The sequence below is a fragment of the Ranitomeya variabilis genome, chromosome 1 (genome assembly GCF_051348905.1).
Source record: "Ranitomeya variabilis isolate aRanVar5 chromosome 1, aRanVar5.hap1, whole genome shotgun sequence".
In the NCBI taxonomy this organism is placed as follows: Eukaryota; Metazoa; Chordata; class Amphibia; order Anura; family Dendrobatidae; genus Ranitomeya; species Ranitomeya variabilis.
Window position 1 is genome coordinate 493,970,275 of NC_135232.1, and position 288,358 is coordinate 494,258,632.

The 288,358-nt window shown below is 44.2% G+C and overlaps 1 protein-coding gene across 3 annotated transcripts; it reads right to left on the reverse strand.

The window, feature by feature from the left end:
* Window positions 1–8,907: 8,907 nt before the first annotated feature.
* Window positions 8,908–144,995, reverse strand: PCGF3 (polycomb group ring finger 3). Of its 3 annotated transcripts, none has more exons than XM_077280845.1 (9): window positions 144,366–144,456; window positions 49,790–49,907; window positions 40,690–40,786; window positions 24,622–24,677; window positions 20,758–20,868; window positions 16,916–17,004; window positions 13,349–13,486; window positions 12,516–12,596; window positions 8,908–9,352 (listed from the first exon to the last, which is right to left on the reverse strand). In XM_077280845.1, the coding sequence occupies exons 1-9, from the start codon at window positions 144,435–144,437 to the stop codon at window positions 9,305–9,307; spliced, it is 810 nt and encodes a 269-aa protein (XP_077136960.1). In that variant the 5' UTR covers window positions 144,438–144,456; the 3' UTR covers window positions 8,908–9,304. The 3 variants fall into 3 exon arrangements, with proteins under 3 accessions (XP_077136960.1, XP_077137053.1, XP_077137008.1); XM_077280938.1 differs by lacking the exon at window positions 144,366–144,456 and adding an exon at window positions 144,782–144,995 and having other exon boundaries at window positions 8,909–9,352; XM_077280893.1 differs by lacking the exon at window positions 144,366–144,456 and adding an exon at window positions 140,032–140,401 and having other exon boundaries at window positions 8,909–9,352.
* Window positions 144,996–288,358: the final 143,363 nt, after the last annotated feature.

A 288,358-nucleotide genomic window follows, 5' to 3' on the forward strand; every position in this document is an offset into this window, starting at 1 on the left:
CCTCGTCACAGGCCAGAAAAAGGAGATGAAAGTAGAATGGTTCTGGATAATATGACAGTGCATGCACTAGGGCTCATGCCTTGTCTTTCAGGCAACTCACTCGCAGCTATGTGAATACAGCTACAAGCAAGCTAAAGTACTTACTGCCTAGTAGGGAGTGAGAGGTGCTACAAAAGGACAGAGTACCAGGAGGCCATGAGTACATCCAGCTTCAATCACCTCCTCTGACCGGTAGTATCATCCTGTCTCCAGCGTACCATACTTAAATCATCTCAAAACCCCTAAGACCAGTATATGTGTACCCAGATCTGCTCTTCTGTGCAGGGCTGCTCAAGAAATTCACCATTTTTAGATGTGCTCTTCATACCAGTTTCTAAATCTGTAGGCAATGCACCAAGCGGGCAAACAGCTGCGAGCGACAGTTCATGGGACCACGAGCCACATGTGGCTCCCGAGCTACAGGTTGGGCACCCCTGGCTTACAGGATCACAGTATGCAGTTTGATCTACCTATATTTACAGTACAAGACACATGTGGAGTATTAGTCTGTGTATCAGAAAGACATCACCATCACAGATCCCATTGACTCCAAATTTGTAATGGACACCTCATTGTATCAGAACTGTCCCAATAATCACAAGCAGCAATCCAAGCTATATAGATACTAAAGTACATGTGTCAACAGTGGTTCACACATCTATTAACTTGCTTGCCCCAAGCCAAAAAAACCCATCAACAGTGATCAAATACGGCAGCTTATCAAAAAGTGATCATATCAAAAACATCTCAGAAAATTGCACATATATCCATCTAAATATAACAATGTGCTTATTTTACTGTGAGACAAAATAAATGTACCGTATATACTCGAGTATAAGCTGAGAATTTCAGCCCATTTTTTTAGGCTGAAATTGCCCCTTTCGGCTTATACTCGAGTCATACCAAGGGGTCGGCAGGGGAGGTGGAGTGGCAGCGGTCTAGTGTGGAGTATCCACGATCAATGATGGTTTCGGAAGCCATGTCATCTGCTGATGTAGGTACACTGTGTTTTATCAAGACCAAAGTCTGCACAGCCGTCTACCTGGAAATTTTAGAGCTCTTCATTCTTCCATTTGCCGACAAGTTTCTTGGAGAGGGAAATTTACTTCTTCAGCAGGAATTGGCACCTGTCCACACTGCTAAAAGTACCAATACCTGGTTTAAAAACAACAGTATCACTGTGCTTGATTGGCCAGCAAACTCGTCTGACCTTAACCCCATAGAGAATCTATGGCGTATTGTAAAGAGGAAGGGGAGAGACACCAGACCCAACAATGCAGATGAGCTGAAGGCTGCTATCAAAGCAACCTGGTCTTCCATAACACCTCAGCAGTGCCACAGACTGATCGCCTCCATGCCAAGCCGCATTGATGCGGTAATTGATGCAAAAGGAGCCCCAACCAAGTATTGAGTGCATTTACTGAGCATTTTCTCCTGCTATCTTTGTGAAAATTAAAAAAATTGTGGCTAAAAACAGTTTTGTGGGATTTTTTTTTCATTTTCACAGATTAACATTGTAAAATTCTGTGAAGCATCTGTGGGCTCAAGGTGCTCACCACATGGCTACATAAATTCCTTCAGGGGTCTGGTTTCCAAAATGTCAAAATGGAGTCACTTGTGTTTGGGTTCCACTGTTTAAGAACATCAGGGGCTCTCCAAATGTGACTTGACATCCACAGACCATTCCAAAGTCTGCATTCCAAAATGTCACTTCATCCTTTGAGCCCTGCTGTGTGCCCAAAAAGTAGTTTCCCCCTATATATAGGGTATATGTGTACTCAGGAGAAATTGCACAACATATTTTGGGTTTCATTATCTCCTGTTACCCATTTGGGGAAAAAAATTGGCTCTAAAAAAAAAAACATTTTTGTGGGAAAAATGAGTTTTTTTAGTTCAAGGTGCTCATCACATGTCTAGATACATTCCTTGAGGGGTTTAGTTTCCAAAATCGTGTCACTTATGGGGGGTTTCCACTGTTTAGGCACATCAGGGGCTCTCCAAACATGACATGGCATCTACTAATTATGCATTATAAAAAATCAAAATGGCACGTCTTCCTTTCATAGAGCTGCCATACGCCCAAACAGTAGTTTTCCTCCACATATGAGGTATCGGCATACTCAGGAGAAAATTGCACAACAAATTTTACAGTGAATTTTCTCTTGTTACCCTTGTGAAAATAGAAAGTTAGGGGCTAAAGTAAAATGTTTGTGAAAAAAAGTAAAATATTTAATTCCTTTCACATTACATTATATTCCTGTGAAGCTTCCCAAGGGTAAAACTTCTTGAATGTGGTTTTGAGCACCTTGAGGGGGGCAGTTTTTAGAATGGTGTTACTTTTGAGTATTTTCTGTCACATAGGCCCCCCAAGTCACTTCAAATGTGATTTGGTCCCTAAAAAATAGTTTTGTAAATTTTGTTGGAAAAATAAGAAATTGCTGATCAACTTTTAACCCTTCTAACTTCCTAACAAAAAAAAATATGTTAAAAAAATTGTAAAATATGGTCACTGGAGTTTGATTGCGGATTTGGGACTTTGGGGAATCTGACAAAGTGACTTGGCATCTGCAATCTATTCCAGTCAAATTTGGGTTCCAAAAATCAAATCGCGCTTCATCGATTCTGAGCTCCGCTCAAACAGTAGTTTCCAACCACATATGGGCTAACAACATACTCAGGTGGAATGAAAAATTTGTTGCCAAATCAACATTTTTGTAAGAAAAAAAAAAAATTACCGTATTTTTCTGACCATAAGACGCACTTTTTTTCCTCCAAATTTGAGAGGAAAGTGTGGGTGCGTCTTAAGGTAGGGATGTAACGTGGGGAGGGGGCAGCAGCGAGTGGGATTGCACTGGGAGGCAGAAAAATGTCCCTGCCAGGCTTCAGCCCTGGGGAAACCACATGGTTCTGATCCCGATCATTAAAGTGCAGTGAATATTCATTAGCTGCTTCCCCGCCCACCTGTCAGCTGAGTGGTGAGCCAGGAGCAGCAAATGAATACTCCTTCACAGGGACACACATGGTTTCCCCAGAGCTGGATTCCTGCAGCAGCTGGGGAGATCTGTGTGTCTGGTGGAGGAGGCAGGAGCAGGGGCCAGAGGGGAGACAAGATCGCTGCATACCTGCCTGCCGGGGCTGTGCTTGGTGCTGAGTGCTCCAGCACAAGGACCTGTGTGATGTCAGGAGTGGGCGGGCTGGAGCATCACATGGCAGCATAGAGCCCTCCCTCTTCTGATGTCATCACAGGTCCTACAGACACCACACTACAATCTGCAAGCTTACTCCTGCGCTGTGGAGAGGCAACAAGAGGGAGCGCTCTGTGGTGTCATTGGATGGGATGCTCCAGCATTTTACCTCACTACAGCTGGCTGCCACAATTAAAAGGTTAGTCACTACAACACACAATAAAGCACTCTGCCACTTCTGTGGTGAACTATAACTCCCAGCATGCCATAGGATCTGCAGGACATGCTGGGAGTTATAGTTCTCCCATGGGTTCTTAAAGCAGCACTCCAGTGTTATTTTTCAGTGCTGGAGTGGTGCTTTAAATATAAGCCCTGTGCCCCATTCTTATACTCACCCTCCAGCATCTTCATACAGTACTTTACAGACACCACACTAGTCCCGCAGCACCACCTTCTACCCGCAGCTTCCAACATAATAACATACTATTATATATAATAACAACACATATAATAGTATGTTTTATGTTATTAAATATTTTACCACCTTTTTTGCTTCAAATATTTTTTTTCCCTATTTTCCACCTCTAAAACCTGGGTGCGTCTTATAGTCCGGTGCGTCTTATAGTCCGAAAAATACGGGTACATTTTTTTTTATTTCTGATTTCTTTTCTAAACCTTGACAACAAGTCATATAAATTATGTTGATTTAAAGTAAACATGTGGTAAATGTTATTTTGTGTGATATGACAATCAGTTTTAAGGGCATATACATTTGAAATGTAAAAAATGGGAAGAAATTTGTCAGATTTTAAATATTATAAAAAAATACATCTTATTTTCATGTAAAATTTACCAGTAACAAAGTACCATTGGTCAAGAAAAATATGCTTCTTAACCAAGACTCTTCATCAAGACAGGCGTACATAACATCACCCTTGTTGAGTCAAACCAAAAGGTGGCGTCCGTCTTTGGCCTGTGAAAATTAGCAATTTTTTTTTTTATTTTTAAATTTCTTGCCACTTTCATTCAAAAGCCTCTTATGCCTTAAACTCAACTAAAAAAAAGAAAAAAGGAAAAATAACATATCTTTAGACTTTTAATAGTTTTTGTATTAGCTTTTATTACAAGCATATAATATTAATTGGCAAAACACAGAATACAAGCTTCACTGTAGGAAATCAAAACATTAAGCAATATAGCCTTACCCAAAGGCATTATGGACAAAACCTTTATATTTGATACATCTTTTTGCACAGTAACACAAACTTAAAAAAATGTAAACTTTTAGGAAAAAAGAGCAAAACATTTGCATCAAATAAACATTATTTTTTTAAGTTTATTTAAGTACATGAAATTCTTCAGGCTTTTAAATGTTTTTGAAAGCAATAGTATTTTTCTTCTTAATACACTTTAATACTGGAATCGAATCAGTGATGTGTTCAGTGTAGTGTCAATGACACCAAAACAGACATCGTGGACAGAAATTAAAGTAGACTTAGGTAGAAATACAACCCCTCTGATACTATACGTACAAATGAGAATAAAATCCAATAATACAGCCATCGCAAAAACCTCAAGTGCGGCATTATATTTGAGGGCCATGTACATTAGCTGAAACCTGAAAAGTGTACCGGATCTACGGTATTTTTTGCCTTCAGGGAGACAAGAACATGTGTCTACTTAACAGTCTGACATTATTTATGCACAGATAGATGGCAAAGCAAATTGTGAACCTATCACCCATCCTAGAGTATAAAAACGGAGGTGTATTACAAAGCCTATTCTCATTCATGTGACTGAATTCTAGAAACATCATGTAGGGGAATGAACCTTAGAATTACACACAAAGGTGTAATGCAATGGAAAAGAACCATGGGGTGTAATATTTTGAATAGCACCATACTAAGTTTAACATGACATTATAGTAGTCTTAATAAAAAAAAAGGATCTCAAATTATTTAATACTATTTAACTATGATAGTTTATCCCTATGCTAAATGACTAGACAACAACAAAAAATCTTTAAAAAGCCCCCCAAAAAACATATTTTTAAGCAGATCTGATGTGTCTGTTTTAGTAAATATATGAAATAACTATTCTGGAGCATATATTTTAGCAAAACTCTGTGGAATACCATTAAATTGTGCTACTTTGCCTGGAATTGCATAAATTAATTCATAAAAAGGAGTTACCATTCCTCTTGTTTAGGAGGTGCGGACCTGCACCTGTAATGGCACCTGTAATGGCAGTGCCAGACTGTGTAGGGATACACACTACTGACGAGCGGCAACATCCAGTACTACATTGATGTATACATTTACAGGACGAACAACAGAGAAGAAACACTCCACCGTTATTTCAAGAAAAGAGTATTTACTGGAACAGATCAATCAGGAGAGACTCTCTTAGAATATATTTTCATGAGGGACAATGAAAACTGAAGAAAACTTCTTTACTATTGCTTAAAGGGGTTGTCCATGACTAAGCTATTGATGGCCTATCCATTAGTATGACATCAGTTGGGCTCACTGATCAGCTGACAGACTCATGTAAGCAATGTGGTGGGTGGAATACAGCTGTTCCATACACTGGTTGGTGGCCGCTGCCTAGTGCTATAGTTTGTCTCCCATTCAAATGGTAGTACTCGGCAGTGGATACTAAACAATGTATTCCACCCACCACATCAGAAGACATCAGCTGATCAGTGGGGTGCCAGGTGTTGAGCCCTCACCAATCCCATAATGACCTATCCTCATCAGTAGATTTGTCCCTGAAAACCCTTTTAAAAGAGCCTGTCATCCTCAAAATGCATTTTAAATGGATGCAGTGTTATAGACAACTTAGCTCCTACAAAAATCATACTAGCACTGTACCCGTTACTGGTGCAGAGCCTGAGAAAATAATTTATGTACAAATAAGGGGGCGATGGTGCACCATTACTCCCCCTCATATGCATATTAGGGGCCTTCCCCCACTTCTGATTGACAGTGCTCGCTTCCCAAAGCGAGCACTGTCTGGACGCTACCGGCTTGTGTGCGCATGTGCACTGCATGCCCCCAACCGGGCGCCTTCTCCTACCCGTCTTCTTTCTGCTGGTGCCACTCACTGTACCAATACATCCGGAAGTGTAGCGAGCGGCTTCATACAACTCTCTAAAGCTGCTCCCCAAACTTCTGGCTGTATTAGTGTAGCGAATGGCATCAGCAGAAAGAAGACGGGAAGGAGAATGCGCCCGGGAAGCGAGTACTGTCCATCAGAAGCAGGGAAAAGGCCCCAATATGCAAATGAGAAGGCAAAAGGGTGCACTGTTGCTCCCTCATTTGCATATGAATTAAAAAAACTATATTTTCTCAGGCACAACCGATACAGCGATAGCATGGTTTTTATATGGACCAAGTCCCTTACAACACCGTATAGACAATTTACAGTGTATTTTGGGGGTGACAGACACCCTTTATATCAAAAGAGGAAAAGGAAAGAAATCCGACATTTTCACAGCGCTGAAGACAAACATTTACTTAAAACTAGGCATTTTGCAAGTCTATTGCACATTTGCATTCCTGATGCTTTGACTCACTGTTATGGTTTGATGAAGAAAAAAAAAAAGAAGCTTGTTAAACATTTCACAATTTTATATGCCCGTAAATAAAGCTGGCCACTTAAACCTTTTCAATGGTAAAATAATATAGAAAGCTTAAAATAGAATAAATAATTTTATAAACTTATTTTTTCAACCCCACCAATCCTTATTAAATTTTCTCATATATTCTGTCAGAATTTACTATTTTTCCATATGAACTATATTAAACAAAAACGTATGTATACCTGGCTACCTTTCGCCTCACTGTTGCAGGATACAGTGAAGACATATAAATATTATTTTTGCAGACACAGTGCAGTAAAAGAAGTTGTAAAACCCCTTTCACTGAAAAACAATTGCCCACCTTCAAAAAAAAAAAAAAAAGTTCCGATACAATAGGCCAAGTGTGACTTGTGAGAACAGCACAGATGTATCAAATAAAATCTGACAAAAAAGTGCTTCTTCGCCCATTCTTAAATGTAACATTTACTTTGAAGTTCCAGGAGCAACAGTACAATGCACCTCACAGAGGCTTCCATTAATCCATCTCCTTCATGTGTCCCCATCTGCAGAATGGTGGCTCGATCAGTGCAAAACTAGCCTGTTTCATTTTTTTGCTTCGAACTTAAAAAAAAAAAAAAAAAAAAAAGGGACCAGACAATGGCGGATTGAGAGGGGGTAGTAGACTTTGTGGCATGGCATTCGACAAAATTAAAAACAAAAAAGCATGGTATTTTACGGCTGAGGTCGTTAGGTTAACATATAGCTATACAGTGTTGAGTTCGATCACTTTAGTAGGGAACTCTACATGCTCATCCAATTGGGAGCTGCCGGCCTGTACAGCTAGATCATTCATTTCAGCAAGAGGGTTCTTTGTAGCACCATATCAAATTCAAGTGATCCAATAGATAGTAGCAAAAATTGTGGATTGTTTCTTGAATAGATGCATTCAGTTTTCATGTAATACATTCTTTTACAGTTACGTGGTTCACTCTACAGGGAACCTGTCACCCCCAAAATCGTATATGAGCTGCGGCCACCAGCATCAGGGGCTTATCTACAGCATTCTGGCGTACTGATTTGGCCTGTTGAGGGCAGAGCAAAGTACTGCAGTGCGCAGGCGCCAGGAAAGGTCAGAGAGGCCCGGCGCCTGCGCACTGCAGTACTTTGCTCTGCCCTCAACAGGGCAGATAAAGTATGCCTGCCCCGGAGCCGCAGCAGGAAGACCAGAAGAGGACATGATTGTATGAAGATAGGAGGCGCCGGACCGGACCGCGACGCCCTTCGGATCGGACCGCAGCGGGACCGCCCCTGGGTGAGTATAATATAACCTTTATTTCTCATCTTTCAGGATACATCGGGGGCTTATCTACAGCATTCCAGAATGCTGTAGATAAGCCCCTGATGCCGGTGGCCACAGCTCATATACGATTTTGGGGGTGACAGGTTCCCTTTAAACCTCCCAATCAAAGAGGAACCATGAAACACCAGCAGGCACATGTCAGCCAGTTTCCTTGTGTTCTTCACTGACCAAATGTACTGCACCATGTGAATATATTATAAAGTTAGCACCAACGTCTCAAATAGGAACTGATCATCGTGATGTCGATTGATGCTGTCCGAGACCAAAACAGGCCTGCACTAACGTGATAAGCGGGAACGGGTGTACAACCATATGGCGCAAGAAGAGGGGCTTCTAATAATATTGCAGCAAAAGGCCAAAAGTGCACTGTGGCAAAAATCACAAATATAAGCACCAGTCAATATGCATAATCCAATCACTAATCTCTGCAAGTGATATTTCCCACCAAGCAAGAAATTCTCTGAACACCCCGGATTGGTTTTACAACTATGTTGGCTCAAATGTCTGCACTGGGCCACCAGCCTAAACATTTTCTTTTAAAGTATCTACAAAGTAAACTTAATAAGAGGGTTTTAATTGGAAATGATTTATAAAACCTTTTCACAATTAAAAAGCAATCTAAGGTAATTTGGTGTCAATCTTTTTTTATCTGTTCTATATATATATATATATATATATATATATATATATATATATATATATATATATATATATATATAGATATAGATATATATATATATATATATATATATAGAGATATATATATAGTATATATTTATTAATATATACGACGATCAATACATCTCAAAAACAAACCTGGATGTAGTCTGCAGCAAAGACATGAATTATCTATGAAAAGTGTTCAGTATTTGTAAACGCCATGCTGGTAGTGTCTTGAGTTGTGAAAAATTATCTCTTTTTGTACAAAAAGTAGAAATATTTTTTTTCCTGTCCAGAATTCTGGTAATTGTGATGCGCAAGAGAGACATTTTGAAGCGAAGAGGTTCTCCCGTGGTTCCGCTACAATCTTCTGGCTTGAATCCGATGGTACAGGTCCCATGTCACGAGTGGTGCACTCTGGTGGTGCCCATGATAGTCTCTGCAAAAACCTTGTCCAGACTGGACAATTAAGTTCTTTTACAGCAAGTCCATTTTCGGTCTGTAATGTAGCAATAGTGGCGATTTCTGAAATAGCAAAATTTCTATATTGTAAATGTCCGAACATTCATAAACTAACTTACCATAGCTAGAAATTGATTTAAAAAAATGACATATTTGGAAATATTAGGAATTTATAATATAATTGTGTGTCTCATTTAAAAGCAGGCAGTCCACAGCCACCTTTCTCTATAAACAGAGTGATGAATGAACCCATGCTGCAGATTAATTGCATTTTTTTCCACGTTACAGGTTCCCTTTAAATGCATATGTTGACCGCATTTCTGCAAAGAAGTATTTTTTAAACATTTTAAAATTGTTAATTTAGTTTCAGGAAACTGACAGAATATAGACATGTCAAAAGTTTTCTTAAGTGAGGCCAAACAAAGAGGCAGAGCACTCCGCTAAACTCTGTGCCCCATCAGCTGTGTTCCTCTTAGATCGGCTGACATTTAAAGAGAGTGTACGCAGTCATAGAAAATACAATGCTTTGCTTGGATCTCCGAAGACAGCCAAAAACAGATGATGAAAGGGCAAAAGTGCTCAGTTAGGTGCTATGCTTCATTTCAGCCATCGGATGGGGTCAAAGACCGAAAATTCTCCTCAATCAATACTTCTGGCATGTCACTACAACAAGGGTACAAGCTCACAGCTCAAAAAGTCCAAATGGAGATCCTAAAAAAACTTTCAAGCAGTCTGTGGTCCGAGTGTGGTGCACAAAGTGAGCGACATACACCACAACAAACCGGCTCCCAGCTCAAACCGCTTCAAAAAGAGTCCGCAATTAGGACAGTCTCCAGCACCAGAGGGAAAAAAAAAAAAAAAGGTAAAACGCATATCTAAAAAATGCTATCCATTGGCTGACGCGTTTCAGGATAAGAACCCTTATTCGTACTTGTGTACTCAAAACGTGCAAGCCAAATGGATAGCTTTTTTCTTTTAAACTATGCACATTTCTGAACATTCTTTATAATCCTATGCTATTAAGAAATATATGTTAACCTTTTTTTTCTCTTGTGCTGGAGACCGCCCTTCCATGGACTCTTTAAAACTGCAACAGGAGCGCCCACTGTCTCCCTGATAATTTGTCACACTTGTCCAGCCACCGATAGGAATCTTTTCTAATCATGCTCATGTTGTAGATTATTCTAATGACCTAAACCAGAAAACAAGTCTTGTTGTATGCTGGAGACATGCCTTTTCACTCGGGCAATGTAAACTCAGCATGTCCTAGATTCACCTCTTTTACAATCAATCAGGAGAAACCCTCCCTGCTAACAATAGGACATAAGAAGATGGAAGCGTCAGGATTGGGCATATTACCGGTATCTGTTGGCTTTTAATATCCTGGGATCACAATTCCTATCTCCTTGAACGGTCACCTTTACATATTTAAGACCCAAGGCTAAAATCTGATCTCAACTTCCTGCTTCTAAGGCCCCCCTCATAACCTAGCGATAATGGTCCTGAAAAAGTTTATATAAAATATATTAATCAGCAATCTTGCAGTTTTCACACTGGTCACTGTGGCTTTTTTTTTTTTTCTTTAGACAGTTTTCACTTCCTGTCCTATTAGGAAGCGTTTTCAGCAAAACTTCTTATCGTCAGAGGCAGGAAGGCACGAAGGGTAAAACCTATACAGCGCTGTTAACACAGGATCCATCAATCACAATAAATTAGGTCATAGCTGACCCTGCTCCCCTCCCATCACACAGACGTAATAGACGCTTCAATAGAAACGATATGGTCAAAGTCTGCTCAACATGGCTATGTACATGTGTTGTATCTGACTGTAACAGGAAGAGTAGACATGAGCGAATATCGTCGGATCCCTCCTTATTCAGCTTGCTAATAGAGCTTACCGTGTAGCTGCAGCGGGAACCCGGATACCTGGAGCGCTCCCGATAATCAGGGGTCTGGCGCCGCAGCTGTACCACACAGGCATGCATGTGTTGTGACTGTCACACAGCCGCGACACATACAGCTGAGGCACCGAACACCTGATTATTCGGAGCGCTCCAGGTATCCGGGTTCCCGTTGCAGATATTCTGTAAGCTCCATTAGCAAGCTGAATAAGGAGGGATCCTACATTATTCGTTCATGTCTAGTTAAGAGTCTAAAAAGCCACCATGGCCAGTGTGAAAGCTGAAATATTTCAATTATTTATTTATTTATTTTAAATACAACACCTTCTGTTGATACATTGCCTTTAAGTCAGGCACAAATCTGGCAGACATAACTTCTACAGATATACGACAACCTGATTTAACCTCTTTCCGTCATCGGGCACAATAGTACATCAATGTCGGACTCCCTCTGTTTGGTGCAGGTTCCGGCGCTGAGCAAGCACCTCTCTGGGCACATGACAGATGATCTATACAGCTGACATGTGCCCGCAACAGCCATGGGTGGAATCGTAATCCACTTGGGGCTGTTAACTAGTTAAATGCAGCTGTCAGTTTTGGACAGCGGCATTTAAACTCGCGCTTACCGGAAGCGTGTTGCTAATCCCGGCCATCAGTGACCACGTCACATGATCGTGGGTCACTGTCAGTTGGCTTGACAACCAGAGGTCTGAAGCAGACCTCCATGACTGTCATTGCCAAATTGCTATGAGCGCCACCCCGTGGAAGGCACTCATAGAAAGTGAGCATTTCTGCTACACACGGGCGATCTGATCGTCTGTGTGTAGTAGAGTCGATTCAAGTACTGCAGCTTCTAGTCTCCCATGGAGACTATTGAAGCATGCAAAAAGTGAAAAAAAAAAGGTTTCTTAAACATATTTAAAAAGTTTTAAAAATATAAAAGTTCAAATCACCCCCTTTCAAAATAAAAAAATCAAATCTACACATATTGGGTATCGCCATGTTTTGAACCACCAGATCTATCAATATAAAAAATAATTTACCTGATCACTAAACAGCGTAATATGAAAAAAAAATTAGAAACCGCAAAAAATGAAATACCTCCGGTCGTTAAGCTATGATTATAAAATGACTTATTATTTAACCCCTTAACTTTCATAAAATGTTGATATGTTATTGAGGGTATTCAATATTCCCACCCACCATATGTGTTCTTAGTTAAAATTTTACATGAATATAAATTTATGAAGAATAATCGAAGTTAAAGCCAAAAGGGAGTGATGGGAACATTTCCTACATAATTAATAAGAGGTACAAAATATTACCTTAAACCTCCATCTTGTGACAACAACAAATTTAAGTGTGTGATCTTTGCCCAGGATTTCTTCATTGCATAATATATCCAACTGAAATACAAAATTAAAAATATCTTACATGGGAAAACAGGTGAACCATCTGCAAACATTTGACCAGATTCTTAATATTTCATAAAAAAAAAATATAAAAACACAAATGTAAATTTTGGAAGTATTTTCCATCAACTAAAAATATACGGTAGTTTAGCTAGTGACTGACCAAAATAAGGCAGCAAATAAAAGTGCTGATTAAAAACAAAGGAATCCATAGCAAGAGCCGTTCAGTTCTACGACGCCAAAAAATCCTCATAAGACAAAAGAACCTTTGTACATAAGATTTAGGATTTGTATCCAATATGAGCTATTTAACCACAATATGTCCTTAGGATATATGATGGGTGGGGTGCGACACCCAGCACCCCTGCCGATCCGCTGTTCCTGTTGCCAGCGGTACAGAACTGCATAGTGGCCTTGGCCAGGTACTGCACATCCGCAACCTCCTAACTTGAATAAAGGGTAGACTAGCAGTCACAACTGCATTGACAGAGCTCTGCCATGGAGCTCCACAGCTCAGATCTCCCGGCTGCTGCTGGCATCTGGAACAGCTGATCGGCGGAGTGCCGGGTGTCGCACCCCAACTAATCAGATACTGATGACGTATACTAAGAAAAGTCCATCAACATAAAAGTCCCTTAAAACCTTTTTAACAAATTGCTTTTTTTTTATGTTTGTGCTTGTTAACTAACACTCCTGTCCAATTGCAATCCTTTTATGAAATTAAAAGGTTCACTGCTAGGTCTTACCTCATTAAAAGATGATAGATTGAGTTTCTTGGCAATGAACTTCTTCAGATGTAAAACTGTGGCTTGGGCCGAGCACCGTATCCATTTCCGCTTGAGTCCACGTAATTTGCTGCTATTGCATTCTAAGCATATACTGACCTTTAGAAAGGGAGAAAGAAAGCACAGAAGACACACAACTTAATCATTTACACTGCCATCCCAGATTTAACGCAGTGCCACTTAAGAAAGGGGAGAAGTAAACCAAACCTGACAGAGTCGCACCCCTACTGTTCTGCTTCCTAACCGATGAAAATAACCCTTCAAGCAGCTGGAGGCGTGCGAGCAGTGGTTACTTAGTACATTACGCTGAAACTCATGACTTGTCCAGGTCTAAATTGGGAGTCAACTTCTTAGATTCAGTGACATTGCAGCACTTTCCTTTGTATCTTTTACCAATTTCAAGCTACCACGCAGAAACACTGAGGCACTGTAGCAAAAAGACTGGCCAAACCATGCACACTCGCCTTTTGTGCCAAAATCAATGTCTTTAATGAAATCCAGCTTTACGTCCCTCAAAGCATCAGCTATATATAGAAAGCTGCTGAATGAAAGCGCTCAGCATGAACAAATACATAGGTCACACAAATGTCATCCTGCATTGTGTCTCCCTACAGCTCATTATACACATGCCCCATCTCTCAATCCTTTTAGCCAGTTTTAGATTAGTTATGTCAGTCCGCACTGAATACATGGGTCAGAAGATAAGGAAGAGGAGCTGGACGGATCCTCAGATCAGCTTAACAATTAGAAAAAAAAAAACATTACTGCCATTTTGGGGTTAGAGCAAAAATATATTTTTTTTCTACCTTTTAGACAGGGATAGATTATTGGCAATTTCTCAGCTGGCCATAAAAAGTCATTATAGGTTATCCACAAAGGAACATATGGCCTACAAACGTTCAACTGGATTGAGGCACCCTTGAAAACTTCTAGCTGGTAACCACCATGTGCAAGAGTACAATAATCAACACTTTCAGATGGCAATGATCTGCACCCTCAGCTTTTTTCTTATTAAGTGCTTGTTCACACGCTGAATTTTTTCCTGCTTGTTCTGTGTGTTTAAAGCAAACCTGTCACCCCCAAAATCGATGGGGAGGTAAGCTCACAGGCATCAGGGGCTTATCTACAGCATTCTGTAGATTATACTCACCCAGGGGCGGTCCCGATCCGATGGGTGTCTCAGGTCCGATACAGTGCCTCCCATCTTCATTCCAGTCCTCTTCTGGTATTCACGCCGCGGCTCCAGCGCAGGCGTACTTTGTCTGTCCTGTTGAGGCAGAGCAAAGTACTGCAGTGCGCAGGCGCCGGTAAGGTCAGAGAGGCCCGGCGCCTGTGCACTGCAGTACTTTGCTCTGCCCTCTTCAGGGTAGACAAAGTACGCCTGCGCCGAAGCCGCGGGGTGGAGACCAGAAGAGGACGTCATGGAATGAAGATAGTAGGCGCCGGAGAGGACCTGAGACGCCCATCGGCCCGGACCGCAGCGGGACCGCCCCTGGGTGAGTATAATCTAACCTTTTTCTCCTCTTTCAGGTAACATTGGGGGCTTATCTACAGCATTACAGAATGCTGTAGATAAGCCCCTGATGATGGTGAGCTTACCTCACCATCGATTTTGGGGGTGACAGGTTCCCTTTAAAGGTTCATACCCATCACCGTAAAAAATAAATATATATACACACACATATATATATATATATATATATATATATATATATATATATATATATATATATATATATATATATATATATATATATATATATACACCGTATATACTCGAGTATAAGCCGAGATTTTTGGCCTGAAAGTGCCCCTCTCGGCTTATACTCGAGTCTTGGTCGGCGGCAGGGTCGGCGGGTGAGGGGGAGAGGGCGCTGAGGCATACTTACCTGCTTCCGGGGCTCCTGGCGCTCCCCCTGCCCGTCCCACGGTCTCCGGGTGCTCTTCCCCTGTTCAGCGGTCACGTGGGACCGCTCATTAGAGAAATGAATATGGACTCCACTCCCATAGGGGCGGAGCCGCCTATTCATTTATCTAATCAGCGGTAACGGTGACCGCTGACAGAGGAAGAGGCTGCGGCACCGAAGACCAGCTGTCCGGGGGAAGGAGCGGGACGCCGGGAGCAGGTAAGTATGTCATATTCACCTGTCCGCGTTCCACACCCCGGGCGCCGCTCTGTCTTCCCGGCGTCTCTCTCTCCGCACTGACTGTGCAGGTCAGAGGGCGCGATGACGCATATAGTGTGCGCGCCGCCCTCTGCCTGATCAGTCAGTGCAGAGAGACGCCGGGACCGGACGCTGAGGAGCTGCAAGCAAGAGAGGTGAGTATGTGTTTTATTATTTTTATTGCAGCAGCACAGCTTTCTATGGCACGTCTATGGGGCAATAATGAACGGTGCAGAGCACTATATGGCACAGCTATGGGGCAATAATGAACGGTGCAGAGCACTATATGGCACAGCTATGGGGCAATTATGAACGGTGCAGAGTACTATATGGCACAGCTATGGGGCAATTATGAACGGTGCAGAGCGCTATGGGGCAATTATGAACGGTGCACAGCTTTCTATGGCACAGCTATGGGGCAATTATGAACGGTGCAGAGCACTATATGGCACAGCTATGGGGCAATAATGAAAGGTGCAGAGCACTATATGGCACAGCTATGGGGCAATAATGAACTGTGCAGAGCACTATATGGCACAGCTTTCTATGGTACAGCTATGGGGCAATAATGAACGGTGCAGAGCACTATATGGCACAGCTATGGGGCCATAATGAACGGTATGGAGCATCTATTTTTATTTTTGAAATTCACCGGTAGCTGCTGCATTTTCCACCCTAGGCTTATACTCGAGTCGATAAGTTTTCCCAGTTTTTTGTGGCAAAATTAGGGGGGTCGGCCTATACTTGGGTCGGCTTATACTCGAGTATATACGGTATATATATATATATATATATATATATATATATATATATATATATACACACATACACACAATGCCATGCCATTTTTTTCTCACACCCATTGATTTGCATTGGCAAGTCTCGTTCGATATACGAGGACAGATATTAATAGGATTGCCCTAATCCATTAAAGTCGCAGTTGAGTATCAGCCCTAGGGGCAAATATGTGAATGAGCTTTCTGACATCTCAAGCGCATGCTGCTTATTTGTTCCTTGCAGATTTTAACCTTCAGAGTTTTCGAAAATGGGCAGCATTCCATTCTTTTAGCATTTTTGCAGCATTTTTCACCCATGTAAAAAAATAAGAAAAATGCAGGTAAACACATATAAAAAATGCATATTTTAAGCAGCGTTTTCCTGCCAACACTGAGCACTTGGAGCAGATTTGTTTTCACCAAAAACCAATGTGTGCACAGAGTTTAATAAATTGTGAAAATCATGGACAAACTCCAACCACGGTGTTCTCACCTTTATCCCCAAGGGACCAGGCATCCCGAATGTGTTAGGACAAACAGATTTGAAGTGAAATAGTTAAGAACATGAAACGTATTGCTGTGTATACCTGTTCATCGCTTCTATGATAGTCATGGTCTTCTTCTTGTTTTTCTTCTGTTGCATCTTTAGTTGTGTTTTCCTCAGGTTTTGCCTCACCTAGAATATAGGAGAGTAACACACAAGGGTAACTAAACTGAATGTTATTGTAAAATTATGATGTAGGAAAAAAAAAACAACTTCTATATATATATTATTGCGGATTAACTCCTTCATGACTACAATTGAGGGTTTTTTGCACTTTCTTTTTTTTCCTTCCCTCCTTCCAATAACTATAAACTTTTTATTTTTCCATAGACAAAACCATATGATATGAGGCCTTTTTTGTGTGGAACAAGTTGTTCATTTTTCCATAAAATGTACGGAATAAGGGGAAGAAAAAAGTTGAAATTTGATTAAAAAACTATTTCATCATTCCATTGTATTTTGTGATTTGTCTTTACGGCATTCACTAGGTGTGAAGAAATATGGTAATACGTTTGAATATTTTTTTTAATAATTATTATTTCAGTGGTTTAAAAAAAAAGAAAAAAAATGTGAGATATATATATATATATATATATATATATATATATATATATATATATATATATATATATATATATATATATATATATATATATATATATATATATATATATATATATATATATATATCAAAGAAATACACCAGTGCCTCACTGGCGAATTTTGTATGCCAAGGTGCATGGCAGCTGAAAGATGTGCAAAATGTATTAAGAGGCACAATTTTCCAACTGACTTTTGTTATAATTAACCCCTTCACCCCGAAGTCTGTGTTCACCTTCCTGACCAGGCCAAATTTTTAACCACTATCAATTAACCCCTTTACCCCCGAGGGTGATTTGCATGTTAATGACAGGGCCGATTTTTACAATTCTGACCACTGTCCCTTTATGAAGCAATAACTCTGGAACGCTTCCATGAATCCAGGTGATTCTGACACTGTTTTTTCGTGACATATTGTACTTCATGTTAGTGTTAAAATTTCTTTGATAAGACTTAAGATTATTTGTAAAAAAAAACAAAAAACTGAAATTTGACGGAACTTTTGAAAATTTTGCAATTTTCCAACTTTGAATATTCATGCCCTTAAATCAGAGTTATGTCACACAAAATTCTCAATAAGTAACATTTCCCACATGTCTACTTTACATCAGCACAATTTTGGAACCCAATTTTTTTTGCTAGGAAGTTATAAGGGTTAAAAGTTAAACAAAAGCGATTTCTCATTTTTACAACACTATTTTTTTTTTTTAAGGGACCACATCACATTTGAAGTCACTTTGAGGGGTCTATATAATAGAAAATACTCAAAAGTGACACCATTCTAAAAACTGCACCCCTCAAGGTGCTCAAAACCACATTCAAGATGTTTATTAACCCTTCAGGTGTCTCACAGGAATTTTTGGAATGTTTAAAAAAAATAAATTAACATTTAACTTCTATTCACAAAAATTTAAGTCAGACATCCTTTTTTTTATTTTACTAAAGGTAACAGGAGAAATTGGACCCCAAAAGTAGTGCAATTTGTCCTGAGTACGCCGATACCCCTTATGTGGGGGTAAACCACTGTTTGGGCGTATGGCAGAGCTCGGAAGTGAAGGAGCCAGATTTTACGGTTATGATTTGCACGTGAGAGCCCATGAGGTGCCAAAACAACAGAACCCCCCATAAGTGACCACATTTTACGAACTACACCTCTCAATTAATTTATCTAGGGGTGCAGTGATCATATTGACACCATGGGTCTGTCATAATTTTATATCATTGGGCAGTGAGGACAAAATAACTACATTTTTACCACAAAAATTTTGTTTTAGCCAAAGATTTTACATTTTCACACAAGAAGTGGGTAAAAATGGCAACAATATTTGACCTACTGAACGTGGCAATACCCCATATGTGGCTGTACATTGCTACTTAGCTATGCGGAGAGACTCGAGAGGTACGGAGCATTATTTGCCTATTCAAGTGAATGGGTCTGTGCACATCAGTGTTTCCACACGGTCGCATCTTGGCACCGTCCAGGTTGAAAACAAATTATCCCCCAGACATGGTATAGTATATTGTGGTTTTATTATTTTACTTTTATTACAGGAGATCGAGGGCTTCACTGGAATTAGGAGTAATAATAAAAATGGAAAACTGTGTTTTGTTTTATTTTGTTTATTTCAAACTAAAGGACTTTATTCTGGCTGTGATTTTATTTAGCATACAACTATAGGATTAGTAATGGATAGGTATCTTATAGATGCTTCTCCATTACTAAGCCGTGGGCTGGATGTCACCAGTGATATCAACCCCACAAATATTTCCCCACTTGCTACCGCTACAGGGCAAGCGGGAAGAGCTGGGCAAAGCGCCAGAATTGGCGCATCTAATGGATGTGCCTTTTCTGGGCAGCTGCCGGCTGCTATTTTTTGGCTGGGGGGGGTCAATATTCATGGCCCTTTACAAGCCTGGGACCCCAGGTCGTTTTTTTTTTTATTATGGCATGGGGACCCCTCTATTCTTGATATCCAACCTTGCTGAAGCTGACAGCTGAGGGTTGCAGCCCCCAGCTGTGAGTTTTGTCTGGCTGGTTATCATAAATAGGGGGGAGCCCACGCGTTTTTTGTTTTTTTTTAATTACCGGATTTATTTACAGCGGAGGTGGCGGCTGATGAATACTCCCATCCTCCGCTCCTGCTGTCACTGCTATTAGCAGCAGCAGGGCTAGGCTGATGGGAGTAATAGTCCCATCAGCCGCCGTCTGCTGTCTATTTTATCACTTAAATATAACTCTCATCATTCTGTCCTGCCGCACCGATCGTCGGCAGAGCAGGGAAGAATGATGAGAGCCGTGTTCAGCACCCGGCGCCAAGGAACAGCACTTACTGTAACGCTTCTTCCCTGGCGCCCGTCCGTGTGATACGGATACGGCACACGGTTGCCACACGTATTACACACACGGACACTGACAACTCCAGTACCGGAAATATCAGGACGTGTGAAAGAGACCTTATAGCGGGTTTTTATGTTCGTCTGCTGTTACACACTAAAAGGCGCATTTTATTGCAAAAAAATGGTTTTTGTATCACCATATTTTGAGAGCTATAATTTTTCCATATTTCGTCCGACAGTCATGTGAGGTCTTGTTTTCTTCGGTACGAGTTGATGTTTGTATTGGTACCGTTTTCGGGCACATGACATTTTCGCTTTTTATTCCGATTTTTGGGAGGCAGAATGAAGAAAACCAGCAATTCATCAATTTCTTTTTTTGAGTGGGGGAGTTTATGCAGTTCCGTGTGTGGTAAAATTGATGAGACAGAGTTATACTTCGGGTCAGCACGATTACAGCGATACCTCATTTATAATTTTTTTATGTTTTGGTGCTTTTGTACAATAAAAACTATTTTATTAAAAAAATTATTATTTTTGCATCACTTTATTCTGAGAGCTATAACTTTTATTTTTCCGCTGAGGGAGCTGTATGGCGGCTTGTTTTTTATGGGACAAGATGATGTTTACAGCGGTACCATGTTTATTTACAGTGGATACGGAAAGTATTCAGACCCCTTTAAATTTTTCACTCTGCTTCATTGCAACCATTTGGTAAATTCAAAAAAGTTCATTTTTTTCTTATTAATGTACACTCTGCACCCAATCTTAAAATTTTTGCAAATTTATTAAAAAAAAAAACCTGCAATATCTTGGCTCTTTCAATCAGCTGATTGTTCCATACTGATCTGACTGAATGCCCATCCTAAGAATAGGCCACATATTTGCCATCCTGGAGAACAGCATTACATGAGATGTAAAACATTGACCATTAATAAAAGAGAATCATACCATTTCGAACAGTCTCTACATGCTGCTTAGCTGCGCAAGGTTCCGCTTTGATGTCACCAGGCACTTCCATTCCGAGTTTGTGATAGAACTCTCTTTGTTTACGAATTTCAGCTACAAGTAAAAGATCCAAAATAACAATTACAAGGAGTGAATTAATATATAGTTGAAATTCATGGAGAGAACAAATGGTGCGGAAAAGAACTACATAGCACAAGACAACAAATCCTCTAGTCATAATCTTCTGCTGACTAAACACCAATCTTATTGAAACTACAATAAGCAGCAGTGATACATCACTGTAAAGAGTCTGTGTCCCTAAAATGTTGCTGCTCTCCGTTTAAAACGCAAAAACCTGCTGACAGATTCCCTTTAAGTGTAGAAATAAATATGCCAGTATAAGATGGTGAACGCAAAACTTGATTTTACATACATACATAATTCAATTACAGTAAAGATTTTAAAATTGTTCATAATCTTTAGTAGAAAATTGCTTGAAATTAGTTTTGACTTTCAAAATTTCTCAATTTTGCAGATAATCGTGATCGGTATGGATAGCCTTTGAAGAAGTCTGCAGTCAGGATGGGTTATTTTAGCTAGTTATTGATAGAAGCTAGATGTCTAAGGCTATATCTACCATATTTTTCAGACTATAAGACGCACCCCGGACCATTAGACGCACATAGGTTTTAGAGGAGGAAATTAGGGAAAAAACTTGAAGCAAAAAAAATGTGGTCAATTCTGTACTTAATATCCCCTTTCCTGGAATATATGGTCCACTCATCCACATTCTTATACACATGGCCCCCTCATTCATAACCTGGCATGCATGGCCCCCTTATCCCTATCTTGGTATGCATAGATCCTCATCCCTATCCTGATAGGAATTGATCACCCTCATCCCTATCCTGGTATGCAGGGCCCTCATCCCGTCCTAGTATGCATCGCCCCATCCCTATCCTGGTATGCAGGGTCCCCATCCTTATCCTGGTATGCAGGGCTCCCATCTTGTCCTAGTATGCATGACCCCCATCCCTGTCCTGGTATGCAGGGCCCCCCATCTCATCCTAGTATGCATGGCCCCCATCCTTATCCTGGTATGCAGGGCCCCCATCTCATCCTATTATGCATGGCCCTATCCCTACCCTGGTATGCAGGGCCCCGTCTCATCCTAGTATGCATGGCCCCATCCTTATACTGCTATGCAGGGCCCCCATCTTGTCCTAGTATGCATGGCCCCATCCCTATCCTGGCATGCAGGGCCCCCATCTCGTCCTAGTATGCATGGCCCTATCCCTATCCTGGTATGCATGGCCCCATCCCTATTCTGATATGATTGACCCCCATCGCTGTCCTCGTATGCATGGCCCCATCCTTATAATTGAACTTCACCCCCATCCTGTTATGCATGGCCCTATCACAAAACATTAAAAAACCAAACCATTACACTTACCTTCCCAGCGCTCCCTCACAGCGTCCTGCTCCAGTGCCAGCAGCTTCTTTATGCTTGTAAGCAGCGCATGGCAGGGATGTCATGTGCTGCTCACAAGCAGAGCACAGCTGCTGAAATACTCACTGCTCTGCACGCTAGGACTGTGCGTGCAGAGAGCAATGAGTATTCACTGCTCTTCAGTAGCGCGCAAAGCTACTGAAGAGCAATGAATACGCACTGCTCTCTGCGCGCAGTGTCCCGTCATGCAGAGCAGTGAATACTCTGGTACCTGCCCTTTGGCTTGCGAGCAGCGCATGACATCCCTGCCATACGCTGCTTACAAGCATAAACTAGCTGGTGGCAACAGAGCAGGACGCTGCAAAGGAGCACCGGGAAGGTAAGTGTAATGGTTTGGTTTTTTTAATGTTTTCTGATGGGGCCATGCATACCAGGATGGGGGAAGGTGGGTGAGGGCCAATCATAAGGATGGGGCCATGCATACAAGGATGGATGAAGGTGAGTGGGACCAATCATAAGGATGGGGCCATGCATACCAGGACTGGGATGGGGGCCAATCAGACCAGGATGCTAAAGAGAAATTAATATTTATTGCCCTCCATGCCCATGGAATGCAGTGAATATTTCTCTTTAGCAGCGGGCACAGGAGTTAGCCGCAGCCACCGGCTCCAGCCTCCTGTGACCCGCTGCTTCGCCGATGCCGCTATCCCACCTCAGCCAAAGCCGGTATATCCGGACTATAAGACGCACCTTTTTGGAGGAAAAAGGTGCATCTTATAGTCCAAAAAATACGAGTGAAGGAAATAATTATTTGATACCTTGCTGATTTTGTAAGTTTGCCCACTAACAATAACAATAACATGAACAGTCTATAATTTTAAGGGTTGGTTAATCTTAAAGATAGAATGTCAAAAATAAAATCCAGAAAATCACGTTGTATAAAGTATATACATTTATTTGCATTTTGCAATGAAAATAAGTAATTGATCACTCTGGCAAACAAGACTTAATAGTTGGTGGCAAATCCTTTGTTGGCAAGCACAGCAATCAGATGTTTTTTGTACTTGATGAGGTTTGCACACGTCAGGAAGAATTTTTGTCGCTGGTTTTGGGCCAGTGCCTCCTCTATTCTTGAGATGCCGTCCACTGTCTCTGCTTCATGTGGCTGATGTGTCCTACATCATCCACACTCCTGCACAGGCGCACTTCTCTCTGTCTTGCCAAGGGAGGAGCAAAGTACTGTTTTGCGCATGCGCGGGGAAAGGCGAAAGAGCGCCAGCACATTACAGTATTTTGCTCTGCCCTCAGCAGGGCAGAGAGAAGTGCACCTGTGCAGGAGTGCAAAGGGGAACACTGTGGATGACATAGGATGCACACGAAGCAGGGATGGGGGATGGATCGCAAGAAGGGAGAAGGTGCAGGCTGAAGACCAGTGATGGCCATCGGCCTGGACCACCCTGTAGACGAGTATAATAAAGGTTGTTTTTTTGTTTACTTACCTGGCGAAATGGAGTCATATATACAACATTTTAAAATGCTGTCACTTGGAGCTAAAAGGTGGTGGTCGTAGGTTATATGGGAAAAAGCTGGTGACAGGTTCCTTTTAAAAAGAGTACCTATAACCAATATGGGGGTTCCCTTTATTTAAGAGTGGGCAACCCAGACTGATCATTTTACTAAATATGAGCACTTCTTACAATATTTTATAAAAGCCTCTAATGTCCCCAAAATGGTCCAAGTTTCTAGCAAACGCAGCAAGGGAAGCCAAAACTATCATGGACCTTTTCACAGTGAAGGAGTGAGATCTCACACTCAGTACTCTCTGACCGCTGTAATGATGGGAAGTAAAAGCTTAATCAAGTACACGGCAGCGCTGGGTTAATGCAGAGATCAAGATCTCACAAGATCTTGCCCTTTCACTGCTAGAGTGGCAGCCGTGGAATTCTGTATTTCGGAAGTTCGGGGTTGACATGCTAGAAAGTCATGCAGTTGCATTAATCTTACTTTTTAGCATTTTTACAATAACTTATATATACTAAAATCATCAGCTTAGGACTGGCAAATATTTAATATTTAATTTATTAAAGAGCATAGCCTTACTTTTATAGACACTAAACTTTTATATCTGCCACTTCTCCTCAAAGCTTCAAACTTTTATTGTTATTTTATAATAGAATACCCCTACAAAAGGTAGAGGACATCTGCAAATATGGAAACTGAAACGGAAAGAAGTGAAACCATCCCTTGTACACGGGTAAACTGAATGCTATAATTTTACAGTTCTACTATTGTACAAACCATTTTAACACAATGACTCACAAAAATGCATAACTGATTGAAATGCAGATATCTAGTGCATTGCTATACGGTTTTCAACATTTACTTAACCCCATGTCATCTGCAAAGATATTGCCTACCTTCTTGGAGACCTGGCACCAGTTTGTAAACGATATCTTGCATTGTTCGATCATGACTGGAAAAAAAGTATTATATAAATAACAGCAAAAACAATAGTGTGCTTGTATATCTAGATGCACATGTTATTCCGTAGATTACTTTTTTACTAATACAATAATTAGCAGCCCTAGCCTTGCTTTCTTTAATACATGACTGGCACACAGACAAGAAGAGAGCAGGTTTCATACTGACCTCCCCACAAGAACCTATTCTTATTTTGGAACAGTCACAAGGAGGAATAATTTCTTTCATCAGATAGATTAAATTACCTTTAAGGGGATTTTCCATGGGTCATTACATCACCACACAAGAGAGGAGATCCACCCATCAAGTAGAGGAACCTTCTGAATAAAAAGGGGGTAACTTCGCCCCCACATCAGTTGGGTTACAGAGCATGAGAGGACCTACAAGACAGTTCTGTATATACCATAAGCTACAACACCATCTGAACTATACACCTAAAATTCTTTTAGTGCACACCAATACCAGTGACGGGGGTGTTGGGGTGCTGTCATGGGCTCTGGAAAATCCAATTACAGGTAAAAAAATTAGTATTCTCCTTTCCCCATGACAACACCACACAAGATTTACCGGAGAAAAGAAATCCACCCTAGGTAGAACACTGCTCACAAAGGAAAGATCAGCAGAAAAGGGCAGATCAAGCCTATAGTGCTTATAGAAGGCTGAAGTAGAGAACCATTTTGCTTCCTTATATATCTGGTCGAAAGACACCTCCGCCCTCTCTGCCCAGGAAGTCACGACAGCTGTAGTAGAATGAGGTTTTATGTTCTAACTTAGTAGGCTAACTTAATGACTTCCCTAATCCATCTAGAAACCCCTAGAGACTTTTAGGCCTTTCCTATGGCCCTGGAAGGAAACCAACAACTGGCTGTTCCTCCATATTTGTTTTACTGACATGTAATTTATTAAAGAACTACCATTGTCCAGAGTGTGAAGTTTTTCCTCTTTGGGTTTCTAGGAACAGTGAAAAGGAGAGAAGAATAATCTCCTGACTCCTATGACATTTCATGGTTACTTTTGGAAGGTAGGATGGACCTGGTCCTAGAATAACTATCTTCTAAAATCTGTGTAAATGGGGCATTATCTCCTTCACAACATGCGCCATATATGCACGGTGATGCTGGAGGTGTGTTCCCGCAAACCGCTCTATGTTAACTGAGTGATGATGACGTGAGCCCGCGCAAAGTGCCACAGCAATTAAATGAGGGTGTTGGCTCTACATGAGAGCTGACACCCTGCAGAAACGCCCACGATGGGTGTAGCATGGATCGCGGGCATTTAACCCCTTTGAAGCTGCTTCCAATAGTTGTGCCAATTGTCTTTATGGGGACCCCAGGCCGAAAAATGGATGCAGGGTCACCCAGGGACGGTGGCTTGCATGCTTCTGCTCCCTGCGAAACACTGGTCTAGTGCCCTGCAATGCAAAAGCTTTTCAGAGTATTAGATCCTATTCGATCAGACTTATGAAGTCTGCCAAGTCGTTCTTTCTTTTATATGTGCAACACTGTTAATGATGAGACATGCTTTTCTGCCATCTGGATAATTTCCTCTGTTGCTGCCATCAAGGAGCAAGATCTTGTTCCCCTTTATGGTTGATGTAAGCCACCCTTGTTCGATTGTCTGACAGGATATGAACATGATCGCTTTAGAGACAAAGAAAATTCTTCACATATTGTACTGTCAGACGTTCTTTCATGTTGGAGGAATTTCTCGTGTTCTGACCAAACACCATGGACTACACAGTCTCTCAGATGTGTTTCCCATACACTTTTGCTTGCATTTGTAGCCATGACATCTGTATAACCTGATTTACCCAAGAAACCCCTGCTGACAGATTCTCTCTGCTTAGCCACCATTAGAGGGCATTGGGTGCCACTTAAGAAAGATTTAATTTTCCTTTCAAACACCCTCTCAGCATTCTTTAACCTATCAGTATCTCCTGCTACAATTGTCTGGAATACAATTGAGCCCATATTACTACAGGAATACATAAAGACAGGGTGCCCGACAAAAAACTTGCTTTTCTGAGTGCCATGTTAGTCAGTCTGGGAACAAAAGTTTTAGAGCAGATTATTTTACTCCATTTTGAAAGGTCAATGCATCAGGAATTTGTTCAGATTGTTCAAAATGATGATGGTCCTGAAGGTGACATCTGGGTTCTTTATCAAGGGGGTTGAATAGAATTCCTTTTTTCTCTCATGGAATGGTACTTCAATGAGAACCTGTTTCTGGACCAGACCTGTAACTTCTGCTTCCAGGGCTAACTATTTCTTCCAAGACTTCTTTATCTTGATCGCTGGGAGGTCTTTTCTGGCAGAATCTTCTCTGCCAAAAGGACTTTTTATTCTCCGGGTTGGACAAAATGGGAAATCCCTTCTTTCAATCATCAGCTTTGTCTGATCAGGTCCAAACATTCTCCATCACATGGGAGGGAACACAATTTGGTTTTAGATTGGACATCCCCCAGCCAGCATTTGAATTATAGCGCTTTACGAGCAGCGATAGAAAGGCAAGTTGATCTGGCTGCCAACCTCAGCAAGTGTACCAAGGTATCTGCAAGAAATGCTGCTGCTCCCGGCATTAGTGGTAAATTGTCCATGATCTTTTCTCTCGGAACATTATCCCTTAGTTGACCCTCCAGAAAAAGGACATTATTACCATGGTGAACCTTCACAAATATCACTCATCACTCAGTCGCTTAGTAAAGGTTTTGGATTTGGAGGCGGGATCAGGTCATGTTTGTTCTACCCTGGAGTCGGTGGATCCATCACAATCCAGTCTGCTTCTTTGGCTGGCCTTGTGCAACTGCCACTGCTGCACCTACTCTGATGCTGGTGCTGCATCTCTTGTTGTTGCTTCTGCCCCTCTTCCATAACCACAGTGGAAAGGTGAGACGGAGCAAAACTCGCTCTCTGGTGGTCAGAGCACCCTATAAATGAGGGACCAGTTTTCTCCCTCCATGTGTACGCCTCCTCCAGACCCCCCAGAAGTGAAGTTATGGTTATGGGTCAAAAGTCCCTGATGCGCTCATCATCAGGGCGTGCCACTCCCAGCAGACCCAGGAAAACGCAGTGGCCAGCAGACACATGGAATGTCTCGGACGCTGACGTCTGAATGCCAGCATGAGTCAACTGGACCTGCAGCGCACCTCCGGGACCAGACACTGGCGCTACAGGCACAGAGCCACTCTTCCAGGCAACTGGGCCAAGCCTAAATAAGCCTTTATCTTCAGTCTTCTACACCTAATCTTCAGATATAGGTTCTCCTCAAGGACAGGGAACCAAATGATGCAGGGGACAGGTTCCACCCTTTTAGTCTACTAGGTCCCTGTCCTTGATGGGAGGATCCCCTCTCTCGTGTGGTGCCATTATGGGGGAAAGGAACATTTTAATTATTATCTAAAAAGTATATACCATGATTTCTTATAGTTCAAACAAATGAATCAGTCCATTCTCCTATTAATAGTTAAGAAGATACCACTGTCCCTCCATTATGCATGTGCACCTAAAAAGACTTCACCACCAAAAAATTGTCCCCAATAGACCTGTACAAATATTGAGAGGTCACAAGTACAGGCATTAACAATATTTCTGTTTGGTTTACCACTTTCTGGTGGTATTTTTTAATGAGATCTCTTTTACTAGACAGAAGACATCTTGACGACAGCTGATGCATGCTGATCGATCCACAGCATGCATTATACATTGGTTGTATGATCTCAGCCACATATATTTAACCTTTAAACGCTGAAGCATTTCAGAGAAATGCATACATTGGAAACTGACCGCTCACCGTGACTGACTGGTCCCTATAAGCAGGGAAAGACCTATCATTCAAGGAGAGTGGGCAGGAGGTAGCCGCTGGGGACCCACCTTTTTGACTAGTCACTCATGAGAATTGTTCTCTGGCTGGCTCACAATACAACTCTGCAAGTAGTATTGTGTCAGGTGTAAAGACTACTGTTCTCAGAATGCAAGTTTCAACAGAATTTACTTTGCAGACAGAAGCCTGGAAAGCTTAGAATGTAGTTTGAAATTATTCTACAGACTAAATTAGGATCAGTACAAGGTATAAAAATTAACGACTATGTAGATTATACATGTTGTAACAATTCTACTCACTTGGGAGTGATCTGAGGTACTACAGGAGCGGTCTGGTTTATTGCTGCCCTCAAACCACATCACAAAAAACACAAATACAGCCATTGTCCGGGTCAAATGGTACAGTATGAAGCATAAAGTCCATACGATAGTGATGGTTAGCACGCCTACCTAGCTTAAAGGGAATCTATCACCTCATTTTTCGCATATAAGCTGCGGCCACCGTCATTAGGGGCTTATCTACAGAATTCTGTAATGCTGTAGATAAGCCCCCGATGTAACCTGAAAGATAAGAAAAACAAGTTAGATTATACTCACCCAGGGCCGGTCCAGTGCGGTCCGGGTCCGGCGCCTCCCATCTTCATGGGATGATGTCCTCTTCCTTGCTTCTGTCGCGGCTCATGCACAAGCATAATTCCCTGCCCTGTTGAGGGCAGATCAAAGTACTGCAGTGCGAAGGCACCGGGAAAGCTCAGAGAGGCCCGGCGCCTGCACACTGCAGTACTTTACTCTGCCCTCAACTGGGCAAATCAGTACGCCTGTGCAGGAGCCGCGACACGAAGCAAGGAGGATGACGACATCGTATGAAGATGGGAGGCACCGGACCTGGACCTGCAACGCCCATCGGACCCGGACTGCACCGGACCGCCCCTGGGTGAGTATAATCTACCGTATATACTAGAGTATAAGCCGACCCGAGTATAAGCAGAGACCCCTAATTTTGCCACAATAAACTGGGAAAACTTAATGACTCGAGTATAAGCCTAGGGTGGAAAATGCAGCAGCTACTGGCAAATTTAAAAAATAAAAATAGATACCAATAAAAGTAAAATTAATTGAGACATCAGTAGGTGAAGTGTTTTTGAAAATCCATATTGAATCAGGAGCCCCATATAATGCTCCATACAGTTCATGATGGGCCCCATAAGATGCTCCATACAAAATATGCCCCATATAATGCTCCATAAAGTTTATGATGGGCCCCATAAGATGCTCCATATTAAAATATGCCCCATATAATGCTGCACAAAGGTTAATAATGGCCCCATAAGATGCTCCATAGAAAATGCGCCCCATATAATGCTGCATAAAGGTTGATTTTGGCCCCATAAGATGCTCCAGAGACGTTTGCCCCATACAATGCTGCATAAAGGTTAATAATGGCTCCATAAGATGCTCCATAGAAACATTTGCCCCATACAATGCTGCATAAAGGTTGATTATGGCCCCATAAAATGCTCCATAGACACATTTGCTCCATATAATGCTGCATAAAGGTTGATTATGGCCCCATAAGATGCCCCATAGAAACATTTGCCCCATATGCTGCTGCGATTAGAAAAAAAATGACATACTCACCTCTCGTCGCTCAGGCCCTCGGCACTTGCAATATTCACCTCTCCCCGTTCCATCGCCGGGCGTCGCTCCGTCTTCCGCGTCCTCTGCAGTGACTGTTCAGGCAGAGGGCGGGCACTAACCACTTCACAGCCAGAGGATACGGAAGACGGGGCGGCGCCCGGCGGTGGAACGGGGACAGGTGAATATCGCGCAATACTCATCCTACTCATTATACTAACCTGCTCCCGGCATGGTCCCTGCTTCTCACTGACAGATGGTCTCCGGGCGCTGACAGCTTCTTCCAGCATTGAACGGTCATTGGTACCACTCAGTACAGTAATGAATATGCGGCTCCATCCCTATGGAAGTGGAGTCGCATCCACATTCATTACTGTAATGAGCGGTACCATGTGAGCACTCAACACAGGAAGAGCTGCCGGCGCCTGGAGACCATTGGAGATGCAGGGACTGCACCAGGAGCAGTTGAGTATGTGACAGCCGCAGCACCCCCTCCCCCGCCGACCCCCTGGGACAATGATTTGAGTATAAGCCGAGAGGGGCACTTTCAGGCTAAAAAAAAATGGGTTGAAAATCTCGGCTTACACTGTGTGCAGAATTATTAGGCAAGTTGTATTTTGATCACATGATACTTATTATACATGTTGTCCTACTCCAAGCTGTTCAGGCTTGAGAGCCAACTACCAATTACGTAAATCAGGTGATGTGCATCTCTGTAATGAGAAGGGGTGTTGTCTAATGACATCAAAACCCTATATAAGGTGTGCTTAATTATTAGGCAACTTTTTTCCTTAGGCAAAATGGGTCAGAAGAGAGATTTGAGGGCTCTGAAAAGTCCAAAATTGTGAGACGTCTTGCAGAGGGATGCAGCAGTCTTGAAATTGCAAAGCTTTTGAAGAGTGATCACTGAACAATCAAGCGTTTCATGGCAAATAGCCAACAGGGTCGCAAGAAGCGTGTTGGGCAAAAAAGGCACACAATAACTGCCCTTTAATAGAGGAAAATCAATTGTGAAGCTGCCAAGATGCCATTTGCCACCAGTTTTGCCATATTTCAGAGCTGCAACGTTACTGGAGTAACAAAAAGCACAAGGTGTGCGATACTCAGGGACATGGCCAAGGTAAGGAAGGCTGAAAAACGACCGCCTTTGAACAAGAAACATAAGATAAAACGTCAAGACTGGGCCAAGAAATATCTTAAGACTGACTTTTCAAAGGTTTTATGGACTGATGAAATGAAAGTGACTCTTGATGGGCTAGATGGATGGGCCAGAGGCTCGATCAGTAAAGGGCAGAGAGCTCCACACCAACTCAGACCCAGCAAGCAAGATGGAGGTGGGGTACTAGTATGGGCTGGTATCATTAAAAATGAACTTGTGGGACCTTTTCGGGTTGAGGATGGAGTGAAGCTCAACTCCCAGATCTACTGCAATTTTCTGGAAGACAACTTCTTCAAGCAGTGGTACAGGAAGAAGTCGTTATCTTTTAAGAAAAACATGATTTTCATGCAGGACAATGCTCCATCACATGCCTCCAACTACTCCACAGCGTGGCTGGCCAGTAAAGGTCTCAAAGAAGAAAAAATAATGACATGGCCCCCTTGTTCACCTGATCTGATCCTCATAGAGAACCTGTGGTCCATCATAAAATGTGAGATCTACAGGGAGGGAAAACAGTACACCTCTCGGAACAGTGTCTGGGAGGCTGTGGTGGCTGCTGCACGCAATGTTGATCGTAAACAGATCAAGCAACTGACAGAATCTATGGATGGAAGGCTGTTAGTGTCATCATAAAGAAAGGTGGCTATATTGGTCACTAATTTTGGGGGGTTTTGTTTTTGCATGTCAGAAATGTTTATTTCTAAATTTTGTGCAGTGATATTGGTTTACATGGTGAAAATAAACAAGTGAGATGGGAATATATTTGTTTTTATTAAGTTGCCTAATAATTATGCACAGTAATAGTTACCTGCACAAACAGATATCCTCCTAAGATAGCCAAATCTAAAAAAAAACCTCTCCAACTTCCAAAAATATTAAGCTTTGATATTTATGAGTCTTTTGGGTTGATTGCGAACATAGTTGTTGATCAATAATAAAAATAATCCTCTAAAATACAACTTGCCTAATAATTCTGCACACAGTGTATACTCGAGTACCGATATATACGGTAACTTGTTTTTCTTATCTTTCAGGTTACATCGGGGGCTTATTTACAGCATTGCAGAATGCTATAGATAAGCCCCAAATGGCGGTGGCCGCAGCTTATATATGAAAAATGAGGTGACAGATTCCCTTTAAAGTCCAGTTTCTTAGGGTATGTGCCCACAATCAGGAACTGCTGTGGGTTCGATGCTGAATATTTATGCAGAGACAAACCCGCAGCGGCCAGATATTACAGCATAGTGAATGGGATTTCAAGAAATCCCATGCCCACTATGCATCCACAGATGCCCGTGGAGATGAACAGACCGCAACATGTCAATTTCTCTTGCGGATAAGCTAGTCTCTGCAACAGAAATTACATCAATAGAAATGTATTGGATGCGGTAAATCCGCATGGCTCAGTGAACATTTCCGGATCGTGGGTACCAAGTCTTAGTCCTTTAGCAAAAGTATTCAATCCAGGAGATCTGCACATCTCCATACACACAGGCATGTGTGATACAAACAGTTCTCAATTTACACAGTGACCACATATAGAGGTGGAGATATGGTGAGCAGCAGTCTCTCCCAACTCATCAGCTGCTCACAATCAATCTGTCATGGCCAACTAATCCTTTTTAGTCATATATGTACTAAAGCATTACTTCAAGTCTATCTCCCGACCACTAAGTGTCCGACAGCCACTTAATGTCATTTATTAAATGGACTTCAGAGGCTAATCATTGGCTTAAAGGGGTTGCCCAATTATGTGGTGTAAATAACCTTAGAAATTAAGAAACAAAGAATTATCTATTTCCTATGTGAAGAGCATCAAAATGGGGAATATTACTAAAGTATGAATCTAAAACAATGAGGCATAATTAGAACCTAGGTATTCATAACAGAGAACACAAATTTATTAATGTGAAACCTCTCTCTATACTACAAATGTCTAAAGTGATTTTCATTGGTGACATGGCAATTCTCCTTGCGGTAGTCTACTTCTTTTCAGATGCATGCCAGCATATCCCCGGATATGGACTCAACTGTTTCATTGACGCCTTTTCTCAGGTTGGTCAGAGCCTGTGGCCTGGGGGCAGTCTTTGAGGTGGCCCCACAGAATGAAGTCACAGGGTGTTAGATCCGGCAAACATGGAGGCCAGCGCAATATTGGTGGCCTCCTATATTTTCCTGTTTGGCTGTGCTCACCAGCCTTGCGAGCACCCACCTGCCTTCTGATTTGGCTCTACCCATTTGGTGCTGCCTGTGGATCCCGTTGAAGCTCCCAGACCTCCTTCTATTGGTGTATTGACCTGAGACTACACATCACTGAACCACTGAAGGCTGTATTAGAGGATCTGCTGGCAGGCATTTGCACAGAACTGGACTACTGTCTACACATCTGCCGCGTCACCAATGGAAATTACTTTGAACTTTTGTAGTGTATAGATAAAACTCGGAGAGATAATCGGTCTTTCCATGTTAATTAATTTGTGCTATGATCTTTCGTCATGAATACAGAGTCTATCATTTTTCACTATCCTTTTTGAATCACCCAGTGCTACATTGGGGCCAAAAATGTGGACGTCAATACTATATTGGGGCCAAAATGGGGATTACTACCACTATATTGGGGCCAAAATGGGCATTACTACCACTATATTGGGGCCAAAATGGGCATTACTACCACTATATTGGGGCCAAAATGGGGATTACTACCACTATATTGGGGCCAAAATGGGCATTACTACCACTATATTGGGGCCAAAATGGGGATTACTACCACTATATTGGGGCCAAAATGGGCATTACTACCACTATATTGGGGCCAAAATGGGCATTACTACCACTATATTGGGGCCAAAATGGGGATTACTACCACTATATTGGGGCCAAAATGGGCATTACTACCACTATATTGGGGCCAAAATGGGGATTACTACCACTATATTGGGGCCAAAATGGGCATTACTACCACTATATTGGGGCCAAAATGGGGATTACTACCACTATATTGGGGCCAAAATGGGGATTACTACCACTATATTGGGGCCAAAATGGGGATTACTACCACTATATTGGGGCCAAAATGGGGATTACTACCACTATATTGGGGCCAAAATGGGGATTACTACCACTATATTGGGGCCAATTGGAGGACATTATTATTTCATGGATCAAGTTAGGGAACATTATTACTTCATGGGGGAGGAATTGAGGACTTTATTAATGTATAGGGCCACAACAGGTGACATTGATAATGGCCTCCTTGTGGCCTCATACATGATTAATAATTTGTCTGGATACAATTTGGGACATTCCAACTGTATTGAGGAGACATTAATAATGGCCTCCTTGTGGCTGCATGCATTATAATTAACCTCTGTGGCCACAATTTGGGGCATTCCATCTGTATGCAGGTATAAAAGGTGTACACTTACTGTATGTGAACAGAACAATGCATGTTACTAGGTATGGGTGCCACTGGGGAGGGAGCAATACTGCTGTAATTGAGGCAACAAATGCATTAATACTGTACGGGGGCAACAGGAGGAGGATATTTCTAATCTACGGGGTCACAAAAAGGAACATCATTACTGTATTAGAATTTCTTTTTAGGGCCTCTTTTTTCTGCATGGGGGGGGGGGGGGGGAGACAAAAGAGAAGTACTGTTACTGTGTAGGGCTCCAGTGTGGCACTATGGAACTCTTCTACTCGATCTTGTAGTGTGTTTAAGTGGGGGGAAAAAATTAAGGAGCATGCTATATAAGTAATCGGTTATAGTTGTCTGTGCAACTACAGATGAAGAGGAAAAGTGAAAATAAATTACTTGAATTGGAGAGGTCACTGGTGATCAATGGATTTACCTGTACACTATGCACCATATACGATCTGCAAAGCTCATTTGTATAAATGTCACCAGTGATGACTAGTGATAGTGATGTCCACTATATACAATCTACAGAGCGCATGTTAATAATATCACTGGATTTACCTGTACAGTATGGCACTATATATGATCTACAGAGCTCCTGTGTATAAATGTCACTGGTGATCACTAGATTTACCTGTACACTATGCACTATATACGATCTACAGAGCTCCCATGTATAATGTCGCTGGTGATCACTAGATTTACCTGAACATTGTGAACTGTACAGTATATAATCTACAGAGCTCCTGTGTATAAGGTCACTGATGATCACTGGATTTACCTGCACAGTATGGCACTATACACGATCTACAGAGCTCATGTGTATAAAGTCACTGGTGATCACTAGATTTACTTGTACATTGTGCGCTATATACGATCTATAGAGCTCCTGTGTATAATGTCACGGATTATCACTGGATTTACCTGTACACCGACACTATATACAGAGCTCCTGTGTATAAATGTCACTGATGATCATTAGATTTACCTGTAAACTTTGCACTATATATGATCTATAGAGCTCCTGTGTATAATGTCACCAATGATTACTGGATTTACCTGTACAGTATGGCACTATATACGATCTACAGAGCTCCTGTGTATAATGTCACCAGTGATTACTGGATTTACCTGTACAGTATGACACTATATACGATCTACAGAGCTCCTGTGTATAATGTCACCAATGATTACTGGATTTACCTGTACAGTATGGCACTATATACGATCTACAGAGCTTCTATGTATAAAGTCACTGGTGATCACTAGATTTACCTGTACATTGTGCACTATATATAATCTACAGAGCTCCTGTGTATAAGGTCACTGATGATCACTGGATTTAGCTGTACAGTATGGCACTATATACGATCTACAGAGCTCATGTGAATAATGTCACCTGTGATTACTAGATTTACCTGGGGTCTAAGTGGTATCATTTCTCCTTATGGAGAGTGACATACCATCTCTGGCTTGTCAAGGTAAGGAGGCTTATTTGCCGTACAATGCTCCTCTGGGAAATTAAATATGCAAAAGAGGCAATTTGCATATTAGATTTACCTGTACACTGACACTATATACAGAGCTCCTGTGTATAAGGTCACCGGTGATCACTAGATTTAGCTGTACACTATGCATCATATACGATACAGAGCTCCTAAGTATAATGTCTCTGGTGATCACTGTATTACTTATACACAGAGCTTCTGTGTAGAATGTCACCAGTGATCACTAGATTTACCTGTACATAATGCACCAGGGTCAGCACCAGCACGTAGTCAGAAATAGCCAATAAGTCGGTACACAGGAGCAGCAATGTAATCTTAGAATGAACAAGCAGGTGAAAGGAAGCTTGACTAGGGGCTGGTAGCTCAATCTCGCAAGGAAGGGAATGCTATGCCAGGTTTAATTAGGGTGTTCAATTAGGGTGGAGTCAATCAGGAACTCAGTACGGAACTGTCCAGCGAGCTGAAAAGCACAGAGGGAAGAGCTGTTGCCTGGTGCACCGGAGCTGCTGGGTTCTAGTCCCGACAGTGCTCCCCTCCTTCTAGGATGACCTCTAGACACCTCAGGAGCTGGCGTCTCTGATGAAAAGCTCTTGTAAGCCTTAGTGCATGGATATTGCCTTCCGGCTCTCATAAATTAGATTCATGACAATTTGGTTCAATATAAATTTCAAGTTTAATTGTCTGATGAGTAACAGGTCCAGTTGATAAAGGTGATCCATCCACAGTTTCCATATCGATTGGCATGGATTTAGTCCTACTTGCAATATTATTATCAAGTGTAAATTTTAAGTCCGTGAAATTCACTCCTACTCCACAATCTAACAAGGCAGAGCATTGTATTTTTGGCCCCCAATTATGACCTGTATGGGAACAACAAAATGAGAAGATGGTGATCACTCTTTGCCTTTATCCTGCATTACAGATGAGATGGTCTACATAACAGGATCTAGCTGTTCAGAAAGGCCTAAATTCTTGCAGCTTCGGCATTTGTGAAGGCTATGGCCCTTTTATTAGGACAATTAATGCCAAAATGTCCAGAGACCCCACAAAAGAGGCAAATTCTCTGTACATCACCTCTCCATCTCTACTGCTGAGAGAGGTTTTCGGATTACATCAATTTGCACAAGTTCAGGCACACTTTCCATTTCCTGTTGGTTTTTTAATGTTGATTGAGTAAAGGAGTAGGTAGGGATATTTCCAAATACTCGCAGCCTTTCCTTTCTTCGCTCATGCAGTATCTGATCAATTTAGATGCATAGTTGAATAAAGTCCTCCAAGTTATGAGGGGTCTCGATCCTTGCAAGTTCATCCTTTATTAGCTCTGATAATCCTCGGCGAAATTGACTCCTTTGGGCAGCTAAATTCCATGGGGTGTCTGCCACCCAGAGGCAGAATTCAGAGGTATATTCAGCTACAGAGCGCCACCCTTGACATAGGTTATGTAATTTGGTTTCAGCTGTAGCACAAAGATTCGGGTCATCAAACACTTGATCCATAGCTGTGATGAAGGAAACAAAGGAGGTCAGAATTCTTTTCCACCTAAGATGAGGCCCATGCAAGAGCCACATCAGTAAGGAGATTAATGATGAACAGAACCCTTTTCCTGTCACTGGTAAACGGAGAAGGATGCACCTGAAAATAGATATGGCATTGAGTTAGGAATCCATGGTAACTTAACTTTGCGGGCAGTGGCATGCGTGCGTTTGACTGGAGTTGCAGAAATCCAGAAGTTGCCTCTGTAACTCAATTTCTTTTTGCTGACCCAACACTTGAGTTTGCAATTTATAACATTTTTCTTGATACATGGCTCCAAAATTCTGAAGTTCAGCAACTTGCTGCCTCAGTTGGGCTGCAACAGACAGTACACAAGAGCAGCAATATAGTTTAAAGGAGCAGCTCGTAGCATAGTCAGGGATAGGCAAGAAGTCAGTACACAGGAGCAGCAATGTAATCTTAGAATGAAGCAGCAGGTGAAAAGAAGCCTGACTAGGAGCTGGTAGCACAATAATCTCGCAAGGAAGAGAGTGCTATGCCAGGTTAAAATAAGGTGTTCAATTGAGGTGAAGACAATCAGACAACACAGGTACAAGTATCTGCGTTAGCAAGGAACTGTCCAGCGAGCTGAATAGCTCAGAGGGAAGAGCTGCTGCCTGGTGCATAAGAGCTCCTGGGTTCTAGTCCTGCCAGCACCATATGCGATTTACAGAGCTCCTGTGTATAATGTCACCGGTGATCGTTAGATTTACCTGTACACTATGCACTATATACAATCTATAGAGCTCCTGTGTAGAATGTCACTGTGGTTATCTTTATTACAGTGCAGAGGGAAAAAGCTGTCAATCAGCGGTTATTGTGGAAGGGAGGATGCTAGCGTAATACTCATCAATACAGAGAAGACCATGTGTTTTAATGGTACGGTTATTGACGGTACATGACTTACTCCTTCAAAACATTTTACAAAAAGTACCAGGAGGGGTGCTCATTACGGGTGGAGGAAAGCTGAATCCGGCAGATAAATTGGAAAGGGTTCTTTACAAATAGAGCGGTCATAATGTTGAATGCCCTACCCCAAGAGGTAGTAATTAGAGATGGGCGAACCCGAACAGTAAAGTTCGGCATACGTACCGAATACACCTACCAGGATGCCTGTGTTACTGTTCGGGTTAGGCTGCCCGAACACTGGGGGTTTGTCACGCCGTCATGTGCATGACAGTGTGACAAACAACGCTTCTGATTGGCGGTGAAACTATCCCCGCCAGTCAGAGAGCCACGGTTGCCACGCTGTCAAAAGACGGCATGAGAACTCAGCTGTGATCAGAGGTATAAAGTTTACCTCCGGTCACTGGTGTCAGCTGATTGGGACAACTGCTAGCCGGCTCCTGCGCTGTAAATAATAATAAAAAACTTAAAAAATGGCAAGGGTTCCCCTGTATTTTTGCTATGCAGCCAGGCAAAACTCACAGCTGGGAGCTCCATCCTCAGCTGTCAGCTTCAGCAATGTTAGTTATCAAGAATAGAGGGGTCCCAAAGCCGTATTTTTTAAATTAATAATTAAAAAAAAAAAGAAAGGTGTGTGGGTCCCCCCCATTTTTGACAACCAGCCTTGTTAAAGCAACCAGCTGGGGGCTGGTATTCTCTGGTTGGTAAGGGGCCATAGATATTGGCTCCCCCAGCCTAAAAATAGCAGCCTGCAGCTGCCCAGAAAAGGCACATCTATTAGATGCGCCAATTCTGGTACTTTGCCCGGCTCTTCCCACTTGCCCTGTAGCTGTGGCAAGTGGGGTTCATATTTGTGGGGTTGATGTCACCTTTGTATTGTCAGGTGACCTGAAGCCACGGCTTGGTAATGGAGAGGCGTCTATAAGACACCGATCCATTACTAATCCTATAGCTACATGGTAAATAAAGACACAGCCAGAATAAAGTCCTTTATTAGAAATAAAACAAAACAAAGCACAGTTTTCCTTATTTATTTAAAAATAACAAACACCGTTATACTCACCAAATGCCTATTCCATGGAAGCCCTCGTTCTCCTGTAATAAAACTAAAATAAATAAAACAACAATATCCCTCACCTCTGTCGTTTTGTCCTACGCCGTAATCCATGTCTGGGGGAGAAATAGTATTCAACCTGGACAGTGCCAAAATGCAACCATCCAGGCTGAGAACCACTGGTGAATGAGCAGCTGTGAGCGCAGCCTCAGTGACTGGCGGTGAAGTCATCGAGGTTACCTCCGATCACTGAGGCTGCGTTCCCAGCCAGGCTGAACTGTCGTGACCTCGGTGATATCTCCATTAGAATTGTGAGAAAAACGATCAGAAGCGGTGTTTTCCGCACTGTCATGCACATGACAATGCATCAAACACTGGATGTTTGGGCCCTCCATTCAAGTGAATGGGGCCCAAGTTCGGGTACTGTTCTGGTACCCGAACTTTTTGTAACTGTTCAGCCAAACCCACCAAACCCGAACATCCAGGTGTCCGCCCAGCTCTAGTATTAAGGGCAGACAATATACCTGCTTTTAAAAAAAGGGCTTGATGCCCTGCTTACAACAAATGGCATTGCAGGATATACATAATCTAGCAATAGAGAATGAATAACTAAAGAAGTTGTCCACTACTTTTCATTGATGACCCATCCTTAGGATATGTCATCAATGTCTGATCGGTCGGGGTCTGACACCCGGCATCTCCGCCGATCAACTGTTCACAGCATCTGCGGCTGCTGGCCAAAGCTGCTTGATCTTCAAGTAGTGGCCGCGGCAGGGTACTACACATCCACTTCCTATTGATTTGAATACGAGGCGTATGTGCAGTACCATGGCACGGCCACTACCACAGGACTGATCAGCGAGCAGTTCCGGCAGGAGGCAGCTACCATATGCACTGAGAACAACTGATCGGTGGGGATTAGCATATCATCATGAACAGAAACTAGAAGATGATCTACAGAACGCTCACTTACCCTATATACTGTAGAGGGTGGCTTTGATGGATGACAATTCTACATGTTGGACATGTGTTATTTTCTTCCAAATATTTCACCAAGCAACTTCTACAAACTGTGAAAGATAAATTAAAGAAATCTATAAATTTCTTTCTGAAGTCTTTTAACCAAAGCACGTGAAATGTCAATAGCTGCCTTCTTTTTAATATACTTCATTAAAGCCTGGATGCATTTTTTCCAGTGTTTCTCAATTCCACTTTCTGACTGTAAAAGCCTAATAAACACGCTATTCCAATTAACATTGTTCCTTTTCTTGCTTCACCATCTGTATATTTTATTAAACGGAACTGTAACGTTGCAGGTTCTCACATTTACAATACAATGGTGCCATCTGCTGGTCACACGCATAGTTTACGTTATAAAAACCAGACTGCATTGTGTAGGTCACACATCACATACATCTTCAGAAATAAGCAAGTCTGTGCAATACAAAAAAAAAAAAATTAGGCTTCGTTATATTCCATATACAGGTGAAACCAGAAGTTTACATACACTACATAAACAGACACATGCATGTTTTTCTCAATATCTGACATGACATCAGAATAAACCTTTCCCGTTTTAGGTCAATTTGGATTACCAGAATTATTAATATTTGCCATATGTCAGAATAATGAGGGAGAGAGAAAATGTTTAAGGCATTTTTATTACTGCAAAGTCAAAAGTTTACATACACTAAGATTACTATGCCTTTAACCCCTTTACCTCCAAAGGTGGTTTGCACCCCTAAACCCCTGGAGCTTTTTTCAGTTTTGCGTTTTCGTTTTTCGCTCCCCTTCTTCCCAGAGCCATAACTTTTTTATTTTTCCGTCAATTTGGCCATGTGAAGGCTTATTTTTTGCGGGACGAGTTGTACTTTTGAACGACATCATTGGTTTTACCATGGTGTGCGCTAGAGAACGGGAAAAAAAATTCCAAGTGCAGTGAAATTGCAAAAAAAGTGCAATCCCACACTTGTTTTTTGCTTGGCTTTTTTGCTAGGTTCACTAAATGCTAAAACTGACCTGAAATTGTGATTCTACAGGTCATTACGAGTTCGTAGACACCGAACATGTCTAGGTTACGTTTTATCTAAGTGGTGAAAAAAAAAATTCCAAACTTTTCTAAAAAATAATATATATAAATTGCGCCATTTTCCGTTACCCGTAGCGTCTCCATTTTTCGTGATCTTGGGTCGGGTGAGGGCTTATTTTTTGTGTGCCGAGCTGACGTTTTTAATTATACCACTTTTGTGCAGATATGTTCTTTTGATCACCCGTTATTGCATTTTAATGCAATGTTGCAGCAACCAAAAAACGTAATTCTGGCGTTAATCCTTTTTTTATTGATTGGGCGATTCTGAATGCGGCGATACCAAATATGTGTATATTTGATTTTTTATTGTTTCATTTTGAAGGTGGCGAAAGGGGCGATTTACACTTTTATTTATATATATATTTTTTTTTCATATTTTTAAAAACTTTCTTTTTCATTTTGTCATGCTTCAATAGCCTCCATGGGAGGCTAGAAGATGGCACAACTTGACTGGCTCTGCTACATAGAGTCAATGCTCAGATTGCCCCTATGTAGTAGAATGCCGACCACAGGGTGCCGCTCATAGCAATCTTGCATCAACAACCAAAGAGGTCTCAAGAAGACCTCTGGTTGTCATGCTGACGCACCGATGACCCCCGATCATGTGATGGGGGTCACTGGTGTGCACATTTCCGGCCAGATGGTCGAAAGCGCTTGTTAAATGCCGCTGTCAGAGTTTGACAGCAGCATTTAACTAGTTAATAGGAGCGGGCAGATCGCAATTCTGCCCGTGCCTATTGTGGGCACGTCAGCTGTTCAAAACAGCTGACATGTCCCGGCTTTAATGCGGGCTCACCGCAGGAGCCCACCTCAAAGTGGGGGATACTGCCATTGGACGTACTATTTCGTCCGAGGGCAGAAAGGGGTTAAGAAATTAAAGTGCGAATTACCAGGTAAATCATATAAAACAATCTTTATCCACAAGTTTTCAGAGCTTGCCAAAACAGGACATACAGATTGGTTGTACAAACTGTATTTTGCTATACAAATTGAGAAAATTCTCTACTCGCTTCCACTCCAGAAATAAAGAAAAGACACCGATCTCTAACAATGTATCCAGCGACTGCTTGTTTCGGAGGTTTTCACACGGTCTCATCTGCACAACATTGATAGTCACAGTCACATACTGAGTCACTCCATGGTAGTAAAGTCTGCAAATGGAAGGTTCATAAAAGTGACATGTTTTGCACTCTACCATGGACAGGTGTTTGATGAATCCTTCTGAGGTAAAGGGATGTAAACATGTGTGCACCTTGTAATCCCATTATAGAGGCATTTCTTGTGCCCACAGACCTAATACATTCACAGTGGAGGCGCAGAATAAAATTAATTTGGTCAGAGCTCTGCTAGTATATTAAATCTCCTTTATAATAGGAAAATGGACATTGCTTTCTTGCAAGAAACACATTACTGTCAAAATAAACCTCACAAGATTACTCACTCTAGGTTTCCTACGGTCTACCAGAGGCCTTCTCCTGTCTCCAAGTCCTGCATACTCATTTCCCGCTCGGTCCTGTGGCGTTCACGGAATCTAGCACAGATGGAGAAGGCCATCTTCTAATGGACAAAGGTCTCATAGGTTCTACTAAGGCTGTGCTTGCCTCCCAACTCAGGACAGGACAAGTGGCGATTTTCGCAGAAGGAATATGGATAGTGGGGGAGGGGGGGTCACTTCAATATAGCCTTTGATCCTTCTATAGATAACTCCATGGGGGAATCCTCTCTTTTGCGCCCCACACAATTACGTATATTGAAAAGTCTTGCAGGAACATCAATTGAGGGTTCCTGGTGACTTCTCCACCCGGCAGAGAGACTTCCCTTTCTATTCTAACTCTCATGACTTCTATACAACAATCAATTTCAGAAATCTCATACACACACACATTGGTTTTTATGTCATCAGGATTTTGTGCTTTGCTTGGTTTTTTGGACACGGACAATGTCACTTCTTTCAGTGTTTTTTACCCATTGACTTGAATGGGTGGAGAAAAAAACACTGAAAAAGAGCCCCAAAAATGCAGGTATCAGGTTTTGCATTGTTTTTTGTGCCAATATCTGATTCTATGGAATAGGATTTTTTTTTTTTTTCAACACAACTATATCAGCATGCACAAGAGACAAATCTAGCATGAGCATGCCAAATCGACGCAAAAAAAATGGAAGAAAAAACAAGGAATATACTATATGCTATTTTTCTAAAGCTTCTTTCCTACCAAGAGATCAGGTTTTGCTGAAAACACTCCTAGTGTGAACTCACCCTTAAAAATCAAAATTCCCCATTCTGTCCTAGCACACCTGAAAAAAAGTCTTTAGCTTTAATAAATGGGCTAAGTCAGCTAGAAAATATTTTAAGAATATTGTTACCAAATATGACAAACTGACATATTCTCAATTTTTCCAGGTTACTTAAATGTGTGGATGAGAACTGCTCAAGGTGGATGAGGAATGCCTTTACTTGGTTTGGCAGAAGTGCAATCTTTAAAATGAAAATTCTCCCTCGTATCTGAAAAGCCATTCAGGCGATCCTGGTTGGCATTCCCTAGTCTTTCTTTAAGTGGTCGGGTAATCCTCCACGTGTCAGTAGGTCCACATCGTCTAAAGTCCTCAAGGGGCATAGTGCGACTTGATTTCAAATCATTTTACATTGCCTCTCACCTTTCTAGTGTTTTGGATCAGTTTAGGAATGGTTCTGGGAAAGCACGGGTTAGGATTGAACACAGTTTTACCAACATCCCTTATCAACTACTATCTCTTGGCTAAATTGATCTACGATGTCTACTCACAACCCATCCTTCGATTGGGGCCTCCCTTGCTTTGTGCAATGATCCCTCTGTTCGTTCATCAATTCTGCTACTATATTCCGATTTATACCCCATCTTGGGTAATCCACTTTCCCCCCTGTAATAGAGGATGACATTTTTCACTCCTGGTTTAACAATGGCTATTTTAGAGTGCCACATTTCGTACAAGGAAACTTATGGCCTTCAAAAGGAATATCTTAAGGGCCTTGCAACTCCTTCACTCTTAGGACACTGAAGAATTGGTCAACTTTCTACCTTTCTTCACTCTCTCCCACCTAGAGCCTTCTATAAAAAAGATAAAACAATTTTTGAGGTGCGATGTTCAAACACTGGCCCCTTAAGACATACTTTATCATTCTCATATTCCCTCCCGATTGAACCCCTGGACCAGTCTAAAACACGCTTCCAGACCCAAAGGGAGCGAGATCTGTGTTGCACCTTGATAAGCGATCAGTGGGGGCGTATCTTCACCCTGACTTACTTGAGAAAAGTATAACTAGTGATTCTCGTCCTTCTCCATCACAGTTATATCTCTTTAAAAACTTGATACTAAGACATTTGATTATGTCTTCTAGAGCGTGCATTCCTTTATTATGGAAATGCGATACTGTCCCTACAAGCTCACTCTGGTTTTCCAAAATAAACAAGATTATGTTAATGGAGGAGATCATGATCAATAACTCCCACGACAAATTCTACAAAACATGTTTCTATTGGCTGGAGTTTAAATCTTCCTCTGACTACCTTGACCTCATAGGGGAAAACCAAGTCCACTCTTTAGGAGCCTCTCTGATGTTCCGTTCTCCCTTCTTACAATACATTTCTTCCACCTCACCGCTCTGTCTTTGTGTGCATTTGAGTTTTTGGTTTATATTCTTCTCTTGCTTTTTTTCTTTCCTATCTCCCTTTGTTCATCTACCTGAGTATGTAATGACTTAATGTTTAATCCCTTTACGACATCGGGCGCAATAGTACGCCGATGTTGGACTCCCTCCCTGTGATGTGGGCTCCAGCGCTGAGCCCATATCTTTTCCGGCACATGTCAGTTGTTTTGAACAGCTGACATGTGACTCTAACAGCCCCGGGTGGAATTGTGATGGCTGTTAACTAGCTAAGTGCTGCTGTCAATCTCTGACAATGGCACTTAACTCGCGGTTCCAGCTAGTGCGCTGGAAATCCCTCCCATCGGTGACCTCATCACGTGATCGCGGGTCACTGATAGGTTGGCATGCCAACCAGAGGTGTCCAGCAGACCTCTATGGTTGTCACTGCCGGACTGCTATGAGCACCGCCCGATGGTCGATACTCATAGCAAGTAAACAATTCTGCTACATGCAGGCAATTTGATCACTGCCTGAATGTAGCAGGGCTGATCGGATTATGGCAGCTTCTATTGAAGCAGGCCAAAATTTAAAAAAATATTAAATATTAAAATATAAAAAAGGTCAAATCACCCCCCTTTCGCCCCATTCAAAATAAAAAAAAAAAACAAGCCCTCACATGGCCATTTTGACCAAAAAATAAAAAAAGTTATGGCAAAAAATACCTCTGGTCATTAAGAAGTAAAAAGCAACCTGTCACCAGTTCACATTGGCCAAATCTGGTGACAGGTTGCCTTTAAGTCTGAGCCACCTATGCTGGTATATTCTCTAACACGTTGAACCAATGTACAACCAATAATTCTACCTTTCATTGTGTTTACTTTTCTTTATCAGGTTTTAAATGCTATGGAAATACTGCTTGTTATTTTCAAGTGGCCTTGTTTGACTTAATACTTATGACACAATTATTGTCCTGTGTTGGAATTCCATTTTGTAAAACTCAATAAAGATGAAAATTATAATCGTCATGATTCCAGATAGAGCCAAAGGTCATTAAGAAAAATCCAAACAGTTTTTTGCGGGTTTTTTTTTAGCCATTTTGCATAGTCTCTGACTGGGCATCTACAAGGCTATACCTATGGCAGACCCAAATGGCCTTTGTTTGGCCCCTCATTGCCATGGTAACCCATTTGTCATGAGAATGCGAGCCTGGCTGTCAATCAAAGAGAGGCTTCCACATAAGTCGCACTTGTACAGTTTTCCGGCACTGCAATTAGGTCATAACCGTATATCCATTTGGGTTGATAATGTTAATTTGTCAGTAAGGAAGTATAAATGGGAAGGCAAAGAATCCCGGCCCTCACGCATTGAGTAGTAGCTGTTTTATTGCAATCAAACAAATCCATAGACATCTCAGCCCATCCCGAGCTTTTCATCAATAAATTACCAGGGTGGTCTTATACCTACTTATGGATGGAAACCTGGGATTCTCCTAATAACTGCATACCATTGGACCGTTATACATATATTCCCCCTTTTTATATCCATTTTACTTGACAATTTTTCAATAAAGAAATAGAATATACATTTGTGTTCACTTTCTTCAGAGATTTATTTTTTCACTGAGCTGGTGTGGTGTTGGCATCAAATATACGCATGAAAAGACCTGCGGACAGTCCGAGGATTCCAGTCTGTACACGGGGGCCTGAATACAGCCTAAGAAGCAGCCGCGGCGGTAGTGCCAGAATCCCCTATGTTACAGAGAGGGAAAATACTTCTGGATCTTATACATTTACATCGAGTTGTGACTTCCAGCAAACACTGGAGAGATCCAACCTGCAAAAAACCCGCCTGGAGGAGAGGAGCTGATAACAGATGCAGATGGCGGGTGGTGAGAATCATACTAGAGGCACAACCCTTAGGTGGCCTGGCGGTTTCAGTACTGCTTCTGGCCTCAGCGCATGCATTCTGAACCTGGCGGAGGTGGGAAGTTATTGTACTGGAATGCATATACAGGTCACAGGAAATCCCACGTGTGTGTACACATTCGGAGTCCGAGTAGTAGCACTTAGAAAAGGTTAGGAGCCAGTTTGGGCTTTTCAGTGCGTCTGTACATCTTGATTGTTAATGATTTTTTGCTAAGTTTTAATACACAAAACCAGAAATAAATAAAGGAAAACCTTCTCTATACACATATATACAGATAAACCTTGTTTCATGAAGACCCAACTTTTAGACGTTTTTAGGTAGAAGTATTTTTATTTACAATAGAAATGGTGTGAAGGCTGGTTACACAGTGTCATGTTTTTGTGGGGCCTATTAATTCCAAAAATTCTTCCGCTAACGGAACAATAACGATTATAGTGAAATATAAAACACTCTACATACAAAGCATCTGGGTGGGGGTTGAGTCAGGGGCATTAAAGGGAATCTGTCAGCAAGATTTTGCTATGTAATCTGCGAGCAGCATGATGCAGAGGCTGATAGCCTGATTCCAGTAAAGGTACCGTCACATTAAGCGACGCTGCAGCGATAGCGACAATGATGCCGATCGCTGCAGCGTCGCTGTGTGGTCGCTGGAGAGCTGTCACACAGACCGCTCTGCAGCGACCAACTATGCCGAAGTCCCCGGGTAACCAGGGTAAACATCGGGTTACTAAGCGCAGGGCCGCGCTTAGTAACACGATGTTTACCCTGGTTACCATTGTAAATGTAAAAAAAAACCCAGTACATACTCACCACCTGATGTCCGTCAGGTCCCTGGCCGTCTGCTTCCCGCACTGACTGTGAGCGCCGGCCGGCCGTAAAGTAAAAGCAGAGCACAGCGGTGACGTTACCGCTGTGCTGTGCTTTACGGCCGGCCGGAGCTCACAGTCAGTGCGGGAAGCAGACGGCCAGGGACCTGACGGACATCAGGTGGTGAGTATGTACTGTTTTTTTTTTTACATTTACAATGGTAACCAGGGTAAACATCGGGTTACTAAGCGCGGCCCTGCGCTTAGTAACCCGATATTTACCCTGGTTACCATTGTAAAACATTGCTGGTATTGTTGCTTTTGCTGTCAAACACGACGATACACGCCGATCTGACGACCAAATAAAGTTCTGGACTTTCAGCAACGACCAGCGATATCACAGCAGGATCCAGATCGCTGCTGCGTGTCAAACACAACGATATCGCTAGCCAGGACGCTGCAACGTCACGGATCGCTATCGTTATCGCTGCAAAGTCGTTTAGTGTGAAGGTACCTTTACAGTTATCACTTACTACAAAGCTTATAGTGGTTTCCATACAATCAGTGTTTTATCAGCAGATTATCACTACAGAACTAAGTGTCTCCTAGTCAACAGCCCTGTGAAGCCCACCATCGCCACAGTCAGCACCTATACAGGGCACACAAAAAGCTACCAATCAGTAGTATGGGTGGAGTTCTACAGGGCTCAGCATTCTGCAGCAGAGAATACAGGGATTGTATCAAAAGAACAGCCAGCAGCCCAGCAAGTGACACATTGCTGGAATCAGGGTCTCAGTCCCTACATCATTCTGGTCTTACATAGTAAAAACCTGGTGACAGATTCCCTTTAAAGTCGAGGGGCCTGAATAATCAAAGTTTGTTCGCAAGTAATATGGCGTAAAAAGACCAACATGCAGACCAGCAAGTGACATCACAGGAATCAGGGTCTTTGTCCCTCCATCATGCTGCTCTCAGATCACATAGCAAAAACCTGCTGACAAATTTTCTTATGTGTTTATATACACGTGCGTGTTTATACATGTTTTATATACACGCACGTGTGTATACATGTGTGTTTATACGCGTTTATATATACGTGTGGGTGTGTGTGTGTATATATATATATATATATATATATATATATATATATATATATATATATATATATATATATATATATATATACATACATACACATGTGTATACGCACGTGTGTGTATGTGTAAATTAGAAGGCACAAAGGTTTTCCTCAAAGTGGGAAACATTTTACATTCAATGTACACTAAGGCAAAAATGAAGTTATTCCACACAGGACAGTCAGCCAAATGCTGTGGTGTTTTCCATGAGAGGGCCCCCGCCAGTGGCAATAATGGGATTGGCTAGGGCTCATCTGTCAGGGGGAGAGCCCGGGAAGCCCCGTACACTGTCAGCTGATTCCCGCATTGTCGGTTCAGCTAACTTTAGTCTAATGTGTTTAAGGACCTTTAGTACACTGCTCATGGTAAACAACCTGTGCGGTTTTACACAAAGCAAAAAATCCTTTTTGCACCATTTAAAATCTTGTCAAAAATATATATCATATAAAAAAAGAAACTATAATGCTTAATGCAGGCTGCGTAATACATACAGGTATGTAAGCACTCCGTCACAGTAGTAGCATCGATGAGATATCCATTGCACAAGCGACATGTAATGTGAGCATTGATGTCCCAGAGTTTTATCTTCCGAGTCAACATCTTTGGTGTCTGCAAAAAAGAAAAAAAAAGTTTAAAAAAGGAAAGATACAGTACCGTTCAAAAGTTTAGGGTCACTTAGAAATGTCCTTATGTTTGAAAGAAAATCACAGTTTCTTCCAATGAAGCTAACATGAAATGATTCAGAAATACACTCTATACACTTGTTAATGTGGTAAATGACTGACTATTCCAGCTACAAACGTCTGGTTTGTAATGCACTATCTTCATTGGTGTATAGAGGCCCATTTCCAACAACCATCACTCCAGAGTTCTTATGGTACTTTGTGTTTGCTAACTGTGTAAGAAGGCTAATGGATGGTTAGAATACCCTTGAAAACCCTTGTGCGAGTATGTTAGCACAGCTGAAAACAGTTTGGCTGATTAGAGAACCTATAAACCTGACCTTCCTTTGAGCTAGTTGAGATTCTGGAGCATTACATTTGTTGGTTCCATTAAACTCTCAAAATGGCCAGAAAAAAATAACTTATGTGAAACTCGACAGTCTATTCTTGTTCTTAGAAATGAAGGCTATTCCATGCGAGAAATTGCCAAGAAACTGAAGATTTCCTACAACGGTGTGTACTACTCCCTTCAGAGGAGAGCACAAACAGGCTCTAACCAGAGTAGAAAGAGAAGTAGGAGGCCCCACTGCACAACTGAGCAACAAGACAAGTACATTAGAGTCCGTAGTTTGAGAAATCGACGCCTCACAGGTCCTCAACTGGCAGCTTCATTAAATAGTACACGCAAAACGCCAGTGTCAACGTCTACAGTGAAGAGGCGAGTCCGGGATGCTGGGCTTCAGGGCAGAGTGACAAAGAAAAAGCCATATCTGAGACTGGCTAATAAAAGGAAAAGATTAATATGGGCGAAAGAACACAGACATTGGACAGAGGAAGATTGGAAAAAAGTGTTATGGACAGACGAATCCAAGTTTGAGGTGTTTGGATGACACAGAACATTTGCGAGACGCAGAACAACTGAAAAGATGCTGGAAGAGTGCCTGACGCCATCTGTCAAGCATGGTGGAGGTAATGTGATGGTCCGGGGTTGCTTTGGTGCTGGTAAAGTGGGAGATTTGTACAAGGTAAAAGAGATATTGAGTAAGGAAGGCTATCACTCCATTTTGCAAGGCCATGCCATACCCAGTGAACAGCGCATGATTGGAGCCAATTTCATCCTACGACAGGACAATGACCCAAAGCACACCTCCAAATTACTATTTAGGGAAGAAGCAGGCAGCTGGTATTCTATCTGTAATGGAGTGGCCAGCGCAGTCACCAGATCTCAACCCCATTGAGCTGTTTTGGGAGCACCTTGACCGTATGGTGCAAAAAGTGCCCATCAAGCCAAACCAACTCGTGGGAGGGGCTTCTGGAAGCATGGGGTAACATTTCTCCAGATTACCGCAGCAAATTAACTGCTAGAATGCCAAAGGTCTGCAATGCTGGAATTGCTGCAAAGGGAGCATTCTTTGACGAAAGCAAAGTTTAAAGGAGAAAATTATTATTTCAAATAAAAATCTTTTTTTTGAACCTTGTCAATGTCTGGACTAGATTTTAAATTCATTTGGCAACTCATATTAATAAAAGTACGAGTTTTCATGGAAAACACAAAATTGTCTGGGTGACCCTAAACTTTTTTCCGCTGAGATTTTTTCTTTAATCTTCTCTGGAGACCTCTAAAGTAAATATATTCGATTAATTGACCCTTTTTTATTATTGCCAAACCTGAGAGGGTCCAAAGGAAGATATTCACTATTTTCATCATCAATAGTAAACTAGAACACAATGCGAGATCCATGGCACAATAGCCACCAATGATGGACATTTTTGACAAGACAGCAATGTATAGCCAGAAAACATGCATACACAATTATTTACGGTATACACAAAGTTTGGACTATGACTTTTTTTTTTACTTTTTTTATAAGTTGCCGCTATTGCAGTTAACTACAATTGACTACAGCTATGTAATCACTGGTTGGGGAACATGGCTTTAGGGTAACCTATTAATAAGGCAGCAGTGCATGTAGAAGAGCAAAATGTGTTGGTGCCTAGCAAACGGAGCCTTGCAGCCAACATGTGATGCATGGCCGCTTCTTCTGTATATGGAAACATATAAGGCACCGAAGCCCTCCTGTGTATTACACCATCCCACTGGAGCCCTACCATGCCTTTTATTAACTAAACATGACTACTTCATGAACCAAGCATATGTGTCCACTAGTACACACGTTATAATAGATTAGAATACATACTATACATACACACAAACAGAAATATACATATATTATGGAACATCTGTAGATGTAACTAGATGTATCACTGAGCATGAAGGCGGAGGAAAAAAACCAAACAAAACACATTAAACACTAAGCACCAAATTCTAAAGAAAGGACAAGTTTCCACCAGTTCACAGCTCTAACCACTAGATGGTAGTAAAAGACCACAAAGTTTTACATATCTACTTTTGACAGCAGTAAACTTTAACCCTTTTGTGACAGAGCCTATTTTCGCCTTTGTGACCGGGCCATTTTTTTTTTTTTTTCAATTCTGACCAGTGTCAATTTATAAGTTAATAACTCTGGAACGCTTCAGCCTGTCCCACTGATTCTGAGGCGGTTTTCTCGTGACATATTGCATGTCATGTTAGTGGTAAAATTAGTTCAACATAACTTGGGTTTATTTCTAAAAATATTGGAAATTGTGAGAATTTTGAAAAGTTCGCAATTTTCAAAACTTTTTGTGCCTTTAAACCAGAAAGTTATGTCACACAAAATAGTTAATAAATAACATTTCCCACATGTCTACTTTACATCAGCACAATTTTTGAAACTTTTTTGTTACGAAGTTACAAGTGTTAAAAGTTGACCAGCGATTTCTCATTTTACCATTAAATTTACAAAACCATTTTTTTAATGACCACATCACATTTGAAGTGACTTTAAGGGGCCTATATGACAGAAAGTACCCAAAAGTGACACCATTCTAAAAACTGCACCCCTTAAAAGGTGCTCAAAAACAGTTTCGAGAAGTTTAATAACCCTGCAGGTGCTTCATAGGAATTAATGGAAAAGGGAAGGAAAAAAATGAATATTTAACCTTTAACCACAAAATGTTACTTTAGCCCCATATTTTTCATTTGCACAAAGTTAACAGGATAAAATGCACCATAAAGTTTGTTGTGCAATTTCTCTCGAGTATGCCAATACCTCACAAGTGGTGGAAAACTACAGTTTGGGTACATGGCAGGGCTCAGAATGAACAGAGCACTCTGAGTTTTGGAATGCGAAATTGGTAGGAATCGACAGTGGACGCTACACTGTGTTTTGAGAGCCTCTGATGTGCCTAAACAGAGGAAACCCCCCAAAATGACCCCATTTTGGAAACTAGACCCTTCAAGGATGTGTGTTGAGCACCTTGAAGCCTCAGGGGTTTCACAGAATTTTATAATGTTGAGCCGTAAAAATTAAAATAGTACATTATTGACATAAAAATTTTATTTCAGCCTCAATTTTTTTTATTTTCAGGGTAGCAAGAAATAAAAAAAAGGACCCCATAATTGTGCAATTTCTCCTGAGTACGCCAACACTACATATGTGGAGGAAAACTACTGTGTGGGTGCTTGCCAGAACTCGGAAGGGAAGAAGCGTCATTTGACTTTTGGAAAACAAAATCATCACGTTTCGTTTGGAGAGCCCCGGAGGTGCCTAAACAGTGGAAGCCCCCAACAAATGACCCCATTTTGGAAACTACACTCCTAAAGGAATTTATCTAGATGTTTGATGAGCACTGTGAACCCTCAGGGAGTCCAGAGAATTTTAGAATGTTAAGCCATAGAAATAAATAAAAACACTTTTCCCCAAAAAAAAATTTTCACCCCAATTTATTTTCACAAGGGTAATAGGAGAAAATGGATGTGAACATTTGTTATGCAATTTTTGCTGAGTATGCCGATACCCCATATTGGTTGGAAAATTACTGCTGGGGCGCACAGCAGGGCTGGAAAGGGAAGCAGCGTTATTTTGGCTGTAATAGGTTGCGGATACCATGTCACATTTGAAGATCCCCTGACCCAGACATGCCAAAACAGCAGAAACCACCACAAGTGATCCCATTTTGTAAACTGCACCTCTCAAGTAATTCATCCAGGGGACTTGTGAGCATTTTAACCCTTACAAGATTCACAAACTTGCACAACATTGGGCTGAATAAATGAAATATTACTATTTTTTCCACTAAAATGTTGCTTAAACCCCAAGTTTGCAATTTTCAAAAGGGGTAATAGGAGAAAACGCACAGTCCAATTGGTTACGCAATTTCTCACGACTACAGCAATACCCTATAAGTGGTTGAAAACTACTATGAGGCACAATGCAAAGCTTAAAAGGGAAGGAGAGTCATTACAGCGCAGATTTTGCTGCACTGGTTTGAAAGGGGCCATGTCACATTGGCAGAGCCACTGGGGTTCCAGAACAGCAGAAATTCCAGTAAGTGACCTCATTTTACAAACTACACCTCTCAATTAATTCATCTAGGGGTGCACTGATCATATTAACACCACGGGGGGGGGGGGAGGGGGTCACAGAATTTTATACTATTGGACAGTGAAGAAAAAATAGTTACACTTTTACCACATAAAAAATAGATTTAGCCCCAGATTTTACATTTTTACACAGATAAATGGGCAAAAGTGATGCCAAAATGTGTCACACAATTTCTGCTGAATGTGGAAACACCCCACATGTGGCTGTCCAGTACTGCTTAGCCACCCGAGACTCGAAAGGGACGGACCACTACTTAACTCTTGGAGAACAAAATTATTGAGGACTAGTTTGTGGATTCCATATACAGTCCCTAAGTGCCAGAAGAGCACAATCCCCAACAGCCCCCCCCCCCCCAAGTGTCCACATTTTGGAAATTACAACCCTTTGGGAATTATCAACCGATGCAGTGACAATTTTGACTCCATAAATGTTTTCCAGAAACAAGATGCAGTGGAAGTTGCCGGGTGAAAACTGCAAACTGCCATTGTGGTGCCCGTACGTTGTAGCGACCAGTATGCTGTAGTGACCAGTAGGTTGCCAGTACATTATGCCCAGCTCAGGGTGGGCTCTCATCCCTACAGGAATGCCAAACATGTGGTTTAGGTACACTGTGGGGAAAGGAAAAGAGGGGGGCATTTGGATTTTGGAGCGCAAAACTTGTTGGATTTCTTTTGGGGGCAAGGAGCCACAGCGCTTTTATGGAATATATGTACTACCAGTAACGTGAAAGCCCCCTATATGTGACGGACAGACAGATGACAGACCAGAGTGGGGACTTGCTATTTTTGTGGATTTAGTTGAAACTTTTATTGGGAACACATTACATAACGTTTGGGATCACATTTATCTGGTGCTCTACGCTGAGCACTTACTTTGGGGTTTCTATCTAAATCTCTGAGTGACCTGGTTCAGATGAAACCCCAGAGGGATCCAATCACTATAATGAGGCAGCAGAGTTACTGCTTACTCAGTCTAGCCTCTGTTCAATGTGGTCTTTTTCAGAAGTGCACAAAATTGTGGCAGACCGCGCTTCTATGTACCCCTAAAAAGACGGACATCACTGGATCACAGGTCCTACAGCGCACACAGTGCCTCAATCTGCTTCATTATAGGGAGTCTTTCACCGGTGGTTCCATCTGAATCACGTATTTCTGAGATTTACATGATATCCAAGAAGTATCGTTTCTCCTTGCGGAGATTGACATGCTAGGCATGCCGAGATGAGGAGACTTAAAGACGCAATGCTCCTCTGGGAAATATGCTAATCATGCAAATTGTCTCTTCAGAGAGGAAGTGAACTAGAACTCTAGTGCCACCTATTGGAAGGTAGCAATCCTACAAGTCAATGTCGACCCTTTATCGAGCCTTGTCACATGACTTAGGATAATAGCCAAACCAGAATCTCAATTTGCAGACATTGTTTCGAGGTACTGCCCCTCATCAGTGCAAAGTGGAGATCTGGTTTGGCTGATTGAGAGGCGTCTGAACGATATCCAAGAAGTATCGTTACTCCTTGAGGAGACTGACATGCTAAGCATGCCGAGATGAGGAGACTTAAAGCCGCAATGCTCCTCTGCGAAATTTGCTAATTATGCAAATTGTCTCTTCAGAGAGGAAGAGAACTAGAACTCTAGTGCCACCTATTGGAAGGTAGCAATCCTTTAAGTCAATGTCGACCCCGGTTGGAAACCCCGGCGCAAGCGCTCAGCGTAGAGCGCAGAATAAAAGTGAGGCGAGCCTTACTGCAATCTTTGGGAGGCTTAATGAAAAAAAAAATCAACAGCAGGTGAAGAATTGGTTATAATTCTCACATGGTATAAGTAATTGGACAACTTTATTCTTTAGGTCGATGCGATTACAGCATCGAAAGCGCTGCCGATACGGACCGTGGAAGCATACCTTAATGGTTGGTAGGGGATCAAATACTTATTTCTCACTGCAAAATGCTAATTAAATTTCTATACTTTATACAATGTGATTTTCTAAATTTTAATTTTGATATTCTATCTCTCAATGTTAAAATTAACCTACCCTTAAAATTATAGACTGTTCATGTCTTTGTCAGTGGGCAAACTTACAAAATCAGCAAGGGATCAAATAATTATTTCCTTCACTCTATATAATATACGAGTTTCACTTTTTGTATTCAAGAACTGAAATAAACTTTTGATAATATTCAAATTTACTGAGAAGCACACACACACACACACACACACGTCTAGGAGCCCATGGTTGACAAAACCTAACAGGTCAAGTAAAAGTATTGAAAAGCTAATTATTAGTGATGAGAGAGTGTACTCGTTGCTCGGGTTTTCCGAGCACGCTCGGGTGACCTCCGAGTATTTGTTTATTTACAGCTACTAGCAAGGCTGAGTACATGTGGGGGTTGCCTAGTTGCTAGGTAATCCCCACATGTAATCAAGCTGGCTAATAGCTGTAAATCATGCTGCGGAGGCGAAGAAAACTTAATCTCCGAGCTCTAACAAATACTTGGTCACCCGAGCGTGCTCGGAAAACCCGAGCAACGAGTATACTCGCTCATCACTACTAATTATGTCTATGTTTTAGGCCTCATTCAGACATCCGTGATTTTTATTATACATTAAAGTCTGTGTTTTTATTGGAGTCTCATCATTGTATGGTTAATGTGTCATAGTGTAATAGGGGTGCCCAAACTTTTTCATATAACTGTATCTTTATGCTGGCCAAGATTTTCACAAATCCATAAGCCAAAATTCATTATCAAGACCAGCAATCTTCTCCTGGGTCTTGATGAGGGGCATGTAGGAGTCTGACACTCCTGATTTATTAAGAGGTGCGACCTCTTCATGAATGGGAGCCATCTGACAAGTGGTGTGCACCTCCGTGTATCACACAAGAATCTTACTCCAGGCCCCCCGCCGTATTCCCACTCCAACGCCACCCATTTTGGCAGAGCTGCAAGAAACTGGAGTAAAATGTAAAATAAAATTGTGCAACTTCTCAAATTCTGGTGAAATTACCTTGATGAATCGGGGCTATAGACTCGTATGCTCCATGTCTCGGTGATGCCGCAGTGTCCCATATGCTATAATGGGTATGTGTTCTAGGTAAACCACAGGTATAGCACATACGTGACTCACAGATATCTGATGGAGGCCTAATGGATGCCTATCTGTCACATGGTTACCAATATAACAGGCTATGGATGATGGAGATTATACGGTAGCATCCATTACCCATGCAGTGCATTTAGCAGGTACATCATGAAAAGCTGCTGAAGAGTTCATGATGGATCCAATGAATGGCTGTAATTATAGTCTGTGGGTGACGGATGCCATCCATCACAGTCTACACTTAACATTAACTATACATCTGGAGCTGGAATGAAGGCCAACAATGCTAAGGAGAACACAGTCTAAAGCAGTGAATCTTAATAAATGATCATTTCTAGCATCATATGTAAATATACATTAAACATGTGCATTATGATACAGCTTGGCACTTTAGTAACTAAAGGGCATTCCAACTATAGCCACAAACTACATCTCCAGGATACTACGAAACGCAATGTTTCTTATCAAAATAGAGGGGATTACTGAAGACTATGGACACCTTTGGGGAGAATATATAGCTTATATATACACACACAGACACACTAAGGGTACTGTCACACAGTGCCATTTTGATCGCTACGACGGTACGATTCGTGACGTTCTAGCGATATCGTTACGATATCGCAGTGTCTGACACGCAGCAGCGATCAGGGACCCTGCTGAGAATCGTACGTCGTAGCAGATCGTATGGAACTTTCTTTCGTCGCTTGATCACCCGCTGACATCGCTGGATCGTTGTGTGTGACACCGATCCAGCGATGTGTTCGCTTGTAACCAGGGTAAACATCGGGTAACTAAGCGCAGGGCCGCGCTTAGTAACCCGATGTTTACCCTGGTTACCAGCGTAAACGTAAAAAAAACAAACAGTACATACTCACATTCCGGTGTCTGTCCCCCGGCGTCTCAGCTTCTCTGCACTGTGAGCGCCGGCTGGCCGGAAAGCGAGCACAGCGGTGACGTCTGACGTCACCGCTCTGCTTTCCGGCTATGGTGCTTACACAGTGGAGAGAAGCAGAACGCCGGGGACAGACACCGGAATGTAAGTATGTACTGTTTGTTTTTTTTACGTTTACGCTGGTAACCAGGGTAAACATCGGGTTATAAGCAAGCCGGGTACTTATTCCAATGGAAGTAATATGATAAATAGCAATTGGATAAAACGTAACCTTTAATAGGTTTGGATAAAATACTTAAACATAAATCACACCACAATAACAAATGAGAAAAAAACCCTTTTGTGTAAATCAACCCTACCGATCACAGAATGAAAAAAAGGACAATTTTAAAAAACAAAAACCAAACACATCTGACAGTACCAAGGAGTCACTTTAGACCATACGTATAGTAGGGACGATGGTTCCGTAAATCTCCTTCCTTCTGTGCTCCAGTCAGGATACACTCAAATATATAATGTATACTGGGTTATGTCCCAATTCTCCAAAAACAGGCCCATATGTACAAGGCTCTACTGGAGATATTTATTGGGAACAAGTAGTGGATTTCAGCCACGATTATCACCAGTTATATCTTATTTATCAATACACATATGTGGCCACAAATCATGTGATCATGTATAGTAAACAATAAACCCAATTGTCACTTATTGTCACCTAAAATGAACCTGGCATGATCAATCATGGACAAAAACAAAAAGCCACATGTATCACCATTATATAATACTGTCAGAAATTTATAGCAGCATGAGAGAGGCTATGTAAACATTATGTGGCTAAACCACAAATCACTGTTTGGTCAATATTCAGGGACCATGCTGCCCCATGTAAACTTAGCATAGGCGTCCCTATTGGTTACCACAGTGCAGCTACCATCCTTATATTTCAGGCACTATTAGCCCCGGGCATCAATATGTGTGTATCTCACAACATAGAGCCCTATAGGGAGACGCTTCAACTATACGAGGGGCAAGCTCATCCTCTTGAGAGATACGTTAACTCTCTCCAACAGTGGGTGAGATCTAACAGTTTACATGGGGCAGCATGGTCCCTGAATATTGACCAAACAGTGATTTGTGGTTTAGCCACATAATGTTTACATAGCCTCTCTCATGCTGCTATAAATTTCTGACAGTATTATATAATGGTGATACATGTGGCTTTTTGTTTTTGTCCATGATTGATCATGCCAGGTTCATTTTAGGTGACAATAAGTGACAATTGGGTTTATTGTTTACTATACATGATCACATGATTTGTGGCCACATATGTGTATTGATAAATAAGATATAACTGGTGATAATCGTGGCTGAAATCCACTACTTGTTCCCAATAAATATCTCCAGTAGAGCCTTGTACATATGGGCCTGTTTTTGGAGAATTGGGACATAACCCAGTATACATTATATATTTGAGTGTATCCTGACTGGAGCACAGAAGGAAGGAGATTTACGGAACCATCGTCCCTACTATACGTATGGTCTAAAGTGACTCCTTGGTACTGTCAGATGTGTTTGGTTTTTGTTTTTTAAAATTGTCCTTTTTTTTCATTCTGTGATCAGTAGGGTTCATTTACACAAAAGGGTTTTTTTCTCATTTGTTATTGTGGTGTGATTTATGTTTAAGTATTTTATCCAAACCTATTAAAGGTTACGTTTTAAACATCGGGTTACTAAGCGCGGCCCTGCGCTTAGTAACCCGATGTTTACCCTGGTTACCCGGGGACTTCGGCATCGCTCCAGCGCCGTGATTGCAAAGTGTGACCGCAGTCTACGACGCTGGAGCGATAATCATACGACGCTGCGTCGTCACGGATCGTGCCATCGTAGCGATGAAAATGGCACTGTGTGACGGTACCCTAAGTGTAATGCACTGTTCATATTTGATTTTCACTATAAATAAATAAATCACCTTTGGCTTTTAAGTCTGTTAAATTAGAATTTTTCAGTGTGCAGAGAAACAAAGAATCAGTCAGCGAGCTCATCAGGTGTTTGTAGCTTTTTTTTTTTTTAAGCTAGTTTATGATCAAAAACCACAAGAAAGGAGCAATGAACTTTGATATTATCCTAAATCAACAAGAGACAGATAAAAGTTTCAAATGTCTGACCAGCTAACTAGGTAAATTCTTACTTACCATAAATACTCGTGTACAAACCAATTTTTTCAGCATTTTTTTGTGCTGTTAATGCCATCCTCGGGAGGGGGAGCGACAGAGCAATGGGTCACAGAGGCAGGAGCCGGCGTCTGTAACTGTGTCCGCTGCCAAAGAGAAATGAATATTCACTGCACTGGCAATGAATATTCATTTCTCTTATAGCGCGCACAGTTACAGCCCCAGCCGCCGGTTAGGCACCTTTCACACATCAATTTTTTGCTATCAGTCGCAATCCGTAGAATTTTGAAAAAAACGAATCCAGCGACTGATGCCGCCGGATCCGTTTTTTTCTCATAGACTTGTATTAGCAACAGATTGCGACGGATGACCTCATGTTTTATCCGTTGTTCGCTGGATAACTTGTTTGTCCGGCTGCCGGAGACAAAGGACAAAGTAACATTTTTTGTGTATGTTGAAAAAACGGACAGCGACGGATCCATCGCCATCTGTCGTTTGCTCAAATGGAAGCTTATGGGCGACGGATTCCGTTTTTTTTTAACTGAGCATGCTCCGACTTATTTAGCCAGGTCCACTAGTCGGATCCGTTAAAAAAACTAATCCGTCACATCAGTTTTTCACAATCTGCGACGGATCGAGCCAATGAATTGTGACTGATGGCAAAAGACTCATGTGTGAAAGGGGCCTTACCAGCAACTACCGGGCTATCACGGGTGCAAGCTCATTAAGGTAATGATGCGTGGAGAGAGGTGAATATTCATTCCCTTAATGAGCGAGGATACGTGATCACCCAGCCACAGGAGCTGCTGGCACCGGAACGAGATGCAGCGAGGGCACGCAGGGAAAGAGGGAAAAAAAATTCTAAGTGTGGCGAAACAGCAAAAAAAGTGCAAATCTGATTTATTATTTTTTTTACAACGTTAATTATATGATAAAAATGACCTGAAAATAAGATTCTCCAGATCAGTAGGATTACAGCAATATCAAACAGTGGTGAAAAAAAATTGAAAACTTACATATAAAAAATTTTTTTTCCAAGAGCCACAACATTTTCGGGTGATGGGGCTACATGAGGGCTTGTTTTTTGAGGGACAAACTGATGTTTTTATTGTTACAATTTGGGGGGTAGATACAATGTTTTGTTTGCCTCATTGTACTGTGTATACAGTTGGAGCATCCCAAAAAATGACATTTTGTTATTTTGACTTTTCTCGTTACACCATTTACCGATTAGGTTAATGTTATATTTTGATAGATCGAACTTTTACAAACATAGCGATTTTTTTTGTAATTGTTCAAACTTTAAAAAAAAATAGAAAAAAAAATTGTGCATCATAAATCAACAAAGTTAAGAGATGGCGGAAGAAAAGAAACCAAATATGAGAAAATACCGATTGCGGGACTGAAGAGGCTGGTTTCTTTTATTTTTGAACATGCTAGGTTAGGTTTTTAAAAAATATTATTAAGAGTGGACAATCTGAGCAACGAAAGTGCAAAAAAGAAAAACAACTCAACATGCGCCTTCTAGCGGTGGCTGCGGGTAGCAAAAGCTAGTGTGTTTTCTGTAAATGCTATATGGGCAGCCTGTCACTTAGCCCTTCCTGCAGTGTAAAAGCTGCAGGACTGTATCATAGGTGCTGGGGTGAAACGGACCTGACTATCTAGGACTTCATGGAGTGTAGGACCAATCCAGGAAGGATTCCAGTAGGAACAATCGTTCGTTTCATGCAGAAAGCTCAGACAATCTTTCCTCACTTGTCATCTGAGTGCAATCCTTTTTACAGTATCCGTTAATAATTTACCATGAAGACCACTTCATTTCCTGCGTTTATGAACTGTAATGCATCAGTAAAAAAAAGGATGCTATGTAGATGTTCAGCAGGAGATCCATTTTGTTTTCTGCACACTCCAAGATTGAATGGATGAGTGTCATCCGAAACACAGAAGAAACTAGTGCATGCTGCAATTTTTTTTCACAAGCATATTCTGTCCATAAAAACAAAAAACACTCATCTACACTGCCAGTTAATAACATCAGTCTGAGTGCTGTTCACTTTTTCGCAGACACCACATTAGATGCTTATAATCTACCGGTTAAAAATTGCATATGTCGCAGAAAAAAAAAACAAACCGCAATAAATCCCCACATGGTTATCAATAAAATTACATCAGAAACAAATACTAGGAAGCATCAAAAACAAAGCGGCTTTATTTTAAAATATAACCTACCAAAACAGAGAGAAAAAAAAAGTCAAAAAACGCAAGTAAAATAACGAAAGTAACCAAATTTACATAATGAGTACAGAAATATTGCAATATCAAAAACTCACCAAATACTCATAGGAACGTAGCCTAAAAGTGTAATGGAGCTAAACCAACGACTGACGCAAAAAACAGGAGAGTTGGGAATGAATGAATAGATCCAGCAATGTATATGAATGGAGAAAACAGTGGCAGCTCTTTGAAAATTGTAACGAAACTAAAGAAAAAATATACAAAAACTACTTTTGTATGTTGCTTTGTCAACATCCATTCAATTTTATGCATACCTGATCCTTTCACATCTCCCCACTGAAATGAACAAAGGAAGGTATACAGGCGCTTCTCACACAATTAGAATATCATTAAAAAAGTTAATTTATTTCAGTTCTTCAATACAAAAAGTGAAACTCATATTATATAGAGTCATTACAAACAGAGTGATCTATTTCACGTGTTTATTTCTGTTTATGTTGATGATTATGGCTTACAGCCAATGAAAACCCAAAAGTCATTATCTCAGTAAATTAGAATAAAAAAAAAAAAAAACACGTGCAAAGGCTTCCTAAGTATTTAAAAAGGTCCCTTAGTCTGTTTCAGTAGGCTCCACAATCATGGGGAAGACTGCTGACTAGACAGATGTCCAGAAGGCAGTCAGTGACACATTCCACAAGGAGGTTAAAGTGAACCTGTCACCAGTTTTGGCCGATACAAGATACGGCCATCACATTTCAGGGCTTATATACAGTATTCTATAATGCACAATATATGTATAACTGATTACACTCACCTGCGGGGTGGTCCGGTTCAAGGGGTGTCGCTCTTCTTGGTCCGGCACCTCATATCGGCTTGCAATGCCGTCCTCCTGCTTGATTCGTATGGATGATGCGTCCCTGCATCATCCACACATTCGCCCCGGCTGTCATGATCTCTGCAGGCAGAGATCATAGCAAGCCTATAGAGGGACAAGCTCTCGGAAGATGGAACTATACTGACCATGAACTAAGCCTGCCGCGCAACTAGAAATAGCCAGGTAGCATTTCCTATTTATCGCTAGATGCCCAGCTCTGGCCTAAGACCTAAATAGCTAGCAGAGGGAAATATAAGACCTGGCTCACCTCTAGAGAAATATTCCAAAGAAGACAGTAGCCCCCCACATATAATGACGGTGAGTTCAGATGAAACAACAAACGCAGCAGGAAAATAGTCTTAGCAAATTTGAGGTCCGCTTACTAGATAGCAGAAGACAGATAGTATACTTTCATGGTCAGCAGAAAAACACTAACAAAACACCATCCAGAGATTACCTTAAACTCTGGCATTAACTCATAACGCCAGAGTAGCAATCCCTGATCAACGAGAGCTTTCCAGACACAGTAACAAAACTTCAGCTGTGAACTGGAACAAATAGGCAAAACAAAACATGGACAAAAATCAGAATATCATCCAGATATATTATCATAAATTTATCCAGAAAATCGCGGAAAATATCATGCATAAAAGACTGGAAAACTGAAGGGGCATTAGAAAGACCAAAAGGCATGACCAAATACTCAAAGTGGCCCTCGGGCGTATTAAATGCGGTCCTCCACTCATCCCCCTGCCTGATCCGCACCAAATTATACGCCCCACGAAGATCAATTTTAGAGAACCACTTAGCACCCTCTATACGAGCAAACAAATCAGTAAGCAATGGCAATGGGTATTGATACTTAACAGTGATCTTATTCAGAAGCCGATAATCAATACATGGTCTCAAAGAGCCGTCTTTTTTTGAGACAAAGAAAAACCCAGCTCCCAAGGGAGAAGAAGATGGACGAATATGTCCCTTTTCCAAAGACTCCTTTATATATTCCCGCATAGCAGCATGTTCCGGCACAGACAAATTAAACAAACGACCCTTTGGATATTTACAACCCGGTATCAAATCTATGGCACAATCGCACTCACGGTGCGGAGGTAACGACCCAAGCTTGGGTTCGTCAAAGACGTCTTGATAATCAGAGAGGAACTCAGGGACTTCAGAGGGAATGGACGACGAAATAGAAACCAAAGGTACGTCCCCATGAATACCCTTACATCCCCAGCTCAACACAGACATTGCTCTCCAGTCCAAGACTGGGTTGTGAGACTGCAACCATGGCAATCCCAGTACCAAATCGTCATGTAAATTATACAGCACCAGGAAACGAATAATCTCCTGGTGATCCGGATTGATACGCATGGTTACTTGTGTCCAGTATTGTGGTTTATTATTAGCCAATGGGGTGGAGTCAATCCCCTTCAGAGGAATAAGAGTCTCCAAAGGCTCTAAATCAAAACCACAACGATTGGCAAAGGACCAATCCATAAGACTCAGAGCGGCGCCAGAGTCAACATAGGCGTCCGTGGCAATGGATGACAAAGAGCAAATCAGGGTTACAGACAAAATAAACTTAGACTGAATGGTGCCCATGGAAACAGACTTATCAAGCTTCTTTGTACGCCTAGAGCATGCCGATATAACATGAGTAGAATCCCCACAATAGAAACACAATCCATTCTTCCGTCTAAAATTCTGTCGCTCGCTCCTGGACAGAATTCTATCACACTGCATACTTTCTGGCGTCTTTTCCATAGACACCGCCAGATGGTGCACCGGTTTGCGCTCCCGCAGACGCCTATCAATCTGAATAGCCATTGTCATGGACTCATTCAGACCTGCAGGCACAGGGAACCCCACCATAACATCCTTAACGGCATCAGAGAGACCTTCTCTGAAAGTTGCCGCCAAGGCGCACTCATTCCACTGAGTAAGCACAGACCATTTACGGAATTTTTGGCAGAAAACTTCAGCTTCGTCTTGCCCCTGAGATAGTGCCATCAAAGTTTTTTCTGCCTGAAGTTCCAAATGAGGTTCCTCATAAAGCAAGCCCAAGGCCAGAAAAAACGCATCCACATCGCGTAACGCAGGATCCCCTGCTGGCAATGAGAAGGCCCAATCTTGAGGGTCACCCCTGAGCAAGGAAATCACAATCCTAACCTGCTGAGCAGGGTCTCCAGCTGAACGAGACTTCAGGGACAAATAAAGCTTACAATTATTTCGGAAATTCTGGAAGCTAGCTCTATTCCCTGTGAAGAACTCCGGCAAAGGAATTCTCGGCTCAGATACCGGAGCATGTACCACAAAATCTTGTAAATTTTGTACTTTCGTGATGAGATTATTCAAACCCGCAGTTACACTCTGGAGATCCATTATTGTCAGGTGCACACAGAGCATACAGAGATTAGGAGGAGAGAGAGAAAAAAGACTGCAGCAAGGCAGACTGGAGGAAAAAAAAAAAAAAAAAAAAAATTCCAGCAGACTTCTTATAACTCTCCTTTCTCAACCTGGGTCTTTAACACTTTATGGTCCGGTCAAACTGTCATGATCTCTGCAGGCAGAGATCATAGCAAGCCTATAGAGGGACAAGCTCTCGGAAGATGGAACTATACTGACCATGAACTAAGCCTGCCGCGCAACTAGAAATAGCCAGGTAGCATTTCCTATTTATCGCTAGATGCCCAGCTCTGGCCTAAGACCTAAATAGCTAGCAGAGGGAAATATAAGACCTGGCTCACCTCTAGAGAAATATTCCAAAGAAGACAGTAGCCCCCCACATATAATGACGGTGAGTTCAGATGAAACAACAAACGCAGCAGGAAAATAGTCTTAGCAAATTTGAGGTCCGCTTACTAGATAGCAGAAGACAGATAGTATACTTTCATGGTCAGCAGAAAAACACTAACAAAACACCATCCAGAGATTACCTTAAACTCTGGCATTAACTCATAACGCCAGAGTAGCAATCCCTGATCAACGAGAGCTTTCCAGACACAGTAACAAAACTTCAGCTGTGAACTGGAACAAATAGGCAAAACAAAACATGGACAAAAGTCCAACTTATCTAGTAGTTGTCTAGAAGCAGGAACAAGCACTGAGAGGCATCAGATAACATTGTTGACCGGCAAGAAACCACCAGAGAAATGAGCTTAAATAGCGACACCCACTACTGATGGAATCAGGTGAAACAGGAAAGAGGATGACAAGTCCAATTCCACAAGCGGCCACCGGGGGAGCCCAGAATCCAAATTCACAACACCCGGCCCTGCGCTCCTGCACAGGTGACGGGGCTCTTTGACCTATTCCGGCACCTGCGCACTGTTGTACTTTGCTCTGCCCTCCTACGCAGGAGCGCGGTGCCAAGGAGAATGTGTGGATGATGCAGGGACGCGTCATCCACACAAAGCAAGCAGGAGTATGGCATCACAAGAAGAGCGACACCCCTAGGACCGGACCGCCCCTACAAGTAAGTATAATAAAAGTAATTTTTCTTCTCTTACAGGTTGGGTTGGGGGCTTATATACAGCATTATAGAATGCTGTACATAAGCCCTGAAAGTTGATGGCTGTATCTAATATCGGCCAAACTGGTGACAGATTCACTTTAAGCCACAAAAGATCATTGCTGAAGAAGCTGGCTGTTCACAGAGTGCTGTATCCAAGCATATTAATGGAAAGTGGAGTGGAAGAAAAAAGTGTGGTACAAAAAGGTGCACAAGCAACCGGGATGACGGCAGCCTTGAAAGGATTAAGAAAAGGCCATTCAAAAATTTGTGGGAGATTCACAAGGAGTGGACTGCTGCTGGAGTCATTGCTTCAAAAGCCACCATACACAGATGTATCCAGGACATTGGCTACTAGTGTCGCATTCCTTGTGTCAAGCCACTCATGACCAATAGACAACTCCCAAAGCTTCTTACCCGGGCCAAGGAGAAAAAGAACTGGACTGTCGCTCAGTGGTCCAAGGTGTTGTTTTCAGAAGAAAGTAAATTTTGCATTTCATTTGGAAATCAAGGTCCCAGAGTCTGGAGGAAGAGTGGAGAGGCCACAATCCAAGCTGCTTGAGGTCTAGTGTGAAGTTTCCACAATCAGTGATGATTTGGGGAGCCATGTCATCTGCTGGTGTAGGTCCACTGTGTTTTATGAAGACCAAAGTCAGCGCAGTCATCTACCAGGAAATTTTAGGGTATGTGCACACGTCAGGATTTCTTGCAGAAATTTCCTGAAGAAAAACGGAAATTTTCTGCAAGAAATCCGCATTTTTTTTTTTGCATTTTTTTCCCGTTTTTTCCCGTTTTTTTTTTAGCATTTTGCAAGCGAAATTAGCTTGCAGAATGCTAAAGTTTTCCAAGCGATCTCTAGCATCGCTTGGAAAACTGACTGGCAGGTTGGTCACACTTGTCAAACATAGTGTTTGACAAGTGTGACCAACTTTTTACTATAGATGCTGCCTATGCAGCATCAATAGTAAAAGATAGAATGTTTAAAAATAATTAAAAAAATGGTTATACTCACCTGCAGACAGCCGATCTCCTCAGCGGCGTCCGTTCCTATAGATGCTGTGTGTGTGCAGGACCTTCTATGACGTCACGGTCACGTGAGTGGTCACATGAGCGGTCTTGCGACCAATCACAAGACCGCGACGTCATCGCAGGTCCTTCACACACCATCTATAGGAATGGAAGCGGCAGCATGCACTGCTGACAGGCGGGAAGACTCCGGGGCCATCGAAGGTGAGTATATGACTATTTTTTATTTTAATTCTTTTTTTTTTTTTTACCAATTATATGGTGCCCAGTGTTGTGACCCCAGTGGACAGGGTCTCAGAGGAACGTGTAAGTCTGCAAGATACAAAAATCCAGCTCATAGGGCTGTGGTAACTGGGTTGACCAAATAGCTACTCCTAACGCCAACACTAGAAGTAGCCGGGGATCATGCCTACGGTGATCGCTAGATGACTCGCGCCAGCCGGAGAATATAACTACCCCTAGGAGAAGAAAACAAAGACCTCTCTTGCCTCCAGAGAAAGGGACCCCAAAGCAAGATACAAGCCCCCCACAAATAATAACGGTGAGGTAAGAGGAAATGACAAACACAGAAATGAACCAGGTTCAGCAAAGAGAGGCCAGCTTACTAATAGCAGAATATAGCAAGATAAGTTATCTGGTCAACAAAAACCCTATAAAAATCCACGCTGGAGATTCAAGAACCCCCGAACCGTCTAACGGTCCGGGGGGAGAACACCAGCCCCCTAGAGCTTCCAGCAAAGGTCAGAATACAGATAGGAACAAGCTGGACAAAAATACCAAACAAAACAAAAGCAAAAAGCAAAGAAGCAGACTTAGCTTGAAAAACAGGAACCAGGATCAGAGGACAAGAGCACAACAGATTAGCTCTGATTTCAACGATGCCAGGCATTGAACTGAAGGTCCAGGGAGCTTATATAGCAACGCCCCTGAACTAACGGCCCAGGTGAGGATATAGGAAAAGACAGACGCTCCAGAGTCAAATCACTAATGACCACTAGAGGGAGCAAAAAGCAAAATCACAACAGTACCCCCCCCCTTAGTGAGGGGTCACCGAACCCTCACCACGACCACCAGGGCGATCAGGACGAGCGGCGTGAAAGGCACGAACTAAATCGGCCGCATGAACATCAGAGGCGACCACCCAGGAATTATCTTCCTGACCATAGCCCTTCCACTTGACCAGGTACTGAAGCCTCCGCCTGGAGAGACGAGAATCCAAGATCTTCTCCACCACGTACTCCAACTCGCCCTCAACCAACACCGGAGCAGGAGGCTCAGCAGAAGGAACCACAGGCACAACGTACCGCCGCAACAAGGACCTATGAAACACGTTGTGGATAGCAAACGACACAGGAAGATCCAGGCGAAAGGATACAGGATTAAGAATTTCCAATATCTTGTAAGGACCAATAAAACGAGGTTTAAATTTGGGAGAGGAAACCTTCATAGGAACAAAGTGGGAAGAAAGCCACACCAAATCCCCAACACGTAGTCGGGGACCCACACCGCGGCGGCGGTTGGCAAAGCGCTGAGCCCTCTCCTGTGACAACTTCAAGTTGTCCACCACAAGATTCCAGATCCGCTGCAACCTATCCACCACAGAATCCACCCCAGGGCAGTCAGAAGGTTCCACATGACCCGAAGAAAAACGAGGGTGGAAACCAGAGTTGCAGAAAAACGGCGAAACCAAGGTGGCGGAACTAGCCCGATTATTAAGGGCAAACTCAGCTAACGGCAAGAAGGTCACCCAATCGTCCTGATCAGCAGAGACAAAACACCTCAAATAAGCCTCCAAAGTCTGATTAGTTCGCTCCGTCTGTCCATTAGTCTGAGGATGGAAAGCAGACGAAAACGACAAGTCAATGCCCATCCTACTACAAAAGGATCGCCAGAATCTGGAAACGAACTGGGATCCTCTGTCTGACACAATATTCTCAGGGATGCCGTGCAAACGAACCACGTTCTGGAAAAACACAGGAACCAGATCGGAAGAGGAAGGCAGTTTAGGCAAAGGAACCAAATGGACCATCTTGGAGAAGCGATCACATATCACCCAGATAACAGACATGCCCTGAGACACCGGAAGATCAGAAATGAAATCCATGGAGATATGTGTCCAAGGTCTCTTAGGGACAGGCAAGGGCAAGAGCAACCCGCTGGCACGAGAACAGCAAGGCTTAGCTCGAGCACAAGTCCCACAGGACTGTACAAATGACCGCACATCCCTAGACAAGGAAGGCCACCAAAAGGATCTGGCCACCAGATCTCTGGTGCCAAAAATTCCTGGGTGACCTGCCAACACCGAGGAATGAACCTCGGAAATGACTCTGCTGGTCCACTTATCAGGCACAAACAGTCTGTCAGGTGGACAAGAATCAGGCCTATCAGCCTGAAATCTCTGCAACACACGTCGCAGATCAGGAGAAATAGCTGACAAGATAATACCATCCTTAAGAATACCAACAGGTTCAGCGACTCCAGGAGCATCAGGCACAAAGCTCCTGGAAAGAGCATCGGCCTTCACATTCTTTGAACCTGGTAAATACGAGACAACAAAGTCAAAACGGGAGAAAAACAATGACCAGCGGGCCTGTCTAGGATTCAGGCGTTTAGCAGACTCGAGATACATCAGATTTTTGTGATCAGTCAAGACCACCACACGATGCTTAGCACCCTCGAGCCAATGACGCCACTCCTCAAATGCCCATTTCATGGCCAACAACTCCCGATTGCCCACATCATAATTTCGCTCCGCAGGCGAAAACTTCCTAGAGAAAAAGGCGCAAGGTCTCATAACAGAGCAACCAGGGCCTCTCTGCGACAAAACGGCCCCTGCTCCAATCTCTGAAGCATCCACCTCAACTTGAAAGGGAAGCGAGACATCAGGCTGGCACAAAACAGGCGCCGAAGTAAACCGACGTTTCAACTCCTGGAAAGCCTCCACGGCAGCAGGAGCCCAATTAACCACATCGGAGCCCTTCTTGGTCATATCCGTCAAAGGTTTCACAATGCTAGAAAAGTTAGCGATAAAACGACGGTAGAAGTTAGCGAAACCCAAGAACTTCTGAAGACTCTTAACTGACGAGGGCTGAGTCCAATCAAGAATAGCTCGGACCTTGACTGGGTCCATCTCCACAGCAGAAGGGGAAAAAATGAACCCCAAAAAGGGAACCTTCTGTACACCAAAAAGACACTTTGAGCCCTTGACAAACAAAGAATTTTCACGCAAAATTTTAAAGACCATCCTGACCTGCTCCACATGCGAGTCCCAATTATCAGAAAAAACCAGAATATCATCCAGATAAACGATCAGAAATTTATCCAGATAGTTCCGGAAAATGTCATGCATAAAGGACTGAAAAACTGAAGGGGCATTAGAGAGCCCAAAAGGCATCACCAAGTACTCAAAATGACCTTCGGGCGTATTGAATGCGGTTTTCCATTCATCCCCTTGCTTAATGCGCACAAGGTTGTACGCACCACGAAGGTCTATCTTGGTAAACCACTTGGCACCTTTAATCCGGGCAAACAAGTCAGACAACAGCGGCAAAGGATACTGAAATTTGACAGTGATCTTATTTAAAAGCCGATAGTCAATACAAGGCCTCAAAGATCCGTCCTTTTTAGCCACAAAAAAGAATCCCGCACCAAGAGGGGAAGAAGACGGACGGATGTGTCCTTTCTCCAGAGACTCCTTGATATATGAACGCATAGCGGTATGTTCAGGTATCGACAGATTAAACAGTCTTCCCTTAGGAAATTTACTGCCTGGAATCAAATCTATTGCACAGTCACATTCCCTATGAGGAGGCAATGCACTGGACCTGGACTCGCTAAAGACATCCTGATAATCAGACAAGTACTCCGGAACTTCCGAAGGCGTAGAAGAAGCAATAGACACAGGCAGGGAATCCTCATGAATACCACGACAGCCCCAACTAGACACTGACATAGCCTTCCAGTCAAGGACTGGATTATGGGTCTGTAACCATGGCAGCCCCAAAACAACCAAATCATGCATTTTATGTAGAACGAGAAAACGTATCACCTCGCGGTGTTCAGGAGTCATGCACATGGTAACCTGTGTCCAATACTGCGGCTTATTTTCTGCCAATGGCGTAGCATCAATACCCCTAAGAGGGATAGGATTTTCCAATGGTTCAAGAACAAAACCACAGCGCTTAGCAAATGAGAGATCCATAAGACTCAGGGCAGCACCTGAATCTACAAACGCCATGACAGGATAAGATGACAGTGAGCAAATCAAAGTTACAGACAGAATAAACTTAGGATGCAAATTACCGACGGTGACAGGACTAACAACCTTAGATATACGTTTAGAGCATGCTGAGATAACATGTGTAGAATCACCACAGTAGTAGCACAAGCCATTCCGGCGTCTATGAATTTTCCTCTCATTTCTAGTCAGGATTCTATCACATTGCATCAAATCAGGTGTCCGTTCAGACAACACCATGAGGGAATTTGCGGTTTTTCTATCACATTGCATCACATCAGGTGTCTGTTCAGACAACAACATGAGGGAATTTGCGGTTTTGCGCTCCCGCAACCGCCGGTCAATTTGAATAGCCAGGGACATGGTATCATTCAGACCTGTGGGAATGGGAAAACCCACCATAACATTCTTAATGGCCTCAGAAAGGCCATTTCTAAAATTAGCGGCCAGTGCACACTCGTTCCAATGTGTCAGCACGGACCATTTCCGAAATTTTTGGCAATACACCTCAGCCTCGTCCTGGCCCTGAGACATAGCCAGCAAGGCTTTCTCTGCCTGAATCTCAAGATTGGGTTCCTCATAAAGTAAACCGAGCGCCAGAAAAAACGCATCAATATCAGCCAATGCCGGATCTCCTGGCGCCAACGAAAAAGCCCAATCCTGAGGGTCACCCCGTAAGAATGAAATAACAATTTTTACTTGTTGAGCAGAGTCTCCAGACGAACAAGGTTTCAGGGACAAAAATAATTTACAATTATTCCTGAAATTCCTAAACTTAAATCGGTCTCCTGAAAACAGTTCAGGAATCGGAATCTTGGGTTCAGACCTAGGATTTCTGGTAACATAATCTTGTATACCCTGCACACGAGCGGCAAGCTGGTCCACACTTGTAATCAAGGTCTGGACATTCATGTCTGCAGCAAGCTTAAGCCACTCTGAGGTAAAGGGGAAAAGAAAAAAAAAAATGAGAGGGGGAAAAAAAAAACTCAAAATTTTCTTTCTTATAATCCCACTTCTGCAATGCATTAAACATTTTATACTGGCCTGGCATACTGTTGTGACCCCAGTGGACAGGGTCTCAGAGGAACGTGTAAGTCTGCAAGATACAAAAATCCAGCTCATAGGGCTGTGGTAACTGGGTTGACCAAATAGCTACTCCTAACGCCAACACTAGAAGTAGCCGGGGATCATGCCTACGGTGATCGCTAGATGACTCGCGCCAGCCGGAGAATATAACTACCCCTAGGAGAAGAAAACAAAGACCTCTCTTGCCTCCAGAGAAAGGGACCCCAAAGCAAGATACAAGCCCCCCACAAATAATAACGGTGAGGTAAGAGGAAATGACAAACACAGAAATGAACCAGGTTCAGCAAAGAGAGGCCAGCTTACTAATAGCAGAATATAGCAAGATAACTTATCTGGTCAACAAAAACCCTATAAAAATCCACGCTGGAGATTCAAGAACCCCCGAACCGTCTAACGGTCCGGGGGGAGAACACCAGCCCCCTAGAGCTTCCAGCAAAGGTCAGAATACAGATAGGAACAAGCTGGACAAAAATACCAAACAAAACAAAAGCAAAAAGCAAAGAAGCAGACTTAGCTTGAAAAACAGGAACCAGGATCAGAGGACAAGAGCACAACAGATTAGCTCTGATTTCAACGATGCCAGGCATTGAACTGAAGGTCCAGGGAGCTTATATAGCAACGCCCCTGAACTAACGGCCCAGGTGAGGATATAGGAAAAGACAGACGCTCCAGAGTCAAATCACTAATGACCACTAGAGGGAGCAAAAAGCAAAATCACAACAGTACCCCCCCCCTTAGTGAGGGGTCACCGAACCCTCACCACGACCACCAGGGCGATCAGGACGAGCGGCGTGAAAGGCACGAACTAAATCGGCCGCATGAACATCAGAGGCGACCACCCAGGAATTATCTTCCTGACCATAGCCCTTCCACTTGACCAGGTACTGAAGCCTCCGCCTGGAGAGACGAGAATCCAAGATCTTCTCCACCACGTACTCCAACTCGCCCTCAACCAACACCGGAGCAGGAGGCTCAGCAGAAGGAACCACAGGCACAACGTACCGCCGCAACAAGGACCTATGAAACACGTTGTGGATAGCAAACGACACAGGAAGATCCAGGCGAAAGGATACAGGATTAAGAATTTCCAATATCTTGTAAGGACCAATAAAACGAGGTTTAAATTTGGGAGAGGAAACCTTCATAGGAACAAAGCGGGAAGAAAGCCACACCAAATCCCCAACACGTAGTCGGGGACCCACACCGCGGCGGCGGTTGGCAAAGCGCTGAGCCCTCTCCTGTGACAACTTCAAGTTGTCCACCACAAGATTCCAGATCCGCTGCAACCTATCCACCACAGAATCCACCCCAGGGCAGTCAGAAGGTTCCACATGACCCGAAGAAAAACGAGGGTGGAAACCAGAGTTGCAGAAAAACGGCGAAACCAAGGTGGCGGAACTAGCCCGATTATTAAGGGCAAACTCAGCTAACGGCAAGAAGGTCACCCAATCGTCCTGATCAGCAGAGACAAAACACCTCAAATAAGCCTCCAAAGTCTGATTAGTTCGCTCCGTCTGTCCATTAGTCTGAGGATGGAAAGCAGACGAAAACGACAAGTCAATGCCCATCCTACTACAAAAGGATCGCCAGAATCTGGAAACGAACTGGGATCCTCTGTCTGACACAATATTCTCAGGGATGCCGTGCAAACGAACCACGTTCTGGAAAAACACAGGAACCAGATCGGAAGAGGAAGGCAGTTTAGGCAAAGGAACCAAATGGACCATCTTGGAGAAGCGATCACATATCACCCAGATAACAGACATGCCCTGAGACACCGGAAGATCAGAAATGAAATCCATGGAGATATGTGTCCAAGGTCTCTTAGGGACAGGCAAGGGCAAGAGCAACCCGCTGGCACGAGAACAGCAAGGCTTAGCTCGAGCACAAGTCCCACAGGACTGTACAAATGACCGCACATCCCTAGACAAGGAAGGCCACCAAAAGGATCTGGCCACCAGATCTCTGGTGCCAAAAATTCCTGGGTGACCTGCCAACACCGAGGAATGAACCTCGGAAATGACTCTGCTGGTCCACTTATCAGGCACAAACAGTCTGTCAGGTGGACAAGAATCAGGCCTATCAGCCTGAAATCTCTGCAACACACGTCGCAGATCAGGAGAAATAGCTGACAAGATAATACCATCCTTAAGAATACCAACAGGTTCAGCGACTCCAGGAGCATCAGGCACAAAGCTCCTGGAAAGAGCATCGGCCTTCACATTCTTTGAACCTGGTAAATACGAGACAACAAAGTCAAAACGGGAGAAAAACAATGACCAGCGGGCCTGTCTAGGATTCAGGCGTTTAGCAGACTCGAGATACATCAGATTTTTGTGATCAGTCAAGACCACCACACGATGCTTAGCACCCTCGAGCCAATGACGCCACTCCTCAAATGCCCATTTCATGGCCAACAACTCCCGATTGCCCACATCATAATTTCGCTCCGCAGGCGAAAACTTCCTAGAGAAAAAGGCGCAAGGTCTCATAACAGAGCAACCAGGGCCTCTCTGCGACAAAACGGCCCCTGCTCCAATCTCTGAAGCATCCACCTCAACTTGAAAGGGAAGCGAGACATCAGGCTGGCACAAAACAGGCGCCGAAGTAAACCGACGTTTCAACTCCTGGAAAGCCTCCACGGCAGCAGGAGCCCAATTAACCACATCGGAGCCCTTCTTGGTCATATCCGTCAAAGGTTTCACAATGCTAGAAAAGTTAGCGATAAAACGACGGTAGAAGTTAGCGAAACCCAAGAACTTCTGAAGACTCTTAACTGACGAGGGCTGAGTCCAATCAAGAATAGCTCGGACCTTGACTGGGTCCATCTCCACAGCAGAAGGGGAAAAAATGAACCCCAAAAAGGGAACCTTCTGTACACCAAAAAGACACTTTGAGCCCTTGACAAACAAAGAATTTTCACGCAAAATTTTAAAGACCATCCTGACCTGCTCCACATGCGAGTCCCAATTATCAGAAAAAACCAGAATATCATCCAGATAAACGATCAGAAATTTATCCAGATAGTTCCGGAAAATGTCATGCATAAAGGACTGAAAAACTGAAGGGGCATTAGAGAGCCCAAAAGGCATCACCAAGTACTCAAAATGACCTTCGGGCGTATTGAATGCGGTTTTCCATTCATCCCCTTGCTTAATGCGCACAAGGTTGTACGCACCACGAAGGTCTATCTTGGTAAACCACTTGGCACCTTTAATCCGGGCAAACAAGTCAGACAACAGCGGCAAAGGATACTGAAATTTGACAGTGATCTTATTTAAAAGCCGATAGTCAATACAAGGCCTCAAAGATCCGTCCTTTTTAGCCACAAAAAAGAATCCCGCACCAAGAGGGGAAGAAGACGGACGGATGTGTCCTTTCTCCAGAGACTCCTTGATATATGAACGCATAGCGGTATGTTCAGGTATCGACAGATTAAACAGTCTTCCCTTAGGAAATTTACTGCCTGGAATCAAATCTATTGCACAGTCACATTCCCTATGAGGAGGCAATGCACTGGACCTGGACTCGCTAAAGACATCCTGATAATCAGACAAGTACTCCGGAACTTCCGAAGGCGTAGAAGAAGCAATAGACACAGGCAGGGAATCCTCATGAATACCACGACAGCCCCAACTAGACACTGACATAGCCTTCCAGTCAAGGACTGGATTATGGGTCTGTAACCATGGCAGCCCCAAAACAACCAAATCATGCATTTTATGTAGAACGAGAAAACGTATCACCTCGCGGTGTTCAGGAGTCATGCACATGGTAACCTGTGTCCAATACTGCGGCTTATTTTCTGCCAATGGCGTAGCATCAATACCCCTAAGAGGGATAGGATTTTCCAATGGTTCAAGAACAAAACCACAGCGCTTAGCAAATGAGAGATCCATAAGACTCAGGGCAGCACCTGAATCTACAAACGCCATGACAGGATAAGATGACAGTGAGCAAATCAAAGTTACAGACAGAATAAACTTAGGATGCAAATTACCGACGGTGACAGGACTAACAACCTTAGATATACGTTTAGAGCATGCTGAGATAACATGTGTAGAATCACCACAGTAGTAGCACAAGCCATTCCGGCGTCTATGAATTTTCCTCTCATTTCTAGTCAGGATTCTATCACATTGCATCAAATCAGGTGTCCGTTCAGACAACACCATGAGGGAATTTGCGGTTTTTCTATCACATTGCATCACATCAGGTGTCTGTTCAGACAACAACATGAGGGAATTTGCGGTTTTGCGCTCCCGCAACCGCCGGTCAATTTGAATAGCCAGGGACATGGTATCATTCAGACCTGTGGGAATGGGAAAACCCACCATAACATTCTTAATGGCCTCAGAAAGGCCATTTCTAAAATTAGCGGCCAGTGCACACTCGTTCCAATGTGTCAGCACGGACCATTTCCGAAATTTTTGGCAATACACCTCAGCCTCGTCCTGGCCCTGAGACATAGCCAGCAAGGCTTTCTCTGCCTGAATCTCAAGATTGGGTTCCTCATAAAGTAAACCGAGCGCCAGAAAAAACGCATCAATATCAGCCAATGCCGGATCTCCTGGCGCCAACGAAAAAGCCCAATCCTGAGGGTCACCCCGTAAGAATGAAATAACAATTTTTACTTGTTGAGCAGAGTCTCCAGACGAACAAGGTTTCAGGGACAAAAATAATTTACAATTATTCCTGAAATTCCTAAACTTAAATCGGTCTCCTGAAAACAGTTCAGGAATCGGAATCTTGGGTTCAGACCTAGGATTTCTGGTAACATAATCTTGTATACCCTGCACACGAGCGGCAAGCTGGTCCACACTTGTAATCAAGGTCTGGACATTCATGTCTGCAGCAAGCTTAAGCCACTCTGAGGTAAAGGGGAAAAGAAAAAAAAAAATGAGAGGGGGAAAAAAAAAACTCAAAATTTTCTTTCTTATAATCCCACTTCTGCAATGCATTAAACATTTTATACTGGCCTGGCATACTGTTGTGACCCCAGTGGACAGGGTCTCAGAGGAACGTGTAAGTCTGCAAGATACAAAAATCCAGCTCATAGGGCTGTGGTAACTGGGTTGACCAAATAGCTACTCCTAACGCCAACACTAGAAGTAGCCGGGGATCATGCCTACGGTGATCGCTAGATGACTCGCGCCAGCCGGAGAATATAACTACCCCTAGGAGAAGAAAACAAAGACCTCTCTTGCCTCCAGAGAAAGGGACCCCAAAGCAAGATACAAGCCCCCCACAAATAATAACGGTGAGGTAAGAGGAAATGACAAACACAGAAATGAACCAGGTTCAGCAAAGAGAGGCCAGCTTACTAATAGCAGAATATAGCAAGATAACTTATCTGGTCAACAAAAACCCTATAAAAATCCACGCTGGAGATTCAAGAACCCCCGAACCGTCTAACGGTCCGGGGGGAGAACACCAGCCCCCTAGAGCTTCCAGCAAAGGTCAGAATACAGATAGGAACAAGCTGGACAAAAATACCAAACAAAACAAAAGCAAAAAGCAAAGAAGCAGACTTAGCTTGAAAAACAGGAACCAGGATCAGAGGACAAGAGCACAACAGATTAGCTCTGATTTCAACGATGCCAGGCATTGAACTGAAGGTCCAGGGAGCTTATATAGCAACGCCCCTGAACTAACGGCCCAGGTGAGGATATAGGAAAAGACAGACGCTCCAGAGTCAAATCACTAATGACCACTAGAGGGAGCAAAAAGCAAAATCACAACAGTACCCCCCCCCTTAGTGAGGGGTCACCGAACCCTCACCACGACCACCAGGGCGATCAGGACGAGCGGCGTGAAAGGCACGAACTAAATCGGCCGCATGAACATCAGAGGCGACCACCCAGGAATTATCTTCCTGACCATAGCCCTTCCACTTGACCAGGTACTGAAGCCTCCGCCTGGAGAGACGAGAATCCAAGATCTTCTCCACCACGTACTCCAACTCGCCCTCAACCAACACCGGAGCAGGAGGCTCAGCAGAAGGAACCACAGGCACAACGTACCGCCGCAACAAGGACCTATGAAACACGTTGTGGATAGCAAACGACACAGGAAGATCCAGGCGAAAGGATACAGGATTAAGAATTTCCAATATCTTGTAAGGACCAATAAAACGAGGTTTAAATTTGGGAGAGGAAACCTTCATAGGAACAAAGCGGGAAGAAAGCCACACCAAATCCCCAACACGTAGTCGGGGACCCACACCGCGGCGGCGGTTGGCAAAGCGCTGAGCCCTCTCCTGTGACAACTTCAAGTTGTCCACCACAAGATTCCAGATCCGCTGCAACCTATCCACCACAGAATCCACCCCAGGGCAGTCAGAAGGTTCCACATGACCCGAAGAAAAACGAGGGTGGAAACCAGAGTTGCAGAAAAACGGCGAAACCAAGGTGGCGGAACTAGCCCGATTATTAAGGGCAAACTCAGCTAACGGCAAGAAGGTCACCCAATCGTCCTGATCAGCAGAGACAAAACACCTCAAATAAGCCTCCAAAGTCTGATTAGTTCGCTCCGTCTGTCCATTAGTCTGAGGATGGAAAGCAGACGAAAACGACAAGTCAATGCCCATCCTACTACAAAAGGATCGCCAGAATCTGGAAACGAACTGGGATCCTCTGTCTGACACAATATTCTCAGGGATGCCGTGCAAACGAACCACGTTCTGGAAAAACACAGGAACCAGATCGGAAGAGGAAGGCAGTTTAGGCAAAGGAACCAAATGGACCATCTTGGAGAAGCGATCACATATCACCCAGATAACAGACATGCCCTGAGACACCGGAAGATCAGAAATGAAATCCATGGAGATATGTGTCCAAGGTCTCTTAGGGACAGGCAAGGGCAAGAGCAACCCGCTGGCACGAGAACAGCAAGGCTTAGCTCGAGCACAAGTCCCACAGGACTGTACAAATGACCGCACATCCCTAGACAAGGAAGGCCACCAAAAGGATCTGGCCACCAGATCTCTGGTGCCAAAAATTCCTGGGTGACCTGCCAACACCGAGGAATGAACCTCGGAAATGACTCTGCTGGTCCACTTATCAGGCACAAACAGTCTGTCAGGTGGACAAGAATCAGGCCTATCAGCCTGAAATCTCTGCAACACACGTCGCAGATCAGGAGAAATAGCTGACAAGATAATACCATCCTTAAGAATACCAACAGGTTCAGCTACTCCAGGAGCATCAGGCACAAAGCTCCTGGAAAGAGCATCGGCCTTCACATTCTTTGAACCTGGTAAATACGAGACAACAAAGTCAAAACGGGAGAAAAACAATGACCAGCGGGCCTGTCTAGGATTCAGGCGTTTAGCAGACTCGAGATACATCAGATTTTTGTGATCAGTCAAGACCACCACACGATGCTTAGCACCCTCGAGCCAATGACGCCACTCCTCAAATGCCCATTTCATGGCCAACAACTCCCGATTGCCCACATCATAATTTCGCTCCGCAGGCGAAAACTTCCTAGAGAAAAAGGCGCAAGGTCTCATAACAGAGCAACCAGGGCCTCTCTGCGACAAAACGGCCCCTGCTCCAATCTCTGAAGCATCCACCTCAACTTGAAAGGGAAGCGAGACATCAGGCTGGCACAAAACAGGCGCCGAAGTAAACCGACGTTTCAACTCCTGGAAAGCCTCCACGGCAGCAGGAGCCCAATTAACCACATCGGAGCCCTTCTTGGTCATATCCGTCAAAGGTTTCACAATGCTAGAAAAGTTAGCGATAAAACGACGGTAGAAGTTAGCGAAACCCAAGAACTTCTGAAGACTCTTAACTGACGAGGGCTGAGTCCAATCAAGAATAGCTCGGACCTTGACTGGGTCCATCTCCACAGCAGAAGGGGAAAAAATGAACCCCAAAAAGGGAACCTTCTGTACACCAAAAAGACACTTTGAGCCCTTGACAAACAAAGAATTTTCACGCAAAATTTTAAAGACCATCCTGACCTGCTCCACATGCGAGTCCCAATTATCAGAAAAAACCAGAATATCATCCAGATAAACGATCAGAAATTTATCCAGATAGTTCCGGAAAATGTCATGCATAAAGGACTGAAAAACTGAAGGGGCATTAGAGAGCCCAAAAGGCATCACCAAGTACTCAAAATGACCTTCGGGCGTATTGAATGCGGTTTTCCATTCATCCCCTTGCTTAATGCGCACAAGGTTGTACGCACCACGAAGGTCTATCTTGGTAAACCACTTGGCACCTTTAATCCGGGCAAACAAGTCAGACAACAGCGGCAAAGGATACTGAAATTTGACAGTGATCTTATTTAAAAGCCGATAGTCAATACAAGGCCTCAAAGATCCGTCCTTTTTAGCCACAAAAAAGAATCCCGCACCAAGAGGGGAAGAAGACGGACGGATGTGTCCTTTCTCCAGAGACTCCTTGATATATGAACGCATAGCGGTATGTTCAGGTATCGACAGATTAAACAGTCTTCCCTTAGGAAATTTACTGCCTGGAATCAAATCTATTGCACAGTCACATTCCCTATGAGGAGGCAATGCACTGGACCTGGACTCGCTAAAGACATCCTGATAATCAGACAAGTACTCCGGAACTTCCGAAGGCGTAGAAGAAGCAATAGACACAGGCAGGGAATCCTCATGAATACCACGACAGCCCCAACTAGACACTGACATAGCCTTCCAGTCAAGGACTGGATTATGGGTCTGTAACCATGGCAGCCCCAAAACAACCAAATCATGCATTTTATGTAGAACGAGAAAACGTATCACCTCGCGGTGTTCAGGAGTCATGCACATGGTAACCTGTGTCCAATACTGCGGCTTATTTTCTGCCAATGGCGTAGCATCAATACCCCTAAGAGGGATAGGATTTTCCAATGGTTCAAGAACAAAACCACAGCGCTTAGCAAATGAGAGATCCATAAGACTCAGGGCAGCACCTGAATCTACAAACGCCATGACAGGATAAGATGACAGTGAGCAAATCAAAGTTACAGACAGAATAAACTTAGGATGCAAATTACCGACGGTGACAGGACTAACAACCTTAGATATACGTTTAGAGCATGCTGAGATAACATGTGTAGAATCACCACAGTAGTAGCACAAGCCATTCCGGCGTCTATGAATTTTCCTCTCATTTCTAGTCAGGATTCTATCACATTGCATCAAATCAGGTGTCCGTTCAGACAACACCATGAGGGAATTTGCGGTTTTTCTATCACATTGCATCACATCAGGTGTCTGTTCAGACAACAACATGAGGGAATTTGCGGTTTTGCGCTCCCGCAACCGCCGGTCAATTTGAATAGCCAGGGACATGGTATCATTCAGACCTGTGGGAATGGGAAAACCCACCATAACATTCTTAATGGCCTCAGAAAGGCCATTTCTAAAATTAGCGGCCAGTGCACACTCGTTCCAATGTGTCAGCACGGACCATTTCCGAAATTTTTGGCAATACACCTCAGCCTCGTCCTGGCCCTGAGACATAGCCAGCAAGGCTTTCTCTGCCTGAATCTCAAGATTGGGTTCCTCATAAAGTAAACCGAGCGCCAGAAAAAACGCATCAATATCAGCCAATGCCGGATCTCCTGGCGCCAACGAAAAAGCCCAATCCTGAGGGTCACCCCGTAAGAATGAAATAACAATTTTTACTTGTTGAGCAGAGTCTCCAGACGAACAAGGTTTCAGGGACAAAAATAATTTACAATTATTCCTGAAATTCCTAAACTTAAATCGGTCTCCTGAAAACAGTTCAGGAATCGGAATCTTGGGTTCAGACCTAGGATTTCTGGTAACATAATCTTGTATACCCTGCACACGAGCGGCAAGCTGGTCCACACTTGTAATCAAGGTCTGGACATTCATGTCTGCAGCAAGCTTAAGCCACTCTGAGGTAAAGGGGAAAAGAAAAAAAAAAATGAGAGGGGGAAAAAAAAAACTCAAAATTTTCTTTCTTATAATCCCACTTCTGCAATGCATTAAACATTTTATACTGGCCTGGCATACTGTTGTGACCCCAGTGGACAGGGTCTCAGAGGAACGTGTAAGTCTGCAAGATACAAAAATCCAGCTCATAGGGCTGTGGTAACTGGGTTGACCAAATAGCTACTCCTAACGCCAACACTAGAAGTAGCCGGGGATCATGCCTACGGTGATCGCTAGATGACTCGCGCCAGCCGGAGAATATAACTACCCCTAGGAGAAGAAAACAAAGACCTCTCTTGCCTCCAGAGAAAGGGACCCCAAAGCAAGATACAAGCCCCCCACAAATAATAACGGTGAGGTAAGAGGAAATGACAAACACAGAAATGAACCAGGTTCAGCAAAGAGAGGCCAGCTTACTAATAGCAGAATATAGCAAGATAACTTATCTGGTCAACAAAAACCCTATAAAAATCCACGCTGGAGATTCAAGAACCCCCGAACCGTCTAACGGTCCGGGGGGAGAACACCAGCCCCCTAGAGCTTCCAGCAAAGGTCAGAATACAGATAGGAACAAGCTGGACAAAAATACCAAACAAAACAAAAGCAAAAAGCAAAGAAGCAGACTTAGCTTGAAAAACAGGAACCAGGATCAGAGGACAAGAGCACAACAGATTAGCTCTGATTTCAACGATGCCAGGCATTGAACTGAAGGTCCAGGGAGCTTATATAGCAACGCCCCTGAACTAACGGCCCAGGTGAGGATATAGGAAAAGACAGACGCTCCAGAGTCAAATCACTAATGACCACTAGAGGGAGCAAAAAGCAAAATCACAACAGTACCCCCCCCCTTAGTGAGGGGTCACCGAACCCTCACCACGACCACCAGGGCGATCAGGACGAGCGGCGTGAAAGGCACGAACTAAATCGGCCGCATGAACATCAGAGGCGACCACCCAGGAATTATCTTCCTGACCATAGCCCTTCCACTTGACCAGGTACTGAAGCCTCCGCCTGGAGAGACGAGAATCCAAGATCTTCTCCACCACGTACTCCAACTCGCCCTCAACCAACACCGGAGCAGGAGGCTCAGCAGAAGGAACCACAGGCACAACGTACCGCCGCAACAAGGACCTATGAAACACGTTGTGGATAGCAAACGACACAGGAAGATCCAGGCGAAAGGATACAGGATTAAGAATTTCCAATATCTTGTAAGGACCAATAAAACGAGGTTTAAATTTGGGAGAGGAAACCTTCATAGGAACAAAGCGGGAAGAAAGCCACACCAAATCCCCAACACGTAGTCGGGGACCCACACCGCGGCGGCGGTTGGCAAAGCGCTGAGCCCTCTCCTGTGACAACTTCAAGTTGTCCACCACAAGATTCCAGATCCGCTGCAACCTATCCACCACAGAATCCACCCCAGGGCAGTCAGAAGGTTCCACATGACCCGAAGAAAAACGAGGGTGGAAACCAGAGTTGCAGAAAAACGGCGAAACCAAGGTGGCGGAACTAGCCCGATTATTAAGGGCAAACTCAGCTAACGGCAAGAAGGTCACCCAATCGTCCTGATCAGCAGAGACAAAACACCTCAAATAAGCCTCCAAAGTCTGATTAGTTCGCTCCGTCTGTCCATTAGTCTGAGGATGGAAAGCAGACGAAAACGACAAGTCAATGCCCATCCTACTACAAAAGGATCGCCAGAATCTGGAAACGAACTGGGATCCTCTGTCTGACACAATATTCTCAGGGATGCCGTGCAAACGAACCACGTTCTGGAAAAACACAGGAACCAGATCGGAAGAGGAAGGCAGTTTAGGCAAAGGAACCAAATGGACCATCTTGGAGAAGCGATCACATATCACCCAGATAACAGACATGCCCTGAGACACCGGAAGATCAGAAATGAAATCCATGGAGATATGTGTCCAAGGTCTCTTAGGGACAGGCAAGGGCAAGAGCAACCCGCTGGCACGAGAACAGCAAGGCTTAGCTCGAGCACAAGTCCCACAGGACTGTACAAATGACCGCACATCCCTAGACAAGGAAGGCCACCAAAAGGATCTGGCCACCAGATCTCTGGTGCCAAAAATTCCTGGGTGACCTGCCAACACCGAGGAATGAACCTCGGAAATGACTCTGCTGGTCCACTTATCAGGCACAAACAGTCTGTCAGGTGGACAAGAATCAGGCCTATCAGCCTGAAATCTCTGCAACACACGTCGCAGATCAGGAGAAATAGCTGACAAGATAATACCATCCTTAAGAATACCAACAGGTTCAGCGACTCCAGGAGCATCAGGCACAAAGCTCCTGGAAAGAGCATCGGCCTTCACATTCTTTGAACCTGGTAAATACGAGACAACAAAGTCAAAACGGGAGAAAAACAATGACCAGCGGGCCTGTCTAGGATTCAGGCGTTTAGCAGACTCGAGATACATCAGATTTTTGTGATCAGTCAAGACCACCACACGATGCTTAGCACCCTCGAGCCAATGACGCCACTCCTCAAATGCCCATTTCATGGCCAACAACTCCCGATTGCCCACATCATAATTTCGCTCCGCAGGCGAAAACTTCCTAGAGAAAAAGGCGCAAGGTCTCATAACAGAGCAACCAGGGCCTCTCTGCGACAAAACGGCCCCTGCTCCAATCTCTGAAGCATCCACCTCAACTTGAAAGGGAAGCGAGACATCAGGCTGGCACAAAACAGGCGCCGAAGTAAACCGACGTTTCAACTCCTGGAAAGCCTCCACGGCAGCAGGAGCCCAATTAACCACATCGGAGCCCTTCTTGGTCATATCCGTCAAAGGTTTCACAATGCTAGAAAAGTTAGCGATAAAACGACGGTAGAAGTTAGCGAAACCCAAGAACTTCTGAAGACTCTTAACTGACGAGGGCTGAGTCCAATCAAGAATAGCTCGGACCTTGACTGGGTCCATCTCCACAGCAGAAGGGGAAAAAATGAACCCCAAAAAGGGAACCTTCTGTACACCAAAAAGACACTTTGAGCCCTTGACAAACAAAGAATTTTCACGCAAAATTTTAAAGACCATCCTGACCTGCTCCACATGCGAGTCCCAATTATCAGAAAAAACCAGAATATCATCCAGATAAACGATCAGAAATTTATCCAGATAGTTCCGGAAAATGTCATGCATAAAGGACTGAAAAACTGAAGGGGCATTAGAGAGCCCAAAAGGCATCACCAAGTACTCAAAATGACCTTCGGGCGTATTGAATGCGGTTTTCCATTCATCCCCTTGCTTAATGCGCACAAGGTTGTACGCACCACGAAGGTCTATCTTGGTAAACCACTTGGCACCTTTAATCCGGGCAAACAAGTCAGACAACAGCGGCAAAGGATACTGAAATTTGACAGTGATCTTATTTAAAAGCCGATAGTCAATACAAGGCCTCAAAGATCCGTCCTTTTTAGCCACAAAAAAGAATCCCGCACCAAGAGGGGAAGAAGACGGACGGATGTGTCCTTTCTCCAGAGACTCCTTGATATATGAACGCATAGCGGTATGTTCAGGTATCGACAGATTAAACAGTCTTCCCTTAGGAAATTTACTGCCTGGAATCAAATCTATTGCACAGTCACATTCCCTATGAGGAGGCAATGCACTGGACCTGGACTCGCTAAAGACATCCTGATAATCAGACAAGTACTCCGGAACTTCCGAAGGCGTAGAAGAAGCAATAGACACAGGCAGGGAATCCTCATGAATACCACGACAGCCCCAACTAGACACTGACATAGCCTTCCAGTCAAGGACTGGATTATGGGTCTGTAACCATGGCAGCCCCAAAACAACCAAATCATGCATTTTATGTAGAACGAGAAAACGTATCACCTCGCGGTGTTCAGGAGTCATGCACATGGTAACCTGTGTCCAATACTGCGGCTTATTTTCTGCCAATGGCGTAGCATCAATACCCCTAAGAGGGATAGGATTTTCCAATGGTTCAAGAACAAAACCACAGCGCTTAGCAAATGAGAGATCCATAAGACTCAGGGCAGCACCTGAATCTACAAACGCCATGACAGGATAAGATGACAGTGAGCAAATCAAAGTTACAGACAGAATAAACTTAGGATGCAAATTACCGACGGTGACAGGACTAACAACCTTAGATATACGTTTAGAGCATGCTGAGATAACATGTGTAGAATCACCACAGTAGTAGCACAAGCCATTCCGGCGTCTATGAATTTTCCTCTCATTTCTAGTCAGGATTCTATCACATTGCATCAAATCAGGTGTCCGTTCAGACAACACCATGAGGGAATTTGCGGTTTTTCTATCACATTGCATCACATCAGGTGTCTGTTCAGACAACAACATGAGGGAATTTGCGGTTTTGCGCTCCCGCAACCGCCGGTCAATTTGAATAGCCAGGGACATGGTATCATTCAGACCTGTGGGAATGGGAAAACCCACCATAACATTCTTAATGGCCTCAGAAAGGCCATTTCTAAAATTAGCGGCCAGTGCACACTCGTTCCAATGTGTCAGCACGGACCATTTCCGAAATTTTTGGCAATACACCTCAGCCTCGTCCTGGCCCTGAGACATAGCCAGCAAGGCTTTCTCTGCCTGAATCTCAAGATTGGGTTCCTCATAAAGTAAACCGAGCGCCAGAAAAAACGCATCAATATCAGCCAATGCCGGATCTCCTGGCGCCAACGAAAAAGCCCAATCCTGAGGGTCACCCCGTAAGAATGAAATAACAATTTTTACTTGTTGAGCAGAGTCTCCAGACGAACAAGGTTTCAGGGACAAAAATAATTTACAATTATTCCTGAAATTCCTAAACTTAAATCGGTCTCCTGAAAACAGTTCAGGAATCGGAATCTTGGGTTCAGACCTAGGATTTCTGGTAACATAATCTTGTATACCCTGCACACGAGCGGCAAGCTGGTCCACACTTGTAATCAAGGTCTGGACATTCATGTCTGCAGCAAGCTTAAGCCACTCTGAGGTAAAGGGGAAAAGAAAAAAAAAAATGAGAGGGGGAAAAAAAAAACTCAAAATTTTCTTTCTTATAATCCCACTTCTGCAATGCATTAAACATTTTATACTGGCCTGGCATACTGTTGTGACCCCAGTGGACAGGGTCTCAGAGGAACGTGTAAGTCTGCAAGATACAAAAATCCAGCTCATAGGGCTGTGGTAACTGGGTTGACCAAATAGCTACTCCTAACGCCAACACTAGAAGTAGCCGGGGATCATGCCTACGGTGATCGCTAGATGACTCGCGCCAGCCGGAGAATATAACTACCCCTAGGAGAAGAAAACAAAGACCTCTCTTGCCTCCAGAGAAAGGGACCCCAAAGCAAGATACAAGCCCCCCACAAATAATAACGGTGAGGTAAGAGGAAATGACAAACACAGAAATGAACCAGGTTCAGCAAAGAGAGGCCAGCTTACTAATAGCAGAATATAGCAAGATAACTTATCTGGTCAACAAAAACCCTATAAAAATCCACGCTGGAGATTCAAGAACCCCCGAACCGTCTAACGGTCCGGGGGGAGAACACCAGCCCCCTAGAGCTTCCAGCAAAGGTCAGAATACAGATAGGAACAAGCTGGACAAAAATACCAAACAAAACAAAAGCAAAAAGCAAAGAAGCAGACTTAGCTTGAAAAACAGGAACCAGGATCAGAGGACAAGAGCACAACAGATTAGCTCTGATTTCAACGATGCCAGGCATTGAACTGAAGGTCCAGGGAGCTTATATAGCAACGCCCCTGAACTAACGGCCCAGGTGAGGATATAGGAAAAGACAGACGCTCCAGAGTCAAATCACTAATGACCACTAGAGGGAGCAAAAAGCAAAATCACAACAGTACCCCCCCCCTTAGTGAGGGGTCACCGAACCCTCACCACGACCACCAGGGCGATCAGGACGAGCGGCGTGAAAGGCACGAACTAAATCGGCCGCATGAACATCAGAGGCGACCACCCAGGAATTATCTTCCTGACCATAGCCCTTCCACTTGACCAGGTACTGAAGCCTCCGCCTGGAGAGACGAGAATCCAAGATCTTCTCCACCACGTACTCCAACTCGCCCTCAACCAACACCGGAGCAGGAGGCTCAGCAGAAGGAACCACAGGCACAACGTACCGCCGCAACAAGGACCTATGAAACACGTTGTGGATAGCAAACGACACAGGAAGATCCAGGCGAAAGGATACAGGATTAAGAATTTCCAATATCTTGTAAGGACCAATAAAACGAGGTTTAAATTTGGGAGAGGAAACCTTCATAGGAACAAAGCGGGAAGAAAGCCACACCAAATCCCCAACACGTAGTCGGGGACCCACACCGCGGCGGCGGTTGGCAAAGCGCTGAGCCCTCTCCTGTGACAACTTCAAGTTGTCCACCACAAGATTCCAGATCCGCTGCAACCTATCCACCACAGAATCCACCCCAGGGCAGTCAGAAGGTTCCACATGACCCGAAGAAAAACGAGGGTGGAAACCAGAGTTGCAGAAAAACGGCGAAACCAAGGTGGCGGAACTAGCCCGATTATTAAGGGCAAACTCAGCTAACGGCAAGAAGGTCACCCAATCGTCCTGATCAGCAGAGACAAAACACCTCAAATAAGCCTCCAAAGTCTGATTAGTTCGCTCCGTCTGTCCATTAGTCTGAGGATGGAAAGCAGACGAAAACGACAAGTCAATGCCCATCCTACTACAAAAGGATCGCCAGAATCTGGAAACGAACTGGGATCCTCTGTCTGACACAATATTCTCAGGGATGCCGTGCAAACGAACCACGTTCTGGAAAAACACAGGAACCAGATCGGAAGAGGAAGGCAGTTTAGGCAAAGGAACCAAATGGACCATCTTGGAGAAGCGATCACATATCACCCAGATAACAGACATGCCCTGAGACACCGGAAGATCAGAAATGAAATCCATGGAGATATGTGTCCAAGGTCTCTTAGGGACAGGCAAGGGCAAGAGCAACCCGCTGGCACGAGAACAGCAAGGCTTAGCTCGAGCACAAGTCCCACAGGACTGTACAAATGACCGCACATCCCTAGACAAGGAAGGCCACCAAAAGGATCTGGCCACCAGATCTCTGGTGCCAAAAATTCCTGGGTGACCTGCCAACACCGAGGAATGAACCTCGGAAATGACTCTGCTGGTCCACTTATCAGGCACAAACAGTCTGTCAGGTGGACAAGAATCAGGCCTATCAGCCTGAAATCTCTGCAACACACGTCGCAGATCAGGAGAAATAGCTGACAAGATAATACCATCCTTAAGAATACCAACAGGTTCAGCGACTCCAGGAGCATCAGGCACAAAGCTCCTGGAAAGAGCATCGGCCTTCACATTCTTTGAACCTGGTAAATACGAGACAACAAAGTCAAAACGGGAGAAAAACAATGACCAGCGGGCCTGTCTAGGATTCAGGCGTTTAGCAGACTCGAGATACATCAGATTTTTGTGATCAGTCAAGACCACCACACGATGCTTAGCACCCTCGAGCCAATGACGCCACTCCTCAAATGCCCATTTCATGGCCAACAACTCCCGATTGCCCACATCATAATTTCGCTCCGCAGGCGAAAACTTCCTAGAGAAAAAGGCGCAAGGTCTCATAACAGAGCAACCAGGGCCTCTCTGCGACAAAACGGCCCCTGCTCCAATCTCTGAAGCATCCACCTCAACTTGAAAGGGAAGCGAGACATCAGGCTGGCACAAAACAGGCGCCGAAGTAAACCGACGTTTCAACTCCTGGAAAGCCTCCACGGCAGCAGGAGCCCAATTAACCACATCGGAGCCCTTCTTGGTCATATCCGTCAAAGGTTTCACAATGCTAGAAAAGTTAGCGATAAAACGACGGTAGAAGTTAGCGAAACCCAAGAACTTCTGAAGACTCTTAACTGACGAGGGCTGAGTCCAATCAAGAATAGCTCGGACCTTGACTGGGTCCATCTCCACAGCAGAAGGGGAAAAAATGAACCCCAAAAAGGGAACCTTCTGTACACCAAAAAGACACTTTGAGCCCTTGACAAACAAAGAATTTTCACGCAAAATTTTAAAGACCATCCTGACCTGCTCCACATGCGAGTCCCAATTATCAGAAAAAACCAGAATATCATCCAGATAAACGATCAGAAATTTATCCAGATAGTTCCGGAAAATGTCATGCATAAAGGACTGAAAAACTGAAGGGGCATTAGAGAGCCCAAAAGGCATCACCAAGTACTCAAAATGACCTTCGGGCGTATTGAATGCGGTTTTCCATTCATCCCCTTGCTTAATGCGCACAAGGTTGTACGCACCACGAAGGTCTATCTTGGTAAACCACTTGGCACCTTTAATCCGGGCAAACAAGTCAGACAACAGCGGCAAAGGATACTGAAATTTGACAGTGATCTTATTTAAAAGCCGATAGTCAATACAAGGCCTCAAAGATCCGTCCTTTTTAGCCACAAAAAAGAATCCCGCACCAAGAGGGGAAGAAGACGGACGGATGTGTCCTTTCTCCAGAGACTCCTTGATATATGAACGCATAGCGGTATGTTCAGGTATCGACAGATTAAACAGTCTTCCCTTAGGAAATTTACTGCCTGGAATCAAATCTATTGCACAGTCACATTCCCTATGAGGAGGCAATGCACTGGACCTGGACTCGCTAAAGACATCCTGATAATCAGACAAGTACTCCGGAACTTCCGAAGGCGTAGAAGAAGCAATAGACACAGGCAGGGAATCCTCATGAATACCACGACAGCCCCAACTAGACACTGACATAGCCTTCCAGTCAAGGACTGGATTATGGGTCTGTAACCATGGCAGCCCCAAAACAACCAAATCATGCATTTTATGTAGAACGAGAAAACGTATCACCTCGCGGTGTTCAGGAGTCATGCACATGGTAACCTGTGTCCAATACTGCGGCTTATTTTCTGCCAATGGCGTAGCATCAATACCCCTAAGAGGGATAGGATTTTCCAATGGTTCAAGAACAAAACCACAGCGCTTAGCAAATGAGAGATCCATAAGACTCAGGGCAGCACCTGAATCTACAAACGCCATGACAGGATAAGATGACAGTGAGCAAATCAAAGTTACAGACAGAATAAACTTAGGATGCAAATTACCGACGGTGACAGGACTAACAACCTTAGATATACGTTTAGAGCATGCTGAGATAACATGTGTAGAATCACCACAGTAGTAGCACAAGCCATTCCGGCGTCTATGAATTTTCCTCTCATTTCTAGTCAGGATTCTATCACATTGCATCAAATCAGGTGTCCGTTCAGACAACACCATGAGGGAATTTGCGGTTTTTCTATCACATTGCATCACATCAGGTGTCTGTTCAGACAACAACATGAGGGAATTTGCGGTTTTGCGCTCCCGCAACCGCCGGTCAATTTGAATAGCCAGGGACATGGTATCATTCAGACCTGTGGGAATGGGAAAACCCACCATAACATTCTTAATGGCCTCAGAAAGGCCATTTCTAAAATTAGCGGCCAGTGCACACTCGTTCCAATGTGTCAGCACGGACCATTTCCGAAATTTTTGGCAATACACCTCAGCCTCGTCCTGGCCCTGAGACATAGCCAGCAAGGCTTTCTCTGCCTGAATCTCAAGATTGGGTTCCTCATAAAGTAAACCGAGCGCCAGAAAAAACGCATCAATATCAGCCAATGCCGGATCTCCTGGCGCCAACGAAAAAGCCCAATCCTGAGGGTCACCCCGTAAGAATGAAATAACAATTTTTACTTGTTGAGCAGAGTCTCCAGACGAACAAGGTTTCAGGGACAAAAATAATTTACAATTATTCCTGAAATTCCTAAACTTAAATCGGTCTCCTGAAAACAGTTCAGGAATCGGAATCTTGGGTTCAGACCTAGGATTTCTGGTAACATAATCTTGTATACCCTGCACACGAGCGGCAAGCTGGTCCACACTTGTAATCAAGGTCTGGACATTCATGTCTGCAGCAAGCTTAAGCCACTCTGAGGTAAAGGGGAAAAGAAAAAAAAAAATGAGAGGGGGAAAAAAAAAACTCAAAATTTTCTTTCTTATAATCCCACTTCTGCAATGCATTAAACATTTTATACTGGCCTGGCATACTGTTGTGACCCCAGTGGACAGGGTCTCAGAGGAACGTGTAAGTCTGCAAGATACAAAAATCCAGCTCATAGGGCTGTGGTAACTGGGTTGACCAAATAGCTACTCCTAACGCCAACACTAGAAGTAGCCGGGGATCATGCCTACGGTGATCGCTAGATGACTCGCGCCAGCCGGAGAATATAACTACCCCTAGGAGAAGAAAACAAAGACCTCTCTTGCCTCCAGAGAAAGGGACCCCAAAGCAAGATACAAGCCCCCCACAAATAATAACGGTGAGGTAAGAGGAAATGACAAACACAGAAATGAACCAGGTTCAGCAAAGAGAGGCCAGCTTACTAATAGCAGAATATAGCAAGATAACTTATCTGGTCAACAAAAACCCTATAAAAATCCACGCTGGAGATTCAAGAACCCCCGAACCGTCTAACGGTCCGGGGGGAGAACACCAGCCCCCTAGAGCTTCCAGCAAAGGTCAGAATACAGATAGGAACAAGCTGGACAAAAATACCAAACAAAACAAAAGCAAAAAGCAAAGAAGCAGACTTAGCTTGAAAAACAGGAACCAGGATCAGAGGACAAGAGCACAACAGATTAGCTCTGATTTCAACGATGCCAGGCATTGAACTGAAGGTCCAGGGAGCTTATATAGCAACGCCCCTGAACTAACGGCCCAGGTGAGGATATAGGAAAAGACAGACGCTCCAGAGTCAAATCACTAATGACCACTAGAGGGAGCAAAAAGCAAAATCACAACAGCCCAGTCCGTGGAGGAGAGTCTCATCTCCTCCACCCTGGGTACCAACCGCACATAATCTGCTTACTTCCCACATGGTGTGCACAGCCACATGCGGAAAGTAAGTAGATCAATGCATTCCTAGGTGTGCGGAATCCCAGCAATTCCGCAAATTTAATGAACATGTTGCTTTTTTTTCCGCAATGCGATTTTTTCGCGGAAAAAATGCAACATTTGCACAAGAAATGCGGAATACAATGTAAATAATAGGAGGCATATGTAAGCGGGTTTTTTTGCGTTTTTATAGCGAAAAACCGTGAAAAAAATGCGAAAAATACTGAACGTGTGCACATGGCCTTAGAGCACTTCATGCTTCCCCCTGCCAACAAGCTTTTTGGACATGGAAATTTAATTCTCCAGCAGGACTTGGCACCTGTCCACACTGCCAAAAGTACCAATACCTGGTTTAAAAACAACAGTATCACTGTGCTTGATTGGCCAGCAAACTCGACTGACCTTAACCCCATATAGAATCTATAGGGTATTGTCAAGAGGAAGACGAGAGACACCAGACTCAACAGTACAGATGAGCTGAAGGCTGCTATTAATGCAACCTGGGCTTCCATAACACCTCAGCAGTGCCACAGGCTGATCGCCTCCATGCCACGCATGATGCAGTAATTGATGCAAAAGTTGCCTCAACCAAGTATTGAGTGCATTTACTGAACATACATTTCAGCAGACCAACATTTTGGATTTTAAAATCATTTTTCAAGCTGGTGTTATAAAGTATTCTAATTTACTGAGATAACGACTTTTGAGTTTTCATTAGGTGTAAGACATAATCAACATAAACAGAAATAAACACCTGAAATAGGTCACTGTCTATAATGACTCTATATAATATGAGTTTCACTTTTTGTTTTGAAGAACTTAAATAAATTAACTTTTTGACGATATTCAAAGAATAGAAGCACCTGTAGCTGTAAACTGAGCAAACCTTCAATTGACAGCTATATTAACCCTTTCTGACCTCGGACGGGATAGTACGTCCGAGGTCAGAAGCCCCGCTTTGATGCGGGCTCCGGCGGTGAGCCCGCATCAAAGCCGGGACATGTCAGCTGTTTTGAACAGCTGACATGTGCCCGTAATAGGCGCGGGCAGAATCGCGATCTGCCCGCGCCTGTTAACTAGTTAAATGCCGCTATCAAAGGCAGACAGCGGCATTTAACTACCGCATCCGGCCGGGCGGCCGAAATCGCCGACCCCGTCACATGATCGGAGGTCGGCGATGCTTCAGTATTGTAACGATAGAGGTCCTTGAGACCTCTATGGTTACTGATCCCCGGCAGCGGTGAGCGCCACCCTGTGGTCGGCGCTTGCAGCACACCTGATTTTCTGCTACATAGCAGCGAACAGCAGATCGTTGCTATGTAGCAGAGGCGATCCTGCTGTGCCTGCTTCTAGCCTTCCATGGAGGCTATTGAAGCATGGCAAAAGTAAAAAAAAAAGTAAAAAAAAATGTGAAAAAAAATAAAAAAAAATATAAAAGTTTAAATCACCCCTCTTTCGCCCCAATCAAAAATAAATCAATAGAAAAAAATCAAACCTACACATATTTGGTATCGCCGATTTCAGAATCGCCTGATCTATCAATAAAAAAAGCATTAACCTGATCGCTAAACAGCATAGTGAGAAAAAAATTTGAAACGCCAGAATTACGTTTTTTTGGTCGCCGTGACATTGCATTAAAATGCAATAACAGGGGATCAAAAGAACGTATCTGCACCGAAATGGTATCATTAAAAACGCCAGCTCGGCACGCAAAAAATAAGCCCTCAACCGACCCCAGATCATGAAAGATGAAGACACTACGAGTATCGGAAAATGGCGCAATTTTTTTTTTTTTTTTTAGCAAAGTTTGGAATTTTTTTTCACCACTTAGGTAAAAAGTAACCTAGTCATGTTAGGTGTCTATGAACTCGTACTGACCTGGAGAATCATAATGGCAGGTCAATTTTAGCAATTAGTGAACCTAGCAAAAAAGCCAAACAAAAAACAAGTATGGGACTGCACTTTTTTTGCAATTTCACTGCACTTGGAATTTTTTTCCCGTTTTCTAGTACACGACATGCTAAAACCAATGATGTTGTTCAAAAGTACAACTCGTCCCGCAAAAAAAGAAAGCCCTCACATGGCAAATTGATGGAAAAATAAAAAAGTTATGGCTCTGGGAAGGAGGGGAGAGAAAAACGAACACGGAAAAACGAAAAATCCCAAGGTCATGAAGGGGTTAAAGGAACATGTGGTCAGTGACCTGACCATGGCCAGAGACGAAACTAGTGTGATGTTGACGTTTTGCAAGTAGGAAAAGTGGGCGAATGTAAGATTCTGAGTGAAACTTAAAAAGGCTACACTAGAATGGCTTGACAACTGGGTCAGAGCATCTCCAAAACCAGGGATCTTGTGGGGTGTCCCCAGAAGACAGCAGTCAGTACCTATCAAAAGTGGTCCAAGGAAGCAATGGCTAGCCTGTCTCAGCCAACCCCATAGAAAGGCAACTGTAGCACAAACTGATTAAAAAACTTAAATGCATGACAGAAAGGTGTTAACATACACAGTCCACAGCAGGCTTCCTAGCCACAGACTGGCCTAAGTGCTCTTGCTGACCAACAACCCCTACCAAATGCATCTGCAATGGGCTTATGAGCATCAGATAGACCATGGAAAAAGAAGGTGATCTAGTTTGATCCATAATATTTTCGTTTTTATAATGTGACTAGCTAGGTGCTAAGATGTTGATTTTCCAGAGAAGGCATGGCACCAGGACACACTATAGGAATAGAGCAACCATACCTAAAAGTTGTTGTAGGCCAAGCTCATCTCTCAAAGTGTCCATTTGGCCTCTAACTTTCCCAGATCTCAGTCCAATAAAGCATTTGTGCTGTAAAACAAATTCCATCCAGGGAGGCCATGAAACTTACAGGAATAATGTTAAGCTACGTTCACATGTTCTGTCATTCATGCTGGATCCATTCTAATTGATGACTGATCTGCATGTCTTGCTGATTGCACAGTAGCTTCTGAAGGGATGAGGACAGCTGCCGAAGTCCAACTGAAATACACAGCAGGGTTCCAGCTATAACTGCTAGGATCTGTGCTCTCAATAGTTAAAAGTGACAGCAGCACAGGAGCAGTTTGGTCCATGCCATGAGCAAGAACCAGATTGAAACTCGTAGGCCAATGTTGATTCCCAAGAATGATAAAAACAGGACATCACTGAAAAAGTAAAAGTACTAGATATTTCTTCACTGTTTTTTCTACATTCGTTCTATCCTTTTTCATCCACGACACTTTATATGTGCACTTTTCATGGATCATTCATTTACAGGTGAGCTGAACATATTTCTCTATCTGTGACCGCATAATTAGGATGGTGCATTACCAATGCATTAACAAGAGATAGAGATTATATATATATATATATATATATATATATATATATATACACACATACACTGCAGAAGCAAGAAGCAACACACTAAGGAGTAGGAGTGCCATGTGCGTGGAGCCATTACTGCTAGCCCCTTTCCATAGCATTTCTGGCCCATTTCCAGGCAGAAAAACCTCTGTGAAAACGCACCGTGTGCACACAGCCTTAGTGTCCTTGACTGGTCAAAACTCCATCACATGTGGGCAGAAGGAGCCTACACAATTTTAGGTGATTTTATCGTATGACTAGTACATACAAGATCCATGTCTGGAGGGGAGTATACAGCACCTTCACACAGAGCGTGGATGCGCTAAGCAAGCACTTACATAGATATATAGGGTGAAAAAGGAGGCATGGGACCATCAAGTGTAACCTTTCTCCACTCCACAATCATTCTCTATCAGTAGCTTATGTATATGCCATAATGCCATTTGTTGTCAGAAAAGCATCCAGTTGTGTTTTTTTTTTTTTTTTGGGGGGGGGTTTATCAAAATCGCATTCCAAATGAATCCACCTGAAGAATGAACAAGGTTTAATCTCTTCACAATTTCTGAACCTTGAGACAGTTAAAGGGAAGGAATGACAAAACACTAAATTGTGTGCGCAGCAATGTTATTTCTATATTGCTGTGCATGTTTATCTTCTGCAGTGCTTTTCCATAATCCTTCTGAAAAAGGCTGTGCACATGGACAGATTGAGGTTATAAATATATTCTTTATATTAAACATACACACGCAGTGACAGACAGCACACAGATGGCATCTGAGTGCTGTCCAATCCATTTTTTTCCCCGCAGACTTGTAGATTTGCATTGCTGATCTTTATCTGAAACGCAAAGCAATATTGGGAAAGTCTCTGTACTTTTGTGCAGACTACTTGGTGAGAGAAAAAAAAATCAGCGATGTGAACAGTCCCATAGACTACACTATAGTACGATAGATCATACGAGAAAAAAGGACACTGGAATGAGGCCTTAGAAAATGCGTGCTTGTGTAGCTATGTAGACAAGCAACCTGCCAAACTACATGACAACTGATTGATCACATAGTCTGGCAGAATTGCTCTCATTATACTCGCCTAAAGATTGAATTGAACACCTAAAATAAAGGGTTTCTCTAGATTCCTTTAAAGGGAATCTGTCACCTAAGTTTGGCCCTGTAAGCTTCGGCCACTGCCATCAGGGGCTTATCTACAGCATTCTGTAGATCGGCAAAAGGTGCTTTTTACAGCCAAATTGTCCACAAATTCAATATAAATGAATTGTCCACAAAAAAGAAGCCCTACCTATTCCATAATAACAGACAACAAACAAATCCTGCACAAACTGATCCGTTCTTCAGGCACCGGTACTTCTCATGACTACTCAGATAAATGTTAATAGGAATCTTCGCTCCGGATCATTGTCCGGGGAAACCTTCCCTTTCAATCAGCTGCCCGAGTTATTGGCAGAAAATCTGCCCACGTAAAAGGATCCCAACCTGCAGAAGCCTACTAGCATATAATAAGGGACAGTTTGATGAATCGGCCACTAATTATTTATACACATTCTTTATCTGGGTTTCGGTGTTAAACATTTTCAAGTTGTTCTGCAAAAATGTTCGAACCTCAACCCCTTAACAACTGCCGATGCACCTTTTAACAGCAGCAGTTAAGGAAACGTATTCCTCAGCTCCGCTTTCTAACGGCGCTGAGAAATAAGAGTATAGTGACCCCCAGTACCAGAAAATCTCCGGGGTCTCAGCCACCGCAGGCTTAAAAGTTCAAAGTTTGAAAATCGCTAAATTTTCAAAATTTTCTCCATATTTCCATTTTTTTCATAAATAAACGCAAGTTATATTGAAGAAATTTTACCACTTCCATAAAGTACAATATGTCCCAAGAAAACCATCTCAGAATCACCAGGATCTGTTGAAGCGTTCCAGAGTTATAACCTCATAAAAGTGACAGTGGTCAGAATTGTAAAAATTGGCCCGGTCATTAAGCACAAAAATAGCTCTGTCACTAAGGGGGTTAAGACTTTTGGCGTTTTCACAAGACACAGATCACCCGCCGTATTCATCAAAAGTTACATCATAACTTACGCCAGTAGGGTTACTCTAGTCCATGACTGGAGTAGCATTTCTGGTGAGGCGCAAGCTACTGCGAAGATGTGCACAATTAATTATAAGGCAAGATTAATGAATTTCACACATCTTACTCCACCATGCCCCTTCATTATGAGTGGCACGTACAAAGCCAGTCTTTATGTATCGGCCCCAGGGTCCACAATTTTAAATCGCAGTTGGTTTAGCATTTTGTTTTGCTTTTTTTAAAGTACAGTATATCCATTTGTCATTTGGATCATCCTGACCCTTGTGACATGATTAATAACAGTAATTCCTCTAGGGAAGAATATCAGTGTACAAATGGTACTAGTAGGTGATGCTTGTTTTCTGTCATACTGATATGGAATTAAAGAGAAAAAATAGTATGTAGTGCAAGCATACAGAGGTACAGTAGAGGCCTTTATGTCAGCTTTACAATATGGCCACATGCTTAAGGCGATGTTTCACAACCCTGTTCACACACCAAGTAAAACACCAATATATATATTTGTGGCGGCATGGCAAAAAAAAAAAAAAAAACGCAAATGAAATATGTAGCATGGAAATGCTGAAGATCAGTCCCACTGAAGGACAGAAAGTGTTGATGTGCTGCAGATTTAAGGAAAAAATAAGCAATGCATGCATGGGACCTCAGGAATGTCATTCCCTTTGCTGGCATCAGGAAACTTCAGGTTTTGTGACCTCTGCACTGGGGAAAAAAATGCTGCAAATGTGCAAAAGTGTGCCTTAAGGGAATCTATCAGCAGCTTTAACTCCTCCATCTGAGAGAAGCATGATGTAGGATAAGAGACCCTGATTCCACTGTGCACTGGGCTGTGTGCTGTATCCTGCTTTATCTGCTGCAGAGCTATCAGTTCTCCGAATGTTGGGCTCTGTATAACGGCTCATACTCATCTGCGGAAAAACGAACTAGCGCAATCCAATAAAATTATATATATATATATATACACTCACTGGCCACTTTATTAGGTACACCTGTCCAACTTCTTGTTAACACTTAATTTCTAATCAGCCAATCACATGGCGGCAACTCAGTGCATTTAGGCATGTAGACATGGTCAAGACAATCTCCTGCAGTTCAAACCGAGCATCAGTATGGGGAAGAAAGGTGATTTGAGTGCCTTTGAACGTGGCATGGTTGTTGGTGCCAGAAGGGCTGGTCTGAGTATTTCAGAAACTGCTGATCTACTGGGATTTTCACGCACAACCATCTCTAGGGTTTACAGAGAATGGTCCGAAAAAGAAAAAAAATCCAGTGAGCGGCAGTTCTGTGGGCGGAAATGCCTTGTTGATGCCAGAGGTCAGAGGAGAATGGGCAGACTGGTTCCAGCTGATAGAAAGGCAACAGTGACTCAAATCGCCACCCGTTACAACCAAGGTAGGCCTAAGAGCATCTCTGAACGCACAGTGCGTCGAACTTTGAGGCAGATGGGCTACAGCAGCAGAAGACCACACCGGGTACCACTCCTTTCAGCTAAGAACAGGAAACTGAGGCTACTATTTGTACAAGCTCATCGAAATTGGACAGTAGAAGATTGGAAAAACGTTGCTTGGTCTGATGAGTCTCGATTTCTGCTGCGACATTCGGATGGTAGGGTCAGAATTTGGCGTAAACAACATGAAAGCATGGATCCATCCTGCCTTGTATGGAGCATCTTTGGGATGTGCAGCCGACAAATCTGCGGCAACTGTGTGATGCCATCATGTCAATATGGACCAAAATCTCTGAGGAATGCTTCCAGCACCTTGTTGAATCTATGCCACGAAGAATTGAGGCAGTTCTGAAGGCAAAAGGGGGTCCAACCCGTTACTAGCATGGTGTACCTAATAAAGTGGCCGGTGAGTGTATATATATATATATATATATATATATATATATATATATATATATATATATATAGCTTGATAAAGGCTCAGATTGAGCTGAAACGTCGCCCGGCTATGTGGGTCGATTAAACCTACCACATTTTTCACCTTTACAATGGAGTGCTGCCTCTTTTTTGAATCTTTGTGAACCTGGAGTAATCATTGGACTGGTTGCCTGGGGCCCTGCACCCGAAGAGGAGTACTAGTGTTGTGCTGTTCCTTTTTCTTATAATATATATAATATTATATAATATATATATATATATATATATATATATATATATATATATATATATATATATATATATATATATATATATATATATATATATATATATATATATATATATATATATATATATATATATATACATACATATATACATACATACATACATACATACATACATATATATATATATATACACCCACACACATATATATACACATATATACACACGCACATACACACAGTACAGACCAAAAGTTTGGATACACCTTCTCATTTAAGGATTTTTTTATATTTTCATGACTATGAAAATTGTTCATTCACACTGAAGGCATCAAAACTATGAATTATCACATGTGGAATTATATACTTAACAAAAAAGTGTGAAACAACTGAAAATATTTCTTATATTCTAGGTTCTTCAAAGTAGCCACCTTTTGCTTTGATGACTGCTTTGCACACTCTTGGCATTCTCTTGATGAGCTTCAAGAGGTAGTCACCGGGAATGGTTTTCCAACAATCTTGAAGGAGTTCCCAGAGATGCTTAGCACTTGTTGGCCCTTTTGCCTTCACACTGCGGTCCAGCTCACCCCAAACCATCTCGATTGGGTTCAGGTCTGGTGACTGTGGAGGCCAGGTCATCTGGCGTAGCACCCCATCACTCTCCTTCATGGTCAAATAGCCCTTACACAGCCTGGAGGTGTGTTTGGGGTCATTGTCCTGTTGAAAAATAAATGATGGTCCAACTAAAAGCAAACCAGATGGAATAGCATGCTGCTGCAAGATGCTGTGGTAGCCATGCTGGTTCAGTATGCCTTCAATTTTGAATAAATCCCCAACAGTGTCACCAGCAAAGCACCCCCACACCATCACACCTCCTCCATGCTTCACGGTGGGAACCAGGCATGTACAGGTCCTTCTCAAAAAATTAGCATATAGTGTTAATTTTCATTATTTACCATAATGTAATGATTACAATTAAACTTTCATATATTATAGATTCATTATCCACTAACTGAAATTTCTCAGGTCTTTTATTGTTTTAATACTGATGATTTTGGCATACAACTCCTGATAACCCAAAAAACCTGTCTCAATAAATTAGCATATTTCACCCGTCCAATCAAATAAAAGTGTTTTTTAATAACAAACAAAAAAACCATCAAATAATAATGTTCAGTTATGCACTCAATACTTGGTCGGGAATCCTGTGGCAGAAATGACTGCTTCAATGCGGCGTGGCATGGAGGCAATCAGCCTGTGACACTGCTGAGATGTTATGGAGGCCCAGGATGCTTCAATAGCGGCCTTAAGCTCATCCAGAGTGTTGGGTCTTGCGTCTCTCAACTTTCTCTTCACAATATCCCACAGATTCTCTATGGGGTTCAGGTCAGGAGAGTTGGCAGGCCAATTGAGCACAGTAATACCATGGTCAGTAAACCATTTACCAGTGGTTTTGGCACTGTGAGCAGGTGCCAGGTCGTGCTGAAAAATGAAATCTTCATCTCCATAAAGCATTTCAGCCGATGGAAGCATGAAGTGCTCCAAAATCTCCTGATAGCTAGCTGCATTGACCCTGCCCTTGATGAAACACAGTGGACCAACACCAGCAGCTGACATGGCACCCCACACCATCACTGACTGTGGGTACTTGACACTGGACTTCAGGCATTTTGGCATTTCCTTCTCCCCAGTCTTCCTCCAGACTCTGGCACCTTGATTTCCGAATGACATGCAAAATTTGCTTTCATCAGAAAAAAGTACTTGGGACCACTTAGCAACAGTCCAGTGCTGCTTCTCTGTAGCCCAGGTCAGGCGCTTCTGCCGCTGTTTATGGTTCAAAAGTGGCTGGGGAATGCACGGTGGCTCTGGATGTTTCCACACCAGACTCAGTCCACTGCTTCCTCAGGTTCCCCAAGGTCTGGAATCGGTCCTTCTCCACAATCTTCCTCAGGGTCCGGTCACCTCTTCTCGTTGTACAGCGTTTTCTGCCACATTGTTTCCTTCCAACAGACTTACCATTGAGGTGCCTTGATACAGCACTCTGGGAACAGCCTATTTGTTGAGAAATTTCTTTTTGGGTCTTACCCTCTTGCTTGAGGGTGTCAATGACGGCCTTCTTGACATCTGTCAGGACGCTAGTCTTACCCATGATGGGGGTTTTGAGTAATGAACCAGGCAGGGAGTTTTTAAAAGCCTCAGGTATCTTTTGCATGTGTTTAGAGTTAATTAGTTGATTCAGAAGATTAGGGTAATAGGTCGTTTAGAGGACCTTTTCTTGATATGCTAATTTATTGAGACAGGTTTTTTGGGTTATCAGGAGTTGTATGCCAAAATCATCAGTATTAAAACAATAAAAGACCTGACAAATTTCAGTTGGTGGATAATGAATCTATAATATATGAAAGTTTAATTGTAATCATTACATTATGGTAAATAATGAAATTTAACACTATATGCTAATTTTTTGAGAAGGACCTGTAGAGTCTATCCGTTCACCTTTTCTGTGTCGCACAAAGACACGGTGGTTGGAACCAAAGATCTCAATTTTGGACTCATCAGACCAAGGCACAGATTCCCACTGGTCTAATGTCCATTCCTTGTGTTCTTTAGCCCAAACAAGTCTCTTCTGCTTGTTGCCTGTCCTTAGCACTGGTTTCCTAGCAGCTATTTTACCATGAAGGCCTGCTGCACAAAGTCTCCTCTTAACAGTTGTTGTAGAGATGTGTCTGCTGCTAGAACTCTATGTGGTATTGACCTGGTCTCTAATCTGAGTTGCTGTTAACCTGCGATTTCTGAGGTTGGTGACTCAGATACACTTATCCTCAGAAGCAGAGGGGACTCTTGGTCTTCCTTTCCTGGGGCGGTCCTCATGTGAGCCAGTTTCTTTGTAGCACTTGATGGTTTTTGCCAAGTGGGGACACTTTCAAAGTTTGCCCAATTTTTCGGACTGACTGACATTCATTTCTTAAAGTAATGACGGCCACTCTCTTTTCTTTACTTAGCTGCTTTTTTCTTGCCATAATACACATTCTAACAGTCTATTCAGTAGGACTATCAGCTGTGTATCCACCAGACTTCTGCACAACACAACTGATGGTCCCAACACCATTTATAAGGCAAGAAATCCCACTTATTAAACCTGACAGGGCACGCCTGTGAAGTGAAAACCATTCCCGGTGACTACCTCGTGAAGCTCATCAAGAGAATGCCAAGAGTGTGCAAAGCAGTCATCAAAGCAAAAGGTGGCTACTTTGAAGGACCTAGAATATAAGACATAATTTCAGTTGTTTCACCCTTTTTTGTTAAGTATATAATTCCACATGTGTCAATTCATAGTTTTGATGCCTTCAGTGTGAATGTACAATTTTCATAGTCATGAAAATATGAAAATACAGAAAAATCTTTAAATGAGAAGGTGTGTCCAAACTTTTGGTCTGTACTGTGTATATATATATATATATATATATATATATATATATATATATATATATATATATATATATATATATATATATATATATTTATTATTGCACTTTGACTGTTATTCTATGATTCCCTGCATTATTAATCATCCATGAGTTATGACCTCTGCAAAAACAAGGACCCTTGCTCATCAGAGTTCCACCGTCCCGAGATGGGGGTGGGGGGCATGACAAAACACAGCTCATGTAATTCATGACAATCCGTGAGTACCATACCCCAGAAAGCTTTGTGGCAAGGTGCACAGAGGTGCACACCACTTTTCAGACGCCCATGATTCATTCAGAAGTGTGTACTGTACATTTACTGGAATTGAGATGGGACGCCATGTCGCGTTTGGAGAGCCCCTGATGTGCCTAAACAGTAGAAACCCCCCACAAGTGACACCATTTTGGAAAGTAGACCCCCTAAGGAACTTATCTTGATGTGTTTTGAGAGCTTTGAACCCCCAAGTGTTTCACTACAGTTTATAACGCAGAGCCGTGAAAATAAAAATTCCTTTTTTTTCAGAAAAATGATTTTTTAGCCCCCAGTTTTGTATTTTTACAAGGGTAACAGGATAAATTTGACCCCAAAAGTTGTTGTCCAATTTGTCCTGAGTACGCTGATACCCCATATGTGGGGGGCAACCACTGTTTGGGCGCATGGCAGAGCTCGGAAGGGAAGGAGCGCCATTTGGAATGCAGACTTAGATGGATTGGTCTGCAGGCGTCACGTTGCATTTGCAGAGCCCCTGATGTACCCAAACAGTACAACCCCCCACAAGTGACCCCATATTGTAAACTAGACCTCCCGAGGAACTTATCTAGATGTGTTTTGAGAGCTTTGAACCCCCAAGTGTTTCACTACAGTCTACAACGCAGAGCCGTGAAACTAAAAATTCCTTTTTTTTCCCACAAAAATGATTTTTAGCCCCCCAAATTTTTATTTTCCCAGAGATAACAAGAGAACTTGGACCCCAAAAGTTGTTGTCCAATTTGTCCCGAGTACGCTGATGCCCCATATGTTGGGGTAAACCCCTGTTTGGGCGCACGGGAGAGCTTGGAAGGGAAGGAGCACTGTTTTACTTTTTCAACGCAGAATTGTCTGGAATTGAGATCGGACGCCATGTCGCATTTGGAGAGCCCCTGATGTGCCTGAACAGTGGAAACTCCCCAATTCTACCTGAAACTAATCCAAACACACCCCTAACCCTAATCCCAACTGTAACCCTAACCACACCCCTAACCCTGACACACCCCTAATTCTAATCCCAACCCTAATCCCAACCGTAAATGTAATCCAAACCCTAACCCTAACTTTATCCCCAACCCTAACCCTAACTTTATCCCCAACCCTAACTTTAGCCCCAACCCTATCCCTAACTTTAGCCCCAACCCTAACTTTAGCTCCAACCCTAGCCCCAACCCTAACCCTAGCCCTAACCCTAGCCCTAACCCTAGCGGGAAAATGGAAATAAATACATTTTTTTTAATTTTATTATTTTTCCCTAACTAAGGGGGTGATGAAGGGGGGTTTGATTTACTTTTATAGCGTTTTTTATATCGGATTTTTATGATTGGCAGCTGTCACACACTAAAAGACGCTTTTTATAGCAAAAAAGTTTTTGCGTCTCCACATTTTGAGACCTATAATTTTTCCGTATTTTGGTCCACAGAGTCATGTGAGGTCTTGTTTTTTGCGGGACGAGTTGACGTTTTTATTGGTAACATTTTCGGACATGTGACAGTTTTTGATCACTTTTTATTCCGATTTTTGTGAGGCAGAATGACCAAAAACCAGCTATTCATGAATTTCTTTTGGGGGAGGCGTTTATACCGTTCCACGTTTGGTAAAATTGATAAAGCAGTTTTATTTGTCGGGTCAGTACGATTACAGCGATATCTCAATTATATCATTTTTTTATGTTTTGGCGCTTTTATACGATAAAAGCTATTTTATAGAAAAAATAATTATTTTGGCATCGCTTTATTCTGAGGACTATAACTTTTTTATTTTTTTGGTTATGATGCTATATGGCGGCTTGTTTTTTGCGGGACAAGATGACGTTTTCAGCGGTACCATGGTTATTTATATCCGTCTTTTTGATCACGTGTTATTTCACTTTTTGTTCGTCGGTATGATAATAAAGCGTTTTTTGGCTCTTTTTTTTTTTTTTTTTCCTTACGGTGTTCACTGAAGGGGTTAACTAGTGGGACAGTTTTATAGGTTGGGTCGTTACGGACACGGCGATACTAAATATGCGTACTTTTATTGTTTTGTTTTTTTAGATGAAGAAATGTATTTATGGGAATAATATATTTTTTTTTCTTCATTATTTAGGAACTTTTTTTTTTTTTTTTACACACGTGGAAATTTTTTTTTTCACTTTGTCCCAGGGGGGGACATCACAGATGGCCCATCTGATAGTTTGCATAGCACTCTATCAGATCGGCGATCTCACTCACATCGCCGCAGGCTTACCAGCGCCTGCACGGCACCCGGAAGTAATCCCTGCAGGACCCGGATGCAGCCCCGTGGCCATTTTGGATCCGGGGCCTGCAGGGAGGAGACGCTCGGTACAAGGTGAGTACATTCCCTTGTACCAATCGTCTCAGGGAAGCCCGCAGGGAGCCCCCCTGCGCGATGCTTCCCTGTACCGCCGGTACACCGCGATCATGTTTGATTGCGGTGTGCCGGGGGTTAATGTGCCGGGGGCGGTCCGTGACCGCTCCTGGCACATAGTGCCGGATGTCAGCTGCGATGGGCAGCTGACACCCGGCCGCGATCGGCCGCGCTCCCCCCGTGAGTGCGGCCGATCGCTATGACGTACTATCCCGTCACTGGGGATTAAGTCCCAGGTCACCTTGACGGGATAGTACGTCATATGGGATTAAGGGGTTAAAAAAAGATCATGTCGCATCCCAGGGAAGACGGCTTTAGTAAAATCATCAGTTTCCACTAGTTGTATATGTCTTACTCTGCTTATGGAAAGACCTTCAGATTTGTACTTTCTACGCTATGGCTTATGCAACGACCCTGAACAGCCAGGACAGAGAACCACAATGCACATGCAAATGGTTTTATAAAGCTTGTTGCAAATCATACACTTTCATCTGTGTGAATGAAACCCAAGGCCGCACATAGTGTAACACATTCTCCAGGGAAGGGAGTAGCTCATTATTAGATTAGGTTTTCAATGACAGCAAACAATTCAGCTCTATTTGGAAAAACACCTACCGAAATCCAACAGCAGCATTTACCATCAAGCAACCAATGCAAGGTCACAGAGAGGGGGTCTAGATGGCGAGAAGCTTGCCAGGGTGAAGGGCATCTAAAGCATACAATGTACCCTGCATGGAAAGGTGAGGTGAGGTGAGGCTGTGCACCAGTGTCTCCCCACACTACCAGCACAGAGCTGACCACTGGTACTATACAGGATATTGGAAAGCCTTATTCACACACCTGTATAATGACTTTGTGGTTTTCATTGGCTGTAAGCCATAATCATCAACATTAACAGAAATAAACACATGAAATAGATCACTCTGTTTGTAATGACTCTATATAATATACGAGTTTCATTTTTTGTATTGAAGAACTGAAATAAATGTACTTTGCTGATATTCTACTTTTGTGAGAAGCCCCTGTATATTTGCTAAACACAAGAAAACTAACATATTGTACCCAGGATAGCTGAATAAAGCCAATTCCACATAAGGAAGATGAAGCAAACAGATCACATCACACTATTCCTTATGACCATTCTGAGAAGACTTTCTTCACAGGGCCAGAATTCAATACACAGATCCATGCAGAGGGTTTACACCCATGTGGGAAAATGTTGCCATGTCAGAATGCTTACTAAAACGTGTTAATAGTTTATTTTCATTAATTAACAAGATGCATGAATGAACTAAGAGAAATCTAAAGCATATCAATAATTGGTATGACCGCACTTTGCCTTCAAAAAACTTCAATTCTTCTAGGTACACTTGTACAATCTGAGGGATTTGATGGGATCATAGCCAGGAGTATGAGTAATCAATTATATCAAACAAAGGATAATGATCAGCATTAGGTTGCAATTTCACCGCACTTGGAATCTTTTTCCTGTTTTCTAGTACATGATATGGTAAAACCAATGATGTCGTTCAAAAGTACAAATCATCTCGCAAAAAACAAGCCCTCACATGGCCATATTGACGGAAAAATAGATAAAAGTTATGGCTCTGGGAAGAAGGGGAGCAAAAAATGGAAACGCAAAAATGGAAATACCTCTGGTCCTTAAGGGGTTAAATAGAAAAATATAACTAACATTCTTACTTGAGAGACAATCAGGAAATTGCCTTCACCATGTGTGTCCATAACATGAAAGATCCATGGTAGTTGTCCCATTAATATAGCTTTTAACCCTTTCGCCCTAGGGCCTGTTTTCACATTCCTGAATTTTTACAATTCCGACCACTGTCACTTTATGAGGTAACTCCAGAACGCTTCAACAGATCCAAGTGATTCTGAGACTGTTTTTTCGTGACATATTGAACTTTATCTTGGTGGTAAATTGAGGTCAGAATTTTTTGCGCTTGTGAAAACATTGGAATTTTGACGAAAATTGCTAAATTTCCACATTTTCAAGTTTTCACATTTTTACATCCTGAAACCAATTAGTCATGCTGTACAAAATAATTTACAACAACATCTTCTATATGTCTACTTTACACCTGCATCGTTTCTTAAACAAATTTTTATTTTTGTTAGGAAGATAGAAGGGTTAAAAGTTGATCAGCAATTTCTAATTTTTGTAACAAAATTTATAAAACTTTTTTTTTTTGTAAAGGATCACATCTTGAAGTGACTTTGAGGGGTCTATATAACAGAAAATACCCAAAAGTGACACCATTCTAAAAACTGCACCCCTCAAAGTGTTCAAAACCACATTAAACATTATTTTCATTTTTTCCCACAAAAATGCTCATTTAGCCCCACATTTTATATTTTTACAAGGGTAACAGGAGAAAATGGCCCATACAATTTGTTGAGCAATTTCTCCTGAAAACACAGATACCCCATATGTGGGGGAAAACAACCGTTCGGACGCAAGGCAGGGCACGTAAGGAAAGGAGCGGCAACTGAATTCTGGAGAGCAATTTTGGCTGGAATAGGTTGCGGATGCCATGACAGATTTGACACGCCCCTGACAAGCCAAAACAGCAGAAACCCCCACCAGTGACCCTATTTTGGAAATTACACCTCTTGAGGAATTCACCTTTCAACGTAATTTGGATTTTTAACCCTCAAACAATTCACAGAATTGTATAACATTGGACTCAGTCAATGGAAAATTCCTATTTTTTTCCATATATATGTTACTTCGGCATCAAGTTTGCAATTTTTAAAAGGGATAATAGGAGAATGTAACATTTTGTGGTCCATTTTCTCCTGAGTGCGCCAATACCTCATATGTGGTCATAATTACTTTTGAGTCACAGTGCAAAGTTCAGAAGGAAAGGAGCTCTATAATGTAGTGCACACTTTGCTGTAATGGTTTGAGGGTGATATGTCACATTGGTCGAGCCAGTGAGGTGCTAGAACAGAAGAACCCCCCATAAGTAGCCTTATCACAAACTACACCCCACAATAAATTCACTTAGGGGTGCAGTGATCATACTGACACCATAGGTGTGTCACAGAACCTTATACCATTGGGTGGTAAAGAAAAAAGAATTACATTTTTACCACAAAAAAATTTGTTTTAGCCCCAAATTTTACATTGTCACACGGGGACATGGATAAAAATGGCACAAACATTTGTCCCACAATTTCTGCTGAACGAAGCAATACCCCACATGTGGCTGCCCTGTACCGCTTAGCCACACAGCTCGGGGCGGTAGGGAAGGAGCACTATTTGACTCTTGGAGAACAAATGATCATAGAATAGTTTGCAGGCTCCATATACAGAATGCCTAAGTGACAGGAGAGCAGTATTTCCCTTCAAGTGACCCCATTTTGGAAATTACACCGCTCTGGGAATTTATCTACAGGTGTAGGGATTATTTTGATTCCATGGGGGTTTGCCAGAAAAAAAGCAGTGAATGTTGCAGAGTAAAAATTGCAAATCTGCCAGTGTAGTGCTTGTACGTTGTAGTGCTCATACACTGTAGTACCCATACATTGTGCCCAGCTCCTGCTTCTGGAAACATGCACTTATAAAATTAAGAGGGCTCTCACCACTATAGAAAGGCCAAATGTGTGATGCTAACTGCTTGAAAAAGACCTACAATTGGTCGAAACATTGCATTATGGCAAAATAAAGAGGTATTTTTGTGTATTCCCCCGGATTGGAAGCTGTTCTTGATTTTCTGGTATACATTTTTCCTATTGGGTCCTATGGATTGTGAACGTGCATACTGATATCTGAAGTGCTGTTGGCTTTTGCTATTGTATTTTGTGAGCTACCTGTGGTTTAGGCACACTGTGGGGCTCAGGAGGAGGGAGGCATTTGAATTTGCTGGATTATTTGTGGGGGCGAGGAGCCATTTAGCTTTTCCAGGGCCTTTGTTCTACCAGTAACGTGGAAGCCCCCTATATTTCCACTGACTGATGACAGACCTAAGTGGGGACTTCCTTTTTTGGTGGAATAACTTGAATATTTTATTGAGAACATTTTACATAAAATTTTGAACCACATTTATCCTGTGCTCTACACTAGGCACTTCCATTGGGGTTTCCATCTAAGTCTCCGAATGATGTGATTCACATAAAACCCGAGGGCCAAAATTGTGGACCAACCTTGATATTTGTTAAAAAAAAAAAATGTCTACAAATAAGAACGTTTTTGCTTATCAAATAGAAACGATCAACTTTTGGAATTATATTGGAATAATACACTGAGCAAAAAAAAATTAAAAGGGAACGCTAAAACAACACAACGTAGCTCCAAGTTAATCACACTTGTGTTGTTTATCCAGGATGGAACATTACCTTTCCCTTCCCAGATCTATACTCTGCGTTGCTCTTGCACTGCAGGCCATTAGCTCATCGCACCCCAGGCAGGGAGGAGACGTGAAGCGAACAGTCCACCGATCAGCTCAGGCCACACAAGTATTTGACAAAGCAAGATATTTAGTGACATGCATATAAAGTAGGGACCATCCCCCTTTAACTGAAACAAAAACAACTGTGTAGGAGGCTTAAAATTGGGTTTGGTAGTGGAAGATAGAATATGACCTCTGACATGAAACTATGGCAAATCTGAGCAAGCAACAAGACAAGATCGTTAGACTGCATCAACAAGGTCTTCTCCCAAGCAAAGATGTCAAAGCAGACTGTGGTTTCAGGTTGTTCGGTTTAAGCACAGTTTTGAAGAAGCACAAAAGAAATGGAGTGGTCAGACAGAGAAACTTAGTGCAGCAGATGAAAAGGCACATCCTGCTTACATCCCCCCTTTGAAAATGGAAAGATGACCAGCCGTGCCATCAGCTCAGAGCTGGCAGAAAGCAGTGGGACCCAGCTACCCTCATCTACTGTTTGGAGAAGACTGCCCAAAAGCGGTCTTCATAGAAAAATTGTGCCCAAAAAGCCACACCTTCAGTGAAATGAGTGAGGCCATGCACGTCTACTGGGAATGTGGCCAGGAGAATGCATATGGCATAAGTGCTGTCACATGACCACCCGCTCTCCTCCGGCACCAGAGTCCTCGCAGCGAGCACTTGGCCTGAACATGCCATTACTGAGCAGCATGTTGTCCACAGTTGCCTAAAACATTTGCACATCATTTACTGTTTGTAACCACAAGAGCCAATCTCAGATGATCGCTTGATCGCCATACTGTTGGAACGGTGACGGACATATTCCAAGATTCACAATGAATAGTGCCAAGTCGTTCATACATCTCCTTCCAGCATGTTGCACATCAGCTCATGCAATTCCTTTAGGTGTTTGGACATTTCAATCCCATGGTTCACTGCTGAACCCATAGAGGTTTCCATTTGGGAAGGCGATTTTCACCTGGTGCTTCAAATTCTACATCTCATCATGAAGCGATCCATAAAAGAAGACTACATTGTGACATCCGTATATGAAACGTGAATCCTGTCACACTACTAGTTTGGAACCTTATTACTTTATCTGGGAATCAATTGGCAAAGCGGCTGCTAAGCAGCACATTATTTAAAGAGGACCTGTGAAAGGCAGTTTTTGCTCATATGATGTTCTCGTTGCCCCACTGGAACCATATGGCATTTTTTTAAATTAAAAAAAACAAACCTGAATATTCACAGACCCCTGTGTGAATGGAGTGGTGGTCAATCATGCGACCCTCGGCTCCACTCTGCTTTTCTGTGAAGATATTGGTTTTTATTACAAGGCTACTGGAATCCATCACACTTTCTCTTGAAGTGGTCCAACTGGCGATATGAGGCCTCATTCATATGTCCGTTTTTGTAACATGCGAGAAAAACGTGCCCATTTTTTTAAATCAGACTTGGGTCTGAGTGTCATCCATTTTTCTTGTACATGGAGGAGGAAAAAAAAAAGTCTATCCACCTTCTATGTGGCAGTCCGTGAAATCGGACCGCACTCGGATGTCTCCAGAGTGCAGTCATATTTTTTTCACGGGCCCATAGACTTGCATTCCCATTTTTGATGCGATCCTCCGATGAAAATCATACATCTCTGCAATTTTCCGCAGACCACTCAGTCCTGAAGATCACGGACATGTGAATGGCGGCATAGACTATCATAGGTATGAGTGCCATAAATCACGGATAGCACTCTTACACAAAAATTGGATGTCTGAATGAGGCCTTAATGTAAATTTGTGTATTCCGGATTTAAAAAAAAGAAAAAAAAATTGTAGGGTCTAATAGGTTGTTTTAAAATAATCAGCACATGCAAACATGCCGACAATCACCTGACAAACAAGCAAAATATATAGCAGGTAATTTCATGTTTATGTCAGCATAACAATCATACTTATCACCAGCACATCACCCCAGGTAAAGTACAGCTAACATGCACTGTATATGAGGACACCCCCATCCTTTGTCAGCTTGTGTAAAAAGACCAGTAACCGAACATCAAACTACTTGAATATAGTTGATTATTGCTCGTTAATGTGTAAATTGGCCAGGTGATGTGGACAATACTCTTACGAGTATATCTAAACAGCGCTGCTGCCTACAAGAAATAAAGCATTGGAGTAATGCCCTCAGATGAGTGTGACTGTAACTGGCTCATTGCACTGGGCACATTCAATTGGAATCTTTCTTCGGATGATTTCCAGCATGTTCACACGGATAATGGGGGACAAGCATTCCTACACTGTACGGTCGGCAATAATCGGCTCATCTAAAGGGCCCTAAAACAGGTTGTCGGGTATTTAAAGGGAATCTGTCACATTTTTCCCTACTTCATCTGAAAGCGACGTAATGTAGGAAAAGAAACCCTCGATTCCAACGATGTATCACTTAGTTTACTGGGCGCAGCAGTTACGGCTATATTCAACTACGTTCCCACAAATCGCTGTTTATGTTCCAGATTTTCTGCACCCATCAAGTAAAATAGGTTACTTGTATTTTTTTAGATTTATTTTTAAAATAAGGAGCATAAAATAGTTAAAGGGAATCGGTCACCTAATTTTTCACATATAAGCTGCGGCCAGAGCTTATCTACAGCATTCTATAATGTTGTAGATAAGCCCCCGATATATCCTGAAAGATAAGAAAAACAAGTTGGATTATACTCACCCAGGGGCGGTCCCACTGCGGTCCAGTCCGATGGGCGTCGCAGTCTGGGTCCGGCACCCCCTATCTTAATATGATGACGTCCTCTTCCTTGCTTTGTGCCGCAGCTCCTGCGCAGGCGTACTGATTTGCCAGAGGCCCGGCAACTGCGCACAGCAGTACTTTGCGCTGCCCTCAACAGGATAAATCAGTATGCCTGCGCAGGAGCCGCGGCACGAAGCAAGGAGGATGACGTACATCGTATGAAGATGGGAGGCGCCGGATGGCGATGCCCATCGGACCCGAACCGCAGCGGGACCGCCCCTGGATAAGTATACTATAACGTGTTTCTCATCTTTCAGGTTATATCGGGGGCTTATCTACAGCATTACAGAATGGCCGCAGCTTATATGCAAAAAATGAGGTGACAAATTCCCTTTAACAAAAACAAGTCATGGGATCCGGGGCTGTGGAGTAGGAGTTGGACTCTGTATGCATTTTGGAGGAGTCAGAGTTGGACTCCGTAGTATAAAAAAAACCGACTCAGACTCCTAGAATATATATTACATTGGGTACAGTAGCACAATGCAGGATGTGCTGCAAATGTTTCCATAGTAATTCGGGAAAGTTCTGAAATGTTCTATAAATGTCAGTTCTGTTATTGATCTAAGGATCTGGGCTTTTAGGTGAGATGAACCTGTGCTGCACATTATGTACAGGCTCAGTAGTGACCAGTGCTGTGGGGTCGGAGTTATGAAATGTCCTATAAATGTCTGCTCTGTTCCTGATGTAAGGATGTGGGCTTTTAGGTGAGATGAACCTGTGCTGCACTTTATGTACAGGCTCAGTAGTGACCAGTGCTGTGGGGTCGGAGTTACGAAATGTCCTATAAATGTCTGCTCTGTTCCTGATGTAAGGATTTGGGCTTTTAGGTGAGATGAATCTGTGCTGCACTTTATGTACAGGCTCAGTAGTGACCAGTGCTGTGGGGTCGGGAGTTATGAAATGTCCTATAAATGTCTGCTCTGTTCCTGATGTAAGGATCTGGGCTTTTAGGTGAGATGAACCTGTGCTGCACTTTATGTACATGCTCAGTAGTGACCAGTGCTGTGGGGTCGGAGTTATGAAATGTCCTATAAATGTCTGCTCTGTTCCTGATGTAAGGATGTGGGCTTTTAGGTGAGATGAATATGTGCTGCACTTTATGTACAGGCTCAGTAGTGACCAGTGCTGTGGGGTCGGAGTTATGAAATGTCCTATAAATGTCTGCTCTGTTCCTGATGTAAGGATTTGGGCTTTTAGGTGAGATGAATCTGTGCTGCACTTTATGTACAGGCTCAGTAGTGACCAGTGCTGTGGGGTCGGGAGTTATGAAATGTCCTATAAATGTCTGCTCTGTTCCTGATGTAAGGATCTGGGCTTTTAGGTGAGATGAACCTGTGCTGCACTTTATGTACATGCTCAGTAGTGACCAGTGCTGTGGGGTCGGAGTTATGAAATGTCCTATAAATGTCTGCTCTGTTCCTGATGAAAGGATGTGGGCTTTTAGGTGAGATGAATATGTGCTGCACTTTATGTACAGGCTCAGTAGTGACCAGTGCTGTGGAGTCAGAGTCAGGGAAATTAAAGTCGGAGGTTTGCCTTAGGGACTCCAAAGCCCTCATTGGAACGTAGCCTTGGGGTATGTGCGGATTCCATTGTGGATTTTTTCACACGGATTCTGCAAAGTCTGCAGGTAAAACGACCTGCGTTTTACCTGTGGATTATCTGCGGATTTAGTGCAGTTTTTCTGCGGATATCACCTGCGTTTTTACACCTACGGATTCCTATTATGGAGCAGGTGTAAAACACTGCGGAATCCGCACAAGGAATTGACATGCTGTGGAAAAGAAATCGCAGTGTTTCTGAGCGGAAGTTTCTGCAGTATGTGCACTGTGGATTTGGTTTTCCATAGGTTTACATGCTACTGTACAACACATGAAAAACTGCTGCGAATCCGCAGGGCCCAATGCACAACGTGTGCACATAGCCTTAGAGAGTTTTTAGATGCATCATGTAGCAGAGCTCAATAGGATAACCCTCCTCACACCACCATGAACATTGTATACTGACAGTGAGCTGCTTATCAGAGGAGGGGGCGTGGTCAGAGGAGGGCTCATGCAGTGATAGTCTTCTGGTGATAAAACATTCATTGCAGTGAAACAACAGCAGACAGCCAAACAATTGACACATCGCTGAAATCAGTTTCTCAGCCCCTACCTCATGCTGCCCTCAGATTACATAGCAGAAACGTGCTGATAGATTCCCTTTAAGCTAAAAGTCTGAAGTACATGACTACAAACTTGTGATGCCTCACATCGCATGCTGGGAGGACTCTCAGTGCCGGCAGCACGAACAGGCAGTCATGTGACAAAGTATTTGATATGCATAGTCCCAGCCACAATCTGACTGGACTGCTTCCAGCTTCACTCAACACCCGTTCATTGGGCAAGACCGTGAACATCTAATCAGAATGTGTGATAGAAAGTGACTGAAGACTTTAGACCAGAGAACCCGTAACAATCATTATTCATACTGCTAATATATTGTTTATGTAAGGGTTCATTCTGGCAAGCGTATTATACGAGGAAAACTCGCACCATGCACGATTCTTTTTTGTACATCGGACGAGACTTGCGCATTGAAGCCTATGGGGCGGGGGGGGGACAATGTGGGACCCCATATAGAACAGTCGTTTTGCATCTAATTTTTACAAATACAGGGGATATAAAACGTTTACACACCTATTCTAAAATGCTTTTGTCATGCAAAAAAAAAAAAAAAATAATACCAAGAAGGATGATTTCAGAACTTTTTACACCTTAAATGTCACCCATAATGTGTACAAATCCATTCAGAAACAAATGATATTAGACAGGGGAAATAAAAAGGAAAACAACGAAATAATATGGTTACATAGGTGTGAGCACCCTCCTATATTTGGGGATGTGGAGAGGGGACGCCATGTCGCATTTGGAGAGCCCCTGATGTGCCTAAACAGTGGAAACCCCCCACAAGTGACCCTGTATTTCCTGGTATGTCACTTTCATGATGAAGCGACATAGGCGAGTCGTGCAATGAACATCAGCTTGGCATACGCGAGTTGTGCAAGTCAGAAATTAATTTAACCTACAGTAGAAACAAAGGAAGGCTTATGCCAAGTATAACAATTTGAATGAAATCTTTATTAATACATACATAAAGTTAAAAAAAGATATTTTTTGGAGGGTGGACACAAATACAAAGTTAACTGCATTCACGGGGTGTACTAGAAATGTATCCGTAGTTGAAAGAATCTATATGTTTACATGATTACCCAATTGATCTTATGGAATCATTTACAGGATTATATATAAGTGTAGAAAAGTCAAGTAGATATCACAAAAGTGCGTACAGTGCAAATAGCTATGTCTGCTGCAAATAAATGAAATATACACTCACCGGCCACTTTATTAGGTACACCATGCTAGTAACGGGTTGGACCCCCTTTTGCCTTCAGAACTGCCTCAATTCTTCGTGGCATAGATTCAACAAGGTGCTGGAAGCATTCCTCAGAGATTTTGGTCCATATTGACATGATGGCATCACACAGTTGCCGCACCCTCCAAAAATATAACTGTTTTTCACTTTAGGTATGTATTAATAAAGATTTCATTATAATTTTTACACTTGGCATAAGACTTCCTTTTGTTTATAGGTTGAATTCATTTGATGGAAGTGCCATTAACCTAGGCTACCTGTTTGGTATTGTTCAGAAATGAATTTAGTAGTCCATGGATGTGTGGCACAGTCTGAAGCATTCTTTTATTCACAGGGCCAGGTGTCACATTGATAAGTACAGTCCTTGCATATCCCCCCTTCTATAACACACTTGGCACCTCTTTTGCGACATTCCTTTCTTCGTGGTTTGAGGGACCTCACTAGGTAAATGTCGGTCTGGTACGATATGAGCACCTTTAGTTTCGGAAGTACTGAGGCCCACTCCTTCCTGACCTCCAAAGATTAGGGCCTTGATTACTACCTCCTAGAACTGAAGGTATGTACCGGTCTGGCCTACACATCATGATAGCACAAAAGCATTGTACACTACCATCTGTACGATGTGCACAGCCAGCGTCTTGTACCACACCTTGGCTTTTCTCATGGCACTGTGCAGCTGGAGGACTTAATCAGAGAGATCAACTCGCCCCCCATGTTCTTGTTGTACCCCAGTATAGTCTGGTTTGGTATCCTGTGTAGAGGTACCTCACACAACGGTGGGGGTGCTACCATCACCATGTATAATGGTCAAAAAAAGGACATCCCTCCTGTCCTTGTACTTGACCATTAGCATTGGTGGTTACTACATTGGGCTCTGCGCTCACCCTTTCTGAGCAGCTGCCCAATTAGTGTCTTAGGGAGGCTTTTCTGATTTATACAGACAGTATCGCATGATTTTTAAATGTATTAGGGACTCTACACGCAAATGTCCCTTTGGGGAATATACACCTCAGCAAACTTGTTGCTGAAGTGCTCAATGACCAGCCAAACTTTGAAAAGTTGACCAAAGTTTGGGTCATCTCTGGAAGGACATTGTTCATTATCACTGTAATACAAAACATTTTTGGTATGCCTTACAATCGTTTACGGGTCATATCCATGCGGAACAGTGAAGTATTGTATAAGACATCAATACTCCAATATTACCGAAGTTCTGGCTTCGTCACTAACCCCATGTGAAGGACAAGGCCCCAAAACGTCACTGTCTACAGGGGTACAGTTAGAAAATGATAGAGGTGTGTGTGTGTGTGTGTGTGTGTGTGGGTGTGGGTGTGTAAACTTTATTTAAACAGAGAAAAAATAAATCTAGAAAAAATAAGCATTTAAGATTAAAAAAAAAATCAAAAAGCAAACTTACGGAACTAAACGGACGTTAAAATTACTGAGCGCCTGCCACTATCTGACACTAACCCTGACTTTATTTAGTAAAGTAAAAAAAATACTGTAGTGATTTGTGTCACCGACCAGCGATCAATGGCTGTAGGACGCGAGCATGGATTTGGTGCAAAGGGGGGTGGGGGGGAGTCCTTTCCAAAAGCGAGCACGGGTGACAATCAGTGATGTACGCCTGATCGGTGGCTGTAGGATGCACCTGCGAATGTTGTGCAAAAGAGGGAGATAGGGAGGAAAAAGACAGGGACAAAAAAAACTGGAAAACAGGGAGCACGGATGTTGATCAGTGATTTGTGTCACAGATTAGCGCTCAGCAACGGAAGGATGCACGACCAGAAAAAAAAAAAAGCGATCAAGTACTGATCAGCGCTCGGCAGTAGAAGGGGTGGGATTACAAAAGATCAGGAACATCTTTTTTCTTCAAAAGCAGCAGCTCAAGGAAAAGTGATGGCACAGGCTTGAAGAAGTCTATGGCACCACAAGGCCCAGAACAGCGAGACAGAACGACAGTATGGCCATCCTGCACACGTCCGAAGCTACAATAAGGAAGTGCAGGCCAGTCACCCAGAGGTTAGATTGCCTGTGTGCACCAATCGCATTGCAATCGGCGTTATCGTCCGATCACACCAATCAAAGCTGGACCTTGTCCTGGTAGGTAACACAGTCGTTGCTAGGCTCCAGCCTATGATCGGTGCTCATACAGCACTGATCATGGGCTCGACAACAGTTTAATACAATTTCATTGCCTGAATTGTTGAAAACGCTGGGATTGGCTGTTCATAGTTGAACAGCCAATCACAGCGATTGTAGCTGCAATGGAACAGCGCCAATCTCCGGGATAACGGCTCCCTGTGCCCTGCTGCAAGATTCAGCAGGTACTTTAATGCTGCATTAAGGATATGACCTATCCGTACATCCAAGGTCAGTACTCACCAACCTGGACATATGGATACGTCAAAAGTCGAGAAGGGGTTAAATCTGTTAGCAAGATAAAAATAAAGTAAGAACCTCTGCTCTGGCTAACAGAAGGACCTCTGACTTTCCACCATATCCTTATGCCTGAATAGTAAGTAAGGGGATCGTCCAAAAAGTGAAAGTTATCCCCTGTCTTATGGATCAGGGATAACTGGCTGAAGGTCCAACTGCTGGGTCCCAGACCAATCCCAAGATTGGGGCTCTTCTGAATCCCATCTCAATGGTGCCAAGATTAAGCATGCGAACTTCTGCTCAATTTATGGACTATGAGACCATCGGACCAGATTATAGTGCTCGGCTATTTCCAGCAGTCTCATAGACAATGAATGGAGGGCAGGTACATATGCTTGACCCCTACTTCATTAAGAGAGGGCACTGCAGAGAACAAATATTGAGAAATGTGGTCTAACCCCAGCAATCAGTAAATAATAAACTATACGCAATTTTAAATGGTGAGAAAAAAAATCCTTAGGGTATGTGCACACTTATTCTTGAGGTCTGCGGATTTTTCTGCAGCAGATTTGTGAAAACCACAGGTAAAAGGCACTGCATGTTACATGTGGATTTCCTGCGGAATTACCATGGTTTTTGTGCGGATTCCACCTGCGGTTTTACACCTGCGGTTTTCTATTATGGAGCAGGTGTAAAACCGCAGCGGAATCCGCACAAAGAATTGACATGCTGCGGAATGTAAACCGCTGCGTTTCTGTGCGTTTTTTTCCGCAGCCTGGGCACTGCGGATTGCATTTCCCATAGGTTTACATTGTACTGTAAACGCATGGGAAACCGCTGCAGACCCGCAGCTGCAGTTCCGCAGCAAAATCTGCAACGTGTGAACATAGCCTTAAAATGACTTGAATCTAGAACCAGACATACATTATCCCAGGGGTGGGGAATCTTTTTTCTGCCAAGGGCCATTTGGATATTTATACCATTATTCGGGGGCCGTACAGATGGAGGAAAATGCATACACATTAAGCTGTGCACAAGAAATATCTGTTGGCAAATGCCTTGTTTGGTTGCAAACCATCTCTCCTGGTCTCGGCATAAGCAACCATACTCGGCTGTCAGCAAGAAGAGGGGAGTAAGCTGTTGCCAGACATTACATAGCCTTCTGTTTTCAGGGGTAAGGGTACTGTCACACATTGGCACTTTGATCGCTACGACGGTACGATCCGTGACGTTCTAGCGATATCGTTACGATATCGCTGTGTCTGACACGCTACTGCGATCAGACACCCTGCTGAGAATCGTACGTCGTAGCAGATCGTTTGGAACTTTATTTCGTCGCTGGATCTCCCGCTGTCATCGCTGGATCGTTGTGTGTGACAGCGATCCAGCGATGCGTTCGCTTGTAACCAGGGTAAACATCGGGTAACTAAGCGCAGGGCCGCGCTTAGTAACCCGATGTTTACCGTGGTTACCAGCGTAAAAGTAAAAAAAAAAAAAAAACAGTACATACTCACATTCTGGTGTCCGTCCCCCGGCGTTCTGCTTCTCTGCACTGTGAGCGCCGGCCGGCCGGAAAGCGAGCACAGCGGTGACGTCACCGCTGTGCTTTCCGGCTGGCAGACACAGTGCAGAGAAGCAGAACGCCGGGGGACAGACACCGGAATGTGAGTATGTACTGCTTGTTTTTTTTTTACGTTTACGCTGGTAACCACGGTAAACATCGGGTTACTAAGCGCGGCCCTGCGCTTAGTAACCCGATGTTTACCCTGGTTACCCGGGGACTTCGGCATCGTTGGTCGCTGGAGAGCTGTCTGTGTGACAGCTCCCCAGCGACCACACAATCACTTACCAACGATCACGGCCAGGTCGTATCGCTGGTTGTGATCGTTGGTAAATCGTTTAGTGTGACAGTACCCTAAGGTAGTGAAAATCCAATTGTCTAATTCTTATACCCCTAAGGGTCTATTTACATGGGCCTAATGGTGGCACAGTATGACCACCAATCGGGTAAACCTTTACCGACTGGCAACTGTTTAATAGCCTGTTTACATAGGCAGAACAACGTAAATGATGCGCACTGAGCAATCTAATAGAGCACTCAGAGCAATGAGGCTGACATTCAAATGAGTGCAAGGCTGGGGTCACACTAGAGGGGAATACGGACGTATGAGAGGCGCAAAAACAACGCATTGCATACGAACCAATGATTCTCTATGGGGCAGCTTCCATCAGCCGTATATTTCTCGGCCGGATTTTATGGGCTGAGAAAATCACAGCATGCTGCGTTTGTCAGTGTATTGCGCCAAAAATCCGCCAGTGAAAGTTTATGGGGGCGAGAAAAATACAGATTACACACGGACCATCAGTGTGCCTTGCGAGAAATACGCAGCGGTGTTCTATAGAAAAGCCGGTAATTCAGAGCGGTGTACAGTAAAATCACACTGACAGAATGGAATAGATAAAATAAATGTCTACATTGAGTGTAAAATATATATATATATATATATATATATATATATATATATATATATATATATATATACATACATACATACATACACAGAGATACGTGTGACACACACACACACACAGAGATACGTGTGTGTGTGTGTCAATATATATATATATCTACTATATAATTGTCTAAGGGTCACTTCCGTCTGTCTGTCCTTCTTTCTGTCAGGGATATTCATTGGTCGCGGCCTGTCTGTCTGTCATGGAATCCAAGTCACTGATTGGTCGTGGCAAAACAGCCACGATCAATCAGCGACAAGCACAGTCCAGCGGCAACATGGCCGCTCCTTCCTCCCCGCAGTCAGTGCCCGCTCCGTACGCCCCTCCAGTCTGCGCTCACACAGGGTTAATCGCAGCGGTAACGGACCGCGTTATGCCGCGGTGTAATGCACTCCGTTACCGCTGCTATTAACCCTGTGTGACCTACTTTTTACTATTCATGCTGCCTATGCAGCATGAATAGTAAAACGATCTAATGTTAAAAATAATTTAAAAAAATAAATAAATAAATCGTCGTATACTCACCGTCCGTCGGCCCCCGGATCGACAACAGGCCTTTCCTGCTCACAACGCTCCGGTAACCGGTCCATGCTGCGATCTCGCGAGATGATGACATAGCGGTCTCGCGAGACCGCTACGTCATCGTCTCGAGACACCGCAATGCACTCTTCCAACCGGAGCGCAAGAGCAGCGTCGGTAACCGCTTCGCTTGGATCCGGGAGCTCCGGAAGGTGAGTATATAACTATTTTTTATTTCTTTTTTTTTTTTTTTAAACAGGGATATGATGCCCACTTTGCTACATACTACGTGGCTGGGCAATATACTACATGGGCTGTGCTATATACTACGTGGCTGTGCAATATACTACATGGGCTGTGCAATATACTACGTGGCAGGGCAATATACTACATGGGCTGTGCTATATACTACGTGCCTGTGCAATATACTACATGGGCTGTGCAATATACTACGTGGCTGGGCAATATACTACATGGGCTGTGCTATATACTACGTGGCTGGGCAATATACTACATGGGCTGTGCTATATACTACGTGGCTGGGCAATATACTACATGGGCTGGGCAATATACTACATGGGCTTATACTACGTGGCTGGGCAATATACTACGTGGCTGGGCAATATACTACATGGGCTGTGCTATATACTACGTGGCTGGGCAATATACTACATGGGCTGGGCAATATACTACATGGGCTGTGCTATATACTACGTGGCTGGGCAATATACTACATGGGCTGGGCAATATACTACATGGGCTGGGCAATATACTACATGGGCTGGGCAATATACTACATGGGCTGGGCAATATACTACGTGACTATACAACGTGGGCTGCGCAATGTACTACGTGGGCTGCACAATGTACTACGTGGGCTGTGCTATACACTACGCATACATATTCTAGAATACCCGATGCGTTAGAATCGGGCCACCATCTAGTGTATATATATATATATATATATATATATATATATATATATATATATATATATATATATATATATATATATATATATATATATATATATATATATATATATATATATATACACATACATATATACATACACACTCACCGGCCACTTTATTAGGTACACCTGTCCAACTTCTTGTTAACACTTAATTTCTAATCAGCATTCTAATAATCATACATAGGCATGTAGACATGGTCAAGACAATCTCCTGCAGTTCAAACCGAGCATCAGTATGGGGAAGAAAGGTGATTTGAGTGCCTTTGAACGTGGCATGGTTGTTGGTGCCAGAAGGGCTGGTCTGAGTATTTCAGAAACTGCTGATCTACTGGGATTTTCACGCACAACCATCTCTAGGGTTTACAGAGAATGGTCCGAAAAAGAAAAAAAATCCAGTGAGCGGCAGTTCTGTGGGCGGAAATGCCTTGTTGATGCCAGAGGTCAGAGGAGAATGGGCAGACTGGTTCGAGCTGATAGAAAGGCAACAGTGACTCAAATCGCCACCCGTTACAACCAAGGTAGGCCTAAGAGCATCTCTGAACGCACAGTGCGTCGAACTTTGAGGCAGATGGGCTACAGCAGCAGAAGACCACACCGGGTACCACTCCTTTCAGCTAAGAACAGGAAACTGAGGCTACAATTTGTACAAGCTCATCGAAATTGGACAGCAGAAGATTGGAAAAACGTTGCTTGGTCTGATGAGTCTCGATTTCTGCTGCGACATTCGGATGGTAGGGTCAGAATTTGGCGTAAACAACATGAAAGCATGGATCCATCCTGCCTTGTATGGAGCATCTTTGGGATGTGCAGCCGACAAATCTGCGGCGACTGTGTGATGCCATCATGTCAATATGGACCAAAATCTCTGAGGAATGCTTCCAGCACCTTGTTGAATCTATGCCACGAAGAATTGAGGCAGTTCTGAAGGCAAAAGGGGGTCCAACCCGTTACTAGCATGGTGTACCTAATAAAGTGGCCGGTGAGTGAATATATATATATATATATATATATATATATATATATATATATATATATATATATATATATATATATATATATATATATATATATATATATATATATATATATATATATATATTTGACACACGCACACACACATATCTCTCTCTCTCTGTGTGTGTATACAGTGCCTACAAGTAGTATTCAACCCCCTGCAGATTTAGCAGGTTTAATAAGATGCAAATAAGTTAGAGCCTTCAAACTTCAAACAAGAGCAGGATTTATTAACAGATGCATAAATCTTACAAACCAAGAAGTTTTGTTGCTCAGTTAAATTTTTATAAATTTTAAACATAAAAGTGTGGGTCAATTATTATTCAACCCCTAGGTTTAATATTTTGTGGAATAACCTTTGTTTGCAATTACAGCTAATAATAGTCTTTTATAAGACCTGATCAGGCCGGCACAGGTCTCTGGAGTTATCTTGGCCCACTCCTCCATGCAGATCTTCTCCAAGTTATCTAGGTTCTTTGGGTGTCTCATGTGGACTTTAATCTTGAGCTCCTTCCACAAGTTTTCAATTGGGTTAAGGTCAGGAGACTGACTAGGCCACTGCAAAACCTTGATTTTTTGCCTCTTGAACCAGGCCTTGGTTTTCTTGGCTGTGTGCTTTGGGTCGTTGTCTTGTTGGAAGATGAAATGACGACCCATCTTAAGATCCTTGATGGAGGAGCGGAGGTTCTTGGCCAAAATCTCCAGGTAGGCCGTGCTATCCATCTTCCCATGGATGCGGACCAGATGGCCAGGCCCCTTGGCTGAGAAACAGCCCCACAGCATGATGCTGCCACCACCATGCTTGACTGTAGGGATGGTATTCTTGGGGTCGTATGCAGTGCCATCCAGTCTCCAAACGTCACGTGTGTGGTTGGCACCAAAGATCTCGATCTTGGTCTCATCAGACCAGAGAACCTTGAACCAGTCAGTCTCAGAGTCCTCCAAGTGATCATGAGCAAACTGTAGACGAGCCTTGACATGACGCTTTGAAAGTAAAGGTACCTTACGGGCTCGTCTGGAACGGAGACCATTGCGGTGGAGTACGTTACTTATGGTATTGACTGAAACCAATGTCCCCACTGCCATGAGATCTTCCCGGAGCTCCTTCCTTGTTGTCCTTGGGTTAGCCTTGACTCTTCGGACAAGCCTGGCCTTGGCACGGGAGGAAACTTTCAAAGGCTGTCCAGGCCGTGGAAGGCTAACAGTAGTTCCATAAGCCTTCCACTTCCGGATGATGCTCCCAACAGTGGAGACAGGTAGGCCCAACTCCTTGGAAAGGGTTTTGTACCCCTTGCCAGCCTTGTGACCCTCCACGATCTTATCTCTGATGGCCTTGGAATGCTCCTTTGTCTTTCCCATGTTGACCATGTTTGAGTGCTGTTCAAGTTTGGGGAGGGTCTTAAATAGTCAGAAAAGGCTGGAAAAAGAGATAATTAATCCAAACATGTGAAGCTTATTGTTCTTTGTGCCTGAACTACTTCTTAATACTTTAGGGGAACCAAACAGAATTCTGGTGGGTTGAGGGGTTGAATAATAAATGACCCTCTGAAAAGACTTTTCCCAATTTAAAAAAAAAAATAAACAAAGAAATAACATTCTTTTTTGCTGCAGTGCATTTCACACTTCCAGGCTGATCTACAGTCCAAATGTCACAATGCCAAGTTAATTCCAAATGTGTAAACCTGCTAAATCTGCAGGGGGTTGAATAATACTTGTAGGCACTGTATATGTGTATATATATATATATATATATATATACTTCAAGAGGTAGTCACCGGGACTGGTCTTCCAACAATCTTGAAGGAGTTCGCAGAGATGCCTAGCACTTGTTGGCCCTTTTGCCTTCACTCTGCGGTCCAGCTCACCCCAAACCATCTCGATTGGGTTCAGGTCTGGTGACTGTGGAGGCCAGGTCATCTGGCGTAGCACCCCATCACTCTCTTTCTTGGTCAAATAGCCCTTACACAGCCTGGAGGTGTGTTTGGGGTCATTGTCCTGTTGAAAAATAAATGATGGTCCAACTAAACGCAAAGCGGATGGAATAGCATGCTGCTGCAAGATGCTGTGGTAGCCATGCTGGTTCAGTATGCCTTCAATTTTGAATAAATCCCCAACAGTGTCACCAGCAAAGCACCCCCACACCATCACACCTCCTCCTCCTCCATGCTTCACAGTGGGAACCAGGCATGCAGAGTCCATCCGTTCACCTTTTCTGCGTCGCACAAAGACACGGTGGTTGGAACCAAAGATCTCAAATTTGGACTCATCAGACAAAAGCACAGATTTCCACTGGTCTAATGTCCATTCCTTGTGTTCTTTAGCCCAAACAAGTCTCTTCTGCTTGTTGCCTGTCCTTAGCAGTGGTTTCCTAGCAGCTATTTTACCATAAAGGCCTGCTGCTCAAAGTCTCCTCTTAACAGTTGTTGTAGAGATGTGTCTGCTGCTAGAACTCTGTGTGGCATTGACCTGGTCTCTAATCTGAGCGGCTGTTAACCTGCGATTTCAGAGGATGGTGACTCAGATACACTTATCCTCAGAAGCAGAGGTGACTCTTGGTCTTCCTTTCCTGGGGCGGTCCTCATGTGAGCCAGTTTCTTTGTAGCGTTTGATGGTTTTTGCCACAGCACTTGGGGACACTTTCAAAGTTTTCCTGGTTTTTCGGACTGACTGACATTCATTTCTTAAAGTAATGATGGCCACTCGTTTTTCTTTACTTAGCTGCTTTTTTCTTGCCATAAAACAAATTCTAACAGTCTATTCAGTAGAACTATCAGCTGTGTATCCACCAGACTTCAGCAGAACACAACTGATGGTCCCAACCCCATTTATAAGGCAAGAAATCCCACTTATTAAACCTGACAGGGCACCCTGTGAATTGAAAACCATTCCCGGTGACTACCTCTTGAAGCTCATCAAGAGAATGCCACGAGTGTGCAAAGCAGTCATCAAAGCATAAGGTGGCTACTTTGAAGAACCTAGAATATAAGACATAATTTACTTTTTGTTAAGTATATAATTCCACATGTGTTAATTCATAGTTTTGATACCTTCAGTGTGAATGTACAATTTTCATAGTCATGAAAATACAGAAAAATCTTTAAATGAGAAGGTGTGTCCAAACTTTTGGTCTGTACTGCATATATGTGTGACACTGACATCTATATAGCTATGTATCCTAGGTGTATAAATTTTCTATTCTAACCTGTCAGTGTGATTTTACTGTACGCGGCACATGAATTGCAGGCTTTTCAAAGGATCTAGAGGTATGGTTCTACACAAAGTAGTTTTTTTTTCCTCTGGGGACACTCAAATTTAGTAGCATGCACAAAGAGACAAGTTAGCCCCAAAAACGCATGAAAAAAACCCGCACCAAAACCACAAGAAAAACGCAAACAGAAACGCACCAAAACATGTGTTTTTGCCACAGCTTCTTTCCTGCCAAGAAATCAGGTTTTGCAGAAGAAAAAAAAAAAAAGCTGCAAAAGCGCCCAGTGTGAACTTACCCTTAAAGTGCATATCCAAGGTTCAGTACCTATATCATATAATGAGTTCACCCAGCAAACACCCAATGCGTGTTTCACTAATGCTTCGTCGGGTCTCATGCATTTCGGTGCTGGTGCAATACAATGCATTATGTAGAAACAAACAATATAAGTACATACATTTGGTATCACTGCGTTCAGAACGACGCAACCTATAAAACTGTCCAACTAGCTAACCCCATCAGTGAACAGAGTTTAAAAAAAAAAAAAAAAAGTGGCAAAAAAAATATTGTTTTTCATCATACTGCAGGCAAAAAGTGGAATAAATCGCGATCAAAAAGACCAATGTAAATGCAAATGGTATTGCTGTAAACGTTATCTTCTCTAGCAAAAAAAAAAAAAAAATCACAAGCAGCCATACATATCGATAACGGGGGGAAAAAAAAAAAAAAAACACACATTATAGCTCTCAGAATAATGCGATGGAAAAATTATTTTTCCCATAAAATTGCTTTCATTGTGTTAAAGCGCCAAAACACAAAAAACTATATAAATGTGTATATAAATGTAGTATCCCTGCAATAGTACTGACCAGAAGAATAAATCTGTTTTATCAATTTTACCACACATTGAAAAAATTAAAAAAAAAATCTTGAATTGCTGGTTTTTGTTCATTCTGCCTCCCAAAAATCGGAATAGGAAGTGATGAAAGAATTTGTGTGCCCTCACGATTGTCAGCAGCAATTTGGAAAATATGTAGCAGCGGCGATTGGACAAGTGCAGCTTCTAGTCTCCCGTGGAGACTATTGAAGTAAAAAAAAAGTTTTACAAATATTAAAAAATGTAAATATAAAAGTTCATATCACCCCCCTTTCATCCCATTCAAAATAAAACAATATAAAAAAAAAACAAATATACACATATTTGGTATCGCCGTATTCAGAATCGCCCGATCTATGAATATATAAAAAGAGTTAATCCAATTGGTAAATGGCGTAGCAAGTAAAAAAAAAAAAAATTGAAGCGCCAGAATTACTTTTTTTTTATCGCTGCAACATTGCAATAAAATGCAATAACGGGCGATCAAAAGAACGTATCTGCACCAAAATGATATCAATAAAAATGTCAGCTCATCAAAATGCTACGGGTCCCGGAAAATGGCTTTTATTTATTTTTTTTATATATAAACTTTGGAAGTTTTTCCACCACTTAGATAAAAAAGAACCTAGACATGTTTGGTGTCTACGAACTCGTAATGACCTGGAGAATCATAATGGCAGGTCAGTTTTAGCATTTCATGAACCTAGTAAAAAAGCCCATTTTCTATTACACAACATGGTAAAAACAATGGTGTCTTTCAAAAGTACAACTTGTCCTACAAATAAAAAATAGAAACACAACAAACAAGCCCTCACATGGCCATTTTGACCAAAAAAAGATGTTATGGCTCTGGGAAGAAGGGGGCAAAAAATGAAAGTGCAAAACCAAAAATACCCCTGGCTGCTAAAACCCAACTCTTCACCTACTGTTGATTTGTTTGTTGATCACAGTAAGGCTCGGCGCACATTTATCCTTTTATCTTGTTTTCTGCGCTGAGTGTGTACACTGAGTTTTCCATGCAAATCTCTGAAATACAAGATTCAGACGGAACCCCGACTGGAGATGCCCTATAATGAGGCAGATGGAGGCACTGTGAACGTCGTCTGGCCTATGATCTGGCGGTGTCCGTCTTTTTAGGTGTGCACATCAGGTTCTCTGCAAACGCTACATGGCGTCAGTGATATATTCTAGTCAATTTTGCACTCCAAGAGTCAAAAAGGTGATCCTTCCTTTCAGAGCCCTGTCGTGCACCCAAAAAGTAGTTTTATACCACATATTGGCCATCAGTGTAGTTACGATAAATTGCACAACTAACTGTATGGTCAATTTTCTCCTGTTACATTTGTGAAAATGAAAAAAATTGAAGCTTAAACAACAAAAATTGTGGGAAAAAGGTGATCTTTGATTTTCACAGCTCAACAATATAAAATTCTGTGAAGCACTTTGGGGCTCAAGGTGCTCACAACACATCTAGATAAAATTCCTTGAGGGGTCTAGTTTCCAAAATGGGTCATTTGTGGAGGGGTTTCCACTGTTTAGGCACATCAGGGGCTCTCCAAATGCTACTTAGAGTAGAGGGAAAGTGAAGGCAAACTGTGCTCCTTCCCTTCCAACTTAGCCCTGCCATGCACCAAACAGTAGTTTTCCCTCACATATGCTGTAACGGCGTACTCAGGAGAAATTGCACAAGAAATTGTAAGGTCCATTTTCTCAGATTACCATTTTTTCCTTCCACATTCCTTTAATCCATGGAAAAAAAAATTAAAAACCTGAAATGGTTAATGAACTTCTTGAAAGTGGTTTTGAGCATTTTGAGGGGTACAGTTTTATGAATGGTGTCTACATTTGGGTATTCTCTGTAAAAAAAAAAAAAAAAAAAAACTCAAAAGTAACTTTGATGTGGTCCTTAAAACAATGGTTTTGTAAATTTTGTTGGAAAATAAGAGATTGATGATCAACTTTGAACCCTTCTAACTTCCTAACAAAAATTGTTTAAAAACAAATTCCACAAATGTAAATGAGACATATTAGGAAATGTAAATTATTAACTATTTTGTATGGTATAATTATCTGATATAAGTGCATAAAAATGTAAAATTTGAAAATTCCAAAATGGTCATTAACACACAAAGTGGCTCAGTCCTTAACGCTACGTTCCCACGGTCAGTAATCGGCAGTGCTTTGAACGCAGCACACGTCCGCTGCATCCAAAGCCTGACGGCTTTTGAACGCAGGTTATTCAATTGATACGTGTGGAATCACTGCGTCCAATACATTGTACGACTGACATTTATCTAGCGGAGACACGAGACTAAATTGACATGTGGCGGTCAGGAAAGATGTGCCGCATATCCGTCGCCACGGGCATTGGTGCACGCATAGTGGGCATGGGACTCCTTAAAATCCCATCCAGTGTGCTGTAACATCTGGACGCTGTGGGTTGGACGCTGCGGATGTGTGCAGCGTCCAACCCACAGCGTTTACTGACCGCGGGAACGTACCCTCAGGGGTTAATCAAAGAGTAGTTATGCCCCTGGAAAAGCTCTTCATAGTGAGGGACAAACCCTTAAAAAAATAAAAATAAATAAATACAGCTTACATATGAATAACTTATTTCAAGCAACAAAGTATCATACTGGCTGATCACAGTATGGTTATAGCCAAGAGGCAGGACCTCTCCATTCAACTCAAAAAAAAAAAAATGGGGTTGCCCAAACCAGACTTAAGGTATGAACTTAATAAGGAAGAAGAAAAGGAAACGGATGAAGTAGAAAATATAATTTATAATTAATCCTTACTATGGGCCAGTCGATACTTGTCCACACAAGTATTCATACAAAGTCTTGTTCCCTATCCTTGGCTCGTGCAATTGCATAGTGTATGCTGCCTAAAAGTCAAATATTGTTGTCAGCAACACATGTCCCTAGGTAAGGGCTCTTCCACATGTCCTGATATTTCCGGTATCTGAAAAAACAATTCCGGAGATTTCAGTGTCCGTGTGTAGCGGAGCCTGGGAAGCGTGCCGCGATCAGCACTAGCAGGAGAGAATGTTAAGAATAGGGATGAGCGAATAGCTTCGGATAACTCCTTATCCAAACAGCTATAGCGCTAACCGAATAGCTGCATCAGGAACCCGGATACCTGGAGCGCTCCCGATAGTCAGGTGTCCAGTGCCGCAGCTGCATGTGTCGCGGCTGTGTGACAGTCAAAACACATGGATGGAGAGCCCAACAAACAGCGTCTCTATGCATGCGTTGCGACTGTCACACAGCCACGACACATGCAGCTGCGGCACCGGACACCTGACTATCGGGAGTGCTCCAGGTATCCGGGTTACTCATGCAGCTATTCAGCAAGTGCTATAGCTACTCGGATAAGCAGTTGTCCAAAGCTGTTAGCTCATCCCTAGATGAGAGTTGTATTCAACTGATAACAGCAAGAGGACACGGCAGCTGATCAGAGTAATAATCAGCCGCCGCCTGCGCAATATATAAATAAAAATGTGTGGGTTCCCCTGTATTTTTGATTTTTCTCATGGTGCTGAGATTACCGCAGTTCAGGGGCCTGGCTGGGAACGCAGCCTCAGTGACACATGGTAACCTCAATGACGTCACCGCTGGTCACTGAGGCTGTGCTCGCAGCAGTTCATTCTCCCAGTGGTTCTAAGCCTGGACGGTCGCATCTTGGCACCGTCCAGGTTGAAAACTATTTATCCCCAGACATGGATTACGGCGTGGGACAGAACAACGGACAGGTGAGCGATATTGTTTTTTATTTTTGTCTTATGAAAAGACATGAGAGCTTCAATGGAATGGGCATTAGGTGAGCATAACTGTGTTTGATATTTTTAAATAAAAGGAAAACTGTGTTTTGTTTTTATTTCAAATTAAAGACTTTTCTGGCTGTGTGTTTATTTACCATACAACTATAAGATTAGTAATGGATAGGCTTCTTATAGACGTCTGTCCAGCCGTGGGCTTGATGTCACTGGACAATACAAAGGTGACATCAACCCCACAAATCTGAACCCCATTTGGCAGTGCCACAGGGTAAGTGAAAAGAGCCAGGTGAAGCGCCAGAATTGGTGCCTCTAAGGCCGGGGTCACACTTGCAAGTACAATGCGAGAAACTCACGCAAGTCTCTCGCATCAATACCTGGAACTGCCGCCAGCACTTGGGACCATAGGGTCTCCTGACTCAAGTTGACCACCTCATCTAAGATTCAGAAATATAGATCAGGTCAGGAGACCCAGGAATAAGAACATGTATTGTGGTTGCAGTACGATCCTTGTTTCACCGACTGGTTTTTTTATGTGTTTATTTCCGTAGACAAAGCCTTTAAGTTCAAAATGCCTATTTTTCGTGTGCAGATTACATGTGTACTTTGTCTGCAGTACATGTTTAGTAAAGTTAGTTTTATTCATCAAAAACACTGCGACACATGCCGTTGCATTTTTTGCAACCTTTTTTTCACCCTCACCTTTCTCTACTGTCTGTGGGTGAAAAAAAAAAATAAGTTGCAAAAACACTGAAAGAAGTCACATGCAAATTTAAAAAAAAAAAAACACGCAGTTTTCCAATTCACTCAAAAAAACAAAAAAAAAACAAACGTGTATGACATTTCTGAAATCTCAGCTTTTGCTGGTACTGTAACAGTTATGTTGCATAAAAAAGCTGCTAAAACACAATGTGTGAACATAGCCTTAGGGTACCATTACACTAAACGATTTACCAACGATCACGACCAGCGATACGACCTGGCCGTGATCGTTGGTAAGTCGCTGTGTGGTCGCTGGGGAGCTGTCACACAGACAGCTCTCCAGCGACCAACGATGCCGAAGTCCCCGGGTAACCAGGGTAAACATCGGGTTACTAAGCGCAGGGCCGCGCTTAGTAACCCGATGTTTACCCTGGTTACCATCGTAAATGTAAAAAAAAAAAAAACAGTACATACTCACATTCCGGTGTCACGTCCCTCGCCGTCTGCTTCCCGCACTGACTGTGAGTGCCGGCCGTCACCGCTGTGCCCTGCTTTACGGCCGGCACTCACAGTCAGTGCGGGAAGCCCTGCCCTGCGCTTAGTAACCCGATGTTTACCCTGGTTACAAGCGAACACATCGCTGGATCGGTGTCACACACACTGATCCAGCGATGACAGCGGGAGATCCAGCGACGAAATAAAGTTCCAAACGATCTGCTACGACGTACGATTCTCAGCAGGGTCCCTGATCGCTGCTGCGTGTCAGACACAGCGATATCGTAACGATATCGCTGGAACGTCACGGATCGTATCGTCGTAGCGACCAAAGTGGCACTGTGAGACGGTACCCTTAGAGTATGCTTCCACGTCCAAGATTTTTTATGCAGTTTTGAAGCAAAAGACCAAGTGCTTATTCAGATGTAAACAATGTGAAAACCGGACATGTCAGTATTTTTTTGTGGACCAAATTTGAGATCAAAATCGGAAATGCACGTCTTGTCCATAAAAAAAATCAGATCACACGGATGCAATCTAAGTGGCTGTTCAATTTTCAAAGAATGCTAGAGAGGAGAAGGCAGAGAAACTTTTTTTTTTTCCTTCTCATCCAAGAAAAACTGATAAAGTTGGGACCAAACTCGAATGACATGAATCTGATAAAACCCTTAACAAAATGACTGATGAAACAAAGACCTTTTTACTCACACGTGAAAAAAAAAAATTGTAAATGAGCCTGAATTACAAGACTTTTTATCCAATTTTCTGCTTTTGGTTTAGAAAACTGCATCTAAAATCTGTGCCGAGACAACCGCCTCTTAGCTGCCAGTAGCCACAACTCTTATTTTCATTAGCCAGACTGGCTAATAAAAGGAAAGCAGGTAAGCGGCGGTTCTTTCTCACACACTAGCAGCCATAGATGACTGATTTGGCCAATGAACAGGATCAGGTAAATTGTTTTGCGCCAACTCTAAAGATTAAGATGCAGATGAATGTATGAGAAATTGTCCGAGTTTCATCCAGAAAACTCGGATCATTATTTTTTCTAATTTTGCTCCGTGTGCCATCCTTCTGACTACGTTTTACTTCTGCGTGAAGCACGATACATTTTCAAACATCTACACTAAAAAAAAAAATGATCTGATTAAATACAGTTTCCTAGGTTTATTATAGAAATATATCCGTAAAAAAAAAATTATATATATATATATATATATATATATATATATATATATATATATATATACACATACACATATATACACATATATACACACACACATGCCACTCGAATGTTCCGTGTGAGATTTTATTTATTTTTTTTTAGAGTAATACTTCTGTGTCTCTTTTCCTCACGCAAAGTTTGGCCGAGAGAAAAATCATTCATCCTAACAGCCCTATCGAATAACATAGGTATGTGTGTGGTCCAAAATCAGATGGCATACGTCCCATTTATACGCTCGTCTGCATTAATGCCAAGTCTTGAACCCAAGATACGAATAAGGCTGCCGTCACACGTTCAGTATTTGGTCAGTATTTTACATCAGTATTTGTAAGCCAAAACCAGGAGTGGGTGATAAATACAGAAGTGGTGCATATGTTTCTATTATACTTTTCCTCTATTTGTTCCACTCCTGGTTTTGGCTTACAAATACTGATGTAAAATACTGACCAAATACTGCTAGTGTGACGGCAGCCTAAGGCTCAACGTTGCCTTGATTATACAACATGATGGTCCATATGTAAAGCTAATCCAATATAGTATGGTAGTGACATTAATAAGGAGTACAGAGGATAATTTCTATACAGGCTTTAATGACATATTTGAAACAATAACAAATACTGTTGTATGAAGATTGTACAATAGCCTCAATAAACCAGTGATTCTGTTTGTCCAGCTACCACCTGGAGGCGAAGAATAGCTCAGCTTCAGTAACAATACTTACAGTTACAATCTCCATGCCAATCTCAAGAAACAGTATGAGCGCTAACAAGGCATCAGACTCAATACGACCATTATAGTATTCACAAACAGATGGGTGGTGGGTGCAGATCACTCATTATTCAGCAAATCTAATCAAATGAAAAGATGGTGCCTCCAACTAGAAACTGACCAGCAAAGCAACAGACCGTTCTCAGGTCACTTTATGATTTCCAAGTACACTCTGTAGCAGTGATAGGAATGCTGTGCCAAGCTCAGACAGGGCATATAAGTAACAGGTGGTCGTGTGTGTGACTTAAAACCGGGCCCTACCCACACCTAAAATACAGGTTTTTCTACAAAATTATTGCAATCAACCATCTGACTCAAACACAACTCAGAGAAGGTCACAAGTTTGCTGTCAAAAGTTCATGAGCCCGGTACCCCTCCCTTTATAAGTCATAATTGCAGGGATCTGATGCTAGGATTGAATATCTTTGTGTCGAGAAAGTCAGTAAGACAGAAAAGGTAAAAAGTGAGAGTTGTTCAGTAGCTGCTATCGTTTGATGGCTAACTGTAGAGAGGATCACAAATAGCAAGCTTTCGAGACTGACCACGACTCTTCATCAGGTTTGTACCGTGCTGCCTAGATGGACCTTCCTACTGGAGAACGTGACTAACACCTGTACATTTAGAAATCATGTTCAGAAACATGAACTGTCCTGTGAGCACCATGTCAACTACATAAACACAGTATAAGTGTAAAGACCCTATAAAACGGCACCATAAACCATAGGCCCTCAACAAGGCTTTCAGGAGGAGGAAAAAGCCAACAAGTTTTTCAAGAGGAATCCACTTCAGGAAAGCCTCCTTTAGACTGTGTGCACACAATATCTTTTTCACCTGAAAAACCTATCAAAAATGAACATAAGCATTTCCATACAAAAAGGACTTGCTGTGCTTGTGTTCAGGCTTGTGAACGTCTTTTAACCACTTTTCTAAAAATGTCAAGAAGTGCCCTTGACCATTCTTCTGGCGTTTTCCACTCAGAAGACACCCCGTACTTTCCTAGACAAGTCACTGGGAAAGCTCAAAACATACTTGGAAAACAGACAGCTTCTTTATTATTCAATGTAGTGAACAAAATAACCTGAAAACTACGTTAAAAAGAATTAACAAAAAACATGATAATACCCTCCAAAAAATGTCAGCAGCCAAAACTGTCAGAAAACGACTAAAAAACCCTAAAGACAATTCAGGGAAAAAAAAAATAAAGTTTCCTACGGTGTCTTCTGCTCGAAAAACCTGTCATATTCACCTAAGTTTAAAGGTGTTGTGTGCACATAGCTGTATTTTGGTTTTTGGAGGGGTCTTTCTTACCCTGAAGCATTTTTTAAGGAGTTTTAAACTGGTTTTGAATGTTCCCCCCCCCCCATGACTTTGCACTTCCAAGTGACATTTCACTCTTCTTTATTGGAGGGTGTGCAACACCTCGTTGGAAATAAAGAACTTGCCGTACAACAGCAAAGTGGATTTTTAAATTAAATGGAGTATTTTAAGCATTTCTTGAGGTGTAGATTTTGGAGCAGCTACCCTTCAAAACACCACTCGCAAAAATCTGTGTGAACCGTAGCCTTAGAAACAGAGACCCCTGCAAGAATGACTTAAGAGGGAAATGGAGTTCATCCTCAGGACACCTAAATCGAGAAGCACTCACATGGAGAGGATAGAGCCACTGATGGCCTTGCCATAGTACATACTGGCCAGGACACCATGCATGATCAGCAGGTATGGAGCAGCTGTCACATGTGGGTCATCAGCATCACTCATCTACCATTGCAGAAGCTTTTAATGGAGTAAGCAGTCAGTAACAACCATGGGAAAATGAAAACAGAAAATATATATAAATTAATGATAAAAGGGAAGTTAAAGGCACATTTACAGACCAAGAGAAAATGAGGGAAGCTAGAAGCAGAAATAGTAGAAAAAGTACCAGGGCAGTGTGCCATTAGGGATGGGGAAGGGTTGTCATAGTGGGAATAAAGTATGAACAGCCTGCAGGAACTTCCAGAGAACAATGCAAAGACAAAATAATGGAAAATTAACAGAAAACACTGGCCATGAATGTAGAGTATACTGGACTGGTAGAGTATAGCAGATGGACACGGCCAATCTGGAGGTGATAACTCCAATAAAGGAGGTGTAACTGGTCATAGATGGTAAACTCGGGGCATTGGGGTCCAGCATCAGGAAACAGTGGCCACATACAGAAGGTGGTGACAGGTGGCTGGTCATCAGCAGGACAGGTCTAAGGAAGCAGGAGATGCCCCAACAAGGTCTACGTAGAACATTTCATTGGGCTGGTTCAGTAAGGCAGCACTGGACTGAAGTGGTAAGGACGTGACATGCGCCAGGAGCATGGAGGCTGGCAAAATTGTGCCACCAAGAGTAACCTAGGCTGCCTGAACCCAAATCTGTGGTATTAGTGGAAGAAAAAAAAGTGACAGGTTAGAATGAAGCAAGGTAGTAATCATGGGTCTCCTAGAGCCTAAAAGTGAGAGGTGGGCATGGCACCTAGACCCTGATGAGGGCTGTGTGCAGGAGAACTTCTAGGAATGGCAGGTGGGTGAAGGGTAAAGGGGCAATGCCATGACTAGAGGTGGCGGAAGCAGAATGCCCCCTGGAGGCCATGAGCCAGGGGGTCCCTGGGAAGGACAGAAAGTAGGAAGGGGAGGGGGAGCAGTGGGATAAAGGACAGGCTGAGCCAGGACAGGGCTGAGGAGCCATGAGGGCTGCAGGCAGGGCACACTCCTGGCTCCCACATGCAGGGGCATGATGTGCCATATCATGGGGGAGTCCTGACTGGCTGCAGCCCCTCTCTCACTGACCTGCTGCAATCCCCACTGTGGTGGTGGTGGTGGTGGAGCTGCTGCTGCCGGACTTGCTGGGTCTTGTGTCTCTGGAGGTGAAGCTGCTGCTGCCGCCGCTGCTCCTTGCTGGAGGGGCTCTCACCACCGGGCACAGCACAGACACACAGGGCACTAGGAGAAGCCTGGCTGTGTGTGTCTGTGCAGCTGGCAGAGCCAAGGAGGGGGTGGAGATGGGGGTGCGGGGGCAGGGGGGCTCCCGTGCTCCCAATGAGTCCCCCCTTAGTTAAAATAAGAAGACAGAAAAATGAGGAGGAAAAAATTCCGGTTGGAGTTTAAAACAAAGAGGCGGAAATAGCCGAATCGTGCCGAGGAGAGCCGAATCTGTGAGCTGCGCCTGCGCCTAGCGGATGGGGGAGGTCAGCACGGAGAGGAGGAGGAGGGGATTGGCCTCCTCTATGCAGGAGAGAAGGAGGAGAGGTGTGAGGCACAGGCAGCACATGTCTGCTCCTCCTGCACACCTCAGCTCGCCCTCTGGTGTTACCCCCAGGGTGAGGGTGGCATCTTGTGAGGTGAATGGTGCAAGCAATGGCGTCATCCAGGTGGAAGAAGATGCCCCAGGACATGGCAATGCCAGCTGTCTGTGGACCTTCTCAGTAACACCATAAAGTTTCCAATACAATGGCTGGCAGGTTCTGCCACGAATGTAGTCGGGGCAGGCTGAAGTGGAGCCACTGTCACCGGTTGGATTTGGCACATCTTGTTAGAGGTCAAACACTTTGTTCCTGGGTTAGGACAAATAAATGCAACATTTTCTGGTTTCATCCAGTAAAAAATTGAGGATTCTGCGTCCGTAGTATGCCATCCATGTGACCAGCTTTTATATCCCCACATCATGTGTCTTTTTTACTTCCGTATACCATGTGCATGCCCGTTTTTTACGTCCATATGCCATCCATGTGACAGGTTTTTATGCCCCTAAACCACCCGTGTGTAGCGATGAACTGCGGTAACCTTACTGACGTCTCCGTTCGCAGTGTGAGAACTGGCAATAGGTTCACATGCTGTGAGCAGTGACTTCAGTAAGGCTACCGCAGTTCATCAGCTGTGAACTGCGGTAACCTTACATCACTGCTCGTCACTGCAGCCGGGTTCTCACGCTACTCTCATTGCTTTATGACTGCCGTGGTGAACGGTCACATTACTGATGTCACCGCTCACCACAGTCTCTGGATGTAGCAGAGACGGGGATCCTCGTGGGACCTCATTATTATGAATTTATGGTGGACCCTTGTGGATTACGTTTATTTTTGCTAATAAATGGGTATAAGAGGGTAATTGTCAGGGAGTGCTTTTTACAATTAAAGGACTTTTCTGTGTGTGTGTTTATTTCTTTTCACTATGGGGTTAGCAATAAAATGACAGACGCCTCTCCATTACTAACCCCTGGGCTTGATGTCAGTGGACATTACACGGCTGACATCAACCCCAAAAACATTACCCCGATTGCCAACGCATCAGGGCAATTGAGAAGAGCTGAGGCTTGGGCTAGGTTCACATTGCGTTATGGCGGTATGTTAAACGGACTACGTTACACCGCGGCATAACGCGGTGTAACGTAGTCCGTTAACGCCGCTATTGAAAGCAATGTCGGACGCATCACTAGCGCACACCCACAATGGGCGCGCTCGGCGATGTGCCGTCATTGAGTGACGGACCCGAGACGTGGGCTGCAGATGCTCCATCTGCGCTAGCGCTGTGCCAAAGTCGGCGTATGCGCTGAACGGACTGCACTAACGCAATGTGAACCTAGCCTAAATGCCAGGATTGGCACATCCAATAGATACGTCATTTCTGGGGCTACTCAGGGTTGGTGTTATTAGTCTGGGAAGGGGGCAATATCCATGGCTCTTACCAACCTATTAATATTAGCCTACAGCTGTCTGCATAGCCTTTGCTGGTTATTAAAAATAAGGAAGACCCCACATCATTTTTGGGGGGTTCCCCCTTTCTAGTAATCAGTAAAGGCTACGCAGACAAGCGTAAGGTGATATTAATAGGCTGGGAAGATCCATGAATATTGGCCACTTCCTAGAATAATAACACCAGCTCACAGCTGTCTGCTTTCCCTCGGCTTGTTATTAAACATAGGGGAGACCCCATGCCATTTTTCCATTTTTTTTAATTAGCTAAATACATGTACAGTAAATTACACACGCAAAGCACTGTTTATATATGTTACTGACATATTTCTATCTATATATTCTATTTTGACAGTTCTGGGAATATACTGTACTTGGCTTTTGAAATGTCCGGCTTCCCTTGAGATGGGTGCATGAAAATTGGACGGCACATGTATGGTCCCTGTGCTGTTCGATTTTTTTCTTGCATCCACTCACTTGCATTGGTGAGTCTCAGCCATTAAGTAACATGCTGCGATTTTGTTCCTCACCCCAATTCCAGGTGAGGAACAATTTACAGATGAACACTACCTCATTGAATAACATTGGAGCGAGTGCAATGTGATTTTCTCACATTGCACTCACCGATATTATACGCAGATGTGAGCGAACCCTTTCGAAGTGCCTCATTGTGTGAGACATGTGACTTTGTGAGTGCCCAGTTGATGGTGACAACATGGTTCTGTCTGTGTCCTAATACACGATTCTCTGTAGTCAGTTTATCCTCCATGTTGGAAGTCGCAAAGTATGTCAGACCCGGCCACACCAGTATTATGACAGATCAGAGTTACTGAGGGAGGAGCGTTAAAAATAAATAAATAAAGTTGGAGCATCCCCCAAAGCATAAAAACCACCACTTACCCAGCCAGTAGGATTCTTAAAACCATATGTATCATAAGTGAAAATGTCAACCCATTTAAGGACTATGATTCCATTCATAAACGTTTTTTTGACAGTTTTCTGGTGTAAAACACCTTCAAATATGACAATATTTTTGCTTAACTTAATTTTTGTGCAAGTCCCGGTCAGCTTCGACAAAATGGTTGGGACTGGGTGTGGATATGTCATGAAAATTTCTACCACTCTCCCCTCTCCAATCTGTCTTGAATGCTGCAGCCAGGATCATATTCCTCACCAATCGTTACACCGATGCCTCTACCTTGTGCCAGTCATTACACTGGTTACCCATACACTCCAGAATCCAGTAGAAACTTATTACCCTCACCCACAAAGCACTCCATGGCTCAGCACCACCCTACATCTCCTCCCTTGTCTCAGTCTACCACCCTATCCGTGCGCTCTGTTCTGCTAATGACCTGAGGTTAACATCCTCAATGATCAGAACTTCCCACTCCCGTCTCCAAGACTTTTCACGTGCTGCACCAATTCTTTGGAATGCACTACCCAGGTTAATATGATTAATCCCCAATCCCCACAGTTTTAAGCGTGCCCTAAAAACACATTTGTTCAGACTGGCCTACCGCCTCAACGCATTAACCTAACTATCCCTGTGTGGCCCATTCAAAATTTTTACCATAACTAGGGCCCTCGTATCATGTTCTCATACGCTTTAAGCATTTAATAGCCCTCTGTGTCTGTACTGTTACATACTTAGGCTGATAACCGGTTCATGCAGCATTACATGAACGTCCGAACAACGAAAGCAATTGTTACCATCCACCTCTCGTGTCTCCCCTTTTTCCTCATAGTCTGTAAGCTTGCGAGCAGGGCCCTCACTCCTCTTGGTATCTTTTTTGATCTATGTGTTTATTGTTATGCTGTAATGTCTATTGTATGTACAGGTCCCCTCTTAAATGTTAAGTGCTGCGGAATATGTCGGCGCTATAGAAATAAAATTATTATTATTATTATTACCACTTTTGTGTTGTACATTTGAACAGAAGTCTACGATACTCTTTAACTGAAGTAAGGCCACATTCACAAGTTGAGTATTTGGTGAGTTTTTTTACCTCAGTATCTGTAAGCCAAAATCAGAAGTGGAAAAATTAGAGAAAAAGTGTAATATAAACACATTTTTGCATTTATCACCCACTCCAGGTTTTGACTTACAAATACTGAGGTAAAATACTGACCAAATACTCAACATGTGCACGTGGCCTAACATTTCTAACGGTGGCATATACCAGTCATAAAGTGTGCCTAATTCATTAATGAATTAGACGCATCTCACCCCAGCGATTCCCCATTATTGAGACTGATGTGTACAATGTCAGAGTTAATAAATTGGACTCTTTGTATCAACTTTTTTTAGACATTTACACATATTTACATAGCACAAAAATAAAATCCAATCTGTCACAAAAAAAGAGCAATCGCTTCACTTGCATAACTCCCAACCGTCCCATCACAGATTTTGGCCTTTTCTATACTCACTATATACTCTTCTATCCATAGCTCCTCCTCTGGTAGCAGGGATGCTCCTCTACATAAGTTAAATGGTATCATTAAATTTCTCCCCCTCCAGTGATCAGCTCTCCCCAGGACTCAAAATCAACTCCATGTTGGCAGGCTGTTGCTCTACCTAGGAGCCACAATCCACAGCGATGTACACAGGAGAACTTGGTAATCTTGACCTCTATTGCTGGCAATGAATCCAAAAGTAGGGTGCACATGTCCATAGACATGCATGGGGTATATATATATATATATATATATATATATATATATATATATATATATATATATATACTAGATGGAGGCCCGATGCTATCTCATCGGGAGGGCAATAATGTCACAATGGGGGCAGGCTTTGCAGCGTTGAGAATCTCTCCCCCCATGTGTTCACCCACCTATCCACTCTGTCTTTCCCCTTGTGCTGACTTCTCCCGTCTGTGCTCTCTTCTTTGACCTGTCTACCCCATGTGCTATCCCCCTTGTCGGGTGTCTCTCTCCATCCTGTGCTCTGTCTCTTGTTAAGACTGCAGATTTCTGTTTGCGGTGCTGTTGTTGCCTAATGGCATCCTGTGATAATCTAATGACTTGTTTCTGCTCCTGTCCCTTTCCTCTCCACAGACCAACTGCCAACTCTCCTCTCTTACTGTCCTGTCACGAGCTCCAGCTCGCTCCTGTTTCCATGACAACTCCCATTTACTCTCCATTTATCTTATGCCTTGGGCATGCGCAGTTAGCACTGCCTGTCTTCTGACATAATTTGATGTCTTGCTGACTGCGCCTGTGCGTCCGCGCTGCCCGAGATCCCGCCCCGCAGTGTGAATAAATGAGAAGACACGGCACAGGCGTAGGGACAGTTGAAAACAACGCTGAGGAGGCGGCGCCAGGCACCAAGAGGGCATGAGTGACGGCGGTGCTGCATTAGGGGGGAAAAGACCTGCCCCCAGGACTATTTCAAGGTATTTTGGACAAATTGCAAAATCGATTATTTCTGCAGTTACAGCACCAAGAACTAAAAGAACCACCTTGTCAGAATGCAGCATTAGTGCTGCACAAGGTGGCTCTTTTAGTTACAAACGCCTGGGGGGGTGACATGTTCCCTTTAAACATGACCCACTGGTCATGTAGTTTGTGAACTCGTCTTTTCTTTTGAGTACTTGTTCTCCTGGTGCCAAGGGAACTGCAGGGGTGTGTTGATTGTAATTCCTTTCCTGCCTGTGTCTTGCCTGGGACAAACTTTTCTCCACACATTCTTGCACTTTGTGGTATTGTTGCTGCCGCTCTCTATCCCAGTCTGCATCTGGTGATGTCGTCTCAGGTGTTAAGACTCCCATGTCCAAATCAATGGGTAACTTGCCAGGTCTTGCCCTCATCAGGTAGGCCGGAGTGCAATTGGTGGAGTTTACCAGTATATGATTATATAGATCTACCAGATCTGGCAACTTCTCTGGCCACTGGTTTCGGTCTTCCAGTGTTAAGGTCTTCAATATGTCAAATACCACCTGGTTCATCTTCTCACACATGCCATTTGTCTGTGGATGGTACGGCGTCGTCCTGATTTTCTTGCCACCGTACATGTTACAGAACCCCTGGAACACTTCTGACTCAGAGGCTGGACCTTGGTCGGTGAGCACTTGTTCAGGGTAACCATGCGGTCGACAAAGTGTTGTTGAAATGCCTTGGCTGCTGTCTTCGCTGTTTGGTCTTTGACAGGCACGACTACCAAGAACCTTGAGTAATGGTCAACGATGGTCAGAGAGTAGGTGTAGCCAGTCCTACTCGGAGTCAACTTCACGTGATCCAGAGCTACCAGTTCAAGCGGCTGCTTTGTGATAATTGGCTGTAATGAGGTTCGCTGGCTGTTACGGTCTTTCCTTCGCAGGTTGCATGGGCCACATTCTCGGCAACACTTCTAAATGGCTCTCCTCATGCCAACCCAGTAGAATCTTTCACGAAGTAGGACCTCCAACTTCTTCCACCCGAAGTGTCCTGCTCCATCGTGGTGGGACTACCACCTGCCAGACCAGTTCGTGTGTGCGCTAGTTGATGTTCCCCTGACACAGCTTACCCTCACAGATGAACAGCTTGCCTCTCTCCTTCCATAACTGCTGTGCTTCCTGTGGGGCATCTAGACCAGGGTGTGAATCAGCTTGTGTCAGCAACTCCTTTACAAGGTGAACGGCTGGGTCACTATCTTGCGTCTCTGCCCACTCATGATAGGGTAATGGGTTCAACGTTGCCTCTCGTACGATATAGCGCTTATTCCTCACCCTTTGGGAACACTGGGCCGCAACTGTACGGTGGAGGGCTGGTAACTCGATTTCTTCGAGTTCTTCTGGTTCTTCTCCCCCGTCTGGTGAATTGGGCATCCTGGACAGCGCATCAGCATTAGAGTTCTTATGTCCCGCTCGGTACTTGATGGTAAAACTCATAGTTGGACAGCCGGGCCATCCATGGCTGCTCAAGTGCACCTAGCTTTGCCGTTTCAAGGTGGGCTAACGGATTATTGTCCGTGTTGATGGTAAACTTCGCTGAAGCCAGGTAGTGCTTGAAGCACTCCGTTACCGCCCAGACTATGGCGAGGAACTCCAGTTTAAAGGAACTGTAATTGTCTGGGTTCTTTTCAGTGGGATGAAGCTTCCTGCTGACGTAGGCAATCACTCTCTCTGCCTTTCTGCACTTGTGACAGCACTGCTCCCAATCCCACATTGCTTGCGTCAGTGTAAAGTAAAAATGGTTGGTCATAGTCAGGGTAGGCCAGGACCTCATCTCCTGTAAGGGCCTATTTCAACCTGATGAAGGACTCTTCTATCCTTTTGTTCAACTCAAACAGAAGACTTTTGTCCTTGGCCTTCTTGGATTCGCCCACTAGAAGATCTTGCAAGGGTGCAGCTATTTTGGTGAAGTCCTTGATGAATCTCCGGTAGTAGCCTACCAACCCAAGAAACTGCCTTACTTCATGAATTGTGCTGGGTCTTTGCCAGTCCCGGATAACGGTGACTTTGTCAGGGTCTGGTGCCACACCTTTCGCGCTTACCATATGGTGTAGGTACTGCACCTTGGGCTTCAAAAGGTGACATTTGGACGGCTTTACTTTCAAACCAAAGTTGGACAGGGCTTCAAATACCTTGGCCAGGTGCTTCAAGTGGTCTTCATAGGTTTTGGAGAAGACAATGACGTCATCCAGGTACAACAGAACGGTTTCAAAGTTCCTGTGCCCGAGGCAACATTCCATCATCCTCTGGAACGTCCCTGGTGCATTGCAAAGCCCGAATGGCATGAAGTTGAAGTCAAAGAGGCCCATTGGTGTTGTGAAGGCGGTCTTCTCTTTATACGCCTCCATCACGGGAACCTGCCAATACCCACTGGTGAGATCTAAGGTGGAGAAATAGTCAGCGGATCTCAGTGCAGCTAGTGACTCCTCAATTCTAGGTAATGGGTAGGCATCCTTGTGTGTAATGCTGTTAATTCGCCTGTAGCCAACACACATTCTCATGGTACCATCTTTCTTTCTAACGAGGACTAACGGAGCTGCCCAGGGGCTACAATTATCTCTGATTACCCCAGCCTCCTTCATCTCTCGTAACATACTCTTGGCACATTGATAGTGTGCTGGAGGTACAGGCCGGTACCTCTCTTTAATGGGTGGATACAAATATAATAATTCTTGGCACTCAGGAGAAATTTGTAGAATGATTCAAAAAGTAGATTTTTATTCATTTTGAATCATTCTACAAATTTCTCCTGAGTGCCAAGAATTATTATATTTGCTACTACGGGTTGGATCCCCTACTTGAGCACCTCCCAAGAATCCCTGAGTGCCGTGGCCAATACTTTCTTTAATGGGTGGATGATTTCCGGTGGGGATATGGTCTAGAGCAGGGGTCCCCAACTCCAGTCCTCAAGGCCCACCAACAGGTCATGTTTTCAGGATTTCCTTAGTCTTGCCCAGGTGATAATTGCATCACCTGTGCAATACAAAGGAAATCCTGAAAACATGATCTGTTGGTGGGCCTTGAGGACTGGAGTTGGGGAACACTGGTCTAGAGGATGTTTGCTGAAGACCCGTTCAAATTCTCGAGCCACCTGGTAAGCCCCATGCTTTTGGTATGAAGAGGAGGAGTCAGTGCCTACGTGTAGCTGCTGACACCAATCCTCCAGCTGCCCTTCAGTGCCATTGTTGTCCACCTGATCGGACAGAAGCAAGGGTTCTGCTGCCTCTATTGCATTGTTGCTGACAGTGAACAGTTTAGCAAGGGTGGCATACTGGGGTAAATGGACCTCTCTCTCCCCACAATTCAAGATGTGTATTGGTACTCACCCCTTGCGGACATCAACTACCCCTCTGGCTGTCAGGATAGTGGGCCTACTATCAGAGTACATGGAATCTACCAGGGCTTGGTAGTCTTGACCTCTGAGGCCTATTGCTGTCCGACACCAGATTAACATTTCACTCTAGGGGGTATTGCAATGGGGAAAGGATCACTTACTCTGACACTGCCGACTTCACCAGAGAGCTCGACCTGTTGTCTCTGAATCAGGGCTCTGATCTCCTTTTGCAGGACCCGCTGCTGACTGGAGCTGGCAGTCTCAGCTACCTGTTGTAACAATACAATGATTTCTCCAAGACAATTTTCAATTACATTAGTGCCTAAAGTGATCATAGGATGGCATTCTCGTTTGTCAATATCAACTATAATCAAACCTTGCGACTGCAATTCTACTTGGCCAATCTTGATGGTCACCTCTTTGTGGGCAGCACGGTGGCGCAGTGGTTAGCCTTGCAGCTCTGGAGTCCTGGGTTCTAATCCCACCCAGGACAACATCTGCAAAGAGTTTGTATGTTCTCTCTGTGTTTGTGTGGGTTTCCTCCAGGTACTCCGGTTTCCTCCCACATTCCAAAAACATACTGATAGGGAATTTAGATTGTGAGCCCCATCGGGGACAGTGATGATAATGTGTGCAAACTGTAAAGCGCTGCGGAATATGTTAGCTCTATATAAAAATAAAGATTATTATTATTTAAAAAATAAAGATTATTATTATATCCCATCTGAGGCAAGGGCTGACCATTGCTGGCTAAGATGGCAAGGTTTTTATCTGGGCTGTGAGTAATGTCTGAATCAGCCCAGTACCGCTTAAAGAGGACATATGGCATCATTGTCACCTGGGAGCCGGTGTCCAGTAAGGCGTTCATCGGGAATCCATCAATCACGACGGGCAGCAGCGGCCGTCCTCCAACGTACTTGCCTCGCCAACTTGGTGGGCCAGGTCATCTTACTCCTGAGGGTTGGCTCTTTGCCCCAGGGGTTGCTTGTTTAAATACTAAAATCTTGCAATGTGTCCCACCTTGTTGCAGCGGCGACAGATGAGCTGTCCGTCATCGTCGTAACAATCACTATCTCTCCCTCTGGTCGGTGGGCTTCTCTTCTGCTGTCGCCATGGGATGTCATCTGGACTGGAGGCCAGCTGGATCTTCTTCTTTGGAGCCACTTGTATGGACTGAACAGTTTTTGTGAGTGCAGCCACACTTTTGGTCAGTTCCTTGACCTGGAAACATAGGTCTGCAGCAGAGTCATCATCTTGGGCCAGCGTGTCTGTCTCAATAGGGGTCTGGGGAAAAGATGCTGCCTCCTGCTGGTATGTAATTGCTGGTCACCTAGAGGGCTCTGTGCCGCTAGGATTTGGTTCACGCAGCACCCGGATGGCCCTATCCTTGAAGTGTGCAAAGTCCAGTTCAGGATTTTGTAGGGCCATTATGCGCAGCTGTGTCATTTGATTGTTAGACTGGAGTCCCTCTAAAAACTGCTCCGTTAGTAATCTATCTTCATCTTGCACGCTGTCAGGGTCAACCTGCTTTACGGCCAGTAGCACCTCCTGAAGGTTAAGAGCATAGTCCCGTATACTGTCCTGCACCCTTTGTTTGCACCCAAAGAATCTCATTTTTATCTCTGGTGCAGTGCAGGTGTCAAAAGTGTCCTTCAGTCTGGCCAAGATTTGTTTGACAGTCCTTCAGTGTCCGGCCAGGACTTTACTTCCCTCTGGACCGCACCAGTTAACTGGCCAATGAGGTTACTGACTTTTTGACTTTCAGACAGGGGGTACACTTTGAACAAACTACATAGTCTTTCCTTGAAGTTGCTCAGGGTGTGCGACTCTCCTGAGTACTGTGGTAACCAGGCCGCTTCTGGTATATATTGTATTGATAACGGCATTATGGGCACTGTGGCTGCGGCTGCCACTGGATCTTGCTGCACTATGGGGGCTGCGGCTGCGACCGCCGCTGAATCTCCACCCAAGTTGGGCATTTTCTTCCCCCCTCAGTGAACCTCAGCCAAGCTCCGTTTACCTTTACCGATGTCAGTAGCTGCTCTCCGACGGGCTGGATTGAGCTCCTTCTGGTCTCCAAGTCGGGACTTCCTGGTTTTCACTCGCTCACAATCGAGTGCAGCTCCAGCTTCACTTCGCCCGCTGACATCAGAGCGTGGGCAGGGCTTTGCTTCTTGTTTTTTTTCTGGCTCCGCCCATGAAGGTATGCCCCTCTCTGCTCACATGCACTATGTGACGCAGTTTTGGCAGTGATTTGAAAGCTCATTAAAGGATCTGGCAACCAATATAATAAAGTCTCTGGCACACAGTACCTGGCTATGCCGGGCTCCGAAAATCCTGTTCGTGGCGCCAAAATGATGAGCCCGCCAGGGCCGTGGGGTACCTGGAATCGGACCGGAAAGTTCTATGGGGGAGGTCACGGGGCTGTGATCTGTTTCTGTGGCCCTGGCCGTGTCATAAAATGGAGGACAATTATGTGGTGTTTGGTCATGACGCTGTAACACCCCAGGTAACTGGTTGTTACAGTGGCATTGCTTTCCTCACGGGGAGAGTGATGTCATGCTTGGAAGCGTGGAAGGATCCCTTTATCAGGTAATCAGCACATACAACACTGTTCTGACTCCAGGCCAGATGGGGGAGCTGTGAACCCTGTTTCAGGGGAGCTTTCCTAGATATAAATATATATTCTGGCCTGGGGAGGAGTTAGGGAGTTGGTCCAGGGAGACCAGAGAAGAAGGAGTCGGTAGCAGACAGTAAAGGAGAGAGGAGAGAAAGGAAAGCTGGGGCCGTGCAGCCATATGTGGTGCTGCAGCTCCTTGAAAGAAAGAGCAGCAGAACAGTCTGTAGAGACTGGAAGGGGAAGAGAAGCACAGGAGAAACTGAGAAGCTGGAAGGGAGCTGTGACTGGGCTCCTTTCTAAGCTGAAGCGCAGAAGACCGAGATTGTGGGGGGTAACTTCATGCCCCACAGCAGAAACTGGCGGACAGCTGGATTTCACCTGTCCACCATTAACACCCAAAGACACATTAGCAGATAGAGCCTGGAGTCATCTGAGAGACCCTGTAAAAAGGCTCGAGTTACCTGTCATGCGGGTAGTGTCCTACCCACCAGGGGGACAGAGAGAACATGAGGACCTTGTGTGAGGCCTAAGGCAGCAAGGGACTATAACACAGCACATAGTGGAAGGCTTCCAACCCCACCTGGTTAGGGGGATTCCTGAGTTGCTTCTAGGCCGGCCAGACCACAACACTCGTGATTTGGACCCTGGACTGTGGCTGCCTTGCAACAGTAAAGAGGTAATGAGACTGCAACTTATGTCCTATGGTTCTTTCTTCACCACCTACCACCTGTTCCTACTACATCGGGAGCCCTGGGGACCCCAGTTTCACCTGTGGGAAGCCATATGATCTTTGCTTCAGTGCCATCACCCCCAGAGGACCCCTTTAAGCAGCGTCAGTCATCCCTGACCGAATACCACAGCTGGCGTCATGAACATTTCTTATACTAAAAACCCCTTTAAAGACCGTCCCTTTTATTTTAACACCCAGGGCCACTGACCGGGTCGTTGCCACCATGACCTCCCCTTTAATGACCACCGAACCCGGTACTGAGTACCCCTAGGCCATGGCGGGCGCTCCAATGCCACCCGTGGTGTTTGGCAATTGGTGGCCGACGCTGCGGTTTAGATCAACTAGGGCTGATGGTGACGCAGCAAAGATGGTTCAGCTCCCCACGGGTAGAGCGGGGCCCAAGGGCAAATATATTTGATTGTTTAGATGGTGGTGAACGTTGGGGTGCAGAGAATAAGTGAAGGACACAGAGAGGAGCAGTTTTCTTTATCGTTTTACTTGAAAGTAGATGAATCCGGGGCACCAATTACAGATGACGGATTGAGTCTGGCTTGCCTGGAGGCTTTCAGGGGATCCACCCTGCCAGGTGGGGTTGGGGACCTTCCTTCTGCGCTCTCTTTTAGGGTCCCTGCTGCTTGTAGCTAAGCTGCAGCCCTCTCCTGCGTGATGATTTCTAACCTGTATGGCAGACAGCGTTAGCCTATTTCACAGGCACTGTCCGCCCGGGGCCCTTGGTCTGCTACCGTGCCTTCAGGTGTTCGGTATGGCCAGGGAACTTGCAATCCCGACCCTCCAGATTCAGCTGTCAGTGCGTACAGCACCCGCCCAGCCATGGACTCTGGCGTTCCTTTTTATCAGCGCTCCGCTCTGGGGTCAGCTACACGCAGTTTTTATTCCCCTGAGCTCTTGTCTCTGCTCCTGTCCCTTCCCTCTCCACAGACCAACTGGCAACTCTCCTCTCTCACTGTCCAGCTCCCTCCTGTTTCCATGACAAACTCCCGTTTACTCTCTCAGCTGACTTCTTTCTGACTCATTAGCCCCACCTGCTGGTCAGAATTTATAAGGAAGCTCACCTTTCTGGCCTGGAGCTGGAATTGACATGTACACTATGTTACCAGGCATGGGGACCTTTCTTCTTGCCTCCAGGCATGACATCAACCCTTAGAGGGAGGCAATGTCACCGTGGCAACCGGACTCTGGGGTGCCACAAAGACATTACAAGGTAAGTATATGTTAAGATCAATGTATTTCTATGTTTCCTGTATACTTAGGTAAAGAAAAAGATTTTTTTTGCTTCCTATAAAATTAGTAAAGTAATAAGCAATTATAAAAAATTCCATTTTTTTTCTCTACGAGTCTCCCCAGGTCTCAAACCCATAACCTTATCATTACAAGTAGGCATTTAAGCTACTGAGCCACAAGCTTTGATGATATAATGGGGAGAATTCACACGTAGTGTAAATGCTGCGTTCTTTCTATAACGCAATTTCAATCTTCTCTGATTGTAACGTTTGCTGCATTTGTTTTATGCATTTTTTCCCCCTTATTTGATGCGATTTTTGGGCAGATATGAAGCAGAGTTTTTAAAGCTTTTTTACTTCTGATTTTGATTCTGCGCTTAAATATGCAACGTCGTTTTTTTCATGTGTTTTTTTCAGAAGAAGCCTACAGAGAAAAAATGCACCAAAACCGCAGAGTTCAGCAGCGTCTTTAGATCAAGGAGAGCGGAGATTTCATGGAATCACATCCACTTTGCTTGGAAATTTAGACCGTGTTCACATGTAGTGTAAATGCTGTGTATTTTCTGCTGCTTTTTTTGCACAAAAATTCTGCTGTGTTTAACTGTCCAAGCAAAGTGGATGTAATTTCATGAAAACTGCGCTGCTGAGCTGTACGGTTTTGGTGCTTTTTTTCTTGTATCTTGTCTTCCATGTGGAGTCTAAAAGAATGCATGTAATAAACTGCAGTTATATATATGGGGGGCAGGAAAAAAGGACCAGTATGGATATAAGGGGGTCGGCAGGATGGATATATGGGGGCAGGAAAAAAGGACCAGGATGGATATATGGGGGTAGGAAAAATGGACCAGGATGGATATATGGGGGTAGGTAAAAAGGACCAGGATGGATATAAAGGGGACAGCAGTAAAAAAGGACCAGGATGGACATAAGGGGGTGGCAGGATGGAAATATGGGGGGGGCAGGAAAAAAGGACCAGGATGGATACATATGAGGGTCCAGGATGGATATACCGTATATACTCGAGTATAAGCCGAGATTTTCAGCCCAAAAAAATGGGCTAAAAGTGCCCCTCTCGGCTTATACTCGAGTCATGGTCGGCGGGTGAGGGGGAGCAACGACTGTCAAATACTCACCTCCTCCCGGCGCTCCTGACGTGGTTCCTGCATGTCCCACGGTCTCCGGGCACGGCAGCTTCTTCCCCTGTTCAGCGGTCACCGGTACCGCTCATTAAAGTAATGAATATGGACTCCACTCCCATAGGGGTGGAGCCACATATTCATTACTGTAATGAGCGGTACCATGTGACCGCTCACTACAGGAAGAAGCTGCCGCGCCCGGAGACCGTGGGACATGCAGGGACCGCGTCAGGAGCACCGGGAGTATTTCATATTCACCTTTCCGCGTTCCACCGACGCTCCGTCTTCCGCGTCCCCTGCAGTGACTGTTCAGGTCAGAGGGCATGATGACGTATTAGTGTGCGCGCCACCCTCGGCCTGAACAGTGCAGAGAGACGGGACGCTGAGGAACAGCGGGCAGCGACAACAGGTGAGTATGTCATTTTTTTTTTTTTAGTGCAGCAGCAGCATTAGGTGTGGCACAATGTTATATGGAGCATCTATGGGGCCATAATGAACTGCATGGAGCATTATATGGGGCATCTATGGGCCATAATGAACTGCATGGAGCATTATATGGGGCATCTATGGGGCCATAAACAACTGCATGGAGCATTATATGGGGCATCTATGGGGCCATAATGAACTGCATGGAGCATTATATGGGGCATCTATGGGGCCATAAACAACTGCATGGAGAATTATATGGGGCATCTATGGGGCCAAAACTGCATGGAGCTTTATATGGGGCATTATATGGGGCATCTATGGGGCCATAAAGAACAGCATGGAGCATTATATGGAGCATCTATGGGGCCATAATGAACTGCATGGAGCATTATATGGGGCATCTATGGGGCCATAAACAACTGCATGGAGCATTATATGGGGCATCTATGGGGCCATAATGAACTGCATGGAGCATTATATGGGGCATCTGTTATGATGACCTGGTGGTTAGGAGCACTAGGAATGACCTGATGAGCAAACTAGTAATACAGGACAAGCTCTGGGAAGTGGGAGCTCTGCTGACCGCAACCCCTAATCCTATCACAAACAACTAGAAATAGCCGTGGAGCGTATCTAACTCTGCCTAGACACCTCTTCACAGCCTAAGAGCTAACTACCCCTAAAGATAGAAAATAAAGCCTAACTTGCCTCAGAGAAATTCCCCAAAGAAATAAGCAGCCCCCCACAAATATTGACTGTGAGTTAAGATGGAAGTCACAAACACAGGAATGAAATAGGTTCAGCAAAGGAGGCCAGACTTGACTAAACAGACTGAGGATAGAAAAGGTATCTTTGCGGTCAGCATAAAAAACTACCAAAAAAACACGCAGAGTGTGCAAAAGAGACCCCCGCACCGACTCACGGCGTGGAGGTGCCACTCTGCATCCCAGAGCTTCCAGCTAGCCGGACAAAATCATGATAGCAAGCTGGACAAGAAAAACAGTGGTAAACAAATAAGCTAGCAGGGACTTAGCTTTTGCTGGAGTAGACAGGTCATCTGAAAGATCCAAGAGAGAACTGAACCAGTACTAGAACATTGACAGCTGGCATCAAGTAACGATCTAAGTGGAGTTAAATAGAGCAGCAGCCTAGAACTAAACGAGGTCAGCTGAGGAAGGAACCTCAGAGCCAGCAGCTCCATTCACAGCCACCAGAGGGAGTCCATGGACAGAACTCACAGAAGTACCATTCATAACCACCGGAGGGAGTTCGAGAACAGAATTCACAACAGTACCCCCCCCTTGAGGAGGGGTCACCGAACCCTCACCAGAGCCCCCAGGCCGATCAGGACGAGCCAAATGAAAGGCACGAACAAGATCGGCAGCATGAACATCAGAGGCAACCACCCAGGAATTATCCTCCTGACCATAACCTTTCCACTTGACTAGGTACTGAAGTTTCCGTCTCGAAATACGAGAATCCAAAATCTTCTCCACCACATACTCCAACTCCCCCTCAACCAACACCGGGGCAGGAGGGTCGACGGAGGGAACCATAGGAGCCACATATCTCCGCAACAACGACCTATGGAACACATTATGGATGGCGAAAGAAGCTGGAAGGTCCAAACGAAATGACACAGGATTAAGAATTTCCAAAATCTTATAAGGACCAATGAAACGAGGCTTAAACTTAGGAGACGAAACCTTCATAGGAACATGACGAGACGATAACCAAACCAAATCCCCAACACGAAGTCGGGGACCAACACAGTGACGGCGGTTAGCGAAACGCTGAGCCTTCTCCTGGGACAATGTCAAATTGTCCACCACATGAGTCCAAATCTGCTGCAACCTGTCCACCACAGAATCCACACCAGGACAGTCCGAAGGCTCAACCTGTCCTGAAGAAAAACGAGGGTGGAAACCAGAATTACAGAAAAAAGGCGAAACCAAAGTGGCCGAGCTGGCCCGATTATTAAGGGCGAACTCAGCCAAAGGCAAGAAGGACACCCAATCATCCTGATCAGCAGAAACAAAGCATCTCAGATATGTCTCCAAAGTCTGATTGGTTCGTTCGGTTTGGCCATTTGTCTGAGGATGGAAAGCTGAAGAAAAAGACAAATCAATGCCCATCTTAGCACAAAAGGACCGCCAAAACCTCGAAACAAACTGGGAACCTCTGTCCGACACGATGTTCTCCGGAATGCCATGTAAATGAACCACGTGCTGGAAAAATAATGGAACCAAATCAGAGGAGGAAGGCAATTTAGGCAAAGGTACCAAATGGACCATCTTAGAGAAGCGATTACAAACCACCCAGATAACCGACATCCTCTGAGAGACAGGGAGATCTGAAATAAAATCCATGGAAATATGTGTTCAGGGCTGTTATGATCCTAGTGGTAGAGGATCTCAGAAGTTCCAGCTAAGTCCGCAAACACAAAAACCAGCTCATAGGGAGGTGGTAACTTGGCTGACCGTATATCTAATCGTAGCACAACAACTAGAAGTAGCCGGGGAACGTACCTACGTTGATTCTAGACGTCTCGCACCAGCCGGAGAACTAACTAACCCTTTCAGAGAAAATAAGACCTCACTTGCCTCAAGAGAAAGGACCCCAAAGTTATAATACAAGCCCCCAACAAATAATAACGGTGAGGTAAGAAGAAAAGACAAATGTAAGAATGAACTAGATTTAGCACAGAGAGGCCCACTAATTAATAGCAGAAAATAGGAAGCGGACTTATACGGTCAGCAAAAACCCTACAAAAATATCCACGCTGAATATCCAAGAACCCCCGCACCGACTAACGGTGTGGGGGGGAGAATATCAGCCCCCTAGAGCTTCCAGCAAAAATCAGGAATCACATTATGAACAAGCTGGAACAAAATAGAAGCAAAGCGAATAAACAAAAACAAGAAAGCAGGACTTAGCTTATCTTGCAAAGAACAGGAGACCAGGAGTCAGGAGAAAACAGACATAGACTGACTACATCGATTCCAGGCACTAGACTGAGTTTCCAGGAAGTCTAAATAGGAACACCCAAGGCCTAACGAACCAGGTGGGTACCAACCTGGAGAAAGATGATCCAAGTGTAATACCGCTAGTGACCACAAGAGGGAGCCAAGAAATATAGTTCACAACAGTACCCCCCCTTTAAGGAGGGGTCACCGAACCCTCACCAAGACCACCAGGGCGATCAGGATGAGCAGCGTGAAAGGCACGAACCAAATCGGCCGCATGAACATCAGAGGCGACCACCCAGGAATTATCCTCCTGACCATAGCCCTTCCATTTGACCAGATACTGAAGCCTCCGTCTAGAGAGACGAGAATCCAAGATCTTCTCCACCACGTACTCCAACTTGCCCTCAACCAAGACCGGAGCAGGAGGGTCAACAGCAGGAACCACAGGCACAGCGTACCGCCGCAACAAAGACCTATGGAACACATTGTGAATGGCAAACGACACCGGAAGATCCAAACGAAAAGACACCGGATTAAGGACTTCCAACATTTTATAAGGACCAATAAAGCAAGGCTTAAACTTAGGAGAGGAAACCTTCAGAGGGACATACCGAGAAGACAACCAAACCAAATCCCCAACACGAAGTCGGGGACCCACACCGCGGCGGCGGTTGGCAAAACGCTGAGCCTTCTCCTGTGACAACTTCAAGTTGTCCACCACATGATTCCAAATCCGCTGCAACCTATCCACCACGGAATCCACCCCAGGACAGTCAGAAGATTCAACATGACCCGAGGAAAAACGAGGATGAAAACCCGAGTTGCAGAAAAATAGCGAAACCAAAGTAGCGGAACTAGCCCGATTATTGAGGGCAAACTCAGCCAATGGCAAGAAGGTCACCCAATCATCCTGATCCGCAGAAATAAAACATCTCAAATAAGCTTCCAGCGTCTGATTAGTTCGCTCCGTTTGGCCATTAGTCTGAGGATGAAAGGCAGATGAAAACGACAAATCAATGCCCATCTTAGCACAAAAAGATCGCCAGAACCTGGACACAAACTGGGATCCTCTGTCAGACACGATATTCTCAGGAATGCCATGCAAACGAACCACATTCTGAAAGAACAAAGGAACCAGATCGGAAGAGGAAGGCAACTTAGGCAAGGGCACCAAATTAACCATCTTGGAAAAGCGATCACACACCACCCAGATGACAGACATTCCTTGAGACACCGGAAGATCTGAAATGAAATCCATGGAAATGTGTGTCCAGGGCCTCTTCGGGACGGGCAAGGGCAAAAGCAACCCGCTGGCACGAGAACAGCAAGGCTTAGCCCGAGCACAAATCCCACAGGACTGCACAAAAGAACGCACATCCCGCGACAAGGAAGGCCTCCAAAAGGACCTAGCTACCAAATCTCTGGTACCAAAAATCCCAGGATGCCCTGCCAACACTGAGGAATGAACCTCGGAGATAACTCTGCTGGTCCATTTATCAGGAACAAACAGTCTATCAGGTGGGCAAGGGTCAGGTCTACCAGCCTGAAATCTCTGCAACACACGTCGCAAATCAGGAGAAATGGCCGACAAGATTACTCCCTCTTTAAGAATACCAGCTGGCTCTGAGACTCCCGGAGAGTCAGGCACAAAGCTCCTAGAAAGAGCATCAGCCTTCACATTCTTCGAACCAGGCAGGTATGAGACCACAAAGTCAAAACGGGAGAAAAACAATGACCAACGAGCCTGTCTAGGATTCAGGCGCTTAGCAGACTCGAGATACATCAAATTTTTGTGATCAGTCAAGACCACCACACGATGCTTAGCTCCCTCGAGCCAATGACGCCACTCCTCAAATGCCCACTTCATGGCCAACATCTCCCGATTACCAACATCATAGTTCCGCTCCGCAGGCAAAATTTTCCTAGAAAAAAAAGCACAAGGTCTCATCACAGAGCAACCAGAGCCTTTCTGCGACAAAACAGCCCCTGCACCGATCTCAGAAGCGTCCACTTCAACCTGAAAGGGAAGTGAGACATCAGGCTGGCACAAAACAGGCGCCGAAGTAAACCGGCGCTTCAGCTCCCGGAAAGCCTCCACGGCTGCCGGAGCCCAATTAGCCACATCAGAACCTTTCTTGGTCATATCCGTCAAAGGTTTAACAACGCTAGAGAAATTAGCAATAAAACGACGGTAGAAATTAGCAAAACCCAAGAACTTCTGAAGACTCTTAACAGACGTGGGTTGAGTCCAATCATGAATAGCTCGGACCTTAACTGGGTCAATCTCCACTGTAGAAGGGGAGAAAATGAAACCCAGAAAGGAAACCTTCTGCACTCCAAAGAGACACTTTGAGCCCTTCACAAACAAAGCATTATCACGCAAAACCTGAAACACCATCCTGACCTGCTTTACATGAGAATCCCAATCATCAGAAAAAAACAGAATATCATCCAGATAAACAATCATAAACTTATCTAGATACTTCCGGAAGATGTCATGCATAAAGGACTGAAACACTGAAGGAGCATTAGAGAGCCCAAAAGGCATCACCAAGTACTCAAAATGACCTTCGGCGTATTAAACGCAGTTTTCCATTCATCTCCCTGCTTAATGCGCACAAGGTTGTACGCACCACGAAGATCTATCTTGGTGAACCACTTGGCACCCTTAATCCGAGCAAACAAGTCCGACAATAGTGGCAAAGGATACTGAAATTTGACCGTGATTTTATTCAGAAGCCGATAGTCTATACAAGGTCTCAAAGACCCGTCTTTCTTGGCTACAAAAAAGAATCCCGCACCAAGAGGGGAAGAGGATGGACGAATATGTCCCTTCTCCAAAGACTCCTTTATATAAGAACGCATTGCGGCATGCTCAGGTACAGATAGATTAAATAATCGTCCCTTAGGAAATTTACTACCAGGAATCAAATCTATAGCGCAGTCACAGTCCCTATGAGGAGGAAGGGCACTGGACCTGGACTCACTGAATACATCCTGATAGTCCAACAAAAACTCCGGAACCTCAGAAGGAGTAGAAGAAGCAATAGACACCGACGGGGAATCGCAATGAATTCCCTGACAACCCCAACTTGACACAGACATTGCCTTCCAATCCAAAACTGGATTATGGGTCTGTAACCATGGCAGACCTAAAACGACCAAATCATGCATTTTATGCAGAACAAGAAAACGAATCACCTCCCCATGTTCAGGAGTCATGCACATGGTCACTTGTGTCCAATACTGCGGTTTATTCTCCGCCAATGGCGTAGCATCAATTCCTCTAAGAGGAATAGGATTTTTTAAAGGCTCCGGGACAAAACCACAGCGCTTGGCAAACGACAAGTCCATAAGACTCAGGGCAGCACCTGAATCCACAAATGCCATAACAGGGTAGGAAGACAATGAGCAAATTAGAGTTACAGACAAAATAAACTTAGGATGCAAATTACCAATGGCGACAGGACTAACCATCTTTGTTAGGCGTTTAGAGCATGCTGAGATAACATGTGTAGAATCACCACAGTAAAAACACAACCCATTCTGACGTCTATGATTTTGTCGTTCAGTTCTAGTCTGAATTCTATCACATAGCATTGAGTCAGGTGTCCATTCAGACAACACTGCCAGAGGAGAGAGCGCCAGAAAAAACGCATCAATATTTGCCAATGCCGGATCTCCTGGCGCCAATGAAAAAGCCCAATCCTGAGGGTCGCCACGCAAGAAAGAGATAACAATTTTAACTTGCTGAGCTGAGTCTCCAGACGAACGCGGTCTCAAAGATAGAAACAATTTACAATTATTCCTAAAATTCCCAAATTTAAATCGATCACCAGAGAAAAGCTCAGGAATAGGTATCTTAGGCTCTGATATAGGACTACTAATAACAAAATCCTGAATGCCCTGCACTTGTGCAGCAAGCTGATCCACACTAGTAATCAGAGTCTGAACATTCATGTCTGCAGCAGAGCTTCAAGCCACTCAGAGGAAAAAGGGGAAGAAGAAGAAAAAAAAAAAAAAAAACTCAGAACTTCTTTTCTTTTAATCCCGCTTCTGCAATGCAATAAATATTCACTTTTTGGCCTGGAATACTGTTATGATCCTAGTGGTAGAGGATCTCAGAAGTTCCAGCTAAGTCCGCAAACACAAAAACCAGCTCATAGGGAGGTGGTAACTTGGCTGACCGTATATCTAATCCTAGCACAACAACTAGAAGTAGCCGGGGAACGTACCTACGTTGATTCTAGATGTCTCGCACCAGCCGGAGAACTAACTAACCCTTTCAGAGAAAATAAGACCTCACTTGCCTCAAGAGAAAGGACCCCAAAGTTATAATACAAGCCCCCAACAAATAATAACGGTGAGGTAAGAAGAAAAGGCAAACGTAAGAATGTACTAGATTTAGCACAGAGAGGCCCACTAATTAATAGCAGAAAATAGGAAGCGGACTTATACGGTCAGCAAAAACCCTACAAAAATATCCACGCTGAATATCCAAGAACCCCCGCACCGACTAACGGTGTGGGGGGGAGAATATCAGCCCCCTAGAGCTTCCAGCAAAAATCAGGAATCACATTATGAACAAGCTGGAACAAAATAGAAGCAAAGCGAATAAACAAAAATAAGAAAGCAGGACTTAGCTTATCTTGCAAAGAACAGGAGACCAGGAATCAGGAGAAAACAGACATAGACTGACTACATCGATTCCAGGCACTAGACTGAGTTTCCAGGAAGTCTAAATAGGAACACCCAAGGCCTAATGAACCAGGTGGGTACCAACCTGGAGAAAGATGATCCAAGTGTAATACCGCTAGTGACCACAAGAGGGAGCCAAGAAATATAGTTCACAACACAGGGCCTTTTCGGGACCGGCAAGGGCAAAAGCAACCCACTGGCACGAGAACAGCAGGGCTTAGCCAGAGCACAAGTCCCACAGGACTGCACAAAAGAACGCACATCCCGTGACAAGGAAGGCCACCAAAAGGATCTAGCCACCAAATCCCTGGTACCAAAGATTCCAGGATGACCAGCCAACACAGAACAATGAACCTCAGAGATAACTCTACTAGTCCATCTATCAGGTACAAACAGTTTCTCCGCTGGGCAACGGTCAGGTCTATCAGCCTGAAACTCCTGCAGCACCCGCCGCAAATCAGGGGAGATGGCAGACAAAATTACCCCCTCTTTGAGAATAACAGCCGACTCAGGAACTCCCGGAGAATCAGGCACAAAACTCCTTGAAAGGGCATCAGCCTTCACATTCTTAGAGCCCGGAAGGTACGAAACCACAAAATCGAAGCGGGAGATAAACAGCGACCATCAAGCCTGTCTAGGATTCAACCGCTTGGCAGACTCGAGATAAGTCAGATTCTTGTGATCCGTCAAGACCACCACGCGATGCTTGGCTCCTTCAAGCCAATGTCGCCACTCCTCAAACGCCCACTTCATGGCCAACAACTCTCGATTGCCCACATCATAATTGCACTCAACAGGCGAAAACTTTCTAAAAAAGAAAGCACATGGTTTCATCACCGAGCCAACTTCTTTGAGATAGAACAGCCCCTGCTCCAATCTCAGAAGCATCCACCTCGACCTGAAACGGGAGCGAAACATCTGGCTGACACAACACAGGGGCAGAAGAAAAATGACGCTTCAACTCCTGAAAAGCCTCAACGGCCGCAGAGGACCATTTGACCACATCCGCACCTTTCTTGGTTAAATCAGTCAATGGTTTAACAACACTAGAAAAATTAGCAATGAAGCGACGGTAAAAATTAGCAAAGCCCAGGAATTTCTGAAGGCTCTTCACAGAAGTAGGCTGAGTCCAATCATAAATGGCCTGAACTTTAACAGGGTCCATCTCGATAGTAGAAGGGGAAAAAATGAAGCCCAAAAATGAAACCTTCTGAACTCCAAAGAGACTTTTAGACCCCTTCACAAACAAGGAATTAGCACGAAGGACCTGGAACACCATTCTGACCTGCTTCACATGAGACTCCCAATCGTCCGAAAAAACCAAAATATCATCCAAATATACAATCATGAATCTATCCAGGTACTTTCGGAAGATTTCATGCATAAAGGACTGAAATACAGATGGAGCATTAGAAAGCCCGAATGGCATCACCAGGTACTCAAAATGGCCCTCGGGCGTATTAAATGCTGTTTTCCATTCGTCGCCCTGTTTAATACGCACAAGATTATACGCCCCTCGAAGATCTATCTTGGTGAACCAGCTAGCCCCCTTAATCCGAGCAAACAAATCAGACAGTAACGGCAAGGGGTACTGAAATTTGACGGTGATTTTATTGAGAAGGCGGTAATCTATACAAGGTCTCAGAGAACCATCCTTCTTGGCCACAAAAAAGAACCCTGCTCCCAACGGTGACGACGACGGGCGAATATGCCCTTTCTCCAAGGACTCCTTTACATAACTCCACATAGCGGCGTGCTCTGGCACAGATAAAAACAGTCGGCCCTTCGGAAACTTACTACCAGGAATCAAATTAATAGCACAATCGCAATCCCTATGAGGAGGTAGGGCACTGGATTTGGGCTCATCAAATACATCCCGGTAATCTGACAAGAACTCAGGGACTTCAGAAGGATGGGAAGACGAAATTGACAACAATGGGACATCCCCATGTACCCCTTGACAACCCCAACTGGATACAGACATTGATTTCCAATCCAATACTGGATTATGGACCTGTAGCCATGGCAAACCCAAAACGACCACATCATGCAGATTATGCAACACCAAAAAGCGAATATCCTCCTGATGTGCAGGAGCCATGCACATGGTCAATTGAGTCCAGTACTGAGGCTTATTCTTGGCCAAAGGCGTAGCATCAATTCTTCTCAATGGAATAGGATACTGTAAAGGCTCCAAGAAAAAACCACAGCGCCTGGCAAACTCCAAGTCCATCAAATTCAGGGCAGCGCCTGAATCCACAAATGCCATAACAGAATAGGACGACAAAGAGCAGATCAGAGTAACGGACAAAATAAATTTTGGTTGTACCGTACCAATGGTGGCAGACCTAGCGAACCGCTTAGTGCGTTTAGGACAATCAGAGATAGCATGAGTGGAGTCACCACAGTAAAAACACAGCCCATTCTGACGTCTGTATTCTTGCCGTTCAGCTCTGGTCAAGGTCCTATCACATTGCATAGGCTCAGGCCTCTGCTCAGAAGATACCGCCAAATGGTGCACAGTTTTGCGCTCACGTAAGCGTCGATCGATCTGAATGGCCAAGGACATAGATTTATTCAGACCAGCAGGCGTGGGGAATCCCACCATAACATCCTTAAGGGCTTCAGAAAGACCCTTTCTGAAAACTGCCGCCAGGGCACACTCATTCCACTGAGTAAGCACAGACCACTTTCTAAACTTCTGCCAATATACCTCCGCTTCATCCTGACCCTGACACAAAGCCAGCAAGATTTTCTCTGCCTGATCCACTGAATCTGGTTCATCATAAAGCAACCCAAGCGCCAGAAAAAAACGCATCTACATTACGCAATGCAGGATCTCCTGGCGCAAGGGAAAATGCCCAGTCTTGAGGGTCGCCACGTAGCAAAGAAATAATGATTTTTACTTGCTGAATGGGGTCACCAGAGGAGCGGGGTTTTAAAGCAAAAAACAGTCTACAATTATTTTTGAAATTCAGGAACTTAGATCTATCCCCAGAAAACAAATCAGGAATTGGAATTCTGGGTTCTAACATCGGGTTCTGAACTACATAATCTTGAATGCCTTGTACCCTTGCAGTGAGTTGATCCACACAAGAGGACAGACCTTGAATGTCCATATCTACACCTGTGTCCTGAACCACCCAGAGATTTAGGGGAAAAGAAAAACAAAACACGCTGCAGAGGAAAAAAAAAAAAAAATGGTCTCAGAACTTCTCTTATCCCTCCATTGAGATGCATTAACACTTTACTGGCCAGCTGTACTGTTATGATGACCTGGTGGTTAGGAGCACTAGGAATGACCTGATGAGCAAACTAGTAATACAGGACAAGCTCTGGGAAGTGGGAGCTCTGCTGACCGCAACCCCTAATCCTATCACAAACAACTAGAAATAGCCATGGAGCGTACCTAACTCTGCCTAGACGCCTCTTCACAGCCTAAGAGCTAACTACCCCTAAAGATAGAAAATAAAGCCTAACTTGCCTCACAGAAATTCCCCAAAGAAATAAGCAGCCCCCCACAAATATTGACTGTGAGTTAAGATGGAAGTCACAAACACAGGAATGAAATAGGTTTCAGCAAAGGAGGCCAGAGTTGACTAAACAGACTGAGGATAGAAAAGGTATCTTTGCGGTCAGCATAAAAAACTACCAAAAAACCACGCAGAGTGTGCAAAAGAGACCCCCGCACCGACTCACGGCGTGGAGGTGCCACTCTGCATCCCAGAGCTTCCAGCTAGCCGGACAAAATCATGATAGCAAGCTGGACAAGAAAAACAGTGGTAAACAAATAAGCTAGCAGGGACTTAGCTTTTGCTGGAGTAGACAGGTCATCTGAAAGATCCAAGAGAGAACTGAACCAGTACTAGAACATTGACAGCTGGCATCAAGTAATGATCTAAGTGGAGTTAAATAGAGCAGCAGCCTAGAACTAAACGAGGTCAGCTGAGGAAGGAACTTCAGAGCCAGCAGCTCCATTCACAGCCACCAGAGGGAGTCCATGGACAGAACTCACCGAAGTACCATTCATAACCACCGGAGGGAGTTCGAGAACAGAATTCACAACAGGCATCTATGGGGCCATAAAGAACTGCATGGAGCATTATATGGAGCATCTATGGGGCCATAAAGAACTGCATGGAGCATTATATGGAGCATTACATGGGGCCATAATGAACTGCATGGAGCATTATATGGGGCATCTATGGGGCCATAAAGAACTGCATGGAGCATTATATGGGGCATCTATGGGGCCATAATGAACTGCATGGAGCATTATATGGGGCATCTATGGGGCCATAAAGAACTGCATGGAGCATTATATGGAGCATTACATGGGGCCATAATTAACTGCATGGAGCTTTATATGGGGCATCTATGGGGCCATAAAGAACTGCATGGATCATTATATGGGGCATCTAAGGGGCCATAAAGAACTGCATGGAGCATTATATGGGACATCTATGGGGCCATAAAGACCTGCATGAAGCATTATATGGGGCATCTATGGGGCCATAAAGAACTGCATGGAGCATTATATGGGGCATCTATGGGGCCATAATGAACTGCATGGGGTATTATATGGGGCATCTATGGGGCCATAAAGAACTGCATGGAGCATTATATGGGGCATCTATGGGGCCATAAAGAACTGCATGGAGCATTATATGGGGCATCTATGGGGCCATAAAAACTGCATGGAACATTATATGGGGCATCTATGGGGCCATAATGAACTGCATGGAGCATTATATGGGGCATCTATGGGGCCATAAAGAACTGCATGGGGCATTATATGGGGCATCTATGGGGCCATAAAGAACTGCATGGAGCATTATATGGGGCATATTTTAATATGGAGCCTCTTATGGGGCCATAATGAACTGTATGGAACAATATATGGGGCTCCTGATTCAATATATCCATATTCAAAAACATTTAACCTTCCTATTGTCTCAATTAATTTTACTTTTATTGGTGCCTATTTTTATTTTTGACATTTACCGGTAGCTGCTGCATTTTCCACCCTAGGCTTATACTCTAGTCAATAAGTTTTCCCAGTTTTTTGTTGCAAATTTAGGGGGGTCGGCTTATACTGGGTCGGCTTATACTCGAGTATTTACAGTATATGGGGCACGTGGAGCCAGGATGGATACATATGGGAAGGCCAGGATATTTATATGGGGGAGCAGGACAAAGGACCAGGATGCATATATGTGGGAGGCCAGAATGCAGATATATGGGCGACCAGGATGGATATATGGTAGAGCCAGGATGCATATATATGGGGGGCCAAGATCGATATATAGGGGGCCAGGAAGCTATATGGCGGGGCAGAACAAAGAATGATATATATAAGGGAGCCAGGATGGATATATATGGTGGAACCAGGATGCATACAGTGGGGCAAAAAAGTATTTTGTCAGTCAGCAATAGTGCAAGTTCCACCACTTAAAAAGATGAGAGGCGTCTGTAATTTACATCATAGGTAGACCTCAACTATGGGAGACAAACTGAGAAAAAAAAATACAGAAAATCACATTGTCTGTTTTTTTATCATTTTATTTGCATATTCTGGTGGAAAATAAGTATTTGGTCAGAAACAAACAATCAAGATTTCTGGCTCTCACAGACCTGTAACTTCTTCTTTAAGAGTCTCCTCTTTCCTCCACTCATTACCTGTAGTAATGGCACCTGTTTAAACTTGTTATCAGTATAAAAAGACACCTGTGCACACCCTCAAACAGTCTGACTCCAAACTCCACTATGGTGAAGACCAAAGAGCTGTCAAAGGACACCAGAAACAAAATTGTAGCCCTGCACCAGGCTGGGAAGACTGAATCTGCAATAGCCAACCAGCTTGGAGTGAAGAAATCAACAGTGGGAGCAATAATTAGAAAATGGAAGACATTCAAGACCACTGATAATCTCCCTCGATCTGGGGCTCCACGCAAAATCCCACCCCGTGGGGTCAGAATGATCACAAGAACGGTGAGCAAAAATCCCAGAACCACGCGGGGGGACCTAGTGAATGAACTGCAGAGAGCTGGGACCAATGTAACAAGGCCTACCATAAGTAATACACTATGCCACCATGGACTCAGATCCTGCAGTGCCAGACGTGTCCCACTGCTTAAGCCAGTACATGTCCGGGCCCATCTGAAGTTTGCTAGAGAGCATTTGGATGATCCAGAGGAGTTTTGGGAGAATGTCCTATGGTCTGATGAAACCAAACTGGAACTGTTTGGTAGAAACACAACTTGTCGTGTTTGGAGGAAAAAGAATACTGAGTTGCATCCATCAAACACCATACCTACTGTAAAGCATGGTGGTGGAAACATCATGCTTTGGGGCTGTTTCTCTGCAAAGGGGCCAGGACGACTGATCGGGGTACATGAAAGAATGAATGGGGCCATGTATCTTGAGATTTTGAGTGCAAACCTCCTTCAATCAGCAAGGGCATTGAAGATGAAACGTGGCTGGGTCTTTCAACATGACAATGATCCAAAGCACACCGCCAGGGCAATGAAGGAGTGGCTTCGTAAGAAGCATTTCAAGGTCCTGGAGTGGCCTAGCCAGTCTCCAGATCTCAACCCTATAGAAAACCTTTGGAGGGAGTTGAAAGTCCGTGTTGCCAAGCGAAAAGCCAAAAACATCACTGCTCTAGAGGAGATCTGCATGGAGGAATGGGCCAACATACCAACAGTGTGTGGCAACTTGTGAAGACTTACAGAAAACGTTTGACCTCTGTCATTGCCAACAAAGGATGTATTACAAAGTATTGAGATGAAATTTTGTTTCTGACCAAATACTTATTTTCCACCAGAATATGCAAATAAAATGATAAAAAAACAGACAATGTGATTTTCTGTATTTTTTTTTCTCAGTTTGTCTCCTATAGTTGAGGTCTACCTATGATGTAAATTACAGACGCCTCTCATCTTTTTAAGTGGTGGAACTTGCACTATTGCTGACTGACTAAATACTTTTTTGCCCCACTGTACATACAGTACAGACCAAAAGTTTGGACACACCTTCTCATTTAAAGATTTTTCTGTATTTTCATGACTATGAAAATTGTACATTCACGCTGAAGGCATCAAAACTATGAATTAACACATGTGGAATTATATACCGTATATACTCGAGTATAAGCTGAGATTTTCAGCCCATCTGTAGAATGTAAGCCCGCAAGGGCAGGGTCCTCTTCCCTCTGTACCAGTCTGTCATTGTTAGTTTTGTTTACTGTAAGTGATATTTGTATTTTGATGTAACCCCTTCTCATGTACAGCACCATGAAATCAATGGTGCTATATAAATAAATAATAATAATAATAATACCCAGGGGTCGGCAGGGGAGGGGGAGCGGGGACTGTCTAATTATACTCACCTTCTCCTGCGCGCGTTCCCTGGCTCCCCAGCTTCTTCCTGTAGTGTGCGGTCACATGGTACCGCTCATTACAGTAATGAATATGCTGCCCCACCTCCCATAGGGGTGGAGCCGCATATTCATTACTGTAATGAGCGGTAACAGTAACCACTCAGTACAGGAAGAAGCTGCGGCGCCGGGAAACAGGGACTGCACAGCGCCAGGAGCAGGTGAGTATAACGGGGAGGGGATCGCTGCGCTGCGCGATATTCACCTCTCCTCATTCCGGGCGCCGCTCTGTCTTCAGCGTCTTCTGCAGTGACGCTCAGGTCAGAGGGCGCGATGACGTGGTTAGTGTGCGCCCTCTGCCTGAACGTCAGTGCAGAAGACGCTGACGATCGAGCGGCGCCGGAACGAAGTCAGGTGAATATTGAAAGTGCCGGGGGCCTGAGTGACGGAGAGGTGAGTATGTGATTTTTTTTTTATCGCAGCAACAGCAAATGGGGCAAGTGTCTGTATGGAGCATCTTATGGGGCCATAACGTTTGTGCAGCATTGTATGGGGCAAGTGCCTGTATGGGGCCATAATCAACATTTGTGCAGCACTATATGGGGCAAGTGTCTGTATGGGGCCATAATCAACATTTGTGCAGCACTATATGGGGCAAGTGTCTGTATGGGGCCATAATCAACATTTGTGCAGCACTATATAGGGCAAGTGTCTGTATGGGGCCATAATCAACGTTTGTGCAGCACTATATGGGGCAAGTGTCTGTATGGGGCCATAATCAATGTTTGTGCAGTACTATATGGGGCAAGTGTCTGTATGGAGCATCTTATGGGGCCATAATCAACGTTTGTGCAGCACTATATGGGGCAAATATCTTTATGGGGCACTTATGGGGCCATAATTAACTTTCGTGGAGCACTATATGGGGCAAATGTCTGTATGGGGTATCTTATGGGGCCATAACGTTTGTGAAGCACTATATGGGCAAATATCTTTATGGAGCATCTTATGGAGCCATAATTAACGTTTGTGGAGCATTATATGGGGCAAGTGTCTGTATGGAGCATCTTATGGGGCAATATTCAAGGATTGTGCAGCACTATATGGGGCAAATATCTTTATGGAGCATCTTATGGGGCCATAATCAACATTTGTGCAGTATTATATTGGGCAAATGTGTCTATGGAGCATCTTATGGGGCCATTATTAACCTTTATGCAGGATTATATGGGGCATATTTTAATATGGAGCATCTTATGGGGCCATCATAAACTTTATGGAGCATTATATGGGGCTCCTGATTCAATATGGATATTCAAAAACAATTAACCTACTGATGTCTCAATTAATTTTAATTTTATTGGTATCTATTTTTATTTTTGACATTTACCGGTAGCTGCTGCATTTCCCACCCTAGGCTTATACTCGAGTCATTAAGTTTTCCCAGTTTTTTGTGGCAAAATTAGGGGGGGTCGGCTTATACTCGGGTCGGCTTATACGCGAGTATATACGGTACTTAACAAAAAAGTGTGAAACAACTGAAATTATGTCTTATATTCAAGCTTCTTCAAAGTATATAAGTGGTAAAGTCTATATTATCACACAGTGATTCAAACAGGTGCAGAGAGAAACTCAAGTCCACAACACTTGGAGTAAATATTAAATGCAGCTTAGCAGTCTATAGGAAACTTCAGATGAAAATGCAATCACGCAGAAAGTCTATGAAGCACAATTATTCTTGAGGATACTTGACACGAATAAGTCCTTGCTTAGTCCAAAACACAGATAGATATGCTTATAAGGCAGTTCAAATAATATCTTAGCTCAACCAGGGAGGCCTGGATAATAGTCTCAGGTTCTTGCAGAGCAGCAAGAGCTTACATGTCCAGCAAATGCAGATGGAAGTAAAAACGAGCAGCAGATGAAGGAGGATTACTGGAACTGGTGTATGCAGCAGGAACTCAGAGCAGAGTAGCAAGATAACCCCACAGGTTCACAGGAGCAGGTATATAGCCAGGGAGTCACCAGAGGTCAGGAGCTGGATGCAAGGCAGAATACTCTAGCACAGACTGAAGGCTGGGGTGGAGTTTTATAGCAGGAATACACAGTGCACATGAGACCAAAGACGCCATCTTGGAAAAGGGCAGTAATGCACAAAAAGGTAATAAAAAATGTTCAGAGTTCTGACACACTAATCCTAATGCTAACCTTAATGCTAACCCTAATGCTAACACTAACCCTAACGCTAACCCTAACGCTAAACCTAACGCTAACCCTAACGCTAACGCCAACCCCAACGCTAACGCCAAACCTAACCCTAACTTTTTAGCCCAACTCACTTTAGCCCAACTCTAACCCTAATGGAAAAATGGAAATGAATATATTTGGTTTATTTTATTATTTTTTCCTAACTAAGAGGGTGATAAAAGGAGGTTTTATATACTATTTTTTTTATTTTGATCACCGTCATAGGGTCTATCTGTCACGGGAATGCTAGGTAGGCTAAGGCTGGTTACCCAGGCCCCTGCGATATCCCTCAGACTAGGGAAAACCCTGTCTGTCCCTCTCCCAGAATTTACACTAGTGGTGTGCTTAAATACATACAGTGGGGCAAAAAAGTATTTAGTCAGTCAGCAATAGTGCAAGTTCCACCACTTAAAAAGATGAGAGGCGTCTGTAATTTACATCATAGGTAGACCTCAACTATGGGAGACAAACTGAGAAAAAAAAATACAGAAAATCACATTGTCTGTTTTTTTATCATTTTATTTGCATATTCTGGTGGAAAATAAGTATTTGGTCAGAAACAAACAATCAAGATTTCTGGCTCTCACAGACCTGTAACTTCTTCTTTAAGAGTCTCCTCTTTCCTCCACTCATTACCTGTAGTAATGGCACCTGTTTAAACTTGTTATCAGTATAAAAAGACACCTGTGCACACCCTCAAACAGTCTGACTCCAAACTCCACTATGGTGAAGACCAAAGAGCTGTCAAAGGACACCAGAAACAAAATTGTAGCCCTGCACCAGGCTGGGAAGACTGAATCTGCAATAGCCAACCAGCTTGGAGTGAAGAAATCAACAGTGGGAGCAATAATTAGAAAATGGAAGACATTCAAGACCACTGATAATCTCCCTCGATCTGGGGCTCCACGCAAAATCCCACCCCGTGGGGTCAGAATGATCACAAGAACGGTGAGCAAAAATCCCAGAACCACGCGGGGGGACCTAGTGAATGAACTGCAGAGAGCTGGGACCAATGTAACAAGGCCTACCATAAGTAATACACTATGCCACCATGGACTCAGATCCTGCAGTGCCAGACGTGTCCCACTGCTTAAGCCAGTACATGTCCGGGCCCATCTGAAGTTTGCTAGAGAGCATTTGGATGATCCAGAGGAGTTTTGGGAGAATGTCCTATGGTCTGATGAAACCAAACTGGAACTGTTTGGTAGAAACACAACTTGTCGTGTTTGGAGGAAAAAGAATACTGAGTTGCATCCATCAAACACCATACCTACTGTAAAGCATGGTGGTGGAAACATCATGCTTTGGGGCTGTTTCTCTGCAAAGGGGCCAGGACGACTGATCGGGGTACATGAAAGAATGAATGGGGCCATGTATCGTGAGATTTTGAGTGCAAACCTCCTTCCATCAGCAAGGGCATTGAAGATGAAACGTGGCTGGGTCTTTCAACATGACAATGATCCAAAGCACACCGCCAGGGCAATGAAGGAGTGGCTTCGTAAGAAGCATTTCAAGGTCCTGGAGTGGCCTAGCCAGTCTCCAGATCTCAACCCTATAGAAAACCTTTGGAGGGAGTTGAAAGTCCGTGTTGCCAAGCGAAAAGCCAAAAACATCACTGCTCTAGAGGAGATCTGCATGGAGGAATGGGCCAACATACCAACAGTGTGTGGCAACCTTGTGAAGACTTACAGAAAACGTTTGACCTCTGTCATTGCCAACAAAGGATGTATTACAAAGTATTGAGATGAAATTTTGTTTCTGACCAAATACTTATTTTCCACCAGAATATGCAAATAAAATGATAAAAAAACAGACAATGTGATTTTCTGTATTTTTTTTTCTCAGTTTGTCTCCTATAGTTGAGGTCTACCTATGATGTAAATTACAGACGCCTCTCATCTTTTTAAGTGGTGGAACTTGCACTATTGCTGACTGACTAAATACTTTTTTGCCCCACTGTATACCACTGATACATATCAAAGAACTCTATCACAGGGAAACACCCTTTAACTGGACATAGATCACAGGGTACAACTCCATACAAATATAAATCCTACAAGGAAGCCTGGAGTAAATATACACCCAAAAGTATAATTTACTAAAATTCAAATTTTATTATAATATAGCATACATAAAAGAACAAAAATACATAAACAAAGTGCTCATAGCATACACGTACAGGGACCCTGACTACTGCAAGTAACACCATGTAAACACTAACAGGCAGAGCACCGCTCAGTATAAAGCTGAGTACGGTTCAGATGACCATATCTGACGGTATATGTGTCTCCCATGTAACCCTTTATGCCTATATAGGCCAAATTAAAGGACCGATAGAGCCATGTCTGTCTTACCCATTATTGTTGGTGCCAGTGTCAGTCCCGCTGCCCCAAGCCCAGCGGGACTGACACTGGCACCAACAATAATGGGTAAGACAGACATGGCTCTATCGGTCCTTTAATTTGGCCTATATAGGCATAAAGGGTTACATGGGAGACACATATACCGTCAGATATGGTCATCTGAACCGTACTCAGCTTTATACTGAGCGGTGCTCTGCCTGTTAGTGTTTACATGGTGTTACTTGCAGTAGTCAGGGTCCCTGTACGTGTATGCTATGAGCACTTAGTTTATGTATTTTTGTTCTTTTATGTATGCTATATTATAATAAAATTTGAATTTTAGTAAATTATACTTTTGGGTGTATATTTACTAGTGGTGTGCTTGTCTGGGCCACCTGGCCTGGCCCTGACTCCTGTTTCAGCCCTATGCTGAAACCACCACCCGCCACCCAGTGAATAGACCACACACCAACCCCCACAGAAAGCACAGACAGGGAAAACTAAAAAACGCACCACGCCGCAGACACACAGGAAAACACAATAATGTGCCCAGGGCAAAACAAATACAAATATAGGAAGGAGAAATATAACAAAGGGTAATACACCACCAGATACGATATTTCTTCTCCAAGATCACCACTCCAGACCGGAATCACTAGGCACGAGGCACAAGCTATAATCGGCGATGCCCAAAGTCCAGCAATACTATTTAAAGGCCGTGGGCGTGACCCAGCCTCCAACCCGAGTACCAGCTAGATTAACCCTGGGCAACCTGGATAAAAATCTAGCCAGCGCCACTGAGCGTATAGTGGACGAATGTGGAATTACCGCTGTCTGTCGGATGCCCTAGTGTGAATAGCGTCCGACATGACAGTACCCCGCCTTCTACGAGGGACCGCAGGGCCCTCACGACTTATAGGACCCGGCTTGTCTGGATGGCGGCGGTGAAACATACTGACCAGCTGGTACCCAAGACCTCTCCTCCGGCCCATAACCCCGCCAGTGTACCAGGTACTGTAAAGTGCGGCGCACTACTCGAGAGTCAACCACCTTGGAGACTTCAAATTCCAAATTGCCATCCACCAAGACTGGAGGTGGCATCAGCGCCGCGTCCACGGAACCCACCACCTTTTTTAATAAAGATCTGTGGAACACGTTGTGTATCTTATATACCGTAGGGAGCTCCAATCGGTAGGCTACCGGGTTAATGATGGCGGCAACCCTAAATGGACCAATAAACCTTGGACCTAATTTCAGGGATGGTATTTTGAGTCTTATGTTTTTTGTGGACAACCACACCCAGTCACCCACACTCAGGTCCGGACCTGGCACACGTCTACTGTCAGCCACACGTTTGTACCTAGCATCTACACTCAGCAAGTGCTGTTTCACTCTCCTCCAGACAGAAGACAGTTGTGCTCCTAGCTGGTCCTCCTCCGGGACGCCAGCAGAGCCCCCCTGATGCAGAGTACAAAATTGAGGATGGTGCCCGTAAACTCAAAAGAACGGGGACTCCCCAGACGATTCCTGACGGTGATTACTTATGGCAAACTCCGCCAAAGGAAGGAACGTCGACCACTCCTCCTGATTGTCAGAAACAAAGCAGCCTAAATACTGCTCCAAATTCTGGTTCATACACTCGGTCTGACCATTTGACTGAGGATGAAACGCTGAAGAATGCGACAACTTGATCCCCAGCCGTGAGCAAAATGCTTTCCAAAATTTTGCCACAAACTGAGTACCCCTATCAGACACGATGTCAGACGGGACCCCGTGAAGTCTGACCACCTCCTGAACAAATACCTGAGCCAGAGTCTTCGCTTTAGGCAACGAAGGCAAGGACACAAAGTGCGACATCTTTGAGAACCGATCCACAACCACCAGGATGACATGTTCCCAGCTGAGGAGGGCAAGTCTGTAATAAAATCCATGGAGATCTCCGTCCAAGCAGCGTCGGACTGGGGTGTCTGGGGCCCACCAGAGGAATGGACTCTAGGGGCCCACCCTACAGCTATATGCAAATATCTGTCATTATAGTGGAGCATCGGCTGTAAAACACCGGCGGCTGCTGCACATCTACCGTGTACCCCAATAACTGGGATGTATAATTACGGTAGTTTACATTAATGGGGTTCTTGGTTAAAACAAGTTATCACTGATCCATGGGCTCCACAGGATAGGTGATCGCTTAGATCCGACCATTAGAAATTGCACCGATCGGAAGAATGGGGAAGTTTTATCCCTGACAGGACACTTTTATCACTATTTTAAAATGCAGCGGCAGGTGGGATTTCTGACCGCAGCTCCATTCATTCTCTTTGGGGCTTCCAGAAAAAAACAAGTGCAGCCACTAAGGGAATGAATGGATCAGTGATCTAGTCGGACATGCCACTCCAGTCTAATGGGGATAAAAAGTTCCACATTTTGCGGAGTGGGTCCAAGCAGTCAGACCCCACCAATCAATACGTTATCACTTATCCTGTGGAGAGGTGATTACTTTTTTCCACAGGAAACCCCTGTAAGTGCATCTCCGCCGCTGTGTACAAAGCATTACAACTCTAATGGAAATAAAGAATCTTCTCCTAATTAATATCAGAGAGAACAAATGACCGCCATACACAACACAATCCACTATACCAAGACCAATAATACCACATACAGGAAGAAATACCACCACACCATGACCAGACCACATAGTGACCGAATAATACTACATACAAGGGACAAATACCACCGCACCATGTCAAGACCACATATTATCACCACTTGGTGACCAAATAGCACATACAAGGGACAAATACCACAACACCATTTCCAGACCACATATTACCACCACATAGTGACTGAATACTACAATACTGATCAGAAATAAAAAAAAACAAAAAAAAAACACAATACTATCATCATAAGGCTGCCGTCACACTAGCAGTATTTGGTCAGTATTTTACATCAGTATTTGTAAGCCAAAACCAGGAGTGGAACAATCAGAGGCAAAGTATAATAGAAACATATGCACCACTTCTGTATTTATCACCCACTCCTGGTTTTGGCTTACAAATACTGATGTAAATTACAGACCAAATACTGAATGTGTGACGGCAGCCTAAGTGACATTATACTGTACACAGGAGATCTGTACTTAGTATGCAGTGTCTGTGTAGAGGTAATACAGAGATCACTGGTGACATTATACACAGGAGCTCTGTATATAATGTATAGGTAATACAGTGATCACTGGTGACATTGTACACAGGACCTCTGTATATAGTATACAGTGTATAGTGTCAGTGTATAGGTAACACTGACTCACCAGTGACGTCTCTAGGTGAAGTCCTTCATCTTTCATCCAGCACAGACCGCCGTCACTTCATCCAGCCAGGACTCGTTTCTGCAGGAAATAACACAGTTATCTCGAGCTCCGCTTGCAGAACACATTACTTAATTTTTCACAACTTCTACATTGCACCACATGAAGAAAAAAAGGCGATATAGTGTCACTCTACACAGTAACAGGACGGCCCCCCCATTTAAAACAGTGTCCTCAAAAAATAAAATAAATACATCACTGCAGTAATAATATCCCTTAATTAGCCCCTATGGTAATAATATTCCCCACCCTGGCCCCGTTTATCTCATTCCTGGATCCAGCCATATGTTCTCGCATCCTGCCCTCATGAGTATCCATTCTACCCCATATGATCTCCCCATCCTGCCCCATTCTGTCTCCTTCGTATCCATCCTGCCCCATGATCCAATCCTGCCCCATGTCTTTCATTCTGCCCCGTGTCTCCAATCATGCCCCGTGTCTACATTCTGCCCATGCCTCCAGTCCTGCCCCCAGTGTGTCCAGCAATCTGCCCAAGTATGTCCAGCATTGCCCCCAGACAGTGTCCAGCAATCTTCCCCAGTATGTCAAGCATATTGCCCCAGTGTGTCCCGCATTTCCCCCAGTGTGTCCAGAAATCTGCCCCAGTGTGTCCAGCATATTACCCCAGAGTGTCCAGCATTGCCCCCAGACAGTGTGTCCAGCAATCTGCCCCAGTGTGTCCAGCATATTACCCCCAGTGTGTCCAGCAATCTGCCCCAGTATGTCCAGCACTGCCCCCAGTGTGTCCAGCAATCTGCCCCAGTGTCCAGCATTGCCCCCAGTGTGTCCAGCAGTCTGCCCCAGTGTCCAGCATTGCCCCCAGTGTGTCCAGCAATCTGCCCCAGTGTCCAGCATTGCCCCCAGTGTGTCCAGCAATCTGCCCCAGTGTCCAGCATTGCCCCAGTGTCCAGCACTGCCCCCAGTGTGACCAGCAATCTGCCCCAGTGTCCAGCAATCTGCCCCAGTGTCCAGCATTGCCCCAGTGTACAGCACTGCCCCCAGTGTGACCAGCAATCTGCCCCAGTGTCCAGCAATCTGCCCCAGTGTCCAGCATTGCCCCAGTGTACAGCACTGCCCCCAGTGTGACCAGCAATCTGCCCCAGTGTCCAGCATTGCCCCCAGTGTGTCCAGCAATCTATCTGCCCCATTGTCCAGCAATCTGCCCCAGTGTCCAGCATTGCCCCAGTGTACAGAACTGCCCCCAGTGTGACCAGCAATCTGCCCCAGTGTCCAGCAATCTGCTCCAGTGTCCAGCAATCTGCCCCAGTGTCCAGCATTGCCCCAGTGTACAGCACTGCCCCCAGTGTGACCAGCAATCTGCCCCAGTGTCCAGCATTGCCCCAGTATGTCCAGCAATCTGCCCCAGTGTCCAGCACTGCCCCCAGTGTGTCCAGCAATCTGCTCCAGTGTCCAGCATTGCCCCCAGTGTGTCCAGCAATCTGCCCCAGTGTCCAGCATTGCCCCCAGTGTGTCCAGCAATCTGCCCCAGTGTCCAGCATTGCCCCCTGTGTGTCCAGCAATCTGCCCCAGTGTCCAGCATTGCCCCAGTGTCCAGCACTGCCCCCAGTGTAACCAGCAATCTGCCCCAGTGTCCAGCAATCTGCCCCAGTGTCCAGCATTGCCCCAGTGTACAGCACTGCCCCCAGTGTGACCAGCAATCTGCCCCAGTGTCCAGCATTGCCCCCAGTGTGTCCAGCAATCTGCCCCAGTGTCCAGCATTGCCCCAGTGTGACCAGCAATCTGCCCCAGTGTCCAGCAATCTGCCCCAGTGTCCAGCATTGCCCCAGTGTACAGCACTGCCCCCAGTGTGACCAGCAATCTGCCCCAGTGTCCAGCAATCTGCCCCAGTGTCCAGCATTGCCCCAGTGTACAGCACTGCCCCCAGTGTGACCAGCAATCTGCCCCAGTGTCCAGCATTGCCCCCAGTGTGTCCAGCAATCTATCTGCCCCATTGTCCAGCAATCTGCCCCAGTGTCCAGCATTGCCCCAGTGTACAGCACTGCCCCCAGTGTGACCAGCAATCTGCCCCAGTGTCCAGCAATCTGCCCCAGTGTCCAGCAATCTGCCCCAGTGTCCAGCATTGCCCCAGTGTACAGCACTGCCCCCAGTGTGACCAGCAATCTGCCCCAGTGTCCAGCACTGCCCCCAGTGTGTCCAGCAATCTGCTCCAGTGTCCAGCATTGCCCCCAGTGTGTCCAGCAATCTGCCCCAGTGTCCAGCATTGCCCCCAGTGTGTCCAGCAATCTGCCCCAGTGTCCAGCATTGCCCCCTGTGTGTCCAGCAATCTGCCCCAGTGTCCAGCATTGCCCCAGTGTCCAGCACTGCCCCCAGTGTAACCAGCAATCTGCCCCAGTGTCCAGCAATCTGCCCCAGTGTCCAGCATTGCCCCAGTGTACAGCACTGCCCCCAGTGTGACCAGCAATCTGCCCCAGTGTCCAGCATTGCCCCCAGTGTCCAGCAATCTATCTGCCCCATTGTCCAGCAATCTGCCCCAGTGTCCAGCATTGCCCCCAGTGTGTCCAGCAATCTGCCCCAGTGTCCAGCATTGCCCCAGTGTCCAGAACTGCCCCCAGTGTGACCAGCAATCTGCCGCAGTGTCCAGCAATCTGCCCCAGAGTCCAGCATTGCCCCAGTGTCCAGCACTGCCCCCAGTGTGACCAGAAATCTGCCCCAGTGTCCAGCAATCTGCCCCAGTGTCCAGCAATCTGCCCCAGTGTACAGCACTGCCCCCAGTGTGACCAGCAATCTGCCCCAGTGTCCAGCATTGCCCCCAGTGTGTCCAGCAATCTGCCCCAGTGTCCAGCATTGCCCCAGTGTCCAGCACTGCCCCAGTGTCCAGCAATCTGCCCCAGTGTCCAGCATTGCCCCAGTGTACAGCACTGCCCCCAGTGTGACCAGCAATCTGCCCCAGTGTCCAGCATTGCCCCCAGTGTGTCCAGCAATCTATCTGCCCCATTGTCCAGCAATCTGCCCCAGTGTCCAGCATTGCCCCAGTGTACAGCACTGCCCCAGTGTGACCAGCAATCTGCCCCAGTGTCCAGCAATCTGCCCCAGTGTCCAGCATTGCACCAGTGTCCAGCACTGCCCCAGTGTGACCAGCAATCTGCCCCAGTGTCCAGCAATCTGCCCCAGTGTCCAGCAATCTGCCCCAGTGTCCAGCAATCTGCCCCAGTGTCCAGCATTGCCCCAGTGTACAGCACTGCCCCCAGTGTGACCAGCAATCTGCCCCAGTGTCCAGCATTGCCCCCAGTGTGTCCAGCAATCTATCTGCCCCATTGTCCAGCAATCTGCCCCAGTGTCCAGCATTGCCCCAGTGTACAGCACTGCCCCAGTGTGACCAGCAATCTGCCCCAGTGTCCAGCAATCTGCCCCAGTGTCCAGCATTGCCCCAGTGTACAGCACTGCCCCCAGTGTGACCAGCAATCTGCCCCAGTGTCCAGCATTGCCCCCAGTGTGTCCAGCAATCTATCTGCCCCATTGTCCAGCAATCTGCCCCAGTGTCCAGCATTGCCCCAGTGTACAGCACTGCCCCAGTGTGACCAGCAATCTGCCCCAGTGTCCAGCAATCTGCCCCAGTGTCCAGCATTGCCCCAGTGTACAGCACTGCCCCCAGTGTGACCAGCAATCTGCCCCATTGTCCAGCAATCTGCCCCAGTGTCCAGCATTGCCCCAGTGTACAGCACTGCCCCCAGTGTGACCAGCAATCTGCCCCAGTGTCCAGCATTGCCCCAGTGTACAGCACTGCCCCCAGTGTGACCAGCAATCTGCCCCATTGTCCAGCAATCTGCCCCAGTGTCCAGCATTGCCCCAGTGTACAGCACTGCCCCCAGTGTGACCAGCAATCTGCCCCAGTGTCCAGCATTGCCCCAGTGTACAGCCCTGCCCCCAGTGTGAAAAGCAATCTGCCCCAGTGTCCAGCATTGCCCCCAGTGTGTCCAGAAATCTTCCCCAGACTTACCCCCACCCCCCCGCCGCCGCCGCCGCCTCACCCGCACCGCATGCCGGCTTATGTCCTCCTTCAGCCCCCAGTACCCCCGTCCTCATACTCACCTGTCCCACACACTGCACGGCCGTGCCGACATCCCTCGCGCTCTGTCCCGACTCCCGGCGGCGGCGCAGCATCGCATCTGCTTCCTGCTTGTGCGGTCATGTGATACTGTCATTAAGGTCATGAATATGCGCATATTCATGGCCTTAATGAGCGGTACCACGTGACCGCACAAGCAGGACGAGCTGCAGTGCAGACGCCGAGACCATCGCTGGAGCAGGGTCCTGGTGAGTATCGACTTCAAGGGGGGGGGGGCGGGGGGGCCCTGGAGCAGTGGGGGCCCTACCAGCAGGTGTCTGTGCCTGGGCCCACCGGAGGATCCTCCGGTTCTCCGGTGGGCCAGTCCGAGCCTGCGTCCAAGGCCTACTGGGTACCCCGAGAGGATGTAGTGTGCCAGCAGGATGGGAGCGGGGCGTCTTAGCCCTAGCGCACGTGGTGCATGCTGACACGTACGAGACCACGTCCTGTCGGATTTTGGGCCACCAAAACCGACGCAACACCAACTCCAAGGTACCCCCTAACCCCTGGGTGGCCAGCCAGGACAGCATCATGATGCTCACCCAACACCTTTAGGCAAAGATGGAGCGGTACAAACGATTTGTTAATGGGAAGCTCTGGTGGTACCTCCTCCTGAGCCTCAGCAATCTCAGCCTCAACCTCGGTCGTGAGAGCCGAGACCACTACTCCCTTTTGGATGGGTACCGGATCTTCCCGAGGTTCTCCCCCCGGAAAACACCTGGACAAAGCATCCGCCTTAGTGTTCTTAGACCCCAGTTGGTAAGTAACAAATAAGTTGAATCGCGTGAAGAACAATGCCCAGCGAGCCTGCCTGGGGGACAGACGCTTGGTTGACTCTAAATAAAGCAGATTTTTATGATCGGTGATAACTGTAACCTGGTGGACCGACCCCTCCAAGAAGTGTTGCCATTCCTCAAAAGCCAACTTGATAGCCAACAACTCCCTGTTGCCGATATCGTAGTTACGTTCGGCGGGCGACAGCTTCTTGGAAAAGTAGGCGCATGGACGCAACTCGCCCAAGGATGAGCCTTGTGACAGCACCGCCCCCACTCCAACCTCAGACGCATCGACTTCCATGGTAAATGGTTTCGATACGTCCAGTTGCACCAGAATGGGGGCCGAAGCAAAACTGTTCTTCAGGAATTCGAATGCGCGCACAGCAGCAACTCCTGAACCAAAAATACACATTTCTCAAGTTTTGCATAGAGCTTATTCTCTCGGAGTAGCTGTAACACCTGCCTAACATGCTCTAAATGAGTATCACGGTCGCATGAATAAATGAGAATGTCATCTAGGTATACAATAACGATTTTCCCCAGGACATGCGAGAACACATCATTTATGAAATGTTGAAATACAGCAGGCGCGTTTGTCAACCCAAATGGCATCACCAAATTTTCAAAATGAGCCTCAGGAGTATTAACCCCTTTCTGCCAGCTAATGGAATAGTAAATCAGCTGGCAGATCCCCTGCTTTGAGGTGGGCTCCGGCGGTGAGCCCACCTCAAAGCCGCGACATGTCAGCTGTTTGTACAGCTGACATGTGCGCGCAATGAGCGCGAGCGGAATCGCAATCCGCTTGCGCCCATTAACTAGTTGAATGCCGCCGTCAAACGCTGACGGCGGCATTTAACTAGCGCTCCCGGCCGCGCAGCCGGAGGTGCTCGCACCACTGACCCCCGTCACATGATCGGGGGTCATCGGTGCATTGCCATAACAACCAGAGGTCTCCTTGAGACCTCTATGGTTGTTGATGGCCGATTGCTTTGAGCGCCACCCTGTGGTCGGCGTTCAAAGCACACCTGCCTTTCTGCTACATAGAGGTGATCTGTACTTCACCTCTATGTAGCAGAGCCGATCGTGTAGTGCATGTTTCTAGCCTCCTATAGAGGCTATTGAAGCATGCCAAAATTAAAAAAAAAAGTGTTTAAAAATATAAAAAAAAATATATAAAAGTTCAAATCACCCCCCTTTCGCCCAATCAAAATAAAACAATAAAAAAAATCAAACATACACATATTTGGTATCGCCGTGTTCAGAATCGCCCGATCTATCAATAAAAACAAAGGATTAACCTCATCGCTAAATGGCGTAGTGAGAAAAAAAATCAAAACGCCAAAATTACGCTTTTTTGGTCGCCGCAACACTGCATTAAAATGCAATAACGGTCGATCAAAAGAACGTATCTGCACCAAAATGGTATCATTAACCCCTTCACCCCCAAGGGTGGTTTGCACGTTAATGACCAGGCCAATTTTTACAATTCTGACCACTGTCCCTTTATGAGGTTATAACTTTGGAACGCTTCAACGGATCCTGGTGATTCTGACACTGTTTTCTCGTGACATATTGTACTTCATGATAGTGGTAAAATTTCTTTGATATTACCTGCGTTTATTTGTGAAAAAAACGGAAAATTTTGACAATTTTGCAATTTTCCAACTTTGAATTTTTATGCAATTAAATCACAGTGATATGTCACACAAAATACTTAATAAGTAACATTTCCCACATGTCTACTTTACATCAGCACAATTTTGGAACCAAAATTTTTTTTTGTTAGGGAGTTATAAGGGTTAAAAGTTGACCAGCAATTTCTCATTTTTACAACACCATTTTGTTTTAGGGACCACATCTCATTTCAAGTCATTTTGAGGGGTCTATATGATAGAAAATACCCAAGTGTGACACCATTCTAAAAACTGCACCCCTCAAGGTGCTCAAAACCACATTCAAGAAGTTTATTAACCCTTCAGGTGTTTCACAGGAATTTTTGGAATCTAATATATAAAGCTGAATGTGTGTGTGTGTGTATGTATGTATGTATGTATGTATGTCCGGGATTGGCATCTGAACCGTAGCAGCTACAGCCACAAAATTTTGCACAGTCACACGTCTGGACCCCGAGAGCGTCATTGGCTATGTTGTGAGGTGAAATTTTAACCCCGCGCTTTCCAATTCACCAAACAATTTTGCCCCTATCTACATAATGGGGAAAAAGTGAAAGGAAAAGTGTTGGAGGCGTCGCAGCTACAGGCACAAAATTTTGCACAGTCACACGTCTGGACCCTGAGAGCGTCAAAGCTATATTGTGAGGTGAAATTTTAACCCCGCGCTTTCCAAGTCACCAAACAATTTTGCCCCTATCTACATAATGGGGAAAAAATGAAAGGAAAAGTGTTGGAGGCAAATTAACAGCTGCCAGATGTGAACAAGGGGGACTTAAAGAATGACAGCGATGGCACCAAAGAGTATATACTGTACAGTTGCTAAGGTGGGGCCCCAACATGGGATAATCACACCACCACGGGGATATGAACACACACACAAAATGCGCCACACACTACCACGTGCTCGAACACATATACCACCCTCAGTGCACATTTCACCACACATACACCAACCTCGCCACATAAAAGTAGAAACACAAAAGTCGCCGCTCAAAACTCGCCACGCGCAAAACTCTCCACATGCAAAACTCGCCACACGTGCAAAACTCGCCACACGCAAAACTTGCACACGCAGAAAAATTGCCACACGCAGAAAAATTGCCACATGCACAAAAGTTGCAACACATGCAAAAGTTGCCTCACACAAAACTTGCACATACTCAAAAGGCACCACACATAAAACTCGCCACGCGCAAAACTCGCCATGCGCAAAACTTGCTGCACACAACTTGCTACACTAACCTGTCACATGCAACTCGACACACAAAAAGTTGCTACACGCATGTCGCCACACAAAACTCATCTCACAAAAGTCCCTACATGCATGTCGCCACACGCAACTCAACACACACAACTTGACACACGAAACTCGCCCTAAAACACACACAAGTCTGGTATCCTTCAAAAATAAAAATCTGATTAATAAGCAGACAAACTACAAGAGCAACAAATGTACCATATAGGAATCCGGCAGCTGTCAGTCACATGACCAGTCTATTATGTGTATGTGTGAGCTAATATATACTGCCAGGGGGTGGGCTTACTGTTGGCTGGGGATTTATCAGGCTGCCATTTTAGCTTACAAATACTGAGGTAAAAATACTGACCAAATAACGTGTGAACGAGGGCTAATACAGGAGGAGATGGCATACAGCTATATACTATATACAGGAGATGACACACAGGTATATACTATTTACAGGGGAGATGACACACAGGTATATACTATATACAGGAGGAGATGACACACAGATATATACTATATACAGGAGAGATGACACACAGGTATATACTATATAGAGGAGGAGATGACATACAGGTACATACTACATACAGGAGGAGATGACATACAGGTATATACTATATACAGGAGGAGATGACACACAGGTATATACTATATACAGGAGCAGATTACCTACAGGTATATAGTATATACAGGAGGAGATGACACAGGTATATGCTATGTATAGGAGGAGATGACATACAGGTATATACTATATACAGGAGATGACACACAGATATATACTATATATAGGTGAGATGACACACAGGTATATACTATATACAGGAGATTACATACAGGTATATCTAATATATAAAGCTGAATGTGTGTATGTATGTATGTGTGTATGTCCGGGATTGGCATCTGTACCGTCGCAGCTACAGCCACAAAATTTTGCACAGTCACACGTCTGGACCCCGAGAGCGTCATAGGCTATGTTGTGAGGTGAAATTTTAACCCCGCGCGTTCCAATTCACCAAACAATTTTGCTCCTATCTACATAATGGGGAAAAAGTGAAGGGAAAAGTGTTGGAGGAAAATTGACAGCTGCCAGATGTGAACAATGAGGACTTAAAGAATGAGAGCGATGGCGACAAAGAGTATATACCGTACAGTTGCTAAGGTGGGGCCCCGACATGGGATACTCACCACACACGGGGATATGAACACAAACACAAAATGCGCCACACACTACCACGTGCTTGAACACATATACCACCCTCAGCACACATTTCACCACACACACACACCAACCTCGCCACATAAAAGTCGAAACACAAAAGTCACCACTCAAAACTCGCTACATGCAAAACTCGCCATATGCAAAACTAGGCTCACGCAAAACTCGCCACACGTGCAAAACTCACCTCATGGAAAACTCACCTCATGCAAAACTTGCACACACAGAAAAATTGCCACATGTACAAAAGTTGCACCACATGCAAAAGTTGCCTCACACAAAACTTGCACATACTCAAAATGCACCACACATAAAACTCGCCACGCGCAAAACTCGCCATGCACAAATCTTGCTGCACACAACTTGCTACACTAACCTGTCACATGCAACTCAACACACAAAATGTTGCTACACGCATGTCGCCACACAAAACTCATCTCACAAAAGTCGCTACATGCATGTCGCCACACGCAACTCAACACACACAACTTGACACATAAAACTCGCCCTAAAACACACACAAGTCTGGTATTGTCCTTCAAAAATAAAAATCTGATTAATAAGCAAACTACAAGAGCAACAAATGTACCATATAGGAAATACGGCAGCTGTCAGTCACATGACCTGTCTATTATGTGTATGTGTGAGCTAATATATACTGCCAGGGGGGAGGGCTTCCTGTTGGCTGGGGATTTATCAGGCTGCCAATAGCAACCAATCACAGCTCAGCTTCTATTTTGCTACAGTTAATTAACCTGAGCTCTGATTGGTTAATATAGGCAACAAAGACATTCTCAGTATAACAAAGCTAATATATGTTGTGAAATGCTTCTATTTGCTTAGTTTTTGCCTTTTAATAATTACATTTCTATCTATTTGTTTTGTGGTTTTTGTGTGCAGAATAAATTTTTGTTAACACATTCTATTTTGCTAACAGCAGTCATTAACCCGGGCGAAGCCGGGTAGTACAGCTAGTGTTTAAATAAAAATGAACATTTAACTTTTTTTCACAAAAAATTTACTTCAGCTCCAATTTGTTTTATTTTACCAAGGGTAACAGGAGAAAATGGACCCTAAAAGATGTTGCACAATTTGTCCTGAGTACGCCGATACCCCATATGTGGGAGTAAACCACTGTTTGGGCGCATGACAGAGCTCGGAAGCGAAGGAGCGCCATTTGACTTTTCAATGCAAACTTGACTGGAATTGAGATGGGACGCCATGTTGCGTTTGTAGAGCCCCTGATGTGCCTAAACATTGAAACCCCCCACAAGTGACATCATTTTGGAAAGTAGACCCCCTAAAGAACTTATCTAGAGGTGTGGTGAGCACTTTGACCCACCAAGCGCTTCACAGAAGTTTATAATGCAGAACCGTAAAAATAAAAAATCATATTTTTTCACAAAAATGATATTTTCGCCCCCAATTTTTTATTTTCCCAAGGGTAAGAGAAGAAATTGGACCCCAAAAGTTGTTGTACAATTTGTCCTGAGTACGCTGATACCCCATATGTGGGGGTAAACCACTGTTTGGGCGCATGGGAGAGCTCGGAAGGGAAGGAGCGCCGTTTGACTTTTCACTGCAAAATTGACAGGAATTAAGATGGGACGCCATGTTGCGTTTGGAGAGCCACTGATGTGCCTAAACATTGAAACCCCCCACAAGTGACACCATTTTGGAAAGTAGACCCCCTAAGGAACTTATCTAGAGGTGTGGTGAGCACTTTGACCCACCAAGTGCTTCACAGAAGTTTATAATGCAGAGCCGTAAAAATAAAACAAACATTTTTCCCACAAAAATTATTTTTTAGCCCCCAGTTTTGTATTTTCCCGACGGTAACAGGAGAAATTGGACCACAAAAGTTGTTGTCCAATTTGTCCTGAGGATGCTGATACCCCATATGTGCGGAGGAACCACCGTTTGGGTGCATGGGAGGGCTTGGAAGGGATGGAGCGCCATTTGGAATGCAGACTTAGATGGAATGGTTTGCAGGCGTCACATTGCGTTTGCAGAGCCCCTAATGTACCTAAACAGTAGAAACCCCCCACAAGTGACACCATTTTGAAAAGTAGACCCCCTAAGGAACTCATCTAGATGTGTTGTGAGAGCTTTGATCCCCCAAGTGTTTCACTACAGTTTATAACGCAGAGCTGTGCAAATAAAAAATATTTTTTTTCCACAAAAATTATTTTTTAGCCCCCAGTTTTGTATTTTTCCAAAGGTAACAGGAGAAATTGGACCCTAAATTGTTGTGAACTGTGTTTCTGGGCTCCCTCTGGTGGTCACTAACGGTATTGTGTTAGGCATGTCTTGTTGCAGGTCTGAGCTCCAGCCCTTGAATAGATTATCGTCTTCTGAATAAGATCACGGTTAAATTTCAGTATCCTTTGCCATTGTTGTCTGATTTGTTTGCTCGGATTAAGGGATCCAGTTGGTTCACCAAGATAGATCTTCGTGGTGCGTATAACCTTGTGCGCATAAAGCAGGGAGATGAATGGAAAACGGCATTTAATACGCCCGAGGGTCATTTTGAGTACCTGGTGATGCCTTTTGGATTATCGAATGCCCCTTCTGTGTTTCAGTCCTTCATGCATGACATCTTCCGGAAATATCTGGATACATTTATGATTATTTATCTGGATGATATTTTGGTTTTTTCTGATGATTGGGAGTCCCATGTGAACCAGGTCAGGATGGTGTTTCAGGTTCTGCGGGAGAATGCTCTATTTGTGAAGGGCTAAAAATGTATCTTTGGGGTACAGAAGGTTTCTTTTTTGGGTTTTATTTTTTCCCCTTCTACTGTGGAGATGGACCCAGTTAAGGTCCGTGCCATTCATGACTGGACTCAGCCCACGTCTGTTAAGAGCCTGCAGAAGTTCTTGGGCTTTGCTAATTTTTACCGTCGTTTTATCGCTAATTTTTCCAGCGTGGTTAAACCTTTGACGGATATGACCAAGAAGGGTTCTGATGTTGCTAATTGGTCTCCTGCGGCCGTGGAGGCCTTTCGGGAGCTGAAGCGTCGGTTTACTTCAGCGCCAGTCTTGTGCCAGCCGGATGTCTCTCTTCCCTTCCAGGTTGAAGTTGATGCTTCTGAGATTGGTGCAGGGGCTGTTTTGTCGCAGAAAAGTTCTGATGGCTCCGTGATGAAGCCATGCGCCTTCTTTTCAAGAAAATTTTCGCCTGCTGAGCGGAACTATGATGTTGGTAATCGGGAGTTGTTGGCTATGAAGTGGGCATTTAAGGAGTGGCAACATTGGCTCGAGGGAGCTAGACATCGTGTGGTGGTCTTGACTGATCATAAAAATCTGATTTACCTCGAGTCTGCCAAGCGCCTGAATCCTAGACAGGCTCGTTGGTTGTTGTTTTTCTCCCGTTTTGACTTTGTGGTCTCGTACCTGCCTGGTTCGAAGAACGTGAAGGCTGATGCACTTTCTAGGAGTTTTGTGCCTGACTCTCCGGGAGTCTCGGAGCCGGCTGGTATTCTCAGAGAGGGAGTGATTTTGTCTGCCATTTCCCCAGATTTGCGACGAGTGCTGCAGAAATTTCAGGCTGATAGGCCTGATCGTTGCCCACCAGAGAGACTGTTTGTCCCTGACAGATGGACCAGCAGAGTTATTTCTGAGGTCCATTCTTCAGTGTTGGCGGGACATCCTGGGATTTTCGGTACCAGAGATTTGGTGGCTAGGTCCTTTTGGTGGCCTTCCTTGTCGCGGGATGTGCGTTCTTTTATGCAGTCCTGTGGGATTTGTGCTCGGGCTAAGCCTTGCTGTTCTCGTGCCAGCGGGTTGCTTTTGCCCTTGCCTATCCCGAAGAGGCCTTGGACGCACATTTCCATGGATTTCATTTCGGATCTTCCGGTATCCCGGAAGATGTCTATCATCTGGGTGGTGTGCGATCGTTTTTCTAAATTGGTCCATTTGGTGCCCTTGCCTAAGTTGCCTTCCTCCTCTGATTTGGTCCCTTTGTTCTTTCAGAATGTGGTTCGTTTGCACGGCATCCCGGAGAATATTGTGTCTGACAGAGGATCCCAGTTTGTGTCCAGATTCTGGCGATCCTTTTGTGCTAAGATGGGTATTGATTTGTCTTTTTCGTCGGCTTTTCATCCTCAGACTAATGGCCAGACCGAGCGAACTAATCAGACGTTGGAGACTTATTTGAGATGTTTTGTTTCTGCTGATCAGGACGACTGGGTTACCTTTTTGCCACTGGCCGAGTTTGCCCTTAATAATCGGGTTAGTTCTGCCACTTTGGTTTCACCCTTTTTCTGCAACTCTGGTTTTCATCCTCGTTTCTCCTCGGGCCAGGTTGAACCTTCTGACTGTCCTGGGGTTGATTCTGTGGTGGATAGGTTGCAGCGGATTTGGAACCATGTGGTGGACAATTTGAAATTGTCACAAGACAAGGCCCAGCGTTTTGCCAACCGCCGCCGCGGTGTGGGTCCCCGACTTCGTGTTGGGGATTTGGTTTGGTTGTCTTCTCGGCATGTTCCTTTGAAAGTCTCCTCTCCTAAGTTCAAGCCTCGCTTTATCGGTCCTTATAAGATTTTGGAAATCCTTAACCCGGTGTCTTTTCGCTTGGACCTTCCAGCGTCATTTGCTATTCATAATGTGTTCCATAGGTCCTTGTTGCGGCGGTACGTGGTGCCTATGGTTCCTGCTGTTGAGCCTCCTGCCCCGGTTTTGGTTAAGGGCGAGTTGGAGTACGTTGTGGAGAAGATTCTGGATTCTCGTATCTCTAGACGGAAACTCCAGTATTTAGTTAAGTGGAAAGGCTATGGTCAGGAGGATAATTCCTGGGTTGTCGCCTCTGATGTTCATGCGACTGATTTGGTTCATGCCTTTCACGCTGCTCATCCTGATCGCCCTGGGGGTCTTGGTGAGGGTTCGGTGACCCCTCCTCAAGGAGGGGGTACTGTTGTGAACTGTGTTTCTGGGCTCCCTCTGGTGGTCACTAACGGTATTGTGTTAGGCATGTCTTGTTGCATGTCTGAGCTCCAGCTGTGTCGTTAAGCAGCGGGTGTTCCCTATTTGAGTCTCCTCTGGACTCAGTCTCTTGCCTGGCATCGTTGTAGCCAGACCTATATGGTCTCCTCCGGATTCATTTCAGTCTGTCTCATGCAAGAAAAAGCTAAGTCCGTTTGGTATAATTTGGATCGTTTGCATTTTTCAGTGTTTTTGTCCAGCCTGCTTGATATTTGATTTTCTGGCTCGCTGGAAGCTCTAGGGGGCTGATATTCTCCCTCCGCACCGTCAGTCGGTGTGGGGGTTCTTGAATGTTCAGCGTGGATGTTTTTGTAGGGTTTTCTGCTGACCGCATAGTCCACTATCTATTTTCTGCCTATCTAGACTAGTGGGCCTCACTTTGCTGAATCTAGTTCATCTCTACGTTTGTGTTTTCCTCTTGCCTCACCGTTATTATTTGTTGGGGGCTTTCTATATCTTTGGGGTTCAATTTCTCTGGAGGCAAGTGAGGTCTTATTTTCCCTCTAGGGGTAGTCAGTTCTCCGGCTGGCTCGAGACTTCTAGAACCAACGTAGGCACGTTCACCGGCTGCTTCTAGTTGTGTGTGTTAGGATCAGGTATGTGGTTAGCCCAGTTTCCACCTCCCTAGAGCAGTATTTATGTTTTTGCTATCTTGCCGGAATATCAGAGATCCTCTACCACTGGGATCATAACACTAAATATTGTTGTCCAATTTGACCTGAGTATGCTGATACCTGATATGTGGGGGGGAACCACCGTTTGAGCACATGGCAGAGCTCGGAAGGGAAGGAGCATCATTTGGAATGCAGACTTAGATGGATTGGTCTGCAGGTGTCACATTGCGATTGCAGAGCCCCTAATGTACCTAAACAGTAGAAACCACCCACAAGTGACACAATATTGGAAACTAGACCCCCCAAGGAACTTATCTAGTTGTGTTGTGAGAAATTTGAAACCCCAAGTGTTTCACTACAGTTTATAACACAGAGCCGTGAAAATAAAAAATAAAAATTTTCCCCAAAAAATTATTTTTTAGCCCGCAGTTTTGTATTTTCCCAAGGGTAACAGGAGAAATTGGTACACAAAATTTGTTGTCCAATTTGTCATGAGTACGCTGATACCCCATATGTGGGGGTGAACCACCGTTTGGGCTCATGGGAGGGATCGGAAGGGAAGGAGCGCCATTTGGAATGCAGACTTAGATGGAATGGTCTGCAGGCATCACATTGCGTTTGCAGAGCCCCTAATGTACCTAAACAGTAGAAACCCCCCACAAGTGACACCATTTTGGAAAGTAGACCCCCTAAGGAACTCATCTAGATGTGTTGTGAGAGCTTTGAACCCCCAAGTGTTTCACTACAGTTTATAACGCAGAGCCGTGCAAATAAAAAATATTTTTTTTTCCACAAAAATTATTTTTTAGCCCCCAGTTTTGTATTTTCCCAAGGGTAACAGGAGAAATTGGACCCCAAAAGTTGTTCTCCAATGTGTTCCGAGTACGCTGATACCCCATATGTTGGGGTAAACCCCTGTTTGGGCGCACGGGAGAGCTCGGAAGGGAAGAAGCACTGTTTTACTTTTTCAACGCAGAATTGGCTGGAATTGAGATCGGACGCCATGTCGCGTTTGGAGAGCCCCTGATGTGCCTAAACAGTGGAAACCCCCCAATTATAACTGAAACCCTAATCCAAACACACCCCTAACCCTAATCCCAATGGTAACCCTAACCACACCTCTAACCCAGACACACCCCTAACCCTAATCCCAACCCTATTCCCAACCGTAAATGTAATCCAAACCCTAACCCTAACTTTAGCCCCAACCCTAACTGTAGCCTTAACCCTAGCCCCAACCCTAACCCTAGCCCTAACCCTAGCCCTAACCCTAACCCTAGCCCTAACCCTAGCTCTAACCCTAGCCCTAACCCTAGCCCTAGCCCTAACCCTAGCCCTAACCCTAATGGGAAAATGGAAATAAATACATGTTTTAAATTTTTTAATTTTTCCCTAACTAAGCGCATGATGAAGGGGGGTTTGATTTACTTTTATAGCGGGTTTTTTAGCGGATTTTTATGATTGGCAGCCGTCACACACTGAAAGACGCTTTTTATTGCAAAAAATATTTTTTGCGTTACCACATTTTGAGAGCTATAATTTTTCGATATTTGAGTCCACAGAGTCATGTGAGGTCTTGTTTTTTGCGGGACGAGTTGACGTTTTTATTGGTAACATGTTCGGGCACGGGAGATTTTTGGATCCCTTTTTATTCCGATTTTTGTGAGGCAGAATGACCAAAAACCAGCTATTCATGAATTTCTTTTGGGGGAGGCGTTTATACCGTTCCGCGTTTGGTAAAATTGATAAAGCAGTTTTATTCCTCGGGTCAGTACGATTACGGCGATACCTCATTTATATTTTTTTATGTTTTGGCGCTTTTATACGATAAAAACTATTTTATAGAAAAAATAATTATTTTGGCATCGCTTTATTCTGAGGACTATAACTTTATATGTTTTCACTGATGATGCTGTTTGGTGGCTTGTTTTTTGTGGGACAAGATGACGTTTTCAGCGGTACCATGGTTATTTATATCCGTCTTTTTGATCGTGTGTTATTCCACTTTTTGTTTGGCGGTATGAGAATAAAGCGTTGTTTTTTGCCTCGGTTTTTTTTTTGTTTTTTTTTTTACGGTGTTCACTGAAGGGGTTAACTAGTGATATAGTTTTATAGGTAGGGTCGTTACGGACGCGGCGATACTAAATATGTTTACTTTTATTGTTTGATTTTTTTTTTTTATTTATATAAAGAAATGTATTTAAGGGAATAATATATATTTTTTCTTTATTTAGGATTTTTTTTTTTCTTTTTTTTTAACACATGTGGAAATTTTTTTTTTTTTACCTTTTTACTCTGTCCCGGGGGGGACATCACAGATCGCTGATCTGAAAGTTTGCACAGCACTCTGTCAGATCGGCGATCTGACTTACAGTGCTGCAGGCTTACCAGCGCCTGCTCTGAGCAGGCACTTGGTAAGCCACCTCCCTCCCTGCAGGACCCGGATGCCGCAGCCTTTTTGGATCCAGACCTGCTGCAGGGAGGAGAGGTAAGAGACCCTCGCAGCAACGCGATCACATCGCGTTGCTCCGGGGGTCTCAGGGAAGCCCGCAGGGAGCCCCCTCCCTGCGCGATGCTTCCCTGTACCGCCGGCACACCGCGATCATGTTTGATCGCGGTGTGCCGGGGGTTAATGTGCCGGGGGCGGTCCGTGACTGCTCCTGGCACATAGTGTCGGATGTCAGCTGCGATAGGCAGCTGACACCCGGCCGCGATCGGCCGCGCTCCCCCCGTGAGCGCGGCCGATCGCGCTGGACGTACTATTCCGTCTTTGGGAATTAGGGCCCACCCCACATGGACGGAATAGTACGTCCAATGGCAGAAAGGGGTTAAAAACGCCAGCTCGGCATGCAAAAAATAAGCCCCCACCTGACCCCAGATCACGAAAATTGGAGACACTACAGGTATCGGAAAATCGCGCATTTTTTTTTTTTTAAGCAAACTTTGGAATTTTTTTTCACCACTTAGATAAAAAATAACCTAGACATGTTAGGTATCTATGAACTCGAAATGACCTGGAGAATCATAATCAGTTCAGTTTTAGCATTTGGTGAACCTAGCAAAAAACCCAAACAAAAAACAAGTGTGATATTGCACTTTTTTTGCAATTTCATCACACTTGGAATTTTTTTCCCGGTTTCTGTTACACGGCATAGTAAAACCAATGATGTCTTTCAAAAGTACATCTCGTCCCGCAAAAAATAAGCTTTCACATGGCCATATTGACAGAAAAATAAAAAAAGTTATGGCTCTGGGAAGGAGGGGAGCGAAAAACGAAAAAACGGAAAAAGCTCCGGGGTTGAAGGGGTTAAAAGCCATCTTCCACTCATCCCCTTGACGGACTCTTATGAGGTTGTACGCCCCCCTGAGGTCAAGCTTGGAGAACCACTTAGCACCAGCCACCTGGTTGAACAAATCAGGTATCAGCGGCATAGGGTATGGATCACGAACCGTAATCTGGTTTAACTCCCTGAAATCCAGACACGGGCGTAATCCGCCATCTTTCTTCTTAATGAAGAAGAACCCCGCTGCCACAAGCGAGGACGAAGGCCTGATGTGCCCTTTGCTCAGACTCTCAGCAATGTAGTCTTTTAAAGCTTGCCTCTCAGGACCAGAAATGTTAAACATCCTTGCTTTCGGCAATTTGGCCCCTCGTTTTAACCTAATAGTACAGTCATAGGGTCAATGTGGTGGCAATTCTGAGCAACCCTTCTCAGAGAACACATCCGCGAAATTCAGCAGTGACTCAGGAATGCTAGGAGTCACAGCGGACACACATGTGGCCAGGCAATTCTCCTGGCAGAATCCGCTCCACTGGATTATGTCCTGGATATTCCAGTCAATCACCGGGTTGTGCATAGACAACCATGGAAAACCCAGAACCTGTTTATACAGGTACTATACAGATGATCAGGTTTTAAATACATCAGATAGGGATTCTATACATTAGTTAGGACTGCTCTATAAGGGTATACCTTGACGATTTGGTGGAGCAGCTTAGTATACATTTTTTTGCAAAAAAACGTATCAACTAAATACCCTGTTTTCTTTACATCTTTTGACTAGCACTTGCTGACCCTCTGAACTTAGTAGTTTTCCGCCGTTGCACTTTTCTTAGATAACAGAGAACAAGCATTTACATAATGCCCATTTTTACCACAGCAAAAACAGGCTCCCTGCTTCCTGGGCGAGGGGGCTCGATGATGTGACACCCCTGCGATTTGCATAGGCTTCGTATGCTCACCTGCAGCAACCTCACGTGCACCTACGCCCTCCCCCATAGGCGGCGTATCTTGCGCCCCCTGACGCAAACGGCGATCAATGCGGATAACAAGACTCGTAGCAGACTCTAGAGAAGTAGGAGTCTCATACATCAGGAGGGCTTGTTTAACCCTTCTCGAAACCCCATGAACAAACTGACTCCGTAGCGCGGGGTCATTCCATTGTGTGTCCACCACCCAACGGCGAAATTCAGAACAGTAATCCTCCGCCATTCGCTCCCCCTGGCGGAGAGTGCGTATTTTAGATTCTGCTAGAGCCATTCTGTTAGGATCATCATAAATGAGCCCAAGAGCAGAAAAAAAAACTCTTCACAGAGTAAAGAAAATGCCCATGCTTGGGGGTCCCCGTTCAGTAATGACAACACCAGGCCCACACGCTGAGCCTCATTACCTGAGGAGATCGGGCGCATACGAAAATATAATTTGCAAGCTTCACAAAAAATAACAAATTTACTGCGTTCCCCAGCAAACCTCTCAGGTAAAGGGATCTTTGGCTCTGCAACTCTACCTGCAGTTTCAGCTTGCACATTAGATACTACTATGTTGTGAATTTGGATTCTGGGCTCCCCCGGTGGCCGCTTGTGGAATTGGACTTGTCATCCTCTTTCCTGTTTCACCTGGTTCCATCAGTAGTGGGTGTCTCTATTTAAGCTCATTTCTCTGGTGGTTTCTTGCCGGTCAACAATGTTATCTGATGCCTCTCAGTGCTTGTTCCTGCTTCTAGACTACTACTAGATAAGTTGGACTTTTGTCCATGTTTTGTTTTGCCTATTTGTTCCAGTTCACAGCTGAAGTTTTGTTACTGTGTCTGGAAAGCTCTCGTTGATCAGGGATTGCTACTCTGGCGTTATGAGTTAATGCCAGAGTTTAAGGTAATCTCTGGATGGTGTTTTGTTAGTGTTTTTCTGCTGACCATGAAAGTATACTATCTGTCTTCTGCTATCTAGTAAGCGGACCTCAAATTTGCTAAGACAATTTTCCTGCTGCGTTTGTTGTTTCATCTGAACTCACCGTCATTATATGTGGGGGGCTACTGTCTTCTTTGGAATATTTCTCTAGAGGTGAGCCAGGTCTTATATTTCCCTCTGCTAGCTATTTAGGTCTTAGGCCAGAGCTGGGCATCTAGCGATAAATAGGAAATGCTACCTGGCTATTTCTAGTTGCGCGGCAGGCTTAGTTCATGGTCAGTATAGTTCCATCTTCCGAGAGCTTGTCCCTCTATAGGCTTGCTATGATCTCTGCCTGCAGAGATCATGACACTACTAGACCCTGTTGCTGAACCGCCCCCTTCAACTCTGTGACCTGTAAGGACAGCGCCTCCAACTGGGGGGTTATGGAAGTCATGGGATCCATGGAATACAAAATTTTGGGTCCGATTATAATGTCACGGGGAGACTAGGTAGGCTAAGGCTGGTTACCCAAGCCCCTGCGATATCCCTCACACTAGGGAAAACCCTGTCTGTCCCTCTACCAGAATTTACACTAATGGTGTGCTTGTCTGGGCCACCAGGCCTGGCCCTGACTCCTGTTTCAGCCCTATGCTGAAACCACCACCCGCCACCCAGTGAATAGACCACACACCAACCCCCACAGAAAGCACAGACAGGGAAAACTAAAAAACGCACCACGCCGCAGACACACAGGAAAACACAATAATGTGCCCAGGGCAAAACAAATACAAATATAGGAAGGAGAAATATAAAAAGGGTAATACACCACCAGATACGATATTTCTTCTCCAAGACCACCACTCCAGACCGGAATCACTAGACATGAGGCACAAGCTATAATCGGCGACGCCCAACGTCCAGCAATACTATTTAAAGGCCGTGGGCGTGACCCATTCTCCAACCCGAGTACCAGCTAGATTAACCCTGGGCAACCTGGATAAAAATATAGCCGGCGCCACTGAGCATATAGTGGACAAATGTGAAATTACAGCTGTCTGTCGGACGCCCTAGTGTGAATAGCGTCCGACATGACACTATCACAGTGATCAAAATAAACCAATAGGAAAAATTTCCTATTGTTGCCGGGTGCTGGCCGGCAGATCATGCCCAGTGCACCCGCCATTTTCTCTCAGAAGAAGACTCTGACGGCCCCGGAACATTACAGGCGGATGGAATGGACTCCAGAGGTACATGGGGGGTGATCGGGGGACCCTATTTCTCTCTCCTCTGATGTGCGATCACATCAGAGGAGAGAGAAGTTAAATGGAAGATCACACTTTTTTTTGCGGTCGCCGTTACACCGTTAATAACGACGATCGGAACACCGGGGTCAGTAAAAAACGACCCGAATCATGTTCTCTGAAGTCTCAGCTACCTCAGGCAGCCAAGACCCGATGTTGGGGGTCGCTATAACCTTAAACTCTTTCAATGAAAGTTCAACGCACATTCTGTATTTTTGTGGTGATGCCAAAAAATAATATTTATTTACAGTTTGTGGGAACAGAAAAAATAGCACCTTGTCTGTGTCACACCAGCAGCAGGAGGCCAGACAAGGTGCGGAGTTGGAGCGCCCCCACTGCCGCAGGGCCGAGGGGCACCCGGTACCGGGCCGCTACATCTCGTTTCTGGGGTTGTCACGGTGGCTGGGCCCGGTCCGTGACCCTGCTGAGGGGCGTCCAGTGAAAGTTGAGAGTGTGATAAGGTTGTGGTGCGGTGCAGGTCGCAGTAAATAACGAGGACACCAAGTTGCAGTCTCTTTACCTCTTTACTGAAGGCTTCAGGATCCTCAGTCCGGAATACGGTTAACCGGGCTGCAGGAGTCCGGCCGGTCCGATGGCACCTCCAGAGTTCCCTTTGCAGGTGGAAATCTGTGCATACCTTCTAGCGCTTGTGTGTTGTGGTCCTCCCCTGCTGTGCTTACGGGATAGTCCCCACAACTGTTGTGTCTGTTTCTGAAGTTCCTTCACAACTCGATTTTGATGTTCTTCTTCGTCCCCCCCAGATGATATGGCTAGGACGCACCCGTATGACGGGTAGGCTCGGTGCTCTTCCGGGACCCTAGTGTCGCCCCTCTCCAACTTTTGCCCCCTATGTCTTCTTAGGTGATTTGAGTGAGACAGCCCGCCTATAACTGATTGTCCTGCCGTAGGTTTGAAGTAAGGCCTGGAGCTCAATACTTCCTCGGCGTTTCCGGCCACTGGCTACGCGCCTCAGTAGGATGTTGCCTCGTCTTACAGCACGACTCCTACTGGTGTTTCTCCTTGTATTAAAACACAGATATACCACCAGCTATCAATTTTAATATGTCCTAAATAAGGATATATATATATATATGTGTATATTGTTTAGTATATTCTGTGCAAAAATGGGTGATTGCCACCACCACGTGAAGTAGGTTAACCCAAACACCTCGACTATGGACAAACCAAAGATGGTATCACACCAGGGAATAAGGTTTTAAAAAAACAACTTTAATTACATAATTATAGTGGCAACAAATATTACATAAAACATATATTATATAAAATCACTAATGTGACCGTGCGCACCACAGGACATATATACCAAATATTTTCAGGCTACACTCGGTATTTCATTATTAGGTCCCACACCTGATAAACACCATAAAAAGTTGTGTATATCATAAATATATGACACACATTAACATAAAGTGCAGCGTGCTGAAAAGGATTCCTATACATACATATTGCACATGTGCTTTATATCCAAACAGTATTCATTCACTGAAAAAAGTGCCATGTGCCAATAAAATCCAAATCTGTGCTACAAAGAAAGTGCTATGTGCAAAAATCTATAAAGCAGCCGTGGGTTCTAATAAATCTGAAATCAGATCAGATAACCTAGGCTGAACAAACCATCGTGCCGTGTGAAAAAATGATTAATGTGAACTGCAAGCTGTTGGAATTGTGCCTGCACATTCACACACCATAAGCTAAAAAAATATAATAATGGACCACCGTGCATGGAGGGGACCTGAGGAAATTATGTACCATAAGTACCTTGAGTAGCTGAGTCCTGTGGAGACGTACCCCAACGCGCGTTTCGGATAATTCACCTTCGTCAGGGGGTGTTAGATGTTGGTACATGTGGGGTTTATAAGCTGGCGTTCACCTATCCCTGGCGCCTTCAGTGTAACCGGCGCATGCGCAGTCAGGAGGATCCGGGGACCTGCGGCCACGCCCCACGTGACCGGACGTACGGGACTGAGTACCCGACGTTGCCTAGGACACCAGGGACGCAAACAGCAGACCCCGGATCGCAGATCGCGCATGCGCTCCACTCAGGAGCACAGTATAGGAGAAAAACGCCTGTGTAAATACCCTATACTGTTGGAGTGACTGTATCATAGAAAAGGGTTATATACGTTCACCCACCATTGACTATAGAGTCTAACAATTACTATGAATACCGCAGACTATATGGTACAAACATTAAATACAAATATACTATTCTATGTTGGTATATGTGATAAATGATCACTCTAGATCGCAAAAGAGTTGGATGATCTTGGCACAAGAATCACCTTCCCAATCAAACTGCGTCTCTGTTGGAAACCAAGTACATTGTGGACATGTCATAATTGATAAGCCATAATATATAATAATAAAACGAAGTGATAAATGACTATACACATATGCATACGCATACATATACATACACATAAACATGCGCACATATATGCATACATCTTCACAATAATATATGTGTGCCCATAAACGATTGGCGTATCAAATCCATCTCTATTTGTTCATACAATATGTGATGCATAAAACTATCGATATCATATACGCACCATATAAGTGTGTACACATATGTGTACGCACGAGCACACACATATATCTATATCCCAATTAAAAAATGACATATCACTTCTATCTCCATCCATTTGTACAATACAAAAGATGCATAACAATATCTATATCCATATCAATATACATAATGAGGTCTTTCTCCACAGAAGACGACGTTTTCCACTTGGATCCATGTGCCTCAATGTTTCACCATACCGAACCCCAAGATACCCACAACAGTACATACATCAGGTAAGTATGAATCTAAAATACATAAGAAATAAAAGATTAAAATCCAAAATCCAATTAAAACATGTCACAATAAAACAAATGATTTAATTTAAAATAGAAAAACAGGTACTTCAAGATCAATGTCATAAGAAAGGGGCAAAGCTTAAGTTTTCATTAAGGCCCATAGGCGAAACTGTATTTAAAACCCAAATCCATCTTGTTTCCTTTTTAGATAGTGGTATTGTAATTGGTCCACCACGCTCTCCATTTTTGATGGTGTCAATGCCAATCACTTTAAATCCCGAGGGATCACAGTTATGATGGATTCTAAAATGTTTTGGTATTGTTTTTAATAATGAAATGTCCTCAGCTTCTTTTGCTGCCACAATACCCAGCACATGCTCACGAACACACGTGTTTTAAGCTGCCTGGTGGTCATGCCCACATATATCAAGGAACATGGACATGTGGCATAGTAGATAACTGCCTTAGATGTACAAGTTAAACTATGCTTAATTTGGAATATATTTGTCCCATCTGAATTTACAAATGTCCGTTCTCTTGCTACATTTGGGCACGCCACGCACTTACCACAAGGCCTACACCCTAGAGTCTGTCTTGTATTATCCAGGAATGAAGGCACAGTCTGATCATATGGATAATGGCTCTTCACCAAACATTCTTTTAAATTCTTTGCCCTCCTATAAGTGATGGTGGGTTTCTCCCCTATATATTTAGATAAAATAGGATCCGCCTTTAAGATTCCCCATGACTTGCTCAACTGTGATCTTATCATTTCACTTTGTCCATGGAACTGTGTTATATATCTAACTACTTTGTTGGTTTTAGTTGGTTTTGTTCCATAGAGTGCCTGGTGCCGTGAAATGTTTTTAGCCCGGTTATATCCCTTCTTAACTGAACGGCGGCTGTACCCCCGTTCCAGGAATCTCTCTTTGAGTTCAGATTCTTGTTTCTCAAATTCCACATCCTCAGAGCAGATTCTCCTCAACCGCAGGAATTGACCAATCGGGATGGAATTAATCATTGCAGGAGGATGTGCGGATGTTGCATGTAGGAGTGCATTCACAGCCGTCTCCTTCCGAAACATCCTAGTCTCCAAACAGTTCTCATGATTCTTATATACACTAACATCTAAAAATTCCATCAAATTTGTATCATACTTGTAAGTCAACCTTAAGTTACGAGAGTTCTGATTCAATTCAACCATAAAGTCTTTTAGGGACTCCACTGAACCTTGCCATATAAAGAATATGTCGTCAATGAATCTTACCCACATTGGGATACGATCCATTGACGACCCGGATCCTGACATCAAAAGGTCCCTCTCCCACAGCCCCAGGAATAAATTTGCATAACTGGGCGCAAAAGCCGCGCCCATTGCAGTACCCTGGAGCTGTAGGTACAGGGACCCCTTGAAAAGAAAAAAATTCCTTGTGAGTGAAAATTCCAGCAGCCGAGTAATGAACTGTCTCATTGATACGGGCAACACAGATGACTCAAGGAAATATTCCACAGCTTGAACCCCATCACTGTGTCTGATATTCGTATATAAACTTTCAACATCACAGGATACCAATAGAGAGTCTGTACCAACATATAGGCCATCCACTTTTTTAAAAAACTCATTAGTATCTTTTATAAAAGATGGAAGCTCTTCAACCAGTGGTTTTAATTTTTCATCCACAAATTTATTTACTTTTTCTATGTAATTACCACACCCTGAGATTATAGGTCTCCCAGGTGGGTTATTACAATCTTTGTGGACCTTGGGTAGTAGATACATAGTTGGCACAGTAGGTTCCGTTACTTGGAGGGCCACAAATAGATCCTTAGAAATCACCTGGCCCTCATAGGCCTCACGAAGTATCCCCAAAAGTTCGCCCTGAAATTTAATCAGTGGGTTAAATGTCATTTTCCTATAACATATTTCGTTCCTGAGTTGGCGGAAGGCCTCTTTCTCATAAAGATTCCTGGGCCATACAACTACGTTCCCACCCTTGTCAGCTGGTTTAAATATTACATCCTTCATATTTTGTAAATTTTTTAAGGCGACTTTTTCAGTCATATTCAAATTATTACTCTGAGGAAATGTAGGAATTTTATCAAACGCCCTACTTACCGTTTTCACAAACACCTCCAGAGTAGGACAAGCTGACAAGGGTGGGAATTTGCGTGATTTAGGACGAATGGACAGTGGAACCTTACCTCCTATTATCTCCTTGTGTTCCTGAGCCAATTCCTCCAGGGCAGCTAATGCCTCCTGTTCCGCCTCTGTAGGGAACAACCGCAACGTATCCTCATTATGAAAGTGCTTTTTAAACAGAAGTTTACGTGCAAATAAATGCAAATCTTTAACAGCCTCAAATTTGTCAAAGTTGGCTGCTGGACAGAACATCAGCCCTCTTTGCAAAATATCAATCTCATTTAATGACAACACATGAGAACTCAAATTAATCACCTTTAAAGTGTTACCAAATCTCTCAGGAGATTGTCCAAAGTTCCGTTTAGCTGTTGTATACCGTGGTTCACGTTTGCGTTTAGGTGTAGATGCTGCGGCTGTAAATCCAGAGGCGGAAGAGGAGGCACCAGACATATCCACAATTGCAGTGCTTGAGGATGCAGAAAGATTCCGGTTCCTACTATCCACGTTCTCCTTCCGCCATCTATAGATCTTACCACTTGAGAAGTCCTTCTGATCTCGTACTAATTTTTTGGTCTGGTTTATTCGGATCTCTTTAATCCATTGATCCATCAATTTTTCAAGTTGGCCATCCATGGATGAGATTTGGTCATTTGGCAAGCATGCCTTAGCCTTGATAAACATTTCATCCAATAATTTGTCCACTTCCAATAAATTCTTGGAATGATGTTTTACCAATAATTCCATAAGATGTTTTGATGCAGAATTACATACCTCCTCCCAATTTTTAATGAATTCCTCATCATTTACAGGGAATGCTGGGGTAACATGTATACGTAAACCCCTCGGTATAAGGTGATGCTGGATGTAGTTATCTAAGAAGGCTCTATTCCACCATGAGCGGGTTCTCTTAAATGCAAAATTTTTTATTACTTTGAACATCTCCTCAAATTGTGAAGTACCAGTTATTAGGGTTGCCACATCGTTATTTGAAAAGACCTCATTGATCTGGCCCTGCCAGGATGCCTCCCTGGTTTTGAAGCCCATACTCACAGTGAAGGGAAAAAGAGCCTGTGCGAGACACAGTAAGGTTAAATTGTATTAAAACACAGATATACCACCAGCTATCAATTTTAATATGTCCTAAATAAGGATATATATATATATATATATATATATATATATATATATATATATATATATATATATATATATATATATATGTATATTGATTAGTATATTCTGTGCAAAAATGGGTGATTGCCACCACCACGTGAAGTAGGTTAACCCAAACACCTCGACTATGGACAAACCAAAGATGGTATCACACCAGGGAATAAGGTTTTAAAAAAACAACTTTAATTACATAATTATAGGGGCAACAAATATTACATAAAACATATATTATATAAAATCACTAATGTGACCGTGCGCACCACAGGACATACATACCAAATATTTTCAGGCTACACTCGGTATTTCATTATTAGGTCCCACACCTGATAAACACCATAAAAAGTTGTGTATATCATAAATATGTGACACACATTAACATAAAGTGCAGCGTGCTGAAAAGGATTCCTATACATACATATTGCACATGTGCTTTATATCCAAACAGTATTCATTCACTGAAAAAAGTGCCATGTGCCAATAAAATCCAAATCTGTGCTACAAAGAAAGTGCTATGTGCAAAAATCTATAAAGCAGCCGTGGGTTCTAATAAATCTGAAATCAGATCAGATAACCTAGGCTGAACAAACCATCGTGCCGTGTGAAAAAATGATTAATGTGAACTGCAAGCTGTTGGAATTGTGCCTGCACATTCACACACCATAAGCTAAAAAAATATAATAATGGACCACCGTGCATGGAGGGGACCTGAGGAAATTATGTACCATAAGTACCTTGAGTAGCTGAGTCCTGTGGAGACGTACCCCAACGCGCGTTTCGGATAATTCACCTTCGTCAGGGGATGTTAGATGATGGTACATGTGGGGTTTATAAGCTGGCGTTCACCTATCCCTGGCGCCTTCAGTGTAACCGGCGCATGCGCAGTCAGGAGGATCCGGGGACCTGCGGCCACGCCCCACGTGACCGGACGTACGGGACTGAGTACCCGACATTGCCTAGGACACCAGGGACGCAAACAGCAGACCCCGGATCGCAGACCGCGCATGCGCTCCACTCAGGAGCACAGTATAGGAGAAAAACGCCTGTGTAAATACCCTATACTGTTGGAGTGACTGTATCATAGAAAAGGGTTATATACGTTAACCCACCATTGACTATAGAGTCTAACAATTACTATGAATACCGCAGACTATATGGTACAAACATTAAATACAAATATACTATTCTATGTTGGTATATGTGATAAATGATCACTCTAGATCGCAAAAGAGTTGGATGATCTTGGCACAAGAATCACCTTCCCAATCAAACTGCGTCTCTGTTGGAAACCAAGTACATTGTGGACATGTCATAATTGATAAGCCATAATATATAATAATAAAACGAAGTGATAAATGACTATACACATATGCATATGCATACATATACATACACATAAACATGCGCACATATATGCATACATCTTCACAATAATATATGTGTGCCCATAAACGATTGGCGTATCAAATCCATCTCTATTTGTTCATACAATATGTGATGCATAAAACTATCGATATCATATACGCACCATATAAGTGTGTACACATATGTGTACGCACGAGCACACACATATATCTATATCCCAATTAAAAAATGACATATCACTTCTATCTCCATCCATTTGTACAATACAAAAGATGCATAACAATATCTATATCCATATCAATATACATAATGAGGTCTTTCTCCACAGAAGACGACGTTTTCCACTTGGATCCATGTGCCTCAATGTTTCACCATACCGAACCCCAAGATACCCACAACAGTACATACATCAGGTAAGTATGAATCTAAAATACATAAGAAATAAAAGATTAAAATCCAAAATCCAATTAAAACATGTCACAATAAAACAAATGATTTAATTTAAAATAGAAAAACAGGTACTTCAAGATCAATGTCATAAGAAAGGGGCAAAGCTTAAGTTTTCATTAAGGCCCATAGGCGAAACTGTATTTAAAACCCAAATCCATCTTGTTTCCTTTTTAGATAGTGGTATTGTAATTGGTCCACCAGGCTCTCCATTTTTGATGGTGTCAATGCCAATCACTTTAAATCCCGAGGGATCACAGTTATGATGGATTCTAAAATGTTTTGGTATTGTTTTTAATAATGAAATGTCCTCAGCTTCTTTTGCTGCCACAATACCCAGCACATGCTCACGAACACACGTGTTTTAAGCTGCCTGGTGGTCATGCCCACATATATCAAGGAACATGGACATGTGGCATAGTAGATAACTGCCTTAGATGTACAAGTTAAACTATGCTTAATTTGGAATATATTTGTCCCATCTGAATTTACAAATGTCCGTTCTCTTGCTACATTTGGGCACGCCACGCACTTACCACAAGGCCTACACCCTAGAGTCTGTCTTGTATTATCCAGGAATGAAGGCACAGTCTGATCATATGGATAATGGCTCTTCACCAAACATTCTTTTAAATTCTTTGCCCTCCTATAAGTGATGGTGGGTTTCTCCCCTATATATTTAGATAAAATAGGATCCGCCTTTAAGATTCCCCATGACTTGCTCAACTGTGATCTTATCATTTCACTTTGTCCATGGAACTGTGTTATATATCTAACTACTTTGTTGGTTTTAGTTGGTTTTGTTCCATAGAGTGCCTGGTGCCGTGAAATGTTTTTAGCCCGGTTATATCCCTTCTTAACTGAACGGCGGCTGTACCCCCATTCCAGGAATCTCTCTTTGAGTTCAGATTCTTGTTTCTCAAATTCCACATCCTCAGAGCAGATTCTCCTCAACCGCAGGAATTGACCAATCGGGATGGAATTAATCATTGCAGGAGGATGTGCGGATGTTGCATGTAGGAGTGCATTCACAGCCGTCTCCTTCCGAAACATCCTAGTCTCCAAACAGTTCTCATGATTCTTATATACACTAACATCTAAAAATTCCATCAAATTTGTATCATACTTGTAAGTCAACCTTAAGTTACGAGAGTTCTGATTCAATTCAACCATAAAGTCTTTTAGGGACTCCACTGAACCTTGCCATATAAAGAATATGTCGTCAATGAATCTTACCCACATTGGGATACGATCCATTGACGACCCGGATCCTGACATCAAAAGGTCCCTCTCCCACAGCCCCAGGAATAAATTTGCATAACTGGGCGCAAAAGCCGCGCCCATTGCAGTACCCTGGAGCTGTAGGTACAGGGACCCCTTGAAAAGAAAAAAATTCCTTGTGAGTGAAAATTCCAGCAGCCGAGTAATGAACTGTCTCATTGATACGGGCAACACAGATGACTCAAGGAAATATTCCACAGCTTGAACCCCATCACTGTGTCTGATATTCGTATATAAACTTTCAACATCACAGGATACCAATAGAGAGTCTGTACCAACATATAGGCCATCCACTTTTTTTAAAAACTCATTAGTATCTTTTATAAAAGATGGAAGCTCTTCAACCAGTGGTTTTAATTTTTCATCCACAAATTTATTTACTTTTTCTATGTAATTACCACACCCTGAGATTATAGGTCTCCCAGGTGGGTTATTACAATCTTTGTGGACCTTGGGTAGTAGATACATAGTTGGCACAGTAGGTTCCGTTACTTGGAGGGCCACAAATAGATCCTTAGAAATCACCTGGCCCTCATAGGCCTCACGAAGTATCCCCAAAAGTTCGCCCTGAAATTTAATCAGTGGGTTAAATGTCATTTTCCTATAACATATTTCGTTCCTGAGTTGGCGGAAGGCCTCTTTCTCATAAAGATTCCTGGGCCATACAACTACGTTCCCACCCTTGTCAGCTGGTTTAAATATTACATCCTTCATATTTTGTAAATTTTTTAAGGCGACTTTTTCAGTCATATTCAAATTATTACTCTGAGGAAATGTAGGAATTTTATCAAACGCCCTACTTACCGTTTTCACAAACACCTCCAGAGTAGGACAAGCTGACAAGGGTGGGAATTTGCGTGATTTAGGACGAATGGACAGTGGAACCTTACCTCCTATTATCTCCTTGTGTTCCTGAGCCAATTCCTCCAGGGCAGCTAATGCCTCCTGTTCCGCCTCTGTAGGGAACAACCGCAACGTATCCTCATTATGAAAGTGCTTTTTAAACAGAAGTTTACGTGCAAATAAATGCAAATCTTTAACAGCCTCAAATTTGTCAAAGTTGGCTGCTGGACAGAACATCAGCCCTCTTTGCAAAATATCAATCTCATTTAATGACAACACATGAGAACTCAAATTAATCACCTTTAAAGTGTTACCAAATCTCTCAGGAGATTGTCCAAAGTTCCGTTTAGCTGTTGTATACCGTGGTTCACGTTTGCGTTTAGGTGTAGATGCTGCGGCTGTAAATCCAGAGGCGGAAGAGGAGGCACCAGACATATCCACAATTGCAGTGCTTGAGGATGCAGAAAGATTCCGGTTCCTACTATCCACGTTCTCCTTCCGCCATCTATAGATCTTACCACTTGAGAAGTCCTTCTGATCTCGTACTAATTTTTTGGTCTGGTTTATTCGGATCTCTTTAATCCATTGATCCATCAATTTTTCAAGTTGGCCATCCATGGATGAGATTTGGTCATTTGGCAAGCATGCCTTAGCCTTGATAAACATTTCATCCAATAATTTGTCCACTTCCAATAAATTCTTGGAATGATGTTTTACCAATAATTCCATAAGATGTTTTGATGCAGAATTACATACCTCCTCCCAATTTTTAATGAATTCCTCATCATTTACAGGGAATGCTGGGGTAACATGTATACGTAAACCCCTCGGTATAAGGTGATGCTGGATGTAGTTATCTAAGAAGGCTCTATTCCACCATGAGCGGGTTCTCTTAAATGCTAAATTTTTTATTACTTTGAACATCTCCTCAAATTGTGAAGTACCAGTTATTAGGGTTGCCACATCGTTATTTGAAAAGGCCTCATTGATCTGGCCCTGCCAGGATGCCTCCCTGGTTTTGAAGCCCATACTCACAGTGAAGGGAAAAAGAGCCTGTGCGAGACACAGTAAGGTTAAATTGTATTAAAACACAGATATACCACCAGCTATCAATTTTAATATGTCCTAAATAAGGATATATATATATATATATATATATATATATATATATATATATATATATATATATATATATATATGTGTATATTGTTTAGTATATTCTGTGCAAAAATGGGTGATTGCCACCACCACGTGAAGTAGGTTAACCCAAACACCTCGACTATGGACAAACCAAAGATGGTATCACACCAGGGAATAAGGTTTTAAAAAAACAACTTTAATTACATAATTATAGTGGCAACAAATATTACATAAAACATATATTATATAAAATCACTAATGTGACCGTGCGCACCACAGGACATATATACCAAATATTTTCAGGCTACACTCGGTATTTCATTATTAGGTCCCACACCTGATAAACACCATAAAAAGTTGTGTATATCATAAATATATGACACACATTAACATAAAGTGCAGCGTGCTGAAAAGGATTCCTATACATACATATTGCACATGTGCTTTATATCCAAACAGTATTCATTCACTGAAAAAAGTGCCATGTGCCAATAAAATCCAAATCTGTGCTACAAAGAAAGTGCTATGTGCAAAAATCTATAAAGCAGCCGTGGGTTCTAATAAATCTGAAATCAGATCAGATAACCTAGGCTGAACAAACCATCGTGCCGTGTGAAAAAATGATTAATGTGAACTGCAAGCTGTTGGAATTGTGCCTGCACATTCACACACCATAAGCTAAAAAAATATAATAATGGACCACCGTGCATGGAGGGGACCTGAGGAAATTATGTACCATAAGTACCTTGAGTAGCTGAGTCCTGTGGAGACGTACCCCAACGCGCGTTTCGGATAATTCACCTTCGTCAGGGGGTGTTAGATGATGGTACATGTGGGGTTTATAAGCTGGCGTTCACCTATCCCTGGCGCCTTCAGTGTAACCGGCGCATGCGCAGTCAGGAGGATCCGGGGACCTGCGGCCACGCCCCACGTGACCGGACGTACGGGACTGAGTACCCGACATTGCCTAGGACACCAGGGACGCAAACAGCAGACCCCGGATCGCAGACCGCGCATGCGCTCCACTCAGGAGCACAGTATAGGAGAAAAACGCCTGTGTAAATACCCTATACTGTTGGAGTGACTGTATCATAGAAAAGGGTTATATACGTTAACCCACCATTGACTATAGAGTCTAACAATTACTATGAATACCGCAGACTATATGGTACAAACATTAAATACAAATATACTATTCTATGTTGGTATATGTGATAAATGATCACTCTAGATCGCAAAAGAGTTGGATGATCTTGGCACAAGAATCACCTTCCCAATCAAACTGCGTCTCTGTTGGAAACCAAGTACATTGTGGACATGTCATAATTGATAAGCCATAATATATAATAATAAAACGAAGTGATAAATGACTATACACATATGCATACGCATACATATACATACACATAAACATGCGCACATATATGCATACATCTTCACAATAATATATGTGTGCCCATAAACGATTGGCGTATCAAATCCATCTCTATTTGTTCATACAATATGTGATGCATAAAACTATCGATATCATTTACGCACCATATAAGTGTGTACACATATGTGTACGCACGAGCACACACATATATCTATATCCCAATTAAAAAATGACATATCACTTCTATCTCCATCCATTTGTACAATACAAAAGATGCATAACAATATCTATATCCATATCAATATACATAATGAGGTCTTTCTCCACAGAAGACGACGTTTTCCACTTGGATCCATGTGCCTCAATGTTTCACCATACCGAACCCCAAGATACCCACAACAGTACATACATCAGGTAAGTATGAATCTAAAATACATAAGAAATAAAAGATTAAAATCCAAAATCCAATTAAAACATGTCACAATAAAACAAATGATTTAATTTAAAATAGAAAAACAGGTACTTCAAGATCAATGTCATAAGAAAGGGGCAAAGCTTAAGTTTTCATTAAGGCCCATAGGCGAAACTGTATTTAAAACCCAAATCCATCTTGTTTCCTTTTTAGATAGTGGTATTGTAATTGGTCCACCACGCTCTCCATTTTTGATGGTGTCAATGCCAATCACTTTAAATCCCGAGGGATCACAGTTATGATGGATTCTAAAATGTTTTGGTATTGTTTTTAATAATGAAATGTCCTCAGCTTCTTTTGCTGCCACAATACCCAGCACATGCTCACGAACACACGTGTTTTAAGCTGCCTGGTGGTCATGCCCACATATATCAAGGAACATGGACATGTGGCATAGTAGATAACTGCCTTAGATGTACAAGTTAAACTATGCTTAATTTGGAATATATTTGTCCCATCTGAATTTACAAATGTCCGTTCTCTTGCTACATTTGGGCACGCCACGCACTTACCACAAGGCCTACACCCTAGAGTCTGTCTTGTATTATCCAGGAATGAAGGCACAGTCTGATCATATGGATAATGGCTCTTCACCAAACATTCTTTTAAATTCTTTGCCCTCCTATAAGTGATGGTGGGTTTCTCCCCTATATATTTAGATAAAATAGGATCCGCCTTTAAGATTCCCCATGACTTGCTCAACTGTGATCTTATCATTTCACTTTGTCCATGGAACTGTGTTATATATCTAACTACTTTGTTGGTTTTAGTTGGTTTTGTTCCATAGAGTGCCTGGTGCCGTGAAATGTTTTTAGCCCGGTTATATCCCTTCTTAACTGAACGGCGGCTGTATCCCCGTTCCAGGAATCTCTCTTTGAGTTCAGATTCTTGTTTCTCAAATTCCACATCCTCAGAGCAGATTCTCCTCAACCGCAGGAATTGACCAATCGGGATGGAATTAATCATTGCAGGAGGATGTGCGGATGTTGCATGTAGGAGTGCATTCACAGCCGTCTCCTTCCGAAACATCCTAGTCTCCAAACAGTTCTCATGATTCTTATATACACTAACATCTAAAAATTCCATCAAATTTGTATCATACTTGTAAGTCAACCTTAAGTTACGAGAGTTCTGATTCAATTCAACCATAAAGTCTTTTAGGGACTCCACTGAACCTTGCCATATAAAGAATATGTCGTCAATGAATCTTACCCACATTGGGATACGATCCATTGACGACCCGGATCCTGACATCAAAAGGTCCCTCTCCCACAGCCCCAGGAATAAATTTGCATAACTGGGCGCAAAAGCCGCGCCCATTGCAGTACCCTGGAGCTGTAGGTACAGGGACCCCTTGAAAAGAAAAAAATTCCTTGTGAGTGAAAATTCCAGCAGCCGAGTAATGAACTGTCTCATTGATACGGGCAACACAGATGACTCAAGGAAATATTCCACAGCTTGAACCCCATCACTGTGTCTGATATTCGTATATAAACTTTCAACATCACAGGATACCAATAGAGAGTCTGTACCAACATATAGGCCATCCACTTTTTTTAAAAACTCATTAGTATCTTTTATAAAAGATGGAAGCTCTTCAACCAGTGGTTTTAATTTTTCATCCACAAATTTATTTACTTTTTCTATGTAATTACCACACCCTGAGATTATAGGCCTGGAGCTCAATACTTCCTCGGCGTTTCCGGCCACTGGCTATGCACCTCAGTAGGATGTTGCCTCGTCTTACAGCACGACTCCTACTGGTGTTTCTCCTTGTTGCGTTGATCTCGTTTCTCACTCAGCACAATAAACCTCGCTTCTTGTCCTTTCTTGGGGTACCGCCGCGATGAAGTGCAGGCGCGGTCCCGTAACGTTCTTTCCTGTTCGCTAGGCCTCTGTCAGGATCCCACCCCTGACAGGGACCCCCCTGAATCTTCCCCTGCAACACCCTCTGCCACAGGATGTTGCCTGGTTCCAACCCAGTCAGCTTCTCTCTAACTTCCTATCTAACCCCCAGTTTTACCAGATTGTGAGGAGTGGCCTAATACATAGCACCCTTAGCTCCCCCTGGAGGCCAGACTGTGAAGTGTATTGGTGTCTGTGATACCTGGTCAGGTGAACTCCTTCAGTGCCATCAGACGTACCATAGCCCCCCTTAGCGGCGGAGCATCAGTACTGCAACGACCAGGACTCTGGGGCGCTGCATGATCACCACCAGTAATGTGATTTAAAGCATAGTGCCATATTTTTCTCATCTTGGGGACTATACAGCTCACTTTGCACACTACCCTGATCAGGGAAATAGCCCCATACAAACTGCATCTATCTCCATGACTAAGGAATTATCAACGACGTATTGAATTGGACAGGTCGAAACGCCACTCTAATATAGTCGTTTTAGAATTTTTCCTGCGCTTTACCTATTTCTATTTTTTCTGTTCCCACGAACTGTAAATAAAGATTATTTTTTGGCATCACCACAAAAATACAGAGTGTGCGGTGAATTTTCACTGAATGAACTAAGGGTCATTTGACCCCTTAGGCTGGTTTCACATTTCCGGTTGTGGCCGCAGCGTTTGTACCGCATATAACCGCATGCGTTGTGTATTCCTATATTTAACATTATCGACGCATGCGTTTTTGTTTGTTCGCGTTTTGCCGCGTTTGACGACGCATGTGTCGTCTCGTCGTTTGCGGCTTGGCGCGGAAATGCAACATGTAGTAATTTTTAGAGGCGTCTATTTGCCGCCTGGAAACGCATGCGGTCGATTGCGCAAGGTTTGCGACAAAAAAACGCATTGCTGTCTATATGAACGCATGCGTTTACAAGCACATGCGTTTGGTTGCGTTCTTGAACGCATGCGTTTCAATTGAGAAAAACATGTCTAGTCACTGATAAGCCACCCCCCACCATCAAGGTGATAAAGGGAGGGTGTGGACAGTTGCAGGTCACTTCTCAGCAGACAGCCAAGCAGAGCAGACGGACCACAGTGGACAGCCAAGCAGAGCAGATGGCCCACAGCGGATAGCCAAGCAGAGCAGATGGACCACAGCACCTTGGAGCAAACAAGCCTCAGAACAATGTGAGTATATCCTAGCCAATGCCTTTAATTTCTATTTTCTGTCTCTACATGTCCTAATTTCTTGCATTTCTTTCTTTCTACATGCATCAGAATGTCTTCTTCGGATTCTTCATCTGGTGAGGAGTTTCGTCAAGGACAGTCGGAAGTGGAGCATGTCAGTGAGGGGAGTACTTGCCTCGTAAGATTGGTAAGTATTCACTGTCACATCGACACATGTGACAATTTGATTTTTTCTTTTTTTTAGAGCTCTTCTACTGCGGCTGAGACAGGGCAGTAGCAGCGAAGTCAAGGTCCGGTGGATAGACGGCAGCGGGTACGTATACAAGGCTGACTGTCCTCAGTGTAATATTCTTGAATCTTCCTTTCTTTCCACTTTACTTTTTTCTTCTGGAATCCTTTTGTATGTTGACTTTACTATTCATGCCATTTCTCAGCATCTTTTTTCTTTCTTTTCCTTATGTTAATTGAGCAAACTGTAATGACTTTCTTTAATTTTTAGGTTTCACAACGGGAGGATGATCTTATCGAGACCTTGGCCGTGCTCACTCGACTGTGTGTGATGAAAGAAACTCTCAGGAGTTTCTGTCATCACACACAGTTGTGCGAGCACGGCCAAAAGTCCTTTTTCTGACCACAATTTTTTTTTAACAGTGTCCAAAGTCAAAACACGTTGGCATTCGATGAAGGACCGCTTCAACAAGGACCTGCGTCAAGAGAGCCGTGTTCCCAGTGGTTCAGGAGCAAGGATCCGAAAATACAAATACCATCGCGTTCTGACATTTTTAAGACCGGTCCTTGCCCAGAGAACGTAAGTATTTTACCCTTGCATTTGGTTGTATTGTATTGCCATAATCTGTATTTTTATATTCCACATGATTTTGCGTCTGGTTAATTTTTGGTATTAATTGTCTTTTTCCTTTTTTCACAGCACATACAGCACTACTGTTGGCCCAGGTTCTGGAGCGGTCCTTCATCCGACAGCCACGGACCCGTCCCAGCCATCCAGCAGCGCTGCAGCAAGTGGGCCTGCCACATTAACTGGAGACCAGGGAGCTGGTCCATCAGGTCTTCCCCTTTCGCAGTCCTCTTCCACTGCCCCTTTTTTTGGGGGGCCCCTCCCGGCAGCGGCAGAGGGCTTCGAAAAAGGTCACTCATGCCCGAGTTTTTGCACTTGAGCTCGGTTTTACACGAAGCAATCAAGGCTTTGGGTGACCGAATGGATGTTTCACATAACCTCTTGAATGCACGTATCCAGGAGGTCAGCAAAAGCTTTGATCAAGTGAAAGCCGACCTCCAGAGGCCAGCACATCATTTTTTTAACCAAATTGAGCAGGGCATGTCGGAACACCTTACTCCTGATCTCCAGCTGAATGTCATGCAGGCCTGCAATGCTGCCTATGCAGCAGAGTCGGTATTTGCAGCAGACAGTGGCGGCATATCCACCTGTGCCGTCACTGTCACGATTGACCTCAATGCCGACCTCTGCTGCATCCCACTGCACGGCCACATCAATTCCTTTCACAGCCAGACACCACTACAGCACCACCACCATGCCGAGTGCAGTTGGACATCCCACCGCCACCACCATGACATCCACTGCTCCTGCTTGGACCTCCTCCACTGACACCACGATGCAGCAGGACCCTGGCATGGCCTTCCGTACCGCCACCACTACGATGCGCTATGGACTCTGGCATGGCCTTCCGCTCTACGAGCACTATGGACTCTGGCATGGCTGCATGCTCTACGAGCACTATGGACTCTGGCATGGCTGCACGCTCTACGAACACTATGGACGCTGGTATGGCTGCACGCTCTACGAGCACTATGGACTCTGGCATGGCTGCATGCTCTACAAGCACTATGGACTCTGGCATGGCTGCACGCTCTACGAGCACTATGGACTCTGGCATGGCTGCACGCTCTACGAGCACTATGGACTCTGGCATGGCTGCACGCTCTACGAGCACTATGGACTCTGGCACAGTGCAGCCGGACCCTGACAGGTCACCCGCCACCACGCCACGCCATATGAGCCCACCAAGACCTCCCACAACCAGGCAAACCAAGAAAAAAACACACAAAAAAAAACAGAGGACTCTTAGCATTCCTCCACCTTCACCTCCCAATGTGTCTGTAATGTCAGGTTTGTCTCACCCTTCCAGTGCGTCTCAAGCGGCGCCTCTCATGTGTCAAGCCCCATCCCCGAACTTCCAGACCCTTCTAGTTTCATTGCCCCTTCTCCTGCCACCTCTGCGTCGTCCACGGTTAGCCAGGCCTCAGTGCTTCACACCCCCCGTTTACATCACTCTACCCCAAGCCGGCGCAGTAAATAAATTTTTGGGTTGTTACAAAATAAAAAAAGTTTGATTTGCCACAATTATGTTTGGTCAATTGTGTCTTCTGCCGCCGGAAACACACACCGTGCGCCAAGAAACTTCGCCACACACTTACTTTTTGGGCCACATCATATCTCCAGTAGTTAAAAAAAAAAATGCAGCTTTGTGTGGCTTTAGTATACAGATATGAGGTGGGCCAAAAAATATTACATGTATCTCCATAATCTCTTTTTGTCTGTGCGTAGTGTGGCAGTCTGAAGAGAAAATGGTGGAAGTACAATGCAGACCTCTACTGAACAGGTCAGGTGTCAAAAAACTCATTAGTTGGGACACCTGACCGGTTGAGTAGAGAACTGCCTTGTATAACCACCATTTTCTCTTCTTTATACATAATCTATTACACACAAATTGAGGGGACAATGGTGGTCACACAATGCATATCTATGCTCACCTGCACAGGTGTCAGAAATAGTGAATTCATGAGGCTGTAATATGTGCATTATGAATTCATTATTTCTGACACCTGACTTGATGAGTATAGATAGTGTGACAGTCATTGTCTCTTCAGTTTGTGTCCAATGGATACAGCAGAACAGAATCAGGACGCAATGACATCAACAAACTTACCAATAAAGCAACATGGCTGCCATAACACTAGCAGTATGTGGCCAGTGTTTTATATCAGTATTTGTATGCCAATACAAGGAGTGGAACAATTAGAGTTAAATTATGATATTAACATAATAACTAGCACCTCTGCCTTTATCACCCACTCCTGGTTTTGGATTACAAAAACTGATATTACATACAGATCACATACTGCCAGTTTTAGGACAGCCTTGGTTTGGAGAGGAAAAAGATAGGAGACACGGTCAACACAACCAAAAGTAAACTTTATTAATGAGAAATATTATTATCATTGTAGAAAATTACTGGTACAGATCGAATAACAACAGGACATTTACACAACATTGTCCTGCCATGACACACGTCCAATATCTGAATCAAAAAAGGCAGCAAATTGGTCCCGCATGAGACCAACTGCTGCAGTTGACCGCAGCAGGTGATGCTGGAAATCGGGCAGTGGGTGTGCAACTGGTTCATCCAGTTCAATGTTGGGTTGCTCCTTAACCATTATATAATTATGCAGAACCACACAGGCTTTGACCACCTCGTCGACTGTTTCCACTTTTAGATTTATGGCTGATGCAAGAATGCGCCATTTAGCAACCAGAATGCCAAAGGTACACTCTACTGTTCTTCGGGCCCTGGTCAGTCTGTAGTTAAAGATCCTTCTAGTGTGGTTCAAGTCCCGACTGGAATAGGGTTTCAGTAGGTTTTCACACATCTGAAAGGCCTCATCCCCAACCATAACAAATGGCATCGGTGGACCTTGAGTGTTGGGGAGAGGTTGAGCGGGGAAAATTGAAATTGTTGCCATACACACGGCGGCCCATATCCGAGTTCTTGAAAGTCTGGGAATCGTTCCCACGGCCAAAAGCTCCAATGTCCACGGCGATGAAGCGACAGTTCGCATCAGCTATTGCCATGAGCACAACAGAAAAATATTTTTTGTAATTGAAGTACTCCGATCCTGTTCTGGCTGGTTTGATAATGCGAATGTGCTTTCCATCCACCGCTCCTAAACAGTTGAGGAAATCACAGACACTCCAGAATTTTTACCGCAATTTCAAGCCACATGTCGACGGTGGGTAGGGGTACAAACTCATCCCGGAGTACATTCCACAAAGCCCGGCAGGTGTCCGCAACTATTCTGGACAGAAAAAAAGCTCACAGACGCACAAAGAGGACTTAAAAATCCTCCAGAAAATTAACAAAAAAATCACAGAGAAAAAAGCAGAGATGGTTACCTGCTGAAGCCTCCAAACAAATACACCAGCAGGGCGCATCGGACCCGATTAATGATGGCAACAACACAGGTGCAAAAAATACCGATGAAACAACCACTTTCAATCCAGAATTTGTTGTTTGGCATTAGTGCACAAAAAGATAAGCGATAATAGTCTGTATGTGGCATTGTTCACACAAGCAATGCAGAGCATCTGGTCTACAGCCTATTAATAATGCACATACAGGCGGGCCGCCCAGTGCTACAAAATGCATGCTGTGTGAATAGAGGCTTACAGTTTACAGAGCCATCTTGGTCCGACTGCGCCCTGCAAGATAAAGTGCAAAAAAACCCACATATCAATGTATGTAAGGTATTAGTTTATATTGGGGCCTCAATACGTAAGCCGGCAACCCACGGCAAGGGTCCTTACATTTTTGCCGGTCCTAACGCTAAACATTGAGTAAAAGCTCACAGACGCACAAAGAGGACTTAAAAATCCTCCAGAAAATTGACAAAAAAATCACAGAGAAAAAAGCAGAGATGGTTACCTGCTGAAGCTTCCAAACAAATGCACCAGCAGGGCGCATCGGACCCGATTAATGATGGCAACAACACAGGTGCAAAAAATACCTATGAAACAACCAGTTTCAATACAGTATTGGTTGTTTGGCATTAGTGCACAAAAAGATAAGCGATAATAGTCTGTATGTGGCATTGTTCACACAAGCAATGCAGAGCATCTGGTCTACAGCCTATTACTAACGCACATACAGGCGGGCTGCCCAGTGCTACAAAATGCATGCTGTGTGAATAGAGGCCTACAGTTTACAGAGCCATCTTGGTCCGACTGCGCCCTGCAAGATAAAGTGCAAAAAAAAAAACACATATCAATGTATGTGGAGCGACCCCCAGACGCAGGACAGCAGGGTACTCGGTACCGGGTCTATCGGTTCTGAGGATGTCACGGTGGCCCGACCCGGTCCGTGGTCCTGCTAAGGGGCGCCCAATAAAATGGTGTAGGTGGTGGTGTAGGTCGCAGTAAATGACGAGGACACAGGGTTGCAGTCTCTTTACCTCTTTACTGAAGGCTTCGGCATCCGCAATCCAGAGCACTGTTAACAGGGCTGGCTGAGACCGGCCAGTCCGAAGGCACATCCAGAGTTCCCTTTGCAGGTGGAAATCAGTGCCTACCTACTAGCGCCTGGGTGTTGTAGTACTACCCTGCTGAGCACCATGGGATAGTCCTCACAACTGTCGTGTATGTTTCTGTTCTTTCTCTCCGTCCCCCAGATGATATGGATAGGACGCACCCGTATGACGGGGTAGGCCTGGAGTTATTTTATAGGGACCCTAGAGAAGCCCCTCTCCCACAATTGCCTCCGTTGTCTTCATTAGATGATTTAGGTGAGGCAGCCAACCTATAATTAACTGCCCTGCCGTTGGTTTGAAGTAATGCGTAGAGCCCAATACTTCCTCGGCATTCCGGCCACCGGCTACGCGCCTCAGTAGAATGTTGCCGATCTTGGGGCACGACTCCTACTGGTTCTTTCGCCTTTGTGCTGTGATCTCGTTTCTCACTTCTCCACAATAAACCTGGCTTCTTATCCTTTCTTAAGATACTGCCGCAGTGAAGTGCAGGCGCGGCTCCGTAACGATCTGTCCTTTTCGCTGGGCCTCTGTCAGGATCCCACCCCTAACAAGGACCCCCCTGAATCTTCCCAAGCAACCTCTTCTCTCACTAGGTGTTGCCTGGGCAAAACCCAGTCAGCTTCTCCCTAACTTCCTATCCAGCCCCCAGTTTTACCAGAGTGTGAGGAGTGGCCTAATACATAGAACCCTTTGCTCCCCCTGGTGGCCGGAGTGTGAAGTGTAATGTGTGACTGTGATACCTGGTCAGGTGAACTCCTTTAGTGCCATCAGATGTACCATCACTCCCCTTAGTGGCAGAGCGACAGTACTGCAACGACCAGGACTCTGGGGCGCTGCACTCCCCCCCGGTTAAATCCAGTATTCCCAGACTGGGAAAGAAGAACAACAATACATGTTAGCAAAAGACATACAAAATTTTGAAATGCAATAAACAAGTAAATTTGACAATGCTTCCCTTTATGGGAGGTAAGGACACTTGAACGTTACAAACAAAAACATATTTACATAGTCCTTAAGATTTTAAATAACACTCATTAAATAACTGACTATAAATAACTATGATTACCAAGCCGGGTATACTACTCACTATCTACTTAAGTGCAAACTTTTCTCGAACAATAACTTCTCCTTTAAGGGCGTAAGGCAGGAACCCACTAAAGGGATACTACAAGACTAAAAGTGCAAATCAACATTTTCCTGAGCTCTCTTTCTCCTATGCAGGACTCTCTAGTCTACCCCGGGCCTACTGCATCTTTCCTTGGCTCTCTATCATTAGTTCCGATAATCACTTTAACTTCAATTTTATTCATTATCAACAGTCCTATTCCTTATCACTATCTATCTACATACTATTATGTAAAACGTCATTACTTTCCAACTTTCTTAAAGCAACATTATATCTTGACTAATTGCAACAGTGAACATCCCCTTTAAGAGGGACACTTCAAGTCTCTTTGAGGTAGTGCAACTCTCAAGTTGCAAGTCTGCAGTGAACAAGAGCTTCTGCGCTGTATCCAGGAACAGTCTCTTCAAAAAGCTCCTTCTTTTGTAAAACCAGTAGAGGGCACCTTTAAGAAGGTGCGAACTATATACAACACAGTTTGTGAACCATTCACCGTCCATGATTGGGCAGTCTTTTAAAACACTGATGCAAAACAAACATGAAGCATTAGAGATCCCGGGTAAACAATGGGATCCCTTTAAGAACTAACCCTGGTCGGGTTTTAGCAGCAAGGAAAACACACACAGTTAACTATTTACAGTTTCGTTGTTCCAAGGCTTATCCTCATAGTAGGTTGCAAGACACCAGCCGGTAGCGAATACTTCCTGACCGGGGAAGCTCCGGTTCCCTGTTCTCGGCTGATGCGGTATCAGTATCAGTGGTGTGTCTCTCAGGTGCGGCCAGGTCACCCGGTGTCTGGATTTGAATGTCAGCTTTGGTTGCAAGTTCAGTAGCAGCAATTACGCACACAGTGGTGATAGTGGTAGAATTCGTCAGGTCAGAGTTAGTCGTAGTCAGGGCAGCAGGTGGCGCCACTGCAGGCTCGCATCGTTGGACGTTCCGAGCGCACCATCCTTGCGCACTCCAATGGCGAGTGTAGGTCACCTGGTCTCCTTTACATAGTAGTGGATTGTCACATCTGTTGCGGAACGGGGTCTTCACATTGTAGCTGGTAAAGAAGATTTCAGTCAGCAGACCCGGTTCTTGCATAGAGCCCCAACCCCGTTTTGGGTGAAAGGCTAGTACAGTCCCCCGTTTTACCAAGTCCTTCTTGCCGCGTGCAGTCTTTGGGTATTGTACTTTCGGTGCATCACTTTGTTCTATCTCTTTTCGTTTTTTTCCAGTGTAGAATTAGGCATTGTTTATATTGTTCCCAAGTGAGCACAGCAATGCAGAGGCCCTCCTGTCTGGCCCCATCTGGTCCAATCCTCGGGGTATCCCATTGGAAGATCACCCCCTCCGAGCTCACATCTAGCGGTTCTCCCATAGTTGTCGGTAACGGAGGCACCAGCTTCTCCATAGTATCGGGGGTTACCACTACCAGCTCGGCGGAGAGGAATCGGTCACTGTCGGGACGGGGAACGGTCACGGGAGCAGGATCGGTCGGTGAGGCAGGGGCGCTTTCCATACCTGCGTCTGATGTGGTTCCACCGATGCCGATCTGTTCCACTGACGAGGACACTGGAGTCGGCAGCGGCTCGGACCGCGGTTCCTCCAAGTCGTCTCTCCGGCATGGCTCCGACTTCCATTGCTTCGCATCTACTGGCTCCGTGTTCGGGATAGGTTGACTCAGCTCCTCCGCCTGCAGCTCCAAGAGGTCCGGATCCTCCAGCTGCGGTGGGTTCGGATCCGCCTCCGGTCGGTGGGGGTAGTCCGGGATCACTTCGACGTCATTCCGGTACTCGCTGGTCACCCTCGCTGTTTCGCAGTCGGCAGCTGCACATGCATGAGGCTCCGCCATTTTCCCAGGGTGGAGCTCCTTCTTGTCTTGGTTCCCGCCGTTGCCAATCAGGGGGCGGTTCTCCTCTGCTTCGAGGCAGGTGGTCATCTTGCAGCAATAATCGGAGGGGGCGGTCGCCACTTTTGGCGCCGCTTTGATAGTCTCCTCCCATGGCTTGCCCCTCTTCTTCTGCGCTCCTCGTGGCGCTGCAATGGTGGCGGTTTTGGCGGGAACTTTTGGCGGCAAATAGCAATACACAGTCTTTGCAATAAATCACGGTTCAAGCACAATTCAATCACAGTTCCAAGGCACACATGACCTGATTCTTCAGGCTTAAGTAGATCCTGTTCGTGACGCCAGGTTGGAGCGGCCCCCAGACGCAGGATGGCGGGGTACTCGGTACTGGGTCTATCGGTTCTGAGGATGTCACAGTGGCCCGACCCGGTCCGTGGTCCTGCTAAGGGGCGCCCAATAAAAAGGTGTAGGTGGTGGTGTAGGTCACAGTAAATGACGAGGACACAGGGTTGCAGTCTCTTTACCTCTTTACTGAAGGCTTCGGCATCCGCAATCCAGAGCACTGTTAACAGGGCTGGCTGAGACCGGCCAGTCCGAAGACACATCCAGAGTTCCCTTTGCGGGTGGAAATCAGTGCCTACCTACTAGCGCCTGGGTGTTGTAGTACTACCCTGCTGAGCACCACGGGATAGTCCTCACAACTGTCGTGTATGTTTCTGTTCTTTCTCTCTTTCCCCCAGATGATATGGATAGGACGCACCCGTATGACGGGGTAGGCCTGGAGTTATTCTATAGGGACCCTAGAGACGCCCCTCTCCCACAATTGCCTCCGTTGTCTTCATTAGGTGATTTAGGTGAGTCAGCCAACCTATTATTAACAGCCCTGCCGTTGGTTTGAAGTAATGCATAGAGCCCAATACTTCCTCGGTGTTCCGGCCACCGGCTACGCGCCTCAGTAGGATGTTGCCGATCTCGGGGCACGACTCCTACTGGTTCTTTCGCCTTTGTGCTGTGATCTCGTTTTTCACTTCTCCACAATAAACCTCGCTTCTTATCTTTTCTTAAGATACCGCCGCAATGAAGTGCAGGCGCGGCTCCGTAACGATCTGTCCTTTTTGCTAGGCCTCTGTCAGGATCCCACCCCTGACAGGGACCTCCCTGAATCTTCCCAAGCAACCTCTTATCTCACTAGGTGTTGCCTGGGCAAAACCCAGTCAGCTTCTCCCTAACTTCCTATCCAGCCCCCAGTTTTACCAGAGTGTGAGGAGTGACCTAATACATAGAACCCTTTGCTCCCCCTGGTGGCCGGAGTGTGAAGTGTAATGTGTGACTGTGATACCTGGTCAGGTGAACTCCTTTAGTGCCATCAGACGTACCATCACTCCCCTTAGTGGCGGAGCGACAGTGCTGCAAAGACCAGGACTCTGGGGCGCTGCATATGTAAGGTATTAGTTTATATTGGGGCCTCAATACGTAAGCCGGCAACCCACGTCAAGGGACCTTACATTTTTGCCGGTCCTAACGCTAAACATTGAGTAAAAGCTCACAGACGCACAAAGAGGACTTAAAAATCCTCCAGAAAATTGACAAAAAAATCACAGTGAAAAAAGCAGAGATGGTTACCTGCTAAAGCCTCCAAACAAATGCACCAGCAGGGCGCATCGGACCCGATTAATGATGGCAACAACACAGGTGCAAAAAATACCGATGAAACATCCACTTTCAATCCAGTATTGGTTGTTTGGCATTAGTGCACAAAAAGATAAGCGATAATAGTCTGTATGTGGCATTGTTCACACAAGCAATGCAGAGCATCTGGTCTACAGCCTATTACTAACGCACATACAGGCGGGCTGCCCAGTGCTACAAAATGCATGCTGTGTGAATAGAGGCCTACAGTTTACAGAGCCATCTTGGTCCGACTGCGCCCTGCAAGATAAAGTGCAAAAAAAACCCACATATCAATGTATGTAAGGTATTAGTTTATATTGGGGCCTCAATACGTAAGCCGGCAACCCATGTCAAGGGTCCTTACATTTTTGCCGGTCCTAACGCTAAACATTGAGTAAAAGCTCACAGACGCACAAAGAGGACTTAAAAATCTTCCAGAAAATTGACAAAAAAATCACAGAGAAAAAAGCAGAGATGGTTACCTGCTGAAGCCTCCAAACAAATGCACCGGCAGGGCGCATCGGACCCGATTAATGATGGCAACAACACAGGTGCAAAAAATACCGATGAAACATCCACTTTCAATCCAGTATTGGTTGTTTGGCATTAGTGCACAAAAAGATAAGCGATAAGAGGTAGCACTGGGCAGCCCGCCTGTATGTGCGTTAGTAATAGTCTGTAGACCAGATGCTCTGCATTGCCTGTGTGAACAATGCCACATACAGACTATTATTGCTTATCTTTTTGTGCACTAATGCCAAACAACCAATACTGGATTGAAAGTGGTTGTTTCATCTGTGTTTTTTGCACCTGTGTTGTTGCCATCATTATTCGGGTCCGATGCGCCCTGCTGGTGCATTTGTTTGGAGGCTTCAGCAGGTAACCATCTCTGCTTTTTTCTCTGTGATTTTTTTGTCAACTATTCTGGACAGGGTGGATATTCCAAGCCGGTATTGGAAGTGGAGGAATGATATACTCTTTCCGGTTGCCAGAAATCTGTAATAAAAACAAACACAAAAAACATTGCAATCTATTCTATTTATGGTGTGGTTACGCTAAAGAAAGAAAGGAAAATACCCAAAAAATACATGTCAGAAAACACAAAATTTGGACTGCCATTGGTTTATATTTGGAACGTACCTTAATGTAACCAGCAGACGTTCCTCCGGTGGAATTGCTCTACGGAGCTGGGTGTCCTGTCTCCGTATGGCTCCTTGGACACGAGAAAGCAAATCCCGGAACGAGTCTTGCGACATCCTTGTGTATTCCTGGAATTTCTCCAAGTTGGCATTAAGCTCGGCATAGAGCGTGTGATAGGCTCCACGGCTCTCACGTAGTTCGATAATGGGGTGCCTACAAAAACGCCTATGTTGTCTCCTTCTCCATCTTTGGCGATTTCTGTCTTGCTCCCAAGCAAAAGCACAGGCAAGAAACAGCTTGATGCTTAAATCCAGGTTGAAATAAAAGCTCTCCATGCGAAGATCCATCATGACACAGGATAAAGGAGCAAAATCTGAAGATTCCAGCTGTTCAGGGGTCTATATATAGAGATCCCATAATACACGCCCTCTATAGTCCCATTGGCGGTGTATGGTTATCTTGATTTTTCTCTTGTGAAATTTCTCATCATGCACACCAAAAACGCAAACGCAGGAAAAAACGCATATAAACGCGTAGAAACGCGGCGTTTTTTTAACCGCATGCGTCTAAAAATCGAAGCGTTTGTACGCGTTTATATGCGTTTTTTCCACCACTTGTGGAAGCGTTTTAAACGCTGCCGATTTAAACGCTAATGTGAAACTAGCCTTACACCAGCACCTCACCATACGACAGAGTGCAGGGCAATACCTTTACTAATAACCTTAAACTCAGCGCCGTTAAAAAGCGACACTGTGGTTTAAGTACCCTTAACCCCTCTCTGACATTAGACATACTATCCCGTCGAGGTGGGGTGGGCTCGTATGACCACTGACGGGATAGTATGTCATATGCGATTGGCCGCGCTCATGGGGGGAGCGCGGCCGATCGCGGCCGGGTGTCAGCTGACTATCGCAGCTGACATCTGGCACTATGTGCCAGGAGTGGTCACGGACCGCCCCCGACACATTATCCCCTGGCACACTGCGATCAAACATGATCGCAGTGTCTCGGCGGTATAGGGAAGCATGGCGCAGGGAGGGGGCTCCCTGCGTGCTTCCCTGAGACCCCCGGAGCAACGCGATGTGATCGCGTTGCTCCGAGGGTCTCTTACCTCCTCCTCCCTGCAGCAGGCCCAAAATGGCCGCTGCATCCGGGTCCTGCAGGGTGGTGGCTTCACAGTGCCTGCTCAGAGCAGGCGCCGGGAAGCCTGAAGCTGTACACATCAGATCGCCGATCTGACACAGTGTACAGCAAAGTGTCAGATCAGCGATCTTACACTATAACATGATGCCCCCCCCCGGGGCAATGTTATAGTGTAAAAAAAAATATATTTACATGTGTAAAAAAAAAAAAAAATACAAATTCCCCCCCCAAAAAAAAAATAAAATAAAAAAAAATATATATATATATATATATATATATATATATATATATATATATATATATATATACTGTATTGTTCCTATAAATACATTTCTTTATCTAAATTAAAAAAAACAATAAAAGTACACACATTTAGTATCGCCGCGTCCGTGACGACCCGACCTATAAAACTGTCCAACTACTTAACCCCTTCAGTGAACACCGTAAAAAAAAAACGAGGCAAAAAACAACACTTTATTATCATACTGTCGAACAAAAAGTGGAATAACACGCGATCAAAAAGACGGATATAAATAACCATGGTACCGCTGAAAATGTCATCTTGTCCCGCAAAAAATGAGCCACCACACAGCATCATCAAAGAAAAAATAAAAAGTTATAGTCCTCAGAATAAAGCGATGCAAAAATAATTATTTTTTTATATAAAATAGTTTTTATCGTATAAAAGCGCCAAAACATAAAAAAATGATATAAATGAGGTATCGCTGTAATCGTACTGACCCGAAGAATAAAACTGCTTTATCCATTTTTCCAAACGCGGAACGATATAAACGCCTCCCCCAAAAGAAATTCATGAATAGCTGGTTTTTGGTCATCCTGCCTCACAAAAATCGGAATAAAAAGCGATCAAAAAATGTCACATGCCCGAAAATGTTACCAATAAAAACGTCAACTCATCCCGCAAAAAACAATACCTCACATGACTCTGTGGACCAAAATATGGAAAAATTATAGCTCTCAAAATCTGGTAACGCAAAAAATATTTTTTGCAATAAAAAGCGTCTTTCAGTGTGTGACGGCTGCCAATCATAAAAATCCGCTAACAAACCCACTATAAAAGTAAATTAAACCCCCCTTAGTTAGGGAAAAATTAAAAAATTTAAAAAATGTATTTATTTCCATTTTCCCATTAGGGTTAGGGTTATGGCTAGGGTTAGGGCTAGGGTTAGGGTTAGGAATAGGGCTAGGGTTAGGGCTAGGGTTAGGGCTAGGGTTAGGGTTAGGGCTATGGTTAGGGTTAGGGTTACGATACGATACACTTTATTGATCCCGTGGGAAATTATGGTTAGGGCTAAGGTTGGGGTTAGGGCTAGGGTTAGGGTTAGGGTTAGGGTTAGGGCTAGGGTTAGGGTTGGGGCTAGGGTTAAGGCTAGGGTTAAGGCTACAGTAAGGGTTGGGGCTAAAGTTAGGGTTAGGGTTGGGGCTAAAGTTAGGGTTAGGGTTTAGATTACATTTACGGTTGGGAATAGGGTTGGGATTAGGGTTAGGGGTGTGTCAGGGTTAGGGGCGTGGTTAGGGTTACCATTGGGATTAGGGTTAGGGATGTGTTTGGATTAGGGTTTCAGTTATAATTGGGGGTGTGAAGAAACCAGATTGTATCTTAATTTCCCAGACAACCATGTTTTGCAAAAACAAAAGAACTGGCTTTTTATCTGTATGTTGGCTTGTGAATTTAAGTGTTTATGTCTGGTGGGCCAAGAAGACAGACTTGCCCACTGATATACTATCTAAAATACTGTGTAAGGGTACTGTCACACATTGAAATTTCGATCGCTACGACGGCACGATTCGTGACGTCGCAGCGTCGTACTATTATCGCTCCAGCGTCGTAGACTGCTGTCACACGTTGCAATCACGGCGCTGGAGCGATGCCGAAGTCCCCGGGTAACCAGGGTAAACATCGGGTTGCTAAGCGCAGGGCCGCGCTTAGTAACCCGATGTTTACCCTGGTTACCAGCGTAAACGTAAAAAAAACAAACAGTACATACTCACATGCCGGTGTCTGTCCCTCGGCGCTGTGCTTCTCTGCACTGTGTAAGCACAGCGGCCGGAAAGCACAGCGGTGACGTCACCGCTGTGCTCGCTTTCCGGCTCTGGTGCTTACACAGTGCAGAGAAGCTTTCGCCGAGGGACAGACACCGGCATGTGAGTATGTACTGTTTGTTTTTTTTTACGTTTACGCTGGTAACCACAGTAAACATCGGGTTACTAAGCGCGGCCCTGCGCTTAGTTACCCGATGTTTACCCTGGTTACCAGCGAACACATCGCTGGATCGCTGTCACACACAACGATCCAGCGATGACAGCGGGTGATCAAGCGACGAAAGAAAGTTCCAAACGATCTGCTACGACGTACGATTCTCAGCAGGGTGTCTGATCGCAGTAGCGTGTCAGACACAGCGATATCGTAACGATATCGCTAGAACGTCACGAATCGTACCGTCGTAGCGATCGAAATTTCAATGTGTGACAGTACCCTAAGTCTGTAATAGTGACTGTACATTGAGTTGGTTAAGCTTTGTTTATTGATGTGTGCTCATATGCTAATAGTGCTACTTTATCCCATCACCATTGTTTACCTTATCTTGATGTTGGACTGAAAGACAATGGGTAATTCTAAAAATAGCTTACATGCCTTGGGTATAAAATGACTCAGAGATCACATCCTGGGGTCTGAAGTAAAACAGGGCTACCAGCCAGACATTCTGAAAACCACCCAACAGACAAGAGAAAAGACTGCAGCCAATTCATCATGGCACCATCACGAGGGACACTGATCTATGATTCTATAGGATACAACCTAGGGGTTTTCGGCTCCGGTTGGAAGGACACAGATCTGATCCAGTGACCATCTCTGAACCATGGATATGTTTGGAGAAAGCCAGGGCTGGGACCCGCTGGTCTCCTGGTTCCATGGAGATGGTCAGATAAGCCAGGAGTAGTGTTGAGCATTCCGATACCGCAAGTATCGGGTATCGGCCAATACTTGCGGGTATCGGAATTCCGATACCGAGATCCGATACTTTTGTGGAATCGGGAATCGGTATCGGGATTAATATCAATGTGTAAAATAAAGAATTAAAATAAAAAATAGGGATATACTCACCTCTCCGGCGGCTCCTGGACTTTACCGCCGTAACCGGGAGCCGTTGTACCTAAGAATGCGCGCTTGATGGGCCTTAGATGAGGTGACTGCGCTCTGATTGGTCCGTAGCGGTCGCGTGACCGCTACGCGACCAATCACAAAGCAGTGACGTCACCTAAGGTCTTTCAAGCGCTTGAAACACCTTAGAAGACGTCACTGCTTTGTGATTGGTCGCGTAGCGGTCACGCGACCGCTACGCGACCAATCAGAAGCTGCGGACGTCTTCTAAGGTATTTCAAGCGCTTGAAAGACCTTAGGTGACGTCACTGCTTTGTGATTGGTCGGGTAGCGGTCACGCGACCACTACGGACCAATCAGAGCGCAGTGACCTCATCTAAGGCCCTTCAAGCGCGCATTCTTAGGTACAACGGCTCCCGGTTACGGCGGTAAAGTCCAGGCTGCGTCGGAGGGTGAGTATATCCCTATTTTTTATTTTAATTCTTTCTTTTACACATTGATATGGATCCCAGGGCCTGAAGGAGAGTTTCCTCTAGTTTAAGACCCTGGGAACCATACAGGATACCGTCCGATACTTGGTGTCCCATTGACTTGTATTGGTATCGGGTATCGGTATCGGATTAGATCCGATACTTTGCCGGTATCGGCCGATACTTTCCGATACCAATACTTTCAAGTATCAGACGGTATCGCTCAACACTAGCCAGGAGGTGACTCTCCTGTCAACTGGCTTTGGACCTTGTATGGACTCTATGGACAGTTCTTGGTCATCTCCCTATGCTTGTCGTTACCCCTTCTCTGTGCGTTCATCCACAGATGGAGTAGCGACCCTGGGAGCTCTGACATCATGTCATACTGGAAATACGTGGAGACACAGTGATCTTCTATATGCGCCCATGTGACCCTGGGAGCTCTGACATCATGTCATACTGGAAATACATGGAGACGCAGTGATATTTTATATGCGCCCATGTAACCAAACAATTCCAGCCATGCTGAGATTGTTCTGTTTGCTATTGTGTGTTGTGGTTCAATAAAGTATTGCCACACTATTTTGCCTTAACCCTGTGTTGTCTGTGTAGTGTATTGCCCACGGGGAGATAGAGCGGGCGTTCAGTGGTATGAGCCGTGGTCCATGCAGTCTTGCTAAAGACAGCCAGGCCAGCGGACGAGAGCACCCACTGAACCCGTTTCTCCACAATTGGTGGCAGCAGTGGGACACTACTCAGCCCGGCGGAATCAGGGAGCTGCAGGGGACTGGTGTTCTTAGACACCGTCCATGGCTTCACAACCAGGGAGGTATACAGACAGACCCAGCAGACCATTGATGAGACATGCACAGCAGGTTTCGGATGCCACTATATCCAACCCCACCAAATCGGCCTTGGGAAGAGGACCAGAGTAGCTATATGACCTCAACAAGAAACGGAAACTACAGGAGATGTTCCAGCTTCAATGGATTGAATAGAATTTAATGCAGGAGCTACGAAATACATGGACAAGCAGTGATCGTTTATATGCATCCATGTAACCAAGGAGTATCAGCCAGCGTCCTTCATTCAGACTCCAGCCAGGGCAGAATGGGCCTCCTGAGACACGGGGTGGTGCTGAAAGAGGTACTCCAGCACGGTAGACCCCGTTACACCAGTTGTTACTCGTAAATTACGTATGGAGTTTATTTTCGTAAGGAGCATATGGAATATGCTCTAAGGAAACTGGATGATCGGAAGCCTATCATGTCTGGTTGATTAAGATGGGGGAGGAATGTGAAGAAACCAGATTGTATCTTAATTTCCCAGACAACCATGTTTTGCAAAAACATAAGAACTGGCTTTTTATCTGTATATTGGCTTGTGAATTTAAGTGTTTATGTCTGGTGGGTCAAGAAGACAGACTTGCCCACTGATATACTATCTAAAATACTTTGTAAGTCTGTAATAGTGACTGTACATTGAGTGGGTTAAGCTTTGTTTATTGAAAGCTTTGTTTATTGATGTGTGCTTAAATGCTAATAGTGCTACTTAATCCCATCACCATTGTTTACCTTATCTTGATGTTGGACTGAAAGACCCTGGGTAATTCTAAAAATAGCTTACATGCCTTGGGTATAAAATGACTCAGAGATCACATCCTGGGGGTCTGAAGTAAAACAGGGCTACCAGCCAGACATTCTGAAAACCACCCAACAGACAAGAGAAAGGACTGAAGCCAATTCATCATGGCACCATCACGAGGGACACTCATCTATGATTCTATAGGATACAACCTAGGGGTTTTCGGCTCTGGTTGGAAGGACACAGATCTGATCCAGTGACCATCTCTGAACCATGGATATGTTTGGAGAAAGCCAGGGTTGGGACCCGCTGGTTGCTTGGTTCCATGGAGATGGTCAGATAAGCCAGGTGGTGACTCTCCTGTCAACTGGCTTTGGACCTTGTATGGACTCTATGGACAGTTCTTGGTCATCTCCCTATGCTTGTCATTACCCTTTCTCTGTGCGTTCATCCACAGATGGAGTAGCGACCCTGGGAGCTCTGACATCATGTCATACTGGAAATACGTGGAGCCGCAGTGATATTTTATATGCGCCCATGTAACCAAACAATTCCAGCCATGGTGAGATTGTTCTGTTTGCTATTGTGTGTTGTGGTTCAATAAAGTATTGCCACACTGTTTTACCTTAACCCTGTGTTGTCTGTGTATTGTATTGCCCACGGGGAGATAGAGCGGGCGTTCAGTGGTATGAGCCGTGGTCCATGCAGTCTTGCTAAAGACAGCCGGGCCAGCGGACGAGAGCACCCACTGAACCCGCTTCTCCACAGGGGGTTTCCACTGTTTAGGCACATCAGGGGCTCTCCAAACGCGACATGGCGTCCGATCTCAATTCCAGCCAATTCTGCGTTGAAAAAGTAAAACAGTGCTCCTTCCCTTCCGAGCTCTCCAGTGCGCCCAAACAGGGGTTTACCCCAACACATGGGGTATCAGCGTACTCAGGACAAATTGGACAACTTTTGGGGTCCAATTTCAACTATTACCCTTGGAAAAATACAAAACTGGGGGCTTTTTTGTGGAAAAAAAAAGATTTTTTATTTTCACGGCTCTGCGTTATAAACTGTAGTGAAACACTTGGGGGTTCAAAGTTCTCACAACACATCTAGATAAGTTCCTTGGGGGGTCTAGTTTCCAACTTGGGGTCACTTGTTGGGGGTTTCTACTGTTTAGGTACATTAGGGGCTCTGCAAACGCAATGTGACGCCTGCAGACCAATCCACCTAAGTCTGCATTCCAAATGACACTCCTTCCCTTCCGAGCTCTGCCATGCGCTCAAACGGTGGTTCCCCCCCACATATGGGGTATCAGCGTACTCAGGACAAATTGGACAACAACTTTTGGGGTCCAATTTCAACTGTTACCCTTGGAAAAATACAAAACTGGGGGCTAAAAAATAATTTTTGTGGAAAAAGAAAAGAATTTTTATTTTCACGGCTCTGCATTATAAATTGTAGTGAAACACTTGGGGGTTCAAAGCTCTCACAACACATCTAGATGAGTTCCTTAGGGGGTCTACTTTCCAAAATGGTGTCACTTGTGGGGGGTTTCAATGTTTAGGCACATCAGTGGCTCTCCAAACGCAACATGGCGTCCCATCTCAATTCCTGTCAATTTTGCATTGAAAAGTCAAACGGCGCTCCTTCCCTTACAAGCTCTCCCATGCTCCCAAACAGTGGTTTACCCCCACATATGGGGTGTCAGCGTACTAAGGACAAATTTGGACAACAACTTTTGGGGTCCAATTTCTTCTCTTACCCTTGGGAAAATAAAAAATTGGAGGCTAAAGATAATTTTTGTGAAAAAATATGATTTTTTATTTTTACGGCTCTGCATTATAAACTTCTGTGAATCACTTAATGGGTCAAAGTGCTCACCACACATCTAGATAAGTTCCTTAGGGGGTCTACTTTCCAAAATGGTGTCAATTGTGGGGGGTTTCAATGTTTAGGCACATCAGGGGCTCTCCAAACGCAACATGGCGTCCCATCCCAATTCCAGTCAATTTTGCATTGAAAAGTCAAATGGCGCTCCTTCGCTTCCGAGCTCTGCCATGCGCCCAAACAGTGGTTTACCCCCACATATGGGGTATCGGCGTACTCAGGACAAATTGTACAACAACTTTTGGGGTCCTTGTTCTCCTGTTACCCTTGGTAAAATGAAAACAAATTGGAGCTGAAGTAAATTTTTTGTGAAAAAAAGTTAAATGTTCATTTTTATTTTAACATTCCAAAAATTCCTGTGAAACACCTGAAGGGTTAATAAACTTCTTGAATGTGGTTTTGAGCACCTTGAGGGGTGCAGTTTTTAGAATGGTGTCACACTTGGTTATTTTCTATCATATAGACCCCTCAAAATGACTTCAAATGAGATGTGGTCCCTAAAAAAAATGGTGTTGTAAAAATGAGAAATTGCTGGTCAAATGTTAACCCTTATAACTCCCTAACAAAAAAAAAATGTTGGTTCCAAAATTGTGCTGATGTAAAGTAGACATGTGGGAAATCTTACTTATTAAGTATTTTGTGAGACATATCTCTGTGATTTAATTGCATAAAAATTCAAAGTTGGAACATTGCTAAATTTTTGCCAAATTTCCATTTTTTTCACAAATAAACACAGGTAATATCAAAGAAATTTTACCACTATCATGAAGTACAATATGTCACGAGAAAACAATGTCAGAATCACCCGGATCTGTTGAAGCGTTTCAGAGTTATAACCTCATAAAGGGACAGTGGTCAGAATTGTAAAATTGGCCTGGTCATTAACGTGCAAACCACCCTTGGGGGTACAGGGGTTAACTGACGCCATTAAAAGGCGTATCGGAGTTAAGAAATGGGGTATGTAAACTTTGCTCTGGTCATTTGGATGTTTTGGGTTGTCATTATGATTTAAAACGAAAAACACAGTAGTCTGACAATAAATGGCTTCACCCAACCACTAACCAAGAGTGGAGAAAAAGTTTTGGTGCTATCATTCATATTCTCTGAAAAAAGTCCAAGACAGCAAAAATTCTGCTGTGGTATGTAAACGTTTGAGAACAACTGTATTTGTCAATAAAAGTACAAAAATGTATGATATAATTACAGGTGCTACTCACAAAATTAGAATATCATCAAAAAGTTAATTTATTTCAGTTCCTCAATACAAAAAAGTGAAACTCATATATTACATAGAGTCATTACAAACAGAGTGATCTATTTCAAGTGTATATTTCTGTTAATGTTGATGATAATTAGTGATGATTGAATAGTGACATATTCAGATTCGGGTAAATCGGCACGAATAATTTAGAGGAGACTTGTACAGACAATAAGGCCAGGGTCACACTGTCTGTAATACGGACAAGTGCTATGCAATAAAAAATTGTATAGCACTCAGACCAATGTAAATCTATGGGGCAGCTCCCATCATCCGTTTTTTTCTCGTCCGTATTATACTTGCGAGTGAATTATAATATTATAATTATACTTGCGAGCATATTAAACATGCGAGTCCGTGTATCTCAGCTGAGAAACGCCAATGCAAGTCTATGGGTGCGAGAAAAAATCACACAGCACACGGACCATGCGTGTGACTTGCCAGAAATTTTCAGGCATTGGGCAGGTGACAGGAAAGGCTCAGCCATTATTTGCCCAAAAAGAAATTCATGAATTGCTGTTTTTTTTGCAATACAAACCATCTTTTAGTGTGTGACAGCTGCCAAACATAAAAAACAGCTATAAATAGTAAATCAAACCCCCTTTATCACCCCCTTAGTTAGGGAAAAATAATAAAATAAAAAAATGTATTTATTTCCATTTTCCCATTAGGGTTAGGGTTGGGGTTAGGGGTGTGTTAGAGTTAGGTTTGTGGTTAGGGTTATGGTTAGGGTTGGGATTAGGGTTAAGGGTGTGTTGGGGTTAGGGTTGGAGTTAGAATTGGGGGGTTTCCACTGTTTAGGCACATCAGGGGCTCTCCAAACACGACATGGCATCTGATCTCAATTTCAGCCAATTTTGCATTGAAAAGTCAAACAGCGCTCCTTTCCTTCCGAGCTCTGCCATGCGCCCAAACAGTGGTTTACCCCCACATATGGGGTATCAGCGTACTCAGGACAAATTGCACAACAACTTTTGGGGTCCAATTTCTCCAGGTAACCTTGGGAAAATATAAAATAGGGGGCAAAAAGATCATTTTTGTGAAAAAAATAAGATTTTTTATTTTCATCGCTCTACATTACAAACTTCTGTGAAGCACTTGGGGGTTCAAAGTGCTCACCACACATCTAGATAAGTTACTTTGGGGGTCTACTTTCCAAAATGGTGTCACTTTTTTTACTGTTTAGGCACATCAGGGACTCTCCAAACGCGACATGGCGTCTGATCTCAATTCCAGCCTTTCCATTCCGAGCTCTGCCATGCGCCCAAACAGTGGTTCGCCTGCATATATGGGGTATCATCGTACTCAGGACAAATTGTACAACAACTTTTAGTGTCCAATTTGTCCTGTCATCCTTGGTAAAATAAAACAAATTGGATCTGGAGTAAATTAAACGTTTATTTTTTTAAAACATTCCAAAAATTCCTGTGAAGCACCTGAAAGGTTAATAACTTCTTGAATGTGGTTTTGAATACCTTGAGGGGTGCAGTTTTTAGAATGTTGACACTTTTGGGTATTTTCATATAGACCCCTCAAAGTCAGTTCAAATGTGATGTGGTAAAATTTGTTGCAAAAAATGAGAAATGGCTGGTCAACTTTTAACCTTTATAACTTCCTAACAAAAAAAATGTAGTTCCAAAATTGTGCTGATGTATAATAGACATGTGGGAAATGTTACTTATTAACTATTTTGTGCGATATGACTCTCTGATTTAAGGGCATAAAAAATAAAAGTTGGAAAATTGCAAAATTTTCAAAATTTTGCCAAATTTCCATTTTTTTCACAAAAAAACGCAAGTCATATCGAGGAAATTTTACTGCTTTCATAGAGTACAATATATCACAAGAAAATAATCACAGAATCAGTGGGATCCGTTGAAGCATTCCAGAGTTATTACCTCATAAATGGACATTGGTCAGAATTGTAAAAATTGGCCAGGTCAGAAAGGTGAAAACAGGCTGGATCGTGAAGAGGTTAAAACGTACGATGAATGTCAAAGAGGAAGTTTTGAATGCCAAGTAGGTGGCTATGGAGCAAGATTTTACAGTGGCTGATACCACACAGCCCAGCCTCACAAAATATTCTCAGGCCACATTGGAAGATGATGAGGCACAGGAGGAGGAGAAGAGGAATAGGAGTTTTTGGTCTGAGCTACACGGGGACTGCCATTCCCAGCTTCCTGCCTGTCCAGAATGGATGGCCTGAAGAGGAGAAGGCTATGCATCATGAGGAGGAGAGGATGGTTAGTGTTCTTCCTGGTGATGACACTGAACGTTTGATTGTAGTATGCCATACATGGCAGAGTTCATGTCGAAATGCCTTTCCCAAGATTCTTGCGTGAAGCACATTTTGTCCAACATGAAATACTGGCAGTGCACCTTTCTTGACCCATGTTTCTCTCATGTTGGAGGCAGACGTGCCATTTTCAGTGCACGTATGCCAAAGGGCCATTGTGGAAGACTTGCTAAAAAGATTACTCTCAGACAATGCTGCTGGCAGAGGTACTGTTTTTTTTCACCCACAAGGTTTACAGGGGAGGCTCACACACATACCAGGCACAACCCGGTGGGGGAATGTCCACCAACTGACACATTTTCATGAGACCGTCACAACAGCAAGGGCTATCTGTCGGTGTAACTATGACGAGGATGGAGAAGTTGACCAAGATGGTGAAGGACTATCAACAGTGGGGAAAAAAGTATTGCATTAGCCACCAATTGTGCAAGTTCTCCCACTTAAAAAGATGAGAGAGGCTTGTAATTGACATCATAGGCAGACCACAACCATGAGAGTCAAAATGAGAAAACAAATACAGAGAATCACCTTGTCTGATTTGGCAAGATTTATTTTGCAAATTATGGTGGAAAATAAGTATTTGATCACCTAAAAACATGCAAGATTTCTGGCTCTTACAGACGTGCAACTTCTTCTTTAAGAGGCTCCTCTGTCCTCTACCTGTAGTAATGGCACCTGTATGAACTTGTTATCAGTATAAAAGACACCTGTCCACAACCTCAAACAGTCACACTCCAAACTCCACTATGGTTAAGACCAAAGAGCTGTTGAAGGACACCAGAAACAAAATTGTAGCCCTACACCAGGCTGGGAAGACTGAATCTGCAATAGGCAAGCAGCTTGGTGTGATGAAATCAACTGTGGGAGCAATAATAAGAACATGGAAGACATACAAGACCACTGATAATCTCCCTTGATCTGGGGCTCCACGCAAAATCTCACACCGTGGGGTCAAAATTATCACAAGAACCATGAGCAAAAATCCCAGAACCACATGGGGGAACCTAGTGACCTGCATAGAGCTGGGACCAATGTAACAAGGCCTACCATAAGTAACACACTACGCCGCCAAGGACTCAGATCCTGCAGAGCCGCACTTGTCCCCCTGCTTAAGCCAATACATATCTGGGCCTGTCTGAAATTTGCTAGAGAGCATTTGGATTATCCAGAAGGGTATTGGGAGAATGTCATATGGTCTGATGAAAGTAGAACTGTTTGGTAGAAACAAAACTTGTCGTGTTTGGAGGAGACAGAATTTTGAGCTGCATCCAAAGAAAGTGTGTTGTCTGAGCGAGTTTTTAGTTTGTCTGGGGCAATCATAACGTATCGGCGCACAAGCCTGTCAATGAAGAGCAAAGTACTGCAATGCGCAGGCACCAGGAAAGGTCAGAGAGACCCAGCGCCTGCGCACTGCAGTACTTTACGAAGCCCTCAACAGGGCAGATAAAGTGCGCCTGCACAGGAGCCACGGTAGGAAGCAAAGAAGAGGACGTCATGGTATGAAGATGTAAGGCGCCGGACCCGGACTGCGACGCCCATCAGACCAGACCGAACCGGGACCGCCCCTGGGTGAGTATAATCTAACTTGTTTTTCTTATCTTTCAGGTTACATCGGGGGCTTATCTACAGCATTACAGAATGCTGTAGATAAGCCCCTGATGGCGGTGGCTGCAGTTTATATGCAAAATATGAGGTGACAGATTCCCTTTAATGATACACCAAACATGGCGCCGGAATTACTGTGATTGGCAAGCCAGCCCAGAATGTTCATTGGCTGCAAATAAAGCACCAAACATGCTGGGCGAGTCACTCGAATATACCGAGGCAAATACCAAATTACTCGCCGAGTAATAAATAGCCTGAATACCGCACTATTCGTGTGAGTAAAGAATGTTGCCGAATGTATTTGCTCATCACTAATGATAATTACTAATGATAACCCAAAAATCATTATCTCAGTAAATTAGAATACTTTATAACACCAGCTTGAAAAATTATTTTAAAATCCAAAATGTTGACCTACTGAAATGTATGTTCAGTAAGCGCATTCAATACTTGGTCCTGGCTTCTTTTGCATCAATTACTGCATCAATGCGGCGTGGCATGGTGGCGATCAGCCTGTGGCACAGCTGAGGTGTTATGGAAGCCCAGGTTGCTTTGATAGCAGCCGTCAGCTCGTCTGCATTGTTGGGTCTGGTGTCTCTCATCTTCCTTTTGACAATGCCCCATAGATTCTCTATGGGGTTAAGGGCAGGTGAATTTGCTGGCCAATGGAGTACAGTGATGCTGTTGTTTTTAAACCAGGTATTAGAACTTTTGGCAGCATGGACAGGTGCCAAGTCCTGCTGGAGAATGAAATTTCCACCTCCAAAAAACTTGTCGGCAGAAGGAAGTATAAAGTGCTCTAAAACTTCCTGGTATACGGCTGAGCTGACTTTGGTCTTGATAAAATACAGTTGTAACAATTATAGTGGAACACTCAGGAACCTCTTGGTTTGAGACAAATGAGTCAATTGAACAAGAGTACGATAACAAGTCTGTATTTACACAAATAAAGGTAGGTGAGCACGTGAGCAACAGTTCAAGAAAACACAGCAAACGGGGAGATACTTGAAGTAGTTCATATGTAGTACTGCTGCAATTATAGTCTGTTGGAAGATGCAAAAATGCTGGTGAATGCTGATCAGACGGCACAATTCACAATAGGGCTGGCAGTCACTGAATAAGAGTCCAAAAGCAGTACAGAGCAGTCAGAAATACAGCCACTGCACACAAACAAGATTAGCTGAAGCAGGCCGTGCTTATATGTCCTAAGCAGGCAGGCTGAGCCAGATGAGAGAAATACCAACACACAGATTGTAGCATGAGCACCACTGCAAGCTGGGAAGGTTTGCTGGAAGTGCTGAACTGGATTCTCTGGAGAAGAAGGATCTCTTGAAACACAGAGCCAGCAATTCAAAAAGAATACACAAGCATGGACTGAAAGGCAAACTAGGGTTATAAAGACTGAGAAGGTGGATCACATGAGCAGGAGCGATGCAGCATACGCCATCTTGAAAAAGGGCTATAAAGCACAAAACATGAACAGGGAATCCAGAGTCCTGACATTGCTCCCTCCTTAACAGCGGCCTCAGGACGATCCCAGACCTGGTTTCTCACGGTAGTTTTGACGAAACTGAGTAATCTTCTGCGGGGCACAGATGTTAGCCACGGGTTTCGAAGAGTCCTCCTCAGGTGGATACCCCTGCCATCTTAGAAGATACTGAAGTCGATTTCTGCGAATCCTGGAATCAATGATTTCTTCCACAAAGAATTGCTCTGCCCATCTACCAGTACTGGTTGTGGAGGGGGCACAATGCGTCCCCGGAAGCTATTAGGAGAGACAGGCTTCAATAGAGAGACATGAAATACTGGGTGTACCTGCATAGTCCTCAGTAGCTTTAGACAGCAGGTCACAGAACTCATGATATCGCTGATCTTGAAAGGACCGATGAACTTCTGTCCCAGTTTCTGTAACGGAACATTCAGTCTTAGATTCTTAGTGGATAACAACACTGATTCTCCTACATTGAACATGGGTGCCGGCTTCCTGGATCTATCAGCCAATCTCTTGTAACAATCCTGAGCTGAAGTTAATGATTCCTTAAGGACTTCTAGATTCTCCATCAAAACAGTCAACCTCTCCTCCACTGCCGGAACCAGAACATCCATCGGAGATCTAGGAAAGACGCTCAGATGATAACCTAGATTAGCGAAGAAAGGTGTTACCATAGTGGAGGCATTCTGAGAATTGTTGTAGGAGGATTCCGCTAAAGGAAGTAGTTCCAACCAATCATCCTGAAGATGGCAGATGTAGCATCATAGATATTGCTCCAAAGTCTGATTGGTTCACTTGGTCTGACCATTCGTCTGAGGGTGATATGTGGAAGAAAGGTGAACATTAATATTAAGCGCAGCACAAAACCCTTCCAGAATCTTGACGTGAATTGTACTCCAGGGTCAGAGATAACTTCATCTTGAACTCCATGCAGCCGAAAAATATTCTGTATCACTAAGTTCACAGTCTCTTTAGCTGAGGGGAGGCCGGCACAAGGAACAAAATGAGCAGCCTTAGTCAGACAATCGACCACCACTAGGTTCGTATTCATGCCACAAGAAATAGGAAGATACACAGTTAAGTCCATAGAGATTGATACCCACAGACGAGATGGAACCGGTAGTGGTGGAAGTAGACCCGTAGGATAAGCACAAGGAGTCTTATACAGAGCACATACCTCTCAAGAGAGAACATAGTCCTTAGTATCCTTCAGGCAAGTTGGCCACCAGAAAATTGGCTCAGAAATTCTTGTGTCTTCTGAGGATCTGCAGACATACTGCCTCAGGAATGTAGATACGTTGGTCACAAAACCACAAGCCTCCCTTAAGGACAAGATTGATATCCACAGGCGGGTTAGCAAGAAATATATCACCGTCATAAGCCTCCTTGATCTCCATCCACAGGTCTGGATCATGGATTACTCCGATGAACTTGGCATCTGAGAAAATGGTCTTGGGTGGGGACCCAGGTACGGAATCCTCAGAATAGATCCAGGACAAAGCATCAGCCTTTCCATTACAAGAACCTGGAAGATACAAAATAACAAAATTAAATTGGTTCAAAAATAAGTTCCACCAAGCCTGACGTGGAGACAGACATTTATCAGATCTGAGGAATTCTAAATTGCGATGATCAGTTAGCACCACGATCTGTTGTGTGACCCTTTGCAGATGGTGCCTCCATTCCTTAAAGGCCGTAATAATTGCCAGAAGTTCCTTGTCTCCCACATTGTAGCTCCTCTCTGAAGGGGTGTCTATGGAAAATGAAAGCACAAGGATGTATCAGAGCCTTCTCTTCAGTTCTTTGAGAGAATTGCTTGTAACGCCCAATCAGAAGTGTCCACCTACACGATGAAAGGAAGTGCAGGGTCCAGATGAATCAAAAGCAGTGCTGAAGTGAAACATGACTTAAGCCAATCAAAAGCCTCCTGAGTGTAACAACCCTGCCGGCATCACTGCATGGCCTTCCATCCCCCACCTGCCTGTTACATCAACTCACTCACCCTGTGCCATGCTGTGAGATCTGTCTGCTGCCGGTTCCATGCCGTGTGCTTCATGGCCACTTGCTCTGTGTACACTTCCTGACAGTGTGCATAGGGGGGTGGCACTGGCAAATCCGGATTCTTATTGAGACTGTGTGCACCTCCCTATGGTGTCCCTGGCCAATTGCCTAGAGGCCACTGATGCTTACATCCATTGGAGGACGCCTGAGCAAACTATTTCCCTCAGTTAGTATTTGCTACTGAGCTGCCAGGTCGTGTCCTGTCTCTGTCTCTGAGGGCTGCAATACGCTGGCCTTTATCCGTGTTCTGTTTGTGTTTCCGTGTCCGTTCCTGTCTGAACTCTGGTCTATGTCCATTCCTGTTCCTTCTTTGTTTGCCATTCCCACTCTGCTGTGTGTACCTCTGCCTTATCTCTCTGCTCTGTTCGCCACTACCAGTGGCTCTGCACCTCTCTGCTCTGCTCGCCACTGTCCGTGGCTCTGCACTTCTCTGCTCTGCTCCCCACAAATAGTGGCTCTGCACTGCTCTGCTTTGCTTGTCACAATCTGTGGCTCTGCACCTCTCTACTCTGCTCGCCACAACCCGTGGGTCTGTGCTTCTCTGCTCTACTTGCCACATCCTGTGGCTCTGTGCCTTCTGGCTCTAGGCTTTGCCTCCTGTGGTTCTGGCTCTTGGCATTGCCTTCTGCGGTTCTGCTCTTGGCTCCGCCTTCAGTATCTCCGCTCTTGGCTCCGCCTCCAGCGTCTATGCTCTAGGCTCCGCCTCCAGCAGCTCTGTCCTTAGCTTCGCCTTCTCCACCTTCCTCTTCTCTGCTCTTATCTCAGTCTTTCTCTTCTCTGCTCTTAGCTCTGTCTTCTCCTTCGCTGCTCTTAGCTGTGTTTCTGTTCTTGGCTCTGCCTCCTGCTCTTGGCTCCGCCTCCTGCATTTCTGTTCTTGGCTCCGCCTCGTGCTCTTAACTTCGCCTCTTGTGGTTCTGCTGTGCATCCGCTCCTGCTCTATCTCTGTTCTGCAACTTGCCGCACAGCTCTCTACCTGTTTCTTAATATTCACCAGTCCGAACAGGTCTCTACCTGTTCCCATATACCCTTCAGTCTGAACAGGTTCTTACCTGTTTCCATACACCCGCATGTATACCAGTTCCTACCAGAGTATCAGCCCTGTCTGTCTGACCTGCCAGAGTGCCAGCCGTGCCCGCCTGTCTGCCAGAGTGCCAGCCGTGCCCGCCTGCCTGTGTCTCTGTCAAGCCTTTCTGCCCATCAGGGCCTCTGCCATACCCATCCGCCAGCCAGTGTCACAGCTGTGACTGCCTACCTGTGTCCTGTCCCTTGGTGGGATCAGCATCCACAGCCAGACTCCACCCTGGAGTGGTACCTGGTAGCTACCTGCCGCACAAGTCTCACCTCACCATCAGAGGCTCCAGCGAACACCTAGGAAGCTACTTAGTTACGTCTCTTCCAGGGTAGTCTGGTCAGTGGTCCAGTGGGGCCACACCCCTGGACGCCCACGCCAACCAGTCTGGGCGCGAGCGTTATACTGAGTCTGTGAAGACCACATAAAGGATTTCTCCTTCTTAGTCAGAGAAGTGATGGGATGGGCAATCTCTGAAAAATTTCGAATGAAACGTCTATAAAAATGTACAAAGCCGATAAAGCGTTGAACTTCCTTAACGTTCTTAGGCACCGGCCAATCAAGGATTGCTTGGATCTTAGCGGATTCCATCTTTAGCCCCTGGGTAGAGATGACATAACTTAAGAATTGTATCTCAGAACAATGAAACTCACACTTCTCTGGCTTGATATAAAGATGGTTTTCTTGTGAACGCTTCAAAACCAATTTAACATGTTCTTGATGTTCCTGTAAAGAGTCAGAAAAAATTAGAATGTCGTCCAGATATATCACGACAAACTGGTCCAGTAAATCTCTAAAAATATCATTGGCAAGATGTTGAAAAGTTGCAGTGGCATTGCACAGCCCCAAAGGCATCACCAAGTATTCAAAATGTCCATACCGACATCTGAATGCCGTCTTCCATTCATCACCGGGACGGATACGTATCAGAATATATGCCCCGCAAAGATCCAATTTAGAAAATACCTTGGCATGACGGATTCTTTCCTTTAATTCTGGGATCAAAGGTAAGGGATACCGATTCTGGATGATGACCTTATTGAGTTCCCGATAGTCGATACAGGGTCTTAGAGTCCCATCCTTCTTCTTTACAAAAAAGATAGGTGCCCCTGCCGGTAAGGAAGTAGGATGTATAAAGCCCTTGGCCAAATTTTCATCAATATACTCTTTCAAAGCTTGGAGCTCAGGTGCTACCAACGGATGTACATTTCTGAAAGGAATAGCTGACTCTGGAAGCAATGCGATAGGACAATCATAATGTCTATGTGGGGGAAGCTGATCTGCTTTCCTCTTATCACAGATGTCAGAGAATTCTTTATAAACAGAAGGTAAGGTGAATACCGGTCCAGGAGGTTCCAAATCAAGGGACTTCGGATCAGTGTCCGTTAATGCTGAATTACTTCTTATTGGAAATATAATTTCCTTGGTCTCCCAGTTGATTGTTGGATTCTGTGAACGCAGCCAGGGAATGTCTAGAATCACAGGAAAATGAGAAGAGAATTATAAAAAAGATAGCTGCTCCGATGGTTTGGCTCCAACAAAATGGCAACAGGTATGGTCTCCTGATCAACAGGCCCAGAGATTAAAGGTGACCCATCCACCATCTCCATGGCAATTGGAGAGGCTCTATGCTGAATCTCTACACTGTGTTCTTGGCAAATGCAATATCCATAAAATTGACTCCTGCACCAGAATCGATTATGGCTGCACTAGAGATCCACTGTCCAGAACATAAGATCTTAATAGGGAGTGAACAGTGAGAGTTCTTCTCCTTCTGCACCCTGGAAGGAGTAGTTATAGAGAGAGAATGTAATACCACATTCAATGGTAGACTTAATTCAGAGACATCTGAATAATCGTCACCTTTATCATATTCCCCTGCCGCCGCTAACAACTTGTTAGGCTGCTTGGGACTGTTGATTAGGAAGTGGTCAGAATGGCCGCAATAGAAGCATAGACTTTCCCGGAGGTGGTGCTCCCGGCATTCATTACTCTCACGCCTCTGCATAGGCACTACCTCCGTCTCCCTAGTTGTTTTACCTGCAGGTTCCTTGGGAGAAAGGGAAGAGTTAGACATACGATTACATACCCTTAATTTCTCCTGTCTACGCTCAGTCAGGCGAATGTCTATGCAGAATATAAAGACAGGAATTTTTATTGACGAACCACAACTTCAAAAACCATAAAACATAATTAAAAACAGTGGTACATAAGAAACTTGGTCCATATATGGATGTTACATAAACAATACAGTACAAAATGCAAATACCAATAATACAAGCCTGCACACCCTTATTTGTAATGGGGAACCAACCCTCTGGCTCATGGGACTGAAGGGACCCAAAATAGGCGAAAACCTATTCGGTTTTCACCTATTTTGGGTCCCTTCAGTCCCATGAGCCAGAGGGTTGGTCACCTATTTTGGGTCCCTTCAGTCCCATGAGCCAGAGGGTTGGTTCCCCATTACAAATAAGGGTGTGCAGGCTTGTATTATTGGTATTTGCATTTTGTACTGTATTGTTTATGTAACATCCATATATGGATCAATATATGGACACACAAAATCATTTATAGTATAACTATTCACTAGAGCACCAACATAAAATACATTTTAGAATAATAATGATAATAAAAAAAATCCAAAAAATAAAAAAAAATCAGTTATACCTCAAGCAGCTTGGATTGTGGCCTCTCCACTCTTCCTCCAGACTCTGGGACCTTGATTTCCAAATGAAATGCAAAATTTACTTTCATCTAAAAACAATACCTTGGTCCACTGAGCAACAGTCCAGTTCTTTTTCTCCTTGGCCCAGGTAAGAGGCCTCTGGCGTTGTCTATTGGTCATGAGTGGCTTGACACAAGGAATGCAACACTTGTAGCCCATGTCCTGGATACGTCTCTGTGTGCTGACTCTTGAAGCAATGACTCCAGCAGTAGTCCACTCCTTGTGAGCCTCCCCAAAAAATTTTAATGGCATTTTCTTAACAATACTTTTTTCACCACACTTTTTCCTTCCACTCAACTTTCCATAAATATGCTTGGATACAGCACTCTTTGAACAGCCAACTTATTTAGCAATGACCTCTTGTGGCTTACCCCCCTTCTGGAGTGTTTCAATGACTGCCTTCTGGACATCTGTCAAATCAGCAGACTTCCCCATGATTGTGGAGCCTACTGAAACAGGCTTAAGGCCCCGTCACACTTAGCGACGCTAAAGTGATCCTGACAACGATACGACCTTCAGGGATCGTTGCTGCATCGCTATGAGGTCGCTGGTGAGATGTCAAACAGTGAGATCTTCCCAACGACGCAGCAGCGATGCGGCGACCTGTAGCGACCTGTACAACGATGTCGTTGGTCGTTGTGACCCTGTCACATGGCAGCTATTATGACGATTCAGACCTCGATGAGGGACATCCTGTGTGACGTTGTAGTCAACGAGGTCATTGGTAAGGTGTCAAACACAGCGATGTGTGCTACCCAGCGGGACCTCAACAATCAAAAAAAGGTCCAGGCCATTCCGACATGACCAGCGATCTCACAGCAGGGGCCTGGTCGCTGCTACGTGTCAAACATAGCGAGATCGCTACTGAGGTCGCTGTTGCGTCACAAAACTTGTGACTCAGCAGCGATCTCGCTAGCGACCTCGCTTAGTGTGACGGGGGCTTAAGATACCGTACCTTTTTAAATGCTTAGGAAGCCTTTACAGTTGTTTTTTTGTTAATTATTCTAATTTACTGAGATAATGACTTTTGCGTTTTCATTGGCTGAAAGCCATAATCATCAACATTAACAGAAATAAACACTTGAAATAGAAATTACTCTGTTTGTAATGACTCTATATAATATATGAGTTTCACTTTTTGTAATTGAAGAACTGAAATAAATTAACTTTTTGTTGATATTCTAATTTTGTGGAGCGGCCCCCAAACGCAGGGCAGCGGGGTACTCGGTACCGGGTCCCTCGGTTCTGGGGATGTCACGGTGGCCTGACCCGGTCCGTGGCCCTGCTAAGGGGCACCCAATTAAAGATGTAGGTGACGGTTTGTCAAGTGTTCGTGACGCCACCTGTGGTATTCGGTCAGGGTGACCGACGCTGCTAGGGGTCCGCTGGGGTGATGGAATGGCAGCTAGATGTTGTAACTTCCCACAGGTGAAGTATGTCCCCAGGGCTTCCCTTGATGAGTAGATGGTAATGGTGTAGGTCGCAGTAAATGACGAGGACACAGGGTTGCAGTCTCTTTACCTTTTTACTGAAGGCTTCGGCATCCACAATCCAGAGCACTGCTAACAGGGCTGGCTGAGACCGGCCGGTCCGAAGGCACATCCAGAGTTCCCTTTGCAGGTGGAAATCAGTAGCTTTCCTACTAGCGCCTGGGTGTTGTAGTACCTCCCTGCTGAGCACCACGGGATAGTCCTCACAACAACTGTCGTGTATGTTTCTGTTCTTTCTCTCCGTCCCCCAGATGATATGGATAGGACGCATCCGTATGACGGGGTAGGCCTGGAGTTATTTTACAGGGACCCTAGAGAAGCCCCTCTCCCACAATTGCCTCCGTTGTCTTCATTAGGTGTAAAGGTGAGACAGCCAACCTAGAGTTAACTGCCCAGCCGTAGTTCAAAGTAATGCGTAGAGCCTATTACTTCCTCGGCATTTCGGCCGCCGGCTACGCGCCTCGGAAGGATGTTGCCGATCTCGGGGCACGACTCCTTCTGGTTCTATCGCCTTTGTGCTGTGATCTCGTTTCTCACTTCTCCACAATATACTTCACTTCGTGTCCTTTCTTAAGATGCCGCCGCAATGAAGTGCAGGCGCGGCTCCGTAACGATCTGTCCTGTGCTAGGCCTCTGTCAGGATCCCACCCCTGACAGGGACCCCCCTGAGTCTTCCCAAGCAACACTCTCTCTCACTAGATGTTACCTGGGCAAAACCCAGTCAGCTTCTCTCTAACTTCCTATCCGACTCCCAGTTTTACCAGAGTGTGAGGAGTGGCCTAATACATAGAACCTTTTGCTCCCCCTGGTGGCCAGAGTGTGAAGTGTAATGTGTGACTGTGATACCTGGTCAGGTGAACTCCTTTAGTGCCATCAGACGTACCATCACTCCCCTTAGCGGCAGAGCGACAATACTGCAACGACCAGGACTCTGGGGCGCTGCAATTGTACTTCAATAACCATAGAAAAATTTGACTAAAAGATCTAAAAACTCTGCAAGCAGAAAACTTTGCAGAAAACCAAATTTGTGTCAGTCTGAAAACTTTTAGCCCTGAGTGTTGCTTGAGAACGCCACTGTCTGGGTGGTTCCATTATCCCAGCAGATGGAGTCATTATACTGGAGTTGTACAAGCCAGGATAGCTAGAAATGTCAAGAACAGCAGTGATAAATCTGTAAGTACTCCAGCACAATGTGACATGAATAGAAATCTGTATTTAACCAGTGTCGAAAATCGGGCGTACATTTATGCCGATGTTGGACTCCTTCCCTTTGATGTGGGCTCCGGCTGTGAGCCCACATCTTTCCTGGCACATATCAGCTGTTTTGAACAGCTGACATGTGCCCAATGGCCGCAGATGGAATTGCGATCTACCCGTGGCTATTAACCCGTTAAATGCCACTGTCAAACGCTGACAGCGGCATTTAACAAGCGCTTCCGGCAATCGCGCTGGGAATCCGCCCACCTGTGACCCACGTCACATGATCGCAAGTCACCGGTGTGTTGGCATGACAACCGGACAATTTTGTTTTCTTTTTACAAAGTTTTTTTTTTCCACTTAGATAAAAAATAACCTAGACATGTTTGGTGTCTATGAACCTGGAGAATCATAATGGCAGGTCAGTTTTAGCATTTAGTGAACCTAGCTAAAAAGCCAAACAAAAAACAAGTGTGGGACTGCACTTTTTTTGCTATTTCACCGCACTTGGAATTTTTTCCTGTTTTTAGTACATGACATAATAAAATTCATGGTGTTGTTCAAAAGTACAACTCGTCCCTCAAAAAACAAGCCCTCACATGGCCATATTTATGGAAAAATAAAAAAGTTAAGGCTTTGGGAAGACGGGGAGCGAAAAGCAAAAAAACGAAAACCGTTCTGGGGGTTAAGGGGTTAATAAATTGGTCTCTATATACATTTTTGCCATAGTTATGAGTTAATTCTTTTTCAACTGTAACATGGAAATTTGCTCATTGAATTGTATATGCAATTTTTTATATTTCAGTTTAAAAAAATGAGAGATTCATCAAAATAATGTGTTTCAATACAATATGGTAGGAATATGAATAACCTCTTTGGGTCAGCTACAGTGCTTAGTATGGGACAAAGGATAACCATTTTTCCTAATCCCTTAAAGGAAACCTGTCAGGTCCCCCATGCCCTCCAATTCACCTATGTATGAATAAATTCCCTGCCTAACCAGCCCTCTATAATGTTATTCAGTGAAAGGAATGTCTAGGGCTTTGACTAGTCGATGGGGCGTTAGTTGCCCCAGACTAGTCAAAACTCTTTCCATGTTATCATATCCCTGTGGGCGTGATAACATCATTTGCATAAGTTGGGGTCTTTGGCAGCTCATGCAAATCTAAAGCATGGGCGCCGCTCATTTCGCCAGCGTCACTGCGCCTCTGTAGCCTTGTGTACGATTCCTGGCTTCAGAGGCATGCACTGTACATGACCGGAAGCCATCTTCCGAACTTCCGGTCATGCCCAGTGCACCTCTTAAGCCAAAAAGGGTTCACCTGACTACAGAAGCGCAATGACGCTGCCAGAATGAGCAAAAGGGGGACATTATATATTTTTTTAAATAAATAACATTATACAGGGCTGGTTAAGGAGGGAGTTTGCACGTACATTGGTGAATGCTGCTGGGTTATAGGGCACATGGGACTTGACAGGTTCCCTATAATGACAAATATATCTGTCACGAGAGATAATTCTACATCCTGTTAGGTATATCCATCTTATATGGGTGCAGTCTAATGCCCATAGGTGGCTGTGCGGCTTCAATTGCCAGGATCGGACACAGCTCCAATCCCAGTTCTTCAACCCTGTGGTCAGCGGTAATTCAGGCATCTAGGTGTTTGACCGGGGTGAATAAATTATTTTGTCTAGCCATCAGCACTCTGCCTCACTGTGGTGGATTGTCGATGGGTTACTACTGGGGGTCTAACATTGGCCTTCAGATCTGTCATCAGTATTCAATTTTTGAATAAAATCTACAGCTCCTCCTGCAAAACAAGAAATCCTCATATGGATATGTCAGAAAAAAAAATTCTTTGCTAATGCAGTAACACAAAATTGACTTTTATTTTTCACAAAACATGTTTCATTGTGCAATAGTACCAAAACAAAATAAACCCAAATATTTGGTATCGGCACTCATAGGAATATATTACTTTTCTGTCTTTCAGGCAGTCTCAAATGCAGCAATTTTATTAAGAGGTATGCATTTCTTAAAAAAAAAATTACAGCATTCACATCATCAACTCACTTCTTTTCGTTTAGATTGGTTTTTAAAAAGCAAAGCTAAATAAATGTGGACCTTGGTATTTCCCACTTCATTTGGCAGTAATCAACATACTTATGTCCCTGTGCAAACACCAGGCTAAATGTAAACAATGCTATCATTATTATACAAATAGAACAACACAAAAATTGTAGATTAGGTATTGTGTGCAAATTAACTGATTAGGCAAGAATCTGCCAGATTATCCTCAATGGAGCATTCCTAGGAGCAATCATTCACAAGAATAGTGCAGTCTAAACAGGCTAATAATTACCCGACAAATGAGCATAACACTTGGGTGAAACAGCAGAAGTTCTAACTGCTCCCCTCAAAAGAAATATATACATAATATTTGGAGGAGTAGCAGAAGAGCATATCTCACAACTTTGCAGACCTTATAAAGTAACTTTCCTTCTATTGAAGCCCTTAAATTCTCCTTTCACTACCCCCATAAATTATGATGCCAACAACAGTGTCTTTCCCAAACACAGTATGATACCACCACAGCGAATTCCTCCACAGTACCTTCCACACGCACAGTATGATAACCCTACTGTACCCAGCAAACTCCCCCGACAAAGTATAGGGACCCATCACAATATGATGCCCCAAACTAACACCCAAACAGGCCTCCTTGTATTATATTGTCCCCCACATCCCTCCACACAATATGATGGTCCTAACACAACCATCCACACTGTATAGTGGCCTCCACTAGTCCTCCACACAGCATAATGGCCCAAACATAGCCCTCTACACAGTTTGATGGACCCCACACAAACCGTCACGCTATATTATTGCTTGAATACAGTATATTGGCCCTCACAGAGCCTTCTAGACAGTATAATGGCCTCCACATAGCCTTGCAAACAGTAAAATGGCCCCCACATAATTCTGCAAACAATATAATTACCCCCACATAGCTTTCCAACAATATAACGGCCACCACAAAGTCCTCCAAATAATATAATGGCCCCCACTTAGCCGTCCAATTGATATAACGGCCCTCATTATAACTCTCTAAATAATATAATGACCACCACATAGCCTTCCATATAATATAATGGGCTCCACATTGCCTCCCATACAGTATAATGGGCCCCACATAGTCCTCTATTCAGTATAATGGGCCCCACATTGCTTTCTATGCAGTATAATGGACCCCACATTGCCTTCCATAAAGCATAATGTGCCCAGATATAGTCCTCCATAAAGTATAATGGGCCCCGTATAGTCCTCCATAATGTATAATGGGCCCAACATAATCCTTCATACACTAAACTGGGCCTCACATAGTCCTCCATACAGTATAATGAGCCCCACATTGCCTTCCATAAATATAATGGGCCCCACATCATAGAATCATAGAATGTTAGAGCTGGAAGGGAGCTTCAGGGTCATCGTGTCCAACTCCTTTCTCATTGCAGGATTTTTTAGACCATCTCAGACAGATGTCTGTCCAGCTGCTGTTTAAAGACTTCCATACAATATGATGGGCCCCACATCGCCTTCCTTGCAGTATAATTGGTCCCAGTAAGACCTGGAAACAGTATAATGACCCCATATTTTGTTCAATACAGTACAATGGACCCCACGTTGCATTCCATATAGTATAGATCACCCCCAAATCCCTCCATATAGTATAATGGGCCCCACATTACCTTTTCTACAGTATAATAGACCCCACATTGCCTTCCATATAATATCATGCACCTCCAAATCCCTCCATATAGCATAATGGGCCCCACATTGCATTCCATACAGTATAATAGGCCCCATATTGCCTTCGATATAGTATAATGAACCCCCAAAGCCCTCCATATAGTGTAATGAGTCTTACATTGCCTTCTATACAGTATAATGGGCCCCACATAGTCCTCCATACAGTATAATGGACCCCATATGGTGCTATAAACAGTATAATGGGCTCCACAATTTTCTCATTGATTTAAGAATAAATAAATAAATACTCACTTCTTCTCATTCACCCACTGCCCCAATCTTGGCAGCGAGTATTCTGAAGCTCTTCATTGCTCCGTACAGCGGGCACAAAGTAGTGATGTACCTGCTGATCTAAGACATCAGAGATCTGACAGAGTGGGAGAATGATGGAGGAGGGAAAAGAGGTCCCCCTCTTAAATCATAGCTTTTAACAGGATCCGCATCCAGAATGCCGATACAGTTGAAAATGTGATGTTGGGCGGTGGAGGGGGCAGCAATGCTGACCTTAGCACCAGGTCTCCCAGACTCACAGGCCCCATAGAGGCCACTTGGTCTGCCACCATTGCTGACTTTCCACTGCCTAAAAGATTATCATTCTCAGCAATGCAACTATATCGGGTTTACTGCGACAGAGAGGGGCTAGAAGAACGCAGCGTCTAATTTCTGTACTCCTGCACTGATTAGCTTGTCTCCTTCATATTAAACAGTGTTTCAGTGCAGGGGTTAAACTGTTCATCTTAGAGTCTCTGAAGCCTCCCTGCTTGGACGATCTCAGCTGTGCAGTATTAGCCACTCCCCTCTGCTGTATATAATGGTTTGCCAGTGTTAAGTCTTGTACTGCCTGGTGTGAAGTGGAGGAGTCGGTTGTTTGTTTGTAACTGTTGCTTGGACTTTTTGGCTGTTTGTAAATTCTCTTTCACTCCTTTTTGGCTTACATTCCTTTTCTCCACGATGTTCCCCTCCGTTGTCTGTGAGTGCATATTTGTATGATTGGTATTTTTCCTTTATCCCTGTACATCCTTCCTTGTTTGTCTACCTGCTTCCCTGAGTGGGTGAGGGGGACAAATACAAGGCTGATTCAGGAGTTCAGCAAGGTACATTGTCTTCACCATCAGAATTAATCCGAGGAGCAGGGATAGCTAGGGTGCCCCCAGTGTTAGGAACAGAGAAGGAGCCCCTGACCCCAAGTAAATCTGACAACACAGTCATGTCAACATCATCCTGTGTAAAAAGGGCATGTGAGGTTGAGAATAAATGGCAGTCTAAGCACACTGAACAATGTATTACTGATTCAGTGCTCATCTGAAGCACAGTTTGTTAACAGACTTATTAGCGAATGCCAATTGGTATATATAGCCCTTCCTCATGATCCTACAATTGAATATTCACAAAGATGATCTTACGTTTTACTGTGTAGAACAAACCAGGTGGGTTTGCTCTTATCTTATTCCCGCTGCTCCCATTACTATGCTATATTTTGTTTTCAGCTTTTCTGCTTCTGCACCCTGTGCAAATAGGGCTTCTTTCACACTTCCGTCTTTCTTTTTCCGTCACAATGCGTCATTTTGTGAAAAAAAACAGATCCAGCAAATGTTCCTGCTGGATCCATTTTTTTTCTCATAGACTTGTATTAGCGACGGATTGTGACGGATGGCCTTCCATTTCATCTGTCGTGCACTGGATCAATCGTAAAATCGCTGTCTGTTGGGCGGAGACAACGCACATAGAAACGTTTTTTGTACACGTCGGAAAATCGTGCAGCGACGGATCCTGTACCGTCCGTCATTGGCTATAATGGAAGCCTATGGACGCAGGATCCATCGCTGTGTGTCAAACGCAGGAATCCAGCGACGGGTTCCGTCTTTTGAAACTGAGCATGCGTGGAACTATGCAGCACCAATAGTAAAAAGATGTAATGTTAAAAATAATAAAAAAATAAAAAATCTTGATATTCTCACTTTCCGGCGTCCCCCGCAGCGTTCCCGATGCTCGCGATGCTCCTGTTCCCAGTAATGCATTGCAAGAATGACCTGTGACGACATACCGCTACGTCATCAGGTCATTTTGCAAGGCATTACTGGGAATGGGAGCATCGTGAGCATCACGAGCATCCGGAAGGCTGCGAGGGAAGCCGGAAGGTGAAAATATCAAGATTTTTTATTTTTTTAAATTATTTTTAACATTATATCATTTTACTATTGATGCTACATAGGCAGTTTCAACAGTAAAAAGTTGGTCACACTTGTCAAACACTATGTTTGACAAGTGTGACCACCCTGTCAATCAGTTTTCCAAGCAATGCTACAGATCGCTTGGAAAACGCTACGGATCTGTCAAAAAAACGGATCCAGTGCATCTATTTTTACAATCTGCACAGGATCTGTCTTTTCAACATTTTGACGGATTGTGGCTGATTGTAAAAAATGGAAGTGTGAAAGAGGCCTAAGATGCGCCAATTCTGGCACTTAGCCTCTCTCTTCCCACTGCCCTGTAGTGGTGGCATATGGGGTAATAGTTGGGGGTTGATGCCACCTTTGTGACATCAAACCCTGAGGTTAGTAATGAAGATGCGTCAATTAGATGCCCCCATTACTAACTTCATATAGTGAAATAGTTAATAAAACACAGACACCAATTAAAAAATCCTTTATTTGAAATAAACACACAGACCCCTTTATTGTTCTTAATTAAACCATACTTATAACATCTGCTAATTCCCCAAAGCCCTCAATCTCCTGTAATAAACATAAAATAATAAACCAACAATATACCCATACCTGTCCGTTGTTGTGTCCCATGCCGTAAGCCACATCTGTGGTATATACAGTTTGCAACCAGGACGGTGCTAATGCGACCATCCCACGATCGAGTTCATCTGAGTTCAGGCTGTGAGGGAGCGTAGCTTCAGTGACAGCACCGCAAGTCACTGAGTCTGTGCCGGCAGCATTTCATTCATTCCGCAGTAGTTTACAGCCGGGGCGGTCGCATTAGGACGGATCCCAGTTGTAAACTGTATATACCCCAGATATGGATTTCGGCATGGGACACAACGACGGACAGGTATGGGCATATTGTTGGTTTGTTATTTTTTCTTTATTACAGGAGATCAAGGGTGTGGCATGATTTAGCAGTATAATAAAGATGGCAAAACTGTGTGGTGTATCATTTCATTAAAATACTTTATTGTTACTGTGTGTTGTTTATTTAAGCCTTTACCAACTATAGGATTAGTAATGGATAGGTGTCTTATTGACACCTCTCCATTACTAAGCCAACTTGATGTCACCTTACAATACAAAAGTGGCATCAACCCCCAACTATTACCCCATATGCCACAGGGCAGTGGGAAGAGAGATGTTAAGTGCCAGAATTGGCGCATCTTAGAGATGAGCCATTTCTGAGGCAGCTGTGAGCTGGTGTTTGTAGCCATGGGGGCCAATAACCATGGTCCTTTCCTAGGCTACTGTATGTATATCAGCCCACAGCTGTCTGCATAGTCTTTTCTGGCTATTAATTATAGGGGGACCCATGTCATTTTTTTGGAGCCCCTGTGGTCGGCGCTCATAGCAAGCCTGCAATTCAGCTACATAGCAGCGATCTGATGATCGCTGCTATGTAGCACAGCTGATCAGGCTATGCCAGCTTCTAGCCTCCCATAGAGGCTATTGAAGCATGGCAAAAGTAAAAAAACAAATGTTTAAAAAAATATGAAATAAAAAAAAAATATAATGAAGTTTAACCCCTTAACGACCGCCGATACGCCTTTTAACGGCGGCCGCTAAGGGTACTTAAACCACAGCGCCGTTAATTAACGGCGCTGTGGAAAAAGTGAATAGCGCCCCCCAGAGTCGGATTTTCTCTGGGGTCTCGGTTGCCGAGGGTAGCCGAGACCCCAGAGAACATGATTCGGGGGGTTTTTACCGACCCCCGAGTTGCGATCGCCGGTAATTAACCGTTTACTGGCGGTCGCAACAAAAAAAAAAAAACGCGATTTGCCGTTTAATTTCTCTGTCCTCCGATGTGATCGCACATCGGAGGACAGAGAAATGTGGTCCCCGATGGCCCCCAATAGCCCCCCAATACTTACCTACCTCCCCCAGTGCTCCTCGTGTCTCCCCATGGGCGCCGCCATCTTTTTTCCGGGAAAAAATGGCGGGCGCACGCGCAGTGCGCACGCCGCCCGGCACCCGGATGTTCTTTGGGGTCTCGGCTGCCGGGGGTAGCCGAGACCCCAAAGAACATGATCGGGGTTGATTTGCACCGACCCCTGCTTTGCGATCGCCGGTAATTAACAGTTTACCGGCGACCGCAAAAAAAAAAAAAAAAAAAAAAGCGATCAGTTATTTCTCTGTCCTCTGATGTGATCGCACATCAGAGGACTGAGAAATAGGGGGATTCGGGGACCCTATCATACTCACCCGGGGTCCCTGGGTCCTCTTCTGTCTTCTCCTGCCAGCCGGCTTTTTCATCATGGCGGGCGCATGCACAGTGCGCCCGCCATCTGCTGCCATCTGCCGGCCGGCAGGAGAAGACAAGTTGGGGCTAAAATTAGGGTTAGGGTTAGGGTTAGGGTTAGAGTTAGGGTTAGAGTTAGGGTTAGGGTTGGGGCTAAATTTAGGGTTAGGGCTAGGGTTAGGGTTAGGCTACTTTCACACTAGCGTTTTTTGGCTTCCGTCGCAATGCGTCGTTGGAGAAAAAACGCATCCTGCAAAAGTGCTTGCAGGATGCGTTTTTTCTCCATTGGCTTGCATTAGCGACGCATTGCGACGGATTGCCACATGTCGCATCCGTCGTGCGACGGATGCGTCGTGCTTCGGCGGACCGTCGACACAAAAAAAACTACATGTAACTTTTTTGTGCGACGTGTCCCACATATTTCAGTGCCACGTGCCACGTATTTAAGTGACACGTGCCACGTATCAAAGTGCCACGTGCCACATTTCAGTGCCACGTATCAAAGTGCCACGTGCCACGTATCAAAGTGCCACGTGCCACGTATCAAAGTGCCACGTGCCACGTATCAAAGTGCCACGTGCCACATATTTCAGTGCCACGTGCCACGTATCAAAGTGCCACGTGCCACGTATCAAAGTGCCACGTGCCACATCTTTCAGTGCCACGTGCCACGTATTTAAGAGACACGTGCCACGTATCAAAGTGCCACGTGCCACATATTTCAGTGCCATGTGCCACGTATTTAAGTGACACGTGCCACGTATCAAAGTGCCACGTGCCACATATTTCAGTGCCACGTATCAAAGTGCCACGTGCCACGTATCAAAGTGCCACGTGCCACGTATCAAAGTGCCACGTGCCACGTATCAAAGTGCCACGTGCCACGTATCAAAGTGCCACGTGCTACATATTTCAGTGCCACGTGCCACGTATTTAAGTGACACGTGCCACGTATCAAAGTGCCACGTATCACGTATTTCAGTGCCACGTATTTAAGTGACACGTATCACGTATAAGTGCCACGTGTCACGTATTTCTCATTCACTTTGCCGGCAGACGAAAATGACATTGCGCATTTTTGAAAAGCGCCCGCAAAATAGCGCTCAAAAATGCGCTATGTCTGAAAGTAGCCTAAGGCTTCTTTCACACTTGCGTCGGTACGGGGCGGTCGCAATGCGTCGGCCCGATGTACCGACGCACGTTGTGAAAATTGTGCACAACGTGGGCAGCGGATGCAGTTTTTCAACGCATCCGCTGCCCAGTCTATGTCCTGGGGAGGAGGGGGCAGAGTTACGGCCACGCATCCGCGGAAATGGCGGACGCGACGTACAAAAAAAAGGTTACATTGAACTTTTTTGTGACGACGGGGGCTAAAGTTATGGTTAGGGTTGGGGCTAAAGTTAGGGTTGGGGCTAAAGTTAGGGTTAGAGTTGGGATTAGGGTTAGGGTTTGGATTAGGGTTGGGATTAGTGTTACGTTTGGGATTAGGGTTGGGATTAGGGTTAGGGTTGGGATTAGGGTTAGGGGTGTGTTGGATTTAGGGTTTTGATTAGGGTTATGGTTAGGGTTGAGATTAGGGCTGTTTTGGGGTTAGGGTTGTGATTATCGTTAGGGTTGTGATTAGGATTATGGATCGGGTTGAGATTAGGGTTAGGGCTGTGTTGGGGTTAGGGTTGGAGTTAGAATTGGGGGGTTTCCACTGTTTAGGTACATCAGGGGGTCTCCAAACACGACAGCCAATTTTGCGCTAAAAAAGTCAAATGGTACTCCCTCCCTTCTGAGCTCTGCCGTGCGCCCAAACAGTGGTTTACCCCCACATATGGGGCATCAGCGTACTCGGGATAAATTGGACAACAACTTTTGGGGTCCAATTTCTCCTGTTACCCTTGTGAAAATAAAAACTTGGGGGCTAAAAATCTTTTTTGTTGGAAAAAAATATATTTTTTTATTTTCACTACTCTGCATTATAAATTTCTGTGAAGCACTTGAGCTTTCAAAGTTCTCACCACATATCTAGATAAGTTCCTTAGGGGGTCTAGTTTCCAAAATTTGGTCACTTGTGGGGGTTTCTACTGTTTAGGTACATTAGGGGTCTGCAAACGCAACATAACGCCCGCAGACAATTCTATCAAAGTCTGCATTGCAAAATGGCGCTCCTTCCCTTCCGAGCTCTGCCGTGCGCCCAAACAGTGGTTTACCCCCACATATGGGGTACCAGCATACTCAGGACAAATTGGACAACAACTTTTGGGGTCCAATTTCTCTTGTTACCCTTGTGAAAATAAAAATTTGGGGGCTAAAAAAATCTTTTTTGTGGGAAAAAAAATATTTTTTATTTTCACTACTCTGCATTATAAACTTCTGTGAAGCACTTGGGCATTCAAAGTTCTCACCACATATCTAGATAAGTTCCTTGGGGGGTCTATTTTCCAAAATGGGGTCACTTGTTGGGGGTTTCTACTGTTTAGGTACATTAGGGGTCTGCAAAGGCAACATAACGCCCGCAGACAATTCTATCAAAGTCTGCATTCCAAAATGGCACTCCTTCCCTTCCGAGCTCTGCCATGCGCCCAAACAGTGGTTTACCCCCACATATGGGGTACCAGCATACTCAGGACAAATTGGACAACAACTTTTGGGGTCCAATTTCTCTTGTTACCCTTGTGAAAATAAAAACTTGGGGGCTAAAAAATCTTTATTGTTAAAAAATATATATTTTTTATTTTCACGACTCTGCATTATAAACTTCTGTGATGCACTTGGGCATTCAAAGTTCTCACTACACATCTAGATAAGTTCCATGGGGGGTCTAGTTTCCAAAATGGGGTCACTTTTGGGGGGTTTCTGCTGTTTAGGCACATCAGGGGCTCTCCAAACGCGACATGGCGTCCGATCTCAATTCCAGTCAATTTTGCATTGAAAAGTCAAATGGCGCTCCTTTGCTTCCGAGCTCAGCCATGCGCCCAAACAGTGGTTTACCCCCACATATGGGGTGTCGGCGTACTCAAGACAAATTGTACAACAGCTTCTGGGGTCCATTTTCTCCTGTTACCCTTGGTAAAATAAAAATTTGGAGGCAAAAAGATCATTTTTGTAGAAAAAATGCGATTTTTTTATTTTCACGGCTCTACGTTATAAACTTCTGTGAAGCACCTGGGGGTTTAAAGTGCTCACCACACATCTAGATAAGTTCCTTAAGGGGTCTAGTTTCCAAAATGGTGTCATATGTGGGGGGTCTCTACTGTTTAGGCACATCAGCGGCTCTCCAAACGTGACATGGCGTCCGATCTCAATTCCAGCCAATTCTACATTGAAAAAGTAAAACGACACTCCTTCTCTTCCAAGCTCTGCGGTGCGCCCAAACAGTGGTTTACCCCCATATATGGGGTATCGACGTACTCAGGAGAAATTGCACAACAACTTTTGTGGTCTAATTTCTCCTGTTACCCTTGTGAAAATAAAAATTTGGGGGCAAAAAGATCATTTTTGTAGAAAAAATGAGATTTTTTATTTTCACGGCTCTACGTTATAAACTTCTGTGAAGCACTTGGGGGTTCAAAGTGCTCACCACACATCTAGATAAGTTCCTTGGGGGGTCTAGTTTCCAAAATGGTATCACTTGTGGGGGGTTTCCACTGTTTAGGCACATCAGGGACTCTCCAAACGCGACATGGCATCCGATCTCAATTCCAGCCAATTCTGCATTGAAAAAGTCAAACGGTGCTCCTTCACTTCCAAGCTCTGCGGTGCGCCCAAACAGTGGTTTACCTCCACATATGGGGTATCGACGTACTCAGGAGAAATTGCACAACAACTTTTGTGGTCTAATTTCTCCTGTTACCCTTGTGAAAATAAAAATTTTGGGGCAAAAAGATCATTTTTGTAGAAAAAATGAGATTTTTTATTTTCACGGCTCTACGTTATAAACTTCTGTGAAGCACTTGGGGGTTCAAAGTGCTCACCACACATCTAGATAAGTTCCTTGGGGGTCTAGTTTCCAAAATGGTATCACTTGTGGGGGGTTTCCACTGTTTAGGCACATCAGGGACTCTCCAAACGCGACATGGCATTCGATCTCAATTCCAGCCAATTCTGCATTGAAAAAGTCAAACGGTGCTCCTTCACTTCCAAGCTCTGCGGTGCGCCCAAACAGTGGTTTACCTCCACATATGGGGTATCGACGTACTCAGGAGAAATTGCACAACAACTTTTGTGGTCTAATTTCTCCTGTTACCCTTGTGAAAATAAGAATTTGTGGGCGAAAAAATCATTTTTGTGAAAACAAATGCGATTTTTTATTTTCACGGCTCTACGTTATAAACTTCTGTGAAGCACTTGGGGGTTCAAAGTGCTCACCACACATCTAGATAAGTTCCTTGGGGGGTCTAGTTTCCAAAATGGTGTCACTTGTGGGGGGTTTCCACTGTTTAGGCACATTAGGGGCTCTCCAAACGCGACATGGCGTCCGATCTCAATTCCAGCCAATTCTGCATTGAAACAGTCAAACGGTGCTCCTTCACTTCCAAGCTCTGCGGTGCGCCCAAACAGTGGTTTACCTCCACATATGGGGTATCGGCGTACTCAGGAAAAATTGCACAACAAAATTTGTGGTTAAATTTCTGTTTTTACACTTGTGAAAATTAAAAAAAATGGTTCTGAAGTAAAATGTTTGCAAAAAAAAGTAAAATGTTAATTTTTTTCTTCCACATTGTTTTAGTTCCTGTGAAGTACGTAAAGGGTTAATAAACTTCTTGAATGTGGTTTTGAGCAGCTTGAGGGGTGCAGTTTTTAGAATGGTGTCACACTTGGTTATTTTCTATCATATAGACCCCTCAAAATCACTTCAAAGGTGATGTGGTCCCTAAAAAAAACATGGTGTTGTAAAAATGAGAAATTGCTGGTCAACTTTTAACCCTTATAACTCCCTAACAAAAAAAAAAATTGTTTCCAAAATTGTGCTGATGTAAAGTAGACATGTGAGAAATGTTATTTATTAACTATTTTTTGTGACATATCTCTCTGATTTAAGGGCATAAAAATACAAAGTTTGAAAATTGCAAAATTTTAAAAATTTTCGCCATATTTCCATTTTTTTCATAAATAATCGCAAGTAATATCGAAGAAATGTTACCACTAAATTGAAGTACAACATGTCACGAAAAAACAATCTCAGAATCAGCGGGATCCGATAAAGCGTTCCAGAGTTATAACCTCATAAAGTGACACTGGTCAGAATTGTAAAAATTGGCTCGGTCATTAAGCACCAAATTGGCTCTGTCACTAAGGGGTTAAATCACCCCCCTTTCTCCCCATTCAAAATAAAACAATAAAAAACAAATCAAACACGCACATATTTGGTACCGCCGTGTTCAGAATCGCCCGATTTATCAATAAAAAAAGGATTGACCTGATCGCTAAATGGCGTAGCGAGAAAAAAATTTGAAACGCCCAAATTACGTTTTTTTGGTCGCCGTGACATTGCATTAAAATGTAATAACGGGCGATCAAAAGAACGTATCTGCACCAAAATGGTATTACAAAAAATGTCAGCTAAGTGCGCAAAAAATAAGCCCTCACCCGACCCCAGATCACACAAAATGGAGACACTAAAAGTATCGGAAAATGGCACAATTTTTTTTTTTTTTTAGCAAAGTTTTGAATTTTTTTTCACCACTTAGATAAAAAATAGCCTAGATATGTTTGATGTCTATGAACTTGTAATGACCTGGAGAATCATAATGGCAGGTCAGTTTTAGCTTTTAGTGAACCTAGCAAGAAAGCCAAACAAAAAACACGCATGGGATTGCACTTTTTTTGCAACTTCACCGCATTTGGAATTTTTTTCCCATTTTCTAGTACACAACATGGCAAAAGCAATGATGTTGTTCAAAAGGACAACTTGTTCCGCAAAAAATAAGCCCTCACATGGCCATATTAACGGAAAAATAAAATAGTTATGGCTCTGGGAAGGGCGGGAATGAAAAACGAACACGGAAAAACAGAAAATCCCAAGGTCATGAAGGGGTTAATAGCCAGCAAAGGCTAAATATCCAGATATTCATAGCCTGGGAAGATCCATAGGTATTAACCCCTTCCTAAGCTATAAACATCGGCCCCCAGTCGTTGGCTTTCCCTCTCTGGCGCAGAAAATTGCGAGGGAGCCCAAGCCATTTTTTTCCCAGAAAAGATTCTTTTATTCAATACATACAAGTCCCATAATTTGCACACACACTATACTAATTATATTTGGTCACTGACATCTATATATCAAACTACTCTGCATGTGTTTACTGTATGTAAACCATGTCTCCTATCCTGTCGGATTCTGCAGTGATTTTACAGAAGCCGACAAATGAATTAACGGCTATTCTTCTATGTATCTCTCTATGCAATATAAAGACATATAGATATATGTGTGTCACTGACACATGCATGAGCAGTGCATATATATATATATATACATATATATATATGCACTGCTCAAAAAAATAAAAGGAACACTTAAACAACAGAATATAACTCTAAGTAAATCAAACTTCTGTGAAATCAAACTGTCCACTTAGGAAGCAACAATGTTTGACAATCAATTTCACATACTGTTGTCAAAATGGAATAGACAACAGATGGAAATTATTGGCAATTATCAAGACACACTCAATAAATGAGTGGTTCTGCAGGTGGGGACCACAGACCACATCTCAGTACCAATGCTTTCTGGCTGATGTTTTGGTCACTTTTGAATGTTGTTTGTTCTTTCACACTTGTGGTAGCATGAGACGGACTCTACAACCCACACAAGTGGCTCAGGTAGTGCAGCTCATCCAGGATGGCACATCAATGTGAGCTGTGGCTAGAAGGTTTGCTGTGTCTGTCAGTGTAGTGTCCAGAGGCTGCAGGCACTACCAAGAGACAGGCCAGTACACCAGGAGATGTTGAGAGGGCTGTAGGAGGGCAACAACCCAGCAGCAGGATCGCTACCTCAGCTTTTGTGCAAGGAGAAACAGGAGCACTGCCAGAGCCCTGCAAAATGACCTCCATCAGGCCACAAATGTGCATGTGTCTGCAGAAACCATTAGAAACCGACTCCATAAGGATGGTCTGAGTGCCCAACGTCCACAGATGGGGGTTGTGCTCACAGCCCAACACAGTGCAGGACGCTTGGCATTTGCCACAGAAAACCAGGATTGGCAAATTTGCCACTGACGCCCTGTGCTCTTCACAGATGAAAGAAGGTACACATTGAGCACATGTGACAGACGTGACAGAGTCTGGAGACGCCATGGAGAGCGATCTACTGCCTGCAACATCCTTCAACATGACCGGTTTGGCAGTGGTTCAGTAATGGTGTGGTGTGGCATTTCTTTGGAGGGCCGCACAGCCCTCCATGTGCTCGCCAGAGGTAGCCTGACTGCCATTAGGTACCGAGATGAGATCCTCAGACCCCTTGTGAGGCCATATGCTGGTGCGTTAGCCCTGGGTTCCTCCTAATGCAGGACAATGCCAGACCTCATGTGGCTGGTGAGTCAGCAGTTCCTGCAAGATGAAAGCAATGAAGCAATGGACTGGCCCGCCTGTTCCCCAGACCTGAATCCGATTCAACACATCTGGGATGCACCATCCACCAACGTCACGTTGCATCACAGACAGTTGGATGCTTTAGTCCAGGTCTGGGAGGAGATCCCTCAGGAGACCATCTGCCGCCTCATCAGGAGCATGCCCAGGCAATGTAGGGATGTCATACAGGCACGTGGAGGCCACAGACACAACTGAACATCATTTCCTTGTCTTGAGGCATTTCCACTGAAGTTGGATCAGCCTGTAACTTGATTTTCCACTTTGATTTTGAGTATCTGGATCGCCCCCATGGGCAAGGGGTACTCGGTAACGGGTCCTTTGGTTCACAGGGGAATGTGTGGTGAATTCCGTTCTTGGGCTCCATCCTGTGGTTGCGAATGGTATTTTTGGGAGTTCTGCTCTTGGGCTCCCTCTGGTGGTTTCAAGTGGAACTTAGCAGCTGCGTTCACTAATCGGTTCCCTGGCCTTTGTTATTTAACTGGGCTTTTGGCTGTAGTGGATGCCAGCTGTCAATGTATTTCCTGTGGATTCAGTTCTTTCCTGGAAGTTCTCTGTTGGCCAGTCCATTTTCAGCTTAAGATAAGTCTGCTAGTTTTTGGGTGTTTCCCTGCTTATGACCTTCTGTTCAGTTTAATTTTGTCTCTTTTGTCCAGCTTGTCATTATGAAATATTCCGGCTAGTTGGAAGCTCTGGGGTCGCAGATTTGCCCCTCCACACCGTGAGTCGGTGTGGTGGTTATTTTTTGTAAACTCTGCGTGGACTTTTTAGTTTTTATACTGACCGCACAGTAGCCTTTCCTATCTCTGTCTATTTAGATAGTATTGGCCTCCTTTGCTAAAAAACTAGTTTCATTTCTGAGTTTGTCATTTCCCTCTCCACTCACCGTCAATATTTGTGGGGGGCTGTCTTCCTTTGGGGGTTTCTCTGAGGCGAGATAGTTTTCCGTTTCCATCTTCAGGGGTAGCTAGTTCTTAGGCTGTGAAGAGGCGTCTAGGCAGTTAGGTACGCTCCACGGCTATTTCTAGTGTTGGTGTTAGGAGTAGGGATTGCGGTCAGTAGAGTTACCACCTCCTCAGAGCTAGTACATTATTTGTTTTACCCACCAGGTCATTTCAGTGCTGCTCCGTATTCAGTAGGTCATATCAGTGATTACTGTCTGTGGAGCTGCTACCTCCTCTAAGTTTCTCCATGATTGGTTTTACCCACCAGGTCATCTCAGTACCGCTCCGTAACCACCAGGTCATAACAGTACAGCTGGCCCACAATGTGTTAAATGCATCTCAAAAGAGGGAAGAGAAAGTTCTGAGTCATTGTTTTTTTTTTCTTGTTGCTTGTTTCGTCCTTTCTTTTCCCCTTGATTTTTGGATGGTGCAGGAGCTTGGTACTGATATGGAGGTTCAGGGTCTGTCTGCGCGTGTTGATCATCTCGCTGCTAGGGTACAGAGTATCCAAGACTATGTTGTCCAAACCCATGTTTCTGAGCCTAGAATTCCTATTCCTGATTTGTTTTCTGGGGATAGATCTAGGTTTTTGAACTTCAAAAATAATTGCAGATTATTTTTTGCTCTGAGACCCCGTTCCTCTGGTGACCCCATTCAGCAGGTGAAGATTGTTATTTCTCTGCTGCGTGGCGACCCGCAGGATTTGGCATTCTCCCTTGAGCCAGGAAATCCTGCATTGCTCAATGTAGATTCATTTTTTCAAGCACTTGGACTGCTTTATGACGAACCCAATTCTGTGGATCAGGCAGAAAAAATTTTGCTGGCTCTGTGTCAGGGTCAGGAAGCGGCAGAGATATATTGTCAGAAATTTAGAAAGTGGTCTGTGCTTACAAAATGGAATGAGGATGCCCTGGCGGCTATTTTCAGAAAGGGTCTTTCTGAAGCTCTTAAAGATGTTATGGTGGGGTTTCCCACGCCTGCTGGTTTGAACGAATCAATGTCTCTGGCCATTCAGATTGATCGGCGCCTACGTGAACGTAAGGTGATGCACCATATGGCGGTGTCCTCTGGGCAGAGTTCTGAGCCTATGCAATGTGATAGAGTTTTGACGAGAGCAGAATGGCAGGAGTTCAGACGTCAGAATGGGCTGTGTTTTTACTCTGGTGACGCTACTCATGCTATCTCTGACTGCCCGAAGCGAACTAAGAGGGTTGCTAGGTCGGTTACCATCAGTACTGTACAGCCTAAGTTTCTCTTGTCTATTACCCTGATTTGCTCATTGTCGTCCTTTTCTGTAATGGCATTTGTGGATTCTGGCGCTGCCCTGAACTTAATGGACCTAGAATTTGCCAAGCGCTGTGGTTTTTCCTTGGAGCCTTTGCAGAGTCCTATTCCCTTGAGGGGGATTGATGCTACACCATTGGCCAAGAATAAACCTCAGTACTGGACACAGTTAGCCATGAACATGGCTCCAGCACATCAGGAAAATATTCGCTTTTTGGTGTTGCATAATTTGCATGATGTGGTTTCCATGGTTACAGGTACATGATCCAGTGCTGGATTGGAAATCTATGTCCGTGACTAGTTGGGGTTGTCAGGGGATACATAGTGACATTCCTCTGATGTCAATTTCCTCGTCCCCTTCTTCTGAAGTTCCTGAGTTTTTGTCGGATTTCCAGGATATATTTGAGGAGCCTAAGTCTAGTCCTCTGCCTCCTCATAGGGACTGTGATTGTGCAGCGCCCCAGAGTCCTGGTCGTTGCAGTACTGAAGCTCCGCCGCTAAGGGGGGCTATGGTACGTCTGATGGCACTGAATGAGTTCATCTGACCAGGTATCACAGACACCAATACATTTCACAGTCTGGCCTCCAGGGGGAGCTAAGGGTTCTATTTATTAGGCCACTCCTCACAGTCTGGTAAAACTGGGGGTTAGGCAGGAAGTTAGACAGAAAGCTGACTGGGTTTGAACCAGGCAACACCTTGTGGCAGAGGGTGTTGTAGGGGAAGATTCAGAGGGGTCCCTGTCAGGGGTGGGATCCTGACAGAGGCCTAACAAACAGAGAAGAACGTTACGGGACCGCGCCTGCACGATATAGCGGCGGTACCCCAAGAAAGGATAAGAAGCGAGATTTATTGTGCTGAGTGAGAAACGAGATCAACGCAACAAGGAGAATACCAGTAGGAGTCGTGCTGTAAGACGAGGCAACATCCTATTGAGGCGCATAACCGGTGGCCGGAACGCCGAGGAAGTATAGAGCTCCAAGCCAAACTTCAAACCCACGGCAGGACAGTCAGTTACAGGCGGGCTGTCTCACCCAGACCCAGGAAGACACAGGGGGGTAACAACAGGAGTGGGGCGACGCAAGAGTCCTGGAAGAGCTCCGAGCCTCCCGTCATACGGGTGCGTCCTAACCGTAAGATCAGGGGGACGTAGAGGGAGAACATCAGAATCGAGTTGTGAGGGAACACGAGAAACAGACACAACAGTTGTGGGGTACTATCCTGTAAGCACAGCAGGGGAGGACCACAACACAAGCGCAGGAAGGTAGGCACAGATTTCCACCTGCAAAGGGAACTCTGGAGGTGCCATCGGACCGGCCGGACTTGCGCAGCCCTGTTAACCATATTCCGGATTGAGGACTCAGAAGCCTTCAGTAAAGAGGTAAAGAGACTGCAACCTGGTGTCCTCGTTATTGACCGTGACCGGCACTACACCACACCATAACATCAGCACCATACCTCCACATCTATTATTGTACGCCCCTCAGCAGGGTCACGGACCGGGTCTAGCCACCGTGACAACCCCAGAGCAGAGACTCAGAGGCCCGGTACCGGGTACCCCTCGGCCCTGCGGCAGTGGGGGCGCTACAATTGCGCTATTAATTTGATTCCTGGCTGTAAGTTCCCTAAGGGTCGACTTTTCAATTTGTCTGTGCCAAAACATGCCGCTATGCGGACGTATGTAAAGGAGTCCTTGGAGAAGGGGCATATTCGCCCGTCTTCGTCACCGTTGGGAGCGGGGTTCTTTTTTGTTGCCAAGAAGGATGGCTCCTTGAGGCCCTGTATAGATTATCGCCTTCTCAATAAGATCACGGTCAAATTCCAGTACCCTTTGTCTTTGCTCTCTGATTTATTTGCTCGGATTAAAGGGGCTAGCTGGTTTACCAAGATTGACCTTCGAGGGGCGTATAATCTGGTCCGCATCAAACAGGGTGATGAATGGAAAACAGCATTTAATACGCCCGAAGGCCATTTTGAATATCTTGTGATGCCTTTCGGGCTCTCTAATGCTCCATCTGTGTTTCAGTCCTTTATGCATGATATTTTCCGGGAGTATTTGGATAAATTTATGATTCTATATTTGGATGATATTTTGGTTTTTTCCGATGATTGGGAGTCTCATGTGAAGCAGGTCAGGATGGTATTTCAGATTCTTCGTGCTAATACACTGTTTGTGAAGGGGTCTAAGTGCCTTTTTGGAGTTCAGAAGGTTTCTTTTCTGGGGTTCATTTTTTCTCCCTCGGCTATTGAAATGGACCCTGTTAAGGTCCAGGCTATTTATGATTGGACTCAGCCCACATCTGTGAAGAGCCTTCAGAAATTTTTGGGCTTTGCTAATTTTTATTGCCGCTTCATTGCTAATTTTTCTACTGTGGTTAAACCTTTGACCGATTTGACCAAGAAAGGTGCAGATGTGGTGAATTGGTCCTCTGTGGCTGTGGAGGCCTTTCAGGAGCTTAAGCGTCGTTTTACTTCTGCCCCTGTGTTGCGTCAGCCAGATATTTCTCTCCCTTTTCAGGTTGAGGTTGACGCTTCTGAGATTGGGGCAGGAGCTGTTCTGTCTCAGAGAGGTTCTGATGGCTCTGTGTTGAAGCCGTGTGCTTTCTTCTCCAGAAAGTTTTTGCCTGCTGAGTGTAATTATGATGTCGGCAATCGGGAGTTGTTGGCTATGAAGTGGGCATTCGAGGAGTGGCGACATTGGCTTGAGGGAGCCAAGCATCGTGTTGTGGTCTTGACCGACCATAAGAATCTGATTTACCTTGAGTCGGCCAAGCGGTTGAATCCTAGACAGGCTCGGTGGTCTTTGTTTTTCTCCCGTTTTGATTTTGTGGTCTCGTATCTTCCGGGATCTAAGAATGTGAAGGCTGATGCCTTGTATAGGAGTTTTTTGCCTGATTCTCCTGAAGTCCGTGAGCCGGCTGGTATTCTCAAGGAGGGGGTGATTCTTTCTGCTATCTCCCCTGATTTGCGGCGGGTGCTTCAGGAGTTTCAGGCTGATAGACCCGACCGCTGTCCTGTGGGGAAATTGTTTGTTCCTGATAGATGGACTAGTAAGGTGATTTCTGAGATTCACTGTTCGGTGTTGGCTGGTCATCCTGGGATCTTTGGAACCAGAGATTTGGTTGCCAGGTCCTTTTGGTGGCCTTCTTTGTCACGGGATGTGCGCTCCTTCGTGCAGTCCTGTGGGATTTGTGCCCGGGCTAAGCCCTGCTGTTCTCGTGCTAGTGGGTTGCTTTTGCCTTTTCCTATCCCTGAGAGGCCCTGGACGCATATTTCCATGGATTTTATTTCTGATCTTCCTGTTTCTCAGAAGATGTCTGTCATCTGGGTGGTTTGTGACCGGTTTTCTAAAATGGTCCACTTGGTACCTTTGCCTAAGTTGCCTTCCTCCTCTGATTTGGTTCCTTTGTTTTTCCAGCATGTGGTTCGTTTGCATGGTATTCCGGAGAATATTGTGTCTGACAGAGGTACCCAGTTTGTTTCTAGGTTTTGGCGGTCCTTTTGTGGTAGAATGGGCATTAATTTGTCTTTTTCTTCGGCGTTTCACCCTCAGACAAATGGACAGACGGAGCGAACCAATCAGACCTTGGAAACCTATTTGAGATGCTTTGTGTCTGCTGATCAGGATGATTGGGTTACCTTCTTGCCGTTGGCCGAGTTTGCCCTTAATAATCGGGCTAGTTCGGCTACTTTGGTTTCGCCTTTTTTTTGTAATTTCAGTTTTCATCCTCGTTTTTCTTCAGGGCAGGTTGAGCCTTCAGACTGTCCTGGGGTAGATTCTGTGGTGGACAGGTTGCAGCAGATTTGGACTCACCTGGTGGACAATTTAACATTGTCTCAGGAAAAGGCTCAACGTTTTGCTAACCGCCGTCGGTGCGTTGGTCCCCGGCTTCGGGTTGGGGATTTGGTCTGGTTGTCTTCTCGTCATGTTCCTATGAAGGTCTCTTCCCCTAAGTTCAAACCTCGTTTTATTGGTCCTTATAGGATTTCGGAAATTATCAATCCGGTGTCTTTTCGTTTGGCCCTTCCAGCTTCGTTTTCTATTCATAATGTGTTCCATAGATCTTTGTTGCTGAAATATGTGGTGCCCATGGTTCCCTCCGTTGACCCTCCTGCTCCGGTGTTGGTTGAGGGGGAGCTGGAATATGTGGTGGAGAAGATTTTGGATTCTCATCTTTCAAGGAGGAAACTTCAGTATCTGGTCAAGTGGAAGGGTTATGGCCAGGAGGATAACTCTTGGGTTTTTGCCTCCGATGTCCATGCTGCCGATTTGGTACGTGCTTTTCATTTGGCTCCTCCCGATCGGCCTGGGGGCTCTGGTGAGGGTTCGGTGACCCCTCCTCAAGGGGGGGGGGTACTGTTGTGAATTCCGTTCATGGGCTCCATCCTGTGGTTGCGAATGGTATTTTTGGGAGTTCTGCTCTTGGGCTCCCTCTGGTGGTTTCAAGTGGAACTTAGCAGCTGCGTTCACTAATCGGTTCCCTGGCCTTTGTTATTTAACTGGGCTTTTGGCTGTAGTGGATGCCAGCTGTCAATGTATTTCCTGTGGATTCAGTTCTTTCCTGGAAGTTCTCTGTTGGCCAGTCCATTTTCAGCTTAAGATAAGTCTGCTAGTTTTGGGGTATTTCCCTGCTTATGACCTTCTGTTCAGTTTAATTTTGTTTCTTTTGTCCAGCTTGTCATTATGAAATATTCCGGCTAGTTGGAAGCTCTGGGGTCGCAGATTTGCCCCTCCACACCGTGAGTCGGTGTGGTGGTTATTTTTTGCAAACTCTGCGTGGACTTTTTAGTTTTTATACTGACCGCACAGTAGCCTTTCCTATCTCTGTCTATTTAGATAGTATTGGCCTCCTTTGCTAAAAAATCTAGTTTCATTTCTGAGTTTGTCATTTCCCTCTCCACTCACCGTTAATATTTGTGGGGGGCTGTCTTCCTTTGGGGGTTTCTCTGAGGCGAGATAGTTTTCCATTTCCATCTTCAGGGGTAGCTAGTTCTTAGGCTGTGAAGAGGTGTCTAGGCAGAGTTAGGTACGCTCCACGGCTATTTCTAGTGTTGGTGTTAGGAGTAGGGATTGCGGTCAGTAGAGTTACCACCTCTTCAGAGCTAGTACATTATTTGTTTTACCCACCAGGTCATTTCAGTGCTGCTCCGTATTCACTAGGTCATATCAGTGATTACTGTCTGTGGAGCTGCTACCTCCTCTAAGTTTGTCCATGATTGGTTTTACCCACCAGGTCATCTCAGTACCGCTCCGTAACCACCAGGTCATAACAGGGATGTCACGGTGGCTGACCCGGTCTGTGGCCCTGGGACATCTGTGTAAATAGGGAAAGGTCTTTAAGGGGAATGTTCGTGATGCCACCTGTGGTATTCAGTCAGGGTGACCAACGCTGCTTTAAGGGGTCCACTGGTGTTATGTTATGGCAGCTAGATGGTATACCTTCCCACAGGTGAAGTGTCATGATCTCTGCAGGCAGAGATCATAGCAAGCCTATAGAGGGACAAGCTCTCGGAAGATGGAACTATACTGACCATGAACTAAGCCTGCCGCGCAACTAGAAATAGCCAGGTAGCATTTCCTATTTATCGCTAGATGCCCAGCTCTGGCCTAAGACCTAAATAGCTAGCAGAGGGAAATATAAGACCTGGCTCACCTCTAGAGAAATATTCAAAAGAAGACAGTAGCCCCCCACATATAATGACGGTGAGTTCAGATGAAACAACAAACGCAGCAGGAAAATAGTCTTAGCAAATTTGAGGTCCGCTTACTAGATAGCAGAAGACAGATAGTATACTTTCATGGTCAGCAGAAAAACACTAACAAAACACCATCCAGAGATTACCTTAAACTCTGGCATTAACTCATAACGCCAGAGTAGCAATCCCTGATCAACGAGAGCTTTCCAGACACAGTAACAAAACTTCAGCTGTGAACTGGAACAAATAGGCAAAACAAAACATGGACAAAAGTCCAACTTATCTAGTAGTTGTCTAGAAGCAGGAACAAGCACTGAGAGGCATCAGATAACATTGTTGACCGGCAAGAAACCACCAGAGAAATGAGCTTAAATAGCGACACCCACTACTGATGGAATCAGGTGAAACAGGAAAGAGGATGACAAGTCCAATTCCACAAGCGGCCACCGGGGGAGCCCAGAATCCAAATTCACAACAGTACCCCCCCCTCAAGGAGGGGGCACCGAACCCTCACCAGATCCACCAGGGCGACCAGGATGAGCCCTATGGAAGGCACGAACAAGATCAGAAGCATGAACATCAGATGCATTGACCCAAGAATTATCCTCCTGGCCGTAACCCTTCCAGTTGACCAGATACTGGAGTTTCCGTCTGGAAACACGAGAGTCCAAAATTTTCTCCACAACGTACTCCAACTCACCCTCAACCAACACCGGAGCAGGAGGCTCAACTGAAGGTACAACAGGTACCTCATACCTGCGCAATAACGACCGATGAAAAACGTTATGAATGGAAAAGGACGCAGGGAGGTCCAAACGGAAAGAAACAGGATTAAGAATCTCCAATATTCTATAAGGGCCGATGAACCGAGGTTTAAACTTAGGAGAAGAGACCCTCATAGGGACAAAACGAGAAGACAACCACACTAAATCTCCAACACAAAGCCGAGAACCAACACGACGATGACGGTTGGCAAAACGCTGAGTCTTCTCCTGGGACAACTTCAAATTGTCCATAACCTGCCCCCAGATGTGATGCAATCTCTCCACCACCGCATCCACTCCAGGACAATCCGAGGATACCACCTGACCGGAGGAAAATCGAGGGTGAAACCCCGAATTACAGAAAAACGGGGACACCAAGGTGGAAGAACTGGCCCGATTATTGAGGGCGAACTCTGCCAATGGCAAAAAAGCAACCCAATCATCCTGGTCAGCAGAGACAAAACACCTCAGATATGTCTCAAGGGTCTGATTAGTCCGCTCGGTCTGGCCATTAGTCTGAGGGTGAAAAGCAGATGAAAAAGACAAATCTATGCCCATCCTAGCACAGAATGCCCGCCAAAATCTAGACACAAATTGGGTACCTCTGTCAGAAACAATATTCTCAGGAATACCGTGCAATCGGACAACATTCTGAAAAAACAGAGGAACCAACTCAGAAGAAGAAGGCAACTTGGGCAGAGGAACCAAATGGACCATTTTAGAGAAACGGTCACAGACCACCCAGATGACAGACATCTTCTGGGAAACAGGCAGATCTGAAATAAAATCCATCGAGATGTGTGTCCAAGGCCTCTTAGGAATAGGCAAGGGCAACAGCAGTCCGCTAGCCCGAGAACTACAAGACTTGGCCCGAGCACAAACGTCACATGACTGCACAAAGACTCGCACATCTCGTGACAGAGAAGGCCACCAGAAGGATCTTGCCACCAAATCCCTGGTACCAAAAATTCCGGGATGACCTGCCAATGCAGAAGAATGTACCTCAGAGATGACTCTGCTGGTCCAATCATCCGGAACAAACAGTCTATCAGGCGGACAACGATCCGGTCTATCCGCCTGAAACTCTTGCAAGGACCGCCGCAGATCAGGAGAAACGGCCGACAAAATTACTCCCTCCCTAAGGATACCTGTGGGTTCAGAATTACCAGGAGAGTCCGGGTCAAAACTCCTAGAAAGGGCATCTGCCTTAACATTCTTAGAACCCGGTAGGTATGACACCACAAAATTAAAGCGAGAAAAAAATAAAGACCAGCGCGCCTGTCTAGGATTCAGGCGTCTGGCAGTCTCAAGATAAATCAAATTTTTGTGGTCAGTCAATACCACCACCTGATGCCTAGCCCCCTCGAGCCAATGGCGCCACTCCTCAAACGCCCACTTCATGGCCAAAAGCTCCCGATTCCCAACATCATAATTCCGCTCTGCGGGCGAAAATTTGCGAGAAAAGAAGGCACAAGGCCTAATGACGGAGCAGTCGGAACCTTTCTGCGACAACACTGCCCCAGCTCCGATCTCCGAAGCGTCAACCTCAACCTGAAAAGGCAGATTCACATCAGGCTGACGCAACACAGGGGCAGAGGCAAAACGGCGCTTAAGCTCCTGAAAGGCCTCTACAGCATGAGGGGACCAATTAGCAACATCAGCGCCTTGTCTGGTCAAATCAGTCAGTGGTTTAACGACATCCGAAAAACCAGCAATAAATCGGCGGTAAAAGTTGGCAAAGCCCAAAAATCTCTGAAGACCCTTAAGAGAGGAGGGCTGAGTCCAGTCACAAATAGCTTGCACCTTGACGGGATCCATCTCAATGGAAGAGGGAGAAAAAATATACCCCAAAAAGGAAATTTTCTGGACCCCAAAAACGCACTTAGACCCCTTCACACATAAAGAATTAGACCGCAGAACCTGAAAAACTCTCCTGACCTGCTGGACATGAGAGTCCCAGTCATCAGAAAAAATCAGAATATCATCCAGATATATTATCATAAATTTATCCAGAAAATCGCGGAAAATATCATGCATAAAAGACTGGAAAACTGAAGGGGCATTAGAAAGACCAAAAGGCATGACCAAATACTCAAAGTGGCCCTCGGGCGTATTAAATGCGGTCTTCCACTCATCCCCCTGCCTGATCCGCACCAAATTATACGCCCCACGAAGATCAATTTTAGAGAACCACTTAGCACCCTCTATACGAGCAAACAAATCAGTAAGCAATGGCAATGGGTATTGATACTTAACAGTGATCTTATTCAGAAGCCGATAATCAATACATGGTCTCAAAGAGCCGTCTTTTTTTGAGACAAAGAAAAACCCAGCTCCCAAGGGAGAAGAAGATGGACGAATATGTCCCTTTTCCAAAGACTCCTTTATATATTCCCGCATAGCAGCATGTTCCGGCACAGACAAATTAAACAAACGACCCTTTGGATATTTACAACCCGGTATCAAATCTATGGCACAATCGCACTCACGGTGCGGAGGTAACGACCCAAGCTTGGGTTCGTCAAAGACGTCTTGATAATCAGAGAGGAACTCAGGGACTTCAGAGGGAATGGACGACGAAATAGAAACCAAAGGTACGTCCCCATGAATACCCTTACATCCCCAGCTCAACACAGACATTGCTCTCCAGTCCAAGACTGGGTTGTGAGACTGCAACCATGGCAATCCCAGTACCAAATCGTCATGTAAATTATACAGCACCAGGAAACGAATAATCTCCTGGTGATCCGGATTGATACGCATGGTTACTTGTGTCCAGTATTGTGGTTTATTATTAGCCAATGGGGTGGAGTCAATCCCCTTCAGAGGAATAAGAGTCTCCAAAGGCTCTAAATCAAAACCACAACGATTGGCAAAGGACCAATCCATAAGACTCAGAGCGGCGCCAGAGTCAACATAGGCGTCCGTGGCAATGGATGACAAAGAGCAAATCAGGGTTACAGACAAAATAAACTTAGACTGAATGGTGCCAATGGAAACAGACTTATCAAGCTTCTTTGTACGCCTAGAGCATGCCGATATAACATGAGTAGAATCCCCACAATAGAAACACAATCCATTCTTCCGTCTAAAATTCTGTCGCTCGCTCCTGGACAGAATTCTATCACACTGCATACTTTCTGGCGTCTTTTCCATAGACACCGCCAGATGGTGCACCGGTTTGCGCTCCCGCAGACGCCTATCAATCTGAATAGCCATTGTCATGGACTCATTCAGACCTGCAGGCAAAGGGAACCCCACCATAACATCCTTAACGGCATCAGAGAGACCTTCTCTGAAAGTTGCCGCCAAGGCGCACTCATTCCACTGAGTAAGCACAGACCATTTACGGAATTTTTGGCAGAAAACTTCAGCTTCGTCTTGCCCCTGAGATAGTGCCATCAAAGTTTTTTCTGCCTGAAGTTCCAAATGAGGTTCCTCATAAAGCAAGCCCAAGGCCAGAAAAAACGCATCAACATCGCGTAACGCAGGATCCCCTGCTGGCAATGAGAAGGCCCAATCTTGAGGGTCACCCCTGAGCAAGGAAATCACAATCCTAACCTGCTGAGCAGGGTCTCCAGCTGAACGAGACTTCAGGGACAAATAAAGCTTACAATTATTTCGGAAATTCTGGAAGCTAGCTCTATTCCCTGTGAAGAACTCCGGCAAAGGAATTCTCGGCTCAGATACCGGAGCATGTACCACAAAATCTTGTAAATTTTGTACTTTCGTGATGAGATTATTCAAACCCGCAGTTACACTCTGGAGATCCATTATTGTCAGGTGCACACAGAGCATACAGAGATTAGGAGGAGAGAGAGAAAAAAGACTGCAGCAAGGCAGACTGGAGGAAAAAAAAAAAAAAAAAATTCCAGCAGACTTCTTATAACTCTCCTTTCTCAACCTGGGTCTTTAACACTTTATTGGCCGGTCAAACTGTCATGATCTCTGCAGGCAGAGATCATAGCAAGCCTATAGAGGGACAAGCTCTCGGAAGATGGAACTATACTGACCATGAACTAAGCCTGCCGCGCAACTAGAAATAGCCAGGTAGCATTTCCTATTTATCGCTAGATGCCCAGCTCTGGCCTAAGACCTAAATAGCTAGCAGAGGGAAATATAAGACCTGGCTCACCTCTAGAGAAATATTCAAAAGAAGACAGTAGCCCCCCACATATAATGACGGTGAGTTCAGATGAAACAACAAACGCAGCAGGAAAATAGTCTTAGCAAATTTGAGGTCCGCTTACTAGATAGCAGAAGACAGATAGTATACTTTCATGGTCAGCAGAAAAACACTAACAAAACACCATCCAGAGATTACCTTAAACTCTGGCATTAACTCATAACGCCAGAGTAGCAATCCCTGATCAACGAGAGCTTTCCAGACACAGTAACAAAACTTCAGCTGTGAACTGGAACAAATAGGCAAAACAAAACATGGACAAAAGTCCAACTTATCTAGTAGTTGTCTAGAAGCAGGAACAAGCACTGAGAGGCATCAGATAACATTGTTGACCGGCAAGAAACCACCAGAGAAATGAGCTTAAATAGCGACACCCACTACTGATGGAATCAGGTGAAACAGGAAAGAGGATGACAAGTCCAATTCCACAAGCGGCCACCGGGGGAGCCCAGAATCCAAATTCACAACAGTGAAGTATGTCCCCAGGGCTTCCCAGTGTGTAGATGGTGGATGGTGAGAGGCGCAGTGAAGAACGAGGACACAAGGTCGCAGTCTCTTTACCTTTACTGAAGGCTATAGCATCCACAGTCCAGAGCACCAGATCACAGGGCAGACAGAGTCTGGCTGGTTTGGAGGCAAATCCAGAGTCCCCTTTGTCCAGGTGGAAATCAGTAGCCTTCCTCTAGCACCGTGGTGTTGTAGTCCCTTACTGCTAAGCTTCTCATAAGGTCCTCACAGATGTTGTAGATGTTATGTCTCTCTCTCTGTCCCCCAGATGGATAGGACAAACCCGTATGACCGGTGGCTTGAGGCGTTTTACAGGGACTCTATCATGCCCCAGCCTCTAAGGGGTGCCACCTTGCCTTTTGGGTATAGGGGCGAACAGGTAACGTGAAATTAGCTGTCCTGCCGGTCTCTGGAGCAAGGCATAAAGGACTGTTGCTCCCTCGGTGTTCTGGCTACCGGGATCCTGCGCCTCAGAAGGAGGCAGCCTGTGTAGGGCAGAACTCCTCCTGGTATCCACTCCTTTGCTATGACTTCTTCACCCTCTCTACAATACAGTTCTCCTTCAGCGTCTCTTTCTAGAAGCTGCTGCATTTAGGGCAGGCATAGCTCCGTGTCCTTCTGTCTCGATCTCTGACAGGGACCAACTACCTGAGTAAAGCTCAGCCAGCAACTGTCTAACTTCCTCTCCAGCAACCAGTTTTACCTAAGTGTGAGAAGTGCCCTAATAAATAGGAGCATAGCTCCCCCTGGTGGCCTGGAGTGCGAAATGTGTTGCATGTTTGTGATACCTGGCTTCAGTTGTCCTTCTTTGCCTCCAAACGTAACATCTCTCCCCCTAGAGGAAAATGACATTACTGCAATGACCAGGACCCTTGGGCGCTGCATATCATTCCAACTCCAGACCTCCGTGGGATATTAGTTGTGATTTACGTTGATAATTTTTAGGTTTTATTGTTCTCAACACATTCCACTATGTAATAAATAAATATAAATATTTCATTCAGTGATATCTAGGATGTGGGATTTTAGTGTTCCCCTTATTTTTTTGAGCAGTGTGTATATATATATATATATATATATATATATATATATATATATATATACAGTATATATATGTATATACTAGCTGAAGAGCCCGGCGTTGCCTGGGCATAGTAAATATCTGTGGTTAGTTATAGCACCTCACTTCTCTTATTTTCCCATCACGCCTCTCATTTTCCCCATCACATCTTTCATTTTCCCCCTCACATCTCTCATTTTCTCCCTCACACCTCTCATTTTCCCCCTCACTCCTCTTATTTTCCCCCTCACTCCTCTCATTCCCCCCTAACACTTGTCATTTTGACCTCACATCTGTCATTTTCCGATCACTCCACTATTTTCCCTCACTCCTCTCATTTTGCACTCACACCTTTTCATTTTCACCTCACACCTCTCATTTTCACCTCAGTATATACATGTTTGTCATCTCCCTTATATATAGTATACACCTGTATGTCATCTCCTGTATATAGTATGTACCTGTATGTCATCTCCCCTGTATATAGTATATACCTGCTGTGTGTCATCTCCCCTGTATATAGTATATACCTGTATGTCATCTCCTCCTTTATATAGTATATACCTGTATGTCATCTCCTCCTGTATATAGTATATACCTGTGTGTCATCTCACCTATATATAGTATATATCTGTGTGTCATCTCCTCCTGTATATACTATATACCTGTAGGTAATCTGCTCCTGTATATAGTATATACCTGTGTGTCATCTCCTCCTGTATATAGTATATACCTGTATGTCATCTCCTCCTGTATGTAGTATGTACCTGTATGTCATCTCCTCCTCTATATAGTATATACCTGTGTGTCATCTCTCCTGTATATAGTATATATCTGTGTGTCATCTCCTCCTGTATATAGTATATACCTGTAAGTCATCTCCCCTGTATATAGTATATACCTGTGTGTCATCTCCTCCTGTATATAGTATATATCTGTATGTCATCTCCTCCTGTATTAGACCTCGTTCACACGTTATTTGGTCAGTATTTTTACCTCAGTATTTGTAAGCTAAATTGGCAGCCTGATAAATCCCCAGCCAACAGTAAGCCCACGCCCTGGCAGTATATATTAGCTCACACATACACATAATAGACAGGTCATGTGACTGACAGCTGCCGGATTCCTATATGGTACATTTGTTGCTCTTGTAGTTTGTCTGCTTATTAATCAGATTTTTATTTTGAAGGATAATACCAGACTTGTGTGTGTTTTAGGGCGAGTTTCGTGTGTCAAGTTGTGTGTGTTGAGTTGCATGTGGCGACATGCATGTAGCGACTTTTGTGAGATGAGTTTTGTGTGGCGACATGCGTGTAGCAACTTTTTGTGTGCCGAGTTGCATGTGACAGGTTAGTGTAGCAAGTTGTGTGCAGCAAGTTTTGTGCATGGCGAGTTTTGCGCGTGGCGAGCTTTATGTGTGGTGCCTTTTGAGTATGTGCAAGTTTTGTGTGAGGCAACTTTTGCATGTGTTGCAACTTTTGTGCATGTGGCAATTTTTCCACGTGTGCAAGTTTTGCGTGTGGCGAGTTTTCCATGAGGTGAGTTTTGCACGTGTGGCCAGTTTTGCATGTGGAGAGTTTTGCGCGTGGCGAGTTTTGAGCGGCGACTTTTGTGTTTCGACTTTTATGTGGCGAGGTTGGTGTATGTGTGGTGAAATGTGCGCTGAGGGTGGTATATGTGTTCGAGCACGTGGTAGTGTGTGGCGCATTTTGTGTGTGTGTTCATATCCCCGTGGTGGTGTGGTGATTATCTAATAGAGCAAAGCAAAGTCCAGCTCACCATGGTTGACATCTCTGGATACTCGGAGCACGGAACCGCTGTGTCAGGGCGTAGAAGGATCAAGGAAGAAGGAAACATCCAGCTCAACGAGATAGTGAAAAAACGTGTCGTTCCTTTATTCACTTCAATAATATATGTGGAGGATAAAAACATCAGCAACAACAGGAATAAAAACAGTATCAACGCTTTTCTGGTGACAGAGCACCCTTAGTCATGATGTGGTGATTATCCCATGTCGGGGCCCCACCTTAGCAACTGTACAGTATATACTCTTTGGCGCCATCGCTCTCATTCTTTAAGTCCCCCTTGTTCACATCTGGCAGCTGTTAAGTTGCCTCCAACACTTTTCCTTTCATTTTTTCCCCATTATGTAGATAGGGGCAAAATTGTTTGGTGAATTGGAAAGCGCGGGGTTAAAATTTCGCCTCACAACATAGTCTATGACGCTCTCGGGGTCCAGACGTGTGACTGTGCAAAATTTTGTGGCTGTAGCTGCGACGGCTCAGATGCCAATCCCGGACATACATACACACATACACACACACATACACACATTCAGCTTTATATATTAGATATATATATGTTTTGATGAATATTTGGTTTTAAAACGATGTGTACAGTTGTGTATTACAATGCGATTTTAACATGAGCTTTTACATACAGAGAATTGCTGTATGTAAAAGCTCAAGTTAAAACTGCATTGCATACGGATGCCATACGGATGTCATACGGTTACTAGATGCGAGGAAATCGCATCTTCGCATAGCAAACGGATTACACACGAATCACCATACGGAGAATATTTGTGCGATTCTCGACAGTCAAAACCGGACCGATTTCTTTATACGTTACGTGTGAGTCCAGTCTTACCTGGACAATCATGTTTCCAGGTCAATTTTACAGCATGATGACAGTCACGAAAACAAAAACCCTCAAAAAACCTTGGCAGAATTGCATTATTTTCACCATTTCAATGCATTATATGGTAAAAGTGTAAATTGAATCACAAAAAAAATAATTATGGAAGGGGCTGTTTCACATAAATATTGATCTCTCTTCATTTCACTGTTGAGGTACATTCACCCTGGTGAATTATTTCAGTTTTCTAAATTGAACTTTGCCCAAAACAAAATATAAATTACCTAACACAACTAAACGATTTAGTGGAGTATTTCAGGGTATACAAATACTACTACGGTAAATCTTTATAGAACTGAACAGCAATGTTTTAGGTGTGAATGAGAGCGACAAGGCAAATTGTATACCCATCCTTCCATAAAGAGAAACTATACACAGTCAGTTAACCCCTTCACCCCCAAGGGTGGTTTGCACGTTAATGACCGGGCCAATTTTTACAATTCTGACCACTGTCCCTTTATGAGGTTATAACTCTGGAACGCTTCAACGGATCTTGGCGATTCTGACACTGTTTTCTCGTGACATATTGTACTTCATGATAGTGGTAAAATTTCTTTGATATAACTTGCGTTTATTTGTGAAAAAAACGAATATTTGGCGAAAATGTTGAAAATTTCGCAATTTTCCAACTTTGAATTTTTATGCCCTTAAATCACAGACATATGTCACGCAAAATACTTAATAAGTAACATTTCCCACATGTCTACTTTACATCAGCACAATTTTGGAACCAAAATTTTTTTTTGTGACGGAGTTATAAGGGTTAAAAGTTGACCAGCAATTTCTAATTTTTACAACACCATTTTTTTGTAGGGACCACATCTCATTTGAAGTCATTTTGAGAGGTCTATATGATAGAAAATACCCAAGTGTGACACCATTCTAAAAACTGCACCCCTCAAGGTACTCAAAACCACTTTCAAGAAGTTTATTAACCCTTCAGGTGTTTCACAGGAATTTTTGGAATGTTTAAATAAAAATGAACATTTAACTTTTTTTCACACAAAATTTATTTCAGCTCCAATTTGTTTTATTTTACCAAGGGTAACAGGAGAAAATAGACCCGAAAATTTGTTGTACAATTTGTCCTGAGTACGCTGATACCCCATATGTGGGGGTAAACCACTGTTTGGGCGCATGGCAGAGCTCGGAAGGAAAGGAGCGCCATTTGACTTTTCAATGCAAAATTAACTGGAATTGAGATGGGACGCCATGTTGCATTTGGAGAGCCCCTGATGTGCCTAAACATTGAAACCCCCCACAAGTGACACCATTTTGGAAAGTAGACCCCCTAAGGATCTTATCTAGATGTGTGGTGAGCACTTTGACCCAACAAGTGCTTCACAGAAGTTTATAATGCAGAGCCGTAAAAATAAAAAATCATATTTTTTCACAAAAATGATCTTTTCGCCCCCAATTTTGTATTTTCCCAAGGGTAAGAGAAGAAATTGGACCCCAAAAATTGTTGTGCAATTTGTTCTGAGTACGCTGATACCCCATATGTGGGGGTAAACCATTGTTTGGGCGCAGGGCAGAGCTCGGAAGGGAAGGAGCGCCATTTGACTTTTCAATGCAAAATTGACTGGAATTGAGATGGGACGCCATGTTGCATTTGGAGAGCCCCTGATGTGCCTAAACATTGAAACCCCCCACAAGTGACACCATTTTGGAAAGTAGACCCCTTAAGGAACTTATCTAGATGTGTGTTGAGCACATTGACCCAACAAGTGCTTCACAGAAGTTTATAATGCAGAGCCGTAAAAATAAAAAAATCATATTTTTTCACAAAAATGATCTTTTCGCCCCCAATTTTTTATTTTCCCAAGGGTAAGAGAAGAAATTGGACAACAAAAATTGTTGTGCAATTTGTCCTGAGTACGCCAATACCCCATATGTGGGTGTAAACCATTGTTTGGGCGCAGGGCAGAGCTCGGAAGGGAAGGAGCGCCATTTGACTTTTCAATGCAAAATTGACTGGAATTGAGATGGGACGCCATGTTGCATTTGGAGAGCCCCTGATGTGCCTAAACATTGAAACCCCCCACAAGTGACACCATTTTGGAAAGTAGACCCCTTAAGGAACTTATCTAGATGTGTGTTGAGCACTTTGACCCAACAAGTGCTTCACAGAAGTTTATAATGCAGAGCCGTAAAAATAAAAAATCATATTTTTTCACAAAAATGATCTTTTCGCCCCATTTTTTTATTTCCCCAAGGGTAAGAGAAGAAATTAGACCACAAAAGTTGTTGTGCAATTTGTCCTGAGTACGACGATACCCCATATGTGGGGGTAAACCACTGTTTTGGTGCATAGCAGAGCTCGGAAGGGAAGGAACGCTATTTTACTTTTCAATGCAAAATTGACTGGAATTAAGATGGGATGCCATGTTGCGTTTGGAGAGCCCCTGATGTGCCTAAACATTAAAAACCCCCACAAGTGACACCAATTTGGAAAGTAGACCCCCAAAGGAACTTATCTAGATGTGTTTTGAGAGCTTTGAACCCCCAAATGTTTCACTACAGTTTATAACGCAGAGCCGTGAAAATAAAAATTCTTTTTTTTTTCACAAAAATGATTTTTTTAGCCCCCAGTTTTGTATTTTCACAAGGGTAACAGGATAAATTGGACCCCAAAATTTGTTGTCCAATTTGTCCTGAGTACGCTGATACCCCATATGTGGGGGGGAACCACTGTTTGGGCGCATGACAGAGCTCGGAAGGGAAGGAGCGCCATTTGGAATGCAGACTTAAATGGATTGGTCTGCAGGCGTCACGTTGCATTTGCAGAGCCCCTGATGTACCCAAACAGTACAAACCCCCCACAAGTGACCCCATATTGGAAACTAGACCCCCCAAGGAACTTATCTAGATGTGTTGTGAAAACTTTGAACCCCCAAGTGTTTCACTACAGTTTATAACGCAGAGCCGTAAAAAAAATAATTCTTTTTTTTTTCACAAAAATGATTTTTTTAGCCCCCAGTTTTGTATTTTCACAAGGGTAACAGGATAAATTTGACCCCAAAAGTTGTTGTCCAATTTGTCCTGAGTACGCTGATACCCCATATGTGGGGGGGAACCACTGTTTGGGCACATGACAGAGCTCGGAAGGGAAGGAGCGCCATTTGGAATGCAGACTTAAATGGATTGGTCTGCAGGCGTCACGTTGCATTTGCAGAGCCCCTGATGTACCCAAACAGTACAAACCCCACACAAGTGACCCCATATCAGAAACTAGACCCCCCAAGGAACTTATCTAGATGTGTTGTGAGAACTTTGAACCCCCAAGTGTTTCACTACAGTTTACAATGCAGAGCCGTGAAAATAAAAAATATTGTTTTTCCCACAAAACTTATTTTTTGGCCCCCAGTTTTGTATTTTCCCAAGGGTAGCAGGAGAAATTGGACCCCAAAAGATGATGTCCAATTTGTCCTGAGTACGCTGATACCCCATATGTTGGGGTAAACCCCTGTTTGGGCACACGGGAGAGCTCTGAAGGGAAGGAGCACTGTTTTCCTTTTTCAACGCAGAATTGGCTGGAATTCAGATCGGATGCCATGTCCCGTTTGGAGAGCCCCTGATGTGCCTAAACAGTGGAAACCCCCCAATTATAACTGAAACCCTAATCCAAACACACCCCTTACCCTAATCCCAACAGTAACCCTAACCACTCCTCTAACCCAGACACACCCAACCCTATTCCCAACCGTAAATGTAATCCAAACCCTAACCCTATCTTTAGCCCCAACCCTAACTGTAGCCCCAACCCTAGCCCCAACCCTAGCCCTAACCCTAGCAATAACCCTAGCCCTATCACTAGCCCTAACACTAGCCGTAACACTAGCCCTAACCCTAGCCTTAACCCTAACCCCAACCCTAGCCCTAACCCTAACCCTAGCCCCAACCCTAGCCCCAACCCTAACCCTAGCCCTAACCCTAGCCCCAACCCTAGCCCTAACCCTAACCCTAGCCCTAACCCTCGCCGTAACCCTAACCCTAACCCTAGCCCTAACTCTAGTCCTAACTCTAGCCCTAACCCTAACCCTAACCCTAATGGGAAAATGGAAATAAATACATTTTTTAATTTTTTTTATTTTTCCCTAACTAAGGGGGTGATGAAGGGGGGTTTGATTTACTTTTATAGCGGGTTTTTTAGCGGATTTTTATGATTGGCAGCCGTCATGCACTGAAAGACGCTTTTCATTGCAAAAAATGTTTTTTGCGTTACCACATTTTGAGAGCTGTAATTTTTCCATATTTGAGTCCACAGAGTCATGTGAGATCTTGTTTTTTGCGGGACGAGTTGACGTTTTTATTGGTAACATTTTCGGACACGTGACATTTTTTGATCGCTTTTTATTCCGATTTTTGTGAGGCAGAGTGATCAAAAACCAGCTATTCATGAATTTCTTTTGGGGGAGGCGTTTATACCGTTCTGCGTTTGGTAAAATTGATAAAGCAGTTTTATTCTTCGGGTCAGTACGATTACAGCGATATCTCATTTATATCTTTTTTTTATGTTTTGGCGCTTTTATACGATAAAAACTATTTTATAGAAAAAATAATTATTTTGGTATCGCTTTATTCTCAGGCCTATAACTTTTTTATTTTTTTGCTGATGATGCTGTATCGTGGCTCGTTTTTTTGCGGGACAAGATGACGTTTTCAGCGGTACCATGGTTATTTATATACGTCTTTTTGATCGCATGTTATTCCACTTTATGTTCGGCGGTATGATAATAAAGCGTTGTCTTTTGCCTCGTTTTTTTTTTTTTTTCGGTGTTTACTGAAGGGGCTAACTAGTGGGGCAGTTTTATAGGTTGGGTCGTTACGGACGCGGCGATACTAAATATGTGTACTTTTATTGTTTTTTTTATTTTATTTAGCTAAAGAAATGTATTTATGGGAATAATATTTTCTTTTTTATTTCTTTATTTAGGATTTTTTTTTTTTTTTTTTTTTACACACATGTGGGGAATTTTTTTTTTACTTTTTTACTTTGTCCCAGGGGGGGACATTACAGATCATTGATCTGACAGTGTGCACAGCACTCTGTCAGATCGACAATCTGCTGTGCAGGGCTGCAGGCTTACCAGCGCCTGCTCTCAGCAGGCACTCGGTAAGCCACCTCCCTCCCTGCAGGACCCGGATGCCGCGGCCATCTTGGATCCGGGACCTGCGGTGAGGAGGGAGGTAGGAGACCCTCGGAGCAACGCGATCACATCGCGTTGCTCCGGGGGTCTCAGGGAAGCCCGCAGGTAGCCCCCTCCCTGCGCGATGCTTCCCTATACCGCTGGTACACCGCGATCATGTTTGATCGCGGTGTGCCGGGGGTTAATGTGCCAGATGTCAGCTGCGATATGCAGCTGACACCCGGCCGCGATCGGCCGCGCTCCCCCCGTGAGCGCGGCCGATCGCGTATGACGTACTATCCCGTCGGTGGTCATACGGGCCCACCCCACCGCCCACCCCACCTCGACGGGATAGTACGTCAGATGTCAGAAAGGGGTTAATAAAAATTATTGAAACAAAAAAAAGTGGACAGTTTTTGCTTTTAATTTATTCTCATTGCTCCCAAGTTTTCAGGGTTTTTTTTTTTGACAAATTGTTTCAGAGATATACCCCTCACTATTTAGTCCAGATTTTTATTGTCCTTAGCAAGGAGGTGTGGCTCACAGGATTTAGCTCTGTATTAAACATAAATATATATATATATGTGTGTGTCAATGACATATATATATATATATATACCTATTCTATGTGTAGACATTTATTTTAGCTATTCTATTCTGTCAGTGTGATTTTACTGTACACCGCGCTGAATTGCCAAC

Bases quoted from the DNA above. Each gene is read 5' to 3' on its own strand.
- PCGF3 (XM_077280845.1), bottom strand. From the start codon at position 144,437: ATGATACCATTTAACTTATGTAGAGGAGCATCCCTGCTACCAGAGGAG. The intron at 49,908-144,365 runs GTGAGTATAGAA...TCTTTTTTGCAG, and splicing joins TATGGATAGAAGAGTATATA to ACACCAAAGATGTTGACTCG. The intron at 9,353-12,515 runs GTAATATTTTGT...TTGCTATTTCAG, and splicing joins TCACAAGATGGAGGTTTAAG to AAATCGCCACTATTGCTACA.